This window comes from Thunnus thynnus, chromosome 19 (assembly GCF_963924715.1).
Source record: "Thunnus thynnus chromosome 19, fThuThy2.1, whole genome shotgun sequence".
In the NCBI taxonomy this organism is placed as follows: Eukaryota; Metazoa; Chordata; class Actinopteri; order Scombriformes; family Scombridae; genus Thunnus; species Thunnus thynnus.
In genome coordinates this window covers 26,411,705-26,675,138 of record NC_089535.1, presented here as the reverse complement: position 1 = coordinate 26,675,138, position 263,434 = coordinate 26,411,705, and the positions used below count along the sequence as shown (strand labels likewise).

The 263,434-nt window shown below is 40.0% G+C and overlaps 6 protein-coding genes across 12 annotated transcripts; 4 read left to right on the top strand and 2 right to left on the bottom strand.

Annotated features, from left to right (window-relative positions):
• Positions 1 to 3,104: 3,104 nt before the first annotated feature.
• Positions 3,105 to 78,152, top strand: shroom3 (shroom family member 3). Of its 3 annotated transcripts, XM_067575067.1 has the most exons (26): positions 3,105 to 3,734; positions 13,653 to 13,807; positions 31,293 to 31,496; positions 47,011 to 47,136; positions 51,957 to 52,175; positions 52,765 to 53,081; positions 53,163 to 53,403; positions 53,569 to 53,624; positions 53,946 to 54,414; positions 56,037 to 56,297; positions 56,450 to 56,891; positions 57,030 to 57,169; positions 57,541 to 57,690; positions 58,093 to 58,571; positions 59,358 to 59,579; positions 59,768 to 59,978; positions 60,759 to 61,065; positions 63,146 to 63,222; positions 66,180 to 66,271; positions 67,032 to 67,776; positions 67,999 to 68,173; positions 68,882 to 69,027; positions 71,495 to 71,594; positions 71,881 to 72,046; positions 72,175 to 72,296; positions 74,014 to 78,152. In XM_067575067.1, exons 1-26 carry the CDS (start codon positions 3,558 to 3,560, stop codon positions 74,407 to 74,409), a joined length of 6,195 nt encoding a protein of 2,064 aa, XP_067431168.1. In that variant the 5' UTR covers positions 3,105 to 3,557; the 3' UTR covers positions 74,410 to 78,152. The 3 variants fall into 3 exon arrangements, with proteins under 3 accessions (XP_067431168.1, XP_067431170.1, XP_067431169.1); XM_067575069.1 differs by lacking the exons at positions 3,105 to 3,734; positions 13,653 to 13,807 and adding an exon at positions 28,043 to 28,060; XM_067575068.1 differs by lacking the exons at positions 3,105 to 3,734; positions 13,653 to 13,807; positions 31,293 to 31,496 and adding an exon at positions 42,646 to 43,480.
• A 1,040-nt stretch (positions 78,153 to 79,192) lies between these two features.
• Positions 79,193 to 88,200, top strand: LOC137170888 (ankyrin repeat domain-containing protein SOWAHB-like). The gene is made up of 5 exons (XM_067574512.1): positions 79,193 to 80,764; positions 81,469 to 81,708; positions 81,834 to 82,234; positions 82,757 to 82,944; positions 84,746 to 88,200. Exons 1-5 carry the CDS (start codon positions 79,288 to 79,290, stop codon positions 85,194 to 85,196), a joined length of 2,757 nt encoding a protein of 918 aa, XP_067430613.1. The 5' UTR covers positions 79,193 to 79,287; the 3' UTR covers positions 85,197 to 88,200.
• Positions 88,201 to 96,723: 8,523 nt separating this feature from the next.
• On the bottom strand, positions 96,724 to 116,683 carry ccni (cyclin I). The gene is made up of 10 exons (XM_067573449.1): positions 116,446 to 116,683; positions 114,510 to 114,669; positions 106,628 to 106,762; positions 104,793 to 104,867; positions 104,409 to 104,549; positions 103,728 to 103,856; positions 103,401 to 103,502; positions 100,601 to 100,766; positions 99,353 to 99,579; positions 96,724 to 99,209 (listed from the first exon to the last, which is right to left on the bottom strand). The coding sequence occupies exons 2-10, from the start codon at positions 114,621 to 114,623 to the stop codon at positions 98,958 to 98,960; spliced, it is 1,341 nt and encodes a 446-aa protein (XP_067429550.1). The 5' UTR covers positions 114,624 to 114,669; positions 116,446 to 116,683; the 3' UTR covers positions 96,724 to 98,957.
• A 1,499-nt stretch (positions 116,684 to 118,182) lies between these two features.
• ccng2 (cyclin G2) lies at positions 118,183 to 126,859 on the top strand. The gene is made up of 8 exons (XM_067575356.1): positions 118,183 to 118,313; positions 119,993 to 120,150; positions 120,387 to 120,524; positions 120,922 to 121,172; positions 121,890 to 121,968; positions 122,197 to 122,295; positions 123,243 to 123,445; positions 125,103 to 126,859. Exons 2-8 carry the CDS (start codon positions 120,046 to 120,048, stop codon positions 125,233 to 125,235), a joined length of 1,008 nt encoding a protein of 335 aa, XP_067431457.1. The 5' UTR covers positions 118,183 to 118,313; positions 119,993 to 120,045; the 3' UTR covers positions 125,236 to 126,859.
• An 888-nt stretch (positions 126,860 to 127,747) lies between these two features.
• taf1c (TATA-box binding protein associated factor, RNA polymerase I subunit C) lies at positions 127,748 to 139,473 on the bottom strand. Of its 3 annotated transcripts, XM_067575352.1 has the most exons (15): positions 139,024 to 139,473; positions 138,063 to 138,174; positions 137,725 to 137,774; positions 136,651 to 136,746; positions 136,391 to 136,458; positions 136,006 to 136,262; positions 135,581 to 135,712; positions 135,381 to 135,498; positions 135,195 to 135,266; positions 134,928 to 135,063; positions 134,531 to 134,659; positions 132,597 to 132,795; positions 132,241 to 132,378; positions 130,471 to 131,939; positions 127,748 to 129,347 (listed from the first exon to the last, which is right to left on the bottom strand). In XM_067575352.1, the coding sequence occupies exons 1-15, from the start codon at positions 139,138 to 139,140 to the stop codon at positions 129,093 to 129,095; spliced, it is 3,348 nt and encodes a 1,115-aa protein (XP_067431453.1). In that variant the 5' UTR covers positions 139,141 to 139,473; the 3' UTR covers positions 127,748 to 129,092. The 3 variants fall into 3 exon arrangements, with proteins under 3 accessions (XP_067431453.1, XP_067431454.1, XP_067431456.1); XM_067575353.1 differs by lacking the exons at positions 137,725 to 137,774; positions 138,063 to 138,174; positions 139,024 to 139,473 and having other exon boundaries at positions 136,426 to 136,458; positions 136,651 to 136,743; XM_067575355.1 differs by lacking the exons at positions 136,391 to 136,458; positions 137,725 to 137,774; positions 138,063 to 138,174; positions 139,024 to 139,473.
• Positions 139,474 to 143,641: 4,168 nt separating this feature from the next.
• On the top strand, positions 143,642 to 254,223 carry LOC137171353 (WD repeat-containing protein 7). 3 transcript variants are annotated; one of them, XM_067575324.1, is made up of 31 exons: positions 143,642 to 143,801; positions 145,398 to 145,569; positions 145,790 to 145,896; positions 146,125 to 146,203; positions 146,539 to 146,713; positions 147,717 to 147,778; positions 148,544 to 148,663; positions 148,882 to 149,027; positions 149,202 to 149,304; positions 153,501 to 153,626; positions 159,118 to 159,265; positions 160,346 to 160,461; positions 160,779 to 160,911; positions 162,060 to 162,280; positions 163,001 to 163,196; positions 166,130 to 166,344; positions 172,973 to 173,206; positions 174,039 to 174,332; positions 174,642 to 174,838; positions 179,692 to 179,789; positions 190,208 to 190,326; positions 190,559 to 190,682; positions 198,648 to 198,761; positions 219,536 to 219,760; positions 228,827 to 229,013; positions 236,770 to 236,887; positions 237,035 to 237,184; positions 237,355 to 237,437; positions 238,846 to 238,945; positions 247,837 to 247,941; positions 250,429 to 254,223. In XM_067575324.1, exons 2-31 carry the CDS (start codon positions 145,411 to 145,413, stop codon positions 250,630 to 250,632), a joined length of 4,458 nt encoding a protein of 1,485 aa, XP_067431425.1. In that variant the 5' UTR covers positions 143,642 to 143,801; positions 145,398 to 145,410; the 3' UTR covers positions 250,633 to 254,223. The 3 variants fall into 3 exon arrangements, with proteins under 3 accessions (XP_067431425.1, XP_067431424.1, XP_067431426.1); XM_067575323.1 differs by having other exon boundaries at positions 147,717 to 147,793; XM_067575325.1 differs by lacking the exon at positions 153,501 to 153,626 and having other exon boundaries at positions 147,717 to 147,793.
• The last annotated feature ends 9,211 nt before the right edge of the window (positions 254,224 to 263,434 follow it).

Here is a 263,434-nt window from a genome sequence, read left to right as displayed (position 1 = left end):
GGTCTGGGACTAAAATGGGGGAGGAGGTCTATGGGAAGTGACAGTCATATAGATGGACGACTGAATAGATTTCCTTACAGGTAATGTTAGACTTGTCAGAGGAAGTTCACCTGGGCAGCAACTTTGTTTCCCTCATTTTTTTTAAAGAGAAGAGATTCAAGAGGTTTTATTGTGACAAGCACCGCAACACAGCAGATGGCAACACTGAAAGCAGTGAAATTTTGCTTCCTTGAGCTCTAGTTCTGATTAGAGTACATAATAAAATGAAATATAATAAAATGACACAGAAATACACAAACATACATTGTATTGCACATTGGTGCACTGGTGCAGTATTGGTGGTGAATAGCACTGTATCTGTACAGGGATGGCTTGTTTGACAGGCCAAGACCACCAAATTATGTTTGTACCAAATAGAAAATACCAAACATAAAATTTGTGAATGTGACAGGTTCTCTTGAATCACTTGTATGTGCCACGTAGTTTGTACAAGTAATTTCTTGTATGAGGCCTACTGTTTCATCATCAGATGTGTAATCCCAGCAGTGTGGTCTCTTCTCAGTCAGACATGCCAGGAAAACCTCTAAAGAGAGGCACCAGAGTGTGTAATGATCAAGTGCTGAAACACCTCAACTGGCTCCTTTCAATACAAATGATGCAATGCAATGGTTCTTCTCCGAGCTCCTTACAGATGTCTGTGTTCTAGAGGTGCTCAAAGCATGTATGAACAAAACTTAATATTGAATCTTCAGACTGAACTGACTGTACTGAGTCACTATTGTCACTGGTGGTTTTTAGCAGTGCTGCTCCTCACTAGCGACTGAAAGCACAGTTGTCAGCTCAGCCATGACTACTTACTGGTTAAAAGCTCAACTTAAAGACCATGAAAGCCACAGAGACACTGTAGAAGTGAGAACTCTTGCAAACTAGTGGCCGCTGAGCTATTAATTTATAACAATGCTTGTACAGGCCTGGTTTTGTACTGAACTGAATGTAACTATTTGAACCAACAGACTGAGCTTACTACTTAACTGAAGACAGTCAGAATCAGTGCAGAACGTCACTGTGTTATGAAAGATGATGCTTGTGATAACAGTGAATGAATACAAATCTTTGAACTGAACAGAACAAAATTATTAAAATCAGATTTGTAAATTTCCCCCTCCTCAACTTGACTGGGTTGCACCAGCAAATTGTAAATCCATTACTATGTTTGTGTGTGTGTTTACTAAATCAGATCGGACCATGAAAACTTAGGAAATATCTCCTCTGGTAAACACTTGAGCAATGTGTAAATCAATAACTAGGAAACATCTGAAGCGCCGTCCAATAATAAACTAATAAATCAGTTATGTAAACAGGAGGTCACTGTGGCATCACAAGCTGTAACATAACTTCCAAAAATAACAGTTTTAGAGACCAAAAGATAAAATAAACTTAAATGGCTTGTCTTTATGAATGTAGGTGTGATTTTGTTTTATTTATATCTGCATACCTGGGGAAATATGTGTGTTTTGGAATTAGTAGCATGCAATTTAGAGTGAGAGGGAAATATCCGATTATGCTAAGCTAACCAACCTTATTTGGTCATTTAGTCTAACGTTGCTGTCATGACATTTTGTAATTTGAGGTTTAGTGTGTTTTCTCTGTGAAATGTAAAATGTTAGGTCAAATATGTCGACCATATTCCATATTACCTCTTTAACTTTTCAGTCTAAATTGGTAATTTATTAGCAAGCTACCATTAGTTTTGTCAGTTCATTCAACTAGCTTACATAACAGTGCCACGTGGCAGTCACTAGGTGTAAATATTCAGTTGCAGCTAATCTCTACGTAAGAACTAGCTTGTGTGGTGAACCCAGTTTTAATTAAGTGATGCATAAATTTCCACTTACTAAACACTTAACTTACAAACAGCTGGTGCATCTGGTTTTGTCTCTAAAGGCTTCAGTATTCTTCAAAACAAGTGCTTGATAGATAATGTAAAAGCATCTGAAACCCCCTTTCCAATGTTGGAATTGGGCAGACTGACAATTTTTGTATTTTTTGGAAAAAAACAATCAGACAATCAAGTGCACTTTACGCAGTGATTGGCCAGCTGTGTGGAGGTGTGACAGTAGGCAGGGTTTGACACAAGCACTGCCATCACTTTCCATGTGTAAATGAGGAGAAATAAGACAGAGACATCGATTTGTATGTTTAATTGTGTTAAGACTACAAAAGTATGCAAAAGACAGTGATCATGGAGAGAGACTGGGGATTGCCTTCCAGTGTGGCCATTAAGAACAGGTAGAAACACTTTCGCCTTTAGACATGATCAGATCAGAAATCATGTTATATGGACTAGTTAAATTGAAGCATACTGAGGCTTTAAGTTAGTGCTGCTGATGAGAGGTTTTCTGATATGCATGAACCTGATCATCAAACAGTTGATGTAAACTGTGGTTGTCGTAAATCAGTTTACTGTGAACCGTGTAAACGATTTGATCCAGCGGGCAGTTTAATCTGGTTCTCCACAATAATCTGGTTCCAGTGTGAATGGAATCAGTGTCCGACCTGCTGCAACGGAGTTCAGCTCTGCTGTGGAGGATTGGATTACAGCTCATCAGCACACACACAGGAAACACTGCTTTCAGCCCTGTGTCCCTCTTTCTATTCACAGCTCCTCTTTTTCCTTTTTCTAATTCATCCCTTTCTCTAAGCGTTTCACCCTTCTTTGTCTTTCCTTCCTTTCTGTTTCTTTTCCTCTTTCCTCCCTCCCACCTTCAATATCATTTTCATACCTTCCTTCTAACTTTTCTTTCTATCTTTCTGTCTTTTTTCTTCAATGTTTCCTTCCTCTCTTTCTTTTTTATTTCCCATTTTCCTTCCTTTTACATCCTTCTTTTCTTTATTTGATCTTTCCTCCTTTTTCCTTATTCCTTTCTGATTCTTTCCTTGCCTACATCTCCCTCTCCTGTCCCCCTGCTCTCCCTCTCGCCCTCTCTGTCTCACTCCACCTCTCTCTCTCTCTCTCTCTCTCTCTCTGTCTCTCTCCTTTCTCTTCGCTCAGTGAGTCGCAGTAAATCCTATTGTGATGCTAAACTGATTTTCGGAAGAGAGAGACAGACAGAGAGAGAGTGAGGGAGGGAGAGAGAGAGAGGGAGAGAGAGAGAGAGAGAGACAGAGAGAGAGAGAGGAGGTTTGGAGTCCTCTTTGAGCAGATCTGATTTGATCTGACCTTCGTTCATCTTTAAGTTTAATCACTTTCTCCCGTCGGTAAACTTTTTAACCTTGTCCCTACAATCCAACTGGTGGTTTCGGGGTGTTGTTGGAGGCTGTCTGCCGGAGATTCAGCCGCTCTCTGCGCTTCGGGAATGCACTTTGCAGGAAACGCAGCTCGGTGCTCGGACACCTCCTGCTTTCTTTTTTCTGAACGAGGAGTTACAAATGAATGAAGGACATGCGCTCGTGAAGGAGAGAAAGTTTTCTTCTGTCCGGTTCTCCGCTCCTCAGTCCGCCGGGCTGCAGCCGGGCTGAGGACAGAGGAGCCCGGAGTGAGCGCTCCCTGGACGGGCATGGAGACCGGCGGTGCCGGCGGCCGGGCGGGGCTCCAGCAGCAGGCGGCGGACGGAGGAGGAGGAGGTGGAGGCAGCGGCTGGGTGCTAGTGGAGGCCCGGCTGCAGGGAGGAGCACCGTGGGGCTTCACCCTGCAGGGCGGCCTGGAGCACGGAGAGCCGCTCATCATCTCCAAGGTACGAGTCATAATAATATGTTAGACTGTGCTAATTTTTCACCTCTGATATCTCTTTCCTCCTATTCTGGCAGCGGTACAGTCAGAATTATTGACATTTTGGTCAATCGATCTATAGCCAATGTAAAAATACTCCCTTACAAGTGAAGGTCATGCTTTTAAAATGTACTTAGCCAAAGTAAAAATACATAAGTATTGTCAAGAAAGTTTGCCTACGTATCAAAAGTCATTTTGAAAACCACCTGCATTGATTTTGCAATTTAAAGTCCTACCCCAGTGATTTTAGTTCTGCACTTTCAGAGAGATTGGGGCCTTTCAAGAAAAAAATGAAATAAAGAATGACCAAAATAAAAGCATCAGGGACCAAGATATCCTGATTTTTAGATCATTTCATGGGTGAAGTTTCAAAACACTGGATCCTACAGTTCCCATAATGCAACCAACAGCAATTTTGTTTGACCCTCCCTGCTTAATATGTCCATGACTTTGTCCCCAGTTTGTAAAGATTTTTGGTTATAAATTTGTTGTCTCCAAACTCAGGCGGAAATACTTTTGAAAGCTCCCCTTTGGAGCTTCAAAATATAATAAAAATCAGTTATACATTTGCAGCCATCAGTCACTCATTTTGTTCAATGGTTATAATGACAAACTACTGACTTTAATATCTGACAATCCCTTTTAATACAGTTCAGTTGACAGCTGTAGCTGCTTAGCTAGCATTAGCTTCTCAGACTTCACAGACTGAAAGCACAAGCAGCTTCACAACCTTGAATCCTGGAGGTCCTGATGCAGAGCTGTTACAGTGATATGCCTAAAAGATGATATGATGTGTTTAAGAGTTTAACTGGAAGATTCTGACTACTGTTCACTATTTGCAAACTGTTGCTGAAGTCACACTCAACAACTACCGAAAATAATGTGATGCGGTCAGCCAACACTAGATCGTTTATCTACGCAAAGACCCTCTTTCCGAACAGCACAAAGACATAGTCTACTTTCCATCTTTTCAAACCCCAATGTGATACAGAGAGCAATGTCCTTTCTCGATAAAACCACCTTTTGCTGAGTTTAAATAGTACAAACACTGTTTTCTGTTGAAGTGCTTGTAAGCGCGGTTTTGATTTTGAAATGCCCAAGCATTAGATATGACTGCAAGGGCTGGTACAGTGAGTATGATAGTTAATATTATTTTTAGTGATTGATTTGTGATTTGTCTGTAACTAAGTACAGCTACTGTGCAGATATTAGCAGTTCTGTTGTATTTTCTCCTTTTGCGACTATAATAAGGAAAATGACCATTAATTATTCCCACTCTGTCCTTACAGCTGTCGTGGCCTCATTTTATTAAAATGCAAATCAGCAGGCTGGTGTGTGTGGGGGTTATTCTGGGATGAAGGCCAAACGGCTGTAAAATAGGACAAGAATGTGAATTATGTGTTTTCCTGGGTGCTTTCAAACACACGCATGCTTTTATTTTGTACTGTACTTAACAAGTTTGACCAACTGCCTGATTGCATTTCTCTTTCAGCGTCTGTATATTTCTCAATATTGATTCTTTTCATTCTTCATTTTTTGTTAATGGCTTCATTGTTCTGTTTCATGTTTAATTCCTCTCCCTTTCAGTCTCCTTCTTTTTTCTGTCTGTGTCTACATATCCAACTAGTGTCTGTCTTTGTTGTCTGTCTCTCTCTTTCTTTCTCACTCAGATTATGTCCACACTAAAATGGCTAAATGTGACACAGATTACATGTGAAAACAACCTTGTTGTTTTTGTAAAGATCACTATCCACAATGAAACACCTGAACGACAGAAAAATGGCATTCTTCTTCTTCTTCTTCTTCTTCTTCTTCTTGTCAGCTGACAAACAACAAACAGTTGGTCTTCTCTGACATTTGTTGAGTAGTGGTACAGTCCCAGTTGATTAAACCTTGGTTCTGTTATAATGTTATCCCGGATATGATAGGCTACAGGTAAAAAGGGTCAATGATAGATCTTTCTAATGAATGATGACATTTGTTCATGGTTCCATTCTTAATCAGTTAACACAGTTCCACTATTTTTAATCAGATGGTCCATTAGAAACAAAATCTTAAAATTGGGAGTAACACAACACCTAAGGTGGTTGTTACTTGTTTGTCCATTTGTGGTAATGCGGTTTCAACGCAGCCCTATTAGCTGTAGCGTCAAATCACTAACAGATCACCAATAAAGAGATGTGTTGATGCAGTAAAATACTTCTGTGGATGATCTTGTGTATCCTTGCTCATGCTTCCTCCAGGAAGCCTCTTCTCTCCTTTATCCTTGCACTTCCGAGCAGAAATAAGAGTACTGGAATGTCCTTCATGATGGCGGACACTATCAATTTTCATGATACGATCAAATAAGGAGATTGGAATGTAGCCTCTGTCTCAGAAGTGGTTAAATAGGTCAGCCATTTTTTTCAACAATAGGAGAATAAAACAGCTTTAGTTTGCTCTTAATTTTCTTTTCCCTTCTGGCATCCTCAGCTTGCTTATCATCAGTGCAGTACAGTTCTTGTGGTTCTGAGCCAGGGTCAGAGATCACGGTGAAGGTTTCCCTTAATCCAGGCAGTTCAAATCAGGTTAAACAGTCTTAATGAATCTTAATCTGAAGGTCTCATGACTGGCATCAAACTGTGTGCCTTAACACTACCAGGTTTACACCTTCAAAATGTAGGTGAACGGTAAAGCTGTTACACAAACTCTCCTCTGTGAACATGTACAGCTACTTCCTGGTTCAACTTTGATCTACTCTGCTATTCGTTCCTCTCCATGTTAAAAAGTAACCAGTAACACCATCACTTGAAAACGATCCACGTCAATTTATCCTGACAGTCTATTGAAGCAAAACCAGAGCTGAACCCACATAGACTGATGGCAACTGGACTGGAGCCTGAATGGACCAGAGTCCTGAAAAAGCCTCTGACTGTTTCACCTTGTCCATGTCAAACTTCCATTGGATGCTTCACCTCAGCATTATTTTTCTGTTACTGCCTGATCATTAAGATCTCATTTGGTATAGCAACAGCTCTGGAGGGTCTATACTCTTAGAATCTGATAACAATTTGTAACCAACATTATCTGTAGGAAACGTGCAGTAGTCCAACAGACTGGAACTGCTTGGAGAAAAGCTCAGGAGCCAACACAACCAATCTGGGACAAACTGCAGCTTTCTTAAAGGAACCAACACAACCTGTAACATGATGAACACACATTCGAGTCAGTAATTTGCTGGATTTTGATTGGCTAACCAAGGTAGAGGTCTTTACAGGTCCAGCACCCAATCCAAGACATACCTGTGGAAAACCTTCCCAAAACCATTTTGGGTTTTTGTTTTCAAAAACAACGACCAGATCTGAAAGGGAACCATGGATAATTAGACCTATATTAGACATATTAGACCTGAGACCCATGCCAATAGACCTACTCAGACCCAGTGAGACTGAATTTAATTTGGACCCAGCCTGACTCAGGTCCATAGTTGGATCTCAGTTACTAGGAATCGAGTAGACCTGCAAAGACCAGTAGACTAACTCTCTAGTAGTAACTAACTCTAGTAGTAGATGTAACGTGTGTTGCTCATAGTATCAGACTTTTAGGGGCTCCCACCGGTTCCCAACCTATGGGTCGGGACCCCTCATAGGGACCCAAGATAAATCTGGGAGGTCAAAGAATGATTTAAAAGGGCACTCCAACAATTGCATTTGATGCATGTCATACACCACTGGTGTCTGTTGCTCATAAATACTACTCAGCTTGAAAACAATTATACAATGTCTTTGGTGGCTCTGAAGGAGCTCGATCAAGGCTGAGAAAATAACCTTAATGATGTCACAGCGGTGTCATCAGGGTTATCTAAGCTTGGACTATATGTTTGTATCAGAAATTCTGCATCACAAACTGGAGGTATGCTTAGAAAGATGGAGGTGTTTACCAGGCAGGGAGGGTCTAATATAAAGATACAACCAAGTAGCATTATGGGAAATGTAGAAACCAGTGTTTTTGGGGCTTGACCCATACTATGGGACTAAAAGTCAGGATATCTCGGCCTCTGCCGCTGGGGTTAGAGAAAAGGGTATGACATGTGTGAGTAGAGACAGGATGCTCCTGCTACTCTAATTTCGACTATTCCTTTTTCAGTTTGTCTGTGGCAATTTTATGGAAGTGTAATTCTAAACCACTGGGTAAAAAATAAGACATTGTAAGTTTTCTCTAGTTTTTTCTTCTTTTTGTGTGAAGCACTGGATACATCCATAATCCTCCAGATGAAACAGTCTGAGAGCAAGAAATTTGGTTGAACTGCAGACTTGTCCAAACTAAAGCCACAACTTGTGATGAGGAGTTGCAGGTACATATTGCTTCATTTTAAGGGGTAACAAAGCCAACAATGTTGGGCATCACTGCACTTCTCTGAAGAAATTCAGAAACAGACTACTTTTTCACGGCGGAGCCCCCCGCTTCTGTCTGAGGATATTTTCCCAAATCACACAGTCTTTATTGATTAGAGGAGGTATGTTGTTTTAGTCACGGTATGAACAGGCTGAGCTGCTCTGTTTGGATATCTCCGTCTGCAGGATAATGAATTTCAGCTGGAATACCAAAGTCAGTGACACACACACACACACACGCACACACACACACACACTCAGTAAGTGATTCTGCTGGCCTTATTTGGGTATATTTATTCCTGAAAAAGGCAAACAGTGCAGGGATGTGCACTGTTGTACAGAGCTGGGAATGGTTTACATTTAACACCGGTGTTCTTTCACATCTGAGAGGATGTTTAATTTCCTTCATGTGAGCACAGCTCATTAAACACAACTCACAGTTGTGTTACTCTTTTGTGTATCACTACTACATGTCAACACTAATGTAGATAAATTTGAAAACTAATCCTTGTCTGTCAGTGGCCTTGGCCTCAAGCTAAGCTGCCAGTCATTGATGTGTTTCCTGAAATATCATCATGTTTTCTGTTATGTTTGCCTTCTCAGGGCCACCGTTCACAGTTGATAAAAGTCACCTGTGCACAATGCATATAGTACGTGATAGTGAAAGCTTTGTGAGTGAGGATGCTTCAAGTGTTGGAGCTGCAGTGTGTGGGCCAAAACACATGACGCTTTTGTTGAAAAGTAACACATGTTGTAATTCAGAAGAGGGTCAGACACACCCTATGAGAAATTCTTGGCAGTTGTTTTAACATCCGAAGATTACCAGATGGGCGGGGTTTATTGTTTCAGAGCCGTGCTAGATACCATTGTCAATCACAGGGAAGTATGTGAAAACAAATAAGATCATTTTCTAGTGTTTGTTACTGTATCTCACCCCTCATGGTGAACATGACGTTTCCCAGGTTACATAAGTTGATCTTTGGAGTTATCAAAGGGACATTTCATACCTGGAGTTGGAGTTTCCTCGTCAGATTCAGTAATGCCAATCACTGGAACCAAAAAATCTTAATTGAAAAAACAGGGTGGACATTGGTGGGATAGTCCAGCGGCAACCAGTGTGTTAAGGTGAGACACCTCTCCATCAAGCCAAACATGTCCAAACACACCTCTAAACACACCTCTCCTACGGCTTGAAATATCCTTCACAGACCAATTACTCTTAAAAAATCTGTAATCAGGCTGTATTGACTGTAGAGAGAAGTCTGGGGTTTTTCCATCCACTTCAATACAGTGCGAGTTTTCTTGGAGCAGCCATTAGTGGCCATTACAGGGACTGTATCTTTATAATCTTAAGCACTGGATTCAACATTTAACTTGTAGTAGGCTCAGCAGGTTCCAATTAGTAGCTTGGGGGGACTTTTTGTCCCAAATTGAGCTTTCCAGGCAGACCTTCCTCTCAAGCTCAGTGCAATTCCTGCTCTCTTCACTAAAATTTACACTCATGCATGCAGCATTAGATACCTTTTCCACCTGGTAGCATATGATCCATATTTTGATACGGTATATGGATAATGACATCTGATAATGGGCCTTTGCATTTACTTCTCATAAATTAGCTATTAAATTCAATAAATCTTTATTTATCCCTGCACGGGGTATTGTACGCAGCAGCTTGCTACCCAGGTCAACAAATATGCAAATAATAAATAGGAGAAAATAAGTCATTCTTGTTATCTCGATTCAGTCAGCATTGTAATTTGCTCTCAATATGAGGTGAGTTAGGTGAACTAGTGGACTTTTCAACAAACATGGGCCATCTCAGGTCAAGGGGAAGCAATGTGGGATACCCTTAAAGGCATCTGTAGTCTTCTCAGTATTCATGATGATCATGTCCATGTTCTGACAAACAACAGCATTGCGTCCAAAAACACAGGCTCTTCCTTTATTGGTGTGTGACTCTGGATAAGTTTTGCACTGTGCTGTGTGTTGGCCAGTTAAATCTGCACAAGAACACAAACCAGGAAGAATGTCTTGGTCACTGTGCTAATCTTTTGCATGGTAGAGTAGAGATGGAAAAGACAGAAAGAGAGATGGAAAGATAGGCTATTACTCCTAGTATGATCAACTTTCAAGAGTTGAACAAAACGGCTTCACAGTTCAAGATCCTAAAGAAAATAAAGACTAGTAGCTTCCTCACATCCATTCCAAAAGGAAAAAAAAATCAAGGTTCAGGGTACCAGTGGAGCACCTTGTGCTTTATTGGTCTGAACGCAGTCTTATGATGACTGAAAGTCGCCTCTACATCAACTCACTTCATGGTCAGAGTATAACGAGACTCAACTACTTTTTATGCCCTGTTCAAGTTTTTGGCTTTCTCTTGCTTCTCACCAGCCTGAAGCTTGTTGGTGTGTTTAGTGCTTAAATTATAGCTGTGTTCACACAGCTAATTCTCCTGTTGCTGCGCAACAAAGTAGGTCCTCTCCCAAGCAGTGTTTTCATGCTTTTTCAAGTGTTTTGTTAAAGTTATGTTATGAATGGGGAATCTTTTTAATGCAATAGTCAGCTTTTTCCACATTTGTGTGAAGTCCTTTAACATTGTTGAATTGGAGCTAACAGCTTAGCTGCTAAGAGCTTGTGTCCGGGTTTTCACTTCTCCACAACGAGTCTTGATTTGCAGGGGGAGTCGCCAGGTTGCTATTTGGATGGCACCCAGACTGAGTCTGCCCCATTAAGGCCTTTTCATACTTTCCACGTTCTGTGTCCATGGACAGCTGCGGATTTGCACACGGACACGCAGGCGGTGCCATTCATACTGTTTTTGGAGGCCTACAGACACAGACGCGTTCAGCACGTTAGCACTAGTAAACAGGGTTGCAGCATGATAACTTTCCAGAGTTTTAAAATCCAGTCCGTGAATATTACAAACCACTGTGCAGTGTTTTTCTGATCAGCCTTTAGATGTGATTATCTGTTACTCCAACCAGGATTTGCTGGATCATATTTCATTGTCTCACCGGCTACTTAAACAACATGCTCACACCAACACAGCCCCTTGTATTGTTTTACACAAGACTGTTTTCAGTCTAAATGCAGCTGAGGAGTTCCAACAAGAAAAAGTTGAAAAAAGAAAAGTGTAGCTTAATGATAACAGGAATACAGTACATACATACAGTAGACGACACATTCCTATTCTCTTCCCTCATGCTACCCCAGAGAACCGGGCTTATGCAAGTAACCAAAAGTTTGCTTTTCTAGCATATGCGCACTTGACGCACTTGCTATGCATACAGTCCATGTGGTCATAAATTTGGGCTGCACACAGATGTCCGCATTGGAGTCACACGGAACCTTGCGGACATGGGCGGAGAACAATATTTATGTCACACGGACCAATGTGGACCCTCACAGCTACACAGACGTGGAAAGTATGAATTGACCTTTAGTCCTGTTAGTCCCAACTGAACTATCTGACTTAACTGTGGACCATCAGAGCCACAACACACAACATGTTTTATTTTGCAATAAATTCATCCACCAAACACAGCATGTGTCCAGGAATCCAGTCTGATCTGATGATGTTTGTACAGAGACATTTTGCTTATCTCAAAGGCAACAACACAATGTGACCTTAAAGAGGACAGACACACACACACACATGCGCTGATAAACAGAGAGACGCAGACGTTCTGATAGAGTTGCACGCACACTGACAGGCTGCTAAGAGGCATCACTGGCAGTGCTGATAAAGCATTGGGTCATGCTGATACATGCAGTATGTGTCTGTGTGCGTGTGTGTGTGTCAGAGTGGGAGTTTCAGTTGAATCGTGAACATGATTGAGTGATGAGAGCCATGGGACATTGTGTTTGTGTGTGTCATTAGGATTTTTACTGAAATGTAAAGTTTTTAATTATCACAAAGTAAAAGAAACACATTAAACTGACCCTTCGCTAAGCCCTTTTCCCCTTGGTTATTGTTGTAAGCTTTCAGTTCTTGCACAGCACACGTGCAGTTTACAATAATAACACATTGCAGATTGATCACTCGAAAGTTTTGGCAATTTTTGAGACAGTGGCTTCAGATGTAGACAGATTCAGACAAAAGCCAGCCGTTGACTATGTGGGCTGATTACAACAGTCACTTATAGATTTTATTAGCTTCAGCTATCCAGCTAATTAATGTCAGCTCCATGAGTTAGTTGGAAACTCTGTCTCTCTCTGACTTGCTAAAAAACAGAAACTCTCAAATATGCATGTGACGGCTACAATTTAAGTGTGTTTACTTATGTCTAATGTTTTATCTAGTACACTATCCACATAGTTTTTGTGGCTGCAACTTCCGTGGTAGTTCACGCTCTGTGAAGCACATTGTGCTTCCACCTGGAACGAAATGTGCTATATAAATAAAGTTTTGCTTGCTTGCTCGCTTACATACATGATGTCATGCTAAAAGACTGAGGCTAAAGCTAACGGATCCCAGGCAAAGTCAGCATCCTCACCAGTTGATTCATATATGTAGAAGACATAGAAATAGAGAAGCAGCATCTTTTATTCCAGTGTAGAGCTAGTTAGTCCTTTTCTTACAGTACAGTATAGAAAAATGTGATTTCAGATAATGAAAAATGTAGCGTAACACTGTTCAGATTAAAGAAAAACATACTTACTACAACATAAGTGTCTTTCACCTTTCCAAGAGAAAAGGCTTTTATGATGAGGACTGACTTGCTTTTTCTAACACAAAATGTAACCCCATAAAATGATTTGCTACTTCTTGGAAGTGAGAGATCACTACCATAGGAAAAAGGCTAGTTAGTCAGGCATTATGTTAAAGTGTACAATAAAGTTTTAGAAAGGTGCACACAGCATGAGGAGAAATCCAAAGCTTAACAGATCTGCTCTGCCTAATTGTATCTGCTAAGCAATGATTGAATTGAATCACAGTTCCCAAGCGGTCAATTAAATTAGAAAAGGCAGGTGAAGATGCTGTGAACTCCTACCATGGACTGTGGACAATCCAAGTTATGAAATTAAATAGAAAGAAAACTGGGTGTTTAGCTAAAAACCCCCACAGAATAATAGAGACAGAGAAGATGTAAGAATGTCAAAGTAGGCAAACAGCCAACACCTCCTACTTTTCCAAATGTTGACCCTGAGCATAACACACACACGCGCGCACACCACAAGTGTTTCCTATCTACCAAAAAATAGAAACTCTGATAAAGTTAAGGGCTACCACAACAAGTGTGACTCAACAAGGCAGCTGTAGCACCTCTTGTTAAAGAAACAGTCTTCTCCAGAGTCAGATGAGAGGATGGAAATCACTTTCATCACTGTGGATCCAGTGCAGGATGTGTTTAACCTAGCTTAACACAGAGACTGCAGGCAAGGTAGAACTATAGTATCATACACGCACACAGCAGCAGCAAAATCATTGACATCCAAAGGGTACATTTGCACTTTGTCATTTTCTTGATAAATCTTGCTTAACTGTTTTTATTTGTGTATCTGTGCAGGTAGAGGAGGGCGGTAAGGCGGACAGTTTGGAGCGCCCTCTGCTGGTGGGGGATGAAATTGTCATCATTAATGACATTGAGCTGACTGGATACAGACAGGAGGCCATTGCTCTTGTCAAAGGATCGTACAAGACTCTGCAGCTCACCGTCCGCAGGTACAAAACACTGTGTGCAAGTGTGCATGTGTTAGACTTCTGCATGGGCCTAAAACTGAGACTGTGTGTGTGTGTGTGTGTGTGAGAGAATGAGTGAAAGAGAGAGAGAGCTTGACAGGAAAACCTCTCTGGTTGAAGTATAATGAGCGGGAAGAAAAGTTAATCATTACATTAGATGAGACTCAAAAAGAATGACTTGATTAAATTATATATGAAAAGATAAAGGTAAGGTAAAAATTAAAAGTACCAAAATACTATTTTGACTCAATAATACAAATTAATATCAAAAATAGAATAATTTACTGAATTCTAAATTAACTAGGATTACTCTAATAATAATTAATCACAGTTGGCTTTTATCAGGCTATAAACAGCTATATAGTGCCAATGTTGAATTAAGAGTGTATAAAGTTAGGTCTTCCGGGTTGTTGGGATCTTCATAATCTTTGTGTAAACAGTCTTTATGAATGACTGACTGTTGTGATATTCACAACCTAATAAATTCCCTCCCACCTCTCTTTCTTCTTGCTTACCTCCGGTCAGCCAGTGTAATCTGTGCTGTCCAGGATTCTGCTGTATATCCTGGTTCATAGTCCAAATCTGATCTAGTTGCCTGCCTACCTGCAGTTAGTTGTTAGGTAAAAGTGAACTCAAATGTGTTGAATTTCCCCTCAAAAATTCACCATTTTTTTTACATACAAGCAAGGAGATAAATAGAGAGCCAGCTTAAGTAGTAGTAATGTTCTTTCTCCAAAGAAACTGTCAGATGAGTTAGATTTATTTCCAAACTGTGAGACAGGTACTGTCTTAGCTCTGGTTCCTACTCCAAAACACTCTAGGCTAAAGCTCCGTCAGCTCTGCTAACCTGAACTAACTGCCTCATTATAAAACACTCATGTTAGCTTCTGCAACATACTGCCACTCATTCCTCATAGTTCCTTGACACAACACCTCTACCACACTGTAGGCCTGCTTCACATGCAAAAAGTCCAATTGTCAAGCTGCAGAGCCATATGTACCCAGTTAACGTTCCACAGCTTTGCTGAGCTAATGCTAGCTATAACAAAGTGCTAGCAAATGTCAGCTAACAAACATAAGCTTGGAAGCTACAAATTTTTAACTAATTAGTAATAGTTCTGGGATTTCCTGAATGAATTCAAAAAGATTTTAATCACCACAATACACTTTGTAAATCATTTAAATGCTAGCGTAGTGTTAGCACAACCTGCCCCTGTTTGTAATAGTGCACCAACTTAATTTGATTGCAGATTGTCTCCCTGCCTTTTATTAAGCCATTAACTGTCTCTTCAGTTTGGCTTATTGCTCTTCAGTTTGAGCACTCAGTTTAAGTTATTATTCATGTGCGTTACACTCACGTTTAACAAAAAAATTCTGATGTTAGCTAGACTTAAGTTAGATCTGTTGAGCCAAGCTTTTCATTAACTCCCCCTTTTTTTTTCTTTTTGTGTCTTTTTTGTGTGTATGTAAAGTGTCCTTGGGTCACGAGAAAGGTGCTTAAAATTGAATATATTATTATTATTATTATTACTAAGCTTCTCAAGCAGACATTGAATAAATCAGTCAGATTGATCAGTAATGAAATGATGAGCTACCAGACAGAAATGGATGGAAATTAATCATGTCTGTTGCTGTCTGACGGTGGATACATTTGGTGTTTGGAAACACAATGAACAGTTTAAGAGTGAGCAGAAGAGTGGATGACCTGGGATATGGCTGCCAGAGGGAGTGTTATGCTGCGTAGCATCCCTTTTAGTATTCAGGTTGATGCCTTGCCAGGTACAAAGCCAGGTGTATATTTGGGTTTGGGGTGTGACTGCCACAATTGGCTGCTGTTGCTACTGCAGCTTTTATTTGCTGGAAGACGCATGAGAGGCATTACACAATACAGGACTTTAGACTTCAGACACAAACACACACATACACAGTAGGTCAAGTGTTGAAGCACACATGGCATTGCGGGAAGGCGTGGCGTGGAGGGAAGGCGTGAGAATTCTTCCTCCAGACGATCAGTGTGTGTTTTGGTCTGGTTGGCTTACTGCAGGGATATGATGGAGAACCAGAAGATGTGGACTGCTCATAGGTCTGTTTTTTATGAAAGTACATATATATATTCTATTGAATTCTACTTTGCTGATATGCATATTGAGCTTGCTCTGAGGCAGACTGGGAGATTTGTATCCTGAACTTGCTTTGCATGTTATGGCCGTGTGCAGTGCAGCAGACTGTGAAGCAGGTCAAACTCTGCAGCTGCATACCTGAGCTGCTTTTACCTTTGAACTACAGTGTCTTACTAGTTGACTCATTTGAATTGGTGGCCAGAAAAGTCAGAGGATTGTCAAAAGCTCTACTCATTATTCTTTTTGCCGATATCCTGAAAACAGAAAGACTGTATAGTGTACCTTTGTTTCTGAGAAATCATGTTTGTTCTGTCAGTTTGGTATGATGCATGTCTAAACACTACAATACTCATGAGCTTCAGCTGCTCTTACTATGGAGAAGACAGGTTTGAATAGAGTTGCGAAGTGAGGGGAGCTATTTCCAGGCACTGCAGGTTCTGGAAGTAAAAATCCCATTCATTTTTCCCATAGACGTCATGTGACAATTTGAGTGCTTCTATGACTTGGATCGGCATGAAATTCTCCCACATAAATCATCAGTACAAAAGATGAACAACTGTGTGAGAGAATATTTGGTTCTTTGAAAAAAGGTTGAATGAACAAGATTGTGTTCATAAGAATTTCGAGGTAGAAGTTAACTACATCTCCCAAGGTGCATTTCAGCAAGAAATAGCCAAATACAAAGCTTAAAATTCAGTCTTGTGCGTCTCTAAAGGAGGGCAGTAGCTAAAGATTGCAGTGTTCAGAAAACTGATTTTACAATCAGTTTACAATTCATGACACTCTGATTCGAGCCCATGGCTTCTTCACCATAGCAATGGCGGCCAAGGCTCATGGGTGTTGTTGTATTCTTAACTGTCCTCCAAAACACAGACAAAACGTGATTTCTCAGAAACGAAACTGGTGCTCATAATATAATCCTATAGAGTATGCTCTATATATAGAGTCTTGAGTTTCTATGTTCAGTAATATTGAGGAGATTGTTTAAAGAAATATTTGAAATAGAAATACAGAATGGAGAAAAACACTTCCCGAATCAGTGGACTCTCCAACTTCTCAACTCTATTAGAGCTGTAGAAAATTCAGAACGCTTTGTCGTCCCAGTTGGGAACACAACATGTCGCTATAGTTACTGAATTTATCCCAAACTGATCCAGAACTCCAAAATATGAAAGTGAACTAATTTAAACTGCTGAATGTTTTATCAGGTTTATACAAAGTGAAATGTTTCCCTTCAGCTCCACGATGTTAACAGAGCAAGCAACAGAATTTTAAGCTCTGTGTTTGGATGTTTGTTACTGAAATGCACCTTGGGAGTCGTAGTTGACTTCTGTCCTTCAGTTTTTATGTCCACAGGTTTGCATCTTTAATTTTTTCTTTTAATCAAAATAACATAGTTGTTGATGATTCAACCAGGACAGTTTTATGTCCATCCATATGCTCCAACTGTTGCTTTACATTGTCTATAAACCAGACGTTTATTTCTGAAACCCTGGACGCTTGAAACAAGATACAATATGTAAATCAGTCAGTCTTGGAGGTGTTGGAAGTTGTATCTTTTCTATTTTGATGGAGCTAGGCAGTAGTTTCCTATCTCCGTCTTCTGTGTAATCACTTCCTACTCACACATCTGCGTCAGCTCTCTTCCTGCACCTGCAAAGTAGCAGCCTCTCAAGGACAATAAAGATTTATTGAATTGAACTAATGTTTATTGCCGCAAAAGACCAGTATCTGTGTCTCTGTGTGAGTGTGTGTGTGTGTGTGTGTGTGTGTTTGTGTGTGTGCACTCCATTCAGCAAGTGTTATAAAGGTGTGTGTGTCTTCGGCAGGTGTGTGTGTGTCTGTCCTCCATCCTCTGTGTCAGTTAAGATAAAAGGTGTGTGATGTCGTCACTGAACACACCTGTGAAACACCGCCTCACTCACCACACCGGTCTGCCTGTCCATCTGTCTCTCTCTCTCTCTCTCTCTCTCTCTCTCTCTCTCTCTCTCTCTCTCTCTCTCTCTCTATCTCCCTCTCTTTCTACTGCACACCCTCTGATTGGTGCATTCAGGTGAGACCTGATCGGCTGAAAACAGAGAAGTAAAGAGACACAAACACACACACACAGAGCCACAGATACTCAGAGAAAGACAACCATGCCGTTAGTGTCCTCAAAACAAACTGAAAACAAACCGGAGTGTTTTCTGAGGAGCTGCCCATCAGAGCTGTAAGTGTGTGTGTGTGTGTGTGTGTGTGTGTGTGTGTGTGTGAGTGTGTGTATGTGCGTTTAGAGTCTCTGGATATTTTCAGTAGTGTTTGTATGTGTTTGTAATATGGACAAAGAACAAATTAAACACATGTTTTAATCGGTCCTCAGGTAAAGATTTGTGGTGTGAAGTTAGAAACTTTACCATATCACGCTAAATATTATGACATAATTTCATCTTCTGTCTTCCTTTTATTATTATTATTGTTGTTGACATGTTGTCTGGCCCATCAGACTTCTTAGTTCTTACTGACCTCTAACTAGTTTCAAACTCAGGATTTACTAAATCAATTTAGGCTTCTTAAGAAATGTGTTATCTAGTAAACACTTAAGTAATATGTAAATTGGTTGTGAGGAAACATTTGTAGGACTGTTCAATCATAAGCAACCAATACCAATTGTGTAAACAGGAAATCACTGTAGCATAATCGGGAACTGTTTACTGCGAGAGGGAAATATTAGATTATGCAAAGCTAACAAACATTATTTGGTCATATAGTCTAACGTTACTAGCATAACATTTTGTAATTTGAGTTATATGAAATATAAAGTGTCATGTCAGATATGTCGACCATATTCCTTGTCCCTTAAATCTTAACAGGTAATTTATTAGCAAGCTAAGATTAATTTTGTCAGTTCATTCAGCTAGCTTACACAACAGTTCCACCTGGCAGTTTGTAGGTGTAAATATTTTGTGGTGAAATTTGTTTTAACAAAGCAATGTGTAAATCTCCACTTAGTAAGCATTTACTGTATGTTATATATAAGTTTGAACTGACAAACAGCTGGTAGAACTGGCTCCTTATCTCAACTATTATCTAGGTACAGTGTATCCATCAAGTACACTGTTGTAGAAATTATAGACAAAACTGCAAAAACAAGACATAAATTGTTATAATCTGGAATTATCCTTTAATTGTTCCTGAAAATGCAACTGTCCAGTTGACCAAAACAAAAAACAAACAATATTTATAACCAATAACAATAATAGTTTTAAAGATAAATGTCCTGATACAGATTTCTGAGATCAGGACAAGTTTTGAAAGTAAACTACTGATTTTGTTCGATTGTAAATCTTTGTTTCCTCAAGCTGATTCTGAGCTCTGGAGATTGTCAGACAACACTTAAAAACAATTTTCAGTCAGGCTTCAGCATGTGACACCCATTTCAAGCTGCTGGGAGTGGCTGAACTAAAACCCCCAATGGCCCAGTGGTGTTAAATATGAAAAGACACCAACCTTAAGGAATGCATTTACTGGTAATGAGTATTTTATGGCTCTGCTCAGTGGACACGTACAAATATTTTTTCCTTAATAACCTTCACCTTTAAAACCTCTGTGTGCATATTACTGACATAGGGATCCAGATATTGACCTTTGACCTGCATAAAATAGCCATGTCTGAAAGTGACAAAATGTATGAAGAGTTATCAGACAAGTCAATAATATAACTCAATACATCAATAACCCTGGACCAATCACTGGCCTGGACATGCATAGACACGCCCATCTCATTATCATATAATCATTAGGAACATTGGAAATGTAGTGAGGAAAATGGGAAATGTTGCTTGAGGAAAATACGGAATAGATGAATGTTTGAATGTGTGCCAAGACCAAAAAACATGGAGAACAAAGAAACATGCAAGAGATGAAAAATAAAATGAGCCAGTAAAAGATAAAGAGAAGAGTATTGTGTGTTGTGTAAATTGTTCATTTTGTCAACTGATTGGCAGCAAAGGAAAAATTTGAAAGCTTTTTGCTTTTTTGGTACCAATTGATTGGAGGTTGAAGGTATAAAGTATAAAGCTTTACATTTCTTTTAACACTGCATTTAAATAAATTAACTCATATTTATTGATGTATTCAGTCACATGTTTTTGACTTGTCTGTGCATTTTGTCAGTTTTGGGGATCCACACTGTTCTGGTGTGTTGAGTGTACACACCCAGACTAAAAGTGAGGCACTCCAGCCTGTACATAGCTGCCAGATCTGGACAGTTGTGATTTTAGGGGGAGTTAAGTGCTGTAACTATTTCTTGGCAAACAAAAGATGGGAGCAGTGACTTCCAGGAAGTCTTGCCATCAACGCAAGTTTGCCAGGCAACCGCAAAGTGTCTTAAGGATTAAGCAAAGGAGATACTGTGTGTTCATTAGTGAGCTTTAGAGGTGTATGTTTGAACTTTGGACAGAGCCAGGCTAGCTGTTTCCCTCTGCTTCCAGTCTAAATGCTATGCTAAGGTAATATCCTGACTCCAGCACTGTACTTAACATACAGACATGAGATTGAAATAATCTTCTCATTTCACTCTCATTAAGAAAGAGAATATGTATTTCCCAAAATGTCATCCTGCTCTCTGATGGAGTTTATAAACTGGTAAAACTGAGAGCAGCTTTGACAATGGTGAGCAAAAAAAGTGTGACTGCCCGCTCAACGTTTTTGCATTAATGAACTTCCTTATTGTGTGTGTGGTGGGGGAAGGTTGGTGTGTGTGTGTGTGTGTGTGTGTGTGTGTGTGTGTGTGTGTGTGTGTGTGTGTTCCCCAGAGGAGCATGTGTGTAGCGAGTGCCTTCTTTTAATCGATACCTGACACTAGTGGCTTTCCTCATGAGTGAGGTAAGATTATCACCGTTCACCTGTGCTCTGATGTGCTCTGAGTGTGTGTGTGTGTGTGTGTGTGTGTGTGTGTGTGTGTGTGTGTGTGTATGTGTGTGTGTGTTGGTGTGTATTGGAGTGATTAATTTGGATTGTGTGGAAGTCTGGGTCATGATTTCAGAAGAACTTGGTTAATTGTGTATCTGCAAAAGACGCCCACAAAGAATTTAGTGTTTATTTAGTGTTTGCAATGCTCCTTTTGTTGTGTGTGTGTGTGTGTGTGTGTGTGTGTGTGTGTGTGTGTGTGTGTGTGTGTGTGTGTGTGTGTGTGTGTGTGTGTTCATTACCTGTATTAGTCCTTGCCCTGCACCTTGCAGCTGTTTTTGCAATGTTTTGTCTTCTAATCTCCAGTAAGTAGCAGTCTACTCTTCACTGGTGTTACATTACACATAAAGAGTTTTTGTTTTCCTGGAGGCAACAACAAAAACTAAAAAACTACCGACAGGAGGCACCTGCTGGTCAAAATTCAACCACCAATTTGTTTTTCATAATGGCAGTATTGTGTGTCAGTGCAGAAAGCTGTTGGGTCAAGATGTACATTACAGAACAAACAACATAGTGATGATTTTGCTTTGGGTCTTAAGGGTTTTGTGTTCTAAGGATTGTGCTGATGTACAGGAAAGGTCATGAGGTTATTAAAATGTAAAGGGTCCAACCTGAATGTCTGTACAAAATTTCAAGGTGATCCATCCAACAGTGTGATATTTCAGTCTGGACCAAAGTGGTGGAACAACCAACCGACCAATTAATGGACTGACAGACAGACATTGCCATTCTTAATGAAATTACTAATACAAAGAGTAATAATTGTCCTGGTTTGCTGTAGGAGTCGTCCTGTCAACAGTGCACAACTGTCACAGACGTCTCTCTGATAATGGTGATCTATGGGTGTAATGCTTTTTGTGCTGCAGGGGGTTTTTTAGTTGCTGTGTTGCAGTTGGCCACTGGGACTATGGTTTAGCATTAGGGCCACTGTGAGGGGAAAGGAGAAAGGAAGAAAAGGAAAGGAGACTTTAAGAATAGAGAGAGAATAAAGTCATAATTTCAAGAAAAAGTCAGAATATTACGAGATAAAGTCATAATTTTAAGAGAACCTTAACCCTAACCCTAAAATCTAATTTCATAAAAGTATCTCAGTAGTAAAGTCATAACATTAGCCCACTGTTATACTATTATTATGTTTAGTTTAATGCTCAGTTGTAGTTATCAGGTGATGATAAAGTTTTATTCTTAGTCCTTTTTCACAACAGACATTTAGACTCGTCATAGTAGGGAAAGTACAGGTGTTGCTGATCACATTAACGATGGCTCTGTTCTATTCAAGTGTGCCAGTAAGTCCCGAGAGTGTGACAGTGATCCAGCATGAACAATACCAGGACCCTGAAACTGAAGCAGCTAAATGGAAATCAGCCATCATTCATTTTATTATTTACACCTGAGCTTTTCCTGCTGTGACTGCCAAAAAAAAGACCTGTATTATGACTTTCTTAAAATTTTCACTTTCATCCTGTAATTCTGACTTTTTTCCTCTAAATATTGCGATTTTATGCTCAGAACCTCCGACGATTTTATTGATATATGACAAATAGGTTCAGTTAATGATTTGTTACAAATCTTTAGAAGTTGTAAACACAGACACCACAAGTAAAGTCATGCATATATGCTACCATAGACAGAGAAAAAGTCACAAAACTCCCTTCAAATGTCAAGCAGTTTAAATTTGACTTTCTCAGCCTGAACATTATAAACCTTATAAATCACTGTAGACAATCAATTAATCATTTCAGTGTCTTTTTAGCTTAAGTATTTCTTTATTCAATGATAAAAGTAATATATTAGTTTGAAACATTCATCATCAGAACTTGATTCCTATAGTTTCCTGCTGTCCCTTTGTCTTCCTACTTCATGCTGTTTCTTGCCAGTGGTGTGATCTCCTTTTGGATCATTCACTGGACGTTTTTCAGACAAAACCATCTGTAGCATCTGCTCCACATGACAATAAACACCAGGATTCAGCAGCTGTGGTTAATGTGGTTAATGGGCAGTGGCTAAACCCATGTGTGCTTACACTGTATCCTCAGTTATGAATCAGCAGACTGACGGGCAGCATCTGGATGTTTCACAGTGAAAGTCGACTCATCCATATTAATGACAGCACCATAATGCAGACGTGTATATTTCCCAGGCAGGTAGTGTTTGTCCTGTCAGTGTCCTCAGTGTGAACACACTCTGCAGTAACTCAGTCACTCAGTATTTTGTGGAGCAGGTTTGGCGGCTGTGTCCTCCTGCTTCTCGCTGGTCTCAGTATTTTACATGTGCTTTGTTTTGTTTTATGTGTGTGACTCGGACCGAATGCAAAACTGACCACAAAAAACAACACCCATCTGTCCTTATTCAGTCCCTCTGTTGCGGCAAAGATTTGGCTATAACCACAAAGATGAATCACGGCACAAGATAGTAATATCCGCATCAACTCTTCACCCCTCTGCATCCAGCACGAACTGCACAACCCTTAAATGATATTTTTTCTGTTTATCGTTATTCAAGTAGATCTTTGTAATGGTAAGAACTATGCTATTTAAATTCAGTAAAGGCAGAGTCTCAGTCCTTTAACAAGAGAGCTGTGGTGCGTTAACTACAGGAAATGACAACTAAATGCAGGGGATTAGGAGGGAATGGATGCATTGTAATAACTGAATGCTACTGTAGCTTTATAGAAGGATTGTATTATTATAGATTAGTAGAATTATTTGAGTTTATTAGAATCCATTGCACAATTTTAAGGTAAAATAAATAATAAAATAATTTAAAATGTATTTACTGGTATATTTTAAAGCCACTATGTGGGTGGGATGCTGAGATAAAATCAGCACATAGACTGCACCGTCTCGCCAGGATTGTGTCATTTTTCTAACCAAACATTTACCATCATAATTTGAAAGATGCTAAAATCAGAAAAATTTAATTCATAGTAGCTTTAATATACACTACATGGCCAAAGATATGTGGACGCCAGAGTATTCCAACTATGTGTGATTATTGAACATGTCATTCCAATACCACGGGCATTAATCTGCTGCTACAACTCATCTAGTTTCAGGCTTCCCACAAGATGTTGGAACCCGGCCGCAGGGAGTTGCTCCCATTCAGCCACCAGAGCCCGTACATACTAGACTTGATGTCTGATTAACTGGGATTTTGCTGATTTAAGTGTATTTCTGTATCTTTGCTGTGTTTTAAGAGATGCTACGCAAATGTTTATTATTAATTCCATTTTTAAATGTGAATGAAAACAGTGAGTCAGACCGCAGGGAGGTAATAGAGTTTAAGAGCTGAAGAGAGACGAGGAGGTCATGCAGCATACCAGCACAGTTATCAGCAGTGTGTGACTGTGATGATGAGCGTGGCTTATAATAACATAACAGTGATCTTTGTGATAGCAGAAATATTTGTTCCAGCTGTTGGCAATGTGCCGTGACCTTTGACCTCCTTAGATTTGGTTGATGATGAAAGGACTGAAGCTCATTCTACTGACTGTAACTGTATTGTAGATTATAATACTTTCCATTTATACGTTTCTCTCGGTTTAAGAGAATTTTCAAAAAAAAAAAATTGGCAAAAGAAAATGTACGTCAGTGTTTGCTTCCATCAGCAGTAACTTTAATGGTGGGATTAGCGTCAGTTCTTTGTGTTGGTATTTCATGTGTTTTTTCATATATTTAACATTTCTATTCAGCTTTGTAACAGACAAATTTGAAATGTAAATACACGTAGGTGGATTGAAATTTGGAAACGTCCTTAGTGACAAATGGGGGGCCAAGAGGAATTTGACCACTTTGTGTTCTAGCAGGTTTTAATCACAGTTGCGTAGCTGCCTGTAGGTGTTCCCTCCCTCAGTCTGTCTCTCTTTGTCTTCTCCATTCATCTCCAGTGACTCTCTGTCTTTGTGCTCTTTTGTCGTCGGTTGACGTAATCGAGCTGAATGAATGTTTGAGTTTCTCTGCTTATAAAAAGAAGAGGAAGAAGTCATTACAGGGACGAACCGCCACAAAACAGTTTCCCGGGCAACCACTGTGTGTGTGTGTGTGTGTGTGTGCGTGCGCACGTCAGTTTGTGTGCATTAACGACATTGTGGAGACACAGAACTGTTCACACAGTGATGACACCATGAACCTTGATATCGGACCATTCTGCAAAACTCCAGATTACATTTAATAATGTTTTTTTTAAATATATATATTTTTAAATTACTTCTTTCTAAAATATCTGCACCTAACAACAAGTAAGTAAATGTAAGTGATCCCAAAATACATCTCTTATCACATCTTTCACCCCTAACCTGTTCAGTGCGGTTCAATCAAACAGACTAATCACAAGTTTTTATGACAGTAGATATGTGAATTTAGGATAAACTGCTGTTTGACAACTGTCGAGAAAGTAACCTTGCAATCTGTAAGTAAAGTATATTTTAATGCTGATCATCAATCTGCTGATTCAGTTCATTGTGTAACCATAGTAACATATACGCGTCATGGGTGACTGTGGGGATTTTCCCTGATCAATCGGAAAGTGAAAAGCAGTTAAAACAGAGTTGTGTGTTGTGTCTTCTAAGCAGTGCCTTATTCAAAAGTAGTATAACCGTAATATTATAGCACAAGACATCTTATCAGTCTTCTGTTTGACAGCAGATAAGCTAAATAAACTCAGAAGTAAAGTTTCATCAGTGTTATCTCCTCACATGAGTCTATGTAGAGCTGATAACGCAGGATAACATCATCAAAACTGAGTGAGCTCCTAGTCAGTTCATATGACTTCATGATTACTCCTATTGGTTCATTTGTAATTAGTCAGTGTGAATACAAAGTGGACCAGAATTAAAAGGAAACAATGTCTTTGGTCCAGACCAACTGAACCGAACTACAGCAGTAAAAGAGACCTAACAGTAGAGGAAGAGCCAGCGGTGATAAATCCTGAAAAGGAATCTTGAGGAACTGTGCTGTTTTTAATATCTTTTATGATCATATTATGCCCCTTTCACAGTTTAATATTTTCTATTTACAAGCATTTGTGCGTTTTAATGGTCAAAAAGCACCTAGTTACAGCTGTACATGCCATGGATGCAGCTCCTCTGTCTCACTCAGCCTGAAACAGGCTGTTTTGTGTCCTCTCAATGCCTCTCTCTTCCGATTGGCGGACTGTTTTCTGCATGACACATGCCCAGGCCAACCACAGGTAACGGATTGTAGCACACAGAGAGCAGAGGAGAGGAGAGGAGGGGCAGGGGTCCCATTAGAGGTGGACTGCTCCTCTAAGGCAATGGTAGAGGAAACACTGAGCGTATAGTTGTGACATCATAACCTTATGGAAGTCCAAATGGCTTGTCTAAAGGCACAGTTTCTGAATGTGCGTTTCTCTATGGACCGAGCGTTTTGATACTTTCACTGTATTTATATAGCACCTAATCTAGACCTGCTTATAACCAAGAAAGAAATGTAAATCTCCCTTTCTACAATATGTCCCTTTTACCAAAAGATTGTTGGTGGTGTTATTTACAGCAGGGTTGGGTGATAGACAGTGAGACGATAGAGATTTGCCTACCATCTGTCCCTTCAGTATCTCTGGTTGTATGAGATCAATGCAGGAATTGTTGTAACTCGATGAGCAAGACTGGATTGCAGGATTGCATCAATGTGATCAAGTCCCTTAAGTTGTCAGGTATTTAGTTTTAAGGCTGTGCAAAGTGGATGAGTGTCCTGGGGTTTCAGGTCTCCAGGGGTCCTGAAGACTCCAGACTTACTGTGAGGTAGTTTTGTTTGGAATATTCTCCACTGAAGCACAGTATCACCTGACATGATGAGAGCCTTAAGGCTGGTCCTGCTTTACCTCATCTTGAGGACCTGTCTTGAAGAGGGTCCCTGTATCAACATCTAGTTTAAAACACTTGCATCCATTTTATACCTGGTTTGTGCTTTTGTGATGCATATTCCTAAATGAATTTGTGTTTAATCAAATCCCCACACAGCAAACCTGGGGCCAGGTAGTAGTCCAGCTCAGAGAGACTGCACAGAGAGAATTAGGAATGGGGGGTTAAGAGGGGCCCAGCAGGTCATTTTTGCCATGGGGCCCCCCTAGCAGGTTAATCCAGCCATGGATAATTAACTGGATTAACCAAAAACAGTAAACAATGAGCTTGAAGGTTCATTCTTGGCTGTGGAAACAGCAAGTTAACATTCAAATTCTAAAGACTTATTTGATGTTTCCTAAGCTTTCAACCAAATCTTTCGGCCTTCCTCAGCAGATGGAGTTGCACAGTTGTCATGGAGATGGTTTAGTTGCTATCACATGACTTAAGATTGGAATTTTGGTGAAATAACATGAGGATCTGTGGTAACCACTATGAGTTGCTTCACTATAAGATTTACTATGTCATAATGTACAATATATCAGCAACCACAGGTTAATTTATCTAAAGGGACCTAACTGGTACAATACATCACATGGTAAAATGAATGTTAGGAACATTTATTTAATATTGTGCATGGTCCCTTACAAATACAGTAAATAAAGCAATGCAACTATGGGTTCCTGTGGTGTTTTGTAGTCTCCATGAATACTGATTTGTGTTGTAGTGTTTCCTGGTTCTATGCATGTGGGAGTCTGGACTCACTGTGGGCTTTATCTTCTTTTCCTCTGTTTTCCCTTCACAATACAAGTAACAGACCTTATTCAGGTTGTGATGTTCAGAGAACCAGACTTTTATTTTTGTATATTAACCTCCACCGTTTTATTTTCAGTGCTGTTTGTGGATAGCAGGTTTAAAATCCATTTACTTGTTACCAGATTTGGATTAAGCCTGGTGGAAGGTTCTGTCAGGGAAGAACTGATTCCTTTTTGGTGCAGATCCGGGAATGTTTGCAAGGATTTTCTAAAACTGCCAGATAGGGCATCGCTGAACATTTTCTCATGAACTATTGAACTGAATGGAATGAAAAAAGTCTGCCACATGTGTCCCATGATTGTCTGTCACTCTGTTTAATTTGTGGGAATTTATCATTTCCCTACACCAAATTCAGCCTGGCAAATCCTCAAGAATTTAAAATGACGTTTGCACAGACAGCATGAGGCTAAACTGAAGGTTACAAGGGAACACATTCAGACTTTCCTCTGGGTGAGCGCTGCTTTAAACCTCTGGATGTCAAACTACTGAACTCAGGTGAGCTCAGCAGGTAGAAGGTGCAGAGAGAGCAGTGTGTGTGGGTGTGTGTGATGAGATGGAAAGTGGAATGTGACAACATGGTCCCTCCTGTTCAGGTGATTTCAGGGTGTCGTGGCTGCCGCACATTCCTCTGACCAGCTCAACAGGTTCCACTTAAATGGGCCTTTCTCTGTGCACCTGCAAGTGTGTGTGGTACAGATTAGTGTTTAGATGTCTGGTGTATGAAGTCCTGAATACGCAGCAGTGGAATGTCCTCAGTTAGTAATATACGGTGAGTCTGGGTGTGTTTCTGGTGTGTGTGTTTGAAAGTGTATTGTGTTCTTTATTCATCTCTGTGTTTAAAAGGATTGTAGGTTTAAATGGCTCTGCAGGGTGGAGGGAGAAAACCGCTCTGACTTTAAGGACTGAGGCTTTTGTTATCTGATGACAACAGTATTTTTTTTTTTCAGATCTGATATGAAAAGTTTCTTTTTAACAGTGACCTGAACTGTTCCTGAACCACAGTGACGCTGTGTATATCAGGGACCCAAAACATAATTAACCAAAATAATACCTATGTACAACAGCCTACAGTCAATAAAGGTCAAAGCATTCATTAAAATACTAAAATGCATAGAACTGAAATCATCTCTCATGTAGTTTTAATAGCACAGTGTTTTATTTTATTGATTTTGCAGGTACCATGACTTACAGAGAGAAATGGGAAAAGGGTTCAGTGTGAACACACAGGTTCAGTTACTGGACTCTAGGAGGATGAATGTGTATCTCCATCCATTCCTATTTGAATTATCTGTTGTCTCTATCAGTTTGTCTTTTGCTTCTTGTAATTGGAGTGGCTAGTGGGAATTATCATGCAAGATCTTCATATGTTTACATGCCAAGTTATTATGATTTTACAAGTTAAACTATGGTATTAAGAGCATGTTTAAACGCAGAATTTTCAGCCAGGAAAACAGACTGCAACCAGATGTGTGATCTGGCCAGCAGAGGACAGCAGTGATTTTTTTGGCATCTAGGCTCTGACTTAGATTGGGGGAGAGCGGGGAGAGACGATGATAAGGGGAAGGTAACCTCGGAGCCTACAGGTGGATGCTGAGGTGGAGGTGGCGCTTATGAAATGCTGTATGAACAGCAGCAGCAGCCATAGCAACAAGCAACAGCATAGCTTTAAGATGAGCAATGTGGCAGCAAAAAGTGAGCAGAGCACTGGCAGCTGAAGGCCACCTCCATAATTCAAATGGTGCGTTGGATATATGTTGCAGTGAGTAGGGAGTGAACTAGCTGGCAGGTTTGCTTCATTCATCACTGAAGTGCATAATGTCGAACTATAAACCAAAGTTTATCAGCTGCAGGTTCATCAACCCTCAGTGGTGAACCTGGCATGGACCATCCACAGCAAGACATCACATCTAAGCAAGTCATGTGACACACATGTAACTCAACGTAGGCTGACCCCTGAACAGTCAGTGGGCGTCCAGACCGAAAACAGATTGAAAGTCCAGTTTGAGCAACAGAGCCATGATTTTACTGCTTTTACTGCTTGTTTTATCTGTCATGATGATTGCAACGTAAACAGAAATACAGCGTTCATGTTACAAACTACTATGTGCACTTGCATGTATTTCATTGGTCAATGCAGCCTTGCCGGATGATTTTGTGTTGTGGTCAGGCAATAAGTTGAGCTAGGTTTCATGTTTTTTTGCCTTGGCATTGGCACCCCACGCTGTGTCAGCAGAGTGGCCTCATCTAAAGGAATGAAGCTGGAACTAGACCTCTCCAAGGCTGCACCTAGGCAAACATGCACTGGGGTCTCTCAAATATGTTTGCTTGGCTGTTTATTTTATAGCTGTATGTAGTATGTTTACAGTTGTTTTTGTCTCAGTTTTTATCTTGTCTTGCTTGACACACAGGTTGGTATGACACATTGAGATGAAACTGATAAACACTGAATGTTGGACTGTTGCTTTAAATACATGTACAAAATGTACAAATAAACAGTCAGCAAAGAGTCATCTGAATGAACCTGTTTATCCAATGTCAGTGTGTGTGTGTGTGTGTGTGTGTGTGTTTGTACCAGGTATTCCTCATGTTGTGGGGACATAAACCTGTTTACAAAGTCATGTTGGGACTTATGGGGACAAAAAGCAAGTCCCCTTAATGTAAATCATTAATTTTACAGTTAAGACTTGGTTTAAAGTTAAAGTTAGTTTAGGGTTATGTTAAGGTTAGGGTAAGGGTTAGGCATGTGGTGGTTATGGTTAAAGTTAGAAAAAGTCTCCAAGAAATGAATGTAAGTCAATGTAATGTCCTCTGAAGTGATGGAAACATGACTGTATGTGTGCATATGTGTGTGTGTGTACGTGTGTGTGTGTGTGTGTGTGTATTGTTGAGTGGACAGGTGATTGACTGGACCCCATACTTTAACATGAAGTCTTTTTTTCTCTCTTTTTTGAGTAACAAAAGGATTCCCAGTAGTATTTCTGCTTGCAGCATCCTTTGACAGCTGAACTCTGACCTTCTCACTATTGTCAATTCAATAGCTGACATTTGACTTGTAGTTCACTGAGCACACTCTGTGGTGATGAATGACTGAAATATGAAGGTGATGTTATAGGAAAAGAAAACAGACAAGCAGACGGTCCAGTTTGAACTGCAGGCCTGGTTTATTTTGGCAGCCATGTGGTGAATCTGGAGGCGTGATGGTTGTAGATTAGCTAATCTGATGTAGGCCAGAAAATCTGGTTTGATCATTTGGTTTATTTGAAAGACAGTCAGGAAGAGAACAATATTCTATTGAGATAAGTTTTGAAATCCATCTTGAGGCTTTGTCTTTCTGTCTGTCGTTGTTAAACTACCATCAGTGAAACTCCATACTTAGTGCAGATATTTCACATTAAAAGCCCTATGTGTCTCAAAAGTCATAAACCCTCCTGTTCCTGGCAGGCTTTTAATGTGAAACATCTGCATGAAGTATTAAATTTAATTGACAGTAACTTAACAGATCACAAAAGCAGCAAAGTAGAAGTGATTGAAATAATTAGTGAGCTTTATTTGTTCTTATTGGCAACAGCATTCTCATTGATTGAATGTCTTTTATTTGAGAATCTACATTGTTCACATATGGAAGTAATTCTCTACATTCATTACGATATAGATAAGTGTAAAAAAATACCAAACATCATGCAGCGCAAGCAGGAATAACGTTTTTATTTTCTGTCTCCTTCTTTAGGGAGTTTGATCCAGGATACATTGAGGAGTTTGGTACCTCACCTCCCTCCCTCCCTGCTCTTCCTCCTCCGTCTCCTCCCCCTCTTTCTTCTCCATCGCCCCCACCACCACATCATCATCAACAACAACAACAACAAACACTGCACTCATCCCACCGCAGCAGAACATGTTCAGCAGGAGGAGTCCAACTACGCATCAAGAACAGGTAGGAGAGCGCTGAGACCCCCCATCAATGTGCAAAAGACTAAACTCCTCAGAGTTGTGCTCACAGCCATAATGTCACTGACCTGGACTTCCTGTCTAGTTGAGGACTAGGTTCCTTCCAGTGTCGATAAATCCTCTTTATTTTTCTGAACATGTTTGTCGGTTGCACACCCTGCGGGTCAAAACAGGAAATGATGTCAAATCAGTGACAAGTTTACCGCTGTCAACTGAGGAGGTCATGACCCCTAGCGTTAGGATGTCCTGTGTGCGCTTCCTTTCTGTGTGTGTGTGTGTGTTTTACGGTCAGAGGATTTATTAGTGTCCCGTTGTATGTTTGTGATTCAGGGTTCAAACTCAGCTCAACAGGAAAACAAACCGCTCACATTGCCACGGTAACCACCTCACAGTGTTTCCTGTGTCTTCATCAGCTGCATCATCACAAATCAGTCCAGCTGTTTGTTTATCATTAAAATGAGGTGTCACACTGTGTGAGAAATCAAATGATATTGATAGCTCTTAAACCCACTCACATTGTGCAGCTGAAACTAATCATAAGACTTCACATTTTTACATGTTTACGTGTCCCGTGCATCAATTTGAACACATTTCCCCAAACCAACATGAATCAGTTGTCAGTTTATTAGGTTCACCTGGCAAAAAAACACTAATCCTTTTTCAAGGCTGTAGTTTGTGCCACTGTTGAATTGTATTGTGTTATACTGAGAGGTGTTGATATTAGTTAACAGTCTAATTTAGTGTATGCCACATTTATATAAAAGGGTTGGACAAGTATTAGCAACACCTCTCAGTCTACTCTCATTGATGGTGGTGGAAAAAGTTAGTGTTGACTTTTTCAGTATTTTACATTAAACCTGCATTCATAATTTTTTTATCATTTGGAGGAAGTGGAAACAGGCTGTAAACACAACACTGGCATAGTAGCACCATTTAAGTTGATACAAATATATACGTAGTTATTACAAACAGTCGGCTATTAACCAAGCACCAACTACCATGGCTTGAGGCTGAAGCCAATGAGGAAGAACCTTAAAGTGCCAACTATGGCTGCTAGATGCTCCAGTTGACTCCCATTCAAAAAGCCTCAACTTCTCTCTAGGAATACTAAGTCAGTCCTTTTTTCAACGAGTCATTATGGTCTCAATCTCTAAATTCAGGCCCTCTAATAAGTGTGCTGGTGATCATTTTCGAAATGATTGCTCCGTTAATAAGATTTGAAGATTTACAGTAGCTTTAATGTCTGTCATGTGGGAGTTGCTGTGATTGACAGTTGGCTCACCTGTTGCTCTCCCCAGCTCCAGGACTCGCACTGAGTCAGACTATATTTCACTAGGTTTAATGTTACTTGATTATGATACCTGTCCTGTTAGTACAGTTTATCTGACTCATCCGTTGCTAAAGCACAAGCTAGTCACTAAATTTGTCTGTCTGCTGTTTGGTGCTGGGCATGTAGTGTATACTTGATTTCTCAGAGTTTTTTTTGTTGAAAACGGAAAAATGACGTTGGCAAAAATGAGGTTGATGAAAGCTGTGAGAGTGAACAGTTAAGTTGAGGATGCTACACATCAAAGTGTGTTTACAGCTATTGGGGAACACAGCTACATATATGAATAAATAAAATAAATGAATTGTCCCAAGTGATGTCACTAGAGTCAGCATTGGTTGAAAATGAAAGAAATTTATGGATGTAGCCCGCTCCTCATCTCTGCTTGAAGCTAGCAGCTCAAGCCGCCACAAGCATAACACACCAGAATCGCCAACTGAACTGTTAGTGGTTGCATTATGGGTAATGTAGGCACCAGGTTTTGACAAGGAAGAAGAGTCCACGAAATAAAAAAAAGACAATATCTTTGAATCTGCTGCATTGATTTTGATACTTTTTTAAAAACTGTCCAATAGTGAGTCTGACAGTGTTACAGGAGTGTGATGCTAAATCTGTACTGAGTACTGTTAACCATGCACTTTGAATTGCCTGAAAAGAACCAAAAAAACATGGACATGGACAGGTTCACAGTTTTTCAATTCTGTCTTAAAACAATAGTCAGGTTCCCCAAATAACATTGAAATAGGTTTTTCTTGCTATAATCATTCCTCCTGTTCACACTGACCATTAGAAGACCCTTCATACTGTAATGCACTTACAATGTAAGTGGTTGGGGACAAAATCTACAGTCCTGCTTCTGTACAAAATGTATTAAAAAGTTTATCTGAGTCAAATCAAGTAGATATCTTTCAATGTTACAGTTAATCATTCTTTGGTTGCACAAGAGGATATTGTAAGAAAAACAAATGAAATATGCCATCAGTAACCAGTTTGCACATAGATTTGTTATAAAAGTTTTCTTGTCGTATTGATTATAAAAAACGTAATCAGGGTTCAGGGTTGTATTAGTAATAAATGTATTTGCCAATGCAAAGTATTTGTATTTGAAGGAGAGGGTTGACATTTGCCGTGTTTTTCATTTAGCAGAGTGCACTTAGGTGTACTGGTCCCCCATCAGCTGGTCTAGGTCACTACGACAAGAAGTTACAAGGTTCTGTGATAAAAAACCATGTTCTGTGTGAATAACATGTTATGTTGACGTGTGTGAACGTATGAGGCATATACATCTAATCTACAGTAGTTTCCTGGTTCAACACTAATGTCACTTTACCACCCCTCTCTCTCCCTCTCTCTACCTCTCTCTCTAACAGTGTTGTGTGTCTAAACCCAGTCTGTACAGACAAACAGTCTATAAATACTGACACTCTGCTACAGCCAGTTTCATCCTAATATGGAGGTCAGGTTCTGAAAATACAGTGTGTGTGTGTGTGTGTGTGTGTGTGTGTGTGTGTGTGTGTGTGTAGTGAACATCCCAGCCTCAGGGCGGTGCTAGTGTGACTACAGACATTTACCCTTGTTGATTTTGTGTGCCCTGTCGTCTAGTTCCCGGCAGTTATCATTATATCATGTTAGATTTGAAGAAAGTTGAAGCCTGTACCCAATACTTCATTCCAAATCTTCGACTGTCGGTCCTTGAAACTTCTTGAAAATCTACTGTAGAGTTTGAAAACAAGGTTCTCAATTTCTGGAAAGCTTGCAGCTCCATATATATATATATATATATATATATATATATATATGGTGTCAGTTTGGAAGGGTGACTGAGCAGTTGCAGCGCACATCCTGCAGGCTTCAAGTTAGATATCAGCTGCTGTCCTGCTGCAGTGCCTTTGAGCAACATGTTTGCAGTGATTGTAACAACAGAGTCATTAAAATGTACTCTACTGTTGGTCTCACAGAGTCAGATAAACAGCCAGAATGACTCTATTCTCCCACAATCCCCTGGGCTCAGGGTGGTTATCAGATAACACTGAGGAGAGACGAGGGGGGAGTTGGGGTATTGCAATGCTTGTATCTGATTGGTCCAAAAACAGGAAGTGGGCCAGAGCCCCATGAGGCTGGGTGTTAATCTGGAAAGGACAATGATTTATAAACAGTCGTCCTCTCTCCTTTCTCTGATTCCTTCTTTCCTTTTCTTTTATTTCTCCCTCTCCTCTCTTCCCTCTCCTCTTCTCCCTTTCATTCCCTTTTGCCTCTTCCTCTCCTTCTTTCTTTCCTTTCATTTCCTTACCTTTCCTCCCCCATCTTCACCTCTCCTTTCCTCCCCCATCTCCTCTCACCTTGTTTCTTTTCCTTTCATTTTCTTTCTTCTTTCCTCCTCAGATGCTTCTTTGGTTGAATCACCGCATTTTTCTAAGACGACATCATCACATCATTGCACAACACACACACACCAGTGTAACACTAGCTCCCTTATACACACACACACACACACACACACACACACACACACACACACACACAGCTAGTGTCCCCAATTGGACAAGCCATCCCCAATTAACTGGTCTGTAGTCCGAAATTTGTCCCCGAAAGTAGCCTATGACAGACACACACACACACACACACACACACACACACACACACACAGTTCAAAGGCAAACAGTGCAGTCTAGTGTTAGTCAATCAATTTGGGAATCACAGCAGCATCTAATCCTGTGTTTTGGTGGTGGGTGGGAACATACTTTGGTTTACATTTAATGCAGACTGTCATGATTAGGTTTGTTAACATGGTCTGAAGCATGCTGTTGCTATGGTTACCTGCAGTTTAATATACCTTTAGAACGGTGGTTAAACTTCTGACCAGAACTATGTAGACACCAAGTGTCCTGTTATAAGGTATAAACAGAAACCTTCCAGCCAGTCAGAGAGGCAACCTTTTGTGTGGTTGTGGTTCATTTAGTCTGCATATTGTAGTCCTTGATGAGATTTGAGAGGTCCTTGAGGATGTTCCAGGACTATTTTCGGAGGTACCAGAAATCCCTGAGGATGATCTGGAAGTCTTTGAGGAGGCAGAAGTAGTACCAGTACCATCCATAACTCCATATAAAGTACACAAGCACATACACAGTTTTGACACATGCATACTTTTGATGCAATTTTGGCACACCCCAAACACACACATACAAGCTATTAACATAGTTTCACAACCATATTTGATACATTTACGCATACACACACACACACACACACACACTTTAAAAATGTGTCCTCTGGATTCACTTTTGCCCACCTCTCAATCTCTCTCTCTCTCTCTCTCTCTCTCTCTATCCAATTTTGGTTTCCGGGCAGATCAGAGAGATTATTATTATGGGCTGGTGGAACAGTTTCCCACGGCAACAGATAAGGTCTCTGTTCAGAGAGACACACCCTGCACACACACACACACACACACACACACACACACACACACACACACACACACACACACACACAGGGCAATAAAGACAGTTTGAATCAAACTGTGTCAGCACAAACATTTCTTTTCTCTTAGTGGTTCATTATAAAAGTTTGTATCAGCTCACTTTATATTTTCCTCATGGCTCTTACCTCAACCAATCAGGTTCTGTTTTGAATTCTGTTTGTCAGTGTTTTCCATCCTGTAGTCAAGTCAAGTCAATTGTATATAAGCCAATATCACAAATCACAAATTTGCCCCTAGAGGCTTTACAACATACAACACTCTCTACCTTAGACTCTCGATTCAGATAAAGAGAAACTCAAACCAGGCAACCCCACTGAGGAAAGGACTTATAAGATGATATATGCTGTCAATGTATCCAGCTGTGGTTGGTCAAAAAATAGTTCCAGTGATAACTTCTGCTATGTCTCATTTTTTCATTTCTGTTTCTAATCCTGCTCAACAAACAAGATAGGCAGTAAATCAGAAAGCTCTAAAATTGTTGGAATGTGGATATTTTTTCTCTTAAGATAGAGCAAGGAAAGCACTTTCCCCTCTGCTCCCAGTGTTTGTGTCAAGCTAGGCTATACACCTGTGTGTGTATGTGTGTGTGTGTGTGTGTGTGTGTGTGTGTTCTGATGAAACTAGGGCACACACATATAGCTCTGCACCTTAAGGCAGAAAGTTGCAGCCTTGACACCTGATTTGAACACTACAAAGGGAGAGGATTTCCACACCGTCCCGTCATCCATTTCTTTCTGTGATCTCAGACACGTCTTACGACATTCTCATGACACATAATTCCCAGTAATCCAGCCGCTGGAGTGCTGGGAATCATCTGTTATTGTACTGGGAGGGGCTACACCTGCATAGGTACCAACACCTGTATATTTAACCTGCAGACGCTTCTTCTTCTTCTTCTGTTTCTGATGCGACAACACACAGTCGGTCACAGAGCTGCAGTCATACCTGTGTTTTCAGGAACAATACCTAAATACTTTAATGTGTATTAACTGATATGAGTTTGGATCTGTTGCACATTTACAAGTATTGACTGATTATAAACAATAGTGAGTAGAGTACAGTGGTCCTTGAGGAAGCATGGAGTCCTTGAGTTAGTTCCAGGAGGGCCCTAGAAAAGCTTTCAGTGGCCCTCGTGTGGATTCTAGAGGAGATTACAGTGACCCTTGATCACTGTAATCAAGCATGAAGTCCTTGAGAGGCTAACAGATGTCTTAATGAGGCTCAAATTGTTGTTGAGGAGAATTCAGGGGTACTGGAAGAGGTCACAGTACACTTTAAAAAGAAATCGTAAAAAAAACGGTCAAAACGGCTGAACAAAAACCATAAAATTAAAATAAAATAATTCAAATAAAGTGTAAAAACAATAAATTACAGAAATTTTCATCAAAGGTTTTGCAGATTTTTCCTAAATTATTACACATCTGTTAACACATGCTCAAGATTGCAAAATGACAAATGACAAAATAAAAAGTCTAAAAATACTGTATAAAATATTAAAATCATCTCAAACTTTAACTTGCAGTGTTTGTGTTTAGATTTAATGTTTAGATATGTAAAATAATGTTAAAAACCTGTAGAAGTGCCAATTGGTACACCAAAATCAAACCAACTATCTAATAATTGTATTAACTGCAGCTGTGTTTATCCCGTTATGACATGTCTGAGGGTCATGAGGGTCTTTCTCTCAATGTTCTCCTGAGAATTAAATAAAGGATCGATGATGATGATGACAATGATGATGATGACATGTCTTTGAAAAGGGTCTATTCCCCTTTCAGTATGGCAACTCACAAGTAGGAAGATAAAAGTAAGTTACTTAGTTTTTCTATCGCCAGTGGGGGAAATGTCTTACAAATGTACTCTGATGAGATCATTAAAGTACTTAAGAAATCATACTTCATATTACATATATTAATTACAATGTAAGGTTTAGAAATAGTGGTTAACATTGACTAATATCTCATCTTAAATACTGCAGTTGTTACTTACTAGTGATGGACTCTGTCGGGTTCCTCTTCTCCCCCGTAAACCTTGTTCCAATGTTTGATCTAAAAAATGTAAGCAACTTTCTTATCATTACCAGTTATCAGTGTTGGAAAAGGGAATGTAGAAATTACTCAGAAAGAAACAAGCAGCTACACATACAGGTTCGGGCCAAACATCTCTCTAATATCAAATAAGACAAGCACAAGCTGTGTTATATTTCTGTGTAGTTAAAGGAAAAATTTGTAAAACAGACAAAAAAAGTTCATTTTTTATAACCTAGGTCTTATTCGCATTGATGGACATGACAATGACTTGTCCGGATCATATTTTACTCGCATGACTACCAGCCTGATAGTTTTATCATCCATCAGTGCCATGTCAACTGTTTCAAGTTATCAAGTGCGTTTTAATTCAGCTATGCATATTTTAAAGTTTCAAAGGGTTTTTAAAGGTTTTTACCCAGAATTCATATTACAGTGGCCATCGGATTGCAGAGCTACTTCCTGGATAATTTTGTGCATTACTGAATACCCCCATTGTGATACAAATCCTACCAGCCAGCATGATGGGAAAGTCATAGAAAATAGGGGTTCATGTTCATGGTGTGTTTGAGGCACTAAGTGCATTTTTGTATTTCACAGGAGAGGTCAAACACTTGTTTTGATTTGGCACTATTGTACAGCTGTGTCAGGATGAGTGACTATGCCCTTAAACTCAAGAACAACATAGATGAGTAAAATACTGCCTGACAGGTTTGAGCCAGACTGGTGCTTCTGTGCAGAGTTTGCATGTTCTGCCTCTGTGTTCACATGGGTTTCCTCCCACAAACAGGTAATTGTCAATTCTTGGGATAACAAATAAAAATTAACATGTGCCAACGAACAGGTAATAATATGGCCACTAGTGTGCATGGCATCCATTCACTGTCTTTATGTCAGGATGACATGAATACTCACTGCCTCTGAAGATCTTGTGTCAGGAAACTTTTCATTCCCAAAACGTCTGGATCATGAGGGGAAAACACACACAGACACATACAGACCAATCTCTGCATGTCATGCCTCTGTTTGCCTGCCTGTCCCTGGGTTTAATTCTGTACCACTAGTCACGCCTGATTCTTTTTTCTGGTCTAATAAATACAACAGTATTCTTCAACAGTCAAATGTGTATGCCCATTGTGGTTGTGCTACAATCAGTTGCAGGTGCAAGTAGTATGATTTGTATCACAATAAACAGGTGTTAATGTGAAATAGGTCATATCTGACCACATCAAGCTAACAAGGGTGGGATAGGCAGGGGACAGATAAACACAGATTTAGAGCATACCAGTGGTCTCTCTCTCTCTCTCTCTCTCTCTCTCTCTCCCACACACACACACACACACACACACACACACACAGACACACACACACACACATTTGGCAAAAGAAGTGAAAACATCTGTTTGTGTGTACCAAGGGTATGTGCATTCTCATATTAAAAATGCATTTAAATCCAGAGTGTACTCCGGTTTTGTTCAGAGTTATAGGTTTGTGAACCTCACAGCTTCACAATTAAACAGGATTTCTGGAGTACTGTGTGCAGTCACTGGGGCTAAGCTAGCTGTTGATGGTCAAATCTTTCGAAACCGAAGGCTTGCTTGTTAAATCACAATTTCTTGTTTTCCGTTTGTATAGGAGTTAAATACAGGAGATACAGGCTTTGGAACTGTTGGAAAGCACCTCGAGCTGTTCTAAATAATGGACATGGTTTTTGTTTTTCCTTCCAAGAACTGCTAACACGAGATACTGGTAAAGACATAACGTAGTTAAAATGCAAGATGCTTTCACCAGTCAGGAGAATAATTACTGTGATTCCACAGGTGGATGCAAGTCACTGAATAAAGGTGTGTTCAGACAGAAAGCGAGAATAATTCACACATTTGTGTTTATATACCCCAAACAGCGAATGTACCAACTGTGCAGACATTGGCTGTAAGCTAGCTAGCAACAGACACACCCACCGTGTGTGGTAGTTTGTCAGTTTTCAGCTCAGCTTCTGACTGAACTCAGAACTCACCAGAAATTCTTTGTTATTTCCCTCCAGTCTCTCTTCTTTTTCCTCTCATGTCTCAGTGCTTCTGAAGTCAAATCATAAATCACCAGAATATGAGCAAATTTTTCATTCAAGTAGAAACATTTTCAACTGGCATGCAGGGCAAATTCACATTGAATTGTAACTTGCTCTTGACTTTGTAATTGCTGCCTCTTAAATTTGCTTTGTGTAAGACTTTGCATTAAAAGAATAATTACTTAATTTGTCCAATCCCCCATCTTCGATGTTATATTTTAGTTCTTATTAGTGGATGAAGACTGACACACCACTCTAGCTGCGGTGCTAACATTCAGGACAAGCAGGACTCCAATTACACAATGGTCCAACGAAATCAACACAAATGTGATGAACTGTATAAGTGATACTCTCCTGTTTTGTGTATAAATGCATTTCAGCAGTGACAATACATTTTGAAAGATTTCTGAGACATCTGTTCCAGCTGAGCAGCTGTTTCCAGCAGCTGGAGTACCGTTAGCTACAGTCAACAATGCACATCCCTCATGTAGGGTATGCGTAACAGGTTATTTAATACTGTTGGCTATAGTACTTTTTATTAAATAAAAATGGGTCACATGTTTTAATTGGTGGACAACACATCTAGTCTGGTCTAATTTATGTCTTCTATTGAAGTTGAAGTTGAAGAATGGGAGCTCTGTAATTTTAAATTAAGTCATTATTTTTTTGTTATTTAATTTATAATTCAAGGAACTTGATGTTTACTTGATCTGTCTTTTGAATTCCTTATGTACTCTGATTTGCGGCAAACATAGGTCACAGTTTATAAAATGGCTTTATTATGGAAAAACGTCCACCGTAAATAATGAATTATTAATGATTAATCAATTATTGATTGTTAACACGGCTGACTATCAGTTAAGAAAATTGCTTAAAATGCACTAATGGTATGGGAATGGCATCAGTTTTGCAGGTATCTGGTCATAAACCAAAGTATTGGACAACTTGAAATTTTGGTACGAGATGAAATGTTAAAGGACCGGCCAAAGTCATCAGAATTGATTCTATATGGACCTTGAATATCTGTAGCTATTTTTTCTGGAAATCCATCCAGTAATTGTCAAAATACTCTGAACCTAAAATGACAACCTCATGGTACCACTACAGGATAAGTCAGAGGATCACCGAAATCAGTATGAATTGTCCTGTAGTAAACATGATTGTCTGTACCAAATTTCATGGCCACCACTAGGTGTCGAGAAGGGTCACTGAGGTCAGTAGAATTTGTTTTCTGGGGAACATGTACAGTACCAGTCAAATGTTTGGACACACTTTCCCAATCACTTGAATGAGAAAGCTTGTTGAAACGTTTGACTCAGTACCGTAGGTCTGTACAAAATTTCATACCAATCCATCCAATAGTTGTTGAGGTATTTCAGTCTGGACCAAAGTGGTGGACTGACCAACAGACTGATTGACAGTGCCATCCATAACTGTATAAAAATAACAATAAGTGTAACTCATAAGTAATGAGTAATTTATTACATTTTTCATGGAACTTGTCCAACACTGATCATCAGTGGTTTCTAACCTCTGTCAATATGTCTCACATTGCTTTTGGAGTCCAGTCCACAGTGATAATCTAACAGTCAATAATAGTTCATTGTTCACTGTAGAACCACATGCTGCATCATGAGACGTTCTCCCCGCGGCTTCAAAATCCATGTCTGCTGCAATGAGCTCAATAATCCACTGTTTATCTGTCCTCCTTCTTCTTCCTCCTCCATGATCCTCTTCCTTGCTGCTCTGCTCCTCCTCCCTTTGTCACTCACCTTTGTGCTCGTTATTACTTTTTCTTCACTCCTTTCCCTCTCCTAAAGTAATTCTCAATTTTATTTTCATTCCATGACTGAAATCTAGAGAGATAATTTTGTGAAGCTCACTCTCTCCCATCCTTCTGCCTTTTTTAATCCTCCCTTCGCTTTATCTCCCGCACTATTTCCTCTCTTTCTACCAGCTCTCTATCAGTCTTTTAGTTGCTCCATTCCTCAGTATCTTCTCCCTAACGGCTCTTATCTCCCTCCATCCTCCCTCCTTTTCTTGCTACTCATTCTCTCTCATTATCTCTCACCCTGCCTCCCTCTTTTCCTCCCTCCTCTCTCTCTCTCTTAAGACTCTCAGTGTCTCTCACTTGCACACCACATCAACAACTACCATCCAGCAGCCCCAGACCGAGGATGTTTACTTCATACTTTTATCGTACGGTGGCCTAATGACGCTTAATTGCTTCATTTGCTTAACGAGCTTGGGGCCGGGGGCCAACGCAGCGCCACTCGATCCAACCTGCCAGCACCAGACTGGAACTGGAGCAAAGAGATAGATCAGAGGGCAGTAGAGACGGGATCGGTCAACGTGAGTCTTTTCGATGGAGTTTTGTTGGAACAGAGAAGTAGATGAAAATCGAAAATGCAGGGCCTGAGTCCTTTTGTGTAATTTGTGTTAGTTTTCAGTAGAAATAGAGAAGATACAGGTAGGAGAGGAAAGGAAGGTTCTTAGGTTAGAGGTTAAAAAAACAACACATACAGGAAAAGTTTTGAAAAGATATGGCAGAAGAAGATGGCTGAAGATCCAAGTGGTGACCTTGGGTAGAGCAAAATACTTTCAAACAGAAACGTAGATTTCAGTAAGTAGCAAGTGCTTTTGGAAGTTTTCAGTACAGGAAAGGATGTAAGGGAGTGGTTGGGGAGGGTAGAGTTTGAAAACAGATTTTCTTGAAGCTTTCTAGAAGGAAACGCGCCAAACAGCGATAAAGACTGAAGAGTAGTCAGTGTGAAGAGCAAAGAGGGTGTTGAGACTGAACCTTCTATGACTTACTAAGAGAAGACAAAACAACTCGAGAAGTAAACTAAAGCAGAGCTGAAAGCAGTAGAAAGAAACTTTGATAAAGTGGACTTTGGATCGAGGCCATGGAGCTGTTGGAGGTGTTCTATCGCAGGAAGCTCCGTAAGAAACAGAAGAAAGCGGAGCTGGGCCGGTCAGAAGGGGCACTGTGTCGGTCGCCATCTGAGGCCAGCGTCAACAGCCTGGCGACCGGTCTCATCTCCAAAGTCCTCAGGTTCACCTCCAGGTAAAACAGGTCACACGTTCAATTTAGAGACAAGAGGCATTTAAGAAAAGAGGTCTGATTTAAGTTTGCTGGGGTCAATTATGCAAAAAGAAACTTGTGACTGTTTGCTTAAAGATTTTTCATTAAAGTTTGCATGTGGTTACCGGTGAAACAGGAATATTGAAGTTACAAACATGACTGACTCTTTTTAGCAAAGAAAGCCGTTTGACATGCTTACTTTAATCAAAAATCACTGGTTTTGATCGAACTGAATGTGATAATCGTTGGAGTAATGGAGTCGCCTTTCAGTCCCAATTTTTTCACCATGGCTTGAGACGTGACGACCTTGGACTTGAACAGGGCAATTTTAAATTTGCATCTGGCAAACAGCACCACCATTTTCTTGTTCTATTTCAAAACGAAAGCAAAAAAACAAAACAATGACTGAAATAATGGCGTGATGAGTAATATATCGAAGTCATAAACTTGCTTTAAATTTGTTGGTGTTCATTTTAATTCCTTCCTTTTTGATTTCACAAAGGTTACTGAAACTAACTGGTGACTAAGATTTGAGTATTGCGGACTTAAGACCAAATTTGTGAAACTTTCAACTTAGACATGACCCAGGGACCTGGACATGACTTTTATGACTTACACATGGCCTCGGTAACTTGGACATAAAACATATGACTTGATCAAGACATTTATGACCTGGACATGAGACTCAGACATGACAAATGTTATTCGGACATGGCATTATGACATGCGTGACATGACATGATGTTTATCACTTGGATGTGAAATTTACAACTCGGACATCATATTTATAACTTGAACATGACATCTATGACTTGATAATGCTATAGTGACTCCGCTGTAACAAACTTATGACTCTGGCATGTAGTTTATAACTTGTCATAAAATTCAAGACTTGAACTTGACATCTATGACTTGGCTATGGCTATGGCTCGGACATTACATTAATTATTTGGATATGACCTTGGTGACTTGGACATGACGTTTGTGACTTAGTATTTACATTTAAGACTGGGACATGACATCTATGTCTTGAACTCAAACATGACATTTTTGATTCAGATGTGACATTTGCATTTTTAAAACATTGACAATGAATCCAGGGCCAAATGGTGACAAAAAGATTTTTTGATCTTTTGGTTTCAGAGTAAGACTTGGATTTGAAACACAATCCAAATCAAACAGAGAGGGGAGATATCTGTGTAAAGTGTAAAGTGATGATAAGGTGTTGAGGTATTCTAGTCACGTCCTGTCATTACCCAGGTCCCTGTGGTTCGGAGACATGCAGGCTTTCATGTCTCTGTCTTCTACTTACTCAGATAAAATCTTTTCCTGTTTATCTGTGTGGATAAATACAGAGCAGCAGAACATGTCAAATATGACGAGGATGAGGGGAGATTATTGAAACCACCATACTAGGCAACATCTCTTTCATCATAACTGGTTAGATAACACGTTCAAAATATCATGATAGTGATGTCGAAAAGATTATCACTACAAACAGAAACACATTATTTTGTCCTTGAAATAATATCACCATGAAATTAAGATTTTTTCCAACCAATTTACAGTATTTATTTATTTAGTATTTTTTGTATGTTCAACATCAGATGTACAAGACACAATGAAGAGAAAAATAAAAATCAATACAAGTCATGTCATACCACTGACTCTCAGTTTCTCTTTTTAATATATACTGTGTTTATTTACTAATTATTTCACCTTTACTTTGCCTTTTTTTATTGCTGTTAAGTTACAATCAGTGGTACTCAACACTCCCAGCAGATGTTTCACATTAAAAGCCTACCAGATGAAGGACAGATTATGCCCTTTGAGCCACTTGATTGTTCTTAATGTGACATGTCTGCATAGGAAGTGCTAACTTTCATTTAGGGCAGCTCAACATTGATAAAAAGTGTTTATGACAGTGTTTATGTTAAAAATAGAACCTGACAGCAGCAGAGTGGTGAGTATGACGTGAATCTGTTGCACTAATGGTGTTAGTGGGAATGTACATTATACTGAATTTATCAAGACAACATGAACATGGAGGTAGTGTGGCATAATAGAAAACACTATCAACAGCAAGTTGATGGTGTTTTCAGATGCAGGTCAGAAAACACAGACGTTTTCTATGAAAGTATGATTCGATATACTTATAAAACATGAAAAATCATAAATAAGGGCCCGACTTATTAATATAAAAAGAGTCCAATAAATGACCCCATACAGATTAGCTTAAGACGGCTGTAAGACATTTGTAGCTTTTTCTTTCACGATGAACGGAGGTTGTGGTCAGTTTCGGTGTTAGTTTCAAAGTAATAAAAAATACTATTAAAACATCCATAGAAATGTTCTCCACTTTTCTGGTGTCCATATGTAATGAATGATTTGTTTCAAATACATATTTCTGCCAAAAATTTGCTAAATAAAACGTAATGTTCCATGAAAGTTGTGTATGTCTTAAGGAAGTTTTTACTCACGATTTCTGTTTTTAGAGATTTCTATTTTTTTAACTAAAGCCATCAGTTATGTTTTTGGGTGCTTGAAGTTAAAAGTATGTCAGTTTTTCCTGGATTGGAAGGAAAGGGAGAGGCAAAGACATGCAGAAGGTGAGTCAAATCTCTGTGGAATAACATCATGCAGCTGTGCGTGTGTATGTTGTGTTATCGTGGGAGGACACAGTGGGATAATAATGTTGAAATGATCAGTTTTCCAGCTCTGATAATAAACTCTGTTCAGTTGTTGATTCCCTGCAGCAGTGTGAGACCACTAATAGCTCTGTGAATGAATGGTTCTGTGCAGGATGAAAGGGGACAAACATGGTATTGAAAGTAAAAATCATGACTGGGGTGTGAGTGTTGGATCTTGTGCAGCTTTCTGTTAAACAGTCTTAAGCATTTTAGTATCAGCTATTCAGTTGTATATTTGAGAAAAGAGTCACGAAGATAAAAGTTGCTTCTTCAGAGTTTTGTTTTTTCAGATTATATCGTAGCATCCAGTCCATTCAAACTTCCTAAGAACAAGTCATAATTGTGCATCCCTCAAACACAAACAACTAAAAGTGTTTTCTGAGAACTACGGTTCAAGTGATTTGGTTTTGCCAAATTCCAAGAAACATGACCTCATTGTCCTCAATGCAGCTCTGTGTACAGAGGAGAAACCCTTTTGATTTAGGTAACAACACAACCTTTTTACTGGCGCCATACTCAGATCAAACATTACAGTTTGTACCCCACTAGGGGTAGGGATCTAGGATTTATCACCCATCCAAGCATTTTATATTTCTAGTGTATATCATTAGGGCTATTGTGGCTACAGGTGTTCTGACCTTTACTGTGAGGTGATAGTGTTAACTGGAGAGCTGTTTCTGGTGGCTGACCCAAAGTGTTCAGCTTTACTTCTTTTACAGATAATGACTCATCCCTTTATGTCAGAATGTATTGTTGCGCTGCAAACCCATAAGTCCAATATTGTTCGTACACTAACTTTCTTTTTGTATATTAACCCTACAGACGCAGTGAGACGGCATCTCGTCCTCACTCATGGCACTCAACAAAGCTCGGTGAGGTTCAGCAGGAGTCAAACAAAGGAAGGATGGACACAGTGAGCAGTGCCTGGCACCCCAGCTACCACGCCAGGTCAGTGTATGTCATCAAGAGGTGCTCATAGCCAGTACCACAGCTCCGACAATAAACAAACAATATGTTCTAGGGCCCTTGTTTAGCTCTACCATGCATACCATGCAATTTTATTCTATAATTTTTTGCGCTAACATGCTGACTACAGCTGTGTAGTCAGCATGCCTCTACCAGAGGGAAATTATGTGATTATAAAAGTACTGTAAAATACACAAAAACCTATCAGGAAGATTCAGAGTCCACCCAAGGGAAGTTCTTGATCACCGCTATGACCTGCAAGAAGAGGATCATGTGACTGACGGACACAACCCAAGGCGTCAGTAGGATACTTTTCCATAGCATTGCTAGCTTGCCCACTTGTAGGGAAAAAGTATAACACAATTGCCCTTAAAAAATTAGTACAATTCTCCTATCACAGAATTTTTCCTAAAACTGAAAAAAAAACTTCCAGAAGCTCTGTTCAGAATATCTAGAAAAATATCAGATAATGAAGAGGACACTGTAATTTTAGACAACAAACATTGTTTTCAATAACCAGGTCCTACTGAAATGTGTCCATTGTACCATTTTTTCAAATATAAACTCAGCAGTAAACATGCTAGCAGATTAGCTTACTAGCCGTAGTGCTAGCAAGCTAATCTGCTAGCATGGCTATCCCCACTGGTCCTGTTGCACTCGCCTTGCAGGTCATAGCTGGTTTGTCAAAAGTCTACTGTCCACCCAAACATATCCTTCTTTCTTTATTGTCGTGATTTCTGTGTTTTTACTGCATGTCTACGGTGGTAATCAGGTGTAAAAGAAAGTGTAGTTACTGGATTTTTTGCCAACAGAGGGCGCTCAAAGTGTAAAATGAACTATGATCAATGGGAGATTCACAACAGGGCTTTATGAATACAGAATATGCAAAGTCCGAGGTTGTGTTCTTGGGACATAATTACAGGAGAAACATGTACATTTGGCTGATTTTTAACCACAAAAAGAACTTATTCCAAGTGGTGAAAAGGATATGTGTATGTATCATGTGTTTTAGCAGAACTGAATACAAGTCGAGCTGGTAAATAATTCAGGTAATATTCTGAATTATTTTCTGATCAAGTGAAATGACAGAGGTGTATTTGTACATGTTTGTTGTAGCTTTCGCTGGATGTGTAACATTAAACAGCTTGTCTGCATCTTAAAGTAGCTCAGGCCTCTCTCTCTCTTTGTTACAAATGTTTGTTTTTCACTTGTTTGGTCATTCATGCAGGTGATGAGATGATGTAAGATGTAAGCAGGTGTAGTCCTCAGGTTTATTGATAATCCGTCAGTGCTCAGCACAAACAAACAAATCTCATTTAGTTTCTTGTTGGGTTGAACATGGTGCAGCTGCTTGTTACTATTTTTGGTTCTCATTGTTGGGGACACATTGTAGTCAAATTAACAGTTTACAACTGTGACTTTCCTTTATTACCTTTACACTGTGTGCTATGTTTTGTATTGCCATAGTAACCTATGCCTCAGGCCTTTGTTGCTTCCGTGGATTCCCTGATTTTATTTGCATCTAATCATAATGCCCATGTCATCCTGGCATTTGGACCTCTGAGAGAGAGGTCAGAATAAAAAACAGGATAAAACTTCAAATGCTTTGCACAGTACGTCAGATGCAACGTCATATGAAAGAAATGCGATTCTTAATCAGATTTCCAGTACCTTTAGATCTCAGCTACAGTAGCTACCGTTCAGGACATAAATCACTGGAGTGATAAGCAGGTTCATTTATAACCTGACATCTTCCTTGTAGAATCAGTGGACACTTGTTTGAGATACGATAACAGTAACTGTATAGTAAGGAATGAAATGACTCAAGATAAGAAACACAATGATATCTTTTATTATACTACTCTTTACATTGTAATATACTTTTAGGTTAAATGTTGTTTTAGTGCTAAAGCTGTGCTCTGTTCCGGATCAAGATCATATCTTATGAATTTATCTGTGTGGTCCTCCACAACTGTCTAAAAAGTTGTTTTGAAGCCTGGATTTTGGGTTTACTGCTCTGAGAGACAGTCTCTCAGAGGGTCAAAGTTCATGTCTTCAGACAGTCAGATCATGTCTTATCTTATCCTTGACAAACAAACACCAGTCTTCTCTTCTAGACAGCTCCCAGATCGAAATCCTGTGAATTTAATTCAGTAGTTTTCAGAACAGTTTCCATTTTGTCCATTAATGTGTTTTTAATGTCCAGCCACCAGACGACCGCAAATAACAGTCCTGCTCTGCACGAGGAAATAACCTCTGGAGAAAAGATGAGAAGCAGAGTAATTTATAGCCTGACAGCTGTCTTGTAGATTAGATGGTTAATAGACGGATGTGGTTTATGATAACCATAATGACAACACACAAACAGCACCAATTACAAGGCAACTGAGGAGGCCGTTTGTGGTCAGATACTTTAATTTTTTGTGAACTGTTTTAGATGTTAAAAAAAATATGATATTAATATTAATTTTTTTAAAAACTAATATAAAAAGAGCTGAAGTGTGTTCAGCTGCAGATATTCTAATGTTGAATTAATTCTGCTCCAGTAAAACTCTGAACTGAATAGGAAACCTCCCAGATTATTCTTCCATATAGAAAATGCTAAGATTTCAGTAGGGCTACATTTGGGTATACAAACCAGCTGACTTCATTTTAATGTAAACTTAAGTTTGAATAATTTCTTTATTTTTGCCATAACCAATTTGAAATGTTTCTATAACACTCTTATATAACCCAGTGTTTGTGTTACTATAAGGCAGGGATTTGTTAAAGTGACAGAGGTGCACAGACGGATCAATATGAGCAAGTGTTAGCTGCTATCTGTCTGTTATATGTTGTGATCTTTGACCGTCTGCGTGGTGTGTTTTTATTCTCAAGTGTCAAAATCTGGTTGTTACATCAGTATGTTCACACCACCAGTGACCTCAGACTTAGAATTTTTACAAGTGCATACTGACTTCTAGTGCGCCAATTTTCATTATTATTTTATTGAAATATAATAATTATTAGTTACTGAAAGTAACTAACCTTCATGGTCCCAGTTGAAGTGCTTTTAAGTGTTTTTTGACAGCTAAAACGTGGTTTTAGTGTTAAAATTAGGTTTAAGTTAAGGGTATCATTAGGATTAGGTGCTAGGGAATACAAGTGTAGAGTACAAATGTGCATGTCAGATGTGTGTGTGTTCATGGAGAACATCATGGAGAGCTCTTTCCATGTTGTCCATGCGTGAAGAGTTTTATGATTCAGGTCTGTCGTCTCGCACCAGTCAGAGCTGTGCTGGATGACAAGGCTGCAGACATTATTAGTTTACATGTCACACAATAACGTGTTCCAAAGTTTCTGCAGTGATACATTTAGCAGTTTACATCATCAGAGGAAGTTACATCATTCTTTCTCTCTAACAGCAGTGAAGGGCAAATGAAAGCCTCTGACATATTTCTTTGCATGCGTGTGTGTGTGTGTGTGTGTGTGGATGGGGCACTGACGTTGATGCCCACAGACAGTGGCATTCCTGATGCCCTTCGCCCTCACCTATTGGTCTCCCAAGGAAACAACTCTCACCCCCCGGACACACACATGCTCTCTCTGGACAGTCATGTTAATAAAGTGGCAATCTGAATAAAAAGTTCCACTAAACATTTCTGCAGCTCTGCTTTAATAGATCTGGAACTGAGAAACAGAGGAGAGAGACAGGAAGTCAGAGACAGACAGTACAGCTGACCGGAGACTGAAACAAAAGTTACAGAGGCAGAGAAAGTTACTGACACAGAAAAGGAGAAAGACAGACAGAGACTGTCCTCTTTTCAGGAGCAGTAATTGCATTATGTTCAGTTGAAAGACTTGGTGAGTCAAACGGTGACGTAGATACAAGCGCGCGCACACACACACATTTGCATTCCAGCCAGTTATCTAGAGTGAGGTAACAGCAGATTGAGCTGCAGATCACCAACTTTATGACCAATAGACAGAACATATAAAGCCTCTTTCAGACATACACCTTGTTGTGTAAATGTTCTGGCAATTTTACAATGTAGTCCTCATGTTTAAATAAGCACCAGAGTCACTTTTATGTCAAAGTCATGATGGCAATTTGACAAGGTTGGACCTGTAACTTGCTTGTGATCTTCATTAAACTGTATCATTAGCTCCTGATCTGTGGATAGACAGTATTTCTGGCATTGATGATTTTGAACTTTTGGTGCTTCCTCTCAACCTGCTTTTTAGCCTACAGCACGAATCAAGACTTTATTAATCACTTTTACTTTCATGAAAGTGATCGTTGGAGGATAAAGTCATGATTAATGATGCGCAACCTTCATTGTTAAGACCAGCAGTTTGTAACCTTTTTCATGGCATACTTTTTTCATGTTTTCATACTTTTAGTTATGCTGGCAGGGTGGCTGTAGGGATGGCAGTGTTGGTTGGTTGGTTGGTCCACCACTGGCAGACAGGACACAAGGGAGAGACAGAGATGGGTATGACATGCAACAAAGGTCACTGGCTGGAATTGAACCAGGGACATTGTTTGACTGGAGGGGGACTATAAATTGACCAAAACATCTGACAAGACTTTGGTTACAATAAAATACCTGCAAAACTAAGTTAGCAAATGTTAAACTAAGATGGTGAACATGGTACATATTATACCAGTTTAACGCCAGCATGTTAGCATCGTCATTGTGAGCATGTTAGCATGCTAACATTCATTGTAGCCTAATTCTAATTGGGCCACATTTCCTTTACCAAAGCTTTAAATATGTGTCCCTGATGAAAATTTAAATTTCCTTCTGTCTCTCTCTCAGCGCCTCGACCACTGACCTTTCAGGCGGGTTTGACTCTGGCGGCAGCTACCTTAGGAAAAGTCCAGACCAGTACAGCTCTAGGGGTAGTATGGAGAGCCTGGATCCTCCTCAGTCCTCCCACCTTCACCACGGAGCCCAGCAACACCACTCACTGGGCCACCACGCCCACAGCGGACCTCACCCTGCCTACTCCTCCTGCCATCAGCTGTCCTCTGCCAGGTTCATACAAACAAACACACCTCAGTCTTTAATGTCCAGGGTGTGTTTAGCCTAGCATTAAGACTGGAAGCAGGGGGAAACTTCTAGCACTAACAACTCCAATAACTCCAAAACTCTGACTTACATGTTGTATCTTTCTTTATTGAAAAACTATAGAAATAGAAATGTAAAAAGGAGATGTGTTTTTTTAGCCGCAGTTATTGTTGGAGCTATGGGTGCAGTGAATGCACAGAACATCTTAGTAACTTTAGTGTGTGAATGCACTAGTCAAACCTGAAGAGTGTCGCCTATTTCTGCTAGTATACCGCCAAGAAACTAAAGGAGACAGAACAGAAGGAGCATAGAAGCCTTATTTTGCACTATGAAAATCCAGGGAATTTTAGCCTCCCCTTGTATGATGCCCTGGATCCCCCTTTCTGTTACCCCTTTGAAAGTACGGTTCACAACAGCTTGATTCAACATTTGATAATCTGACATTTGTCTTTCAAGGTCAAGGTCTCTGTATAACTGTTATTGGGAAAATAAAAAAACTAAAATTGAAGACTACAGGAGTGTCATATCTCAAATTACATATCTTGTTGTGTTCTAGGTCCTCCAACAGCATTGACCACCTCCACAGCAAACGAGACTCCGCCTACTCCTCCTTCTCCACCAGCTCCAGTATCCCAGAGTACCTTGCCTCCGCCCCCTCCTTCAGCCCTGAGCGCTCCTATTCGCTGGAGACCGTCCCTCAGAGAGGAGGAGGAAGTGGAGAGATGCAGCAGGCCGACATACGTTACATTCGGACTGTTTACGACACCCAGCAGGGACTCTCTCAAGAGCACGAGCTGAGCTCCACCTCTGCCGCGTTGCTACGCAACAACGATTCCAGGGGTGCGAGGGGAGGGCAAAGCCGAGATCTGCAAGGTAACGTTTCTGTTTCAAGAATGTGGTCATGTCATTTTGATGTGATGACATCATTGTTTTTGCTTGTAATATTGGTTCCAGGTTCAGTGAGTGGAGTCTGTTACCGGGGCAGCAGCAGCAGTAGTGGCAGCAGCAGTGGTGGCGTACCGGCTTCAAACAGACACAGTGTGGGTCCAATATGGGGCCCGGCAAACAGTCGCAGCTCTTACGAGAGCCTGAAGGGAGCCCCAGCTCCACCTAGGCGCAGTGACAGCTACGCAGCCATCAGGAACCACGAGAGACCAAACTCCTGGTCCAGTCTTGAGCACGCCCGGTCACTACGGTGAATATGTTTGTCAAATCACAGTGAATAGTGATTGCAATCCACAAATAGACCATGATGCCATACTGATAATGAAGATTTTGTTGTTGTGAAATATCATGTCCTTGTCAATGTCATTTAATCTGATTTAATTGTATCTATTCCAATCTAACATATTTTATTCAGGTCTCTGCAGAAAGGTTCCTGGCATCACTCCAGTGGCCCTGTGGCCTCAGGCTCAGGTATATTTAGACCTGTCTCCATGGTTTTACTCATTTTAAGAACAGAACAAGATCCACATATACCATTTAATTCTGCTTTACCAATAAAATATGTAGAAAGAGGTTCCAAAAGGCTCAAAATTAGCTCATAGGAATGTAACATATAGAAAACAATGGCTAAATGCCCTGCCACCTTTAGTTTTTCAGATTTTTTTATTGCCGTACATGAGACTAACAGAATCCAGTCTGAACATGGTGACTGCAGTTTTAAGGACAGTTAGTACAAGCTCTGTTATCATCATCCTCTTTATTACTCTTGCTAACACATTTCTGTGGTTCCAGCTAAAGGCTCGTACGGCACCGAGGGTCAGCTTCACACAGTGATAGAGAAGAGCCCTGAGAGCAGCCCCACCACAAAGCCCCGACAGGGCGGAGGCTTTCCCCAGCCCCCTTCGCCACCTGGACCTTCCTCCAGTCCTGCCCCCCAGTCTGGACGCCTCATTCTGCCCACGGGTGTGTACCCTGTCCCCCAACCTGAGCCCCACTACGCACAGATGCCCAGCTCCAGCCCCGTGCCATCCTCCTCTGGAGTCTACCCTGCTCTGGCCAAGGAGAGCAGCCGAGAGCAGCAGCAGCAGCTGCAAGGTGTTGGAGGGTGGGATGAAGAAGCCACAGAAGGGTGGAGGGATATAAGGATGTCAACCACAGAAAACGGATACCAAAATAACATTTGTTCTTCACCTTACCCCCACTCATCTTCTTCAGCACATGCCTCTGCACAGCTCAGGACTCAAGCACACGAGATAGACAGGTGATGGTTTGATTTTTTTCACATTTTCATCTTTTATACTGATATTTCAAATTCAATTTGAGTGTCAAATACTCACCATCTGTAGACCTGTAAAATGTTTCAACTGTAGTCAGTTGAGATAGCTCAGAGAAAAGCAGCTTATATCAGTTTGAATTTATGTTGGTTACTATGGTTTCCTACTAGTATCACAGTGAAAAATGCGTCCACAGAACCTTTTCAAATCACTCATAAAGCATAATTCATTTCTCCTCTGTCCATTGGTATGATCAGTATGGTCCAGACAGTCATATATTTGCTAAAAAATGGCTAAATGCACAATCTTCCATCACGACCCTCACACACAAACATTTAGACATTTTTTTAGAGTTTGACTGTAAATTTCAGGAGATGTTGAGTTAGAGAGGAAAGGAATGGAATAAGGGCATCCAGTGAACTAGGGATGTCGCTGTTGTGTGGATTGCATTTTAATGTGCTCAGTTTAATGAAATGTTGTAGCAACATTAGCTTCAAAGTTGGATTATCAGGTCTGGACTGATATTAGTTAGCTAAAATGGCCATATTAACTATTTAATGTTGCTAACCATTTCCTCTACTTAAAGCTGGACTTTTGTCTCCCCTTTCTGAGAGTAAAGGGGAGCACTCAGCTGTGATTGCCTGACACAGGCATGCAGGACACTGTCATGCGCACCCCGAACGACAGGCACACAGAGAGGGCCGGTACAAACGGATATGTTGTGACAGTCCATCGGCCCAAAAACATATTTTTTGACGGTCTACCGGCCCACCGGGGTTTGTCCCAGTATGCCAGTACACCACTGGTCACAACCTACTGTTGCAGCTGTAAAAGGGTGGATAAATTGTTTTGAGCGTTGCACAACCCTCGCAAAATGACTTGTTTAACAATCAGAATTTGATCCATTCGGTCCTATAACATTTGGAAGGTCTAGAAGAGCCGCACGATTAACGGCCAAACGGCCAGCGCAGGAATGTCGCCCCCGAGAAATAAAAAACTCTGTATACTGTGAAATTATTAGAGAGATTTATCTGGCGGTGATAGGCTTAATCAGCATTGTGTGAACTCGTTTGGCAAGGGCTTGAATGTAACGGACATTCATTTATATATAAGAGTTCTGCACTGCAGGTTTAAAGTTACAACTTGCTCTATTTAGCTACATGATGAGATTGGATTATGTGCAAAACAGTTATCTGTGGGGTATTGTACAGGTTGTAAGGAGGATTGGATGTAGCTTGTAGCCACAGGGGTGGAGTTGCTGCTGCCCAATCAAAATACAGAGCACCAACATTCCTGGGTGGCAGATACAGCAGTAGTAGCTCACTGCCTGAAAGTGCTTGTAGACAATTTGTAAGGTAGATTTTAAAAAATGGAATTTGGAAAATCTTAAGTGACCAATGGATAGGAATAAGGATCCTTAAGGTTTAGTTCTGGCACCAACCAGAACACTACCTCCAGTTGCATAAAACATGATAGTCATCAAGCAAGGACATCCTTCTTCTTGCACGAGGAAAATCCCATGATTTAAATAATAATTATATAATAATTAAAAAATTATAATTATATTATAATATATACTAATAATTAATAACTAATAACTAATCTACAGACCCCACCTGAAAGCTGCTGGAGGAGGATCAGAGAGCCAGGCAGGGGCCCAAAGGCCTCAAAGCCACCAGGGGCCTCACCGTCAGAGCCCCCAGAGGGCCCATATTCATTCAAATCAGGGACCCCACAGCCAAATGTTCCAGGAACAGAACCAAGATTTCCACAGTCACCAAATCCAGTCGACCTCTGGCCACAGGCCCCCATCCTCACAAGAGTGGAGGGACCCCTACACACCTGACCAATCCAGGAGAGACAAAAGCAGGTATGGAAGGGTGACTGTTGTGTAATCTTCACATGTTGGCATAATTTCTGATAATGGTATTGATGTCCTCTGTTTCTCCATGTTATCCTTCTCCTCTCACACATCTTCTCCTACTTGTCCTCCATTTTCTCCTCCTCCCTCCCCTCCTTCAGATCAGTGGATCAGCCCAGTATTCATAGAGAGTCAGTGACATCATCCAGGGTCGCCCAGGGACAGGTGCCACCTACCCATTTACCTGTTTACCCACAGCCTCAGGCTCTGCTCTCCTCTGCCTCCCAGTCTTCTCCCCGTCACCACAACGACTCAGCAGCTCTGCAGCACCAGCACTGGGACCAGAGAGAGCAGGACAAAGACAGAGAACATCCGCTGACCCGTCTGGAGATTGCCCTCGCAGAGGTCCAACGATGTGCCAGCCCTGAAAGTGTTGCCTCTGCCAGTGGCCATAGTAACAGTAGTTTCAGTGAAGGCAACCAGGGACCTGCCCGCAACCTCTCTGTCCTGGAGAAGGTCAGTCGGTTTGAGCGTCGTGAACGCGCCGGAAAGCAGCACAGTCACAGCAACAGCCATGGGCACAACAAGGCCACTCATCACCGGGTAATTCAAACACACATTTGTATGTAACTTACCAGACAAGATTTGCTTTCATTCCATTACTTACCTCCTAAATCTAAAAATCTTGCTCCTTGTTGGCTCTGAGGCTGCTTCATTGCTATATGTTTTTGAATAATTTAGAATCAGATGACTGAGAAAGGCCGCACTGCCCCCTGTGGAGCAGAAGACCTCAGAAACATGCTGGAGAGAAGCACCAACGGGCCCAAAGCCCATAGAACTCTGAGCTACAGAGGAGGCAGCAATGACTACATGAAATACAGGTACATATATACATACGTATATATATATATATATATATATATATATATATATATATATATATATATATATACATAATTATGTGAATGGTTTTCACACTGCACCATGTATCATCTATATTAACCCAATAAAGGTCTTTATCCCAGTAACTGAATTTATCACAGTTCTCTCCTTTGGCCACATTTCATTTGTGTCCACTTTTATTTATGTTCCAAATTATTACCCAGCAGCAAAAATAAAATGTATTGGAACATCTGATTAGGTGTTCTTTGTGAAGTCCTTTCAGATCAGCTCTTTTCAAATTCATATTTAGTCACATTTAATGGACTTTACTCCCTGACAAATGGCAGTTACATTTCTGTATGATGTTCAGGACCCCTGCAGATCCCAGCTCAGCCCTCCAGAGGAGCCGCAGTAGCTTCCAGCTGGATGAATCCAGGGAAGGAGACAGGAGCAAGGACTTTCCCTGGAGACAGGATATCCAGGAGATGCTGGGTTCTATGCAGGACACCTCCTTCAACAGGTCAGAGTCCTTCAACAAGACAGAGTCCTTTAACAGGTCAGAGTCCTTCATCAAGTCAGAGTCCTTCAACAGATCGGAATCCTTCAACAGGTCAGAGTCCTTCAACACGTCAGAGTCCTTTAACAGGTCAGAGTCCTTCAACAAGTCAGAGTCCTTCAACAGGTCAGAGTCCTTCAACAGGTCAGAGTCCCTCAACAGGTCAGAGTCCCTCAACAGGTCAGAGTCCTTCAACAGGTCAGAGTCCTTTAACAGGTCAGAGTCCTTCAGCAGGTCATGGTCATTCAGCAGGTTAGAGCCCTTTAGCAAGTCAGAGTCCTTCAGCAGGTCAAAGTTGGATCACAATACATAACAGGTCACAGTCCTGAGTCTTTCTCATCCATTCTAACATTTGTCTCTAATCAGAACTTACAGGGACTCCTTGAAAGATGCCCAATCTAAGGTCCTGCGGTCCACCTCCTTCAGACGAAAAGACCTCAACTCCTCAATCAGCCCTCCACCTCTTGCAGCCTCTCCTCCCGCCTCCTCCTCCTCCAGCAGCCATCAACCTCCGCCCATCCCCACCAAGCACCACTCCTTGGAGAAGAAAGGCCCAAAAACCATGCCGAAACCACAGGGTGTTGTTATCACACCACAGTCTCCAACACTAGTCACTTCCCCTCACACCCCAAAAGAGCGGCATGTAGTTGGCCCGGAGTTTCGAGGCCCAAGCCCCCCGGCCCTCCCCAGCATCCCGCCAGTTGGAACTCCTGCTCTGATGCGGATCTGTGGCCGGAAGCGTCTGACTGCAGACCAGAAGAAACGCTCATACTCGGAGCCAGAGAACATGAACGAGGTCGGGGTTTCGGATGCTGAGACTACTGCCCTCTTCAGGCGCGGAGGAGGTAAATAAAAAAACTTAACAAAACCCCTATTCCCATCTCCACTGCCCCACTGATGACCTGCCACAAGATCACAAATTAAGTCAAAATTGTAAATGTCGCACTGACACAGTGATCAGATTTACTTAGGGCATATTGCACTTCTTGAATGCACAGAAGTAATATAAAAATATAAAGACTACAGACACCACAAAGGCGATTAAAAAAACAGCAGGAAAAGGCGGGTCAACCTAAATGACAGCTCGTTGATAAAATGGGATAAATTTGTAATGCTAACAGGCATTGTTAGCCTCTTAGCTAGAATCTTACATGCACCTGCTATGGTGTTTGTTTAATTTTAAACATGTTTCATCTCATATATAGTGGCTGTATCACATGAAAACAGTTCTGAAAAAAAAAACAACTCATATTGTTTATTTGTCCAAAAAGAACCCTAGCTAGCTCCAGCTAGCTTGCTGTTGACATCAAACAGAATCGGCCTTTTAGAATAATATCCCTCTGCATTTAGCAAAGCACAGGAAAGGCAGACTCTTGTGTCCAGAAATTATTTTGAAAGGCAGATTCTGCTATGCACACCTGAGAGCTGTCATCACTAGTAAGCTATCTTTGTTTACTTTTGGGAGAACCAGGTCTGGGTGTTGAACACGTTTTTGTGTACTGACGCTAAATGCCTCTGTCGTCCCAATAGTTGCAAAATGTCATATGTATCTAGTATGGCACAGTAGAAACAATGCCAGGGTCCGCTTGCAGCTAACTATGTGCTATGACTCTGATCTCCCTCTCTGTTAGAGACCAGTGTGGCAGACCGCCGGAAGATGTTTGAACTTGTGGCAAATCGTATCGCGGCTTCACAGAACGCCACATCAAGGCCCGACCTACGGCAGCTTCAGCACGATGCTCTGGCTGAGTACGTGGAGAGGAAGAGAGGTGTGAAGAGAGATGACGGAGGACAGAGGAGTGGGCTGAGGCCTCGCAGTGCTTATGTACAGCCTGAAAACAACAACCATACAGGTTGGTGGAGGGATGGAGTAATATATGGATAGTGAGAAGAAAACCAAAGAATGCTTTAGGGTTGATGGTTTGCTGGGTGGATAAAGGCTAGATGGCAGGGAAACCAAAGATTTAACTGACAGACTGAAATTAAAAAAGACTTCTTCTCTCCCTGCTTCCTCCTTTCCTTCTCCATCACTTCTCTCTAGTCTCCTACTGTCACTCAGACACCCTCAGCCTCTCCTCCACCTCCAGCCTTCTCTCCCTTCAGGACTCTGGCCCAGATCGGAGCTTCTCCTCTGTGGAGAGGCGTCAGTGCTCCACCCTCCCTCCTGGAGGTGACCTACGGAACCACCAGTCCAACCTATTCTACCCAGGCAGGGTGACTACTCCAAGGCCTCCAGCACACCCACAGCTCAGGTAACCAAAACCAGACAAAATGTATGACTCACTAAATTGAATTTAGTGACAGTTTTTGAATACCTTCAAATTTGTAAATATCAGTAAACTCACTGATTCAATTCACACCAGAGGAGGGTTCAGATCACATTAAGCAAAAATATTGCTTGCAAGTCCTTCAAAAGAAGAAGGGAGTAATGGTGGAACCAATTGTCATAAAACAAGTATAAATATAAAACTACAATGCAACCAATCACATGAAACTGTTGACCAGTTAAGGACGACATGTTGTGGGGAATGCTGAGTGATGTACTGCATTCATGTTACAAAGTAAGTCACCAGGAGTGTGCCTTTGCACTTATGTGATTCTGAATGCGGCCTTAGTGCCAGATACTTTCCTCAGGAGTTGAAGGAGACCAAGCCAGAGTTAAAAGGAGAATGAATACTTGACTTATCTTTATTATTAACACAACTCCAGTGGGATGATAATGTTTCTCTTTGTCTACTGGTGTGGAAGTAGGTAACTGTTTGTGTACACATTAGCCACAGCAACTTAATAAGGTGATGATATATCTGGGCTGTAAACCTGTCAGTTTGTTATGGAACTCTTCTTCCCACAGTTGCCAAAATAAAAATCAATTAATGCAATGTTAAAGCTTTATTTGAATTAACTTGGTTGAATCTCTGTAAAAGCAACTGGCAAAAGAGTGAAGAAAAATTTCTTTCACATATTAATGTGAATCGGAATTATTACATTATTATTACAGTTTCATAACTCCTCTTCTTGTTCTGTCCTCCCAGTGCTCCTTCTGGCTCAACATTTGAACTCCAGCCCCACTTCTCCAGCACCCAGCTCCTCCAGGATCTCACCCCTGAAGCAGAGCTCAGCGGACAGAGTCAGTCTTTGAGCAGAGATTCAGGCCTGGGCCACCAGCAGCACGGCGGAGTGTCCAAGCAGCACAATGTGGCTCTGCAGAGGGTCGGGTCAGTTCGGGGCTCAGGGAAGTCAGCCTCTGCTGAGGATCTTTTGGAGCGATCAGAGGAGAGACCTACAACTCCTCATCACTACCGCTCCCGCTCCTCACCCACAGTGGAGAGACTGAACCAGGTAACAGAGGACATCCAAATAAAGTTGAACCTTTCTCAAGTTCCCCATGTAGCTCTGTTAGGTGCTTTTTATGTCAGCATTGATGTCTACAATGGTCCACAGAGAACTATCTCAACAACTTGAACAATCATGGCCCTTTGGCATTACCATTTATTTGACAACATTTAGCCATTTAGGGACATTTAGTCGTGAGTCACACAGGAAATATCCCGAATCCTCAAAGTTTCCTGTGAGGTGCCAGAGAGCCTGAGACGGTGGCTGGGCGCTGTCTGATGTGGATGATAGCAAAGATAACACACACACACACACACACGTATACATGCGACACACACACACACACACACACACACACACACACACACAAGTTCTTAAAGGAATGCAGTAAAGGATGAATTTGTCTTTTATCTCCTTCAGTGATCAGGGCAGCCTGTGTCACATAAACATCATTACAGTTGAGTCAGACAGACAGACACTCTGTCCTCTCGTACTTCAACGATAGATTTCACTGCAGGAAGGTGACAGTCCTGCCTTTACAGTGATGAATTTTTAATTTAATGGAAAAATCTACATAAAGCAACATACTGGCATTTTTACACATTTTTGCTCAATAACTGTATGTTTTGTTTGCATCTCTTCTCCAATTTTTTATTCCATTTTTTGATTGATGATTTTTATGAAAATCAGTTTGCAGAGACCTGAAGCTTGGTGCAGAGGGATTATCCAGTTTTGGGGGGATATCAGATGGATAACAGTAGAAAGATGACAGGAAATGAGGGAAAGGAGAGAGAAATTGAAAATCACATGCAACAAAGGTCCCCAGCTGGCACACAAACAAGTTTTCAAACCTGCATAAAATAGCCGTTCTCTTGTTTTTTTTATGCACTTGATTGAAGTCATATGATGTGAGGCCTGTGATGCAGGAACTGAATTGTACAGCTCACTGTGAAGTTGTGTTTCTTTTAAATGTAAATTTTAATGCTGAGTTTGATCAGTAGCTCCCACACAGACATGTTAAGGTTTGTGGTGGAGAGCTGAAGCAGTTAACAGCTCAAACCCAGGTCACTGGAGACACAACAGACTACAGACCTGTTTGTGTTGTGTTTTCAATGTGTGATAAAGTCTGTGGTCAGACATGTGACGGTTGATACCACAGTCTGGATGTATTTTCTTTTAAATGGGTCAGAGATAAAGAAACCGGGATACTGAGTATTAATAGATAGTCAAGTTAAGTTTTGTTTTTAATGGCCAAAATCCCAAATTTATCTCTTCACAAAGGGCTTAACAATCTGTATAAAATACAGAACAGAACCCACTATCCTTAAACCCTTGATTCAGATAAGGATAAGGTTACTGTACACACCCTGTGATTTTTAGGAACAGAATCATTTTTCTGCAATTTTGCTTTTGTGAGGTTTATCAAGATCCAAACTGTCTTTTAGAAACATCTTTGTGAGTTTTGAATGAAGCAAAAGTCTCCTTGTAGCTACTATTGCACAGATCTTAACTGTAAAAACTGAAATAGACTGCTGGGTCATCTCACTGACTGTGAGATGATTATATAAGATGAACAGGTGGTTAGTGTAGCAGCTAAGCAACAAACTGATATGTTATCAGTCTGAAATCTGTAATTTCAAATCCTAGTGTCTACATTACCCACAATGCTGCAAAAGTGGAGACAGTTTGGCAGCTAATATAGCCTAGAGCCACTAAATAATTGATCAGATTTCACATTATTTCAAGTAACTGTCTTAGGACATTATTAAGAAATTATTGCACCCATAAAATAAAGTGTTACCATGACACCCCTACTATTGTACCTTTAAAGGGACAACCCACATATTGTACACACAAAGTTCAGTTTACTCATCATGAGAAGTACAATTCAGCCTGTGAAGAGAGTTGTGTAATGTTTTCTTTATCACTGATGGAGCTTTTAAAAAGTCTGAGGAAATAACCCTGATGATGTCACAGCGATGTAATCGGCGTTATCTCAGTTTCTGCTCAAGACTTTTTAACTGAAAGTCTGTGGTAAGAATCGAGGGTGTGAAGTTGAAAGATACTTTGCCTGTGTGTGTTTCAGGACTTCCCCCCAGGTGACGTCAGGATGTTTGGTGTCTTCGTCTCTGAACCTGGACGCCATTCTGTGGCTGAGGACAGGTAGGTCACACCTCCACTCTGACCATGAGAACATGTGACGCAAATCCGTCTGTCACCTTAATCTTAATCTGTCTGCTCATCAGTCTCATGTATCATGCCTCTCAAACTTTATTAGCATGAATGTAACAAGACACTCTGTCCAAACCCATGAATGAAAAATCAAATAGAAGATAGATTTAAAAACAAAAAGCTAAATAAGGTTATCAAATTATTCACCAACATTAAAAATCTTTAGACCTATGAGTGTTTGGTCTAGCGGAGGTTCAGCTGCATATAATTTTTTTCTCACAGATGTTTTCTGTCTGACGATTGTTTCGTGTCGTTATGTTTACAAAATGAAACACGACTCATTTTAACCAGTTTGAGCAAAATGTCAGACTGCAGAACTGAAGGATGATGGGAATTCAGATCATTGCTGTGCCAACATTTTAGCTCTCTTCCATAATAGGCTGTTAAAAGTCAGCCAGTCTGTATGTGCGTGAATGTGTGCGTGTGTGTGTGTGTGTGTGTGTGTGTATGTGTGCTCCAGGCTTTTTCTTCTTATTAAAACCAACTCTGGCCTTATGAGTCCATGTGCCCTGCTGCTGGCACTACAGAGAAACAGAAAAGTAGAGGGAAAGCTTGAGAGAAGAAAGAGAAGGAAGATAGGAAGCAGATGATGAAAGGATGGAGAAAGGAGGTGAGACATATGAGAAGTGAAGAGGAGGGATTAAGTTGGGGGGGGGGGGGGGGGGGTAGTAAGTAGGGAGGGGTAAGAAGGAGGAAGAAGAAGGGAAGAGGTAAAAAGATGAGATACGAGGGAAAGCGAGGGGGAGTGAAATGAGAAAGGGAAGAGAGAACAGAGAGGAAGGACAGAAGGCATCAAAGTAGAGGGCAAGGGGAGGAATGAGATGAAAGGAAGCCTCCTTGAAAGGATAGGATGTAAAGAGGGAACAGAGGGAGAGAAAGGAGAGATAAAAAAAGATGGACAATGGAGGAGAGGTAGAGGGAATGGAGGGTCAGATGAGATGTAAGGATGGCGGTGAAGGAGTGATGAGGGAGGAGAAGAAGATGGAGAGGAAATGGAATGAGAGAGGGAGGAGGGACAGAGACAGTGGAAAGAAAGAGAAGTGGTAGAGGGAAAATAGGTGATGAGAGGAGACAGGAGAGGAGGAAGGTGAGATGAGGTGAAAGGAGAGAAAGGATAAAGGATGGAGTTGACAGAAAGGAGAAGATTGAAGGAGACAAGGAAGTAAAATCATCCTGATTTTCTCTCTTATTTCAGTCATTCAGTGTAAAATCTCATTGTTGAGCTTTTATTGATTCACTTCAGTTTTAGTTTTCACAGATTTACTTCTTTATTTTTGTTTTTCAAAAGGTCTTAAATTAAATTCCAGGCAGCTTTAGAGCAGGGTTTTCTGAAAGCTCCTGGAGAGGAAGGAGGTAGGGAGTATCCTGTGGTATGAAAGGAGGAGAAGAGGGAAGAGGAGACCTGGCAGTTAAAGATAGATGAGAGGTTCAGAGGTTCAGATGGAAGGAAAGAAAGAAGGAGGGAAGGGGTTAAGAGGAGTAAAAGAGTTCAGAAAAGGTTAAAGAGAGGAGTAAAGAAAGAGAAGATTACAAGAGAAGAGGAGTGAAGGAGAGGAGGGAAGAAGGAGTTAAAGGAGGGAGGTACTGAGGAATTTAAGTAAGCAGAAAAAAACTTCCTGGCACAGATACAGAACAATAAACAAAATACCAACTTTAGTCCACAGGGACTTATTAAGTTAAAACTCTTAAATATGTTTGCTCTCAAAATGTGAAGGTCAGAGGTCACTTCAGGAATTCTGTGTGTGTGTGTGTGTGTGTGTGTGTGTGTGTGTGTGTGTGTGTGTGTGTGTGTGTGTGTGTGTGTGTGTGTGTGTGTGTGTGTGTGTTTACCCAGATCTGTCTGGTGTCTGAATATAACCAGGAACATGAAAGCACCGCTGCTTGTTACTGAGCACTGACCTTTAAACATCAGCTGATAGGATCAGAAATTTTGATGATTGTTGAGGGGGAAACCGGACAGTAGAAATAAGTAAATGACAACTCTAATATAGAACACATCAGAAGGATTAAACAGTACACAGTGTTTTTAACATGTTGACTACAAATTACATGTACATTATATCCCCCAGAGGGTCCAGCCACAATATGACAAACATACTGAGGATTATTTTTAGAGCCTTACCAGTTGTGGAGCTAAAATGTAAAGTTTGTCTTGAGGATGGCTCTGGGAAAAAAAGTCATTAAAATCTAAAGGTTTGTCCTCTGGGAAGCAGGAACCAGGATATTTCCTGAACATATTAGATTATGAGATATCTTGCTGCAGGCTTAAGTGTTGTACAGACCCACACAGCTGTTCCACCAAGAGAATAAAATAATTTCTATGTCGTCATTGCCAAACAAGATTATATGCCTATCAAGCAAGTTGGGCCAGCCACTGTAGTTTGGCCTGAGCAGATACAATGTAGCCATAAGGTCGGGTCAACCCACTGAGTATCTGCTCTTTGCTTGATGAGGATAGGATTCAAGTATGTTTTAAAGGTGCATTAGGCTAGAGAAATATGTGAAGTTCTCTGATATAAGTAGTAACTCTCACTGAGCAGACCATGACATTCAGATGAAACTGCCTATCAAGCCAGTGAGGCCAGCTACAGCAGTTCAGCTTAAAGCTAGTTTGCTAGGGTGAGAGTTGGATTGAAAGGAAGCTTAAAGGTGAGTTTATTCAAGGCAAGAAAATGGTGTTGCCCGTCATGAGGCCCACTAGATTTATAACAACACAGCCTGATACCTACTGCAGGGCTGAATGATGGGTCAAAACATCATTTACCATGAAGACTGGACTTCCATAGGAATGTTTACCCAACTGTTGGCACATTTTACTGTGTACTGATAACAACTATCTGTTAACATGTTCTTCCCTTTCTTTAATTCTTTATCTGTCTTTCTTTCAGACCTGCAGACCTCCAGGTATCAGGGGGCCTTGTCTCCCCTCAACCATCCCAGAACAGTCCGAACACCGTCCAGCCTGAAGGACCTTCTCAAAGTGAGCAAAATAGAACAAGATGTTCGCAACACCACGTAGTTATCAAACTTGTGGCCTCTTCTCAACTCCTTGAAATAAAGCATGTACAGACTGGTTAACACTTCAACCAAAGAATAATTTTCCCATTTCATTCCCATCGTTTTTGTATGATTAATCATCAGCTGAGGATGAGGGGGCAGCCAGTCAAGGGCAAAAATTAAATAAATAGATGAATGCCAAGTCACCAACGTAATTGCTTACAGGAATTTTCTGCTAAGAGAAAAGCCTAAAAAAGCTAAAAGCTGCTAGCAGTGTGGAACATTGAGGTTAAAAGTAAAAGCCTTAGTTTTAAGTATGAATATCAACATGGTTTGAAAAAGCCAGCATTGTCTTCAAGAACATTTCAGATCTATACTGTATAGTAATTCTGTCTTGGTTACCATCAATTAAGTGACATGTCTGTGAGGTATTAGTCATGTTCAAAGTATCAGTTTCTGTGTTCTTTCTCAATCAGTCTTCTCCATTCCTCTCCTCCCAGCAGCTAGTGCATAAATGTCTGCATTAGGCCATTGATAAAAGTTCTGGAAAAAGTTTCCCTGGGTTGACGTCAAACTGTCATTATCTGGGATTGATCTCAGGTCACTTGGCTTGGTTTGCGATTTTGGACCCATTGAATCATTCTTTTATTCTTGAATAACGGGCACATGATAAATGCTTTCTCCTTGCACTATGACTCCTCTTTGAATTATCTCTCTGATCCTTCCTTGTGTTCTGATCCTAGACCCAGCCTCCTCCCACACTCCTGTCACTCGTAGGGAGCGTCAGAGGAACAGTGAGCGGCAGCGAGCCCACAGCACCTCCACTTTGGCAGCCTCTGTTGGTTTGCCCTGCCCTTTCTCCCCACCTGGGACTCAGGGCGGAAGTGGCGCCGAGTGGCACGCTAGCGGGAGGCTAAGCCAGGCCAACCTGGATGCCATCACTTTCCCAGGCCTCCCACAAACCAGCACAAATGGTGACGCTGATAGCAACAGTGAAACCCTGGTGACAGACAGACAGACAAAACAATGTTTGAGTGACGCCAGCATATTAGAAGACACTGCAAAGGACATGTATAGAGGGAAATCCCTCAGTTTTGAGATGAAAGAAACGCATTCTGCAGAAAACACCAAACAAATTTCATCAGTGACTCCAATACCACCCGTGCCCCATTTCCAGCTTGCAGACTCATCCAACAGGAAGAATAGTGGGAGCGCCTTGTCGTCTCTATCCTCCCATGTGTCCGTCCACCAGCACCTGTCCTCGCTGCGAATCTCAGAGTCTAGCCTCTTTGGCTCCATGGACCAGCAGGAACCACTTGAAACCACTAAAGGACTATCGCAGGAGGACTTTGACGAGGTCTTTCTCCAAAATCCTGCCCCTCCATCACCTCCTCTGCCAATCAAAGAGACAAACATCGTGGAGGACTTCCCTCCTCCTCCTTCTCCTCTCGAGTTGGACCAGAATGCCCAAGAGCAGACCATGGAAAGGTTTGTTTTCCAATATTTTTATATACAAACCTAAATTAAAACATTATCATTATAGACCTTTTTGATTTTTCTACTGCCTCTTTTTCAATTTCTCAATTCTCTACCTGTCTTAAGTCCTAGTACAGAGTTCTTAAACAGTTTCATCATTCCCACCACAAAGTTCTCCCTCCACTCCCCTCTAATGTCCCCTTCCTCATCTGTCTTTCCCCCATATGTGCCCAGCCTCCTGCCTTCCCTGAAGCCACAGCCTTCCGCTACCATGTCCATCCCCACACCCTCTTTTTCTGGCTCGGACACCCAGGAGTCTGAGGACACCCTGGGGCTCGGGTACCAGCCCATGCCCAAGAGGGAAAAGACATCTGAGGAGCTGCGAGTGGAGGCATTGGCCCGGCAGCTGGTGAGTACCTGGAGTTTGCAGTTACTCTAAATAAATGCAGCTGTACCTAGTTCCTAGTTCTGACTCTATATTTGTCGTATCGACCTCCAACAATTCCTTTGCCATCTTTTCTACTGCACCTCTGAAGTTAGCTTAGTCATTGCACGTAGTTCCAACTATATCTACAAAGTTCTGACTCTACATTCGTCGCATCTACTTCTGACTTTCCCTTTATCATCTTATGTACCTCTAACACAACCTTCTTCTGACACTGCCTTTCTCATCATATCTAGCCTACTTCTGAAACTACTTTTGTCATTGTATCTACTTCTGATGCTACCTTTGTCATAGTATGTAGTTCCAACTCTACCTGGTTGTTGTACCTACAAAGTTCTGACTCTACCTTTGTCCTTCCCTTGCTCCCTTTGTCGCCTCATCTTCCTCTGACTTTACTTTTGTTGGAACCTAGTTCTGACTCTATCTTTGTTCAGTTTCTGACGCTACCTTTATTTTCTTCTCTACGTCTGACTCTACTTTTTTGGAACCTCGTTCTGACTATCTTTGTTAACATAACTATTTCTCACTAGTACCTTTGTAATGATACCTAATAACTTATCTTTGATGTTGTCATCATAATATTTCTTAGTCTACCTTAGTCAGTATACCTAGTTCCAACTATACCTTTGTGGTCATGCATTGTTGTGATTCCTCCTTTTTCATTGCATGCAGTTGTTGCAGGACCGCTCTCTGGCACCCCTCCTGGACACATGGGGGGGTAAATCCACTCTGGAGCTTGTGGAGGAGATCTTTCCAAACAGCAGATTGGGTGGTAAATTGCCATGGCAACGCAGGGGCAGCAGCCAGTTGGAAGAAAGGTAATTCTGACATCATGTGTTTTGCCTTTGAATATTCTGAAACAATTTCAGTAATATTTTAAATGTACTAACACATATAACACATATTATCAACAAAACACTAGAACAATAATCATGCACTAATCTAATAGACCACATTTAGCTAAAGAAATTGTTTTAATATTTTCTGTCTTAGTACAGTTTATATTACAGTTTTGGGTTTTAAAGGCACATAATCCTATACCATTAAATACTGACTATAAATACTGAAGACCGTTAGACTTCCTTAGGCTTTTTAGGTCCATTTACTTGCTGTACTTTTTTCTGGTGGATAAATATAGATAGTGTTCCATCATGTCCACGTATTTCCAGCAGCTACAGTGAAATCGGACAGTAGAAAATATTCCAACAATTTAAAATACCAACAATAAACAAATTTCTTTTTTGTGATTTTTTTTTTTAGAATTTATTTCCCCCTGAACATAAAAGATAAACAACCTTTTAAATAAAATTCTCCATGTGCTCCTTTTTTAACTATCATTACTGCATTCTACTCCATTCAACAAGTTAGGAAGAACAACAGGAAAATGCAGGAAATCGTGGGTTAGTGGGTTACAAACAATGGAATGTGCTGAAAATCACAGTCATGATGTAGTTTAGCACTGATGGAGAGTCAGAGTTACATTTCGTTTGAAGTGCTTTATGTAACACAAGGATAAAGACATTCTGTTGAGTGTGTTTATTTAGCCATGAGGCCAAAATTGCAGAAAGTAAGTTTTATGTAACAGAAGGATAAGACGACTGTTGGGGGGGGGAAGGACTTCCTGTAAACCAACATTTGTCATCCTTGTGTTTGCTGACAGCTTCCTTCTCTTATCTGCTGCTGACGCAAAAAAGAAACATCACAGTTTTAGAACCTCTGCTGTCTCTGACTGTTGTGGCTTTTAAAGTCAGTGACATCTTAAGCGTGTTTTGGTTTGTTGATGAACATAATGTTCAGGGAAGGAATTTGTCCTCCTCCTCAGAAGAGGAAAAACAACAATCCGCTAATGATTTTGAAGAATCATTTTAAGTCATGCATGGTCAGTCAAAAGTCATAGGAGGGTTGTGTTTTCACTTCAACCTTTAACCTCATTGAAACTCACTGTTCTTTGTAATGTTGTGTTCTTGTGCAAGTTTGATGTTGGATGCAAGTTGTTTTCTTTTGTTATTGTTGCTGTTTTTCAAAACGAGTGTATATTTTTTGGTTCAGAGGCTAAAAGCAGACATGGAGGTGATGAGGCTAAATATAATTAGTTTTGATTCTTTGTTGCCAACTCCTGGCAGCACGTTCTTCATGTTCAACCTTGGATGTAGCTCGCTAGCTGTGTAGGATAATTTCATCCCCACTCTTGATTCCACCAACAAAGCTCTGATTCTGCTTCTCCAACTGACGAAAGAGTCGTCAACGAGCACAACACCACACCTATTTGAGTCACTGCAGGTCTGGAACCAGGCTAGAGCAATGATGTAACATGAAGTTGAAAATATGATTTCTATTGTAGCCGGTACAGGAGAGACCAGACAAACCTGATCAATGTTTCTCAACAGCAGAGTGTGGTAACATTGTCCGACACAGTGAGTGTTTCATTAAACTCCACTAGACAGATGATCATGTAAGAACTGTGGATTAATTAAAAAAAAAAAATAGCAAGATAGATTTCTGCTGTTAGACATGTCTGAAAACCTTAAGCGTCAGTTCAGAGGACAGATGTGACTCCTTCCTTGTTGTCTTGGTCGATGAATGTTTTGTCTGGATGCTGAGATCAAAACAGTCTGAACAGCTGAACAATACTGACACCTAGTGGCCACAGTTGGTATAACAGATGGGATTTCAATATATCAAATAATAACTCACAAAATAATGTTCACATTTTTTCAAATCTATATTAAAATAATACTCAAAGGCCCATATGTATGTTGAAAAAGTTATTGGTCATGTGACTTGAAAAAATATGAACCTTTAGAGTCTTTACTTGACAAGAAGTAAACTCTGGAGGATAAATAGTATAGTCAAGATGTTTGCATAAAACATCTACATGACAGGATGAAACAGCTATAAATTAGTCAGCGTCAGTTAGCTGTAAGTCAGCATAGTGATTATTTTATTACCTTTTTTGCTTCCTGTATTTTTCTTTTTTTATTAATTTGTTGATTTTGTTGTCTAATTTTCACTTGTTTCTTCTTCTGTCTTTTCCTTTCACTCTTCTGTATTTATTTTGTTTATTATATTTTCTTTATGTTGCTTGCCATCTCTTTATGTCATTCTTTCCTTTTGCTCTCTTTACTGAGCTTTTCTGAAATGTCTCCACTTGGACATCAACAACAGCTGTATAACATTCAAAAGAATAAAATACAAAAATGACAGATTTTTATTTATTAATTTAAAAATAAAAAAGCCAAATAAATTGGAAATGTAGGTTTTTAAATAGTGTTGTTTCCACCCCAGGGTCCAAGATGGCATCTGTGATCCTGCTCAGAGCACAGCGACGGATCAAGGAACGGAGATCGATCTGGACGAGGACGAGAAGGACCTCGACAGCAAGAAGGTAGATTCTTTAAATTTAACTCTTTATTGTCAATGTAAACTTTTAAACATTGTGTTAAATATAGACATGAAAAAAATCCTTCATTTCTTCCCACCTTTACATGAAAATACAAAATACGCAGGAACAAAGATGGAGAGGAACAAATAAACATCACATACATCATGTAATAGTAATACTGAGTGGATTATCCTGATGAAAGTAGACTAAACTAAACTAATTATTACTCGCTGTTTCTCTAACCAGTGTAACCACAGAGTATTCTTGCATTTCTTGTCCTGTCCACCAGGTTGAGCTGTGTGAGGCCCTGAAGTGCAGTGTGGTGGCTCTGCGAAAGGAGAAGGAGGCGCTGAGTGAGGAGCAGAGGCAACACCAGGCGCTGGGGGCGAGCATCGACTCGCTGGTGCAGGAACACTGCAAGACCAATGAGAGGGAAAAGTTCAGCATGTTCATCGGTACGACATCTGTCTGTTACTGTATAGAAGCAATACAACAACAATTACATTATTAAGGTTCAATATCTAAATTTTCCATGAGGTTTTTCTAGAGTGTGTCAGAGATGTTGACCCTGTTGTGTTTGCAGGAGATCTGGAGAAGATCGTGAACCTGCTGCTGTCTCTGTGCAGCCGACTGTCGAGGATTGACAGATCTCTGCTCGCTCTGGAGAGAGAAGAGCTGACACAAGAGGACATAGCAGAGGAGAAGGTGAGACAGCATCTACCTGTCTGTCTGTTTACCTGTCTGACACTTTAACTATTTGTCTGTTTACCTGTTTGACACTTTTCCTGTGTTTGTTTACCTGTTTGTCAGTTTGGGTTAGTATAAATATTGACCACCAAGGTTTCACCATATACAGAGGTCTTAGTTAAGTCTGGTATATTAGTCCCATGTGAATCACTGTCTCAGTACTTTAGTGTTGTTGTTTCTTGTTGTTTCTTCTTCTTGTGGGTGGAGGTTTCTGTGAAATTGTCAACAAAAGAAAATAGACAAAAGAGTATTTTGTATTAGTAGTATTGTCTTATATCTTCATTTCAACAGTACTGCTGTCATATGTGATAAATGAATCAGTGTTGAAGCTTTTTAGTAAACTCATTGATTAAATACTAACTCTAACTTTTCATTTACTGTATGTGCTGCTCTGTCCTGACTGATGATGTCAGACGGTCACATCATATGCTGTTAAATGTATCTGAAAATGTTAGAAGACCTGTTAATGAAATAAAACACATCATACAATATAGTATTCATAATGCTGTCAGTCATACTTGTAACTGATGACATAATACAAATCACTATATTTTTGTATAGAAATCGATACTTTATCATATTAATGAAGTTAAATATCAAAATATTTACAATATTCATTAGTTGTGGTTATTGCAGTCACACACAAAAACATTTTAAAAAAGAGTTTTAAAATGATTCTCATCTCATCTCGTCTCACCTGGGCCAAAAGTAATATGTGTTGAGGTACAGTTTAATGGTAGCAGGTTCATGATGAAAATGACTATAATAAGGATTTACTATCGTTACCCTGAATGATGGACTTTGACAGAGACAAGTCACCCATGTTTGTCTTATTTATTGTCTGACAAATCAGAGCTTTCAGGTCAAGACTACTAACTAGTGACCCCCTTGCTACTCTTTCATCAGTACCACTAGTGTGGCAAATCATGTAAAGTTATGACATACAAAGTCATTGGATCGTAGGCAATCTACTTAGCAACCTATTAGGTGGGGATAAAATGACGTCAGGAAGGTGTTAAGCAACAATAAACATGGTTTACTCCAACCAAAAAACATCTCTTCCATTACAGTCATACAAATCATGTAAAAGCACAAAAATGGACAAAAAAACAAAGATGTTGCAGGACTGGAGTGCTCAGTGCTCTGCAGCTGTGTGGTGCAGTGCTGCCCCGGGTGGCCAGAAGATATATTACAGCAACACTACTTAGTAGAACTAGTCTCCTTTAAATATCTTCTGTCCACCATTAGTGCAAATTGTATACGTCACTGAGTGATTGTGTCTGAGTTAGGGTAGATAATAGCTCATTAGCATGTTAACAGCAGCATAACATCATGCTCACAGCCAGAATGTTAACAAACTTATGTTAAGCATGCTAACATGTATATAGCAACTATGGTGACATGCTACTATTAAGTTTGTTGGTATAGTAACATGCTATGTTAGCATTAGGCTCAAACCACAGCTGAGGCTGAAGAATTCAGTCATTAGATATGCAGTCAAAGTGTCATTTTGACCCGTTAGTGTCACTTGTAAGATTATTACCAAATATCTGAACTGACACCCTAAAACTACACTAAATTCCCACTTTTAGTTTCCATTTGGATGTTGAAGTAAACAGTTTACAAGTATTTGCCGACTAATGAGCAAGATCATATTTTGTCTTCTCCTCCTCAGGACTCCCTCAATCACAAACGCTCTCAGCTTCTCCGTCAAACCGAAGACGCCCGGGAGCTGAAGGAGAACCTGGACCGGCGTCAGCGTGCGGTCCACGCCATCCTGTCTGGCTACCTCACCGAACCACAGCTCCAGGACTACCGCCGCTTCGTCAGCACCAAACCCTCCCTTTTAATTCACCAGCGGAACCTTGATGACCTCATACGGCAGGGGGAGGAGCAGCTGATGCAGCTGGCTGAAAGCCTGCCACCAGAGCTGGCGGCGGCTCACGATTGGTCTTCATTCTCATCATCGAGCCCCTCCAGCTGCTCTTCTCCGTTTCCGCCGCTGCTTCTTCCCTCTCTGATTCCAGCCCCCACCCACTCAGTCAGGTCCACCACTGTGACATCACTGTGATGTCACAGACAAGCTGCTGTTACAGGTGGCAGTACAGGACAGGAAATAAAGACGAGCCGATTGGCTCCCTAAAAACTCACTTGGAACGTGAGTGATGCTCTGAACTGAAGGAGCTTAACATGAAGGAAGAGTGGGCCTGAAGCAGGCTGCGTTCACACTGAAACTACTATGCAGACTTCACACATGAAGAAGAAAAAGCCTTTATTGTGCCTCATTCTATTCACACCTGACTGTACGTTTCACCTGAGGAATAATCAAAACCTCAGCTCACCTCAGCATTAACAACCAGCACTGTGTGTGGAGTCAAAGCGACTGTGGCCAACGTTTCTAATTATCCTTTGCTCTGAAAAGTGATTTTTAAGGTCCTCCAGGTGTTTTCAGGTTGGAAGTTCCCAAGAAAGTTCATTGTCAAATAGCTGAAAGGACAATTCCAGGATTACGGATCATTTCCTGTATTTTCTTAATGTTTTCCAGCTCTTATCATGTTAAGAAATACTTGATATTTTCAGTGTCCTCTCAGTAAAGACAAGATCTGTAAAGTTGGAAATGTTAATCTCAACTTTAATTTCTGTTCAGTTTGCTAGATAGATTCTAAACACTGTAGAGCTGAATAAAATTGGCTTTACTCCCGGTGCAGGCAGGTTAGAAAGGACCAAGAATTTATAGTAAAAGGATAAAAAATGTTTTTTAAAAAGCTCCGATCACACTGGAATTGTCCTTTTACAAAGCAGACGGTGCTTTCAGGAACCTCATTCACATGTTCCTCCAAGACGTTTTATTTCTAATGAAAAGACAAAGTGAGCAGGTGTGTTGTCTCCCAAAGACAATTAATATACCAGTATTTAAAATATTTTCATCAACTATTTTCACAAGACATGCTCAGCTTTCACACATGTACAGTTCACTTACTAAAATAAATGACCACCAAAATTGGAGGGACAATGTTTTTATTTCACTACAGCGAAAAGAATCAAAAGTCAGAATCATCTGAAGCTGAGTGCACAGAACCTGAAGGGTTGAGAAAATGTTATCATCACTGTCGTATCATACTGTAACACTACTACTGCTGTCTGTATGTCTGGAGCTTGTAGCACTTTTAGCAATTTGACTACTGTTTGCAGCAGAATTTACACTGAATGATAAAACAAAGTTCTGCTTCTGCCTCTTTAACAGTTTCCTGTGATGAAATGTTTGATGTCAGAAGGTCAGATTCCAAAGATTCTTACGGGATGAAGTGTTTTCATCAACTTGGTTTCATTTTGGATTTGAGGTTTTTTGTTCCTGTTGTTTAAAGGTTTAAGATGAGATTTTTGCAAGAGCCACAACTGCAAATAAATATCACAATTAATATGTCAGTAATTTTTTAATGAACAGATTAGTTATTAAGTTAAGAGAATAACAAAAAATGTCACGATTTACCAAACCCAAAGATATTTAATTTATAAAGATATGAAACAGCAAAGACGTCAATCTTCACATTTGAGAAACTTTTTAAAATTCATATTTAATTTAATTTAAACAATTATCCAAGCCTAGAAAATTCTGATCAATGTCCTGTTGATCATGTACTTAATTCAACCGACAAGCTGTTTTATTGTGGTTAAATGTCTCACTTAGTTTGGGTGCAGATTAAGTTTTATAAGTCTCGAAAAACGTCCAAGCTGCCTCACACATTCATTTTTGATCCAAACTGGACTGTGATGGTTGTAAACAGCTGCTCAAAACATCATTCTGACTGATTAGTCATAAAACAATCAGAGCCAAATGGAAACTTTATTTGAAACCTACGACAGACGAAGGATAAAAGACACATTTTAGTTTTATTTAAATGATCCTCCTTGTGTATTCTTGTGAAACAAAACTTTTCATTTTATAGACACAGAAAGTCTCCGTTAAGTCCAGTTCTGATCAAACTGTCAGAGAAATGAAGCCTGCATGTTTGTTACATTGAGAGAAATCAAACACTGCTTTTATAAAAACTCACCTGCCTATTGTATCTGTTTTAGAAAAATACTAAGCACCTAGAATTCTTGATTTAATCTCTGCCTGAAGCTTTTGTTCAGTAAAAGAACCAACACTCTGTCAGCTCTGCCTGTCATTGTTTCAGTTACTGATATCAGTTGAAGACCCACATGTGCTTATGTGAGTATTCCTCTGATGTTTGATTTACTCCTGATCAAAAGTTATGATTCCTGTGGAAACATGATGTTTAAAACCAACACAAGATGAAGGCTAAAACACATTTTAAAGGGGTGCTCCAGTGATTTAGTATTGCAGTTTCATACAGTTGGAGGGCTTGAAGAGAAACAGATTTAAAAAAGAAAGGTCAAAATCGGTGCAGCAGAGGCAGAGATATCCTGACTTTTAGTCTCTAGAATGAGTCAAACTCCCAAAACTCTGGATCCTACACTTCCCATAATGCAACTTGATAACATCTTTCATTAGACCCTTTTGGCCTTTAGCTCACATCTTTTAAACCCCACACCTCTAGTTTGTAACAAAGACTTTTGGTTAAAAATGTAAAGTCTCAATCATAGATAACCTTGATGACATCACTATGACATCATCAGGGTTATTTTCTCAGGCTTACCTCACAGCACACGTTATACAGCTGTCTTCAGAGGCTGAGTAGGAGTCCTCAATAAGAGTAAACTAAAAGTTGTGTATCAGTGGAGTGCCCCTTTCCCATATTCCCTTATTTCAATTGTCCTCCTCATGAATTATTAATTACTGTCATATAAAGTTAACATTAACAAAAAATATTTGCTAGTGCAACCACAAGTATTTATCTCCAGATCATAAATGTTGCCAAGTAATACTCAAAGATGAGGTGGAGGGAAAGGTAAAACTCTCAACAGTCAAGAAAATACAAACATTTAAAATGTTGCACCACCTTGTTCCTCCTTGTATCATTTCTCACGATCACAACATAAGTATTATGTTACATCCTGTTTTTTTTCTTTTCTTTTCTTGGCATTTTTACATTAATTTGATAGAAATGAAGAAATACACTTTATAATTTACATTTTTATAACTTATTTGGTGGTTTTATTTGTTTGGGAGTTTTTTGTGCTTTTATTCTCCCATCAAATGTCAGGTGGCTTTCAAACAGTTAAAAGTTATAATCAACCCAGAAGAAAACATTTCATTTTCTGTCTGAGTATACTGTTGTCCTCTCTGGACTTCCGTATTTGTCCACAGAACACAATAAACACTTTTGATCAATTCTTCCATCTGCCAGTGAAAGATCAACTTTACATTTGACTCACTTGCTTTTATAAATGTCAAATGTCATTTTACAAATTTTTATCAGTGTCACCAATTTTCTTCCCTCTTAATTTATCCGGGGAGTCTAAATAGTATAAAGAGCATCACAAGCATCATCAACAGAATTAGTATTTATTGTTGAGGCAGCAGTGTGTGGAATCTAAAATACAGAGGAGGTTTTCAAAAAGTTGGAGTACTGATCAGTGGAGGTTTTGTTCCCGTTTTCACTCTGAACTGTTTATTGATGGACAATGTTTTATTCTGCACCTACGAGTTTTACTTTTCTGTTTTAGTTTTGAGAGCACCTTTCAGCTATTCTCAATCTGTCGTATTCTCCAAACATTACAGCAGTTTGTGTGTTTTGTTCTCGTTAGGCACAGCAGAATATCTCAGATGTATTTTGACGGTTGACTTTGTGAAAGGATGATTGGAAAACAGCTCCTGTTTTTTACTAAATAAATGTATTTTGTAAATGCTGTCAGACTTCAAGTTGTCTGTTAGTTCAAGCTGTTCAACACACACACCCACACCCACACCCACCCACACCCACACACACACACACATGAAAATTAGTCTTCCATTATGACACATAACATGGGAGATAATGAGCAATTGTTGGGCAGTTATTGCACAGATACAGTGTAGTCTGATCCTGCTTTTAAACTATAGAACATTTGAAAAAACAAGAGTTAAAGAGGCTTTTTCATCTTATTGTTTATTATTTTCAATTGCTCAAATAAGTTTGCAAAAAATATATTACAAATGTAGCTGCAGGGACAAAACAAACAAGCAGAAAAAATAAAACAGATATTTGTTATAAAAAAAAGATCAAATGTGAGTAAAAATGAGTGACAGTGGGTGCAATCACAACAGCTTACATTATGTTTTAACATAAACATATTTCATTGGCCTGTGAAATGATTTATTGGTGGATTCCATTTTTTTTTTCTGTAATTTCACTCCATATGTAATTGTTTTCATTTCATAACTTCGTTGTCCCTGCTGTAGCCAAAAGAATATCAGCAAGTATTTATTGAGTGTCTACAATCTTCAGGGATCACTCTAAATATTGCAGTTTTGGGATTCATTTGCAAGGAAACCTATAAAACATTAAAACATAGTTAAACACCAAAAGAGCACAATATAGCCTACATAATTAGCATGTATGTAAAAGCTTCCTGTTGTTTCACAGTGAGTGTGTGGAATTCAATCTGAAAATTAGTTTTTAAGGGAACTAGGGACTATTTTCTGAATATGCTGATTTACCACTGACTTGTGATGCTCATTACATTTTCAGCTGTCCAACTTTAAATTCCAGATGAGAAAAAAGCCCAAACTGTTATCATGTGTTAGCTGTTACATTCCATCTATAGTTGATTCATATACTTGTAAAATATTATACAAGTCAACAAGTTTCGATCAAACTGCAGCAATTATTTACTAGTATTGACATCATGAGTCAGGCGGCTCACCTGCCGGAAGGAATGCAGCAGGTGAGGGTTAAATACCTGAGGAGGGCGGAGCTTCACTCCAGTCTGTCAGAAACTCCTCGACCTTTGAGACCTGCAGAGCGGGAGAGAAAGACATAAACCAGGTAAAATAGAGACCAGAATGGCTACAGATTTCACTCAGGACGCGGTGTTACATTTCCTCCAGAGCAGCGGAGGCTCGGTGAAGAACTCGGATCTGCTTCTGCACTTCAGGTACTTCCTCCGGGACCATGCGGACCGGAGCCGGAACCGTGATCTCTTCAAAAAGTTTGTCAACTCCGTGGCCACCGTCAAACAGGAGCAAGGCGTATCTTACGTCATTCTCAAGAAGAAATTCAAAGGACATGTACCCGGAGGAGGTGGAGTGGGTTCCTCCGGACCGCGACGGCTCCCCGCCGGGAGGAGCACCGAGTCCTCCCCAGAGAGCGGCTGCCCGAACAAGGCTGGGAGCAGAGAGCAGCCCCGGCTGAAACAACAGCTCAGGGAGGAGACAACACCCGCCCCGCTGGGAGACACCGCTAAGAAAACAATCCTACCTGCGGCTGGGATCATGCTCAACAACAACAACAATTTGGAAACAAATTTGAACCTGAAACAGCAGCAACAGGTGATCAGCACACCTAAGTCTGCTAGACCAGCAGCTGCTCAGGTGGTGAGTCACTCTCAGATCCCAGAGAAGACAGAGACAAAGACCCCCAGTCTGCCAGAACCTCCAACCCGGGACCAGCGCCCTAAGGCGGGACAGAACAGGGTGGGGTTTGCCCTGCCTCCTGGGATCACACCTGCAGTCAGACATCATGGAGCAACCAGCAAGCAGGTCCCAGTCCCAGAGACCCCCAGAGGAAGGGAGGCCATTCAACAGCCTGAGGGAGGTCTTCATCAGGACCCTGCTCTTCATCATATCAGTCTTCAGTCTCAGGTCACCCCACGCCGCGCCAGATGCAGGAAGAGCTACAAAAGTGCAGTCTCTCATGATGAATATGAGGAGGAAGAGGAGGAGGAGGTCCCAATGAGGCGGGGCTCAGCAGGAGCATTGTGGCCCCTGAGCACTCCACTTGGGCACTCAGAGAGGGTCCTCTCTGCCTCCTCACCATGCATCATAGACCCGCCTGCGCCTCCCTCCGTTGTCTCCTCCTCCTCTTCATCAGAAAGGAAACCCCCGAAAATTTACATCCAGGATGTGGAAGGGGAAACGTTACCCCCTCGTGGCCCAGGGTGGAGCTTAGAGTCAGGGGCGGAGCTAAGAGGACAGTGGGCAGGGCCAGGGCGGGAACCTGCGTCTGTCCCGGGGGACACAATGTCCACCCGACGCAGCCTGCCTTTAGAGGCAGAGCGCCACACGCCGTCTCTAGACCGAGCTGAGGAGGTGGCGCTGCACGGCAGTATGCGCCCAGATCACCGATACACGCAGCCTGCAGGTGTGCAGCTGGAGGCCAGGCAGGGATTGAGTCAAAGTCAAACAGCTCGCCTGTCATCTAGTCAGGGCAGCATCTTGTCCCCCCCATCTGACGCCAGCTTCAGCAGTGACTGGCCGTCCTCTGACTCCCCCAGAGGTTCAGACTGGAACAGCAGCTACGAGGATCTGCAGGCCAGAGCAGGTACAGCAGCAATTTGTAAGATAAGATTAAAGGATAAGTCTGGTGATCAAGTCTGTTTTTTTCTTACTGTCAACAAATCTCATGAAAAGACCAAAACGAATTGATTGAATTACCAACAAATATTGTCAGTGAATCCAAAGCCTGATATCGTCTTTCTCTGTGCCATAGAGCTCGCTTATTGTCGAAAAACAATTAATAACACCTCAATGAGTCACACTGTTGCACTGGGTGACATGTTCCTTCATTACCATGGACACAAACACTGTAGTTTATTATGACTCAATCCCACACACACCGTCCTGCTGCCAGAAAAACTCGCTATAGCACAAAATGTGTATTAATCCGCAGCTAAAAGTAGTCCCCGATAAATGTGCTATTTCCTTGCAGACGCACAATAATGTCAAAACAAAATTTTGATTTAAATCAGGAACCGTCTGATCAAAGAATAAGTGAATGAGATTATGAATCTGACCAGACATTCAGTGTCAACATTTCTTGACAAATTGCTACAAGGTATTGAGTATCTGCATGAGCCCTCCCCTCACCTGTCAATCAAACACTGTGGGCGGGGCTAGGACATCTACTGCATCTAATATGCATTTTGTGGCAAATCACTGTTGTTGTCGTTGTAGAGAGCAGAAAACAGATATTATGAGAAATTAAATAAAATGTAAATTGTGTTATTAACTCTGCTGTGTCAACAGGTGAGACTGTGGGCGTGGCTAAAATCCAGGAAGTACTCCAGCGAGCCCAAGCACCTAAACCTGAGTCTGTGATGCATCATGCTGATAGTAAAACCACAACACCATGGCATCCCTCTACAGGCAATCTTCATAATGACCAGAAGCCTACAGTTTGTGTGTCGCCATTGCGTCATTCCACCGACAATCTCCATGACAACCAGCAGTCTACACCCTACGGATTGCCATGGGACGGCTCCACAGGTTAGTGCTAAAGTTTCTGTCGACCAAGAGTTCAACCAAGAACATTGACAATCTTTCTTTATGCTGAGGCGGCTGTACACCATAAAAGTTGTCTGAAAGTGTCCGACGTTTACTCCACCCCACAGGTGATCTCCACCACGACGCCGAGGGGGCAGAGTCAAGCGAGGGCTCTACCTGTTCCCCGCCAGTGCGACTGCGCCCGGCGGTAGCCAAGCGGCTCAGTAGCAAGCTGAGGAGCCGGATGTGTCGCAGCCTGGGCGCCAACCTCGACCACCTGCTCGAGGAGGAGGAGGAGAGGAGAGGAGGAGGAAGAGGAGGAAGTGAAGCAGCTCGGCTGAACCGCCTCCACCTGATCTCGTCCTCACTCAGCCTTCATTGCAACCTGTCGTCCTCCTCGCTGTCGTCCTGTTCCACTCCGCCTCGCTGCCACAGCCTTGCCGACCTGGCCGAGGATGGGGAGAGGAAGGGAGGGAGAAGGAGCCTCCCAGCCGGCACCTCCTCCTCTGGTGCTCCACATGTTAGGCAGGTGAGACTTACAGACTGCACAGTTTGTTTCTTTTTAAATGTCTCATTCAAACCTACTGTACACTCTCTAATGTAATTTGGCTGATAAACTAACACTTTCCACTCGGAAATGATTTATGAGGAAATCTTTATGTGTGGAAACTACAGATGTAACAAATTTTGATTTAACATTTAAATTGGGATTATTTAAAATTGATTAATATGGAATTTGTTCTGTCATTTAAATGTTTGTACTGATAATTATTTACCTGCATGTACATGTTTCTTACCCTTTTGTGTCTGTATCACTACATCGGGCATTTGAATTTTAGTGTATTCAGTGAGCCCTCGTGTCCTGTATGGAAGCATTGTTATGTTATTCATAGTTTTTTTTAATTTTCTGAAACAAAATAATTTGCTGTTTTGTTGGTGAGTCAGAAACATGAACTCTTATTTTAAAGCATACAATACAATATGATACAATAACACTTAATTGATTCCCAGGAGAGAATTTAAATAAACTGATGTTTGTTCCTGTCGTCAGTCGCTGGTTCCTCTGGAGCCCAAGGAGCACGTCTGGCTGGTGAAGGGGGCAGAAGGCATTTGGCCCGACATCTACTCCCTGTTCAGAGAGGACTCGTCCCTGCTCAACAGAAGAGATTTCATCTCTGGATTTACTGTGCTGCACTGGATTGCCAAACATGGTGACCACAGAGTCCTCAATACCTTATGGTATGTAGCTAGCAGTTAGATTCTTCAGCTTTACACTCTGTAAAACAGGAAGGTCTGGTCTACAGAGCATTCTGGTTTCACATCATAAAGACATAGTTTGAATAGTAGAGTTTTGTGGGCCTGTAGTGATACCTGAACTGCTTATGTGTATCATCAGTATGTCTGGAGGTTTCTGATGTCCAGAGTGAAATATACTGTATATCACTGTTAGTCAGATTTTCATGAAATGTGTTGTGTATATTTATGGTCCCTGTAGCATGATCTTCAGTGGCTTTTCTAACCTACTGACCTTTTCTCTAGTGCAGCTGTCAGGCCAAAATGTCCTCTTGTGCTAAAAAAATATAAAAAATCGAACAGGCAGATTGTGATGGAATTTTCTGATCACATTCCTGCTCCCCAAACTACCCTTTGGATTTTAATGCTACCCTCAGGGTAGACTTCACATTTTCAGTGGAGCAAAGGCACATCTGTGCAACTTAAAAATATTTAAACTAAAGCGAAAAACTGCACTTCAGTGGGGGCTTTATGTATCTACTTCATAAACGTACAGATGATGAGATGAAAAAGGAGAGAGACTGAGGGACATGACAGAAAGAACTGGTGTTCCACACCTGGAGTTCCTGGTGTGTTCAGTCAGAGGCTGAGCTGAGCACAAACACACCATCAAACACAGTTGGTGTATATTTTACTAGCTACAGCTAACATCTGAATAGTCAGTACATTGCCCCAGTGGTCAATTCAGTGACAAGGAGAAATTGCTTTGGTTTCTGTCTGAACACACCTCAAGAATAGCTAAAATCATCAGTATGTTGTTTGTTCCGTCCACTTTTGAATTGTAAATCCAAAGGGTTTATCCTCAGTATGATGGCCTGTCAGGCTAAGCTCTACATTGTCAGACTTTCAACAGTCTAACATTGAAGACCCACCAGAAGTGAACTAATCATGCAACACCACCTCAACCACATCTCACTCTATGCTGGGGGCATGTCAACATTTGTAAGCTAGTGAGTAGCTTGCTTGCTTGAACATTGTATAAATAGGCAACTTACTATGTTCTCCAAACTAACATTGTGTCAAGCCCCACTTTTTTTGGTTTTAATCTTAAAGGAATAGTGTGACTTTTTCCAAAATAAACTTATTCACTTTCTGGCGGAAAGTTAGATGAGAAGGTCGATACCACCATAGCTGTTACAGCCAACAGCTTGTTAGCTTAGCTTAGCATAAAGACTGTAAACGGGGGAAACAGCAAGACTGGCTCTTCTCATAAGTAACAAAATCGGCCCACCAGCACCTCTAAGCTCACTGATTACCAGGTTATATCTTGTTTGTTTAATCTGTACAAAAAGCAAAGTGCAAAAACAATTCACCATTTTATTGGGGGTTATGTACCAGACTGTTTCTTGGCTGGGAGCCTAGCAACTGCTGTGGGACATGTAGAAATGTTGACCTACAAGTGGTGCTAGAGGTCAAGTCGCTCAATTCATCCTCTGCGGGACCACGAATGTGAGATATTTCACTCAGGGCCAAAGAGTTGGTCCAACATGCTAACATGATTAAAAAACAACTGCCACCACTTTAACTTACTTTAGATCACTTGCACTTAATTGTTTTCTCATTTTCATCGCTAAATAATTTCATTGTGTGGAAAACTGACCTGAAGGAATTTCTAGAGTTTCAAAATGCAATTTTTACTAAATAGCATTGTGTAACTAATTTATTTCTAAGGATATCAGATGTATTTATGTCATAAGATACTTTATGCAACCAGACACTCATTTGCTTTTGTTGGTTTTGGTTTCAGGTATGGAGTTCAAAAGGCTGGTTTGACCTTCGACATAAATGCCAGGTCATCAGGTGGCTACACACCTCTCCACATCGCTGCTATCCACGGCAACAAGAACATCATGCGGTTGCTGGTTAAAAAGTTCAGTGCTGACGTGAAGCTGAGGGACACAGCGGGAAAAAGGCCGTGGCAGTACCTGAGCCGCACTGCACCGCCGGACATCTTCCAGCTGCTGGGAGCGCCAGCGCGGGCCAGTCTAGGAGAGGGGGCAGGAGCTGGGAACAGTAGCTTGGAACAGCAGCAGCATCGCCGTCGTCGGCGCCACCACCTCTCCTCTGCTTCCTCAGGAGAGAGGCCACTGACCATTGCAGGCTTGACAAAGGTCAAAAGATCTTCGTCATTTGCTGCGTTCCTCAAACACAAAACGCTGCGTCGTCTTCATGGACATCAGTCTGACTCCTCTGTTTAAAAATCTCAACTGACGGACAACATTACTGAGGTTTCTGTAGAGTTCTGCAACCTGATTGGACTAGCTAGTCAACTGAACAGCTGTTAGCCATCCAGCAGGTTTCACAAACACAAAAGAGGTTTAAACTTTGAAACTGGGTCAAACCACAGCACGACCATGATCAAAAAGTGGCCAATAATCTGCCTCTCGTGTTCCACTGTCAGATACTCTTCACAGATGGATTCCTGACAGTGACTGTCTTATGCCGAAGTCGTAAACGGCATGTCGCTGCTGTACTACAGATACCACGTCTCACTGGCTTTAAAAACAAGACTAAGAATCTACAGGTGGTCAAAACACACCAAATAAAATGCAGTGTAACAGTTGTAGTTTTGTGATTAAAACTTTGATACATTCCAACATGCTAATCAGCCAGGGCTAATATTCAGCTACAGCTAGTCCCACTAGCTTAGCTATGCATTAGCATATTGTCTACCTAAAAGGAGTCTCCCATAAGGGCCCAGTCAGACCAGCAATTATACCTGCAAAAATGAATTCATTTCCATGGAATCGCTGCAATTCCATTGAAATTATTGCAGATACGAGTCAATCTGCATGACTTGTTCCCTATCATTAAAACTTGGGGAATCTGGATACAAATTAGTGGTTAGCGTTAAAACGTCCAAGCTTGCTAGCATGTCACCAGTTAGTTCGGCAGCTGCAGTAGCTCATAGCTGGCCCCCAGGGTAGCCGGCTATGTCACCAAGCTACCAGCAGCACGTTTTTTTAAATTTTGCTTTGCCACTTTCAGTTTGAATGCTACCAGCCTCAAACGGGACCTGCTAGCAAGGAATAGTTGACTGTTTAACTCACCAAACACCCAGGATTACATTTCAGGAGTTACAGTCATCAGTTTAAAAAGAACATGTTTCTGAAAGTTGATGTTGCCTTTTTGACAGTAGTTATATACACTCTCGTTCTTGGTACTTTCTCATTTATGGATAAACAGTCTTCAAACTGTCCAAAGCCACTCAAACTGTGTGTGTGGTTTCTCTGACTTAATATTTAAAAAGGTATTCATCCTTTTCAGCCAAAAACCTTGAGCGCAGTCCAAATAACTGCGGGGAGCATTAGTTTCTGCGACTGAGAAAAGATTTCATCACAAAGTCTGCTGGATCTGAGACATGTGATGGCTTAAAGCGAGAGGTGAATTGCAAGCACTTGGCAGAGCGGAACGGTTTTCAAACTGATTGTCTGATGTCATTGTTACATAAAAAAACAGAAACAGGGGGAAGTTTACGAGCCCTGGGGACACGTGAGCTCCAGTTTCAGTCTGAAGCTGTGATTCACTCACAGGAGATACAATTAGAGTTCAAGCACAGTCGGCGACAGAGACGATACCACAGCGTCACTCACATCTGATCTCTGTTAATTTACTTTACATTCCATCACTTTTTAGACTGATTTCCTTTCTTCCATTTCTATGAAAATCAACTTGTAAACAATCTAAACCTGGGTAGGTAGTGGACAAAATAACATGAACACCTGGGCAGTAGTTTTTGTAAAATTTTCAGTTTTTGTTATTGGCACAGAGTCAAAGGTGTTTTTCAGTTAGTGAGGTGATTTAAAGGATATTTCTGGTTTATTACAACGTGGGTCATGTTTTCCGAGTTTTGTCGATCATTTCTAATCAGTAAAAATGTTGCATTTACCAGCTGATATCTGGGAACACGGTGATCTTGCCAAAAAGAAATCTGACAGGTCAAGAAACATGATCAGACATGTTAGCAACAATGTAAACAGGTTAGCCAAACATATTTAAAGGTGAATCGGGGAATAGTCATCCTAGCTGCTTGTTGTAAACACCCATGACAGATTAAAGAACGACTTCCTTCTACAACTTTGATTTATTGTACTTTCCATAGTTGTGCGACAGTTTTCCTGTGTTCTCCAATGGTATTTACTGATATTTCAGGTGCTTTCACTGAATGTGAAAGCACCTGAAAGTACCTCCAAATTAAGTGTTTTAGGTAATCTGGATAAACTGTTGGTGAAACTGTGTTGTCACCATGTTCACAATGTTATTGTTACTGATGGGACTGATGGACAAAACTAAGAAAATGAGATCTGAGTGTGTGATGGTGTTGTATTCAGTTGCACTTTTTTGTCAGGTGTTTGTGTACTACGTTCAAGTGCTCCGGTGACGATTTAACAGGTTTGCTTTTTAATTCGATTTTTCAACATAGCTTATTGATGCAACGCTTGCTGCAAATTCTCAGATCCTATAACCTCTCACTAACACTTGAACACATTACATGACTATAACATAACTCTCACAAAAACCAGACCGGACAGGATGTTGACTGTGGTGGGATATCTGTTGGAGATCAGTCTAAAAACTGATGGAGAATGTGGAAAATGATCAGCAGGGATGAGGAAGGATTCACAATTAATGGGGTAAAATGTATAAAAACACAAGTATTGTCCTTTAATATTCATTACCAGGATAAATCTGGTCTGTTTTAAAATGTAAATTATTCTAGTATGAAGTTGACTGTGATTTGTTTTTCTATATAGTATTTTTGACACCACTGACAAAGTTTATTCACTGAATATTAAATATGTTTCACAGCTGGAGGTGTTGGCTTTTTATCAAAGCTGTGTTCAGGTTTCATAGGTGTGAATTTTTATTAATTTATTAAAAGTCTGACACAGTAATCTCTCTAATTTGGTCACTTGGTAACAGTATGTTGGGTGAAGGTGGTATCTACTGTCTGTTCAGTGGGTAATATACTAAGTATATGGACAGTAAACTTAGATTATCATCAGATGATCCTGTATTATCACATAAACTGCAGAGGGGAGAGTTTTGCAGAGGGGCTCTGTGACAAAATCTACTCCTAAAACCTTAATCTTTTAATTCATTATGTTGAGCTCACATCATGCATATTCGTAACTGCTGTAGGACTGTATAGAAGTACTGGTTGTTTTCTGGGTAATAATAAACCTCCATGTATTACTGTAATAGTCTGTGTTACTGAGAAGATGTCCAAACACATATGAACACCACCTCACTGTGTTGTTGATCTCCCTTCTAAATCTTAACGGTGGTTTAGAAACTGGTAACAACATGTTGAATCTGTCAGGGGAAACACTGGAGGAGCTGGAGGACGTGTTTGCTCATGACTCTGCATGTGTGTGTTTGTGCTTGTGTACTTTTGTCTTTGTACAGACTAGTTTTAGACTTTAGAATGACGACATTTTTGTAAGGTGGGGACATATTGTCTGGTCCTCACTTCAAGGGGCAGTTGAGGGTGAAGGTTAGTATTAGGTTTAGGTTAAGTTTAGGAGCTAGGGAAAGGATTATGTTAGTGAGGTTTCGCGCAAATGTCAAAGTGCACATTGAGTACAAATGTGTGTGTGTGTGTGTGTGTGTGTGTGTGTGAAGTTCTTGTTTGAACAAGCTAGGCAGATCTGGTGTGTACATTCTGAACCAGCCGGTTAGACCTGTAGTGTATAAGAGTTACATAATACTGTAGAGTTTTTCATATCACATAATAAGATTGGCATGAATGTTGATGTTACAACATTCCAACAGCAAAATTACCGCTACATTGTTTTTAAGAAAACAAAATAAACAAAACAAAAACAAAATAAAATACAGAATCATAATACAACCAATATCTCATACAGTAATATTAGTAGACTACAACAAAGAAGGGAGACCCATAGAAACATTTACAAAAATGAACTGAGATTTCTTAAAGTTCTAATGATAAATGCAAACAGTGTTGAGGTCAATATCAGTAGTGTATGAAAATGTGAGTGTAATGGCTGACGTCAATGTGAAACAAAACCAAAAGGATGGTACAAAATATGCACAGCTTCATGCGTAATGCAGAGATCTGCACACTGGCATCTGGGCAGACGGGCTTAAAATGCTTCCAGGAAAACTGGCCAGGTGTTCCAGGTACACTGATGGTACCTTAGCTCCACGTCAAGGACCTGCAAAACACACACATCCTCAATAATCAGATCCTGGAAGCTGGTTTATGAGGAAAGAGAGAGAACAAGGAAGACAGGAACATGACAGAGGGTAAGTAAATATACAAAGAAGGCATTCCTGGTAGAGAGCCGGAGACAAGTAAAGTGTCACCACCACATGATCTCGCTGCTTGATGTGTCAAATGTCTTGGCTGTAGGACTGGAGCAACAGAGTCCAGCACATCAGCCTCTGGTTAGGACACTGCAGAGAACTAAGAAAGGTTTACCAGTTGTGGTCTGTAAAAGCCACCACAGCCTCACATTCAAGCTAGTGTTTGCTTTTCAACAGAATAATAGCTCAGCTGATATCTGACTTATCAACACCCATTGGAGGATTATGCAGATCACCTATGCGCAGAGTGTGAGGACTGGCTCCCAGGTGGTGATTTAGAGCAGCTGGGTGCATTCCCCTCTCGACCAATCGGGGTGTGACGACGCCCTTTCTCTGGGGTTTAAGAGAGGAGAGAAACTGCACACCGTGGTCACTCTGTTCTTTCCTCCACTGGTTGCAGACCTCATTTGAAAAAATTGTCAGACAGAAACTCTGGCCTGTTCAGACCCTTTGGTGTCCTCTCTCTGGTCTTTTTTTTCTGATGTGAGAGTACCTTTTGAGGGAATACCATAACATAAACCAAGTGTCCTGCATTGGTTTCTTAGTGCCCATCGTACAAGAAGTTGTGCTTGCCCCACGATAGCCTAAACACCTGCAGGCTTTATTTTTTATACACGTTAAAAAGGCATTTGTTTATCCTTATCAAAGAGGCATTTTTTCATTAAGGGTACGTTTCGCATTGTGCAACACCTTGTGAGGTTTCTCCAAGTGAATATTATTTGGGGTTTTTTTTAAATTTCTTTATGTGACTGGGAGCTGGTTTTCCAACTTCTTACAGAACATCTATGTTCAAGGGGAATCAGTACTGCCACATTAGTGGCAACCACGAAGGGATAGTCACGCAAGCATAATCTTTAAAATAAAGAGATTGTATGTTGTGTCCCATCATCTGATTTAAGTGTATTTGAGTGTATGTTCTTATAACCTGTGTATCAGTAAAAGACATCACTAGTGGCCTTACATTATGGCTTTGGAAGACCCAGACATTACAATGACTGCCTTTGAACCTTCAATCAGTGAACTGGAATCCGAGCCCTCGATAAATATTGGCCCATCTATGCCTGCCCTTGTGCCGGAGGTGCATATACTGGCTGATGATGATGATGAGGATGAAGAGGGATGGGTAGATACTTCAGTAGATCCACAATTCCCGGTCGACTCTCACCCTGGTTTTGGAAGGCTTATCACTTCCGCCTTCATCTCCGGTTTCAGTAGCTTCTCCCAATCAGGAATGGTCCAGTGCTGGTTTAGCCATTTTTGCTAATGCTATAGAGTCCATGAAACTTGTGTTCAAAAACACAGTGGATTGGCAGCGTGAATGGCTGTCAGACATTGCCGAGGGTATACTCATTGATAAGGCTCTGAAAATGTGTACTACCCAGATAGCAAATGTGGTAGAGAAAGCAAGTCACCATTTGCTAGCAGAGGTTAGGGATCTTGCTTCAAAGTGCGTAGAGGCCATTCAGTGGAATGCAAGGCAAACGCAATCTGAGTTCCAAGAGTCCCTGGCAACAGGCCACTAAGACTTGCTGTCCTCCATCACATCCGCTGTCACTGAAAACAAGGATATACAACTTGCAACCGAGGTGCATACAATGCGACAGCAGATTGGTTCAGTGCAGGCTACCCTTGAGTCGCTTGTCCGTCAACAGTCTGCACTCACTTCTCAGGTCAATTCACTACAAAAGCAAGAATTGGTCCTCAAAGAAACAGTAACACCTGTTGCCGTTTCATCTCAAGCACATACACACAAAGCTGTTCCCCAAGCTGTTGAAGATATGGTGTGGTCACCTACCTCTGTTCCTGTTGGAGTTCAGTCAGAGGGCTCGGGTGTTACCGCACCTATGGATGCAGTTTTCCAGGATGAAGTCCATAGAGTGGCTGATGGCAAGCTGCCCATTAAGATGTTTTTCCCTTGCTATGGCAGGCCTCAGGATGAGAAAGATCCTGTAGTATACTTGCAAAGGTGCAGTGATTTCCTCTCGCTGAAACCGCTTTCCCATGGTGAGATCCTAGCAACCATGAGAAGTGTGTTGCATGGTTCGGCCGGTGACTGGTGGGAGACCATTAGGGAGAAAATTCATACATGGGAGGAATTTCAGAGTGCTTTCCTGTCCTCTTTTCTTCTTGAGGACTATGATGACGTTTTGGAAGAAAAAGTTCGAACTAGGGTGCAAGGAAGAAATGAGTCACTTCAAGACTTTGACTCGACTGACTATGACGATGAAGATGACTTTTTGGGTTTTTTGTGAAATTATTTGAAAGTAACTGTGTGAATGACATGTGTAAAACACCTAGGAGGCGGTGTTTTATTATATGGGGAGGGAAAGTGTAGCAGTCACCCTTTTGTGGGACTTACCATCATTTCCCTGTCTCCCCGTTCCGCATTCGGATAGTTGCATGCCTGGGTTCATTGGACGGTTATGCAGATCACCTGTGTGCAGAGTGTGGGGACTGGCTCCCAGGTGGTGATTTAGAGCAGCTGGGTGCATTCCCCTCTCGACCAATCGGGGTGTGATGACGCCCTTTTTCTGGGGTTTAAGAGAGGAGAGAAATTGCACACTGTGGTCACTCTGTTCTTTCCTCCACTGGTTGCAGACCTCATTTGAAAAAATTGTCAGACAGAATCTCTGGCCTGTTCAGGCCCTTTTGTGTCCTCTCTCTGGTCTTTTTTTTTCTGATGTGAGGGTACCTTTTGAGGGAATACCATAACATAACCCAGTGTCCTGCATTGGTTTCTTAGTGCCCATCGTACAAGAAGTTGTGCTTGCCCCACAATAGCCTAAACTCCTGAAGGCTTTATTTTTTATACACACTAAAGAGGCATTTGTTTATCCTTATCAAAGAGGCATTTTTTCGTTAGTATTATTGAAGAGGCATTATTTCATGATAATTATTGAAGAGGCATTATTTCATTAAGGGGATGTTTCAAATTGTGCAACACCTTGTGAGGTTTCTCCAAGTGAATATTATTTGGTTTTTTTTATTTCTTCATGTGACTGGGAGCTGGTTTTCCGACTTCTTACAGAACATCTGTGTTCAAGGGGAATCAGTACTGCCACATACATACCTGGGGTCTCTTAAAACCGTATAAACTGTCCAGAGAAAAACAATGACAAGCCTTTTTCACAGCAGACATTTAAACTTGTCATAGTATGAAAAGCACAGGTATTACTAGTAACATTAACAATGTCTCTGTTCTATTCAAGTGTCCCAGTAAGCCATGACAGTATGACAGTGATCCAACATGAACAATACAAGAACCCTGAAACTTAAGCAGCTAAATGGAATTCAGCCATTATTCATTTTATTATTTACACCTGAGCTTTTCCTGCTGTCAAATGTCAAAATTTGTTCAGTGAAACAGTCTTATTGCCAACGAAGAAAATTCTTATCTTAATTAATCAAAATGGACTAGACAGGGTGTAATGTGGTCCCTGGTCGCCTAAGAATAATACACTGTGCCCTGCACCAGAGTAATCCTCACTGACTGCATGCTTTGCCAGTAACTTTACAGTCAGTGTACACATAAGAAATGATAAAAATGATGAAAATGGGTAAAACCTATAAGTTTATGCCTTCTACAAGGGGACACTTCTGCTGTTTATATGTATGTATTTAACACTCTGAAACCTTCAGTGATCAGTGATCACTGATGCTTCTTCTGTGTTGTATTGTGAGTGAGCTACAAGGAGCCCTGATGTGTTTGACTGCCATCAAGCTGAACAGATTGCTTGATCTGAAAGCCACCAGTATCTAACACCACCAGCAAAAATGTTTCTCAGACACAGAAAAGCTCCAGTCACAATATATAGGCAAGTGTAATAATATACTATTTAGTCAGTCAGGTTGATGGCAAACCATACTCCATAACTGATCATTCTGTTGACAAGAAATCTGCATGAGTTTTAGCCATAGTAGCAGCATGACTCTGTCTGTCCACCACTTTGGTCCAGACTGAAATATCTCAACAACTAGCCAACTGGATGGATTGCCATGGAATTTGGTGCATATTCATGTTGCCCAGAGGTTTCATTCTTATAATTTTATTGGTCCCTTGACTTTTCCTCTAGCACCACCAACAGGTCAAAGCTTTCACTTATTCTTTGAATCATCTCAGCACCTACAAGATAGATTGGTAGAGAGGAAGGTAATAAAAAAGTAACTTTGCATTACCTCACAATACCTTTTTTAAGTTACCTAGCAACAGGTTTTGCATTTCTCCCTAAAGGCCATCTCACCTCTGGATAAACCTCGCAATAAAACTCTCACCAAATAAAAGGAAACCACTGCTATATGAAAAATATGACGGTTAAATAAGCCTCCTCTGCACACAGGACACAGAACACAGAACACTACTTTGTGTTCACATGTCAGCACTGACATTGATCCATAAACATTAGAGCGGCTTTCATTGGCAGAGGCATGTACACACACACACATACACTAGTCCTCTCCAAAATCACAGAAGCTTTGATAAATGTTGAATTTCGCTGAATCTTTTTCACCCTCCCCCACAATTTCCCATAAAATGCAGCTGTTAACATGACGAAGACAGAGTGTAACAGCTTGATGAGTCTTAGCAATTATGTTCACGTCACTGAATGTTGAATCAGCACTGATGTTCTGGTTGTTGTCCACAGCTGCTGTATGCAGGATTCTTTCCTTTGAGTTGAATAAATATGTGCAGCATCACACAGCAGCAGAAACAATATGTGCGCAGCAGTGGTAACTTCATTATTTAATCATTAATTATCCCGACACAGTGACAGGATCACTCAGTGTTTCTACATTTGCATATATTTATTTATTTCAGCTCCACCCCAAGTGTGTGGTTCTAAAGCAGAACTGGTCAGTAGAGCAAAGATCTTAATTAACTGCACTTACAGGATGTGAATATGAATGAGTAGCTGTACTTGAATAGCTGTATATAATAATTACTATACTTTAAATAAATATCCAAGTATTTCCAACCGAGTGGAAATAATGTCTGTAGTGTGAGCAAGTAAAGGTCATAGTCAAGGTCCAGAGCTGCAACTAACCATCATTACCATTGTCAATTAAACTACTATTTTTTCCCTTTGATTCATTGTTTAGTCTATGAAATGTCAAAAAATAAAAAAAACTGCTCATCACAAATTCTTAGAGCTTCAGTTTTTTTCCAAGGGAAAATCCCAAAAGTTTTCAGTTTACATATATAACAAAGAAAAGCAGCAAATTCACACATTTGAGAAGCTAGTTTGGCATTTTGCTTGGAAAATGACTACAATTATTAATCAATTATCATATTTTTCTGTTGATCGACTAATTGTTTGATTGTTTTAACAAATATATTCAGGCATTTTAATCTTAATTATAAATGGGCAACTTCTCACTTTAAATAAATAAAAAATATATCATGTAGCCAAATATTGAGTCTACACATCAGTGGACGTCATGGTGATGAGGAGGCGTGTTGAGCTGCCTCTATAAAAGCAGAGAACACAAGTCTAGTTACATTTTGCACCTGAGCTGCTGACAGGAGCTGAACTCTTGTGAAACAGAGTGTTGAAAACACAAAACAAGCTGTTGAACTGTGGAAGTCTTGAACTGAGTAAGCAGCTGTTGAAGATCCTGCCAGTGTGTCTTTCACAGAGTCAGACAGACACTCTTGATGTCTGGAAAAAAAGAAAATATTTGTCTGGACATGAAAAAAGAAGAGAAGAGGCAAGAAGATGCAGTATTATTACTAGTAATCTACCCAGAGTATCTAAAATTGGCTCCACATTGATGGACTATGTGTATTTGTTAGTGATAAAGACAAACAATATACTATAATAACTTTTGATACTTTAAGTACATTTTGCTGCTAATACTTTTACTTAAGTAACATTTTGAATTAAGGGCTTTTACTTGTAATGGAGTATTCTTAGACTAGAGTATTTATACTTAAGAAATGAAATAATCAAATGAATAATAATCTCTATATGCAACACTGCAGTATGTCTACTGCAGTCAGTCATTTACAGAATTCAGTGTTTTTCCCCCCAAAGTTATGCAATAAAGGACAGGTTTTTACCTTTTGTTTTTACATTTTTCTCTTCAAAAAGAAGACAAGCCTGCAGAGCCAACTGCACCATCTGGTGGAGTTTACAATCCTCCCACAAACAGGTCATTCACTGCAAATCCTCCAGTATCTGTTTGTGATAAACAGGTTTGCATGCTGGCTAAAAGACAGAACACAAGAGCCTCCAAGAGCCACAGGTCCTTAAAGATCCCCTCCAGACATGCTTAAGACTGCAAGAAATACTCTGCTTTGAATAATAACTTGTATCTGATATGGTTTTTCTACAAAAAAATATCAATTATCTCATTAAAATCTTTAAAATGACATCTATTCCTTCTCCCTCATTGAAAACTCCAGAATCTCTGGATCTATTTTTCATTTCAAAAGTTAAACTGCTTGACACAAGATGCCTTCTGCTTCACTATTACCAGTAAGTTAATTCTCAGTGTCTGTGCTGGAGGCTTCAAGTTTCCACATCACACTCGTGAGTTGCATACTGAAACCCTGATTCTAAACTAGTTGAGATTTAAGATGAGCACAGAGAGACTTTCATCAGATGAATGTGAAAACAAACTCTGCACATAAATCATTCAGCAGAGAAGAAAACAACATCCAACTGAAGATAGAAAAACACATTTGTGAGTGGAGGTGGAGGTAGATAGCATGCAACAGGTGTACCATCAGATTCTGTAACCTGATTGGCAATACAGCTGAAATTCCTAATGTTTTTATCAAACTTTATTGCACGTTTTATTTTGATAGGTGATAGTACATAGACAGGACCACACACTGACAGCTTGGATGCATTTCAGATGCATGAGCTGACAGTTAGCAGCTCCTTGAATCAACAAAGCCTCTTGCTGCAGGTCAGTGTGCTTTCTACCTGAACGAGGAAGATACCTGCAATGTTAACGTGTTGTGTGCAGGCACAGCAGCAGTAACTAAGAATTTGCTGTATTGTCATTTTTATGGAAATGTATCCATATAATGGACACAAACATAGTTAAAAGTAGCTTAAATAACAACATAATGTTGCAAAAAAATACATTCAAATAGGAAATATCTTATATTAACTTAACTGTCCGCCACTAACAGCATATTTGAGACATTATATACTAATATGTGTGTGTTGTATGATTGTATTAAAGCCATGCAGATAGTTTTAGATTTATTTGTCCAGGTTTTGATATACCACCTGTATTCATCCATCTTGTCCCATCTACAGACTTTGAATGTTGTGACCTTTCACCCCTGACCTCCTCCCTGCAGGTCATCACTGTTTATCCAGGATATCCAGGACGTAAACATGAACGTATATGAACAGGCAAATGAAGACAAAGAGCCGGTTGTCAGTTTTCATATTCTTTTCTCTTTATTTATTGGTGCCGCGGTGCGTTCAGGGACCTGGAGCAGCCACCAGCAGCTCCCACAGCAGGAACAACAGAGCTTTTTCTAAGAATAATAGATTAAACAGATCTTCCAGAGATAAAAACAGAGCGCGTTGGGAAGATTGTCACTAGTCTCATTTTCCAACTCCAAAAGCACATTTCTGTCTCTTAGCTTACTATTAAAATGCTTTTTAATTCTTTCTTTAATTTCCTTCTGGCTGCTTCAACACAGAAACCACATGCAGTCTGATTTTTACCAGGGTTGTCATAGCAACAAGTCTTTATTCAGTTAGCTGGGTCAAGACTTCTTGAGGTTATTAAAAAAAAAACAAGTCTTGGTGTGTCTGCATTCAAATAATCTAGTAAATTGGATCATAATCAGCAGGATAACATCATGTTAGTTTGGATTAGTTAAACCAGGTTTAAAGGACGGGACCCTGATTAGACAACAAGTACTGTAAGCCCTTCAGAGTTTTAGGCAGCATTTGTTTGAAACTCAGGAGTGCCAGATGGGTGAGGTTTATGGCAACAGACTGTGGTTAAGACCACCCATCAAGAGCGGCTGTGGTTACTAATTTGTCCGTTATCTCTTTTTTTTTTACCCTGAAAGAATAATCTCAAGTTTAACCCAACGAGATGAACTACAGAAGTCTGTTATCCCGAGAGTTTTAGCTACAGACTGTGTATACTTTACTTTTCTGTTGACCATTTTCAAATGCTGACTGTACAGGTTTTGGTTATTTTTTCAGTGTCAGGTATCCATTGGTTTCCATTTGGCATTTGTACGGTCACACTCTTTGAAACTTGCGTGAGGTTTGTAATCATCACAGTGAACATCAGGTCTACAGACATTTTAGTCAAAGTTATATTATTGTTGCACTTGATGATTCCACAGCTCAAGAAGGTTTCAAGACTGCAACTTTACGTTCATACTGTTTAGAAATGAATGGAAACCAATGGCTGCCTGTAACAGCAGGAAAAATAAATAAAACCACAATAAGCATGGTTAGCTGTGATGTAAAGGTCAGGTGATTTGTTGTAAAAAAAAAAAAAAAAAAACCACAGCTGCTCTTGGGCTCCAAAACAAACAGTAAAATTATCATTTGGCAGCCAAGACGCCTGCACGAGGAAACCAGATTTAAGCAGCAACTTCAAACTCTTTTTTTTCGTTTGTGGGTGAATAAAGCAACCTGAGAAACTTTCATTCAGTCAAGCCGTCACAACAAGCTGAGAGCGAAAAGAGAAACATAGGGATTAATAGGAGGGATGTTTATATTAGCATCTTATTAACAATCAAATTGCACTTCACTAAAAAAAAAAAAAAAAAAACTACCTTTTTTTTTTTATCTGGGCGAGTAACAGTTAATCATCTATACAGAAACATTCATACATTTGATTTAGACTCTTTAGGAATAAGTTATAAATAGAGATGAAAACATGCAGGGATGAAAAAGTGGACAGAATAAAAACATAAATATACGAAATCAAAGTAAAGAATTTAAGATGTGAACAACAAATATAAGTTGACAAACTATGACATTTCCAAGAATATTCCATAACAGGACAGAGAGCGAGACACTGGGGGGAGAGAAGTCAATTCTAGGTTTTTTTGAAGGAAACTTTTTATATTTATAGTTTTTTTTAAACCTTTTGTATTTGTGTTCAACAAATATATAATTAATAAGATAGTAGCAGCAGCAGGTTTTTTATTTTTTGAATGTTTAAATTTTTTTGGGCTCTGTTTTCCAGCTGCAGGGGATGATGGGAACTGACCGCAGGGCAGCTGAACAGATCGGGGGGCACTGGGGTCGTTTTGCACCGAAAACCAAAACCGTCTTACCCACTGACATCATGCGTGTCACGTCAATATCCTCCTCTTTTGCTGTACGTTTCATTAAAAGCAGTGACGTAAAAGACGATTTGCCCTGGCAACCGTAATGTGTGACGTTTCCAGAGGAGCTGCCTCAATATTGCTTTTTTTTAATGCAAATGGAAACATTGAATAAAACGTTTCTCTTGACTGTGTTGCTGAGGGAGTTGCCCACTGACGTTGCTAAAACAACAGCCTGAACGTCACTATCTGATCAAACGGTGGTGATCAGTTTTAAGTTTGAGGAGGAGGTTTTAATCTGAAAGTGAAATATGAAGATGATGTCGGTGTTTAAGGTGGTTTTGGTGAACAGGTTTGGTCTCTAGGAGGCACTGACTGGCTGCAGAGGCGGGCAGGGGGAGGAGCTGCCTTCCTGTCGGGACAACAGGACACTGCAGACACCCAGGCCTCCTCCTCCTCCTCCTCCTCCCCCTCCTCCACCTCCTCCACCTGTTGTTATCGCCCCCATCACAGGTGTTGCCCCCTCCTGGACGGCGGTGGTGGTGGTGGTGACGTCTTCGTTGTAGAGGCGCTTGATACCGTCATAGAAGTCGTCCACCTCCATCTCCTCCACCTGAACACACACACACAGACACAGTTCATTGTTTGCTCTATAAAAATGCCTGTCGACAACTATTCTCATCGAAGAGGCTGGAACCTGAAAGTTCCAACGATTATCAAACCTGTAGTCGATTAAAGAGAGATAGGTGGTGTTACCTTGCGCTTGGCGGAGGCCTTGCTGCGCAGCGTGACCCTCTGCAGGTGGTTAAGATGGCGGGGGTGTTTGGGTGGAGAGAGTAGAGCTGGGATACTGCTGTTCGTGGAGGAGGGCTGCCAGGACTGCTGGCTCCCCTCTTCCCCACCAGCAGGTGTCTGTGGCTGGGCAGGGGGGGCAGTGACGTGGGCGTGGTCCCTGGCAGACTCGGTGGTGGAGGTGATGGTCCCTGGGAAGAGGAAAGTTACAGGAAATACTTTGATGCCTTTTTTGTATTTAACTCAAGTTTATTTGCTGGTATTCAAACAGCCAGCACAAACATATAAAGGCTGAGTAAAAAAAACATTGGAGTTGGTGGATTTACTTACTTAGTCAGATAGTTCACATTGTAAATTCAGTGTGATGTACATTTCCACATCACTAACATCCTTCAGCACAACAACAGTCATGTCATCCTCACCACTGTCTTCCTTTTACCCCAAATACTGTTTTCATTCTTTAATGATATGTTATTGTTTACTTTGCTGTTTTTCTGATTGCTGTTAAGTTAATGTAAAAAAAAACAACAACCTCAACACTTCCTGCACACATATTTCAAATTAAAGGCCTTCCAGCAGCACAAACCTTCCCTTCCTGTTCAGCTTTTAATGTAAAGATTTGTGGAAATGTAAATTATACTGGATGGATCAAAACAACAGGCAAACATGGAGGAAGACGAGAGATTTCTTATCAAAATACAATGAATATACAGTAGATACTGGAAACAGAAATAAACAGCCCAGTTCTAGTTCTAAATGATTTGTATTTGAATTATTTGAAAATGTATCAATTTTGCATAAATACTTTCATTGTGTTACCATTCCCCACTTTATCTTACAGCACCAGTGAAAAGCTACAAATATACAGGCCTATAAAAAGGTTAAAAGGTTTTTCATTCTTTACTGAACCTTTCAGGGGAAAAAAATACATTTTTTACTGCTTACTGTCTTACTGCTTTGATTTTTAGAGAAAGCACAACTTGCTTTTACTTTTAATGGTTGAGTAGACATCATACCACATATGTTTATGTATGAATGCATGGAAATACCTGAAAATCATACTTAACTAAATATAACCTTGCTGGATAATTAATTGAGGTTATATTAATTCCCAGCATAATTTTCAATTACTTTTCACACTGGTGGTTTAGTCCTGAATAATGCCAGATAGAAGTTTTTACTTTGTGTAAATGTGATATAAATGAAACATACCCAGTGTGCAGCAGGGGAGTGAGGGGTCCTGGACCGGAGGCTGCAGGGTGGTTTGGCTCTGCAGGGGTTGGTAGATGTAGACAGTGTTTGGAGGCAGGGAAGCTCTCAGTGTGGACAGACTACGAGCCACGAGCTCTCGACTCCGAATCAACTCAGAGCTGTCGATCTAAGAGACAGAGGAAGAGGAGGACAGAGGGATGAAGGAGAGGTAGCCAAGGAAGGAGGGAGCGAGCGAGACAAAGTACTCCCCTGAATAACGATTAATTACAACCACAACAATAATAATAATAATAATCTTATTTTAACAAGATAGAAGGAACAAACCAAAATCAAAAGATTCACATTCAAGACACACATTCAATATTCAAGACAGGCTGCAGACATTTCTCTGCTTCACACAGCAGGATTAAAACACAGACAAAAATAAAAATCAATCAATCAATAAAATAAAAGCAAAATAGAAAGACTAAAAATTACAATAAAACAAAGTGTTGAAAATAGACAAATAAAGGCCAATAAAATAAAATAAACACCAAGGATAAAATGATATAAAAACCAATGATTAAAGCTTAAAAACGTAGCTATAACACTACTGAAAATTAAAATTGAAAGCCAGATTAAAAAGATAGCTCCTTAATTTCCTTTTCTTGCCATTCTTATATCCAGAGGCAGTGTGCGCCGTAAAAACAGAAGGCTGCCTCATCGGTACTTTTATGGGACACATTAGGAACATTTATAAGAGAAGCAGCGGAGGACCTTAATGATCTGGCTGGAACATAGGATGAAAGAAAATCTCTATTGTAGTGAGGACTAAGGTCATTTAAAGCTCTATAAACAAGTAAAAGAACTTCAAAGTTCAAAGAAATCAATTCTGAAAGATACAGGTAGTCATTGTCTGAAGCAGTGTGGTGATGTGATCCATTTTCTTTGTTTTAGTTAAGACTCTGGCTGCAGTATTCTGGACTAGCTGTAGTGTTCTAATAGACTTTTTAGGTAATCCAGTAAAAAGGGAATTACAATAGTCTAAACAGGTAGTAAAAAAAGCATGAATGAGCATTTCAGCATCTCTCTGACTTAGGCAATATTTCTGAGATGAAAAATGATGTTTTAATGGCCTTGTTAAAATGAGAATTAATATTTAAATCAGAATCTAAAATAACTCCCAAGTTTGTGATGTGTGTTTTAATCTGTTTGCTAAGAGAACCAAGCATTGAGTGTAGTTTTTCTTTTGCTGCTTTGTGTCCTATTAAAATTTTAAAAAGTTTTTATGCATCCATACTTTAATGTCAGTGAAACAGTCAATGAGACCATGTGGTGCATTGGGGTCATTTGGTGAGACAGAGATGTAAAATTGTATATCATCAGCATAGAAATGGTAATTGACATGGTGATGATTAATAATGTTTCCAAACGGCAGTCTAGAAAACAAAACTGGGCCGTGAATACTTCTTTGAGGAATACCATATTCAATATGGTGATACATAAGCACCCAGGCTGACCAAAAACTGTCTTCCAGTTAAATAAGACTGAAACCAAACTAAAACACAGTCAGACAGACTCACCCATTTCACAAGTATGTCAATTAAAATTTCATGGTTGATTGTATTGAATGCTGTACTGAGGTCTAAGAGAGGAAGGACAGCCACATTGTTTGCATCCACATTAATTCTCAGTAGGGCTGTCTGTGCTGTGGTTTGCCTGATAACTAGATTGGAGTTTTTCTAAAATGCTGCTGTTGGTTAGATGAACAAGAAGTTGATTAAAAACAATTTTCTCTAAAAGTTTACCAAGGAAAGGTAGATTAGAAATGGGCTTGTGATTGTTTAGCTCCTAGTACTCTAGATTGGATTTCTTGAGGAGAGGTTTTACCATTGAAGGTGCACCTGCGGGGAAGATGCCTAAATTAAGAGTTTATTATACTTTGTTGCTCGGGAGACTCCATGGAAACAGGATTTAAACAGCTTGGTTGGGATGGTGTCTAGAGCACAAGTGGAAGACTTTATCCTGCTAACCTGCGTCATAGTGCAAATCAAACTGTAGCAATTAAATTATATGACAAATCCAGCAAACTGGGTTATTACTCTATATTACTTATATAATGTACCCATATTTTTGCCTATAATTTACCCACAGAGAGCATGAATGTGATCAGTAAATTTAGTGGCAAATAAATTCCATTAAGTGTTTTCAGAAAAGCATAAAAACAAGAACAGTAAAATATGAAGAAACAAAACAAGGAGCATTCAAAAGGATAATGTTTAACTGTGTTTAACCGCCACCTGGGGGGTCCACACACTCACTGCCTTGCTGAGGGACAGAGTCAGTGACAATCTGCTCAAGGACAAATGTGTCAACGAGACTTATTGACTTTTGGTTGCATATTAAACAGCTGTGTTGGCCAACAGAGAGGGGGAGGGGTTAAACCAGGAGCCAGCAGAAACTCATACAGTTACTGTGTTTTTGCTCTCTGATATAAAAAAAATCTTATCCCATGTCTCTCCTCTGCTGCACTGAAGCTGCATTTTCACTGTTCATGTGTCTTTTTGTTGATGTCAGTGTTGTTCTGTTTTCAAAGTGTCTACGTCTCTATGACAGATGTTGATCCATTTTGAGGAACTAAATCAAATTTCCTCTGTTCGTCACCCTGGTTCTCCACAGAAGCTCAATATAAGCTTTCTGCTGTTTCTCCATTTATACTTCTGTTTCTTTGTTCCTGTCATATGATCCACCCTGAGCATTTACAACTTCTGATTGGCCACGAGTTGTACCTAATTAGGAAATAGAGACGTATAGACCGTACCTGTGCCTTTTTTAGCAGGTCTATGGTGAGAGCCAGCCAGTCAGGACAACAGGTCTCCAGCTCTAGGGTGATGAGGGCCAAGGCCAGCATGGATCCTCTGAGCTACAGGAACACACAAGGGACAAACCTGTTCAGCGCTCAGGAACAAGAGAGAACAAGAGAGAACATCGAGCCTTCGCGCTCGATGCGAAAGCCGCAATGACATCATTTTTGGCACACGCACCCTCGCACCAGGGACACTGCATCGAGCATAAATCTAGCTTTAGCCTCCAGATCTAAAACAGAGTATCCCTTAGATTTATCACTGTGACATCACTATATGTGTACCTGTATGAGTGTGTGGTCGGCCAGACAGTGGTATAGTCGCTGTGTGAGCAGGGCGAGGTGCTGAGAACGGTTCAGTCCCAACATGGAGTCCAAATACCCAGAACGACACGACAACACCATTGCATGGAACTGTGGGTGAGGAAGAAGAAGAAGTAGAGAAAAACAGTCATCATTACAAGACTTATTTCACTGTAAACCTTTAGTTGACTGGTAAAGAAATTAATTTAAGTACATTTAGAGTAACTTGAACACATGTAGAATGTCACACTTGGGTCTGTGGACACCCTGTAAATGTTTTTTTCAGTATTAAGTTAAAATTAATCCAGAGAACAATTCTTCACTGAATTCAATTATTTCAGAATTGAAAGCAGCTGATCAAAGGCAGACCAGGCAGTAACTTCTTTTGCCACCAGGTGTCACTAGCTGAACCGCTTAAAAAGCTGTCAACATGAAAACACACTTTTGATTTATTGATTGGGACAGTGTGCAGTTTTAAACATTAAAGATGCACTGCACCGGAGTTAGCTCAAAGCTAATTTGCATCCGTAGTCCCCCAAGGGTTAGGGTTAAGGTTTTTTTTTAGGTTTTCTCTCTTCGAAGGCCCTTAAATGTAGCTCAGATCATGTCAGATGCAGTGAGGGTGTGTTAATGCCTGTGTGTGTGTATGCGAGAGAGACATACGATATGCAGGAAGTCCAGCGGCGTGGCGGTGTGCAGATCCCAGTTCAGTTTGTCCAGGATGATCCTCTCCATCCTCAGGATCTCTGATGGAGAACAGCCACAGCTGCTGGAGGCAGCCAGCTCCCTCAGAGAGGGCACACACTGGGAGAGACAAACACAGACACATTTGTACTTCTATCTTAGTGAGGACACATATAGCCATAACACATCTCCTAACCCCTTACCCCAAACTGAACCTAAACCCTTGATGTAGTAAACTCCAACTACCTGCATTTTAACATATGTAAAAAGATCCATCAACTTTTCATATTATTTTGTTGCATCTGAGTTGTTGTCTGTGTGTGTGTGTGTCTATGTTGTGTGTATTGTGTTGTTTGTGTTCACCTCGTCCTCCTCACAGGTCTTGGCAGCCAGGAAGAAGCAGGCGATGGCGATGCAGCGCAGGTACTTTGGACGGGCCTGAGGACACACAATTCAATTAATCAATAAAATGTTTATACCAGTGTTCTGGAATCAAGCTGACATTTGCTGGAAGACATAATTTTATTGCCTATAATTGCCTATAATTTCAATTACTATATTATTATGTGTAGTATAAAGATGAGCAATAAACCAGTTTGTTGCTTTCCTCTTTAAAGTCTTGATTGTGGAGAAGCTCTGAGCCTTTGCTCAAGTTTTATTAAGATCTTGCAGCTGATGTCAAAGCCACAACTGTCTCCACACTGGCAGCCAGAAAACTATTCTTGGTCTTGCTATCATGTAAATGTAGTACCGACTGCTCAGACAGCTGTTTCACGTGACAGAGTGTGATCAAAGGAAAATACTTTTCCACTATGCCAGACTGAATAGAAGCACCAAAACCCAGAGTTAAATTTACTCATATTCCTTTCAACAAACATTGCAGAGTTTTATGCATATCAATTAAAAGCACTGTGGTGGTAAAAATAAAATGTAAAAAGGGACCATTGTTGTGGTTCAACTTGGAGCTCACATGTTCTAAATGATGGTCTTCATAGTGTTAGAAGCTGTCATGTTAGTAGACATTGTGTGGACTCATGAACCATCGTAACTTTAGTTTATGTATGATAAATAGAATCTGTTATGGTCTATTTGACAAAAGATGATCCATATCATCAAAAATCCTTCAAATACAACCATGTTAAACAGCACATTTGGCTGCTGTCTCATGTCTTCAGCTGGCACATACGCAGATGTGCATGGAGAATGAAGAAATTAAAGCCGCAAAAAGTCATTCTGGTTCATTTTTCCACTTTAGTTTGTTTGTAACAAAGCAGCATCGATCAATATCTACTTCAACAGCACTGCACTGGTTATTAATGCCTACATCGCAATTTCTTTCAGACTGTTCAAAACATGAATCAGCGTTTCTGTACAGGCCTGAGGGGAGAAAGCCTGAGTCAGCAGTCTGCTGTCTACTTCAACAGTTACTGTATTTATTGATCAGGTTGTAGCTTACTGTCACACAAAGAAAGTAAGGTATGAAACTCAAACACACACACACACACAGTCACAGTGTTTCTTAGTGAAAACATCTTATCAGACACACAGTGAGTCCAGCTCCCGATAATCCTGGAACATTTCATTCCACAGCTAAAAACACTCGAGGGACATCCTGGCCCGTCAGGACACACAGAACTGACACTTCCTGTTCCTATGTGAACACAGAGTGTCAGCTGTGAGGGGAGCTGTGAGAAAAGCCTCTTCATCATCCAGTCGGCTGGCATTACAGAGAGCTGCTCTGTAGTAACACAGCGATGGGACTCAAAGACAAAAATATCAAGAACCTCCCACTGACCCACTGACATTAACGTGACTGTCTAGTCTGAGGGTTGTTTTCCTTTTGTTTCTCTTCGGATATTAATCTTGAAGCTGGAATATCAACTACCACCATGCATCCAAGCCCTGCACAATAAAATCTGAAATTTTAGGGGCGCCCTTGTGGCTAAGAGGTTAAGAAGCCGACCATGAACTGCAATGTCCCTGGTTCAAATCTTGATGGGGACCTTTGCTGAATCTCCCTTGCCTTCAATTTCTGTCATCTCTTTACTCGCTGTCTAAAGGCATTAAATGCCCCTAAAATTATAAATACAAATTCTAATTTTGGAATAGGGCCTGTCTGAGCATATTTTAGCAGATGACTTGTGTACATAACAAACAAAGGTTAAAATAATTTACCGTACATAATGGTATTTACTTACCTTGATGGGAGCGAGGAAACGGTCCAGGATGCTAACCGCTAACACCAGGGTCTCTGGGTACAGCTTCAGTTTGCTGTGGAGCTCCGTCAGCCAGCGCACGGCCTCGTCCCGCTGGGCGGGGGAGATGTCTGTATCCTACAACAAACGACAACAGTATCAACAGCCTCATCCTGCTGGACTGAGAGGGTGTCTGTATTGACCACTGAAACATCTGTTCTCTTGAGGACAATCAAATATGCAATCATACTTATTTATCCTAGCAAGGCATCATAGTGTTTGCTGAAAATAATCGTGTTTTCATTATAACTAAACTAGAGCAGATTTACCCAATAATGCCAGATTTATTAATTATTACAAATGCTACTTCCAAGAGTAAAAAAGTTGATAATTATATATAATATTAAACCACCTATAGACAATTTATTTTACACTAGTAGTTGATCTTTCCACAGGTCCTTGTTGCTTTTGATAAAGATGTTTTGTGATCTCAACATATACATTTTATTTTCCTGTGATCATGTGTGATCACAGTTTTGACAGTTTGCTGTGGTCACAGAGACAGAAGGTTTTTTCATGATGAAGAAAAAACTGTTTTGTTGTTTCAAGAAAACAAGTTTGTTGAGACAGCTAGATATGATCAATCAGATCAAAAATCATTTTTAAACAATTTCTTCTCTAGGCTAGGCCTAAGAGAGCAAGTCTGGAAACAAGTAAGTCAAAAACAAAATCTAACTACTAAAAACAACTACCTTCTGCCATTTCTATCTATACCTAACCATCCCACAGCAAAACTCAGGTTTACAGTAAAGACAAGGGGAATTATTTCTGGACAGAGATCAGAGAGAACCTCCAAACAAACAAATCAACCCTGAGTCCAGAGAAGTGTCTCTTCTGTCTTTAACACAGCAACGCTATTTCAGGGAAACGCTTGGCCTGGTTTCCACTGCAGGGCCAAACAGGATTTACTAATCCAGCTGAATCACCTAGTTTTGGATATTTAGTGATCAAGGATGCCTTTGTGACTGACATACTTCCACTAAAGAGAAAAACAGGATCTTCCTAAACCAGCTGGACGACCAGACCAAACCTACCACAGAATCTGCTCAGAAACATTCCGGGAATTCCATTTGTTCACCGTCTGACAGCTGAAATAATTAAGCAACTGACATTTCTTTTACATAGGTTTTTACGCAATTAAATATGATATATGATACTGTGTGGTTAAGTTTTATGACAATTACAGCCTTTTAGTTTGCACACTCAGTATGCTGAGCTGGGTTTTAAAACAGTGACCTGTGGATAACCTGCGCCTGACACTAGTTTCATTATGACATTTTATCTGACCTGGGTTTAATAGGTTGTAGATATAATTCACCTTTGCTTTCAATCTATCTAATCTATGAGGTAACACCACTCAGTCTGCAATTGGACTGGGTGACAAAAATCATGATGATCTTACATATTCGTCTCAGCAAATCTGCATTATACAGTATAACCTGTTGAAAATTGTGTTATTCATGTTATTCCAAATCCAAACAGTAAAAATGTTAGAATTAGCACTCATTATGCTGCATCCTTCTTCATTTTAAATGATATAAAATATAAATGATATGGAATGAAGGGGAAAAAAAGTTTCTGAATGGCAAATGGGTGTTTGAGAGAGAAATATTTGACCAAAAAATACCCCAAAGAACTACATGAGGTCAGGTGGTGACTCCTTATGTTGGTGTCGGTAAATTACAACAGTCTAGTATGAATGGGTCAATCATGGCTTGAATACATGTTCATTTGTTTGTGAAAGAGGTTTTAGATAAATGATAGTTGGTCATGCCCAAAGTGGCTCCCAACACCAAATTACCAAACACTTACTCCTCTACCAACCAAATGTAGGTTTACAAAACCTCAGAGCTCCCATATGATGGCTGGTTACATGTCAGAATTAATGCTGAGGTAGAAAAACTTCAAATCCACTGATAAATGGTCACAGCATTTGGATAGTCATGGGGTTTTGATTTTCTGGACCACACAGCAAGACCACACTGAACAAAGGTTAAAGGTTATATGTAATCACTTTTGTATGTGTAGTCACTGATATGGTAACACATTTTTTTTTTAAATATTCAACATTCAAATAAATAATTTTGTATTCCTGATTTGTTACAGAGTTGAAATCGCTGGTTGAGGGAGTAGAATGTGTAACAGTGGACTAGCAGCAGGGGTCAAAGGTCAGAATGCAACTGACCCTGACTAATCTGCAACTTGACACTGTTCAGCCTCTCTGCTCGAAACTCCAAACTAAAAACAACTGGCCCACTTTGAGTCCATTTCTGCTGCTGGACAACAGACAAAATCGAAGTGGCATCCACCAATTTTCCACCACTTTCCATGTCACTGTGGCAGCAAGCCAAGCAAGGTAGTCTAGCTGTGTAGCTCTGGCTGGGGGATCCTGAAGCATTCACATGTGCTGTGACTACATATCCCCTCTGGCATGTGAATGCTAGAGGGGATATGTAGTCCCTCCAGTGTCTTGTACAAGTTTAGGGGAACCGGAGCCTAGTCTACATTTCCCTTTTTTAAAAATGGGCACCACCGTCCATGTCTACCAGTCTACAGTCACTGTCCCGACCTCCACATGACATTGAGGAGGTGTGTCAAACAAGCTTGCTTAACAACAAGCACTGAGCATTTAATCTCATTTCTTCCTGGTGCCCTGTCATTGTAGAGCTTTATGACGCTGTCTGAGTTTTGTGAGTCTGCCTCCTCTATAGAGGGTGTGTTAGTCAAGTTAAAAAGATCTTCAAAGTGTTCGTTCTACAGCCTGACAAGGTTGACATTTCAGGTCCGCAGCTTCCTCCGGCCTCCTTCACTGCTAATGTCTATCAATCATGTCCTCAACCTCCCCAAGAATGCAAGAAAACTTCAAAGACCTAGCGGACAAGGTCCTCAGCCAGAATGTTCTAGTTTACCATCACTACACGTTTGGTTTTACCAGGTTTGTCTGGCAGCCTTCCCCACCACATAATCAAACCAGGTCATGGTCATTTGACAGCTCTTCATCAGATCTGATGATACAAAGTGGTGTCGGTTTGTTATGGACAGTCCGTAACTAGTAAAGGAGTCCATTAACAAAGCACCACTCAAGTTCAGAACAGGCAGGGTGTTCTTCCCAATCAACCCCTTCCAGGTTTCTCTTTGCTGAGGTCGCTCAGCAAAAAATAGAGTCCCCACACGACGCCATCCACAGGACAATATCCAGAGACTTCAAGAAGGTCATCTAGATACTGTGGATTTACTCATATATGTCAAAAAGTTGTTTGCTGTTATCTAGTCTATCAAAATTACTCCAATCTAGCGGATCTTTCAGTAGGCAAACAACCATCTTCTGGAGCCCTAAACTAGAACCAAGTCTCTTCAACAGGCAACCAGACATCATTTGAAGTCAGTTTCTTTTCTAAAATGATTATTTCTTGGACTAAAGATGGTCTATGGTGCAGATGTACAGACATAATTGATCAATGATATATTGGATGCCAGCTCAGCTTTCCAACTCTCAAGCTGACCAGCTGCCTTCATGTCCTGTCTGTATGACGGAGAATGCAGTGACATTGAGCAAATGACCACTTTTAAACTTTCAATTCAACTATAAAAAACATCACACTGCTGATGTTTATATGGCTTTGTGGAGACCTATTGCGTCCTTGACCTCTTACTTCAGTTTACATACCTGCTTAGTCAGCCAAAGGCACTAACAGGCGTCATAACTGCCTCAGTGCTGTCATTTAAAGCCTTATAATGGCCTCTTCATTATCAGCAAAAACCTATGAATGATTTTGGCAGGTCCAAGGCCAAGATAAAGAGAGGTTGGTCTTGGTTAATAATGTTCAGCAAAACGTCCCCCTTGTATTATTTTTTTTACATGTTCAGACCCAATGAATATATCAGCACTGGAAAATAACAAAAAGTAGTGCTTGGATAGAGAAAACCGTGGTTGGCCTGTTGAGCCAACCTGGCTGCACTCTGGGATCCAACATGTATCCAACAACAACAGATCAACAAGAGGAGGTCGATTGTGTTGCATTAGCCAAATTAAACTGGCAGAAACATGAATGTACTGCAGTGACTCAGCAGCAGACAATCTGGATTAACAGTCAGAGATTACCGTTGTCTTAATTCCATTTAACTTAAATAGCTACATCTTTACATCAGCTGTGAATATGAAAAAGTGCAGGTATCTACAACAGTGTCAGGCACAGAAATAGAACAGAAGAGGGTAAAAAACAAGAGATGCACAGTGAGCACAGATCTGAGAAATTTTAAAGACATGACTGCAGAAAGTAAAGAGAACTAACTAAAGCACAAACCCCCCATCGTCAACATTTAAAACACATCTCTTGATTCTCCACCAGCGTTGTGATGAGAATCTTTCACAGCTGAAGCAGCAAAAATCATGTTGATTTTCTAGATAAACTGTCCAGAGACTACAAAATAAAATAGCACTACAGGTTTCTCATGTACAGATTAGTGACCAAGTGTCAATCCTATTAGCTCAATTAGCATGATTAGCTTGATGAGATAGGGCTCCGTTGGCTACTTCATGGGAAGTTGAGGAAGCAACTACAACAAGTCTCATGCAGGAAATGATCCAGCAAAAAAATATTCCAGTACTAATGCAGGGTGTATGCATGATGAATACAAAAACACCAACTTCCATATTGTCCTGCACTGTAAACAGTACTAATGGAGGATAGTGGGAAATTTCTTAAGACATTTCTTGGGAATGCACCAAGTAGTTTTTCAATCTACTTTCACCAACAAAACATGACAAAAGTAACACTAAAAATGTAGATTAAGATTATAAAATGTATTTTAAACTTTTGTAAACATATGAAAACTAATTGATAATGTGAAAGATGGACTAATGGACAAATAAACCAACAATCAGACAGACCAGACCAGCGTGCTGACAGTTATAAAAATGGTAAGCTGATGTTAAAGTAACAATACTAAAAGGTGGTAAATGTGGATCCAATGCTACGACATAGTGTTTCACAGAAGACATTTCGACACATTATTTGTTATTAGTAACACCTGTGATTTTCCTACTGTGACGAGTCAAATCGCCTGCTGTGAGAAAGGCCTCTTAATGCAGCCAGTAAACCATTTAAATCTTCACCTAGATGTCCACTATAGTAATATTATTGCATTTGTTAACTGAAAGAAAGTCCTGTTGTTGGACGCTACAGTTAAACAAGGGCAGGTTCATTTTAAGACTTTAGACATTTAGTGTACCTGCTATACTGCACGACAACATAGACCACAAAACTACCACCGCAGTGCCCTTTAGGTGTATTTGGACACCAGTATTAGCATTCAGCAGACATTAGACTCTTTTTGCTTATGTATTTACCAGAGAGGGGAACAGGGGTTGAGGGTGAAACCATGAAACCAGAGTGAACACCTCCACCAGCAGGCAAAAAGAAATCCTTTAACATGTTACTGGATAAAGGCTGTGTTGTAAAAAAAAAAAAAAAAAAAAAAAGACTGCAGAAACAAAATCTGTCACAGCTACACAGAGAGGGCTGACCTGACCTAACACAGAGGAACAAGCTCTACTGAACCTGGTGACCAAGCTAATAGCTTTATTAAAGGCACACACTCCTAATTCTTATCATATTATTTTAAATGTAATGTACTACATGTCAATTATTGTTTGTTTCATTAATAACTTTTATCAAATCATTTGGATTTGATAAGTAATAATAATGAATGATACATTTAATCATTATTAGAGGTAATTTACAACTAAATTACATCTTACTAAAATTGAATTGAACCAGAAGCTGACCTGCAACTAAAGCTACTTAACAGAGGACAAAATGAATTAGTGGAACTAAAATAACTCACGTGATAAAGAAGTACTGAATGATTCAAAGTAAAATTGAAGGTTTACTGTAATTTCACAGGTATCTGACATCATGTGAGGGTGTGCCCGAGGGGTGTGATGAGACAAAATGTTTGTGACATCATGTGAGGACGTGTCCTAAGGAGCGTAAACTGGGTGAGACCAGCTGAGCTCAGTGTATGAAACACAAAACACTTGTGTCAGTGGAGTCTTTGCTTAGTGACTCACTGTGTGTCTGCTACACTGCTGCTTCATGATTATACATTATTGACTGCTGTGTCTCAGACTTGAGATCAGGCTAATAACTGACAAAAAGAAATCCAGTTTCACCAAAAACCTCACGGATTTAGCAGATTACTGTTGTGTAGCACCTTCAAATAAATCCTCTATTTTCTATGTCTTACCATCTTTGAATTTTGGCCTGAAATAAGATGGGAAGAAGAACTTTGAAGTTCTGAAAGGACACTTCATCTCCTTTTAGTGCTTCTACTTCCACTAATATTTCAGACTCCAGTGATATTTAAACGTGATTTCTATGCTTAGACCTCAGCCAGCACTACAACTGTCACCGACTCCTGTCAGGACGTACATTTCAACTGAAACATTGTCCTGCTTTAATCACTTACACTTCAATTCATGTCCTTTCGGCACTTGGACTTCAACTTCATTCAGCACTTAAAGTGTGGATATAGTCCAAAAGCTGACGCGGTTCTGTCTATAGTACACTGATTGTCTGCATATTCTGACGTCTTCGCTGGTTTGTCGAGGTATACGGTCATAAATTTTGGGCTGCATGTGGACGTTATATGTAAGTTAGCTTCAACTAACACATCAACTTCACTCAGAACTTACACTTAAACTGATACTTTAATTTTATTCAGGGCTTTAACTAAAACTTTAGCTCCTGTCGACATTTCCTATGTGTTTTTTGTGATCTTGGTGTTGTTGAGGATGAATTTCATTTTGTATTCCATTGTCCTTTGTACAGTGACTTCAGGAATTAGTTGTTTGAAAAGATTCAATTGATAAATCCTGATTTGTTTTGATTGTCTGAAGCTGATATGTCGAGTCGGCTTTTTAATGTGGACAATTTTGTTTTGGTGAGATTTATTGAAAACGCACATTAGCTGAAACAGAGACAACTGTATCCATCATAACACTAACATAACATTTCTGTCATGTAAACTGAAGGTTTTGAAATGTACTCCTTTTGAATTTGTTGAATTGTACATTATGATTTGTCATGTGGCCATCCTGGTTATTGCTTAGTGTCTTGTAAACCCATATGGGCTGGGCACCACAAAAGATGCCTGACACTTGAATAAACAAATCAATTAATAAATCAATCACTCTTAACTGCCATTTCATCTTCTTTCAGTAATTCTGTTTCAGCTACTACTTTAACCTTCAGTGTCTCAACTTGACAGACTACTGCCATACAAACACATTTGTACTGCAAATTTTCTTCTAGAGATTGACAATAAACAATCATTCTGCTACTACTGATAATGATAAAGTAATCAATAGTAGCAGCCCTAGTGGAATTCTCTGACTGATTTGGACAACGTGTTATATCAAGTTCTCAGAATAATAAGACAAAGTGACCAATTGTTTTCACCGAGCAGTGATGTAATTACTTTGTGATCATAACAAAGAAAACAAGCTTGCCATGTTGAGAGCATGATGTAACTTACGAGATTAAAAGAAAACAGAAAAAAACTAATCTACGGTTTTTGATCACTGAAACCTTTTCTGCTGTCAGACTTGGTTGAACTTAATTGAAAAATCTGGTTGTGTGTGACATACACCAAACTACTAAATGAAGTCAGCGCCTTAGTCAAACAGTGTGGTTGCAGCTGATCAAAGGTACAATTACAGTCCCAAACTGCCACTCCTGAACGAACTTCTGTTTAGATGTGTTTTGCCAGTGAATCCATCCAACGGTTTAATGAATAGAAGCACCCAGATGTGAATCCTCACCTGTGAGGAGGGCTTCTTTGGCACGTAGACCTTCCACATCTTGGCTTCCCTAGAGGCGGCCTTTTCCAGAAGAAAAGACAGCCTCTGGCGTTCCCAGGGTTCGGTGAACTTCATTCTTTCCTCCCCTGGTTGAGCCTACCTCCCCACTGGATACAGCTACCTGCACAGTGACACAGCACGTCAGAACAGCACATACTCCAACTCACCACATCCATCCAGAACAGGTGGGCTTGATTTACACAGACAAATAATGCTCTGTGACAGTGATGGCTGACATTATGTAATGACACAACATTTTTTATTAATAGTTGGGATTTAAGATTCTCTTTACTTTGTACTTAAGTTATAGTTCAGACAAATGTGATTTCATATTTACTAAAAAATAAGAAAACGTTTGTTAAAGGGGTGTTTTTTACATCATTACATCATGTTATGTAGCTTCACAAGTAGATGAAACTGTTGCATGATGATGCATGAAAATGTTCCTTCCACTAGCGAGGGATTGAGAAGACAAAGAGGTGTGACAAATGATCCAGTACTTCATGAGAAAAAAGCAAACAGAGTAAAGCAGCGGAGGGCAACATGACGAGATATACAGTATACTGTGACTAAACAAATGTTCTTCAACTGTCAAAGAGTTTGGTATTCTGTTTATACTGTGGTAACTATCCCTTCAATATCTCTGGGATGTATTTGGTCATTTTGGGCAACCAAAATCCAAAACAGACATTTCTGTCTATGATATAGGGATTAACTGATATTGTGTTGAAACAAACATCTGTGCATGCAAAGCTGAATGAGGACCTTGTCAGAGGAAAGCTGGTTTTAAACGGCCTTTATTCAGGGATTGAAGATGCTGAGGGTTTTATATGTGCAGTCAAACAGATCCCAAGCAGACAAGAGCTTAGTATAAGAAAGCCCATATGACCCCATATCTGTGCTTAACTTACTTAGCATAAACTTAGCCTACATTATAGCTGGTGTTGCGGTTTAACGAGTGACCGTGTTATCTGATGACTCTCAGCAGCATGCGTCCTTGGTTGTCGTAGTGACGGCAGCTGTTGACAACACGAACAGAACACGTAGATGTTCTCCTAAAATATTAAATTATCTTAAAATGAATACAGTATATATTCGTCTGGTCCTTTCTGACTTACAACAAGGAGCGTTCTTAAAGTTACTTTTTATGTGGGGACAAATACAGACTAGAAGAGCAGCTAGCGTCTTATGAGGAATGTGACACTTGACACAGTTTAATTGGTTGAATATGGGCTATGAGAATAACAGTATAGAATCACATGATATGGTAAAGGTATGTTTTCCACATAATAAGAAACGTTACGGGGTGAATGCGTCTTGCTGAGGACGGTTTAACTTACGTAAACGGTTAGTGTTGATAATACAGACAGATGAGTATGTATTTAAAATTAATTAAAGTAAAATTAAAGGCTTTTCTCCTCGCTTTTTTTCAACAGCTACCGTCACTACGACAACCACGACTCATTCGGCTGAGAGTCACCAGTTAACACGGTCACTTGTTAAACCGAAACACCGGCTAACTATATAGCTTTAAATCTACGTTAGCTAACTGCAACCACATCAGTCGCCGTCTGAAGGGTGACGGGGTGAAATTTACCTTCACCCCTCACATATTCGGGAATCACCGAGCCCCGTGTAGCAGGTGCATTAATCAAGTGTTTCCATTATTGTACCGAATACGACTATTCCCTGGAACAGAGCTAATTTCACAGCCTGGCGTCGTAAACTGCTATGTTTCTGTGTGAGCAATAATACATATTATGTGATAATATTCTTTAAATACTGAAAACGTTGGTTCACCACTCTCAGTTGGTGTTACATTAAAGGAGTTGGAGTGTGTTGGGACATTTAAATGGCTGCCTCAGATCCAGTAAGTAGACGGAGCCCCAAGCCTTACCTCCCCTGCGAAGCGGAGAAAACCACAGTTGGATTTCATCCGGTCCACTCAGTTCCGAGGATAAATAACGGGCTGAAATCGGGGACCCGTTCTTCGGTTTAGTCGTCCATCTTGGCGTCCATTGGGCTGGTTGTTGGGGAAAAGGGGTTGTTGCAAAAATATAAAAATAAAAGGGGAATATAGACAGATACGTCTACTTCCGAGGAAGGGACTGGGAGGGGAAGAGAGAAAGAAACAGTCTCCGCCCACCTCTAGGGTGAACGGGAGCATAAAACAATCATACCTTCTGTGGAATATTCCCATTATATTGATATGAGCATACTGTATGATGTACTTTTTATTTTATTATTATAGACCACAGACAGAAGATATAATGAGCTGATAACACACCTCAAATGCTTTTACTTACGATATTAACTCTGGTTTGAAGTGCATCTGCACACCCACCTACCAACATCTACCCTCATTTGCTGTACGCGCGCACGCACGCACTCTCTCTCTCTCTCTCTCTCTCTCTCTCTCTCTCTCTCTCTATCTCTCTCTCTCTCTCTCTCTCTCTCACACACACACACACACACACACACACACACACACATTCTCTTTTGGGGGACTTTTGGGGACATTATATAGACTTGGAGACTTACCCTAACCCTAACCATAACCACTGCTTGTCTAACCCCAACCTTACCCGCTGACCCAAGAATCAGCTGGAGACTTTTGTCCCTATCTGGACAAGCCCTTATCAGTTAACTGGTCTTTGATGAGTTGAGATTGCAAATTGTTAAGTTTATGGTGGGTTTATTCGTAACTTTAACTATGATATAACCCAGGGTTTATGGTTTGTGTGCATAGTTCATGGATGTGGTGGTTCGTCAATGCAGCAGAACGCCAAAGTAAATGTTGCAGTATTTGCTTACTTCTTGGCGACTAATGCAAGACAGTTACTGCCTGAAGAAATGATTTCACTTCAAGGGGTTATGACAACAGCAGCTACACATAATTATATGTGTTTATTGTGTATTTATTTAGTTATTTGCTATACATCGTAATTTATTGTTCCATGGACCTCTCATGAGCTGTGCCCTTAATAAAGTCTGAATTGAATTAAATTGAATTGAACTGAATATACAAGGTATAACTGATGGTTTTCTTTAATTGCGCATTATATTGGTGGGTCGTTGCCTTACAAAGACTACTGAATACAGATTGTTGTCTACTCACCTTTGTATTTATCATTTATTTTACTATATCTATGTCCTTACATGTTGTTAACACAACAAGCTCACAGCCAGACTAAGAACCATCTATTCACAGACGCTATTTATCACATTTATCATACAGTTTGTTGAAGACAATTCATAAAAGACACTGTCAAAAAAGCACTACGTAATGCTGAGGTTGCGTCAGGATTCAATACAGTCATGAGCCAATGAAAACATCCTATTTTGGGCGGACTATTTGAACGTTCCAAACTGTGGCTCTCTGATTGGCTAGTAGAAACGTCAATCAGAGGAAGATCGTCTCATGTAATAGATGCGCTGCATTTCGATTCCAGTGGCACTTATCAGTGGACTGAAGATGTATTATCAATCTTAAGTACAAACTTCTTGACGATAGTGTTAGAAATTATGTTAAAACGATAACAAAATACTAGGCATATGCTTAATTTGTACCGTTAAACCCGAACGGAGGAGATTTCCATTCTTGAACCCAAGCCATGGATTGGTTGTTGCCGTGTGACGTCACGTGTGGGCGTGAGCGTTATCAACATCAACAAAAGAGAGAAGAGAGAAAGGAAAAAGACGAGAGAAGACGAGAAGGAAAACAGCAGATTACCACAGATATGTGGATTTAACTCGCAATAACAGGTAGAGAACACCTTTAATAATATATTGAAATTATACTTGTATTACACAGACTACAGCGTATTTCCTGAACTATATTTGCTTTTTTCTGCCAATCCTTAACTCGAAAGAGAAGGAGAAAAAAAACTAGATTGAAAGTGAACGGTTGACAATGGGACGTTAATTTAGGTAGACTGATTGCCGAAAATTAATTAACGTGCCTCTTTTGCATTTGCAAATATTATTCTATTACACAATTATGGTAGAACTCATAGGAGTGTTTTGAATGGTATTGAAGCATATTTTTTCAGTCTCTGCAAGGAAATAGTGACATTTACTAAGTGTTTCCTGTTCCTTGTCATCGTTTTAAGATGACATATATTGTATTTTACATCAGTTTGCATAAATGATTTCCTTCTTACAGCCGAGGCAGTTTTTCCTTCTTGTCTGTTGTTGTATGTTATCTCTTGGGTCCGTCTCCTGTCCGAGGCTGAGCTTTTAATCACGGTTATATTCTCGAGGAGATAACACCACAAGCACATTTTATTACATCAATAAGCTATAATTTGTAAAACACTTGTTATTTTGTATCGATAATCATGTATTACAGTATAATTTGATAGACATTTAACGTTTGTGGAATGAAAAAAAAAAAAAAACCCCAGCCCCTCCCCCGCTCCGACCACAGAGGATTTAAAACGTTAGCTAGCTGCTGTTAACGTTAGCTTCCTCCGTTACCATCAACCAAAACGATAAAATTGTGGGTTTCCGACCGTGTGGTTTATGTTTTTGTATGTTTTAGGTTGTTAATTAACGAGTAGAACCTTGGAAAAGCAGTTGTTTTTCGGTCAGGGACAGACAGAGAAGGCGTTTACCAGAGGAAATCTGACACCAGAGCCCAGCTGAGGGAAGTGGGCTGAGCTTTGAGCTGTGACCCCTGTAAGGGCTGAGAGCAAATTTAGGCCATCAATATACAGTCATAATAAAACAGGACATCATTTACACATCAAGTTTTTACCAAACATGGATGAATAATGAAATTATACATACGATATGTTTTTCCGTATACAGTTTTTTTTAATAACATATATATATATTTCTAAAAGAAAGGAAAGGAATATGCTGTTGTGTTTGATGTTACCTCCAAAGGTTTTATATGATTTTCATATATGGCTGCAACTAAAAATAATTTTCATCATAGCTTAATCTTTTTGTTACTTTTTTCGAGTAGTTGAAACGCAAAGATATTCAGTTTGCAATGATATAAAACAGAGAAAAATAGCAAATATTCACATTGGAGAAGCTGCATCAAGAGAATGTTTTTGCTCTATAAATACATCGAAGACTAATCGATTCAGCCACTCCTAATACTTTGAAGAAATGATGAAGTGACAGGCCTTTTTATTGATTTAAGCGAATTTCTCAATAATAGATTTTTTCGAGGGCATTGTAAAGGAAAAATATAAAGACAGACTTATCAGCGACAAATTCCAAATCATTTTTTCCCCCATCATTTAAGTATTTCAGTCTGTTCACTGTATTTCAAGCAAGTGTCATATTGGAGACGTATGTAGAATGTATCCAGTGAAAAATGTATTTGAAAGAATGAAACCTGAGGGTATTCTGCACTGATGAGAGAACTTTTTGATGCAGACACCTGGTTACATTGTGGAGCTAAACTATGGTTATTTCCTGTTTTGCAGTAAATATACTGTAGTGAAAACAAAAGGTCACTTCCTCCTGTGCCAGCTGAGACATGGACGCCTTCAAGCTGATGAAGGAGCTGAAGGTGAATTATGAGCAGGAGGTTTATTATCTGCCTAGAGAAGCCGGGTTAAGCCTCATCGAAACCACGACACAGGTGAGAATTTTTGACACCAAGTATACGCTCAGAATGGACTATTAACACCTTTTTTATTTTTTTGATTGATCTTCTGGTTAATGTCAAGTCCTTAAAATGTAAAAAAAAAAATGCCAGTCATGCTTCTCTTGTGTAACTAACTGTCCTCTTCAATACTTTTCTGCCAGTATGTAAATTTGTCATCGGCGTTGTGACAAATAAAGCAGGTCAATCAACCCACCGTCTCTGTTTTACAGGACGACAGTCGGATCTCGGCCAAGTGCAGAGATGCCAAAGTGGAGGACCTGTGGAGTCTGACCAGCTTCTTCGGTTACAGCACGCAGACATTCGTCCTGGCTGTTAACCTGCTGGACAGATTCCTGGCCATGATCAGGGTACGAGACGCTTACACCCTTCAGGATCAGACATAGGACTCTTTAGCTTTCGTTTTTAACTTTGTTCACTTGCATAGTGGCTGCTCGTGGAAACAGTGTTTAAAGAAAACGAGTACAGCATTTATATGAAACCATATACCTCATTTTTACAGTGGATAGTCTGGTTTTATGTTTTTATTACAGTCATTTTTATTATTCACTTACTTCCTATTTCTTTAATCCGTTCCCTTACTGAATAATAAAATTCAAACAGTAAAATGATTTTGTTGCTGATCCGTTGATTTAATCGGGAATCGGATCACACCTTCTCTGACATAAAAAAACGACATAAAAGTCTTCCTCAACAAGCCGTTTTCAAACCGCTTCTGACTCACGTGTCGTCCCCTTTTCCCCTCAGATCCAGCAGAAGCACCTGTCCTGCGTCAGCCTCAGCTGCCTCCACCTGGCCGCCAAAGTGACGGAGGAGGAGTGCAACGTCACACCCACCGACGAGCTCATCCGCATCGGACAGTGCAGGTTCACCGTGTCCGACCTCAGCCGCATGGAGAACATCGTCACCGAGAAGCTCCACTTCAAGTCCAAAGCCATCACTGCCTTAACCTTTCTCCACTTGTACCACCAGATCATACTTTCAGAATACACAGAAGGGTGAGACCGACATTCCAGCAAAGATATCATCACAAAAAACGTGCAAACTTGACATTCCTGTCGATCATTTTCCAAATTCAATTTATTAGTTTCGTTTCTATGAAAACTCTCTATTGAAACTGGCTGCAGACAGATAATAATTCAACATTTAGTCGACTTTATTTTTTCTTCTGCATCAGCTACAAACACATCCTTTACTTCTGTTTACAACATATCTGCAGCCCTCGTTTAAGCAGATTGTGGATTTGTTTCACGTCTCTGAATGTCCACATAAAATACCAGAGTTCAGAACAGTGTGTGTGAACACAAAGATTTTCCCATGATTTGATTGGCGGTGGTTCTTCACACCACTGTTTGTTTGTCGGAGCAGCTCCGCTCGATGTAGGGCAGCGGCCGCCTATCAGCCAACTCCAACGTCTAACTGAAGTGCACTGATAAGATTTTTTTTTTGTGTGCAACTGCTGGCACCAATACCTCACACTTACATAATCCTGGAACAGTATATTGTTTTCAGTCTACCGAGCTGCACTTAAGCTCAAAACTCTGTGTTTTTTTTCTCCTTTTAAATTCTGTAGTTTTTAGCAGCGTCTTTAAAAGTCTTTCAAAACTTTTCCACTCTGGCCATCTTAAGTCAGATTTAGATTGTGAGTTGATGAAACTTGAGATTGTGTGTCTGGGAGACACACCTGAATGTGATTTATGTGTCTGTGTGAACAGGAAGGAGACTCTGAGCCTGGAGAAGCTGGAGGCTCAGCTCAAAGCCTGCCTGTGCAGAATCTCTTTCTCTAAAGCTAAGGTAAGAATTCACCGCAGGGGTCAAAGGTCACACTGGATTACACAGCAGCTCAGCAGTCTGAGATGCTCACAAATTAGTTTTGTTAGTTGAACAACAATACTGAAGTCGTCATAAAATATAAATCATAATACGTGTCTTTTTTTTCCCCCATTTCCCACCTTCCTGTCTGTTCCTCCCTACTACTCCTTCACTTCCTGTCTCTCCTTCTATCACTGTTTGTCCATCCAGTCATCCGTCCTGGCGTTGTCTCTCCTGAGGCAGGAGATCGAAGCCGTTCAGTCGGAGGACATGTTGGAAATAGCCTTTCACATTCAGAGACACCTGAAGGTAAAAAAACACACCGCATGATGTAATTACACAGCAGCTAATCAGGAAGAGAAAGTAACAGCAGCGGGTACCTGAAAATGTGATGGAAAACAAATAAATGCAGTTTGCTTTTCTACAAATATACCAGCAACACTTAATTTTTGAGGAGTCTTGAGAGTCTAATGAGAGGGGGGAAGGTGGGGTGGGGTGGGGGTGGGGTGGAGGTGATATTTATTCTTGGCCGGGCGCTGGTCCAAAACATTTTTTTTCTGTAGACGTCTGAGGTTATATAACCTGGTGTCTTGTGTTGTGATGCTCCACTGAACACACTGAAGGAGTAGAGGTTTTGAAATGCTTGCAGTTAATGGTTGGAATATTACCAGTTCACAACTGAACTGGTAAGATTTTCCATCCAGTGCAGCCGTTCTAACCCTTTGACAGTGTGATGTTTTATAAATTATTTTAAAGAAAAAGTGCCTTCTGTAATGTGTGTCTGTTCTAAGAGAGAAACATTTCTGTCTTACCTTCTGTAGTTATGTGGTAATTTAAGACCAGTTGGTATATTTTTATATTTCACTTGAGTTATTTTGCTTTTCCAAATGTTCCATTGTGGAAATTTAACTTTTTATTTCAAATTAGACAAAATAAATGGCCTTAAGTGCGTACTTAGACCTTTGTATGTTGTGACTCCTGTAGATGTTTGTCTTACCAACACTCCCACTAACAAGCCTTGAAGCTTCAGGTGTTAAATGACCAGCTGATCAGGTTTCACACCTACAGAAGTTTCATACTTTTAACCTGTTTTCTCTTAACCTGCTGACCTGGAAAAAGCAACTAGGTTTCAGTTTACAGTAACACTTTTCAAAGCAATATACTGTAAAGTGTGCAGTAATTTTAAACACACTTATGTCAGCCAGCGACCAGGGCAGAGAGCCAAACCGCTAAACTGAGCCGCTGTTTGGTTTCAGATTGCAGATGGCGATCTGCTGCTCTGGAGCGAGCGCGTCGCTCAGTGTCTGTCGGACTACGCCTCCCCTGAATGCAGTAAACCCAACCACAGGAGGCTGCAGTGGATTGTGTCACGGCGGACCGCCCAGAACCTGCACAGCAGCTACCGCAGCGTCCCCGAGCTGCCCACCATCCCAGAGGGCTGCTGGGATGAGAGTGAGAGGTGAGAACTCCAAACACACCTGAACAACACACTGATCATTCAACAGCAACACACACACACAACTGGAAATGTGCTGCTGATGCTAAAATAATGTTTTTCAGTACTTTAAGTTGAGGAATGTAATTAATTACTTACTTTTCCTCCAAAGTTCTCAAATTCAAAGTATGCAGCCTCAGATTAAATATTAACTGACAACATATCTGGTTTGTGGGTCAGAACAAGTCAAACATTCACTGCCAGCGTGTTTGGTGCTCTGACTCTCACAGTTCTGAACTGCAAATCAAAATGTAAGCAATCAGACTCATAATCAGAGTTGTTAATTTGAACAGTGAACTATCAGTTTCACTCTGAAACAGACGTCATGTCACAGTAGGTGAAACGAGCTGGAAAATACCTAACACTCCCATCGACAACAGAGGCATTTAAAAAGAAAAGGAACCAGGCACTCCCTGTGTGTCACCCCACACACACACACACATAAACACAGGATTCAGTTTGTGTAGCAACGTAACACTGGTGAACACTCATGTCATGTCATAACACTCTTATGAAATGCAGAGACACTTCATGTTTCAGCATATTGTTTTTTTTTTTAGTAAGTCTTTAAAAGTTAATTTTCATGATTTTTCTTAAAACGAGGACTGTAGTAAAGTTTCCTCACAGATGAAGTGAGTGTAAGTTTAAAGACGGACATTTTTTACAGTGTGCTGTAACACTCAAGTTTCTGTTGTGTTGTAACAACACGTCACGCAGTCAGACCGGCCCCTCTGACTGTCTCAGCCTGTCGGGGCCTCTCATATCTCCCAGCACTGCACTATGGGATGCGTGCGAGTCACTGGTCACGTCCCACTTAGGCAGACGTTTCCATGACGTCACACAAGGCCACAGTGCCTCAAGTTTATGCAACACTGTGCTTCTGGAGAACTTTTTCTACTGTAGTAGGAAATGATAACGCTAATGAGGAAACAGGAACTTGAATTAGTAACAAAAAAAAAAAGCCTTGATCCCAGTTGACTCCTGTAAACTGATCATTAACCCACAGAGCAGATCAGTCAAACTGAAAATAGAAAACTGCTGATGTTCAATTTCACAGCTGAATATTCAGCAGACGTTAACGCTGACAGTCAGCTGACTCACACTTCACACATCACAAGTCCGAACATGAGATCAGCTGATGAGAGATTGCATCACATAGAGTAGTAAGGCGTGGATATAGAAGCTTCTTGAAATGGAGGAAGTGTTTTTGTTTTTTGCTAAGTCATATTAACGTCCTGTCTTCTTATTCTCTTCCTGTGTGACATCATTGTTAAGCTCGGGAATGAAAAAATCCTTCATTGCTTATTTTCACTTTATTAGTTTCCTCATATCTCTTGTTTAGTCCTCCAGAAAGTACGATCAACTGTAATTTCTCCCTTTAGAAGAAGGATTAGAAGAATTTTTTAATTATATTATGAAACAAAGAAAAATAAATATGGCAGCTTTTTAAAGCAATTACAAGAAAACAGCATGTTTTCATCAATAGTTACACAATCATGATTAAAATGACTTCCAGCCACTTGGACAATAACTTCATCTAAGATAAAAGATGATGTTAATAACAGTGAAGCAGAGTATCAGCTGTATCCTGACCGTCTGTCTCTCTCTCCGTGTGTTTCAGTGAGGATTCGTGCGAGGACGTGATGAGTTCAGGCGAGGAATCTCTCAGCAGCTCTCTGGGCAGTGACGCCGGAGGACGCTACTTCCCTCTGCACCTCTGCCGCCAAAAACACCGCCAACACCTCGACGCCTGAAGCCTCCACCGCCCCGTGCCTCATCATCTCCACCCCCTCCCCCCTCCCTTTTTTCTTACTTCTATACCCGAAGTCTTTTAATTTATTATTTAATAAGCTCCGGTGCTGGTGGAGAATCGCACAACAACTGGCAGCTGAGCAGACTCTTCCTGGTAGATTTAGTAGATTTTTTTTTTTTTTAGTTCGTAGACGTGTTGGTGCATGTTTGAGACGTCACATTCCAGGATACACGAAGTTCACGTTCGGCAGATAAAACTCGGGTTAACGTCTGGTCTTTTAAAGGTGCTGAGCTAGCTGACGCCGCCGTCGGCTTAAAAAGTTCTCAAAGCTCGGATGTCAGATGTGACCAGAAACATCTCTTGATGTCAACAAGATAATTTGCCAAAACATGTGGTGTTTATTTAGTAGAATGTTGTTTTGACTGTTATTAATCTAAGACTGTTTCTATTGAGGATGAGGAGTTCTATACTGTCGTATGGAAGGTGAGAGCAGCCACGGTCGTAAAACTTTTAGGCTCATGATTCAAGACTCCATCATATTTTCTCATAATGAACTTGTAGTGCTTGTATTTTAGTTTTATTTATGCAGAAACACATTAATGTGATGTGGAAGTGTTTGTCATCGTCTGATGAGCACAGAACAAACTCATATTACAAATCACAGCTTCCATGATGCTGTTTCGGCAGCAGAGCTTCTTAATGTAGTTCTCAATGTTTAAACCTGAACAGATTTGACAAGGGATTAGCTATCGAACCTCAACCTTGGTCATATTATGCCCTCATATCGCCTGTCTCGAGACAAATGACTTCAACGTAAAGTAAAAGTCTTCATGAGTCCACCTTATTTTAGTAATGGGGACCCAACTCGGGTCCAGCAGCCATGTTTCATTGTGAGAGGTTTCAGGTTTCATCATAACGTGGATATAACAGACTTGAAAACTAAGTATGAGCATTGTTTGTCATGTGATATATTTGCAATGTGGTCTCAAAATCTGAGCGCAAACCGTCAGCGACCGCGGCTGCTCTCGCCTTCCGTACTAAAGTTTCATTTGCACACTTTATTTTTTGCGTTTCAAGTGTTAGACGGTTGGACTGGAGGTTTGAGTTTGTATCTGAAGGGAAACTCTGATGTGTCAGTTTGTTAGCATTCAGAGTTCATGTTCATACAGTCCCGAGGTGCCTTGCTCAAAGGCAGCAGAGAGCGAGACGTGAATCAGCTCTCTGGAAGTTTCCCTTCAGAGTCGAACACTGCGACATCACACGGTGTCCTGTTAGAAACATTTACTGAGTGTGTGTTTGTGGATGTGTGTATGTATGACCCTGGTTTCAATTTAAAAGTTGCCAATTTTAGGATGTAGCTTGAAAAAAAAAAAAAAACTTGTGGTGTTTTGAAACTGTTAAGAGAGAGAATGTTGTATGGAACAAAATAATGCTGAGTGTCAAAAAAAAAAAGTCTAAAAAATGTTAAAAATGTAAACAAAATGTTAATACAAAAACATGTAAAACTGTAAATGATGTACAAAAAAAAAAATCTGTTAATAGTTCTTTGTAGATATTAAGTTATTTATTCTCTTTTTGTCACCTGTACTGAAAAAAGAAAATCTTATAAAAATATTATTTTTAAATCTGTTGTCTGTCTTTTATATGATGTCTGAGTTTTTCTTGGATCCGTTTACTACATCAGACTGAAGCAGATGATGCAGATAAGTCACATAAACAAGTGATTTACTCAGTTTGATGTTACTCTCACAGAGCAGAGAGACCAACACACATCAAACCCTCCTGCAAATATTCACTTTACTACCACAGTATGAGAGCCGCAATGTTCAGATTCAAGTCATGTTTTGAGAAAATTATAACATGAGTATAAAGATATAGTTAGATAACATCATAATTGTACAATTGCCAGTATTATGAGTTATGTTATTCAACCTCTGCTTCACAACAGGTTAGTTTATGGACTCATAGCATGTTATGTAATTGGTTTCATTTCATTATCCTGAACTCTAATGTGTGTATCAGTGAAACAGCCTCAGGTCATCCACTCAACTCTGTAATAGGAACACTGAGTACCAAAGGAAATATCACCTAATAACTCAACTGATTCTCAGAATATTAACAATTTTATTCTTATAGTTATGACTATTTCTTTAAAGTATTACTTCTTATTAGGTTATGATTTTATTCTGGAAATATGACTTTTTCCTCAATGAATTACAACGTAATTCTCCAATGTGCCTTTTTTCCCCAAAATATATTGACTTTGTTCTCTGAATCTGGTTTTTTTCCACCTCACAGCAGCCGTAATACTCCGGCGTATTTTAGAGAAACAAGGGCGAGCTGAGACTTCCAAAATAAATGTCAGAATTTGGGAGAAATAATATGTTATAATTCTGCCAACATTTTGTTTTTAGTCTGTGATTCATACTTCTGAGTGTTTTTCTCATGGCCTTCACTGTCTTTCAGAATACTGACTGAAAAGCTTTGTGTAGTTTATCAATGACAACTCAAGCTTCCTCTGAGCAGACTGCTTCACTTTTATTTAGAAAAGCAGATGTAGAAAAGTTCCATAAAATATTTTATCATTGGCACATTTTCTTTAATTTAACAAAGTAAAAAAAAAACATCTGAGAAGAACTGGAAAAGGCAAATGTCACCAAATATATCCAGACTTTCATTACAAACTAAATATTTAACAGCTTATAACAAGATAGAAATAACATACATTCATAGTCATACAGTGTCTCCAGTAAACCAGCCAATCAGATCAGCAGCTCTTCAGCAGAGATGCTGCTCCAGAAGATGAAATGCATTGTCACACTGCCAGGAACAGCATCAATACGTCCTTTTATTTCTAACAAAACAGCTGTTTTTTTTATTTCTAATCATTTAGTATCGTATTGTTTAACGTCACTGCTGTTGACTCAAGATTTATTTTGGAGTTTAAGATTTTATTTGACTCATTTCCTTTCAGCTTTTATCTCAGATTCAACCAATAAAAAGTCTCAAAAGTCTCCTGATGAACTGCTGCATCCTCTGGAGTCCATGCAAAACTCCATTTCATGTTCTTCCTCTTAAATTTTAATTTGTCAACATTGACATAGTTGTGACATTAATAGTGAACCAGTGAAACACAAACTGACCAAAACAGCGTTAAACATCAGTTGAGTCACTTTGCTGAGTCAGTGCCTTCTGAAAAGCAAAACAAGTCCAGCAGCATCATAACAGCAGACGAAACACACAACCACAAAACAAAGATAAGAAATTCCACTCAGTCCTACCAAATGAGTCAGTCATCTTCAGCCTCCAGACGACTTCAGGGATCACAAACACTGACGGATCCTTTTCCAACATGAAGTCCTCCATTACATCCAGTTTACGTGTCCTGTTCATATTTTTGTAATCACAATCCTGATAAATATCACCATCATAGATCTGTTTTACAATCCTGAAGCAGATCAAGACGCTGAAGAACTTTCATTTAATTCGAGGCTGGTCGGCTCCAGGTCCGGCTGTTTTTGAAGTTTGAAGATGATGGCATCGAAGAGGAGGCTCAACTTCCATCCAAGTCAAATAGAAGTCAATCATTTGACTGGTTGGACGTCCTCGTGACAGGATGCCTTCAAACTCTGGTAATCCTTCAAGACTTGTTTATTCATGTCACTGAAGATAGAAAAAAAAAGAAAAAAGAAAAGAGAAAGCTGCGTCTGCACTTTCAAACCCAAACCAACACTGAAAGTTGTAAGAAAACCAAAGAAAAAATCCTCAATGTCCTGCTTCTGCATTTTGAATTTTAGGATTTCCAAAACAATACACTCCCCCTCCATAGACGGACAGACCGACAGACCGACCGACGAATCAAAATCCCATCCGAGACTTCTTCTTCTTTGTTTGGGATGCCTGCGACAGCCCCGTGCGACCCTGTGAACTCTGGGAGAAGGACAGAGGCTGGGAGAAACTCAACCAGGTGTCCTGAGACAGACTCGCCCCGAGATTCCTCTGAGAGAGAGACTGAGAGCTGCGGAGCTGAGATGAGGAGGCCGCAGGTGGAGGTGTGGGCTGCACGGCGCTCCCTTCTTCCAGGAAATAACCGTCATGCTGCGAGGGCTCGTCCTGGAAAGGGACGGAAACAGCTTCATCAGTACAGTATGAAAAGCATCTCGTTTACGTCTGTGTGTCAACAAACAATGTTCTGAGTATGAAGATGAAATTATATGTTTGTGTTTTAAAGGCTCTTTCATCCTTGTTCGTCTAATGGTTCCTCTCCCTCCCTTCATTTCCTGTCAAATCTATTGTTTCCCTGTTCACTGTCAAAATAAAGGAAGAAAAGCCATCAATGGGCATGACAGAACTGCAGGATATGTGGGCGACACTGTAATCAGTCTGGTCTAATCTGGAATTTGTTAGGCTCGACTGGATTTAGGCTGTTAAACAGTAATATCTAACCTTTAGCTTGTTATTGTGCTAATGTTCATTGTGTACCAGTTGAAGGGGCTAGTATACTCCTCCAGACGTGCCTGTCAGATGGTCAAATAGCTTTAGAAGCCCCCTCGCCCTCCCCCACACCTTCCTGACAGCAGATTAGGGAGACCATTTCTGTAACGGTCCAGCCTTCACATTCAAACTCACCTCACACAGTGATTGGTCAGCTGTGCAGACGTGAGAAAGGAATCAGGGTTTCTCTCTCTCTCTCTCTTGCTCTCCTTTTTCATTCTTGACACAACTATTCATGTCACTTTTTATGTGACAGAAATAATGTGATACTATGAATGTCTCCAGCAGCATCTTAACAGTTAGAATAAGATGCTGCTGTTTAGTAGCTGAGGCTAACAGGAAGTCAAGTCTTTGTGTTGTCTTATTCAGAGGTAGCCTGTCATGAATTAGCCTGGTTCTAGGTCTCTGTACCACTGCCCACATCTCCATTCTTTACTATGACCTATATAAATCTGCTGCTGTGCTCGTGGATGGAGAAATAATCAGCCAATCAGAGATTTGTGGGCGGGATTAAACATGGGGCTGTCATCTTTCTGAGGCAGCAAACAGATGGACATAGCTGTAAACATTCATCTTACAGAAATAACTCTTCAATTGACATATTTAATCTATCGTCATGACAAATGTGTTAACTGCTCCTAGCAACATGTACCACAGCTCCTGTGTCTACTGGATGGATATGTTGTAATCGTTAGTCACAGGCCTACATGACACATTAGTGAACACGCCATGTCTCTCTTACCTGTGACGCAAACAGAGAGCTGAGGTAGTCCTCTGCTGGACGTTTGTTCCTCCTCTGACTGACCGGTGTGGATTCAGGTTTGAGTGTCTGGGACAGGGAGGGGGTGCGGGAGCCGCTGGGAGTCTGCTGATCGTGTTGTTTATCTTTGGTTTTCTGAGGTGTGGCGGTTGGCGTGGGAACTGGAGTGTCAGATTGCACGGTGGTGGGTGTGTCGGCTCTTGGCGTCCCTTGCTCCATAAAGGCCCGCAGCTGGGACAGCGGCCCCGTCCCTTCTGTGTCCGAACTCGCCCTCTGGCTCGCTGCGGAAGACCAGCCGGTGGAATCGGAGAAATCGTCCAGCTCCGACTGGTAGCTGAGAGACGAGGTGAAGCTCCCGGACAGAACCAGGCGTCGACCGGCGGCTCTCTTCGCCTCCTTCTCCCTCCTCCTCTTCTTCTTTAGAGCTTGCACCTTCTGCTCCCTGTTCAGGCCCAGCTTGTCCTCCCACCACGCCCGCCACGCCTCCTCCCCCTGCCAGGAGATGGTGAGGCGGTGGCTGAGCTGGTCGGTCCAGTCTTCTGTGTCCACCAGGTTTGGAAGCAGTACCGTGTCTGCGGGCCCGGCGGAGACGGCGCGGTTAAGCAGCAGCGAGCGGTTAGACATGCACGCTCTCAGATCACGCCTCAGGCTCTGCACACGCTCCTCTTCTGTCACATCTCTCGTTTCGTCATCGGACGGGTGGAGGATGTCTTCGGTCGTGATTGTGAAATGCGGCAGGCGGTGTGGGCGGGGCTTCTTCTCGCGGCTCTTGTGCATCAGTTTCTGGAGCCAGTGTTTCCACGTGACGAGGGTGCCGTCGCTGAGCTTTACTGAAGTCTGCTGCTCGGGGGGATCGACGTGACTCGAACTGCTGGAGCTGCCGACCGTTTCCTCCACACTGCCGGGTTCCCCAGCATCATCAGCTTCATCTTTACTCACCTGTCCATCTTTCGCACCTGCATCCGATCCATTCACCTCATCCAGCTCTGGATCATCATTGACGACGACCTGCAGCATTAATTTCTTCAGTTTTCGTCTTTTCCTTTCTGACTCTGAATCCTCGGAGGAAGCGTCAGAGTACACGTTCTCTCTCTCTGGTGTTTCGGGCACAAACCTCTGCATAGTCACAACCTGAGTCGGCCCGATTATGTCCTCGTCGCTCGATGTGTCCGGTACCACCGGCTGAGAATCTGTCAGCGTCGCCTGTGACGTTGGAGGTTTTTCTGCTGTTTTCTTGCCTGATGTTGTGGCATTTTTCAGTGTCGGTTGTGGCAGTTTTTTGGCTTCTTGTTGAGACAGGGGTTCATCCTCAGCTGGAGGTTGAGAGGTATCCGGCTGGTCGGGTTCAAGGACCTGATAGAAAATATCTCCTGCCTCTGTGAGCTGCAGGATGCAGATACACTCCTCACCACTTCCTTCTCTTCCTCCTCTCTTCTGGATACAAGTCAGACCTGACGACAAACAAGAAAGTTGAGCCACATCACGTGTGTAAAAGGATTTTTTAACAGTCGGGTATATTTTGTCAATTATGAAGAACAAAAAGCCTTTGAACTCCACAGCTATCTGATCTACATGTTGTACATAACAAGCTAGTGCTTCATATAGTCCGAGTAAAATCTAATGAAATCTAAATTTACTATAATTGAATACCAATCTGAGTTTCAGACCTTCAAACACAGGAACACACCCACACACACCCACACACCCACACACCCACACACACACACACAGAGCCCAGCGGCCCCTCCGTACCTGCAGCAGGTGTTGACAGTCTGTTGGTTGCCGTGTCCAGGCGGTGAGGGATCTGGACAGGAAGGTGTTTCAAACTGTCTTTGGGTCTGAGTAGAGCCTGAGGAGGACCTCGACTGGAACAGGCCTCCGCTCTGCCTCCTGAACACACACAGACCCATGCACACACACACAGTGTTACACACAGACATGAAGCTGAAAAGCTCTTTTACAAATGATCCAATATGCTGCAACATTTAGGACATTTAACACTAACTGGTAGAAATGTTTAAGTTTAAAACTGCCTCTAAATGAATTAAAAATGAACAACAGGATTCCAAAATCCATTTGACTTTTTACGCCGCCCCCTGCGGACTGACCTGAGTACTGCAGCATTGTAATTTCCTGGGAACTCTGGGAGCCAAGCAGGACCTTAGTGGTTCCGGACCCGCCCGCCGCTGAGCCAGAGGAGGCGGAGCCAGGAAGGACGTGACAAAACATTGGCGGGGACTGCATCATGTGATCCCACTTGAGCATGGGCATGCAGGGAAAACGCTCGTCCATGATGTAGGCTGAGTGCTGACGTAGAGAGAGAGAGGGGTGTGAGCTTTTCGTGCGACACCCGGCAGGATGTGTTAGCTGGACAGGTGTTTGGGTGGGACGGTGGTTCGACAAAACTTTGTGAGATCACGGGAATCAAATCTGATGTCATTTTGACCGACACTTCATCAGGTTAAAATGAAAATAACACCTGGTGGCAGATTGTATCAGCTGTAGCTATCTGATGTTAATGCTATGAAGCCAAATGAAACTGTTGTCTGGTTCATGTGGCATCTGTACTCAACAGAATATTGTTTTGTAAATGAAACTGTGTTTTAGTAGCTAACAGGTCACGTTAGTCTCAGGAGTCAGAATCTACTGGATTATATTTCATTCATATCATACAAACTGAAGCTGATCAACTTAAAGCAGCAGTGTGGGACTTTTGTCTCCCCCTTCTAGCAGTGAGAGTGATTACAACAACACTGTGGACATGTGCTTACTGTACGTCATCGCCTACTCGCTACTGTAAAACGGTAGATGAACTATTTTGAGCGTCACACAACCCCTGTGAAACGACTCTGTTCACTATCAGAATTTGATCCATTCGGTCTGATGACATTTGGAAAGTCTAGAAGCCGTACGATTCAATTAAATTACGATTAAAGTATTTTTATCACCATTCAAGTTAGCAGAGAGCTAACTGGAAGTTAGCCAGCTTGGCTGCTGCAAGTCTCTAGTGCACACGCTCTGCCCACACAGCATGCACAGAACGTATCCATCCAATCACTGCAGGAATGTCAAACCCAACGTCAGATTAAAAACTCTGTACGTTGTGAAATACAGAGAGGTTTATCTGGCAGTGATAGGCTTAATCAGCATTGTGTGAACTCATTTGGCGAGGGCTTGAATGTAACGGACATTCATATGTTAAAGTTCTGCACTGCAGGTTTAACAGTTCTGAATCGGGACCTCCAGTATCGGAGCAAGTGGCTCTTGAGAAATAAGGTGTAAAAGTCAACAGGCTGTTTCTGAGAGTCACATACATATTTAATCAACATTAATTAGGCTCCCACTCAAATCAGTTTCTGCCTCAATCAATCAATCAATCAATCAGAGGTATTGTCAGTAATTCAGAGGACTGACACCAGGCTGGATTTGAATGGATGCAAATTCAATAAGTGGATTTGCTAAAATGTTATGAAATCCCCGTTCTAACCGCAAAACCTCCAAAGACTTGGCAGACTCTATGAGGGCGGGAATCCAAACCTAAAAATGGATGCAGGAGTGAAGCACAATGTAACCCTGTCTGTGGCCCTGAGTGCATCCCATCATTCAAACTGTCTTGTTGTCTCGTCTAGTTTCTAAATGAAGCCCTGACACATCGTTAACTAGCCCATTTATATTATAATTTTAGTTCATGAAACAAAAAAAAAAGTTATGTTCTATGAGTTGTTTGTTTTCCTCCCACAGAGTAAACTAACTCCAGACATATACTGGTGATACTGGTGTCCTCTAGTGTTGACACGCAGCTACTGAACTGAAAACTGACTGAGAGGAATATTCAAACCCAAGACTTGTTTTTTATGGCTTCACCATCCCATCCACTGGAAATATTCTAGTTGTCTTCACTCATCGTTGCATCAATTTAGACATAATTTGTATCTGTGGAAATTTCAGGATCTCTACTAGAATTTAAAATGAAATTTTACGGGTCTGAACTAAATTTGGACAAATGCTGTTTGTGTGTAACGTGATGTTGATATTAACGTACCTGAGTGGTGATGAGGTGGTGGAAGGAGTGCACGTCTCCCAGGTATCTGGTCAGGATGAGTCTCTCTCCACTCCGACACTCGGAGGTGTTGCTTATACGAAACAGAGTGTGATTGGAGGCAGGGCTCACCTGGAGGAACGGATGAGGAGGTCGAGGAGGGACAGGGAGGTGAGAGAATAAAGAAAAAGGAGGACAGAAAGAGGAGAGGAAAAAGTAAAGGGGGAGAGAGCAGAGTGAGAAATATATCAACCTGGTGGTGGTGATAGAAGTCAGAGAATGACTGATGTCAGATGGATTCATTCTCTGGGCTGGACAGAGTTTCATCTGCTCTGTCTTGTATTGTCTGAAGTAGAAACTAAATTTGACACAACACATTAGCTTCAACCTTTTGTCTCACCCTGATGTCAGAGAGCTCCACCCCTGTCCTGTCAGCGTACAGCATCACCCTCGGGTGGGCGGAAAACTCGCACCATCGCCAAGATGACTTGGCGTTGAAATACAGGTTGCTGTCCTCCTCCCGAATCTTCTGTATCCTGACGGGGCAGAGTTAGTTTCAGCTTGACTTATGACGACAGACTTTCAACAGATAAAACCTGTTCAAATACAATCTGTGAGGTCAGTAAACACCTTTTCCTCTCTAAAACAATCGACAGAACGTCCTCACCCTTTGCCCACGGTCCACAGGTTTGCTGTTCCACTCTCACTCACCACCAGAACTTCACCTAAAACATGAGGACTGACAACACACAGCAGAGAAGACGTTCATTTAAAACCTTAACTTCCTTTCTGTGACCCTTCCTCATGGCTGCAGAGGGGTTTGAACCCTCGCTCCGTCCTGATGATCACTAACCTGACGCTGATGCAGGTTGCCACCTCTTTGGTGTTGACCACCTGCAGCAGACGAGGTTCGTTGCTTTCACTGAATCTCCAAACTCCACACAGATGATCCGACCGCACGGCAACACAACCTGCAAACATACAAACATGTTTAAATGTCTAGAAAACCACAATGGGCTCCTGATGTTTTTTTAAATGTTCTCTTGTTCTTACAGTCGTTGAGGAGCGAGGCCGAGCTGATCTGTCTGACGGGGCCTTTCAGTTTGAAGCTGAGCGGCTCGTTGCTGCTGGCGTCCACGCAGGAAGAACCTCCTCTGTGGTGCCGCAGCTCCACTGTGTGGAAGTCTGAGGTACTGTGTTAAGAACCAGAACCGGCAGGGACAACAGCACTCTACTTCACACCTCCCTCATTATTATAAACCATAACGTGTTGTCAAGGAACCGCTTCACAAGATGTGTCTGAATCTTATTGGCCTTGCCAGCATCAGAGGATTTTAGAAAGACTGACATTGAGCTCTATTTGATTATTTGATGTCAATAAAGTAATAAAATAAATGAATTGAGTCAGCACTAGTTTTCTGTTCATTAAACCTTTGTCTTTATACTCCGATATGTTGTCTACTCCAGCTGCAGGATACTGAGGCGGTCCAGTCCTTGGTTTCCAGGGTAGAGGAGGCAGCCACGCTGAGAGCTGCTGCCGCTGCTGCTCTGGGAGAAAGGGATGAAGGCCAGAGCGCCTCCTGTGGCTCCTTCAGAGAACAGCAGGCGGTCTCTCTGCTCCGTCAGCTCCTCGTGCAGCAGAGCTCCCAGCAGCTCCGGAGGGATGTCGTGCACGGTGTCTGACAGCAGGACGCCGTACTCCGCCATTGATCTGGAGGAATACGTCTGCTGGCATCTGGGGAAAAAGACACACGACGACATAAAATCACTGATCACACGACCGGAGATATTTATTGATTTCATGTCAAGTCTTTCCACATTTACAGACGATCACTTTCACACTGACCAATCGGGTCCACTCACATTTTAAGATTTAGCAAGTCCAGGAACTTTCTCACCTTCCACATGTTGATTGAATCTTTGCGATATTTCTGCAACACACACACACACACACACACACACACACACACACACACACACACACACACATAGCTATCCTTGTTAGGACATTGGTTTTCTTTCTTTAGGGTTTTTATTTCTATTTATCTTGCTTAATACTTAATACTTAATAAAATTCAGTTACAAATGATGAAGCTGCCAGAGCTGAAAGTGTCTAAACTCACCTCTTTTTCTCCTTTTTTGAAGTTGAAATGTTCACCCAGAATTTCACTCATGCACCCGAAGGCGTCCTGGCAGTGATCCATGAAGAAGTTCTGCATCTGAATACAATACAAATTTAAGTTTTTTTTTAATAAACCTGATGTGAGGCTGCACAGCTCAGCTCCATTCACACTGGTTCTATTATTTCAAAAGGTCAGAGAGTCCCGTGTTGTCTCATCTTAAAGAGGAATAAACAACCAATTCTGCTCTGATCCAGAGCAATTTACCAGCGAGAGGAGTTTATTTTTTAAACTTTTGGGATTAAGATTTATCTTCAAACTAGCTGGAGATAAGTAAACACTGGAGTCACACACCACCTCAGCTGCTGTCATCAATAATAAACATCTTAAATGCCGGTGAGTTTATATCATTTTAAAGTAGATATCTATGTGTATAAACAATAACGTCGCTGCCATATTTATGCCTTTAAATGACCTGACAAATGATGAATTCAGACTTTTTACAACTTGGCATCATGATGTAGTTATTTCAGCATCCTTTTGATCCCTTTATTGCAATTAAATCACAGCAAAATCGAAGTTTATTTTGGGTTCGTTCAGGCTGAGCTTCAGTAACATCACCACTAGTCGGTGCCTGCTGTTGCTCGCTGGCTGTTTGGGGCAAATAAACACAAATCATCCTGCGGTCAGACTTATGTGAGTAATGCAAGCCGTTTGGTGTGTTTGCTGCACTGCTATGTTTTCTCCAGCAGCCATATTTCACACTCAACAGTTGCCATGGTAGCCAGCACACCCTGCAGAAGAGGGGAGAGCGAAGTGGGTGGGACGGGTACTCAAACCAGCCATTCTGAACAGGGCTGTTTAGACAGGACGACAAGGCTGCTGTGGTGCTTGATGCTTGTGGTGTTTTGACCAAAGCATGTCAGATGTCTCTAAGTATGATTTAAAGAGATAAATTCTACTTGGATCAGGTTTTACTTTAAAGTCCCAGTAAGGAAATGAGTCTTGTATTTGCACAGTTCCAAACCCAATGAACACAATATACACATTTATCATATGTTGAACTGTTGTACTCACATGTTCTGTGAAGTCCAGCGGATCTGGAGGCTTCGAGGGCCAAAGGAAAGCTGGGAAAAATGTATATGGTGTGACAAACAAAAGACACATAAAGATGAATTCAATAAGACAAAATCTAAGTAAAACCTAGGTTTTCTCAGAACATCCTACTGCATATTTGGGAGTTTATTTTGTCTCTATTTTTATACCAAATACAATGAAAGTTTTTCCATCTTTATTTAAAACATGGGAGTCGTTCCTGCTTCAGTGCTCCAGATCTGAATTGCAGGGTAAACAGAGACTACTCTCTGAGACCTGAATAACCTTGGGTGAGGCAAAGTCATCTGTCTGGAACTCACAGTTTTTGGGAGACAGGAGGGGAATCGGCACTGGCTCAGTGTGTCGCCATGTCTCCCCTCTGACCTGATGTCTGGATGTAAACGTCCAGCTGGAGAGAGGACCAGAGCTGCCCTGAAACCACAATCACACCAACCAGTAAGAGAGTCTGATGATAAAGAACAGACATCTTCAAATATCTGATCCTGTCCAACTTACTAAAACCAAAAAGATTACATGCAAAGAAATCAACAAATCCTTGATCATTCTCTACCTAATATTTGCTGTTTTGACAATATTTGATAAAATAATCCATAATATTTTCTGTTGATCAACTATCAGATCAGTTACAGGTTTCAAACCTTCTTGCAGAATGACTCCAGTGTATTAAGACACTATTGAACAGACAACTAACAATGAGCCTGAATTATCTTTAATCATTTTAGAAAAAGCTAAAACTATCTGAGCATAAACTGAATTAAAAAACAAGTTTGCAAATTGTGTAACAAAAAATAAAATAGAAAAGTTAAAATTGTATCTCACAAATTTTTACTTACTAGTCATAAATTATATTTTCATTATACATAACTTTCAATCAAACACACACACACAATGTATAATCTTTGTTGCTACTGTCGTTGTCCTGACTGTGTTTTTGTTTACTCATGTTAATGACTGTCCATTGATAAAGATGGTGCTTCTGAATTTTAACAAAACAATACTTTTTTGGTAAATATATTACAATTAATTGCAATATATTTTCTGTTTAAACAATTAAAATCTGGATCTGCTATTTAAGTCCTTGTCCTTGTGAAAAATACAATATAGTTAGTAATTTCACATTAAGTCTGGAAACTATTATAAATCGTCCAATACATTTATAAATACACAGTTGACATATAAATACTACCATAGGTTTACAGTAATAGTTGTTCCCTTCTCATTAATGTGATCAGCAGCGTGCTCAGCTGACAGCTGACCCACCTGAGGTCTGACTCGGTCGTAGCAACCCCAATTTCCTGCACAGTGTTTCAGGACCGTATCCGGCGGTCCACAGTTGTAAAACGAAGGGAAAAGCTGCTGTGGGAACTGGTAATCCATTTTGTTTCTTATTAGCGAATTAAAATAGTCGTTTTCTGATGCTGTGTGTCGTTGTTCCCTCGCTCGTGTGTCTGGGAACAAGTCTGAACATGCTGTTCTCCGGCTTGGCTAATGCTAACTTAGCTCCCCAGCCCTCCGCCGTTAGCGAGGACAAATAAACGCGTCTCTCTTGTTATAATCATCATGACACACGTTCAGCACGTCACACAACAACTTGTCCACGTCAAAGCGACTAAGGTGATCCGAAAAGTCGCCGAAACGGTGGCAAATTTGTCCAAATTCCTCACTGCATCGTTTGACACGTGTGTGCACACTCGCGACCTGAAGGCGACAGTGAAGTTTGATACATTGAGTAGCTCAAACAAAACAATAAGACTTCCGGTCTGCCTTTATTATTGTTATTATTATGTACTTAATTTGTACCGCAGTTTTCATTTGTAGTGAATCTCAAAGCGCTAAAAAGATTTATTTTACTGTTCCTTCTTTTTTTCTTAATCTTTAAAAGGATGAAAACAACAAAATATTACAGAAAAATGTAAATAAACTCATATGGGAAACAACAAAATTACTAGATAACGTATTATGAGTCGATGTTGCAATGAGAAATGAGAATTAAAAGTGTGAGACTATTATTGTCATCCATACTTCACATAGGATAGGGACATTTTTTCAAGAGATTCTGGCTGCAACAAACAAACAAAACAAACAAACAACTTTCAAAACGTAGTCATCTTCGGTTTTATTTTGAAGGCAAAAAGCGCATATCGGATGTCTTGTTTCAGTTTAGGACAAAAAAAAACCCCTCCACCTGCTGTGATGGATGGATGGATGGATGGATGGATGGATAGATAGATAGATCTTTATTAGCAGGGGAAACCAATTGAGAGTAAGGCTGCATTCACACCTAATCAGGCGGTGCGGCGAAAACGCCAGTCGTCCCATTCATTTGGATGGGGGTAGTGCGGCTCGGCTGCGGCCGTTTTGGCCGCTGCGGCGCCGCACCGGGCTGCGGCCGGAAAGTTGAGCCAGAGTCAACTTTTGGAGAAACGCAACCCGACGTCACTGCGGCTGAAGGCTGAGGTGGCCAATCACAGCGGGAGATCAGACTGACAAGAGTTGTAAACTCTGCCATGAGGGAGAACAAAGACGTTACTAGGACGTGGGGAAGATATTCTCTTCGCTTGATAACGTTAGTAAAGTTAGACTTTGCTGTCGGCTTCCCGACTCATTTTAAAAAAGAGAGTGAATGAAGAGAGGGAGCGCTGGTACCCACACACCTTCGCTCGACCCTGCGGCTGAGCACCGCACCGCCTGATTTGGTGTGAATGCAACCTAAGGCTCTCGCTTCCAATGGTGCCCTGCAAATACACAACCAAAACAACCATATAACAAGAATCGTAAAAAGTGTAAAATCAACAATCTTTTACAAAGCATAAATACAACACAAACAAGGCAAATGACTTACAAAATACAGAAAACACAAAGAAAAAGACAGTAAAATTAGTACATTACACAGGGACAAAGCAGTCACAATTAAGAAAAACAAGAAAATTCATTATCATCGTTCAACATAATCTTAACATGTTCTAAGGATAAAGAAATGGTCCAATTTAAAGAATCCTAAAGCTTATTCCACTTATGAGGAGTATAGTAGGTGAAAGCAGTTTTTCCCAATTCTGTGTTCATAAATGGAATATCCAAGGTAATCCAAGGTCTTGTGAAAGAGAGTGGTATCCTATATTTCTAAGACTTAAATGTGATGATAAATAAAGTGGTAGTTTGTTTAGGATGGCTTTATAAATAAAAAATAGACAGTGATGTTCCCTTCAAGTGCTAGGTGATGACCACCTGACCTTCTCATAGAGGATACAATGATGAGTTTTAAAACTGTCAGCTGTGATAAATCTGAGAGAACTGTGATGCACAGCATCAAGGGGTTTGAGTGTGTGGGCAGTGGGGTTCATGTAAATTACATCTGTATAATCAAGCACTGATAAAAATGTTCCCTGTACAATCTGCAATCTACTGCTAAAAGAGAGGCACTACTTATTTCTAAAAAAGAAACCTACTTAAAATTTAAGCTTTTTAGTCAGTTCCTCAACATGAGTTTTAAAAGATCATTTTTCATCTAACCAGAGACCCAGGTATTTACAACATGGGACTTTTTAAATTTGAGCCCCAGATATTGTATTAATACTAAAATGGAGGATTTTTCTTTTGGGATCTGGTGAAGAGCATGCAATAAGTTTTATCTGGATATAGTGAATTGTCAAAAAATCTGCCTTTAAATTAGACGAAACTTTGTCAATAGAGGGCACAGATGAGTGAATGACTGTGTCGTCAGAATAAAAATGAATAGAGCTATTACCAATCAATGAGCAAAGGGTCATTTATGTATAATGTGAACAGAGTAGGACCTAGTATTGAGCCCTGTGGCACCCCTTTTGGAATTTCAAGGAAACCGGATTGATGACTGTCCGCTACTATTGCTTGAGTTCTGCCAGTAAGATAATTGTGAAACCAGTTACATGCCTTTGTGTCAATCTCAATTAATCTAGGTCTATCCAAAAGAAGAGTATGATCAACTGTGTCAAATGCTTTTGACAAATCAATGAACAGGGCAATACAACACTTCTTATCCAGAGAACAGATATCATTTACCATCTTACATACTGCTGTCAAAGTGCTATATCCATGTCTGAAACCACACTTTAGGAACATCCCCGTATACAAATGTTAGATTGAAAATATGAGTTAAAGAATAAGCTATAATAGGTGCAGCCATTTGTAAGAGTCTTGTATTCAAGAGGTCTGATCCAATAGCCTTTTTTGGTCAATTGAGGCCAGGGCATCAAAAACCTCCACAACAGAGAACTGTCTAATGGGAAATCTTTCCCCAAAGGGGTAATGTTATTAAAACTGCACCCATCTTCAACTGAGGTAAGCATATATAGATTTTGGTTTTTCAAACAGGTGACCAGAAGAAATAAAATGACTATTAAAAATATCAGATTTCTTCTTTTTCTGAGACAAGGACAGAATGTAGAGAAAGATGCACAGATAGGGAGTAAGCATGACCATGATTTAGTGACTTTATTGTTTTCCAAAATTTTGCTGGATTTCCGCCCCAATTGGGCAGGGTATCAACAAAATAGCATGACTTAGCAGTTCTAACTGCCCTGACACATTTGTTTCTCAACTGTCTAAAGATCTGCCAATCCATAGAGGACTTTGAGCCTCGTGCCTTTGCCCATGCTACATCTCTTAACCTCAACATCTCTGAGATGTCAGGCGTGAACCAAAGATTCAATCTATTTTTAACCCTGTATTTCTTAAAGGGAGCATGTTTATTTGCTAAGGATTTAAAAACATCTGTGAAGTGGCTTAGGGCTAATTCAGCGTCAGGAAAAGCACATAACCTTGTAATATCACTGAGAAATAAATCATGAAGAAAATCCTGCTCAGCAAAATGTTTAAAGTCTCTCTTTAGAATAATATATGATGGAATCCTTTATTGTCTTGAATCTCTAATGCAGAAAATTGGACAATGATCACTTAAGTCTAGGGTAAACACACCACTGCCTGAGAATTTATGTGGTTTGTTTGTTAGGATTGCATATATCAGGGCTGACTTTTCTAGATTTCTGGTGTCTGGCTGAGTAGGTGAAGAAATTAGCTGAGTTAAATTTAAGTCAATACAATGATTTTTTTTTAGCCCCTAAGAAAAAGAACTTAACCATTCAAGGTTAAGATCACCCATGAGCAGGACTTCAGATGCCTCATACTCAGATATAAGATTTACCAATTTATCTAAGGCACTTTTTATCTAAGGATGAGCAGATGGGGGCTATAGGCCCGATTACCACCATATTAGGATTTAAAGAGACACATAATGCTAGAAATTCAAATTCTTTTGGTACAGACACAGAGCACAACACAGCGAAAGAGTTTCTCACAAAAATAACAACACCTCCCCCCTCGTGGTTTGATCCACCATATATATGTATAGTAACCATCAAAATGCATTGACATCATCCTTAATTTTATCAGAGAACCAGGTTTCTGTTAGAATTAAAATATCTGGATTGTTTTGTTGGCCCCAGATTCTAATGGAGTCTAGTTTTGGTACCAAGCTTCTTACATCCATGTGGATTAATTCAAGACCTCTCCGGTTTAGGAAGTCCAGAGAAGTATCAACTAAAACTTGAGTAATCTGATTTCTTAAGCCAGGCTCTTGGTCATAAAACAGTTCAAGGGGAATTAGCTTTATATTGCAGGTTGAAAGCTCAAAAAAAGAAAAAGTAGACGGACCTTGAGTTATTATTTAGTTGTTTTTGTCAAACTACTGTTTCTAAGGCCTAGAACAGTTTCACACTAAAAACGTCAGCAGGATGGAAACATAGACTGTATATAAAGTTTTTTTAGTTATATGCAGTCTATGGATGGAAAACGAATACTGCGTGTTTTTATTTTGAAAACATGCGACCGGATGCGGCTCTCAGTTGTCGCGTGATCAGCTGACAGGAGGTTTGTCCGTGGGAGAAGCAGCTAAAAACAAGCCGAAACCAGCAGTATATTTGTTTTTAATTTGTCACGGAGGGAACCTTTTCGTCGAGAAGCCGTCAGCTGACAGGAGATGTTTCAGTAGACAGCTGTTTCTGGTGCGTATCCACAAACTCGAGCATTGTGTTTTGATCCCGTTAGCCGTGTTGCTAACCCGGAAGTCGGGACATTGCAGTTGTAGGTTAGCTTTAATGCAGCACAGTAGCAGCTGTTCTGATAATATTACACGCATATGTTAAACGGTAATGAAAACAAAACCATATCTCTCGTCGCATCCCTCCTAAGTTAGCACTGTACGTTTACTGGCGGTAAATAATGAAGCTAGACATGCTACTTTCAGCTAATCAGCTAATATGTCCTCTAACGGCCTAAAATTAGTACCAGTTATCAATTATCGCTTTTGGCTAAAATACCTGCAGTATTCTTCACTGCTGGTTTCCTCCCAGGTGTCAGTCACTGCCCTGCAGCTGACAATAAATTAAATATATCCCCTCTTACACCTTAACGTAGCTGCGCAGCCTGTAAACCTGAATGTAATGCCAAGGTTATCTTTAAAACACAAACTCATACTGGTTAAATGTGAACCTGTGTGCTGTTTATTTTTCTACAGAAACACACTGTCTGCTGTTTCTGCGTATTCATGACAGGACAGTAATTCGTGACGCATTGAGGGTGTGTTTGTGTCGGACTTACCAGTGACATAATTAAAGCACACCATAAAAGAAAACCTAGTAATTGTTTGTAACGTTACAGGGAGACAGAGTAATGTTAATATTAGTATGTTACTATACTGCTACTGCATATGACAATGTGCCACCACACGTTAATAAATGGCATGACTGTAAACTACAAGTCTTATTATAATAAGATATATATGTATATATATAAAAAGCATATCAAACACATTTTTATATGCCAGTTTTCGAGATTTCTCACCATTGTGTCTAGACATTGAACCTCACCTGACTTTATCAGTCTAATTTTATTAGTATAGCACCTTTCATACAGATTAGCGCAGTTCACTAAAAAGCGAATAATAAGACAGGACAAATACATTAAAACGGTAAAATAATAAAAGATATCGACACTTTCAGTTGCTGTCAGATCCTTGGTTAGGCTGTTTCAACAGCTCGAAGCATTAAAACTAAAAGCTGTCTCATCAAATGTTTTTGTCCTGCACTAATTCCCAGCTCTCTGGTTGTATTATGTTGCTGTGGTCAGTGTTACAAATCAATGAGCTGGTCCGCTGTAAGATAAGAAAGATAAGATAAGAATTTTTTGAATCGACATGATAAGTAACCTGGTTTTTCCAGATATTTAATTCACAGGATCAGTCTAAGACATACACTCCCATCTAGTCAGTTTCTCAATTCATTTGGTTATTTCATTTTACTTTGTACAACTAACAACAGTATTAATCTCTGGAATATATACTCAGCATCTGTTCTCATGGTTAAATGGTGGTTCTTAAAATACTACCTCAAGGGGCAATTTGAGGCAAGATGGTTTCCAAACAAAATAATTTGTGACATACAACTCATTCACACACATAAAGGATGTAAAAGTACAAAATATGTTCATGTAAAAAACACATAACTCTACCTAAATCAACAAAATACAGTACAGACACTGCTGAGCCTTCATCATAGCCACATTGTCTGCGTTTTAATCTAACTATCCCTCTCTCCTTCCAGACACATCATCATAATGTCGGGGAACAGCCTGGTTCTACCCATAGTGCTCTGGGGCCGCACGGCTCCCACTCACTGCATCAGCAGCCTGCTGGTGATGGACGACTTCAGCACCATCATCACAGGCTGCCATGATGGACAGATCTGCCTCTGGGACATGACGCCTGAGCTGGAGGTAATGATGATGATGATGATGAGGAGGAGGAGGAGGATGGTGGTGGTGATGGTGATATATGTGGTTGAGTGTGTTTGTCACCTACCTGAGATGGTTTATCTTATTTACTCTCCTCCACATTTCTTTTTTTTCTTATGCCTCTCCCCTCTCCTCTTTCCTCTCTTCTCTCTCCTCTCCTCTCCTCTCCTCTCCTCTCCTCTCCTCTCCTCTCCTCTCAAAGATTTGTCCCAGGGCCATGTTGTTTGGTCACACAGCCTCCATCACCTGTCTGTCTAAAGCCAGTGCGTGCAGTGACAAACAGTACATCGTCAGTGCATCAGAGAGTGGGTGAGTACAGTTTTCTTGCTGTGAAATGGCACCACAGAGTGACTTGTTAACATGGATCAACACTTAGATTTTGGCATCAGCATATTTTTCACAACTCATCAAGAATCTGCCATATTTATTTTTTGTTATCACTTGTACTTGCAAAAGTTCTAAATATAAACCCAGGTTGTAAGTCTGACGACAGACAGTTGCCTACATGTAATAACTTCAGTTTGCTCATGTTTTCAGAGAGATGTGTTTATGGGATGTAAATGATGGACGTTGTATTGAGTTCACAAAGCTGGCCTGTGCCCACACTGGCATACAGGTAAGACACACACTCACATACCATATTTTCAAATAAAAGTTGGTGTTTAAGTACTGTACAAGTCTCAAATGAGGACAAACTAATAAAATCCAGATAAAAACATTGAGGGAGTTGGAATTACCTGTACTATAATACATTTCAAGTCAATGAAAATTAATATTCCCTGCAGATTTCTCAAATTAAAAGCATGTCAGGAAAGGGAGCTGCCAGCTACTGGAAGGATAAAAAAAATGTTTTTGATCAGATTTTGCTTTGACTTTGTGCTGCTGTTCCCATCTCTCCTCATCATACGGTCTCTTCCTCTCTGTCTCTCCTCCTCCTCCATGGTTCTCCAGTTCTATCAGTTCACCATAGGCACCCAGAGGGAGGGACGTCTGCTTTGTAACGGCCATTACCCAGAAATCCTTGTGGTGGATGCCACCAGCTTGGAGGTCCTGTACTCGCTGGTGTCCAAGATCTCTCCTGACTGGATCAGCTCCATGAGCATTATCCGATCCCACCGAACACAAGGTGAGTGATGCAGGTGAAATATGAACATCAGAGACACGCTGACAGGATTTTACCTCCAGACACTCCAGAGTGTCACTGTTGGTTCTGGAACATATGTTTCCAACACCTCAATTCAGTAGAGAAAACCTTTAAAATTAATGGCTGAATTCATATCAGCATTTAGCTTAATTTGGATGGAATATGTTTCTCTACAGGAGACTTGGTGATTTTAATTTCAAATGCACTGGTCAGTGTGTTTAATCCTTTCTGAAGCACCCTACACCAGTAACAATTACAGCTCCATTTAATTGCAGTTTTTCAGCTGTTTTCCTGAAATTGAACATCCCCTCCACAGAGATATTTTATATTAGAATTAATCTAGTAAGACATCAGGTAAAAGTGGAGAAAGGTTTGATTAGAGTTTGGAGGAAAGCCTGTTCCAAATAAAGGTCAGGCTCTCTCTGCTACAGGCCTTTCCTCACATGTTCCAATGTTTTGACATGTCACAGTAGGAAAAGCATAGCTGTAGATAATAAAATGAATGATAGCTGAACTGCTAGCTCACTGTCTTTGCATGCTTGAATAGAAGTCAGTCATAGTTAATGTTATTAGTAACACCTGTGCTTTTCCTGCTATGACAAGTCTAAATACCTGCTGTGACAAAGGCTTATTTAAGTAAATAAAGGCTATTATATGAGAGTTACTGGAAAATATTTAATGATACTAATATTATGAGTAATATTAAATAAAATGATTTGATAAGTTCACTGGTGATGACTGTCACATAGATTTCCTGCAGAAAAATATGATTATGGAAGTGCAGGGAAAAAGTATACAACACTGATCTCACATTTCACTGTTATATTAATCCTGTTGGAATGGGGTTCTAGCTATACTTTGAAATTAATGCATAGTCCATGTTAGCATGTTAATAGTCAGTCTTCTTAACTGTTAATAGGCAAATGTTTGTATGATCAACCATGAGACAAACTTTGACGTGTCGTCTCTCTCTCTCTGTCCACAGAGGACACAGTGGTGGCGGTGTCAGTGACGGGGATTTTGAAGGTCTGGATCATCACAGCTGAGGTCAGCAGGATGCAGGTACCCCGCCATACAGATGATTGTTTATTTAAAGTGGCTATAATCAATATTTGTGAGTGTGTAATGTGAGAGGCGTGGCTTGTAGTGATGAACCTACAGAGAATTATCAGCGACTCTGCAGCTCCTAACGGCTTCACAGAGCTTTATAGTGAGTTTTAGCTCATTGTTTAGCGGTCGTCCTGCAACTTTACTGTCTTGGTTCACTCATAGTGTTGTTTTTGGCCTGTTCAGCACCAAACGGCAAACAGACACAGTTAGCTGTAGACTAGCTGGTGAACATAATGGAGAATTTAGCAGCTAAAGAGCCAGATATTTCCCTCAGGAGTTGGTAGAGAGCAAAAACAGAGCTAAAAGAGAATGAATATTAGACTTATATTCACCAGGTGGACAGAAACACAACTCCAAATGAATGATAATGTTGCTCCGTAACTGCTGGATGTTGAAATAAGCAACTGTTTGCTAACAATTTCAACATATCAACTTAAAAGATGATGATATGTCAGCAGTCTTCACAACTTGTTTCCACTTCCTCCAAGTGGCCAACAAATAATTTAATGCAGGTTAAAAAATAATAAAAAAATAGCAGTTTTCTGTCAGACCTATGTATACTGTTGGAAAATTTTGTAAAAGCAAGCTGAAATGAACACAGGCCATTACAGTATTGCTGAGGACTAAATGGCCGATATAAATTTTTAATCCTTATTTTCATCTCAAGCTCTGTATTTTTTGTGTGTGTGTGTGTTTGCTCAGGAGCTGGACCCGGTGTTTGAAGAAGAATCCAAACCCATCTACTGTCAGAGCTGTCAAAGTATTTCCTTCTGTACTTTCACTCAGAGCAGCCTGCTGGTCGTCTGCTCTAAATACTGGAGGGTAAGAGCAGTACTGATAATACTACACACAAAGCACTGAAGAAGAGTACTACATGATCCTGAAATTGTGTCTCTTGCATGACCCAGCCCGAGCTGACAGCTGCACTAATTAATATCTTTATCCCTCTTTTCTCCTGTTTGTGTGTGTGTGTGTGTGTGTGTGTGTGTGTGTGTGTGTGTGTGTGTGTGTGTGTGTATGTGTATGTGTGTATGTGTCAGGTGTTTGATGCAGGTGACTACTCATTGCTCTGCTCAGTGCCCAGCGATAATGACCAGGCCTGGACCGGAGGAGAGTTCATCGCTGCAGACAAAGTCATCATCTGGACCGAAGACGGCTGCAGTTACATCTATAAGCTGCCTGCCAGGTAAACCTGCTGCTCTTCTGCCTCTCAGATTACTGCTCATTATCATCTGATGGTGTAGACACCACTGAAGAAGAGCACCAACTCACTGTGATGCTCAGCTAAAGTCATGGGTTGTTCTGTGTAAAATGTGTTGCACAGATACTGTAAACTTGGACTTGTGTGTTTGTTCCCCAGCTGTCTGCCTGCTAGTGAACATTTCCGTAGTGATGTTGGGAAAACTAAAGAAGGCTCGATCCCTCCGCTGGTCTACAGCATTGCTGACCGCTCAGACAAACAGGTCAGTCCTCCGTCTGATCACAAGCACACATTGCAGCAGCCAGACGTCTGACGCTTGAAGCACAACAGAGAGATGGGAAGATGGGAAATAAAATTGCAACATTAGTTGACACTGAATCATAGTAGTTTTGGCTTCAGATCAATTAACACATCTGAAAAATAATAGTCAGACCTACAATAATTGCTGCAGAAAAATTCTCAAACATCTGGGTGAAATTGTGACCTGCCACATGACTGATTGTTCTTGTTTTTGAAAAAAGGGAACTATGTAAAGACAGTTTCATACAACACTGCAATATTTACCAAAATATCATTTTTGTAAAGTACCAAATTCAGGGTGTGTGGTGCAGCAGGAAGACAGTTTATCACTGTGAGACGGTTAGACATGACTGCTCACAACAACATTCAGTGCTAAAGTCAACATTGTGAAAACTCCTCATCAGGATCAGCGTACTGTAGTATTTCCAGTATTTTTAGCTCTTTTTCAAAAACCTCTATTTCCAGGTAAAGATGGACATGCAGGTGGATGTAAAGTTCTGACATAATATTCAGAATAGATTGTGTCATGGACTTGGAAAGTCTATGACACAATCTATTTTGTTTTTACTTACTCACTTTGGAGTTTCCTTCAGTTTGTTTCAGTCCAGTGTTCCCTGCAGTAATAGACATATGCTAGTGCTTATGATGTAACTGTTGGAGGTTTACAGAGACATAATGTTACCTGACTCTGACTAAAGATATGGACATACAGTTTCTGTCCGATCTGCTGCTCCTTGTCCAGTGTTACTGTCGTTTACAGGCAAACTTACAGCTACAGAAATGTGGCTTCCAGATCTGGCCTCTCTTGTTCTTAATGTTGACGATCTTAGCCATATGAGTTAAGCTAGCCTGATTAGCATGGTCTAGAGAGCAGTGGTTCCTAACCTGGGGGTCTCGACCCCCACTAGAGGTTGCCAAAGCTCCACAGGGGCCCTCTTGATTGTAAGGGTGTAATTTTTTATATATATAAAACATACATGTCTTAGCATTTCATTCATTTCATTTCTGTGAAGAAGACAACAGAATTTAAGGGTTATTTTAGAAGTTTATATCTTCATTTATTTAGAAAAAAATAAATAAAGATATAAACTTGTATCATAAAATAGATAAAAAATCTTGTATCATGTAGACATGAAAACTAGCAGTATTCACAGAGCTAAGCTAGCAGAGCAAGCTGGCTAAATGACCTGGTTCTGTATTACAGTACAAGTTCTTTGTTTTTACTAAGTACATAGTAAAAACAAAGAACTGATGGAAAAATGCGTGTTAGGGAGAAGAGAGTGGTGAATATCTTAAAAAGAAAAAGAAGATTTCCCAAGACAGTTATATTGAGTTTGGGTTCATAGACATTATGTACAAAATTAGAACTGAATGTGTCATTTGCACTGAGAAATTGGCGAATGAAAGTATGAAACCCTGCAAGCTGAAGCAACACCAGACTATTAAACACCCTGAGATGGTGGGGCAACCCAGAAATTTTTTCCTCAGAAAAGAGGAACTTGTGACAAACAGCAAACATTTCTGTAAGGAACTGAATAAAACTGTAAAGACTGTAGTAAAAATAGTCAACTTTATTAAAGCTTGCCCAGTCAACAAACAGATCTTTGCGCAGCTGTGCGAGGACGAGACACACCAGACACTCTTTCCTCATACCGAGGTGCGCTGGCTTTCTGGGGGCAAAGTGTCGGTGTATTTCATTGAACTTAAAAATCAAATAAGGGAATTAAGGAAATTCACCCTCCACATGGAGCAGCTTCAGGAGGAGATGAACTCACCGTTCATGTTAATGAACATGTCCCAAAAAGATGCATGGGTGATAGACCCATTTCGCACAAAATAAGAGGATGTGGAGTACCTCCAAGCTGAGGATGAGTTCATGCATATCAAGTCAAATTCTCTCTTGAAGAGATTCTACGCTCAACATGGACACAAGTGGTTTTGGCTTGTGAAAGGATCAAGCGTCGTTTCAAGACTTGCACGTCACACAACCACCAGATTTATCTTTTTATTTGCCACAACATACCTGTCAGAGGCTGCTTTCAGCGCTCTGGTCACCATCAAAACCAAGGCAGGCAACAAACTTGATGTACACAGTAACTTCAGTTTGGCTATCACCAAAATCACACCTGACATCCCATCACTGGCTCAAGAAATACAGGCTCAGAGCTCTCATGAAAAGTCAGGCTGCTTGGACTATTGAAACATATGTATGATAGTGAAATTAAAAGAAAATGATAATACAGACATAGAATTCTGTTCCTAAAAAATATTTTAAAAAATATATATATATATGGAAAAAAATCATGTGATACATTGTAATACCCACAGGAAATAATCTGTTCAGCATTTTTACACAAACTTCCTGCAGGTATTAAATTCACTTTTGAGGTTCACTTTTGCAGTGAATATAATGACATATACATAAAAATATTTCAAAAGAAGTAGGATACTTTCCCCTTTTTTGTAATGTATGTGGGGGGGGGGCAATGGGGGTCGTCCGTGTACAAAATGGTAAAATAGGGGTCCCTTAAGAAAAAGGCTGGGAACCACTGGTCTAGAGAACAAACGACATTTGTCACATTGCAAGAACTTTCCATACGTACAAAAATGTAGACTGTAATTAGCTGGTCCATAGAATGTACCAAACTGAACTGCGCCCTGTTCTTCAAACTGGCTTAACTAATCCAGACTAACATGAAGCTAGCTAAGATGATCCTGTCAACTGCAGTAAACTGTAAATGTGGGGCTTCAAATGTACAGTGGCTACATCTGTACATGTATCTGTGTGTAATGTGTTACTGTGTTGGCAGTCTTACTGTGTTTTGTTTGTATTGATGGTCTTTGGTTTAATTTAGGATCATTGGGGCTCACTTCAGGCACATGGATTAGACCTGGTGATGTTTTAAAGATCAGAGGGAAAGAATAGTAGCTCACATGTTGGAGATGCTGTCGGTCCGCACCAGAGAGGTTTACATTGATGTGTTAGACAAGATGAGTCAACAACGCTAAGCCTTTTAAAAAGATGACGGGTATATCATGCAGCTGCCAGCTTTCTGTTATCCTCTCACTTTCTAGAGAAGGTGGATAGTGTAAGACACTAACACGGTTAGACCACAGCTCTCCATGAAGAAACAGGTGAAAACATCTGAACTAAAGACACAATATGGTTAAAGAAAGTAAATAAAGTTGATGACAGTCCTGATGTAAAAATCATAGAATGAGATCCTGAAAACAACAGACACTAACTTCACAATAATTTGAAGAACAAATATCCTCCAGTGAGAATTCGGCATGTTTTGGATGACACTAAATGTTGATTAAATATGAATCCGACACATGGGAATAACACAGCTGTAGACTACTGAATTTGACACCCCTTATTTTACATGAGCTACTTGATCCAAATACTGGAGTCCTGGTTCTAAACTATTAAATTGATTAGCTTAAATTATTGATATATGAATGAAAGTTAAACTGGAGAATGTAACTCCTGACATTGACTTGCTAGAAAAAACATGCATCATTCTGTTGGAATTGTTGGAACTACAGAACCACTCAGTCCACTCACAGTTGTAGAGTAGTGTTACAGAGAGCAGTGTCTTCCCTCCCAAATGATCTTTGCTGAATACAGACACCAGTTTGCAGAGAGCACACATATCTACAACAGCCAAGTTTAATATTTTTGGCCTGCCATCAAGTTACTCATGGAATTAACATTAATTAGCGACAGCTGACAGCTGATATTTTTGTCATTTTAAGCGCAGAAAGTGACGGACAGCACCGGCTGTAGGCATGGACCACAAGTGTTTGGTGTTTTAATGATAATAATAAAATGAAGATTGTTTACTTCTACTGCTACTCCTACTTACTAAGAATAACTAAATGATTACTTTGAGTGCTTTTTAGTCTTGTATCAGATGGTGTAGGGTCGGGCTTAATCCATGTGTGTGAACCTGACCTGCTGTGTTTTGTGTGTTCTGTGTATTTATGATTTCAATTGGGACCCGCAGTATGTTGTTGTTATATGTGTATATTTATAATTTATTGTCCTGTATGTATTAATTTGTCATCTGTGACTTTTTATTATTTATGTTGTATTGTTCTGTCCTCTGATGCTGCCATACCCCCTCCCTCCTTTCAACTCCTCCCTCCTCTCAGAAGGAAAGAGAAGGAGGTGAGGAGGAGGAAGTGGTTGTGGAGGTGATGTGCCTCCCTGCCAACGGGTGCGACTTGGAGCTCTACACCCCAGAGCTGCTATACCGCCACCGGCCTATAGAGGCGCCAGTAAGCCCCAAAAAATGCTTACAGAAAACCAAAGGCAAGACGAAGAACCTTCTCGGCTGAGCTGCAAATGCTAAAATGAACATTATTACAGCAATTGCCCCAGTATACCATTTTAGTAGCCTTTAGTTAAAATATAATCTTTAAAATCAATGATAAATTAATTCCAACCTTGTGCCATTTTGTGTGTCTTAAACATAGTCAAGTCAAAATGGTTAAAGTTAGATTTTCTGCACCGTAAAATGAGGGCCAAGTATTATACTATTTTTAAAGGACCACGCCAGTTTTAACCCATTAACTAACCACAAATGGTTAATTCTATATAATACTGCTGAATGTCCAGTGTTGAAATGTCTCTTACAGTGATGAGATATTTGTACAATTAAACCCAGAACACAAACATGGTGTTCTGTTTGTGTTCTGGGTTTTGGACATCATATAAAGGATAGTGTGAATCTGTGCATGGTCCTTTTGAGTGAGGTCGCTGAAAATTTGATGAGGTTTTTGTTCCATAAAAGGTTTACGGTCAACTACTCTTAAATTAAATTGTAACTTTGCAGCTCAGCCAGAAAGTGATGGCTGGATATGAGAGGAGCAAACTGTGAGAACAGCAGTGAAAACACTGATATCCACTCAGTGGCTCACATTCACCCTGCTGTTAGACAGCGAGCTGAAGTCAGTCTCATGTTGTGTATTTTTATCCTTTCAAATCCTTCATGCTAACATGGTGCATTGCAGAAACAATGTGACTACTTGAGTTCTGAATGAAATTGATATGAGTAAACAATGCAGTAAACCTGACAAAACGTACACACCCACACAAGTTTTTTTTGCCACGTAACTTGTGAAGGTAATTTTACAAGTTTGCACAACTAAGATTACAAAATCCTGTTTTCAAGCACACCTTTATGAATGATACAATTTTTCCTAACTGAGAAATAAGTTGATTTATATTGAAAACAGCATCGGGCCAAGAATGAACCCTTGGGGAACACCGTATTTTTTAGAAAAAAAATGTAAAAGCAGATATACTTTATGTAGGAGAGGTCATTACATGTGTACACATGTTTGTGAAATTATCACTTATCTTTTCAGACTCATTTTCAAATTGCTGGGATAGAGGTGTGAGCTGCTGAGTTGGTGAAAAAAAGTGAACAGCCTGTTTTGTTTGCTCCTCTCTTTGGTTTCCTTCCTGCCTGCCTGACAGACTGAACTCACTCTGGTTCACCTGATTTCATGCTCACTTCCCACTAAAACAAATCTCCTCCTCCAAAAGCACCATCACCCTCCTCATCTGTCTTCATACTGATGAAGATGCATGCAAAGTCCCCAAGCTGCTTTTTAACCAAAAATAATGACCTGCTGAGTCCCTGAGATGATGATGACAAACCAAAGATGCACAACAAGGAGTGATAGGGATAGTGTGACATTTGGATTCAGTTTGGTTTATCTTCACCAGGCACCTGTCATGTTTGTCTGTAAACTTTAAACCCAAATGATGAACACTAACAATCCATACGAAACATTTTAGGGACATGAATGAGTTGAAATGTTAAATATTTTTTGTGCAGCAAGAATCAAAACAAAAGGACAGTCACAAACTGTGACTCAAAATGCATATTTAGACATCATAAACTCAGTATCAGGGATGCAACTTTCTCTTTACATATTTAGATGTTTGTGTTAATTACATTATCAGATACAGATAGGATAAGAGGAAATGGTGTTTCTGTGTGTCACTCTTTAATAGTGTCTGCTCACTAATTCTCTCACTACTCTCACAACTCTCACTAATTTTGGATTTGATTTCTCACATCTTATATCAAGATGTGGTTTGGTTTGTTTGTGTGTTTGAGTGATGGTGTGTTTTAAAAATCAACATTTGGTGGCACTTTGCATAATGATAGTCCACTGCGAACTGAACTAACTGATTGTTGTACATGCCAGACACCCTTAGCCATTCCCTGCTTCTGCATTTCTATAAACTTTTTGGTTGCCATGGTGACGGCAGCCCATCCTTCTTACCTGCCCACAGGTTCACTACCTTTCATCTTGTCCATCACTACTACTGTGATGGATTATCACTACCCTCCACCTGCCAACAGCTCCTGGAAATGACTTTATTCATAGTGACCCTTTTGTTTAAGTTAAACTTTTGCTATCTGTTCAGATAGGAGAATGACCAAAATGATTTCTTCTGTCTTTGGTAGGTAAACTGTTCTGTGTGTATGCTAATGTGTTAGCATTATCCAAGCAATGAGTGTAGATTTGTTTAGTAATCAATTTTTTTCTGCAAATGCTCATCACATTTTGGCAAAGGTGACCAACAGGCCAACTTTCCAAACCAGGACATTTGTTCTGGCCCTTATAACCATAGCCAGTATCTTTTACCTGAACATGTGAGAGGCCATAGAGCTGTCAGAATAAAGGTTAGGGTGTTGACTACAAGCAAACAGACAGACTATCAGTCCCTGCCACAGCATGTTTTTCTCCACTGCAATCAAATTCACTGTCCCGGCTGAGGCCCAGCAAATCGGTTATCCAGATTGAATTTAAGGGGACAATCCACCCTGAAGCAAAACTGCTAGGTTTTATTGTTTGTGTGTTGAAGTTGCCATCATAGAGTAAGATGCTCCACCTAAGCAGTCAATTTTGGTCAAACACACTTTTAGTGCTTTTCAACTGCAGGAACTGAACAATTTGTAACTTGGGGCTTCCAATATCCTGAACTTTTAAGAACCTTATAAGGCTTTGGTATGAAGTTGTTCCTTGTGTTTTCACTGTAGTATTTCACAAACCTTGACATCTTGGAAATACGTAAATAAAAAGCAGGCAGCATGACTGTAACTGTTTTGTAACTGTCTGAAACAGACAATCCGATAATCACGCCAACTTAACACTGAGATTGTCCAGGTGTGTGGAGGTCTGAAAGTAGGCAGGGTTTGAACTTTTCTCTGAAGCTCTTTTTTTCATTTTTGATACAACTACTTCCAGTTTTTCCAACATGTGTACTTGGAGTGTAACACCATCAATGTCTTCAAGGAGAGACTGTTCGACGGTGTGTGCTGTTATTCCCAATTGTAAGATTCATCACTTTGCCCACTGCTTTCTATCAGTAGATCATCAAATAGTATGACCTACTGCGTTTGAAGCATACCAAAACCTTAACTATCACTTGAGCTGTGCCCACATGAGTTTCAAATTGAACTGGTCTTCGCGAGCAGAAAGCAGTTAAAACAAAAGCAGGACCCATGATAAAACGTAACCTGTTACTTTTGCAGTGAAAAGGGGCTTTATGTAACAGTCCCCTAAATGGATAACCAAGGCTTTTTTTGTTTTCTACTTCGACAAGGTTTGAAGATAACTTTTCAGACAATACATGTGCTTTGAGAGCGGCAATGGCTCTTATAATGTTTGTTGAGCTGGATCATGGTAATTTAATTTTTTCTTCTCTAGTTCATGTCAACACTATACCCATAATTACAGTAAGGAACTACCCTCTCCTGTGTTGGAGCAAAGTTATATCATACAAGCTGGGAACTCTAAACATGAACACACATTCCAAGGCATTTTAAGGCCTGTAATGCCAGTCTTTGTGTGTGTTTTTGAATATCCTTTTACTTATGGTTACACTGTTGGAAACTCTGGTAACCATTGAACAAAAGCTATAGTTTGGGAATTAAATTAGTTAGTTCTGTTTTGGGGTGGATTGTCCCTTTTTATGGCCAAAAAAAGCGATGCTGCCCTGCTCCCATCTTCACCATTTTTCCTCAGTAACCTCTGGACTGGTCATGTTGAAGTTTAAAATGTTAAGAAAATGGAAATTATGTTAATTCCAACAGTAGATATTTTTCCCAGGAGAGGTCAGTTTTATGAAGAAGAAAATCAATGATTTGTAATGCATCAGACTCTTGATTGGAGTCAGAAATTTTAACCAAGACACAGCTGAAGCCAACACCAGCACCTACTTTGACAGGAAACCTTGTGAGCCTTGCTAACTTATAAAACAGTGAAAATGATATGTGAAATCATTGTTACGGCTGGTAACCACACAAAAATCAGAGTTGAGTCTGGTTATTCTTGACAAAACTGACCTCATCTTTTACTTGGTTCTACCTTCAGGCTCTCATACATCCAGAGTGATAGATTTGACACAACTGTCCATGTCTATGGCTCTTGATTTTGTCCATGATTTCCTTCAGTGGACATTACACCTCACCATGCTGCTGAACCGAGCAAAGGGAAACTCAACAATTAACGGACAGTGGTAGCCAATGTAAAAGACACCTGATCCACTCCTTCTGGAGACACTGGAGGGACAAATATGAAGAAGTTCATGTGATTGATGAGGGCTATATATGGTTAAGAAAGCAGTTTATGTTTAAACTCTGAGGATCGACAGATTTAGTTGAGATATCCACCCTTAGCAGCTGACTGACACATAATAAATCACACCATATCTTCTCAGAGTCATTGCTCAGTCAATCTAAAGCAGTTTCTGTGATGTTTCTTGGAGATAAACATCTAAAAATCAGTTAAGAAAATCATATACAAAGATACTTAGTAACTTCAGATCTTACCCCATAATCATTAGATGTTTTCTTTGGTATGTTAGGTGGTTGTTGTCTGTACATCCATGGTTACAGTGCAAACAGGAGGAGAAAATGATAGGAGTGACAAAATACATGAAAATAGGGGTTTGGGCATTTTAAACAATCAGTACGTTTTTTGACAACCAAGGCTCAGAATGTCCATCAACATGGTTCTTATAGGCAGCTAAAGGGAAAAAATAGACCTTAAAAATAGTTTAAACACTGGGTAGCACATGGTTAAGTTTAGGTATTAGTTTGTATAAGCATCTGGAAGAAGACAGTTAGCCACTGATATTTTGGCCAGCTTTAGTCAAATTACCCTCATCCAATCTGTAGTTTTGGCCACACCTGTCCTTCCATTAAGCGGAGCAGTGGATCAGTGGACTTCTACGGTGGCTACATTTGGTTTTACTTCGCTGTTACATTTTACAGTTACTTAATGAATAAAGAAAGCCCCAATAAAACCCAAACGGCATGTTAGAATCAGTCAGTATTTCTATCAAATGATTTTTACAAGTTTTTTCAGCCTGTAGAGGAGTCAGAGTCCATGCCAATCAGAAATGTGGGGTTCTGTTTTCCTTCAGTTTGCTGTGTGTTGTTACAGTTTGTATAAAGACAACTGGAGAGCAAATCCAAACATTTCAGGTTCACATGGCCTTCAAACTTAGAACCAATATGGCAAATGATTAAGTCTAATATGTGTAGTTTAATGCAATGGGGCAAAATACTCCAGTTAGTCTGTTAGGGAAGAAATGCTCTGGTCCCTAAATAGAATATGAGTGCTCTGATTGATTTTGTTATGAAATTCCCCAAAACACAACTTTTCCAGGCTTTATTAGTGAGATTTGGGGTTTCAGGTTTTCAGGTGTTGATGTGTTTCTTTTTCCCACACCGTCCTCCAGCTCCTGATCTGTCCTCCTGTGACTCGGTTCTTCTTCGGCCGACGGGAGCCCTTCCACAAGCTGCTGATCCAGGGAGACTCAGCGGGCAGAATGTCCCTGTGGAGCATCCCAGACACCTCACCTTTGCAGCCGCTATCAACCGCTGCAGGTAATGACTGTGAGAGTAATGTGACATCATCATTTCTCTAGAGAAGAGTTGTTCCTGTTGAACTACAAAAACACTTGTTGACACTTGAATGTACATTTACATGAAATAATGTGTCTACAAATAAAGAGATACAGGTAATAATATATTCTATTTACCAATATCAATTCAACATGAAGAGATCTGTCCTGCATGGGTTACAAATCATGTTCATTCCTCTTCTTCTTGATCTGGTCCATATACTTAACATACTTACTAGATGATCTATTGATCTAAATCTATTGAACAACGACAGATTCATCAATAACTCAATATCTGCCTTTTCAGATGACGTTTTGCTAGTGTGTTCAGTTTGTTTGTTTGTATGAAGTATGTAGAGGTAAATTCTCTGAGACAGTGGTGGTGAAACACAGAGGCAGACTGCCATCTAGTGGCCAAAATATGTAATGGTGCTGATGACAGATAAAGTTGATTCTACAGGGCTCATGAATTAGATAATGTGAATTTAATGCTGTAAGAATTGTCAAGAAAAAGAACACAATTATCTTTTTTTGTCAGCCTCCAATGTTCATCATGTCTTTTGCTTTTATATAACTTAACTGACAAAGGATGTTTACATTTGTTTTTTTAATTATTAGGAATTAATCAGACCAGTTCAACAAAACAAGAAAAAAGCTTTTAGAGGTTCCCTATTTGCAACATAGAATGATTCTATATTCAAAATATCTGAGTCTTTAATATTAATTTTCTGCCAAGCCATTCCTCCAGGAAAACTGATAAGTCAAGATGATAAGCCACCCAGATCTTGATATTTCACACATCGTGATCCATTTAGTTAATAGATGAACACCAAAACAATAGTCACACTTATTAAATCTGACATTTGCTGTGTGAAATAGCACCTCTCCTCTATTTTTCATAAAAGTATTTATTTAAGATAATATTAAAAGTCATAAGTTGACCAAAATAACAGAAGCTTTAGACAACATCTCTGTTCAACATTTTGGAATTAGAGGTTCATTTTGTCAAATATGTTTCTCTTTACTTCTGTCTGATTTCGACTGTATCTTTCTCTCGCGGCAGAGTTGCAGGTATCGTCCACCATCAGTCTCCAGGAGGCGTTTGATAAGTTGACCCCCGTGTCTTCAGGGATCATCGACCAGCTCAGCGTCCTGCCTGGCAAAGAAGAACCCATCAAGGTTTGAATCCAGACCGTATAATGTTTTTCAAAAGATGTTTGAGGAATGCAATCATTATTTATAACTTCACAGATCCAGAAATGAAAAATGCTAGTGAAACAAGAAATCAATTCTCATTTCCTTATTGCAGCCTACTCAAAATAAGTGATTTGGATAACTGTTGCTCATCCAGACTTGGGTTGAAGTTATGTTAACTGGAGTAAAGTTTCCCTCAGTGAGACTTAAAAATATCTGTTGTGTGACTGAAATATTCTTAGCGCTGTTATAATTTTCTCATCATCTTCCTGAGTCAGCATGAGTGTCTTCTGTTCCCTCAGGTGACGGCCAGCGTCTACATCCCCTCTCAGGGTCGACTGGTGTGTGGGAGAGAAGATGGCAGCATCATCCTGGTTCCTGCCACTCAAACCGCCATCGTCCAGCTGCTGCAGGGAGAGCACATGCTCAGGAGAGGTGAGGGGGACAAAGGGTCAGGAGCTAGTTCACTTCAATTGGTCTGGACTGAAAAAAAAAGAAAAAGATACATTGATGCTTTTCTCATCTGTTTTGTTTTCACACTGACATGACAAATGAACCAAGAGCTGTAAACATGAAGTCATATGGACTGACTGGTAGTTTCGATGATGTCATCCTGTATCATCAGAGCTACTTGGACTCGTGGAGAAATCAAATTCTGGTTCATGCTGCACTTAACTGCTTCTTATGTGTTTATGTATCTTCTCTGATGTCATACAGAGTTCGAGCATAAATGAGATTATGAGCATTATTAGTCCAGACTGCAACTGGACCGTATGTATCATAAATAATGACAAACAGATAGAGACAGGACAAAAAAAAGACATGTCTTGTGCAGTAATATCTTGGGCAGATACCTGCTGTGAGATCAGTTTGTTTCGCTCACTTGTGAATGAGGAACTGCTAAAATACACAACACACTTTTGCTTTAACTCATTGTCACTTTCTGATAGATCAGGCAGAATCCCTGCGTGGTGACCAAGTGGTTTGGTCTGCATCAGAATTTAGTTGACAGCTTTCACATCAGCCCAGATGAAGTGAAGCAAAGGCAAATGCACCAGAGCTTGCTCGAACTTAACCAAGCTGGTTAGGCCATGAATAATATAGTATATCTGATGATTCTAGTAAAGGTGTGTGGCTCAAAATGGATCAGTAATGTTGAATATTTTTAAAAAACGAAAGCATATATTGAAAAGAAAGCATATACACAAAAAGGTGAAGCAGACTATTGGGTAAAATGTGTGCTGTTGGTGATTATCAGACTAACTATTGCCTGGTGTCTGACCATCAGTGCAGCTCAGAAGGTTTTCCTTTTTCCTGACATTATGACTTGCTGCTCTGATTAATTACTACAAAGTAAACATGCATAATCATAAGTGCTCATTCAATTAAAGGGGAGCTTCTACACCAACTTTTACCTCATCTTTAGTATTTCTGCATCATTTTGTCATATTGTCTGTCGCATCGCTAACAGTAATTGCTTTCAAACTTGAGGCCTAAATCAACAAAGCTGTATTCCTCCCGTTGTCCGTCTCCAGTATCTGTCTCGTCCTCCATTCTGAGAGTCGTGTCCTTCCATCCTACAGGCTGGCCACCCCATCGTACCCTGCGAGGTCATCGGAACAAGGTGACATGCGTCCTGTATCCGTATCAGATCTCCCCCCGCTATGACCAGCGCTCGCTGGTGTCCGGAGGAGTGGACTTCTCCGTCATCGTCTGGGACATCTTCACCGGAGAGATGAAACACATTTTCTGTGTCCACGGAGGAGAGATCACCCAACTCATCGTCCCGCCAGAAAACTGCAGCGTAAGACCTTTGACATATAGCTTTATGTTGTTGTTTCTTTTATGTCTCTCTTTTTTTTCTTGTCACAAATAAGACAGTCTACCAGACACAAGCGAGGACGTCACACCTTCTTTTTCATGTTCTGTTTTTTTTTTTTTTTTTGTCTTGTTCATTTTTCTTCGGTGTGATGAATATACTGAAAGGGAGTGGTGTGTTTTGTTGCTGACATTAGATGTTAAATGTGTGTGTGGGGTGATGTTACTGTGGAAATAGCTTTAATGACATTTTCAACACACACCCACACACACACAGAGTTGCCCCTCAAACAATTGTATTGTTTAAATGACATTAAGATAAAATGGTCATAACTGTGTAGTTGCCATGGAAATTAGGTTAATGCTGTTGTGTTGGTGGCTGACATCACACACACACACACACACACACACACACACACACACACACACTTTAATAAAGACAACAGAAGTTTCACATTAGGAAAATCAATGAAACCTCAATTTGAGTTTCTAGGTTTTGGATAATTGATTTACTTTGAGTCAGTCGGTTTCAACATCTTTATTTACGCTAACACAAACTCAGTATCAGTATCCTGATGACTGAGAACCACTAGAATTCAGAAATTACATATAGGGTCTTCAGAAAGACTGAGATGTGGTAAGCAGATTGGTGGTTTTGGTACAGTTCTTTAGATTATCATTAACTGCCGCTGTGTTTCCTCTGCAGACTCGAGTGCAGCACTGCGTCTGCTCAGTGGCCAGCGACCACTCCGTCGGCCTGCTCAGTCTCAGGGAGAGGAAGTGCATCATGCTGGCGTCGCGACACCTCTTCCCAATCCAGGTCATCAAGTGGCGTCCGGCAGATGACTACCTGGTGGTCGGATGCTCTGACGGCTCCGTCTACGTGTGGCAGATGGATACAGGTGAGAACCGATCGATCAGGGACGGGGTGTGTTGGACAAATGATGAACCACTGGCATGATTTAAAACATTTATGATACAGAAGTGCAGCTGCAGACGTAACGTTCAACTTTTTCCTATTAATAAATAGCAAAGTGGGCCGACAGTGAACTTCTGAATGTCTCCCACGCATTCAAATCACACAAATTCTCATATTTGTATGCACAGAGGCAGAGAGTGAAAAATGGCCTCACATTAAGCTCTTCAATCTCTTGCCTGTATACTTCAGGAGGTTCATTTGTTGCAGCTTTAAAAGCTCTCATCATACTTGGGAAAAGACATCACAACATTGACGTTTGATGACCATTAAGCTGTTCTTTAAGCTACTCAAGCATACAAAAATGTGTCTGTTGTTTCTGGGCAATAAACACAGATTCTCATCAACAGTAAAACCAGTATGGACCCCAACAGATTCACTACTTCTAACCACACCCAACAGAGATTCTCTTTTTTTATGAATTTAAACTCTTTACTCCCTTTTCAGTGCTGCTTGACTCCTGTTCTCTAATGATCCAAAAGTACTAACAAGTCTGCTAAATCTGCCCCCATAAACTGAGTTAAAAGTACCACAAGAATGCTGTTCAGGGTTATGTCTGAAGTCTTGTCGTCACAGTGAGGTTGCTAGGTTTGGTACCATCCAACTGGGTTGAAGGCAGATGTTAACAAGCCATCATTACAGTGGCGGCATCTGAACTTGTAAACCTGCACAATATACACTGCAATGTTAATGTTTTAACACCTTTTTACCAAGAAATATGTCCTTGAGATTCTGTATAACCTGTTACATGTTGAAAATATAGTAATCAGAATGCATAAGTTAAACTTAGAAAGAATAAAAATCTACAATCAGTTAATGTAATATGGTATGTAATGTTAAGAATTTTTAACCAGTTAACAGAACTTTTTTTTGTGGAAAAAACACATCAGACACAAATTATTATTCCAAACAGAATATTTTATATTTTTAAAACATGTCTGGAGGGGATCTTTAGATTTTCATCAGATGATGTATTTCATTTGAGTACAATTCAAGAAACTATGAATTGCAAGTTTGTTGATCTAGAGTCAGGCTAGCAGTTTCCCCCTGCTTCCAGTTTGTATGCTAAGCTAAGCTAACACACAGACGTGAGACTGATATCAATCTTGTCATCTCACTCTCAGAAAAAAAAAATGACAATGAAGTACTCCTCTAAATCTCACCTCTCTCTCTCTCTTCAGAAACATATTTTATATTTGTGCCTGCTAGCACCCGTTTAGTCGTTACCATGACAACGCAATCTGCAGTAAACATGTATGTGGCACAGTATAGAGGTAACATTAGCTTGAATGATGACTAGCCACCGGAAAATACCAGGTGTGTGTGTGTGTGTGTGTGTGTGTGTGTGTGTGTGTTGGGGACCTGAATGAGCTGTACAGTAGTGCTGGGAGATTGCAGGGTAGCTAAGTGTGAAATTAAGGAAGGTGTGTGTGTACTCAGGCGTTGGACATGTAATAGGGCCATGGCTCACAGTCTCTTCTTCACACACACACACACTCTCTCACACACACATACACTAACACACACACACAGGTATAATGGTGCCACTTTCTCCTCTCACTCAATACTCAGAGCCAATACTGATGTCAGCTCTGTCTGCAGCTAATGATGTCTCTCTTAACCTCTCTCTCTTTCTGTAAAGGCAGAGAATTGTTGCAGCCAGAGATGGAGAAAACTCCATCTGTGACCTGAATCATATTCAAGAGACAATAGATGATGATATCGCCATGAACTGAGATAAAGAGGGAGATAGTGTGAGAGAAAGATTGATATAAATAGAAGGACAGTGCAAGGACAAGAAGAGGGAGATTGATAGAAATAGAGAATATGTGATAGAAATGAAGAAAGAGAGAGGAAGCACAGACACAAGGAAGGCTGAAATAAAACTAGTCTGTGTACGCTCTGCTTTACTACATTATTGTTTAAGATATAAGTGTGCACTATAGCGTTAAAGGACGGGTTCACAATTTTTCAAGTCTGTCATATAGTCAGGAGCCCAATTGAACATTGAAACATGTTTTTCTTGCCGTTGCACTAGAATAACAGTAATTATTTAACTAGTATGAATATAATTATGCACTAGAACGTAAATTTGCTACGTTTTTACTGGTATGCATCTCTTTATGAAAACTACACAGTAAAATAAAGTGTTTTCCTTGCAGGACGGGAGAAGACACAAAATCAATGGAACTCTGTTGTGTGAGTGTGAATGGTCAGAATGTTCGCGAGTGTGGGCGGGAGTGGACACACACATTGCAAAAGTGGGCGGCTGTGTAACACACATTGTGGGAGCAGATGGTAATGGTCAGAAATCCAGCGGGAGCAGGATTATGTAAGAAAACAGTCCTAAGCAGGGCTCTAGCCTAAACCAGGAAAAAGAGCCCAGACCAAGAGTACACTAACGTATATGGACAGATGCCCTCATACTTTTGGTCATGTAGAGTATTTCACGCTACGGTTTTAAACATTTACTCTCTTTAAGGTGGTAATAATGACTGCTGAGTGTTGAACCCAATGATGTGTGCGTTTTAAGATGCAGTTCCAAACATAAAATCTCAAACACTGATGGCTAGATTTGGTAAAGCAGTTAAGGAACTAACAATGTAAAGTTTCTCCTGAGTGTGGCACTAAAAGGAAAGGTCATAGAGTCATTAAAATCAAAAAGCTCCATGTTCTGTGGAGCAGGACTATGATCAGTACATTATATCTGAAGCTGCCTGATAAACCTTGATATTTGTAATGTCCAAGTTGAAATCTGTCCAGGTGCTGTCACTTGAGAAAGTGTCAGAATGTCATGTGTTTGCTCCTTGTCAGTAATTGATCTGAGGTGTGAGACAGTGAACTGGTTTGTGTCTTCAGGAGCCTTGGACCGCTGTGTGATGGGTATAACAGCAGTAGAGATCCTGAACGCCTGTGATGAGCTGGCTCCAGCCACCGTGGACGCTCTCAGCCACCCGGCGGTGAACCTGAAGCAGGCGATGACTCGCCGCAGCCTGGCGGCGCTGAAGAACATGGCCCAGCACAAACTGCAGACTCTTGCCACCAATCTGCTGGCTGCAGACAACGCTGACAAGGTAACACACAAACAGTCACAGTACAAAAGAAGGGAATCTTTCATCCACGTTCACTAGTGCTGAAACAGTTACTCAGTTAATCTGGAAGTCAACAGAAATTTAATCACTAATAAATTTACTAATGTAATTGTCATTTATCAAGCAGCTCCTCAAAAATGAGGATTTGTTACTTTCTGTTTTATATCATTGTAAACTTTGTGTCTTTGGACATAAGAAGCAATATGAAGATGTCATCTCAGGCTCTTGGAAAGTGACCTCCAGCGATGAGTTTGATTGATTCCGATGTGATTACTGTGAAGTTCAGATGTCTCCTCCTCTTCAGTATATTCTGTATTTTCTCTTTCTCTTTGGCTCTTTGTCTCATTCATCAAAAACAAACACAATACCTTTTATACACACACACACACACACCACACACTGGTCATCTCGGTTAGATAGCTGCCTGAAGTCCACAGGCCAATTAAAACTCTGCTGGAGATGAACCAAAGGTCAACAATACAGCCATTTTGTATGTGTGTGTGTGGACAGCCAACCACTGGTGTCTCTCAGGGAAGGATGAACTATCTTAAATGTCAAAATGGTGAAAAAAAGAAGCGCAGTGTTTCTTTTCTCTGAGCTGGACTTTTCAGAGAGCAGCTTTAGTCGTTTAAAGGAGCAATCTGCCCAAATTTAAAGAGTCACTTGTAGACTTGACTTTTTGTTAATTCCTCTGTTTTTACTGTTTTATGTTAAGCATCTTTTGAAACACTGTTTTTGAACATTTCTAAACAAACAAATGTTGTTATTATCATTATATTGTAGTCTAATGTGAACTTTAGACAGATTCAGTTCCCATTTGGTGCAGCTAACAGAAGTGAGTTGATTCTATATGTGTATGAGTCAATTCAAGCCAAGTGTTTATACTAAAGTTGCACCAATCAATATGATTTTTATATGAACGTTAAACTGGAATCAATTTTTTGTCAAGAAATCTGTGTAGAAATCTTTGGTGTTTGTTTTTACTCATATAAAGAAGACATTTTATTTGTTTTTCTGCAGTGACAGCACCCCCTACGTTAAAGTCATTACCAGTGAGTGTGAATTTTTGGTTGCAACTGATGTTGGCAGTACTGCAAGTTGATTGGTACAATATATGTGTGGGCGGCCACTTCCATTAAACATGGCTGGGGAGGGGCGATGTTAGTCATTGCATAGTCCCGGCCCTCTCTATACATTCCTGTGTGTGTGTGTGTGACCAACCTATCAGGACTGTGTAATTACATCTTCCAGGTACATCACATGGCCCAAAAAGCACTTTTCCCATACACAATCATTGGAAAAGGACAAGCTGTTAAACGATGAATACATTTTTCTGAATGCTGCAAACCCTGCAAAATGATTTGTTATCAGAATTTGATCCATTTAATCCAATAACAATTGGGGAGAAAAAAAGTCTCGAAGAGCCGTAAGATTCAATTATTTTATCTCATTCATGTTGGAGGGTAGCCAACGGAAAGTTGGTCATCTTGGCCAGAGAAAGTCTCAGATGCACGTTCTCTGAACTGGCTCAGCTGGAGTCGGAATCTTGTGTGAAACACGGAAGCTCTCAGAAACACGGCGGAATACATAGGAATGGATGGGTCGCCATTTTTGAGCGTGGTATCCAATTCTCCTTAATACACCAATGGTTGTGACTTGAATCATGAGGTTATGCACGGAGTACTAAGGTTACAGGACTACCTATTGCTGCAAGTTTTGACAGTCTAGTCATTTGCTATCACCACAACTGGATGCATAAAAGAGAGACAGTTAATGCTTGCAGGACAAACACAGCACAGGAAATGCTGCTAATGTTAGCGAGCTAGACTTACTAGCTTCCACTTTCTGAGTGGAGGCCAGGTAGCCTAGCTTGCTAACAAGACTGCAATGGGACAATAATGCTGCTCTGTGTCTGCTGCATGTGCTCATTCTTGACCCAGATGGATAGTTGACCACTACAAGTGCACTCAGTAGCTGTTCTAAAGCGTTCGATCGTATTGGATCTTTTGATACGAATAGTTTTGTATCTGGAATTATTTCAGCCACAGTCGTAAATAATCTTCACGTTATTGTTCAAACTACAGTACTTGTATGTGGAACCTGTTGTCTGGGTTGACCCCTCAGAGGTTCACTTGTCAGACTCCGATGATCTGATCTGTCTTGACGGAGTAAACCCCGCCCACCTGGGCCTCCCAGCGCAGAAAACAAACACTATGAATTATTTAGTGTTTGAGCAGCGTTTAGTTCAGCTGCTGGTACAGTTTGACTTATACAGTTTGACATAGAAGCCATTTAGCTCCAAGTGAAACTCCATTTAGCTCCCATCTCTTCCTCTGTTTGCTTTGTCTTTTTTCTCCTCCTTCCCTCCACCAGATAACCTTTGTGTTGTTTCTTTTTTCCCCCCTGTGTTTTGCTTTTATTGTAGGTGTCTCCCGGGTTTTTCCTGCCATAACTGCCCATAATCACAGCTCTTTTTTTTTTTTTGAAAAGGCCAACACACAACAGCTGCAATTTTTTTCCCTCCTAGTTCTATCAGAAATACATCAGTGTTGTTCCCTTTTCTGCCTCCCACCACTGTGTCATTTCTCTCTCATATCTACTCAAATTATGGGTCAAAACCACCCACTATCTCCCGTGCGTGTGTGCGCGCGCGTGTGTGAGAGTGTGTGTACTCCCCTGCTGTGTGTAATGACAGATAATGACCATGAAATGTCAGACTATCAACCCAAACATTACACCCAGCCAGCTCCAAGCCTTCATCTGTGTGTGTGTGTGTGTGTGTGTGTTTACAGCTGATGTTTGTTTGCTGTTTAGATTTCACTTTGTGTGTGAGGAAGTCGATGTGTGACTTTGAGTTTGTCCTCTGGCAGTTTTGCTGAACCTGCTGATCTGTGAGTGTGTTTGTCACACAGGACAAAAAAGAAATATAACTAGATGAAATGATTAGTCGATCAACAGAAAATTAATTAGCCGCAGTTAATTGGCTAATAAATGAATAATATCTGTCATTTGATCAGCCAAAACTGTCAAACATTCTCTGGTTCCAGCTTCTCCAATGTGATGATTTTCTGCTTTTATCAGTTCTATATCGTTGAAAACTGAATATAATTCACAGGTGACATTTGAAGTCGTCACCTTGAGTTCTCATTTTCCTTCCCTTTTTGTTGCATTCGGCCCCAAGCCTGAAACTACAGTAATCTCCTATAACAGCTGGGCACTATAGTTTTTAGTTGTCATTACTCAAACTGGAGGAAATAGTGCATTTGTTTGGGACTATTTTTATCTGCGGATTAAGACACACTTGGTGAGTTTTTCTGGCTGCATTACGGTGTCTGTGGGATTGAGGTAAAATGAACTACAGTGTGTGTTCATGGTTATGAAGGAACATGTTGAACAGTGCAACAGTGTTGCTCATTGACATGTTTTGAATAATTTTTGGACAACAATGGAGCTCTATGGCACAGAGGAATGAGATCTATCAGGTGATCAGTTGATGAGTGATCAGTTCATTGATCAATACTCAAAATGTATCATAGTCACTCTACTTACTCTTGAAACAAAAGGAAAGAGCAGACAATTTAAACAGTTAAAACTTTATATCATTTTCAATTCAATATTCAATGTAAGTGAAATCATTGTAAGTGACTTTCAGTGAATCTTTGTGGAGTACTGATACATCATGTGTGATCTCCCAGGTTCAAAGATAGAATGTTTAGTGAATTTTCTACATATTTGTATTCAGTGTCTACATGTGATGGCTCTATACAGTGTATGTGTGTGTGTGTGTGTGAGACTTACTGGAATCTGTGGATGTGTGTGTGTGTGTTGGACTCCAGGGTTGTTTGCCAGAAGGGCCCTGCAGGACAATGACCTTTAGACCTGCTGCCCAGGAGCTATAGGACACTGTATGTGTGTGTGTGTGTGTGTGTGTGTGTGTGTGTGTGTGTGTGTGACAGATACATGTAGATAACTGAAATGTCAGAACAGACTTAAAACAAAAATGTGTATCTGAAATTTATTTCTATTTGCTATCTAATTTAGCAGAGATCTCAGAAGATTTTTTTTTTCAACACTTGAATTTTTTTGTCATACCAGAAAAGTCAGATTGACATGAAAAGTGATTATGGACAGTTCTAGCCTGTGTGTCTGTGTGTGTTTGTTCAGCCTCAGAAAATATTAATCATCAGGTCACAAAACCCACCAACAGCATAAATGTGTGTGTGTGTGTGTGTGTGTGTTTATCATTGTGTGTAATGTGGCTCTCTGCCATTAGATGGCAGTGTTCATCCACCAAAATTACACACTTAGGCCGACACGCACACACACACACACACACACACACACACACACACTCTCTGACACTGAAGCATGAGGATGAGGCACAACGCAAATATGCTTTTTTTAAAAAAAAAGTACAAATCCTCGTATCTCTAAGACGTCTTATTAAACACAAACTATGTTCACTGAGGCCAGTTCAGTGTTCAACTCTCACTAACTGTATGTATCGTAGTGCTGACACGGTGTTCCACTGGCAGTCTTTGTGAAAGAGATTTGAGCTATAATCAACAGCACTTTAAACAAATTAATTACTAAACTTCCTGGTCCAAATCACTGTCACACATGTGTGTGTATACATGTGTTTGTGCATTTAGAAGAATCATGAGTACAAACACAAAAGCACGTATGTGTGTGTCACTGAAAAAAGAGGCAGAAGAGTGTATGTATGTGCGATATGGTAACAGCATTGCAAATCAAGAGCACAAACATCACAGCCTCACAAATCTGACATGTGTGGATGTGTGTGTGTGTGTGTGTGTGTGTCCCAGCTGCAGGTGTATTGTGTCTCTTCGTCTATCCGTGGATAATTATTGTTCTGTCTCTCTGTCTCTCTCACACAGTCACATCCAATTCAATTCAGTGAGATTAAATTGCATGAAAGTGTTGCCAAAACCAAGAAGTGCAACACAGAGAAATATCAATTATTTCATAAATTACAATCATAGTAACAATATGTAGAAAACATCTAAATATGAAGTATTTACAGATATACAGAAACATTAGAACCACAGAAACACGCATCTCTAAAATTCATTTTCTTTAAGCATTGAATTCACTTCATCAACAAAGGCCTTAGAGGAAATGAACAAGGTTTTAATTTTAATTCCAAAACTCTGAAATATTTCCTCTTGCCAGCTGTAGGCAGTACATCTTAGTCTTTCTAGTTCATTTTTGTATCTGATTGCAGACGTTTTACATCTAAACACTAAAAGTGGGATTGTTCTGACGGTGGATTTTATTTTATTTTGAGGAGTTTCAGTCAGAACCATCAGACCTGTAGTAAACACTGTCACTACTGCTAGCTGTTTCAGCAAAACAAAGTCAAACGAATGAATCATTTTTCAACGGTTACTCCATCTATCCATTTTCTGGTTACCTATCAGGGTTCACATCCGGTTAATTTAATTAATTATATCATTAGGAATTATTTGTATGTACTATGGGAAGTGATACAGAGGTCATATCATCTCTACAGGCTTTCCATCATATGTTCATACTTAATTACATTCTATGTGCTATTATAAAAAGGCCTTAAGAAGTCTTAAATGTATCTCGGTAAAGGGCAGAAACCCTGGACATAATATAATGCAACACAATGTGAAAAAATGAAGGCGAACACAACAGATGATACATAAATGTATGTAAGAAATTGCTAAGACTAACTGAACACATCACTCCTTGCTGAAGGAAAGAGCTGCATGAGTGTAGAACAGCGAACGGATGATCTTTCATGAAACACATCCAGATGAAAATCAAGCGCTGCCCTTTTTTCGCTCCTACCTTCCTCCTCCCCCTTTTTTGTTCTCTTCCATCAGAATGGGACTCTAACAGGATCACAGTGGTCTGATTACAGTCATCAGGTCATTAACATGTAAACAAACAGCACTGTTCTACATACAGCTCCACGCAAGTGTCTCTGCTAACACAATTAAATTCGAGCGGTGTGTTAGTATTGGTGGCAATTAAAGCTGATGGTGTGTGTGTGTGTGTGTGTCTTTGTTGTGTATCTGTGTGTGTTTGAATGATGGGATGATGGATTTAAAACATTATTCCCCCAAGTAGTAACAACACTTTTTTAAGGATGTCTTACATTTGGTTATTAAAGCTACACTAATCAATATTTTTTATGTCAATAATTGATCATATAGTGAAAGGTGTCCCTTGCGGTGGCTTTATACCCTTTTTAGCTCATAGTTTTGGTTTGCGGTACATTTTAATGAAAGGTTCAGTCTCACAGATCTCACCAGCCTCCTTTCCTACAGCAGCTGTTTTCAACAAACACGCTCTGATAAACTCAATATACACTACCTGCTTGGCAACCGTTTGCTAACATGTTCATCATAACAACTTTAAGAGATGATAATATGCCAGATATTTTGTTTTTAGCTTGTCATAAAGACATATGGGCTACAATTGGCTGGTCTTCTGACCGCTGACGTTTTTTTCCCTTTCTCTATAAAAACAGAGCACACAAGGTTTCTGTTTTGAAACAGACTGACTGACGTTCATCACTGTTTTCCTTAGTTTAATATATTCTCTCTCTCTTCTCTAGGGCAACCTGCCGAAATACTCCCACAATGCCCTGGTGGTCCAGGCGATGAAGACCAACCTGACGGACCCTGACATGCATGTGCTGTTCTTCGACGTGGAGGCGGTGATCATCCAGCTGCTGACAGAGGAAGCCCAGAGACCGAGCCCCACACTGGTGTCTCCAGAAACGCTGCAGAAGAGCCAGACTGGGGCTGACAAGGGGGGGTCCTTCCTGGCCAACAAGATCTTCAAACAGGTCAGCAAACACAAGAGGGGAAAAGCTATCAGGGTCCTAAACTATCTGTATCTATAAATGTTTAAAAAAATGTGTTTTCTCTTCTATTATTTACTCTCTATTACCTCTTTCATGTGTTATAATTTTAATTTTTTTGTAATCTGATGACTAACTGATGATAATATTTATAAAAAAAATTGTTAAAACCTTGAAAAATATTAAGATAAAAAAAGACTTTTAAAAAAAAAAAGTCTCTTTATTTTTTAAAAATACAGCATTTACATTACGTTAGGTTTTATTATATTTTATTGTTTATTTTTAACATTATTTATGTTGCACTTTTATTCTTACTTTTTCTATTCATTTGTTTTAACATTTTTAAATGCATTTCAAGGTCTATTCTCTGAACTATTACAAAGATACAATACATTGTGTCTGAGGGTTACTCATGATTTATTATTGCACTTCCATAAAGTCTGGGGACTTGTTAAAAAATTGAAGCAAGCTGAGATATCCTGACTGTTAGTTCCTAGTATGAGTTTAGCTCCAAAAACATGGAATCCTACATTTCCCATGATACAACTCAAAAGGTTTCATTAGACCTTTCCTGCCTATTAAACGCCCATGTCTTTTAAACTCCATGTGTCCAGTTTATAACTCAGGCCTTCTCTTAAAAATATCTCCATGTCCATGTTGAGACAACCCCGATGACATCACAGTGACATCATTTGAGTTCTTTTCTCAGATTAGACAAAACTCCTCCAGAGCAACAAAAGACATTACACAGCTATTTACAACATGACCAGTAAAATATGTGGAGTGGTCCTTTAAGTTTTTCTTTAAAAAAAAACAGGTGAAGGAGACAATGAAGGAGACCATCAAGGAGCACCTGCTGGATGAAGATGAGGAAGAAGAGGAGGAGATGAGGAGGCGCGAAGAGAAGTCCAAGTCACTGAGTCTGCTGGAGTACAACCTGACGATGGATACGGCCAAACTCTTCATGTCCTGCCTGCACGCCTGGGGCCTCAATGAGCAGCTGGACGGCATCTGTTTGGAGAGACTGGGCATGCTCAGACCGCACTGCCCAATCTCCTTCGGCCTGATCTCCAGAGGAGGTCACATGTCTCTCATGCTGCCCACCTTCAAGGTACCTGTCTGGTTGGCCCCAGATCACTGAAAGCTAGACAATCCTGTTTAACCATCAAATTAAGATGTTATTTTCAACATTAGGTCCATTACTACCAAATGTTAATTAATCCTGACAAGACATCACTTGGGAACTGTTGGTGGTAATTTTTTTAGGTAATAGTTTTTGACATTTTTAAGACTAAATCATTACTTAATAAACTGAAAAGGTAATCTTTAAACTGTCATTTGGAGAGTAATCGATGAAAGCTGTCGGCACACACAGGTATTTTCAGGGTCCCTGCTTCATTTGTCTGCCTTCTTTTCCCAGGAGTCCTTGCTGCGGCAATTGTCCCTGGCGACGGGTCGGAAGCTGGCGCTGTCAGACATCGTTGGGAAGGGAACATACGGCTTGTCGAGGGCCGTCACCACGCAGCACCTCCTGTCCGTCATCTCACTGGCCAACACTCTGATGGGCATGACCAACGCCACCTTTGTCGGGGAGCACATGAAGAAGGCACCAGCCAGGTAACAAACAAACAAGCACACATACAGACACGTAGTACAACATTTTATTATACGTTTCTAATTTTTAAAAAGTGTAATCACATAGTTTTACTGAGAAGAAGAGCTCTTTAAAGATCACATTAAATGGAAAATAGTCATGATATGAACAACAGTAACATGGACATACATATTAAACATTATACAAAATGTACACTGTGATGTATCGTAATGTCATAATAATAATTTATGATAATAGCATATCTCAACATATATTCATCAAACTTTAATCATCTCCTTAAAGCTCCTCTAACCAATATTAACAATGAATCAATGACTACATGAATTGTGAAAGAGGTCACTTGTAGTGCAAGAATTCTCACTCTCAAGCATCTTAAAAATAACAAAAAGAAAATCTTAACGCAAGTTCAACACATCTGGATTCAGCAGGCAGGGAAAACACACTCCTGATCAGCCGTCAGTGATTTCAACTGAAAAACAAAATAACAACCCAAACAAGTCGAAATAGAAAAGGAATTCAGAGCACAGAAACAGAGACGTTGTTCAAATATACAACGAAACCAGCACAACTACTGTCAAGTGTGTGTGTGTGTGTGTGTGTGAAGCTGATTGTTTAGTCTGTCTGAGCTCTCACTGCGCTGTGAAAGATTTAACACTGAGGTCGAGGTCCTGCTGCTGCAACACCAACACAACATTTTATCATTTCATCAACCCTGTACAGAATAACACTGCAGGGAGGGCAAGTGAGAGAGTCAGAGAGGAGAACACTCAGAGAGAGAGTAAGAAGAGTAAAGGGAGAGGTGGTGAGATGTTTTTTAGCCTCCTCTGATTTGTATTTCACCTGTTTTCAGTCTATGATTTAGTTCTCTTTGTGTTAAATCATCTTTTATTGGATAAATTAGTTAAACAAACAGCTAGTAAAGTGTCCAGTCCCACAGTGCACCAGATCTGTAGTTAAGCATGTGTACAGGCACAACCTTTCAGTGCTCTCAAGTTATTTTTATACCTTAAAACCCACTTAAACATCTCCTAATGTTAAGGTAAAGGGAGTACAGGTTCCTCGGTAGAGTTTTGTCTGATTAGAGACTAAAAATAGTGCCCCCTTTCCTATTCATTCGATTGAGAATCGGTTTTGCATCGAGAATTGAGAATCGATTCTGAATTGAATTGGACACTAAGAATCAGAGTCGAATTGTGAGATTCCCAAAGATTTCCACTCCTATAAGTAATGCAAATAGTGTTTAATAGGAACTGTAGTGTATAACAAGAGCTGTGTTCTTAAAATTCAGAGATGGTTAAAAAGATCCCGAATTATATCTTTTAGTATCAATAACCAGAGTTTTTTGGGACAAGTCCAAGTCAAGTCTCAAATCAATCAACGCAAGTCAAACTCTTGGGTCTCGTCAAAACCCATCTCAAGTCAAGTCTCAAGTTCCAGGGTGCAAATTGAAGTCAAGTCTCAAGTCAATGGAGACAAGTCCAAGCTAAGTTTTAAGCCTTGCCAAAGCCAGTTCAAGTAAAAAAAAAGTTCTTAGGGGCAATTCTAAGTCAAGTCTCAAGTCAACTGAGACAGGTCCAAGTCAAGCCTTCAAGCCTCAAAGCAAGTCTCAAGTCCAGTCTGAAGTCCTTGAAGCCAAGTTGAAGTCAAGTCCAGGTCAAGTGACAAGTGTTTTCAAAACCACTCTCAAGTAAAGTCTCAAGTACTTGTGGACGAGTCAAATTAAATTCTCAAATCAATGCAACAAGTCCAAGTCAATTTTCAAGTCCCAAGTCCAGTCTAAAGTCGTCGAAGCCAAGTCCATGTCAAGTCTCAAGTCCTTGAAAGCAAGACGAGCTTAAGTCTTCATGAGAAAAGCACAAGTCATTCTCCAGTCTTAATGGTCTGGTTGCTGACCATTGCTGCTTGAATGTTGTATTAGCTCAACTTCTCAGGATAATAAGTTGCCCCGGACGACCAGGTTTAGGCCACTAGCAATGATGCTGGCAACCATGTTTCCTGCATTTAAAGCAAACCAATGAAACCACCTGTCGCTGATGTAATATTGTTTCGTGCTACTGTGTCATTAATTTGCTCAGTCAGAATTATGAAAAAACGAAGCGTTGCAATTTGATCAAAATTTGATAGACTGGAGGTAAATAAATAGGAGATAAACAGGAAATGGCAGCTAGAACATCAGAAACAAAGAGCACCACCGCAGGAGGACAAAGGATATCATGCAGTCTGAAAAAGTTTTCAGAGCTGTTTATTACTTTCTAAGGAACAAAGAACTCCTCAACTGTGGTGTGTCTAGATCAGAGCAGGTCATTGCGCAGCTACATATGGAAGCTGAAGGATTCTTTATAAAACTCAAACAAGGATCTCTCCGTCTGTCTCCACCTGTACACTCCAAACCAGCGGTTGTGAATATTTGAAGGTGTTTGGCTTTTTGGCTTTTTCATGTTCTCCATCTTACATTTATGACAGTAGAAAAGCTTCCTCCCTGTGTGCTGGAGTTTGAAAAGAAGTGCTCCTGAACTCTTAGTGTTTTAGTATTTCATCACAACAACCACAACAGCAGTCCCTCCAACAGCTCCGGTTGAGGGATGCAGCTCATCCATAGTACGAGTCTTGGAAGTCCCCCCTGTTTGGTAACCCTCTATGTTTGCCTGGCTCTTGTTTTTTTCTAAGCTCAGTCTCTAAAAATAGCTGTTTATTGTTGTTATAAGTCATATTAAGCTCCTTCTGCCCCTGTATATTAAAGAGTATGTCTACGATGAACTGGCTAAATTAAAAAAAATCTTTTTCTTTATGTTTCGGAATGATTTAGCTGTTCTCCTAATGGTCAGGTGTTTTAATGTGGACAGGAGTCTCTGCAAAAACAACTTGAGAACGTAAATGTGGATGCACTGTGTTTTCACACATAAAGAGCGCTTAAAAAATGTGCAGGCATAAGTATTTTTTCCTCCTCCATAGCATTATACAGTTGTTAGCATTTACACTAGCTGCAATGTTTGGTTGCAGAGCAGATGGTGACAGGTTCAGATTGAAGATAGGACACATTTAAAGACCCATAATCTACACACGTCCATATGGGTTGATTTTTGCTTTCCAATAAATATTGTACATACACCACCTGTCTGTGCCCCACTATTCCATGTTAATGCAATAAGTTTGACTTGTAGATAAAGAAAAAAAAAAAAGTTCTTGCAGCTTTTAACCATTATAACGCTGAACATCCAATCACACCTGAGACACATTTAAACGCTTAGTACAGAATTTACAGGGGCAATTTTTTTTCCTGTGGTTTGAATTGATTTTTACGAAAATGGATGGATTTAGATTTTATTTAGATATGAGCCCTAAGCCCCATTCTCCAGCTTGTACACACATTAAGCATGCAGGTACAAAAAGTAGCGCTCTGATAACATCATGAGCTGCATACTGAAATAATTTAGCCTGATAAAGTCTGTTATCAAATATGATTCACATAAACACATGGAGTGTGAGGAGTGAAATTAGGTCTTTCTTTTAATGTAAATTAAGTTCAGTTCAAACAAAAATGTAAACTTATCCTATAATCAGACTAATTGTTGGTAAATTAGTTTTACTGGAATTTGTTTGACATAATTTTTGTGTCACAATATGTGGATATATCTGTGTTTCTTTGTGTTTTTGTGTGCCACACTGACACAAAGATGACTCTGTGTGTGTGTGTGTGTGTGTGTGTGTGTGTGTGAGGGGCTGTCAGAGGTGTTTCTTTTGTGTGCGTTGTAGAGAAAGGCAGAGAGTTGGTGTGGTGGTGGGGGACATGCAGGTGCATATGGTCTTGTGCTCTGTTGCTCTGAATGGGTCTCACTTATCTTCTCAGTAGAATACAAGAAGTTTTTAAATTTTAATAATAATATACTGTGTATATATAATATATACACTGAATGAAGTACAACAGTATCAAATGATTCCTTTATTAACTCTCATTTATTTCTTATATTAGCATGAAAGAAGTTGTTGAAAATTGAAATGTAATTCTATATAATGACAGCAGCATTTGACACTGTAGTTTGGTGGTGATCAGTTGTTTGGATTAGATTTTTTAAAGGCCTGAAGAGGTGAATGTATCTAGTAATGAACAAGAAAAAAGTATTTAATAATAGCTGGGGTTGTGGCCATCACTGCCAAATACCAGGTAAAAAACATTGAAAATGTGGTAGGCTTTTAATTAGAAACATCTGCAGAGGAAGTGTTGAGTTTCACTGATGATAACTTCATCAAAAAAATAAAAAAGATGGGTTAACATATGATCTCACAGGATTTCTTTTGCAACCCCTTGTGGGAGGCCTTGACATCTACTGATTTTAGAACACAATTTTTTTAACAATTTTTTTTCTACAGTTTTTGCAGCTGATGAAATAGATTTACATGAATTTCTACACTCCTTGTAATAACAGTCCTACTAATAATCTCTAAGACATTCATTCATTTCCATACTAACACTTTGGCCCACCTCCTGTTGCTTTTCAAAATGTCCTTGCAGTAGAATTTTGGCATTTTTAACTTCTGCTTGTAGGGCTCCCTGGCAGTGATTTGTTGCCTGGCAACTATTATTGATCACTGTATTGATCGTTGTATTGGAAGTGTTTGTGTGTCTCTGAGAGTTAGTCGCCTCCGGTCTGTTCAGACCCAGGATCGCGTCCTCCACTCAAAATTCAATAGGCTGGAGCCCAAGAAGACACATACACACACACACACACACACACACACACACACACACACACACAGTCACAGAAACAAAAATACAAAGAGTGTGTGTGTCCTGGCCCTCCTCTCTCCTCCCTGCTCCTTTAATATTTCATGCCTGCTCTTTGTGATCCTCCTCCAGGCCTCCCAGACCAGGAGGAACCCCGGAGACTCCTCGCAGGACGCCGGCCGCCCCCCCTCAGCCCTCCAACCCGGCGCTACAAGCCCAGATCAAACAAGGTAACTACAAAAGGAGGGGTCGCTCGCTTCACACACCCGTGGGGCCCTGTGGGGAAGGTGGGAGGGAGGGGGCGGGGGTTTGATAATGCAGCCCACCGGCAATAAAACCCACAGAGAGTTTAAAAAAAAAAAAAGAATCTAGAAATATCGCAGGAGGAAGCTGCTGCTGTTTCCTCGGTCAGCCGGTCTTTAAAGGGCTGTTCTGCTGTTTTTGTTGGAACTTCAGCTGAGAGCAGCAGAGTTCAAACCTTTGACTGCAGATTTGCTTCTTTCAAAAATATTTTTATCCAAGAAAGACTGACTGCATTCTGTGTAATCATCATCATTGGATAATTCTAAAATCAAGGTCACAGATTTTGTTCAAAAACCTCAATCTGGTAAGAATGTACTGACAAATACCAAAGATCAGTCAGTAGTAACAACATTTTGTAATATTGGCAGTTTGAGAAGTGATAATAAAGTTTTAATTTTATGTATATATATATATATATATATATATATATACTAAACTACAGACTAAAACGGTGGATTTTAAAAAATTTCCAACTGCCTCATTTTTTGTAAAGACTCAAAGTCCAGACCAATTATAAAGTTGAATTTTATTTATGAGTCTACTACTGTTGTGCAGCAATAAACCAACCTTTAAAGATAATGTGACACTGAACATGAGGAACTATTAACAATCTTCTTTAAAAGAGACATAGGGAACTGCAATGATGCTCCTTTTTACTCAGAAACAGTCTTTATTTGACAACAGCTGGTAAATACAGTATTTTTTATAGATGAGACGATCAACTCATCCAAAATCTGTCACAATCTCAGTTGGTTGAAATCCGGAACAATTGAGAATTTTAAAAGTTGTGGTTGATGCTGTGATCAATTTTGAAGGTTGAAGGAAATAAAAGAGAATTCACCTTTGAAGTGGTGGGTTAAGGACACGTCTGTAGAGAAAGAAAAGAAAGATGGATAGAAATTGACAGAAAGAACAAAACATCACTTTGTGAAGGTGAAAAAAGTGGAAGTTTTTTGGAGTCTTTCTTTGCAGATAGCAACTCACTCTGGTTCACTGTAGGGGACATTTTAACCAGCCGTCACCATCTGCCTACCACACATGCACACACGCACACCCCCACACCCACACACAAACACACACATGTGACTACCTGCCACACATACAACAAGCTCTATACCTACAAACACACACCAAAAATCAAGTCCATGTGGATACACACACCACACACACACACATGTGCCATGGGTGGCACCCTCAGGGGTTTGGGGGGGTTTGCGCTATTGTCATGCCTTAATGGAGGCCAAGCGTGACAAGCGTGTGGACTTATTCACGCCACACGCCTATTCACCACCATTCAGAGGGAACGCTCGGCCATGACCTCTGCTCAGCCCGTCTACTCCAACCTGGTGTGTGTGTGTGTGTGTGTGTGTCAGAGGCTTTGTGAAGGAGAGTGCTGTTAACCCTGCTCAGTCTCTTTTCTCATGGAAATAAATGAGGAGGCCCCTCTAATATACTTCAGCATTTACAGAGAGATAAAGAGAAAGAGCCGGGTGTTTGCAGATCATTTAAAACACCTAAAAACTCACACTCCATTAATATTTTATAATCATGTCCACACTAATGCCGTTAAGTTTCTAAAAACATCCTTATTTGCTTCTGGTTTAGCCTTCTTTCCACACATTGCCAGCAATCTCCTCCAAGAGAAACTGTTTTTCAAAGACACTTACCCAAGTGGATGGGATTAAAGGATGAGTCTAGTTTCATAGATTTGTCCATCTTTTCTGTAAGTAATGATAAAATTGTATTGTTTTATTGTTTAATGAGCTCGAATGAAAGACAAAACAAAAAAGCACTGAAGTCTGAAGAAGCAGAACAAAACATTAACCTGCTGAGACCAAGAGGAAGAGAGGAAGTTTGCCAAAAATACTTTTTTCATCCAGTGACTTAATCAGATGAAGGTGCTTATGCTATGTTCACATCATGTGGGTGTTTCAGCTTCTAAATATTGTTCATGTCAACATCTAAGTTGTAAATATGAGTGGGAAACTCAGATTTTTCTGAAAGCTTTGATATACCCCACTTGGCACTTCATGGTAATTCAACACTTATTTAATAGCAAGGGTAAGAAAATAGTGCTATACTGACCATGCTACTGTATATGGCGATGTAAGGCATAAATTGTTCAAATTGTTGTGGCTCCCTTCTCTTTTGGTTAAACATTTTTTTTTATATTTGACAGTGTGGATAATATTTATCTGCATTAGTGTGAACGTCATCTGAATTTGAGGCCTCAAGAAGTTACAGCTTTACATTTTAATGCAACCATAACCTAGGTGGGCACAGATTCCTCATGTTAAGATATGAGCATGAAAGTATCATCTGCATATTGGATTATTAGCATTCTGCAGACGGCGCCATCATGCAAAGCTTAGCCATAATGCAGGTAAAATTGGGGTTAGGAACACTCTTCGTGGATGAACATGAATGTTTTCTAATTTCACTTCATTAGTTGCACTGAGGTCCCAGGATTGTCTTTGAAACCCCTTTATCATTGTTCAAAATTTCTCCAAAGCCAAATTTTTTAAAGCCAGAACGTAAGTATGAACATTCTGCTTCGTGAAGCACTTTTCCTCATGTCCACAGAGAGCAGCAAGACTGAAGAGTGAATTATATGAAGTAACAATGACGTTAATCCTTTAATGAAACCAGTTAGCCCTCCTTCAATAATCAAGGTAGTAAAATAAGTTTAAAAAAGCTGCAAACCTAAAAAAATACAATACAAAACAGTACTTAACATTCAATCTTTTAAAGACATTAGTAAGTCCCACTTAAAATCTTAACATTGTTTTTTTTTATAAAAAGGTCCTACTTTTCTTTTTTCTTTTTTTTTTACTGTTGTTTTTTTCCAGGGTTGAAAGCTTTGAGCTTGAACCTGCACATGGGACTTAACTGGTTCAACAACAGCACGCTTCAACCTAGTTCCAGGCAAAAAGTTTGGTGAGGAGTAAAAGCAGTAGATGGGAGAGAATGAGTGTACTCTACATACACCGTATTGGTTTTTTGGCACTTTTCAGTACACTAATGATTTTGAGGCTTTTGCTATTTAATTTAGTGCAATAATGAAAAAGAACTAATGAGGATCTTGTAATGACTTGTTTATTTAGTGTACCCACATTAAGATGAGTACATAATATTTAAATTCCTTAGTTGTGCTTAGTTACTTGTGGACCCTGAATCCCCAAGCTGGATATGAATATAAAAGTATCATCTGCATATGTGATTATTTTATTATGTTACCTCCAACATCCAAGCCTTTTCTAGTGGGTGCCATCCCTCAAGGTGCAGCCATTGGCCCAGTAGCTAAATTAGATGATATAAGATGACTAAAGTATAATTAACGTTATCATAGATCATTATACACACTAATGCTGACAAACTGCTGTTAACTGCCCTCAGCCATCCTCTCTTTATATCTTTCTCATTTCTTTCTCACCCCTTTTCTGTTTCTCTCATCTTCTTTCTCTTTCTGACTCTCTTTTCACGTTCAAACTGTCGTTCACCGCATGGCTTTAGCCTGCTGCCTGTTCTCTGGAAAAGACTTGTTGCACAAACACCACTCTCTCCAATATTTTTTTCACTGTATTTTCATTCAATCTCTCTTGTAGAAATGTGCACATTTCTTTCTCTCTTTTTTTCTACCTTTCTTTACCACCAACTGATGTAATGTTGTAACTGTTTTATCTGTTGTCTCTGTGCTACATGTTTTCTCTGTGGTAATCAAAGTATATAATTGACTGTTTTAAAATTTGTACCTGTTGCATTTTGCTGCTTACCAGATTTTTTTGTGAACAGTGAGTGTATGTACTGTCTGTGGCTGTATTTAAATGCAAAAAATCTCAATCTGATTTTACTTTTGTGGGAAATGCTGCGGTTTTCATTCGTTAATTGTCAAATACCTTTAATGGGAATTTTAAAATGATCTAATTCCCATGAAGGGATCTTCACAATATAAAGATTGCAGGTTTCTGGCCCTAGAATTAAGAAACATCAAATCTATTCTTATTACAATTTGAACTGGTGCATAATATTTTCCCTGCATGTATATTATTTTACATACATGTCATTTATTCTTTTTTTAAAATTAGTTTGTTGTATGTTCTTTTTTAAAAATTGTTCCCAATGAATAGGGGATACTAAAATGCTAGTGGCATAGTCTGAAACCTTTGAGTCCTCGTCTAGGATTTTTGTCAACTTTGGTTTGTTTTGGGTATAGTTGGTCTTCATCTTCAAACTAACTGCTGATTTTTCATCTCTTTACCAAGTGCTTGCTGGAAAGTAATGTCTTTGTTTCACTGTTTTTTTATTACATATTTGTGCCTTTTATGAACTTCTCTCTTTATATATTGCCACATCTCTCCTTATAGGAAATCTTCCTCTCTGCCTTGGGTTTATTTTTGTGTTTGTTGCCTTTTTTGCATTTTTCTTTTGTAATTTTGAAGTTATTTAGTTTATGTTTTGTGGATGATTTGTTTGCGAGTATATCATGTATTAACATATTTGATTTACTTTAGAGAACACTGTCCACTAACCTAGATCAAGATTGACCCAGTTTGTAGATGTGTTTGGATCAGGAGAAAGTCCAAATCAAAGGCTAAATATGACTTTAACCAGTTGCATCACTAACATGTGTTCTGTATTATTTGCTTAAACTACAAGGGAATACAGTATGTATTTTTAATGATGGTCTGCATGTTAGTATTGTGCCATGATTCCTTTTATTATGGGAAACTGTTAATGTTAGCAGCTACTTCTCACAGATTTTAGCGTCTGTTAACTGTTTTATATACTGTATGTTCACAAAGTAACAGGGCTTTGTTTTCAGGTGTAGTTTTAACTTTCAGAATTATTAACATGATACCTGTAACAATATTCTTGATATGTTTTGTTAAGAGTCTTAAAGTAAAATTGCAAGCCTTGTGCCAGCCAAGAAAGTTCATTATAGGTGGCTATAGCCAGTAATATTAACTGCTTATATTAATTAGCATTGTGGTTGTGTAGCTTTGGAGAGAAATTTGACATAGCTAATCATCATGGAGGACATGGATTAGCAGACTTCCATTTACTGTAATCCTTTGATTTGGACTTTCTTCAGTTAAACTTTCCACCAACTCCTGCAGCCCAGTGTATATTCATATTGGATGTTTCTGCACCTCATAAAAAGATGGCCAGTGCCAACATTCAGTGCTAGTGCTGTTGTGTGTTGTTTACATAGGGAGGTGTAAAATAAGGGTGTGGAGATTGGGGTGGTGGATGTTTGTGTACTGTGTCTGATTTGAGATAACGTTCCGTCACAGACCTATTAGTTTTTGCTTTTTTAAGTCATAACCACAATGTTCCCCTAACCTTAACCATACCAGATATAGTTGCCATGTGCAGATATTTAGAAAGAAAGAATTTTAAAAACATTGGCACTGAACATTAAAAAAAATGTTTTACCTGCTGATTTGCAAGTAGAGCTTTTCAGGGTTTATATAAACACAACATGGCTGCCATTTGTGTAAAGCAAATGTAATATGTATTCTTTTTTTAACTTTTCCTTTCATGTGATGGCTTATTTCTTCTTTTTCTTTGTAAATGTGATTTCATTTTCTGTTCTTTTTTATTGTAAAAACATTTTCTTCTTCCCAGCTGCTTGACTGCTTGTCTCTTCTCTTCGTTTGGTATTGTATATGCAGCATTTATATCTTCCTAACCTCTTCCTTCCTTCTTGACTATTTCTCTCCTTTTCTTCCTTTACAAGCTGCTGTAGCTGCCACAGCCAACACCAGCACTGCTACTACTGCTACCACTGCTGGGGTCCCAGGGGCCCCTGGGGGCCTTCCTCAAGGGGCCCTTGGCTCCCCCAGCCTCGGCCCTGCTTCTCATAACATCCACTCAGTCAATGAAGGTACTGACTGAACTGATGGGTACAGCTTAGGGAGAGTCTCGCAGCCATACTCTTTCTTCAGATACTTATCTTTGTCTTTGGAGATCCTCTGCTTCCTACCTTCCTTCCTTCTTTGTGTCATTCCTTTTGTTCCTTCTCTCCTTCCCATCTGTATTTTTATTTTTTTACTGTCCATTCCCATTTCTTTTTTTTTTTTTTCCCTTGACTTTTCTCTTTATGTCATCATAATTCACCTCCCCTCCCCATCCCGCCTATCAGTTATTCATTTCGCTCTTCTTCCTCTTTCACTCCTTCTTGGATCTTATCACCTCATTTCTCTTCTCTTGCATCAGTTTTGTTTTTCCCTGCAGCCAGTGTTAGGTTTTCATCTCGGGTGTCTAGCTCCAGTTAGTGTCTTTGTCCTTGTTTTGGTCTACAGCGCTGTCTGTCTATCTGTTTATCTGTGTGTCTGTTTGTCTGTCATAGCTGAGTTCAGTCCACTTTCAATCCACTCAGTTGATGAAATTGATAGTTGTGGTCTCCAAATTTGAATGCTGCAAAACACTGAAGTGTTTATAATCTAAATTTTTCCGACTACACCAGTCAAGCAGTTTAATGATTAATCCCTGATATAATTCTGCAAAATATGGAAAAACTGAAGGAATTGTTGAATATTATTCATAACATAATCCAGCACAAAACACAATAGTACAAGCCCAGGTCAAAGAATATTTATCCTCAATCTGGACCTATGGTTTTCAATATCTTATTCCCAATGTCTTGATTTTGGCATTGTTATTTGCAATTTTGTGGAAATTAACAAAAGAAAAGCTGCAAATTATATTTTTTTAGCCAAGCTTTTAGAAACTGAATAATCACTGACCGCAATAATCACAATAAATACTCCACCAGAGCTGGTTTGAACAATTTAATAGGTCAACAATTGATTTCACTTTAAATCCAAGTCAATGAAATTTTCAGGCACCCACGAAGTGCTTCCTTGTGCAGCAACATTTGGTGAGATATAGAGCTGTGTCATCTGCAAACAAGCAGACTTTACTGTGATATTTGGAACTGACACATTTGAGAGTGCATTGACCACAGTCCCTATGCTCTTGCCTTTTGTCTTTTTTCAGTTGTTGGCTCCTGTGCAGTATAGTTCAGTCCTGCTGTTTTATCTGTCTGTCTCTCTGTCTACCTGTCTGTCTGAATGTCCTGATCTTTCAATGTCTCTATGCTCACTGTTTGCATGCTTGCCATTTCCACCTGACGGTGTCACTGGGAAAAAAACAACCTAAAAAAAACAAAAAATCATTGACCAAATCCAAAGAAACCTAACTTTAGTTTAGCAACAACTTAAACTTTCAATCCTTTGACATATTGCTGTCCCTCTGTTTTCACCTACTGCACATCCGTCTGACGCTGTCCTCATAAATTTTGAAGAGGGATACACTGTAAAAGTTGCATTTTGAAGTTACAAAAGGGAAGGAAATGATGATGATTTTTATTTTTGTAAATGAGCTTATGGGTGTCCGTCTCAGGGCCAAATACTCTTCTTTGCTTTTTAACCAGCAGTTATTAATATTTTTTTAACAGGATGTTGGCTTTTACCATTGAGGCTTGCTGCCCCATTCACCCATACAATGAATGTGTTCTCAAATTATTTAAACTATACTATTTCTATAGGGAGATCTATAATCAAGTGCCTTTCAAAGCTGATGACCTTTAGTTTTCAGAGACTAAAACATCTGGACAAGATTATTTTTATTTAGTTTCATAATGGAAAACGGCAAGCATGCACACAGAGGCTCATTCCTTCCCTGTGCATGTAGGAATGTTTTAGATAAAATCACTTCAAATTATCTGCAAGGGTAAACACCAACTTTAACAAATATGTCAACAAAGTTTTATATTAGTAAGTATTGGCAACAGGAATAGTTGCTGTTAGCAGCAAAAGTAGTAGTAGTAGCAGTAATGGTAGAAGTATCAGTTGTAGCAACAGCAGTAGTAATAGAGGCCACAATAATACTTGTTAGCAGCAGCAGTTAGTAGCAGAAGGAAGAAGGAATAGTTATTGTTAGCGGTAGCAGTAGCAGGAATAATTGTCAGCAGCAATAGCAGTAGTAGCAGTGGCGGCAGGAATAGTTGTTAGCAGAAGGAATGATAGAAAATAAAGCTTCTTTTCTGGAATAGTCTGCAGAAGGTATTTAAATAGATCAACCTGATATTTCTGGCAGACTTCAAGACGATTTAAAATTCAATGGTAAATGACTGCACTGTTAATTGTGGCTGATCTTAGCTTACTTTTAGCCTTATTTTAGTAGTATTATCTGTTAAATTATATCTGTTGCCTGACTTTATATTGTTTTCTGCAACTTTTTATTCTGCTGTCTTGGCTGGATCTTCCTTACAAAAGAGGTTCCCAACCTCAATGAGACTTTTAGCTTTAATATACTGTATACATTTTTAGGGCATTTTTGTGCCTTTTATGATAGCGACAGTTGAGAGAGTTGACAGGAAACGAAGGAGAAAGAGTGATGGAGGGGTGACATACAACAAAGGTCCGTTGGCAGAATCGAACCGCAGAAGTCTTAACCAGTAGGCTACCAGGATGCACCAAGAGACACACTAAGTTAAATAAAGGTTGAATAAATAATAGCAGCAGCAACAGTAGTAGTAGTAGTAGTAGTAGCAGTAGTAGCAACAGCAACACTCATTAGCAGCAGCCGCAGCAGGAATAGTTGTTAGCAGCAACAACAGTTAAAGTAGTTGGTTTCCATTTTTTAACATTTGAGGTGTCTGCAAGACAGTGATGAATATGTTGCAACTGGAGGTTGACTGGTTATTCTTTTCTGATAGCCAGTACCGAGACAGGTGGTGATTATAGTCCTCTGCTTAAGACACTTAAGACTATATTCTAGTTTTGTGAAATTTGTCGCAATAAATCTGTCAAACTCTGCATATAAAGTTCCTGAATACAGTATGTGTGTAAAACGCCTAATGGTTTGAGTTTTCCCTGTATATTTCAATGGCAGAGGTAAGTTTACATGGTGCCCCTGGCAAAGAAATTTTTTATGGAATTTCTTTGCTGCAGTCATTTAGTGTCTATCATACATGAACATTTTGCATACATGTATTATCTCTACAAACCATATATTGAACCAATATATGTGAATAAGGTGCTTGCTTTATGTTGGGTATAAGCAAATAAACGTTTCAGCCCATGTTTTGTCACAGACATGTAATAGCTGGTGTATATTTCTCTGGTGATTGGTGTAAAATATAAATATATGCCATTATTTCACCTCAAAATGACACAGCTGGGACATGAGCCCTATTGAAGCGATACCAAGACATTTTGATTGTTAGTTTTCTTCATCAGTCACTCAGGATAACACAGCTGAGAAAGCTTGTAGTACCTATGTCTTTTGTTCTGAAAACCTGCAAGGTTTTGTAATGTTTTCTTTTGCTTTCAAGCTTTAAAATTCTCCACTGTAATGCAGTGTTGCTGAATGAAATAAAACACACTTAACTTCATCATGCCAAGGTATCGTTATGAGGCTTTTGTTGATCCACCAGGCAGTGCTGTATATCTGTTGTTTACCTGTGAAACTCCATCAAACATACTCAGGCTCTGGTTAGCAGAAACAATAACTTTGTTCTAACCAAGACTGCAAATAATAGCCAGAATGTCAATAATACTCCCATCTTGTGTTTAACTGTTGTTGGTGTGGTTTTTATATTTTCTAAGGAATGTATAAGTTCAAAGTCAGTATGTGTGTAAGGATGTGAGAAACTCGCTGCTGTCATATGGAAAACATAGTTTTTTTTTTCAGCCTGAAAGGTCAACTTGAAAAATTTTGACTTAAACATTCTTAAAGAAATTTCAGAAATTTGCTTAGTCTTTGCAATAGTCACTTAAGAAGATGGATGTCAGTCTCACATCTCGGTGTGTTCAAGTGAAACTCTTCACAGATCATGTAAGGTGACACAAAGCGTTTGATCAGTCAGCTTTTCTCAGCACAGCATGATTGCAATATCAGATGATTTATTCAACGTTAAGTCTATTAGTTTAAGATAGCTTCACTGTCTTAAGTTGTCTTAATAACTATTGACCAGAATTCCAATGAAGCTGCCTGCAGATATTCTCAAATCCTAATTATTGGTGACCCTCCCTTGACATTTCCTCTAGTGCCACCAACTCAACACAACCTCCGCTTGTACTTTAAATAGCAGAATCAGTAAGACGGATAAGAAAAGCTAAATCTACAGCATGTTGTTTGTTCTGTCCAACACTTACATATTGTCGGGTATAACATAGAAGAAAAAGGTGTTTTTTCGTGACAGCAGTGAAGTTTGTGTATGAGCGTGTGAGAGGCTTTATATGTAGAATTACCTATTGGTCCTTCCTGCAGTCTTTTCTGACTGTGTGTATGTATGTATGTGTGTGTGTGTGTCTCTCTGTGTGTGTGTGCGAAGGTTGGAGCCAGCTGGCAGCCATGCACTGTGTGATGCTCCCTGACCTCCTGGGACTGGACAAGTTTAGACCTCCTCTGCTGGAGATGTTGGCAAGGAGATGGCAGGACCGCTGTCTGGAGGTAACACACACACACACACACAAACACATACACGCACACACACACACTGAATATACAAGACTTCCACTGCAAAACACTGTCTATGTATTGAACTTGTCTTCTCAACAATTAACCATCCAGAATGAACCTTGTAATTTTTCCTTAAGAAAAAAATATGGACATTTCTATAGAAGACTATAAAATATAATCAGAATCTCTGCTCCATTATAACCTACCCTGTGTGCGGTTTTAGGTTCGAGAAGCAGCACAAGCTCTCCTATTGGCTGAGTTGAGAAGGATTGGCCAATCAGGGCGTAAGGACACCATCGACATGTGGGCTCCCTACCTGCCTCAGTATGTGGACACTGTCAGCTCCCGTAAGTACCTCGCACTGCTGTATATCTGAAAGAGTGAAATGAAGGAAAGGTGCTGGTTCCTTTTTCGTGCGTGTCGCATAGTGAGAGTGTGTGTTTACTGCTCAGTTGCTGTTCACATACTCTTAAACGTGCTAACTGTGAACATGTTATATATCAATGTTAAAATGCTAGCTTACCAGTTGTTAAAGAATGGGTTCAAGTCTATCTTTTACTACATTACTCACAGTGAAATGCTTACATCGAAAGCCTCAATGGCCGCTGTAATCATTCCTCCTGTCCATACTGGCCTCAAAGACTAAACTCAACTAATTTAAATCCACAGTCCTCATTTTGTGCATCAGGTGAAGCTAATATGAGGCTTCGACAGTCTGAGTAAGACAATCAAGTGGGTCTCTTCCACAGTTTATCTTTTAAGTACACAATTCCAGCTTGTTACTATTTCTTGTGGCTCAGAATGGAAACACTGTCTACGGAAGCACAAAGAGATTTTTATACCAAAAACACTTTAACTTCACTTGATTTGTCTAACTCAGTCTGCCTCATATTATCTCCAGCTAAACCTTAGAATGCATTTTTGCACAGAGCGAGAACAGGATTTTGTCCCCATGACACAAAGAAATAGCTTTAGTAAGGTAAGATAAACCTTTAAATGCACATGTGCATGTCAGTATTGTATTAGGACCGAACGAAAAAAATACAAACCTGTGTTTTAACATTTTCTACATAACATCCAATAGTTTAACATGCTAACTGTAGGTGTTATTATCAAGCATATTAGCATGTAAACATTAGCAAGTAGCTGAAAGCTAAGTTTGTTTGACTTCATTCATTCAGTTTTACAGTGTATTCATGTTAGCTGGCTTCTGTTTGGAAGCAGGGCTTATTTTGTGTGTTTTGCCTTAATCAGTAGTGAGTGATGCACCATCCCACAACATAATTTCCAGTTGACACAGGAGGGGTGGTATTGGTTGCCAGGAGCAGTTTACATAATGTTTGATCATATTGATTTAACAAAAATGGCAATGTTTAGGTGTTGCCATTTTTGTGACCATTTTTCTGTCACTATTTTTCATGGATGTAGTCAAACAGGTAGCTATGTATAAGATGATGTTCCCTTTTTTAATCCCACCTACAAAGCTCTGATTGGTTTATTGTTTTTTTTTTTTTAACTGAGCCCAACCTAAGACCTCCTTGAACAAATCTATCTATCTATCTATCTATCTATCTATCTATCTATCTATCTATCTATCTATCTATCTATCTATCTATCTATCTATCTATCTATCTATCTATCTATCTCTCTCTCTCTCTATCTCTCTATCTCTCTATCTCTCTATCTCTCTCTCTATCTCTCTCTCTATCTATCTCTCTATCTCTCTATCTCTCTATCTATCTATCTCTCTATCTCTCTATCTATCTCTCTATCTCTTTCTGTATTTTCTGTCTGTCTCTCTGTCTGCTTCCCAGTATATTCCCTGGTCTCTCTCTCTCTCTCTCTCTCTGTCTATAGTTAGACCTGCTGATGGGAAGAAAGGTGAATCTCCACCTTCTTTTACTAGAAACAGCCTTCTAAAATGCTGTGAGTGTGTGTGTGTGTTCAGGAGTCGCCCTGTGGTTGCTCAGGATGCTGGGGGGTTTCTCAGGGGAACAGTTGCCATAGAAACGGGGACCGGTCAGTGTTGTGTTACCACAGCAGTACCGCAGGCGGGGGAGGTGGGGGAGTGATGGACCGGTGACCTCAGGGGACGAGGGAGGATGGCGGGGGGAGGGAACAGAGAGAGAGAGAGATAGAGCGAGGTTAAAGGGTCATTGAATTTGATCTGTGTGCAGCACAGCAGGACTGGAACAGACAGAAAGATGACTCCTGCTGGTCCTGGAAATCCTGGAATAATATGGGGACATCAGGGAATGTGTTGAATCCTCTGGAGAAGTCCTTTGAACCTGAACCTGTGCTTGGATCTGTCTGTTGTTAAACACCGTCTATCCACATATGTTGAAATCAAAATCCAACCTATTTCCTTCCTTCCTATAAAACAGGGTGTGTCTACATTTTCTGGTCTAGGATTCTGTGTTTTGGTCCCAAATTCTCCTGACCCCCTCCCAGCACTAGTGGCAGTAACAAGGCTCAGAGGTTTGGATTTGATGTCAAAAATGTTGCTTCTGTCTCACTAAGTACTGTGGCTGCAGTACACTGTGCTGAAGTGTCCATACGTTTAATCCATGTTGATCATGAGAGATATATAGTAGTTTATAAGTTCACAACATATGCACAACAGGAAATTTGTGTGATTTTAACCACAGCATGTGGAGATTCCACTTCACCGAGCACCCCAGAGAAAAGTCGAGTCATATTGGGTGACCTTGTAGCACAACACCATGTCTACACGGGAGGTGTAGCGTGAGCAGCAGCAGCAGCAACTTTGGTCCTCCGTCTGTGTCTATACAGGATGCCTTCAGGCACATCGTTGAGTAGGTCACCTCCGTTTTGGCGGTGCTCAGAGCCAAATTACTGTAGTTATGATGGTAAAACATAGGAAAATTAGACTTGAAGAGTTAAAATACGTTTTGGGTCGTGTTTAGGCCTGTATAACATGAGCTGTTATGCAGGCAGTGTAGACAGCTGTGTTGTTTAAAATTGAAGTGCATCAGTTCTGTCAAACGCATGTGAAGTGACTGAAAAATGCATCTAAAATGCCACAATAGTTAAAATGCAATGCAACACAACACTGCAAAGTCCATGGTTCAATTACAGCAGGGGACTTCTGTTGCACGCCATACCCCTCTCTCTCCCCATGTTTCCTGTCTCTCTCTAATGTGTGACTGTCAAATAAAACGCCACAGAGATAATCCTCAAAAAACTTACATTATGGACAGTTTTATATAACACTAAAACAATGAAAATACACCTTAGTCTCAAAGAGTAAAACGTCACATTAGTGCAGTGGTTTCTAAATTGGGGGCCCAGTGAAGGCTGAATAAATACCACAGATTCACACTTTAGAGAAATAACTGCAAAGTAAATGTTAAACAGACTAGCTATTTTAAAAAGGTGTGAATGGAGGGCTAAAACTGAGAGAAAAGGTGTTTATAAAATGTGCATGGACATGGTCTAAATGTGTGGACCTGGTTTGAGTCCTGCAGCAGCATCTTAAAGAAATCTTAGCACTTTTCAAAGAGACCTTTTGAATGGTTTTTTTGTTTGTTTAGTGTGTGAGCTGTTTGGGAGAAATTCAATTCTGTCAGAGTGGACCTCACTCTGCTCCCTGTATTTATTTGTTGGTGTGTCACTCTTTTCAGTCTGCACAGAGTTTAAGTGAGTTAAGTGAGTCCTCCAGCTGTCTGGAGGAAGATGGGGAGAGATGAAAACATGAGCAGAGAACGAATGAAGGTAGAAGAGATCTGTTTGAGTTCAATATTAAAACTTCCATATCAAAGTCAGTCGCAGCTTTTTGGTTTTTCAGTGTAAAATAAACATAACATTGTCATAATATACTGTACTGTACAACACGTGTCACACACTCCACATGGGATGAGTGTAACATAAGTGGAGTGACTGGTCTTATTTGACACTGTTGCCACATCTAATAGTCCTTTTGAGCATCTCTCTCTCTCTCTCAACTCCTCCTCTTCAGCACCGGAGTGGTTGGCGTTGGAGGGGAATACACCTGTATTTATCCATTAGCTTTTAGTGGAGAGGAAATGTCACCGAGGCAGTGACAGAGCCTCACTGTCGCAGCATGGGGCCGCCCAGACAACACACAGACACACACACACACACACACAAACAGCAGTGGCCATGGCTGACCTTTCAGCTCTCCTGGAAGTGTTTAAAAGGTTTTAACACAAAGGAAACAGGGTGAGCTGGAGTTGTTAACCGGCACTCAGAGGGAGAGAGGGATATATAGAAACTGTCCACACCAACTCCATCATCACTGCTGTGTGTCTAATTATCTGTTTTTCACCTTAAAGGAACAGTTCAACGTTTTGGAAAATGCGTGTATTCACTTTCTTTAGAATGAGATAAGAGGATCGATACCGCTGGAGTCAGGACGTGGTTAGCCTAGCTTAGCGTAAAAACTGGAAGCAGGAGGAAACAGCTAGCCTGACTGTCCAAAGTTAAAAAAATACGCCTACCAACTTCTCTAAAGCTCACCAATCAGTCAACACAGCACAATTTCTTTGCAAACAGCCAGGTGCAGCGATCATCTCTGGCGGCCCCCGCTAGCCATACAAGCTGCACAGAAGTACGAACAAACAATTAAACATGAGCGTGAAGCTTTAATCTTTGGGGTGGAAGACTTCCGGAGCTGCAGGAGGGAGAGGGAGCGGTGGAAGCCCAGGAGAGAGTGTGCAAGCCTGGGCGGGGAAGAAGAGTCAACCTCAACACACTCATATTCCCACACACTTGATTAAACAAAGCCTCTATCATTGTTCTCACTCAAACACACATGAACACACACAGTTTTAAGGGTCAAACTGTGTGTGTTTGTGTGTGTGTGAGGCAGCTGTTTCTTTGATCACTCAACAGCAGTCACCATTTCCTTTCACTCTCTTCTGCTTTTAGTTGACCTCGATCGTCCAGTCCTGTCTGTTTTTTTTCCCCTCATCAACCTGCTGCTGCTCAAGCTTCACCTCCTCTTCCTCACCTTTTTTCTTTTTAACATCTGTCCCTTCATCACCTCTGCTCCTCTTCCTCTTCTTGTCCTTTTTATTCGCTGCCTCCTCTTCACCTTTCCTGCTCTTTCTCCTTCTTCTCTTCCTCCTATTCACTATTCTTGCTTTGTATTCACCAGTTTTATTTTTTTTCTTTGTTTTTTATTCTTTTTTTCCTCTCTCCTTTTCATCTTTCCTACCCCTTCCCCCCTTCCTTTCCTCTTTTTATTTCCTTCCCTCCCTCTTTGCTGGGTGGATGGAGGTGAAGTTGAGGTGGAAAATTGATTATAAATAAAAATGTAATAGAAATAGCAGACATTAAATAGGTAGGAGGTTTTCCTGCTTGCTTAGAAAAATAAGAAAATACGGGATAAATATCTAAAATGCGTGTGTCTAAATGGTGAAAATCTAAACAAGAATAACTGGAAAATAATACAAGAATAAATAATACAAATGCTAAAAAGAAAACTGGCCCACATCATCTTATATAAAAAACATGAAATAAAAATGGCCCGTCCATCATGATATCAATCTTTAATCAATTCTTATCAATTCTTAAATTTACTGAGCAAAAAAGCACTGAAAAGAAACAAATTCCTAAAATGAAGAAGAAGTGGGAAGGAAGTGTGTGTTTTAAGCAGAGGAGGAGAGAGCAACAGAAAAAGGAGAGGAGGAGGAGGAGGAAGGAGGAGGAGGAGGAGGTCCTGGAGGTTAACAAGGCATGCTGGGAGCTATGTGTCATGGCTGACATGACAAGCTTGACCTTGGAGCAGGGCAGAACGCCTCCTTCCCCTCCCCCTCCTCCACTCCACCCTGTCATCCACCCCTTTTCCACCGAGCTCCATCTCTTCCTTTCCTTCCTCGGCTCCTGTATCTCTTACTCATTCCCCCTCGAGCGGGACAGTTGAGTTATAGATTATAGGCCTGGCCAGTGTCTTTAAGTAGGCAGGTGTAAAGTAAGGGAGTGGAGGGATGGGAGTGTAGCTCGTGCAACTCTCATGCAGGAAACCAGAGCCAGCGTTCTGTCACACACCTGCAATTAATGTTTTTCTTTGTTTGTTTGTTTTTTTTAACCCTAACCACAGTCTTTTCTTAACCTTAACCAAGTGTTTAGTTGCCTAACCATACCTTAACCATAGTTTATTTGCAACTATTATTGTAGAATGAAAGAATGTAATTAATGGAAACATTTAACCTAATCCAGGTTAATATCAACATTCTTGTCAGAATGGCTAATTTCGAGATCTAAGACCTGCATTCACGTCCTGTTAGGTTTCCGTCCTTGTTGATTTGGCGACACCTGCTATTACCATGGTAACAGCAAATGTAGATTAATGTTATTTAACACTGTTTTGTTGAACAGCAACAGAAACTGGTATATCTGTTTACAGTGCAGCAAAACAAACTTAACTGCAATCTGCTGCACATAGTGTAACAGTATGTCACAGTAAAGTTTGTTACCTTGCTGAGGAGTTGCAGGTGTGCAGCCTGCAGCTCTTTGTCTCACAGCTCACAGTAGCTGCTGCTTCTTGTTTCATTACTCCCTCACAAAAATTTAAAATGATCCACTGATGGAAAAAAAAAAAAATGCCGAAAATGCCTTGTTTTGTTTTTTTGGACACATTTTGTTTGTTCCTGTGTGGCTGCTTTACAATAAAAGCCGCCCTGTTCAGCCAGTTGAATGCTTTCAATGTGAATCCGCTGCTGCAGGATGTTCCGTTTGCTTTAGCAGTAACTTAATTCAGCCCTCGCACTGGTTAAAGCGAGGAAACAGTGAGGCTGACATAAATAAGATAAAATTACATGCATACATGTTTTTCCTGTGAATCCTTTGTGCTCAAGTAGTATCTGAATCCATCATGGGAATGGCATACACTGCATATAGAGGGATAATTACTGGATTTACATACATTAAAGTGCTGTTGCAGAAAGAATGCTCACCTTAAATAGTATCACATGATGGCATGTATAAACCATGTTTTGTTTGTACATGTATAGATGGTAGATTATCATTTTGATACCATGTAGCTGTTACTTTGCAGTTCTTTGTGATCCTCTGCATTGTCATTCTGCTATTGGTACTTCTGTATATATGACATTTAGCCTATTGCATGTCTGTCCTTCCTAACTTATGATTTTGGACTGGACAAATAGAGCTGACATGACAAGATACAGACTGGGTGAACACAGTGACATCTGGAATGCATCTGTAGTACAATTGATTTTTCTTTCATATTCTGTTGTTTTGCTTCGGCACTAAACACTGTTGTGTTTCATGTAAACTAAAACTGAACGTAGAGAGAGAGAGAGAGATAGAGAGAGAGAGAGAGAGAGAGAGAGAGAGAGCTCTGTTTATGCAGAAACATCAGTTGGGCTTTTCATCCAATCAAAGCGTATCATCAATTATGTTTTAATTAAGTCCAATTAAGTTTTTATCAACATAACGTATGAGACGGATAATCAACAACCTGGCTGTGTATCAGCCCTCTGTCAGTGTGTGTGAGTGAGTGAGTGAGTGTGTGAAAGAGAGAGAAAGAGAAAATAGAGAGAGAGAGTGATAGAGAGCAGTGCAGAGTCATTATGTTGAGCTGTCAGCAGTGTGTGTGAACAGGTTAATTGGAACATGAAGCACAATGTTAACCGGGATTAATCAATGTAATTACACAGTGTAATTACATTTTTTTTTTATTGGCTACCCTTATGAACTCATGTGATGTTTGTATTATTATTGCTATCTTTGTGGATTTTTTATCCAAATTATATTATTTTCCTTTTTTTGTTGTTTTTGTTTGAGCTTTTTTGGGCTGCTTGTTGTTTTCCTGCACAGAGAAAGACTGTAATAAGGGAGCATGGGAGTGTGTGCACGCATGAGTGTAATTCATTAATTAGGCTGTTTTCCCAGAGATTAGCCCAGCATCGGCTCTGTTACCTTTAGTTGCTTCATTCATTAGCACAGCATCATTCATTAGCCTGGCTGCTAATGAAAAGCCACTCTTAATTGGCAATGGAGAGATAAGGGCTAAATGAAAACACTAAATATAGAGAGGGCAGCTGTGCATGTGTGTGTGTGTATTTCCATTAATTCTCCAGATAACAAGGAGGCCCAATAAACCTTTATTAGCTACTTAACCGGGGCAGTTAGCCTGATAATCAGGATCAACGCAAAAACCTGGTGTGATGAGCTAATAACACACACACACTATAACATGATTACCGCTAATCCTGGTGCTCGGCGTGTTTCCTGTGACAATACAGGCTGATATTTAATATTAACTAAAATATTTGTCTCTCTCTCTCTCTCTCTCTCCTTAGCCGGGACGACCACTGAACCCTCCCCTCCAGCCCCTCCCCCTCCTGAGGCTCAGCCAATAGAAACCAAGGCTCCTGAGGAGGAAATAGACGTCACGGATGACGACATCACTGCAGGTAGGGACAAAAATACAATATTAAAAAAAGCCTCATTAAATTGTTGGATTTTTTTGTTAAGACTTAGCAGGTGCAACTTTTTTGTACTGGAATTTCGACTTTCGAACACATTTTTCTTAATTATTCCTATAAATAATAATGTCAGACCCCATATATGAATTGGTACAACTGGGTCTAGTCTTGATGAGTAATTGTCATTATAGGAAGGTCAGCATAGTGATGTACATCACACAAGTTGGGATAGATGGCGAGTTATTGTTGGTCAAGGTCCAACATTTAGTCTGTCATGTCTCTCAGCCAAGTCATGGAAGCAATATATGACTGTATGATCACCTAACCTGCCACAGTGATCAAATATCATGTCTGATTCCAACATCGATGACAACACACTGGCATTTACCAAAGAAACTAACTGCCTGCTCGGCTGCAACACAGGTACCCACACAGAGACTCTCTCAAAGGGGCTTAAGTTGAGGTCAAACGTTTACACACACTTGTAAGGGCCATTAAGTCAAGGTAGTTTGGGGATTTCAACCATTTTTGGAACTGTTCTCTTTCTGTGACTGAATGATTGGGAAATCTCTACTTATTGTACAGTAAATAAATGTACATACCTGATTATATTCTGTGCAGCACTTTGGTCAACGTTGTTTTTAAATGTGCTCTATAAATATATGTGACTTGGCTTGACTTTATTTATACATTTACTGTGGATCTTATGGAAATCTGATGGGTTAAAATATGCATAGAAATCCACAGAATATCAAAGAAATATAATAGAAATTCAAAAATATATAAATGAATAAATAAACAAATAAATAAATATCTTATGAGATTGCCTCTTGACTTCCCATCAGTGGTAGTGATTTACTGGTATCTTATCTACGCTGGTTATAAATAGGACGTGCTTGACTGCACACATTAGATTGAGCCACTAATATCACAATGGAAAGGTCCAAAGAGCTCAGTACAGCACATAATAGATTTACACAAATCAGGAATGTCACTTGGGGCCAATCTCAAAGCAACTTTAAGTCCCAAGATCATCAGTGCAAACAATTGTGTATATAATGTGGAAACTTGAAGCCTCCAGTGGACGTGTACTAAGAATGGACTTTTCGGGAAATAAGGAGACATTTTGTGTCCATCAGAAAACTTCAGAAATGAAATATATTTATGCATTTACAGATTCTGGAATTTTTAATGAGGGAGAAGGAGCAGATGTCATTTTAAGGATTTTAACAAGATAATTGGACTTGTTTGTGGAAGAAACATGTATTTTATATACATCTTAAAACATGTCTTTATGGGATCTTTAAGCTTTTTAGAATGACCTTCCCAACGTCTTCATCTCAAATATGTAGACTGCCTTGAAAAAAAACAAAGCAAATTTGGTTGAACCAAATTCTGCCACGGTGAGTGGTCAAAGATTCAAACAAAACTCTGCCAGAAGCTCATTAATGGCTGCAAAAAGCAGCTGATTGAAATAAACACAGCTGAGGGACGTGCAACCAAATACTGGCTGTGCTCTATGCATCATTTTCACCCATTACATTTTGATATATTTTCAGAAGCCACACAAGGAATTATTTACAGAAACCACATCTTTGATTTTTTTTGTGTGATAAAGGAAGACATTCTGTCATTCTGTTACAAAAAAACTACAGAAATAATTGTAGTCCCTCCCTTCCCTACTCCTGCTGGAAGGGAGGGTCCTACCAGAGGATGTACTTGCTCTTTAAGGGTATTCCTGCTATAAAATGAAGGGATTATTTTCCCCAGTGACCTGTGGAGCCTCATCTGGTTTGATATAAAAAATATTAAAGACTCATTTATCATTTATGTGCTGATGAATTCAGGTGTTTTGCTCTGGTGACTATGAATGTAGGTTTAGCATAGTGTGTGTGCGTGTGTGTTGTGTGTGTGTGTGGGGGGTTTCTTTTTGATGCCACACAGCCCACGTGTAATGCCAATGTACTGTGACCTGCATGGTGTTAAAAGCAGTTTGGTGTTTAGTGTGCACACATGCTCCCTTTCTCATACACACACACACAGTCTCTCTCTCTCTCTCTCTTTCTCTCTCTATCTATCTCTTACACACACATACACTCACACAGAAAGGTGAGAAGCACTTCTCCCCAGGAAACGACTGACACCTGCAGCACAGGTAGAAACCACACACACACACACACACACACACACACTTTTCCAGTCCATTTATCTTTTGTCACATTTCCTCGGATGCTTAGTTGTGACAGACCGACTGGTTGATCAGCCTGGTGAATCTTCTCTAGTAGCTTGTGACTCCACTCACACCAAAAGCCTTTTTTTTAAAGGACCAGTGTGCAGGATTTAGTGACATCTAGTGGGGAGGTTGCAGATTGCAACCAACTGAACACCCCTCCCCCTCCCCTGCAAAGCGTGAAGGAGAAACTACGGTGGCCGCGAAACTTGCGAAAAACGCCATAGGCCCTCTCTAGAGCCAGTGTTTGGTTTGTCTGTTCTGGGCTACTGTAGAAACATGGCCTGTTGAAGAGGACCTGCTCGCTGTGTAGATATAAAAGACTCATTCTAAGGTAATAAAAACACAATGATTCTTATTTTCAGGTCATTATACACTAATTAAATCATACTTATGAATATTATATTCCATTTCTGCCATGTCTGTTCTGCTAGATGTCACTAAATTCTACACACTGCACCTTTAAGTTGTACATTTACAACAGAATAAAATGACCAAAATTATTATATCCTTAAAAAATGGCTCTACGAGTCTCTTACTGTGACTTCCACCCACACAGCGTCCTTCCTTCCTCCTCCCTTCACCCCTCTCTCAGACCAGTCAATATCTCAGACGTGTCTGACAATTTATCATTTCTCACAGCTCATTTTTCTCCTATTGACAGCAGTGCTTTTTTTCATTCCGTCTCTGCAGTATTAAATCTGTTAGCAGACGCCTCAAACACAGCAGAGTCTGAATCTTATCTACTGTGGAGGAAAAAACGCATTGAGTTTAAAAACTTCTGCTCTCCCTCTTCGTTTCACTTCCTTCTCTCCTCTCGCTATTGTGTGAACTCCTTCTGTTCAATCCATTAAAAAAAATGAGAATGTATTGTAGTGGAAAACATTTCTGTTTGTATCTCAATTTGTAGACGAAGAAACATTATTTCAATCAGAGATGTGTTAACAACAAAGTCAGAACTTTCAACAATTATTTTCTTAATCAATTAAATCTATAATTAGTTGTTTTTTTTTTGATTAAACAAATAATAGTTTAGCTTATAAAATGCAAGAAGATGGTGAAAAATGTCTTGTTTTGTCTGACCAACAGTCCAAACCCAAAGACATTCAGTTTACAGTGATATAAAACAGAGAAAAGCAGCAAATCTTCACACCAGAGAAGCTGGAGCCAGAGAATATTTGACAAATTGATTGATAATTGGCTTAAAAGATTAATAAATAAAATCAAAATAGTATCATCACCACACAGGATTTCTCCAAGGCATTGAAACAGTCAACACTGCCTCATGCAACATTTAACTAAAGTAAGAATTACTGAGACAAAAAGTTGATTGATTAGTTGATCAACAGAAAGTTAATATACAGTTTTCATAATCAGTGAATCATTTGAAGTCATTTATCAAGAAAAAAAGTGAAACATTCTCTGGTTGCAGCTTCTCAAATATGAGGCTTTGCTGCTTGTTTGTGTTTTGTGTCACTAAATGAAATATCCTTGGATTGTGGACTGAGTCACAAGAGGTAATTTGAGGATGTCACCTTGGGCTCTGGGAATTTGTGATGGACATTTTTTTAAAAATCTTTTCTGATCAACAAATGAAACAAATCAAAAGAGAAACAAAAGACACAGAGAGACAGACTGAGATGCTGTCAGAGAGGCAGTCGAGCTCATCAGATAATCACATTACAGCTCAGTTAAAGGATAGTTTCAGACTTTTTCAAGCGTATATTAATACAACACTTGTGTTATATGTACATGGAAGGAGTTGCTGGTTGCTGTAATTGTTCTACTCTCTATAGAAAAAAAGAGAAAGGGTAAGGGAAGGAGAGGAAAACCATAAAATGAGGAGGGAAGGAAGAGGAGGGAAAAACATAACAGGATTGGACTGGAGAAAGGTGGAGGGGAAGAAAAGAGAGGAAAGAGGAGAAGAGAAGAAAGGGGGGGGGGGGGGGGGCAAGGAGAAGAGAAGAGGGAAAGAGGAGAGGAATCAAAAGAGGAGACAAAGGAAAAAAGAGATGTCAACATCCATACATTCACTTGGCTTCAGGCTGTTACCACAGCGATAGACCCATCACCTTAGTCTACTGTCTCCCCTCATCTCTCTCTCTCTCAAACACACACACACACAGAGTTCAGGATGTGCAGGTGACAACAGTTGTTGCTCGGTGCCACAGCTGCAAAACCTCCCAGACCAGAGCTCTCTCTCTCAAACACACACACACACACACAATCACAAACCTGTGTGTGTGTGTGCTGTAATTATGTCCCAACAGTGTCAGGGGATGTCATTAGGATCCATAGCACCCTCCTCCTACATACACACACATCTCTCTGTTTCTCTTTCTCTCTCTCTTTTTCACTCACACGCACACACTCTTACTTTAGTTCATTGGATCTCTATTGGCATGACATTTGACGGAAACACAACACAACACAAAGAAAGTAAAGTAAATAATACATACGGTGAATAAATGTAAAACACTACTGATGTATAGTGCATTGAATAAAAACAAACTGATAAGTAAAGTGAGAAATACTCAGAATCAGACAAACAATATAGAGTAATTCAGTGTATTACAGTTTACAGACATGATTTATGATGAGTGGGAGTGTAACAATACAAAAAACCCTCCAGTATGTTTTCGGTACAGCAGGTAAAACAACATTTTTGTCATTTATTATGGAAAAATATAAATATTCAGTGGTAACTCATTGTTGGCATATGGTCAATAAGATAAGGACGATAAGAACAACAAACACAAATGTCAGTATGCCTGCACACTTCATCGGAAGTGTTTACCACTTTCTCACACTGGAATGCGTCCATTTCTGTAACCGCGGCAATTTCTGTAACTTTCTAAAGTGCCACTTAGTGATCAGCCAGATGTGTGGAGGTAAGAAAGTAAGCAGGATTTGAACTTGAACTCTCTTATTTCATTGTTTACACAGCTATTTCGCATGTGTACAACCAAGTGCAACACTATAAATGTTTTCCAGGAAAGACTGACTGAAAATGTGCTCTCTTATCCCCGTATTTAAATGAAAGCTATAAACACTTTTCGTCATACAAACTTTTCTAGTATAACCCAGTCCTGATGATATATCATTGTAACAAAAGTCAAGACTTCTGGTATTTTCAAGTTTTATACAGTAATGTAGCTCTCTGTAGCCCTGGAGGTCCATCCATCCAGGGCAGTGGAAGATTCCTGAGTGACTGCAGTTTTGTCTTGTTTATCCCGGGCAGGAACAACTGGTGATCACTGTCTGTACTTGTGAAATACTAGCGCTGAAACAAATAAACGATTAATGTATCAACAGCAAATTAACAGATTTTTTTTATAATCAATCGCTTAAGTCATTTATAAAGTAAAAATCTCAAACATTTTCTGATCCAAGCTTCCCAAATGCAAGAATTTCTGGCTTCTCTATTTTATAATATTGTCTGTCGAATATCTTTCGATTCTTTGGATTTGTTTGTATTTTGTGTGTTTTGGACTGTTGTTCAGGCAAAAACATCAGTCACTGCAGTGTACTTTAATACAAAATATCTGCAGCCGCATTGAAACCTGATCATATTGGTGTGAGACAGTAATGTGGTCCTACACTAGAGGGAAGACTGCCTCCACAAACTGAGAGAGCATCTCATCTCTGCCTGTGATGGAGGGGGGTGACCCTAGGGAGGTCAAAGGTCCCTGCTGGACACAGCCTCATCACCCCCTCTCTCACACACAGAAATATACACACACGCCCATTTTCTCTGTGCTGGCAGGCATTTTGTCTCCTTCAGGAGTCCTGCAGACGTCATCAGCTGATGCATTTTAGCCAACAAGATGCAAACTTCAACTGCAGATGGATACCTGTAATGCTCAGTGTATCTTCACAATATGATGATGAATATACTTAAAATGTATAGATTTTTGTTTATATTTACAGTACAAATTAATTTACAGATTTACTGATGTCTGATAAAATACATTCAGTTAAATAAAAATGTGATAATTACACATAATGAAGTCAATCATGCAGTAGTATTGTTTTTAATTATACGTCAGTTCCTCTTCCTGTTAGACGAGAGGAAGGACAGAAAGTAGTGATGAGAGAACTTAATGAAAAGGAAAATTTCTTTCTCAGCTCTTTCCTTCCTCTGCTTCCCTCTCTCATCCCTTATCCGTTATGAGGGGTCCACAGCAGCACAGATAGAGGTCAGAGGTCAAAGGTCAGGCTGACCCTCACCTCTTGGTGTCATTAGTCCAGTTGTGATTTGGTTAGCTGAAACGCTAGCCTCCCCGGCTAATCTAATATCAGAGCCTGGAGGTCGTTTGGGTCAGATCACATTTCTCTTCAGAACAGATTGAACTTACGGAGAGATGAATGTTCAGATCTGCGACTCCGAACGCTCTTGATTGTTTCTGATGATTGGGTTTCTGATGTTTTACACAGTGAGGGACCCAGCTGGTGTATGGGAATATTATTATATTACAGACAGAAGAGTGAAGTTATTGTCCAAACATTATAAATGTACTGGAATGTTATTTCTGGTGTCTTTGGTACAGAAACAGCACAGTACAGAACGGTGTAGTATGCTATGGTGCAGTATAGTGTGGCATAGTATTGAATGTTGTAGTGTAGTATGGTATATGATATGGTGTGATATGGCATTTGGGTTTTAGTATAGTATAGTGTAATATGTTTTGGTAATGCATAGTATGGTGTAGTGTGTGTTTTAGTATAGTTTTAATACAATATGCTTTGGTATTTTGTAGTATGGTGTGTTTTGGTATAGTATATTACAGTATAGTATAATATGTTTTGTTCCTAATAACTACAGAATTTTCCTGAGGATTATCAAGTTTTTAAAATTTCTGTAACAACGTAAGTCCAGTGATAGTTGTGGGTGCAAACATTAACTGCTAAATGCTAATCCTGCATATTTTTTATGGTGCAAATTCACCAAAATATAAACAAATTAAGGCAAAAAATATTCATTGTAGCCAAAAGCCTTAATCACTGAATCCATGGCACATTATACTACCTGTTTACATCCCCCAAATCATTATGGACATAACTATAGTAACCAAATTGTAAGACATGATTATCCTCCAAATAGAAGTAAGACAAAGAATAATAATAGTGACAAATCCATTATTTATAAGTTTTTCTTCTTGCAATATCACTTTTTTTGTTCCTCTCCTCTCACATCTGATCACAGTATGACACTCACATTCTCTCTGTCTCTGTCTCTCTCTCTGTCTCTCTCTCTCTCTCACACACACACACACACACACACACACCTGTCTTATGGTTGAATGGACAGTGTGATAACGTGCACATGAAGGGGGGATGGGCAAAGTGTGTGTGATTGTGTGTGTGCGAGGGTTTATGAATGTGTCACAGAGATAAAGCGCTGGCCTTGGGGTTGAGTAAGTGTGTGTGTGTGTGTGTGTGTGTGTGTGTCTTACAGCCTGCTCATGGTCTGACCATGGATGTAGACAGAGTCATGGAGACGAATGGAAATGACTGACTGACTGACTGACTTACCAACTGGTTTTCTTGGTGACTGTCCAGAATGCCTGATTGGCTGTTTGATTACTAACTGATTGAATTACAGTGTTGTGACTGGCTGATTGACTGGCAGTTTTGCTAACTGGTTTAAAAGCAAGCTGATTGGCTGCTGAATTTTCCCAGTCACAGACAACAGTCACAGTCTGTCACAGACAGTTCACACTGTGATGCTTTGACTGTACTGTTATTGTTTTTTGATTTTTCTGAGGTGCCAGTCAAAGTTATGAAGTAATTAAAGCCAATTAAGTCAAAATAAAGAAGTCGTTATGGTCATTATTCACCAACACAAGATTGCTTTTTGACCAGACAAGAACTGTATGAAATTTAAAAAAAAATGAGTGCATGTTCGTATGTGAGAAAGAGTCCATATCTCAGTCTGTGTTGCACAAAGTGTCAAACTGACTTGACTTGAACGCACACTACCAAAGTTTACCATTCTGTGTAATAGCAACGGCAGGCACCGAACCATTAGGGGGATAACACAAGCAGAGCTGGATGGTGTTAAGATGTATCAGTGATGGAAATTGAGGTACAAATGAACTCAGGATTTAAAATACAATGTTGCGACTGACAGTCAGACAGTCAGAGTGAGTCCTTGTGCTGTTTTGATGTGGACTTTTCAGGCCTGTGGGCAGATTCAGGTCTTAATACTGGTCACATTGATCAGGATGAAACTCAGTTTTCACCTTAGAAACTCAGATCCTCCACTGATCACACACTCTGCATAAAGTAGAAAACACACTCTAATCGGCTTATATGGAAATGAGATGAAGAGAGACAGGAGACACAGTGGTACATCAACCTCGAGCCATAACATGTAAATGTGTGTCATTCCAATTCTGACACAGTGAGTGAGAGATTTTATTGTTTTATTGATGAGATCTTAAAGCCCCTGAAAACTTGCTTTCAAATCTTTCATATCTTTATAAAATTAAATATTCATTATCTAATAAACACCATCATTAAAGTTGGCAGAAAATCATCTGTAGTTATTATTAATAATTTAACAGTGAAAAACTCATCAGGACAGTGTGGTTTGATCAGATTCGACTGACTGTGCTGGCAACACAAGCCAACAACCTCACAACTATCATCAGATTTGTATTTTATTGTTGCTAAATTCTGATTGGTGCACACAATTATGTGACATAACTTATTTCCAGCAGGGCCCCACCATCTGACAAAAACAGAAATGCAAAAATCTATCCAAAACTTTTATAACGTTGGGAGAAAATAGTTTGGTCATGTAGAACTACTATATATAGTAAGAGGATGATTTAGAAAATAGGTTCTCAGGGCTTACATCTATGTAAACTTGAACTGAAAAGGAGCTAAGAAGTCCTTTTTATGAGAAGCAAGCTCATAGTTAATCTATCAGTGTTTCTGTCTCGTCCATTATGTTACATTCACTCATTCTCCTCCTTTGTGTTTCCTCTACTTTAACTTTAGCACTGATTCACTTCAGGAAAATGTTGAGTTCAAATGTTCTCAGATAATTTGTCTGTTCACCACAGAGATCTGCTTGTTGTGTGTAATCAGTTCGGATTAACAGGCAGACATCTTGAATTGATCCGATACTTGAGGCTCAACACAACAAACTATACAGCTGTCATCAAGCTTTCTGTTTTTTTCAGTCTTTTAAAGTAACATTCCTTGACATTTTTATATAAAAGATGGTTCTTCTCCTCAACCAATCTGTTATAAAACATAACATTGCTCAGATTCCTTTTTTTCAAAACAGAGAATTAGACTCTTTGAAAATCCCAAAGGGTACTGTGATTTTGATTGAAATACATTTGGAAGTACTGTTGTGAAAAGTCCCACCCTAATATTTGAATAATGTCTGTTCATTAAAATATTCAAAGAACACAGTAGTAAACAAAGGAGTAAATTAGCAATGTAAATGCATCTATAACCTTGGTATTTGATATAACTTTGGTGATTGCTAGACATAGGATCTGATATAAATGTATTCCTAAACAATTGGTTCAACATTCAAACTGATTAAGGGTTAGAAATGTTCACCAAATTTAAAAAGTGAAAAATCTTTTTTTATAGGTCGTCTCAACACTCATGGTCATGGTTTGTAACCAGTGGAGGCTTACAGACCATATACTGTATATCTACTAGAGAGATGCATGGAGAAGGCTTTGGTGAGAGGAAACTAAGTGTGGAAACTAACACACTGCAACAAAAGCTAAACATTATGTTTATATACTGCTAAATTGCAACAGCAAACAGATTTTAAATAGAACAGATTGGGTTTTTAATGAACATATCTGCAAAGTGTAAACTTATCTGCAAACTGATCACTGCCAAAGCATTTTGTTTGTTTGCAACTAAATGATGATTAACCTTTTCATGGTACTTTTCAGGCAGATTTAAAAAAAAAAAATGTATTTGGAAAAATCATTTAGTGGTACATAATCATCATTTCTATGAGACAGGTTTTTTAACTTGATGTCACAATTGCTCAACAGTTCTAATTGGTTATTAATCCACGTTTTACTTCAAGTACTAGTTCTGACAGGTCTATTCCCTGAAACAACTTAATGTAGGAAAAAAAGTACATAAACCTTTCCATATCAATATCTTCTTCAAGAATTTGTCTTCTTGATACAAAACAGTTTATTAGTTTTGCTTTTAATACCCTTAATTTAAAACCTAGACAACAGTATTTTCAGTGTTATGGCTGTAATGTTCCACTTACCTTCTTAAAAAAGCAGTTTACAAGCTTCATAAAAACATATAATAGAAATATGAATAAGTACATGAACATAGTAATAGTGATACCTACTCATCCATGCTGAAGTATTTGATATGAAGGATTTCATTTTTCATTTCTGGTTGTAATTGATGCATTTATGTAACAAAGCCAGCATTGAAATATCTATCAAATTACACTGTATGTCTTTCATTCCTCATTTTCTTCAGTAGTTGTTCTGTAAGATGTTACTTTTTTTTGTCCATTATCACCTTCCATAGTTCTCACCTGCCCTACTGTCCTCTCTGTCTGTCTGTTGGGACCGCCATTTTCTTTCCCCTCTCATTCTAAGTTGTGATGCTTTTCATTTGCTGAGATTGAAATCTAATTCTGTCAGAAGGCTTTGATTCATCTGTGAGCGAGAGGAGAGTGTGACTAAGCTGTGGTGGCTGTAATAAAAATAATTCTTTCTTTATGAAGAAGTGGTGTGATGGAGGCCGTCCACTGTCTCTGCATTAGGGAAATTAACATCCAGAGCCATTTTTCAGACCGCTTCATTAACAGCATGAATCTGACAGCCGCAGAGTGCTGAAAATATTGGTTGTATTAAAAACCTGTCTGATCATAAATTAAACTGCAAAGTAAACACATAATTGATAATGGAGGATAAAGAAAAAGACCCCAGGCTTTCAATATTGCCAATCTATACCTTCATACAGTATTACTGAATCGTAATATAATAATAAGTGGAGCAGAGTTAATGTGATGGAGGGTTGAAGTCACTGTTTTTATACTGCATCTGTCCTGCATTCCTACTGTACTGAAACCTTGTACACAAGGAAAAAATAGATGAAATGTTAAGACTTATGAGTCATTCTTATTAAATTATGACTCTTTCAGTTGAAATGATGATATACAGTCAAAATTATGATATGAGGTCCAAATTTGAACTTGTATACTATCATTATTTATTTACAATTCTATTGTAATCAAACCATTTACAGTGTTTAATTTGCAGTAAGAAGAGAGTGTCATTTATAGAGCATCCACCATACCGCTAAAAGTAGTTCCTCCCAGTTTATGTTATAGTAATGGAAAGTGTCACCAAATTGTTACATGACCACATAGTAACAAATGAATAAACATATTTTTGTGACATATAGTATGTGGATCCAGAAGCTTGGTGACGTAGTTACTATTCAGAGGGCTAGTTGGTAAACTATTGTAGCTAGCAAGCTAAACAGCTGGCCAGCCATTGCTAGAGTTAGACATTCACAATAGCACTCTGAACTTTATTTTCTGAGCACCACACAGGTTGCACTGTAAGTTATTTCATTCGTTAAAGAGTTACTGAAGTGGAGTAAAATCTCTCCAAGAGAGCAGGCTTGCTAACTGTCAGTTAGCAAGTCTGTTCACTCAAAGGTCAGTACTGATGACTTGCGATTGGTCAACAGTGCAAATTTGCAGGTCAAAGGTCACTGAAGTTGAATTTGATGCTTCAAATTTGGTTGGATTAAATTCATCCCTATGAATGAATCCGCTGATTGCAATGATTTCATTATCTTATTGATTTCATCACATAATTTCTTTGTTAAGTCCTGGTGAGATCAGGCCATACAAACCTAAATCAATTCATATCTTAAATGAAAGTCTTTATTTCACCCATGGGAAAAATAAAAACATTTCTTATACCATGAAATGAAGCATCCAAGCATGGAGCACACTCATGTTTTGATAATGTCAGAAGAGGCTTTTTAAACTTATATGGTGTTAGATCATGATGTAGGCCAAATCGTCTCTGGAAGTACAATTCGAAGGGTATTTGGGAAACCAGTGGCTGTCTGGAAGGAGGAAAATCAATCTAAAAATTGATTGATGATTTGTAAATTGATCAGCAGTGATGTAAACTCAACAGGGTATGTAGTTAAAGGACCAGTAAAACCAGCAGTTTGCGTCTGTCTGGTCTCCTTGTCTCACAAACTTGTATCCGGTTTGTTTGTGGTATCTCTTGCGGGCGCCCCCCATGACCCCCTATTCCCCCCCTCTCATACGGTGTAATTGAAGCGTTGTTTCCAGCGAGCGCAGATAGCTCCTCTGTCTGTGTCTTAAGACAGTAAAATACACTTAACCTTCAGATGGACTCGGGCCGGTTGGAAGGGCAGCGACCATTTCAGGACTCAAATCTTTTTTCTCTATCAACTTAATTGTGTTTTCAATTATTTCCCCAGATTTTCTGTCTCCTGACATTTGCTGTAAGGGCAACGTCTACCCCCCGACCCCCCCCTCTTTACACAACACCAGCTCTCTTTTGTTTTATGGAACTTTTTCTTGATCCAGAGAAATGTATAGCTTTGTCTCAAGGCTTCAGGCTGCGGTGTTCAGAGTTAGCTTTCTCTTTGTCTTCATTAGTTCTTGTATATTCATTTTTTTTTAACCTTTTTGACTGAATCTTTTCTCTCACAGCACTTTTCTGTCTGTCGTTCACTTTCTCCTCCTCCCTCCTTTCGTTCTCACATCAGTTTCCTGCTGGTATTGATCCCCCTCTCTCAGTCCCTGGTGATCAGGTTTTACCAGTCTCCCATTGATTACCAATGGAGGCAGAGCCAAGGTGCATGATGGGAAGATTGTGGGGCTGCAGCTTTAGAGGGGAGGTTTGGGAAGGTTATTGGTTTGATTTCCCCAACAGGGTTACTAAACAAACTGATATTTACTGTTTTTATCATCATGGAAACATAAATATATGTACACACATCTCTCTCTCTATGTATATATTAGATATGCCCATACTGCAGTTAAAGCTGCGTGATAATTCATCTTATTCTATGACACAATAATTATGACTGATACTTATAATAATTTTTAATTATTTGTTAATAAATTTCGATGGAATGTATTGTGATAATCTGAGTATATCATGATATAATTTTACAGAATTTTGTCAAAAATAGAATTAGAATTTTTTGTTATTTTTAAATTTGATTTAGATTTTCATTCATTTTCGATTCATCATTTTGAGTCACTTTTTAAGAAAAAGATGCAGAAATTCTCCGGTAAATGAGAATATTTTCTTGTTTCTTTAGTCCTCTATGACAGTAAACTGAATATCTTTGAGTTGTGGACTGTTGGACTGTTTTCTGACATTTTATTGGCTGAAATCGAATCGAAGGCTGAATCGATTAATCAAGACAATGATCGACAAATTAATCAATAATGAAAATAATCATTAGTTGTTAATATTTTGTTAATAATAGGTTGTTAATATTTCAATGATGATCACAATTAACTAAATAATGAACATTTCAAGTGTAAATTTACAGTCTTTTTCTATTTGTTTCACTCATTCCTCAACACTCAGTTCACTTTTTCAAAACTCTTCACAGTCAGAACAGCAGCAGTCTATATATAATAAATTGTGTATAACTCTTCATTGCTTTGACACAAAATATATCCAGTGACCACATCTTTCAAAATTCACCTTTTTTTTCTCTCATCATTTCCTTCAACCTTCCTACATTATCCCGTCCCTTTTTTTTTCACCTGCCCTCCTTTCCGTCTCGTCTCTTTTCTCTCCGACTCCCGCTCCCATCCTTCCTTCCATTTTTATTCATTGTCATTTTTTCTTTTCCCTCCCTTTCCCTCGCGCCCTCACTCCTTCCTTGTTTTTTTTCTCTCCACCCTCACCAGTCGTCTTGATCTTTTTAAAAAGTCTTTTCAATTATGTTGAGTTACAAACAAAACTGATCTCAGAATTAAAGCAAATGTTAGGATAGAAAATTAGAAATGCAATTCAAAATAAAAATGATTTGAAAATAAAAACATTTTGGTGATATTTTATGAAACTAAAGGTTTTTATAAAGGTTATAGAGGTATTCCTGCTTTTCTCGAGATGTTTTCCTTTTTGTCCTTTTTTCTGACATGTCCATATTTTACAGTGATTGCATGAACTCCACAGGTTGTTGCATTAAACCATCCTGCCCTTTTTTAATAGATTCCTTCCCTTATGGATAATGTCATTTCAGCCAGAAAGCCTTTTTATCCCAATCCCTCCCTCGTTTTTATGAAGATTTAGCCGAGTGGAGGCGAACAGAGAGGAGAGCTCGTCCGTCCCCCTCTTTAGTTTATTGGGTTATGTTTGGGAGCAGGTTGGCCAACAAATAGGATTTAGATACAATGTTATTATAATAGATCTGCCGGTCATGAAGGAAGCAGATCGATAGGCTTCAAAAATCAATCAGTCCGTCCACATGGGCCGAGAGGCTGCAGGTAGAGACAGACAGGAAGTGATGCTACCTGCCGACTGTCCGCAGAAAACCTCACGTCTCACGAATGATGAAAGTTCAGGTCATATGCAAGTCTGTAAAAGCTCTTAGATCATCAGAGGGATGGCATGTTTCTGGCTGCCACTGCCACGACTGAAAGGTTGTCATTATCTGCGCATCTAAAAGTCATCCTGATGTATTTGGTACCTTTGGAATCTTTGGGATATCCGTTATAATTTTAAGAATTGTTCAGTTTGAATATGTGAAAACGTAGCAAGATATTTCAGCCATCAATGAAATATTTCATATACATCAGTATGACTAGAAAACAAAAAAACTTTAAAATCTCTTTACATCTCACTCTGCTCACTTTTATTTTACAACCGCTGTGACCAACTGTGATTATTCAAGCTGTGTTTAAACAGGCTGGTTTTGTCATCTTTGTTCCCTTATTTGGTTTTTAAAGGAAAATTCCTCTATTTTTCAATCTTATTCCCATTATTGTGTCCATTTTAACTATTGGTCATGATAACTTTGCTGACTAAAAAGTTGCTCTTATTCTCAGAAGCATGCAGGTTGCCTGTAGCCACTGGTTGAGATTTAGTTTCAACAGTGCGGGGATATCATGAAGTCACGAGTTCTTAATTTTGTCAGCTGGTCAGTCAAAGGACCCTGTTGAAAATAAGTAAATCAAACTGAAACTGTGAAAATGGGGCAACAGAGTTTTGTAGGAATTCTGCAGGAATTGGTTGAGCTCATACTGGTGCTAGTCCGGTCACATGGTGATGATGACACCACCTCTTCAATCTCCTAAATGTATCAACAACTATACAAATTGATCATTAACATGATCATTGTCCCCCCAAATTGACTGTAAATTTTATGTAGTTTTTGGAACAGCAGCTGTGGTTATTCTACTTTACATATCTGAAGCAATGACAGTGCATCAAGTGGTGCCTATCCAGTCAGGTGTCAGTCCCATTACTGTTTATTGACTACAGGTCGTGAAAACACCACCACCACATATACACACTCACATTCCACTCACAATGTACAATGTCTCTACTTTGTAAGCTCGCTAAGAAATCAATCTCCATCATCATCATCATCATCATCTCTTGCAGTTAAGAATGGACTACCAAGGCTGCACATGTGGTAGTTCTGTCCAACTGTGTATCCTGAAAGCTGGGTGTAGTACCACCACCTCATATACAGGGCACTGAAAAACTAAAGAGGGATGTTGACGAAGCGGATCAGTTCGCAGGAGAAACAAAAATGAACCTGGGAAATTCAACAAAAATACTTTAAGAAAAGAAATAAAACAAACAAAAAAGCCTCATAGCAAGCTGCTCTTCTCTACTCCATCTCATTGACCAGTGACTGACCTTTATTCTTCTCAGCCTCACCTAACTGGAACATACCATCTACTCAGGTTACCATGGGGTGAGCTAGACTGATACAAAGCTTTCAAAGCATATAGAACAGCACTGATATAGGATTTCTGTTACTGTTGCAATCACAATTTTTATGGTCACACACACACACACAGCCCCCTCATCATGACAGAGCCCAGTGACTCACTGCTTAGTGCAGCTAATGATGCACACCTTTGGTCACTGTCACTGATTAAGCAGACGATCTGCCCGACTACCACAAAACACAACACACATTTAAAACACACAAACACTAGTGATGTTGAGAACCAGAGCTTGGTGAAAGGGGAGATGAGCAACCATTTCACACTGGGTTTATATAATATTAAAAGTTTTATATTTTTGTTTATCCTTTTTTTTTCTTCTTTTTTTCATATTCTGCACATGGGGACACCAGCACAATACTGTCAACTGTTTCATTGTTGAAATCTGCAGTTGTACCTTTGTGTTTGGTTTTGCGATGGTGAAGATGAAACCCTGCAACGTAAGGATTCATGTTGATGTCTGACAACTGTCAGTCAATTGTTATACAACCTACTGGAACCAGATGTTTCCCTAAAAAAAAAAAATCTTGGAACGTCTTGATTTTGTCTCTGAAACCTGCAGATATCCCATCCGTCTGTCTGTCTCTTCCTCTCTTTACTTTCTCTTTTTCTCTGTAAATCTGAACTTTTTAGTGATTCTGGTTGGGAGTCTATCTCTAATTCTGTTATCTACTGGCCCAGTCTGGCCCGGGGGATGGATGCCTTCTGTAATCCATTTATCAGAGCCGGCCGCTGGGCCTTCTTCCAAATGACAGCTGGCCTTTAGCAATCTCATTATAAAATGCACCAGGATATAGTATGGAAATATGGGGGGAGGGGGCTCCTGGGCTCTGAAAAATGGACTGAGTAAGAAACACACAGTGGACAAAATTTTATAACACAACCATGTTTTAAATTTTTTTTTTTTTTTCTGATGACGTGCTGTCATTTATTCAAAATGAATGTAATGGTAACACTACAATACAGTTCTAATGGAATGACTTTACACCTGCTTGTAAAAGGTGTAAGCTGTGAAGCTGTCTCCCATTTGGGGATGACTTCTCAGAATCTCTGGCTCACCTAACAGGCAAAATCGCCTTCCTCACACTACATCAATATGCACTCTAGGGAGACAGTTAAGACGTGGGGTCTCTCATTATAAGATGCAGTCCGTTTGCGGTTTCACCTCTCTGAGCACAAATCATGCATATTTCGGTTTCTCTCTCTATTTATCCTCCCAAGACACAATGGAAATCCTCTCTACCTCTTTAGAAAAAAAAAAGCCAGAGAAAGTAGTGAGGGAGAGAAAGAGAGAAGAGCAAACATAAAGGCAAAAGTAAACCGAAACAACTTTATTTGATTCGTATTTCGTCGTGGTTACTTTCTAAAATAAATAAATAATATAGAGATAAAACTCAAGTAGTGGCCGCACAGCAGATTTCATGCACTGCTGAATGCTGAAATGTCATCGTCCACAGTGACAGAATCTGAGGCCGCATAGCAAATATCAAACATGTTTAATTTGAGGTGATTCTCTCCGGAGACAGTTGCTGACAACCGCGGGGTGTCGATCCCCTTCTATCTGGATTGAATCCAAATGTGATTTAATAACTTTTTTTTTATTTCACTTAGCCACATATGGATATACATCTCCGTTTGCCAGATCACAAATCTGATTGCATCCGTCTTGGTTCAGGGTTTCCTTTCTCTTTAATGAGACAGAACAGCAGCTAATGTCAGTGTCACTAAAGATGCCAATATTATAGAGGACTGACTTGTGAGTGGTTTCCACTTACTGACATAATCACACTTTCAACTTACAGCCAGGTGAAACATAGAACATACAGAGACTTTGGTGCACAGACTAAGGTACATAAAACATTATAAAATACATGAAACATGTATACATTAAAACCTATGTTTGAGTTTGCTCAGCCATCACAATTTAATCCAACTATCAAAACAAAAAACATCATCACCCCCAAATAGTTACATGAGAAACACATCATGGCTCATTTACTCCTTTTCAGCATTCTCCTAGAATGTGTTTTTGATTTCAAGCCGTCTCAAATACTTTTTGGATACGTTTACGCTTTTTTTTGTGATTGGATAGCTAGCTAATGTCCAGACTTACACATAGCTGGTGCAACAGGCTACTGTTCTGTTTCCTCAAGTGTAGTATTATATTTCATTAGAGTCTAATAATTTCTTCATCAGGGAAAGTGCTCTTTACTTCAGGCGAAGCAGCGTGCCTCCACTACTATACGCTGCATTACACCCTGCTGAAATAATGCTGACGTTTAATAGGATTTTACTGTAGTGCCTGTTTTCTGTCGGTTTTTTATTCAAGTCATTTAACATCAGTGCACACTCTAGTTTGTAACTTTCCTCAAGCCTGTAAACCGACCAGCTAGAGCCTCCTTTTGTCCTACGAGTTGTCTTCCTTTAGTTTACAGTGATCACTGGTCCCAATGAGGATCACAGGGCGTTAACAAATCCAGCATATGTGAGGAGAAAACTCCTTGAAGATCAACAGGAAGCAGACACAGCAGTGACCACCTCTCTCCCTCTGTGTTCATCACACCCTGTGTGCTCGCTCACCACCTCCTCCTCACAGACACAGTGTGTGTGTGTGTGTGTTTGTGCATGTGTGGGTGTGTAGGTGTGGTTAGCGAGCACTTGCACCCCTGCAATACAAATCCATAACAGTGCTGTGCTCGCTCATCCAGAGAGAGAGAAAATAAGAAATAGAAATCAGAGGGTGTAGGCAGTGGGAAGGTGTGTGTGTGTGTGTGTGTGTTTGGTTGTCTCACACACACACACACACACACACACAGAGTTTTTATGTAGTCCTTATTGGGCCTTTGATCCAAGGTGTGTAAGGAGCTCTCATCTCCTACTGTGATACTCATACAGACACACACACACATGAACACACACACACTTTTCTGTCACACACACACTCATGTATTCCTCTCAGGGCTGCAGCAGTTCCCTACTGTGTAGGCCCTGTTACACGCACACACACACATACACACAAAAGAGGTTATTTTGGGGTCGTCTTGGTGAACACAATGGACGGACACGCCCACACACACACATGCATAGACACACACACACACACACGCACACATAACAAAAGGGTCTCTAGTTGCACGTGTCCAAAATCCTTCCAGAGGTCTGTGAACATTACCGTCTGTGTGTGTGTGTTTGCACTGTGACTAAAGGCTTTCAGCAGGACAATAAGACGTGTGCCTGTGCGTGCGCGTGTGTGTGTGTGTGTGTGTGTGTGTGTGTGTGTAATGGTTAATACCAGGACAATAGAAGTGTGCCTGTTCAGTTGTTATCGGCTTGCTGGAGCCTCACAGGCCTGCTGTTTTTTTTTTTTTTTTGTCCACCTTTCACCATGAAAAGGAAGAAAAAGAAAGAAATCAAAAAGGAGAAAAAAAAGGTCTCCCACATTCTCTCTTTCCAGTGTCAGAAAAGATAAATAAATAGATGTACAAAAATAAACTGCGATGGCCTTAATTTATGAGAAAATGTAATGTCAGTCATATCACACCAAGCAATGTTTACAGTATGAATCTGATTTCTTTTCAGGTTTGTATTTTAATGAAGTTTTCCTATCATGTGACGAACATTAGATGGAGCTGTTGGCAGATTTTTTTTTACTTTTAATGATATTTGCAGGAGGCAGATCTGGAAAATGAGGCAAATTCAAATGTTGGTGTTAGTTCATAATATGTGAATCAGTTGGTTTTGTTTTCTTTGGTTGAAATGGTAAACTGACCCTCAATCAATAAACCATGTAACATAAGTAACTATATGATACTATATTGTACAATACTGTATAATGCTATAATTTAATAATTATACTGTAAGGCCATGTTCAGACCAATGTTAGGCCAGGTTCACTTCATGTCACTTGGTTTAGGTTGAGAGAAGACCATATAAGTTTGTATTGTTCTCGCCTGGTGTGTATGTCTAAATAAAATTGTGGGGGGTGGGCCAACGGGGGGCCCAAAAGCAAATCTTCGCTCCGGGACCCAAAGCCGTTTAATCTGTCCGTATTAGGGATCTGCAGGTGCTGTGGGGTGCTGAATAAGCTTAAAGGTCCCTCAAACAAAATGTGGAAGGTTCATACTTGACCTTGGTAATACTAGTTTGACCTTAAGTTCAAATTCTTTGGTCAAAATTTGGAATCATTTAATTTCACTGTGATGTAATTTGAAACAGATTATGCGTAAGAATGTTTAATCACTATGCCTGAAAGTTCATTTTTACATTAGGAACAGTAGGTCGACGAATTAATCTTAACTCAGTTCAAAATATGTCAAGGTCTTCAGAACTAAGTGACTAATTAATGAAGTAACTATCTAAGTATGGAAGATTAGAATGCAGCTATACATATGCGCACTAAATCAATCAAAACAAAAGCATCTTGCTGTCTCTGTCCTTTTGTGGTTTTTCAGAGATTGATGACATTAAAGGTGTTTGAGGATTCCTCATCTGATTGGAAGCTGATGTTAATTTCTCTCTCTGTCTCTCCACCAGGATGTCTGTCCAACCTTCCACCAAACGCCAAGAAGATCTCCAACTCGTACGAGGAGCGCCGTAAACAGGCCACTGCCATTGTGCTGCTGGGGGTCATTGGGGCCGAATTTGGCGCCGAGATCGAACCGCCGAAGGGTTCAGTGAGGGCCCGAGCTGGCGGACAGGCGCCCGAGGGCTTTGGACTGACCAGTGGAGGATCCAACTATTCACTGGCTAGACACACATGTAAGTACAGAGACAACACACATACAGTACGTTCACTGAAGAGTGACGAGACCACACACACCTACCTGGAACTATTGTATCACCTCCTGAGCAATTTAGTTACAGGAACCAATCCCCAAAATGGGCGGAGGACACTAGAAGCAAAAGCAGAATTGGTGACAATGGATACACAATATGTTTTGTTAATTCCCTGTAGTGGAAAAAGACTATTCCATTGACCTGTCATTCCTGTTTTAACTGCCTAGAGTTTGACCTGGAGTTTTCAAACCTCAAACATCATACATGCACATGTACATATATGTGCAGCCTCTCAGGACTGCCTGCTATTTTAAACATGTGTTGGTCCCAAGCCATGTTTTTTCTAAACTCAGAACTACACAACTGAGAAAGTAGAAACTTCAGTGTTGGATTAGAGGTGAGGGAGAGAGATGGGATTGATTTTCACCCACCAAGCTTGACACCTTAAGGAGCTTGGCACTGACTTCTACACACACTCATATACACACACACACTGAGTGAGCCCAGCCTGTGCCATGCTGCGCCTGCAGCGTTGGACCTTGGTGGGCATCAAACTTGCACTAAGCAGAGCTGCTCTTCCATCCTGCTGCTCCTGAGCTCTGATTGGTTGCCTCTGGGGGCATCCGCCCAGTGACAGAGCCTGTACTCACACTGATAGGCTGTGGAGCGTGGTGGTTTTTAGTTGGACCTGTACACAGCGGTCAGCTCACCTGTGTGGACTCACCAGACACACACACACACACACACAGAGAAACCCCAGAAAACCCCAAGCCCACATCATCAGATAAAAACAACTCAAGATTTAATTGATCCCCTTGAGTAGAGCTCCACCCCTTTAAAATCTTTAGCCTGGGTATCATTTGGACACTTGGATACCTGTGGTGGTATGATAACAAACCTTCTTTTCCTTTAATTTAACAAAATAAACCAAACTTTTCAAAGTCCTCAATGTTAAATGTTGTCTTAACATAAAGCAGTCATACAAGAATGCTCATTGAATACTTCAATTAAGCCTTTTTCCCAATAAACTTAGTTTACTGTGTTGTTTTTGACAGTGCTTAGTTAAATCCCTTAGTGTCTTTTAATTACCTTGTTGCTTTCTTCATCAAATCTTGGACAAACAATAAACCAGTAAATAATGATACTCAACAATTTCATCATCTGTCAAACAAAAAGTACAGTTTTAAAACATAAACATGTACATATCTCCTCTGTGAAACAGCAAATTATGAATACTTCACCTAGACCACAGGGCTGAGCATATTAATATTTTCCCAAGACAAAATTAGTTGTAAAGGTACCCTGTGGAGTTTTGTAAATAACAACAAAACATTCTTGTTTTTTTATCCTAAACCTCTTACTTTTTTCTGAGGTTTGCTCAGTGTTCCAAGTCCGATTCAGCAAATCCTCTTAAATGAGTGAATGTGTTGTAAATTGTTAGTTTTTAACTTGTCGAATGGCAGAGGTCATCACTTGCATATAATTCTAGCTGTTTCATTCACAAAAATTTCCCCCAAGAGTAAAAAGAACTTCACGCTTCAAAGGTTGAATCCCTGCTGTCGGAAGTCAGCAGATGAAAACATAACAGTAGCAGTGTTAGCAGTGTAAAAAAAAGGACCTGAAAGAGAGAAAACATTACTACAGCTGTCAACGGCCTGTCATCGCAGAGCAGAACCATGACAGAAATAAAGAAGGAATGGTTTGACATGAAGTTACACGCCACAAATGTCTTGTTTAAGCAGCCCAGGACTAAAATGAGAGGTAGTCAAGAGGGTTTGACAATCTCAGAGAAGGATGACAGAATACAGTCATTAGAAGTGATGTTACACTGTCAGGTGTTAGCACAGAGGATGTTCACCTGGACAGTGACCTGCATGAAAACCCTGGGGCAGCTGCTGGAGTGTGACAATTTTCTTAACTGCTCATTGTGTCAGTGTCATGAGAAAATACCAATGGCAGTAAAATATAAACTGAATATTATTTGCACTTAAGAGAATAAGCTTAGTTTCACTTGAAATTAGTCCCCTGGATTAGCCATTGTAGCTAGCTGCATATGGATCTACTTAAACTTACTGGTTAAGGCCGCGATCAAACCAACATAACCCCAGTGCGAAAAAACACAACCTCATTCCTGTGAATGATGGCAGTCTGGTGGTGTAGCTAGGGAGCCAACATAGAGGGCTTTGGCAAAAAAATGCATGGTGGTTGCCTGTCTAAAAAGGTGCTGCCTTGGTCAACCACACACATACAAGCACACATTCTTTGTGGATTTCTTGTCTCTCAGTGTAAACTGCTGTTCAGCGTTTTGGTGTCTGGTAAGCATTCAATTTACAGTTATATCACTCAAACTGGACTTCCTGGATCATATTTCATGTGTCAATGGTGTTTAACAACAAGCTTTCCACCAGCGCAGACCCCTGGAATGTTTTAACACCAGGCTGTTTTTGACCTGAATGCCCAATACTCCAGGTTGAAAAATACCTGAATTTTTCTTTAAAGGACTTGGTTGCTGAGATTTTTTCTTATTGTCAACAATTGTGCAGAGCCAAACCAACAATGAACTCTTATTCCTCTGTGCCGTAGACCTCCATCCTATTAAAAACACGTTAATGAGCCACACCTCTGCAGCTCCAAAGAGTAACAGCAAGAAGATAGTAACCTTAAGGAGAGCAGTTCTCGTACAGCAAACCACTGCACATGCGCAGGAATGTGGTTCCATTTACAGAGCCTCACTAGCTTGTTGTGCTACATAACACAACCTCTTGACCGTGTACTATATTATAAATAAAGAGCTTCAGTACCATGGTCTTCACTTAACCTTAACCAGATCATTATTCTTTCAATTAAGACAACAAAGATTCCCTAACCTTGAAGGATAAGGCTGGTGAACCAACACTGGCTTCTTGTAGGAAATTAGCAGCTGTCTCCCATGTCAAAGTCATACTTTGTTGACCCATGCTTCCATTCACCCCAACAGTCATAATTCACATGGCAGCTAGAGGTCTTTTTCATTTAAACATAAACAGAGGTCATATCTAGGCATTTCAACAAACGACAATCTGAGGAAGCTACTCTGACTCCAGAGCATCCTGCTCTGTTAACTGACCTCGCAGAGTGTCTGAACCCTGTAAAACATGTTATTGCATAGTAAAAAGCTCAAGCAGACAATTACAGACAACTGTAAAAAAACATGCGGTGGAGGACATTTTTTTCATGCTTTCTGCTCTTTTTCTTTGTCATCTGTTTCCTTCCTTAGTTTTATTCTTCTCTTCCTTTCACTCAGCTTGTTTTCCTGCTCTCATTCAGCCTGTTGTTTTTCTTCCTCCATCCATGCTCCATCTCCTGCCTATCCTCTCTCTGTTATGAAATTGAAAGATAGATCGTTGTTGTTGGCATACAGCGCAGTGTGTGTGATGAATGAGAGCTGTCCACCCAGAGAGAGGGAGGCTAGAGTAGTCTATACAGCAGAGTATAGATTGATGTTTTCATATGGCGAGGGGGGAAGATGGAGGGGGAGATTGAGCTTTAGGATGGAGGGATGGAAGGAAGGACAGATGATAGCGGAGGGAAGAGAGGATGTGGTTGGATAGGATAAAAGAGACAAACTGTACATCAGAGTACAGTCTCTGGACAATAATGCTCACAGTAAATGTCAAAATACCTCGAGTGCCTTCAGAGGCCCATTCACTGTGAATGCTGGCATTTTAAAACATTCATGAGAGCTGATTGGAAATTGAGTTCTATTTTGTATTGTGGCACACTGAACGGGGAAAACCAGGCGAAGGAAACTATAAAACTCACATCCTGAGTCAGTATGTGAGATGAACTGGCTGAGACGATTCTCAACAGCAGATGTTTTTAAAGTAACCAGTTACCTCATAGTGACTAAATAAGATGCATAATGATTAACATTTTTTCACATAACAGCAGTGAACATTAAGTTAAATATTTTTCAATAAATTTGTGTATGAATGAATGTATTTTTTTATGATGGTTTCAAATCATATTTGACATGATTTACTTGTTTGCAGTTTATTATTGATGTAAGTTTTGGTGGTCAGCAACCTTTTAGGGATGGTATCGGTATTTGGTTAGCAAAATTTTAAGCGTCAAAGTTGTTAGCTAAATTCCAACAACTGAAATCATATTTTTAGCTAAACTGTACACTTATTAATGGTTAAAAATAGGAATATCTTGGGCTAACGATTGATTAGAAGTATAGGCTTATGAATTATAAGTAATTTCTTAAACATGTTTTCATTATTAGCCGCATCTTGGACTTAGCATTGACTAGCACGACGTTAGGATTAAGGTACCGATCACACGAGAAGGTGGCCAATTTGTGTGTCCTCCCAAAATTGGTGATGCTGGAAGCTTGGTGACGTAGGGATTACTTCCTGTAGCTGGTGATCCACTTGCAAACATGCTAGTTACAATAGCCAGCCAAACGAGCTAGCATACTAGCTGCCAGTCAGTGGTGGGTTGTTACACAGAGACTGTTAATGTATGGGGTGGTTGTAGACCAAATACTCCTTATATTATTTTCTAATTATATATTTAACATGTAGATGTACACCATACACACAGTAGCCCTTTCTTTCTTTCTTTCTCTCTCTCTCACACATGAACCGGCTCTCCCTCTACCTTTCTTGTATTGTTTTTTGTTTATTTCTCTCTCTGTCTCTCTGCAGCCAGTCTGAACCGGCTCTCATCCACTATCCAAGTCCCCAACATTGATTTACCTTCACCTCTCATTTAAGCTCAAACAGAGGAAGAGGGAGAGAGAGAAAGAAACGGGCAGATGGAAGAAAGAAAGTAGAAAGCCTGTTAGTGGTCGACTTAGCCTGGTAAACTGTAGATGCCACCAATCTGTCACTATTTCACACTCTCTACTCTTTCCTTCCTCCCTCCCTTCCTTTCTCCCTCCCTCCTTTCGTTCCACCCTTCCTTCCTTCCTTCCTTCCTTCCTTCCTTTTCTTCCTTCCTTCCTCCTCCCCCTCATCCTCCCGCTCTAATTACCCTCTCTGTGTTAATGTGACATGTTTACTGCTCTAACTAACAGCCCATTATGGCAGACTGATGCTTTGTCAATAGCTATTGGTTCATTTGGGCCGGGCCTGCCTTTAAACAAAGATGTCCGCCGTGAGAAATGGACCTGATTCTGGACCTCTCTCACTTCCTGCTCACTGATTAGAAGGGAGGGGCTGTAAATTTGAGCCTCGATCCAACCAATTACAACACTGACTGTTAATGGCCATCTTTAATTGTCCGTGGGGAAAAAAAAATTGAGGCTTCTAAGTGTAAATGTGGCTGTATGATTAAACCTCCACCAGTTTCATTACAAACACCTACCCACCCACAGTCACTGTCACTGCTCACAGTGTTGAACTTTGACCTCATGACTTCTGAAGATTGTTCTATGTTGGTGGGGATCCACTGGTTCACTGTGTGAAGAGCACGTACATACATATTCACAACTTCAGGGGTTTGAATTTGACTGGTGACCTTTTGCCCCATGACCCCCGAATCATAACCCCTCCCCACAAATCCTCCCACATAGTCACCCATCCAGTTTATTTATTGATTATCAGTTGATGTGAAACTAATCGTTGCTCTGTGGAGCTGTAGTTGATTTCCCATCAGGATCAGGACAGTAAAGGTAGCGAACAAATTTTTCCACATTTTATACAACAGAGACTACAAGGACAGACAATGATTGTAGCATGTAAGGCCCATTATTTATGGTTACTTATATTTTTAAAAAATCCAGAAAAGTATCTGTTTCAATTTACTGTTATTCTTACTGTCAACAAATTCCAAAAAACCAACAATTTGTTAGTCTATCTTGTGATACTTTCTGTCTCAGCCTCAAGCCCATTGGTTCCTACTAAAGATGTGAATCTTTAAAACATGACTACTTTTAGGACTTTTTGTATGTTCGCTATTAACAGTGAGTATCTTATGTGTACCAGTAATGTAAAAGAGAACATACTCAAATTAAAGTTCATGTAACACTCAACGATATTCCAACAAATTTGTTTAAATGAGGAACTCTTCAGAAATGAAAAACAAAATGTAAATTCCTTCCAACATCTCAACACTCCTGTCTATCTGGTCACAGCATTTCATCCGATATCTGTCCTCACAATGCACAAAAAATCATGCAGGGGATTGTTGATGACTGTCTCAATGCCCCGCTGGCTCAATTGAAGATAGTTCTACTGACGCTGTGTGAAATGTGAAAGCAACAGGAAATGCATATATTGTTGTGAGAAAATGTGAACAGATGTGAGATTTTCACACAGTGTTTTGAGAATGATGTTTCAAGGGTTTTGCCAAAGCAGCTGAGAAAAACTCATCACACAACAGAAAACACAAATTCCCACTACTGAGAATCAAACCCCTGGTCACTGTGGAGGTGGAAAGACACTTTACTGCTGCAGCAAACATGCACAATGTCCATACTGAATTTAGACACCATTACTACAGTAAAAATGTTGGAAAAACACTGAACTTTTATATAGAATCAAGCTGCAAAAGCTAAAATAAGTGACATCAAACATCAAGTGATTCAAGTTGGTGTAAGTTTGAAGAGAAGTGGGCAGAGAAAGCATAAAAGAATAGTGTAACTGGGAGTAAAATAGATTTCTGTTGGTGGTTTGATTATTTGTAATGATCACTAACTGGAGGTCAAAGTTCATTCAACCCTACATCACTGTTGATATTTATAGTCCACTGCTTGTATGCATATTGATGTATGTAACAAAAACATGATTGATTTGAGCTCTCACTGATGTTTGCTTAGTGTCAAGGTTCACTGCCCTATCACTGATACAGCTAACACACACTCAGCCACAACACGCTAACAAAATGCCTGATCTGCATGTTTGACTCTGTGTCTCTTTACCGACACCCATAACATAACTGCTAAAAAAAAAAAGCTGTCCATCACTTACAATCTATGTGGCTTGTAAGGATGTAGCACAACAATGCTAACACAGTTATCGCTCTATCTATCACTGCCCGAATATATTATATAACGGTCGAACCCAGCGATGCTAACACGGTTAGCCTCTAGCTATATCTTTCATTGCCCCATCCATAGGCTGTGTGTGTGTGTAGATATAAACCAATAAGGAAGGGGGTTTGCCATTTAAGGCGGGTTGATGATGAAATGCTAGGAGATATAGATGATGAGATTAGCTGTGTGTGTCTGGAGACTGGAGGACCTTTAGAGCAACCGCAGGATTATAAATACTTAAAGTAAATGATCTGTATTATATTATATCTTTCTCCATATTATGACTGTTTAACATTTATATTTCAAGTTAACATACAATGAACTGTATTGATCCTTGAGTGGAGTCAGACGGTAGAAGAAGAAAAGCCCTGCTAATGTAGAGCTTTAGAGATGTAGTCTTCCCGCTAAGACTGTTGACAGATTTACAACCTCACAGTCCAGAATGTTCTATATGTACATCACTGAGTTTGCATAAATAAATGATCAGTTAATGCATGATCACTCCATTTAAAAGGAAAAGTAAAAAGCCACTGGAATAATTGAGAAATACCAGCAGTGGCTGTAGATTATCATGTCCTAACTAGTTATTGGATAAGATGTGTGATAAAATACCAAAATGAGTGATATTCTGTTGACATTTTCAAACGTTTTGGAAAACCAGATACCAGATATTTAACCTGCCTCTCTCAGTTTTGATTTTCTTCTGACTTTATCTTTGTGTAGCACTGTGTGAAGAATCTGCTAAAAGCTCTGGACCTCAGGCTATAGTGGGTGAGACAGGCAGTGAGAGACAGACAGACACCTGGGAGGGGGGGTGGGGAGGTGGGTGTTATTGAGGAGTGGGGGATATTTTCTGGAGTCTTAATGGTCAGTCCATCCCCACAGAGACTGGCTCAAATGTCAGGTCAGCTATGAACTGACCTCCATCCTGCTCACTCTCTTTATCCTCTGTGTGTGAGTGTGTGTGTGTGTGTGTGTGTGTGTGTGTGTGTGTGTGTGTGTCTTTGGAGCACAGAAGTTTATTCATTTTTACCTGAACCTCATTTAAAAAAATTGGATTTACTGTTTTTTGTTTTTGAGAAGATATGATTTCTTTATAGAAAATGTATATAGGGCTGATATGGTCACAGGAGTTTAACCATAATCTGTTTAAATGCTTCAAAGGGTCAAGAATGTGGAAATGAGGACAGAATATGTTTTTGAAAATCCATTTTGTCTTTCTTTTAGTCATGTCGGGGTTACTGGTGCAAATTAGCTGGTCATCGAAGGATGTCACATTGTTTCAAAATGATTTGGTTGAATGTGCTCTGTCCCCTATAAATGAATCAATAAGTAATGAAAGACTGAACAGGCAGTTTTAACATCCTATTCCAGAAAAAGTCAAGAAAATATAAATATGAATATGATAAGAGGCATCATGGTGGCCGATAAAGCAGCAGTGTCTCAAGTTTTAATTCATCTGAACACCTCCATCACATCTGAATTCCCTCTTTGTCCCGATATTATTCCCTCCTGCAGACTCCACAATATTTTGATATACAAAAATGATAAAATAAGAGCTGATTAAAGGTGCAGTGTGTAGAATTTAGTGGCATGTAGTGGAACAGACTTGGCAGAAATGGAATATAATATTCATAAGTATGTTTTAATTGGTGTATAATCCCTTTATAGCCCTTTATATCTACACAGGGAGCAGGTCCTCTTCTGTGCAGGCCACCATGTTGCACCACCATATTTCTACAGTAGCCCAGAACGGACAAACCGAACACTGGCTCTAGAGAGGGTCTTTCACATTTTTTGCACTTGTCACAGCCACCATAGATTCTCCTACACACTTGGAAGGGAGGGGTATTCAGTCGGATGCAATCTGCTACCTCACTGCTAGATGCCACTAATTTCTACACACTGGTCCTTTAAGTCACTTAAAATGTGCAGGAGCACAGGATGACATCAGGCTCCTGTCGTTTTTCAGATAAACCCCTCCTGACTCTACTCTGTTCTGATTCTAATGTTTCTACCATTTGCAGGTAAGGCGCTGACCTTCCTGCTGCTGCAGCCCCCCAGCCCCAAGCTGCCCCCTCACAGCACAATCCGCCGCACTGCCATTGATCTGATTGGCCGGGGCTTCACTGTCTGGGAGCCGTATATGGATGTGTCAGCGGTGCTCATGGGACTGCTGGAGCTCTGCGCTGATGCCGAGAAGCAGCTGGCCAAGTGAGTCCATGAGTGCACACACACAAAACTCAAATGTTGCTTTTACTTTTATAGATAAATTACAGATACTTTTAAATTACATCCATACCTGATTTTTTATATATATATATATTACAAGGACCTAAGGAAATATATGAACAAGAAGTAAAAAAGGCAGATGTAAACAAGCTGCCATAACTGCAGTAACATCTCATATGTGCAGTAACATGACAAGAACTTAGACTGGCTTTAACGAAGACTTGAGACTTGTCTCAATTGATTTGAGACTTGACTTGGACTTGCTTTAACAAGACCTAAGACTTTACTTGGACTCATCTTGACTGACCCGACTTGGAGTTGCCCTCAAGGACTTGAGACTTGACGTGAGACCAGTACAGACAAGACTGAAGACTTGGACTTGTCTTGATGGACTTAAGACTTTGACTTGAGACTTGGTTTGGACTTGTCTCAGTTGACTTGTGACTTGACCTCAAGGATTGAATTTTGACTTTAGACTGTTTCTGACAAGTCTCAAGACTTTACCTTGACCTGTCTCAATTGACTTGAGGCTTGACTTGGACTTGTCCCACTCTCAGATTCAGGTCTTGTATGGTCACACAGTATAATATGTAATATGTTAGGCCTCAACATTGAAGGAACATTGAGAGAACAGGTGAAAGGTAAATGTTGAAATGCTATGTCTTTTTAATGGCCATTGAAAAACCTGAAATACTTGACTTGGACTTGCCCCAAAAGACTTGAAGCAGCTCTGAGTACATGCACAAAAAGCAAAGCTTACATACAGATTTAAGTGACACAGAAAGACTGAACACAAAGTTCTTCCGGTCAGTTCTGTTTCCTCAGTTTCTGTTGAAGAACTGATTGGTTGATTCATTGTTTGTGTTTGTCTGTTTGACTGTTCAGTCTTCCCTCTCAGATTCCAGAGAACAGACAACAGCCTGCTTGTAAAAACAAATGTATGCACACACACACCCACACATAGAAACACTCAGGCTCTATAGAGCCGACACACTGAGTTATGGAAGCCAGGCTATAATCTGATTGCAGGACATTATGATGATGTAATGATGTCTGCGTTGCTCTGACATGTGAGTCCTTTGTCTGTGTGCATGTGTGTTTGTCTGTATCCATATGGTACGATGATCTTTTTTCTTTTCTTTTTTTTTGCCCCACAAGCAGTGAAGCTTAAAAATGTCCATCAAAAAAACTAGTGATGAGATTGTCATTACAATTCCTGTTCTGAGACATAATCCTGAGATATAAGTTAATACAGAGATGGAGAATCTGCTGCACAAGCCAGTCAGTGTCAACACGACTGTAATCATAGCTTACCTATCACTTAGTGCAGTGGTTACTTAAAATGAAGTAATGTCTACTTGTGACTCTTCATCACAAGGATTTTTCCTCCTCAGATTGTTGCATTTGAAGGATTTTTAAAGGCCCGAAGAGGCAAAATGACCCAGTATTCACACTAAAATCCAAAAATTAGATAAATGTGAGGAAGAATAAACATAACAGAAATATTTCATCGTTCTCTCTCATCCCTTTAATCATCTGGTGACTCTTCAGATTCATCTCTGGATCTTTGTATAAACTGCGCCTCTAAAAAAAAAAAAGTTTAAAAAAAGTCTAAAGTCTAGTAAAAGCTTTGTATGTTGTCAGAAATAGTCGTTATGTGTGGTATGTGTAATCATATAGGTGTCAATAATAAAGTTTATGCCCAGTTCTAGATAAAATTATTATGCACTGTGGAGTGAACAACAATAAACATAAAACGTAGTGAACAGTTTTCAATTTTGTCAGCTGACACACTATCCAGTCCTCTACAGTTCTGATAGTGGGCAGTGAATGAGAGAATGATTTCAGAGTTTAGATCGGTTTATATTGTCACATAATTTTATGTCAGTCAGACTGTGACTGCTAATACAATGTCACTTTCTGAGGTGCACCAGGCAGTGTTTGAGCACAGATGTTGACAGCAGCAGAGTCAGCTCCCCATCCTGCACCGTCAACCTTACAACAAGCAGAGAAGAGGTCAAAGGTTATGGCTGACTTCATGCAATCACAGTGAGGTTGTGGTAAAGTTAAAACAGCTTTAGTACAAGTGGAGGTCAGAGATCACAGACAGAAGGTAATTCAGAGGCATCTTGTCATGGTACACAAGTGTGTGTGTGTGTGTGTGTGTGTGTGTGTCTTCCTCCCTGTTGAAATCTAACTGGCCTACATGAGTTGATCCTATTAAGGTTGAAACTCGAGCAGGGCCAGTCTGGTTAAATGAGTATAGATATGTCTGCTGCCTGTGTGTGTGTGTGTGTGTGTGTGTGTGTGTGTGTGTGTGTGTGTGGAAGAGAATTCAACACAATTCAATTTTAGTCCAATGAATTTTTAGTAGGATAGAAAGAGAAGAGAGCAATAAAACAAGATGTAACATTAAACAGATCTCAGGAAAAAAAAAAAAAAAAACAAGATTCTCACTCAGAACAGTAAACATATGAAACAGTCTGGAAAATCACGTAAGATAATAAAAGGCTAAAGGTCAGTCCAGATAAGTCAGTTGATTTAAGATACTGTATGTCTACATTGACTGTTTGTGGTGACTAAACAGACTGCACAAACAGTCCAGCGGTCAAAGAAAAAGGTCAAAGAAGTTCAACATTGTATAAAAATGTCACTTGAAATCAACAACAGTATGCTGTAAATTTAATCAAATTGCTTGATGATATCACTTTGCTAAAGTTCAGCCATCTGGGGACAACAGTATCCAGAATGTACTAAAATCATTGAACAGATTTATGGGTCTGATGTTATTCTCTGGCAATGAATTTTGATCAGATTCTATAATAAATATCAGCAGTATTATTATTATATATACATTAATACACACACATACAGTCTGTATTCCTTCACTGGTCAGTTTCCACTGTAGAAAGAGAAAGAAAGAGGGAGAGTGTGAAGAGTTGAATGCATGACTGGCTTCTAGGTAGTGCACACACACACACACACACACACACACACACACATTTCCATGCAGCTGACTTGCAGTGAGGCTCTTTGTCCCTGATGCACCCAACCAATCGTCAATACACTCCTCGCAGAGATGTGTGTGTGTGTGTGATAATCCCTTTTCAATAGGCAGAGATTTGAGGTTTGAGCTCCCGGTGTACAAGACTCACACACACTTTATACTTTTAGACACACAAGCAGGAACAAAAAGCAAAACACTTTCACCAGCCTGCACTGTGTGTATTTATGTGTGTGTGTCATTGGCTACTTTCAGGGACAAATTTCAGACTAAAGACCAGTTAATTGGGGAGGGCTTATCCAGTTGGGGACAAAAGCCGTGTCTACAATTGGGAACAAGCTGATTTTTGGGTTAGTGGTTAGGGTTAGGGTTAGGCAAGTAGTGGTTAGGGTTATGGTAAGGGTAAGTCTCCAGGAAATGAATGTATGTCTATGTAATGTCCCCAAAATTGACCTGGGACAATGTGTGTGTGTGCGCGCATGTGTCTTAACACCTGCATGATCAGGTTTTCAAGGCACCCTTTCTTGGAGACAAAAGCCCCTTTTAGACATTGCTCATGTTAATTCTACCTGTTGATCTCATGTCTAAATAAACACCTGACTCACTTTTCCATAAAGGTCATGATGGTGACCTGACCCTGTTGGGCCTTGTAACATTTCTTTAACACCTCCAACTCTGAACTGAATGCCATCACATTAACATAAAGACTACAGCAGCTCAAGAAACCTGTACACAGAGAGAGAAAACACACATCTTGTTATGCCTTCTTAAGATCATTGTTTTAAATTATACATTTATATAATGTGTATATATGTACGTATTTGAATATATTGCACCTAGATCTTGACACAGGGCCCCTCGACAAAATCTTCAGAAAAATGCAAGAGCCACCATGAAGACCTTACCATTTTATTAGTTACTATTAATCAGTTAATACAATGACCACAACTGTGAGCCTGGAACCTATGGGGTCCTGAGGGTCATGACCCCGGGGCAGTTGCCATCTTTGCCTGACTGGTAATCCAGGTCTGACACATGGTGCAGAACATTTACCATACATTTAACATGTGTCTGAATGACAAAAGTCCATTACTGTAGAAGATAGATGTTACATATTCAATGTTATATAATATAATATATTTTAAAGTGCAGATTTAAATGTGGATAAAACATGTTGATGGAAACATCTGTCATGTGTTCTTCCGTTCCTGCGGAAATGAAATAAACTCAACACCACATGTAAGTAATAGAACTGCGGAATAGTTGAAAAAGATTTCTCAGTCTTTTAAAACTTTTGAACTCAATCGTTAAATCTATATCAGAGTTTAACCTCACCCCACGTCCTTCTGTGGACTCTCATCCGATCAGTGTGTGATGTGTTTGTACTCGCCGCTGCAGAGATAAATGCATCTTTAAACGTGCGTGTGTGAGCTAGAGAATATAGTATTTATTTGACATGCAGGGATAAGTACATCTCTTTACATTGTTTTTATCTATATGTGCTTTTCATCTGTCCTGCAGAGGTAAATGAATGTTTTTTGTAATCTGTGTATGTGTGTGTCATGCAGAGATAAGAACATGTTGTTCTGATCATGGATGTTGACTCATGAACACAATAGGATGATTCACCACACACAAACAATGATTGGAAAACTACAGGTCACTTCTCAGTGTTAATCTGTTTTGATCCATGCGTGTGCATGGGTCTGGGTCTGGGTCTGGGTCTAGGTCTTATACTCGGTTACGTTCACACCTGACTTGCAAAGAAGTTTATGGTGTGAGACAGATTTAATACAACAATGAGAGGAAATAAAGATAGAAACTGAAATTAATTAGATGTCTGTGAGCTGGTGACCAGCCAGTAAATCAGTCAGTAAACCATGTGTTTAATTAGTCAGTTAATTAGCTGGTGTGTCAGTAACTCAGCCAGTAAGGCTTCCAGCAGATCAGTCAGTCAGTCAATAAGGGACTCAGTCAGTAAGTCCATTCTTAAACCAGTCAGTAAACCATCCAGTTGCCAAATCAGTACCAGTAAGTCATTACCCAAATCAATCAGTCAGTCAGCTAATAAGCCACTTAATGATAATACCAGTCAGACAATAAACCTTCCAACATACCAGTCAGTAAGTCAGTTCGTAAACCAGCCACCGAGTCTGTCAGTGAACAAGTGTGTTAGTCTGCTAGTAAACCATCCAGTTACCCAGCCTGCAACTCACTGAGTAAACCAGTCAGTGAGTCTGAGCCTAAACCTGTCAGTCATTCAACAGTCAGTAAGTCAGTCAACAGTCAGTAAGTCATATATATATATATATATATACACACAGTCTGGGTTTCTGGCAGCAGCAACTCTCATCATGTGACTGAGGTTATTCACTCCTCCCTCACACAAAAAAATCAATACCTCCAGTCCTCGCTGTGTGTGTGTGTGTGTGTGTGTGTGTGTGTGACTCAGTATTGACTGGATAATGTCAGTGTGATATTGGCTGTGAATGCAGTCATGTTGCCAGGTTCACACACACACTGAATCCTGCGTGTGTGTGTGTTTGTTGTCAGCTGCAGTATAAGTTTCAGCCTGAACTCAGAATCCAGGACAGTTCAGCTGGTTATAGTTTTAGTTTGACTAATTATTTTCTGGAAATGACTAGTTTTTGTTTTTCGTTTTGTTTCTGTCAGGCTGTGAGGACAATTAGTTGCTATCTAATTAGTCTATTGAAAGTTTGTTGATGATAGTTTTGATAATTGATTATTTATTAAGTCATTAAGTGTAAAAAATCATTAAGTGGATCTCGCTTCTTCATTGTGAGAACTTCCAGTTTTTCACTGTAAACCTCACATTGTAGACTGAATCACCACAATGACGCTGGTGTGTGTGTGTGTGTGTGTGTGTGTGTATGTGTGTGTGTTCTCCTATGACTGTAATGATAACCCAGATTATTTCATTACATGTTCTAAACGTTGGTTATTAACCTCAGTGGTTGTCGGTACAATTAGCTCCCCGCACTCCCGCTGCCTTATATCAACATTACGACTGTTTCCAATTACAGCCACCTCTCTAAACGAAATTAAACATTTCAATATTGCTGATATATTGCCAATATATTACCAGTATTAATTACAAGATCTGTAGCCGTGATCTGTAATCAGAGGAGATGAATCGCGCAGCTCGGCCATCCGTCCACCCATCACTCCCTCCCTCTCTCTCTCTCCCCAGAGTCATTTGTTAACAAGGTGGCCTCGCTCGCCCCCTCTCTCTCTCTTTCTCTCTCTGTCTTGCATACACCCACACACACACACACACACACACACACACAGAGGGGTGTGTGGCCAGCTGTTAGGGTGTGTGTGTGTGTGTGTGTCTAATTCCTGTTGCATTGTGGGAGTCCATTATGCCGTCGTCTGGTGAATGGCTCCCATTGACTCGGCCTTGACATTATAAGCTACCCGCTAATCTCTTCACTCCATATATTAGTAAGGCTTGATCTCTCTCGCTCTCTCTCTGCCACTTTTCTCCATTTAATCTTGGTTTCTTCCTCTCTCTAAAAATTGTCTGTTTAAATGTCTCTTTTTCATCCGCTCTTGATTTTTTTAAGCCTGTCTTTAAAGAATAAGTCGGGATATTTTGTATATTTTTCTTATTGTTAACAAATCACATAAAAAGACCAAAACCAATAATGTATCAGTCCTACTAACAAGTATTGTGTGTGTATCCAACATATAGTATTCTTCTGTGTCAATAATCCAAAAAACTATTAAAAACACATCAGTGAGTCACACTGTTGCACAATATTCCTTCATCACCATGAACACACACACACTGTAATTAATTTTAGTCAATCCCACGCACAGCATCCTGCTGCCCGAAATACTCACCAGAGCATCTAATGTGTATTAATCAGCTGCTGAAAAGTCCCCAACAAATGTTTTTCAGACGTGTTACTCCGGTCAGACTGAAGTCATGAATCTGACTCAAAATTTTACTCAACAAAATCCAAAAAACATCTCGTTTTTGACTTAGACACCAGTTTCAAAAAAAAAGTGTACAGAATCCATTCATTTTACTAACAACTTTGACTGCAGCCAGTCAGGATGCATGAGCAGGAGGGAAAGATGTATTTGGCAGAGAAGACAGATGACACTTTTAGCAAAGATAATGGTTATGAAGATATCCAGATGTAAAGCCAATAAACGGACGGCAACATGCAAAACTTAAAAATTACAAATGATTGTAATTGTTTCATGGAATAAAATAAGACACATCTGATCAGTTTGAATTTAAATGTTACATCTATTTGAAAGTATTGAATTCAAATTTTCAAAACATTTTTTTCTGCAAATATATTGTTTCTGTCTCAACATTTTAAATGACATTTTGTAAAGGTTGCACAATGACTCGAAACTCACTTTGGACCAGCAAAACAATTACCTTCTCCTACCTCTGCTTTTCACTACTGTTGCTGAAAACTAAGCTGTCCAGCTGTTTCAGGAAGTTACCGAGCCTTTTCTGAAAATGGAACTATACAGTTGTGAAAGATATATTTTTTCAGTAGGAACCAATATGTTTGAGGACTCATGATCTCAGTATGTTTTGTCACCTTTGTTGTCCTCTCACCCTTTCTCTCCTCACTGAATTTTGTGCTTTCGATGTTGGTTTGTCTCAAACATGTTAAAAAGAATATATAATCTGTTTCTGTCTGTATTTTAGATTTAAAAATGTCTGTCTGTCTCTCTCGACAGTATTACCATGGGTTTGCCGCTCAATCCGCCAGCAGATTCCGCTCGCTCGGCCCGCCACGCCCTCTCTCTTATTGCCACCGCCCGGCCGCCCGCCTTCATCACCACCATCGCAAGAGAGGTGAGACTGAACCATTCAAACATCCAAACCACCGCTTCATATAACGGTCTCAAATGCAGTATGATTCTCTTTGTGTAATGTCAAAGACATACAGTACATTCTTCCTCCAGTAATAACAGATAGTACATATATGTTTTTGTTTTCCAGGTTCATCGGTTCAACGCAGCCCAGGCAAACTCTCAGTCCCAGCAAAACGTTCACACCACCACTCTGGCCAGAGCCAAGACTGAGATACTGCGAGTGATCGACATCCTGATAGAGAAGATGCCTGGAGACGTTGTGGATCTGCTCGTCGAGGTAAACAACGTTACATATTATGTTATATTGCTAACTACAAACAAGATAGCATCAGCATCTCTGAAAAATGTTTCATTTTCCATAAGTGCAATACAACAGTTTGAACAACCAGTCAGTGAATCACCACTTCCTTGTCTCCTCCTCCTTCTCCTCCTCCTCCTCTTCTTCAGGTGATGGATATCATCATGTACTGTATTGAAGGTTCTCTGGTGAAGAAGAAAGGGCTGCAGGAGTGTTTCCCTGCTATTTGCAAGTAAGTGTGTGTGTGTGTGTATGGGTGTGTTAACAAGCCTCAACACATTTCCTTATAAGGTGAGTGGGGGGTGAATTTGGGAGGAGTTAAGGCAAGTTGACCCCTGGGTGTCCGCACTGATGTCAAAGGTCAGGGGTCAACTCACAGTTGACAGATATCAGCCTCAGGGCATGTGGCTGAAGCATCTCAGTCTGTGTGTGGTTGGTGGTGTGTGAATATATTAATGTGTGTCGCCTCTTGGCTTTGATGTAACAATTGTGATCCAGTTTTTGTGATATTTACTTTAAATTTTGGGGAAAAAACAACAACACAGGTACATGATGTGTAATATTTAGAGCATTCAATGAAAGTTTGAACTCCACTTATTTAATTCCCAGTAGCAATACCATTACCATACCATTTTTTTCCCACTGAACTTAATTACAAGCTACACCTTTGCTCAAACCAGAGGCTCAAGAGAAGCCTGTGTGCTCTTATATTTAAACAGCAAGGCTTCCTCACGAGCTGAGGCTCAGGAGACACGCTCATAGTTTGTCTGAGGAACTCACAGTGGTGCTGGTTGTGTTTTTGAGGGTTGGGGCCCATGTTTTGTTTCAGGCTGCTGTTGGGGCATTTGTGACACTGCCCACTTCGTGAAATGGTTCTTCATTAACATGAAGAAAGAAGTGGCAGGCAGTGATCAGCTATCCACAAATGTTGGGATATCAAATGACAAATCTCATCTGATGCCTAATAGCAGAGGTATGCTCAACAAGAACTAGTTTGTGTCTTCTGACAGAAGAGAAATGTGTAGCTGTTCTGAAGGTGGGAAAAAGCTTGAACTTTGCATGCTTTCTCACCTCCACACACCTGTCCTATAGCTGCGTGAAGTGGCCGTCAATGTCAGATTGTCAGTTTCAGAAAGTTAGAAATATTGCCGGACGCAGCCTTCCCAATCCCAACACTGGAAAGGTTGAGGGGGAAGGGGTTTCAGTCACTGTTCCACCATCTAATTGCGCCACAGGGGACTAAAAGAAAGGCAGTGCCTGGGGACTCTTGTGTTATCTGGCCAAATTAGGTCTATTAGACCATCTACTTTGGCACCCATTACAAGTTGTCTTTTTTTGATTGTTTTCTTCATTTTGGCGTTGGTGCATCTAAAAATCCCAGATTTATTTTTGAGTAAATTTCTGCCTCCCATGCCATGTGGGATTTTGCAAAGCATTCAAAATCTGTGTGCTTTATCTCTTTGCAATCTTACTTAATAGTATAATATGTTTGTTTTACTGGAAGCAAAGGTATCACCCATTATTGTTAACTCTGTCTCTTGAATTCTTCCCTCTTTCTTAGTGAAATTGTTAGATTATGCCTGGTTGAATGTTAGTCTCTGTGTGTGTTGTGTTAATGTGTTTGTTTTCCTCTTGTTCAGGTTCTACATGGTTGGTTACTGTGACCGCAGTCATCGCATCGCCGTCGGAGCTCGCCAAGGTTCAGTGGCCCTCTACGATGTTCGCACGGGAAAATGTCAGGTACATTAAAAACTCTCTGATGTTTGATTACAACACAAAGGAAAACCTCAGCAACTGATTAGTTTCAGATAGATACCAAAGTCAAGAATTAATGTCTTTATGCACTGGGGGTGTTTTTTTAGTGCAATTAATTCACACATCAATATATTTTTTTGTTCTTGTCATGAATACTTTCACACAGACCATGAGCATTACATGGTGAAAAAGCGACATCATTTTTTTTCCAGAATGAGGTTGATTTTTCAGAGCTTTCACACAGCAAATAAAAGCATCAACCGCTCATGAAGTGTAATCTGCACAGACAGCTTTATCGTGAAAGTCCATGTGGGGTGTTGACATGATACGCAAATATCCTGCTGTATGTTTTTTGAAATTATTTATCCTATCTGCAGTGATTGATCAAGGCTCCCAGTCTGTCTGTGAGCTCGCCTGTTTCACTGCAGACAGACACGTAGTCTCGTTCGCTATGGTGCAGGACTTAAAGTTCTCAGGTATCAGGCCTGATTTCAGGCATAGAGCAGTTTTAAATTCATATAATGTTTAATTCAATACTTTATGCACATTTCCTCCTGGATAACTTTTCAGGCTCACAAATCTTTCCTTGCTTTAATCCCTGTATGGTGGGCTGGGAAATAAAGCCAATGAATCAATATATTGATTCATGTTTCATATATCATCATATGCATCATCATCATGTATTTATAAATACAAACACTGTGGATTCCTTCCTGTGGAGTCGACTAAACTAAACTGTTTTGGTTCAGTAAGTTTCTGCCGTCAGTCAGCCTGGTGAAGGCAGTTTGTCCGGCGGCTGCTTCTGTGGACAGAGATGCTGAACACAGGTTGGAGATCATCATCATCATCATCTTGTCCTCCTCCTCTTCACTCCACAAACGAAGAGGAGAGTGTTATATCCGTTCAGTCCGCATCAACTCCGACCTGCGTTCAGTGTCTCTGTCCACAGAAGCAGCTGTCTGTCAGCAGCAGATCCTGGGGAGCTGTGAGGACAGTGGCTGGACAAACTGTCTCCACCAGGCTGACTGACAGCAGAACGAGCTGTCTCAAATTCTGTTGCAAATTCGTATTGCTGCCGATATGAATAGTTTTGATGCGAACTAGAGCATTTCAGGTGTTTGTGCCGTTTATTTGTCACGTTCCTGCTGTGTAATGGCCTTTAGCCTTCATCATTTTTCTACCTTTCCTTTAATCTGTTCATTTCCTCCTCTCCTACTGTATCCTTAAATCTTTCTATCCGTCCATGAAAAGGAGTGATTACCTTCTAAGAGAAAGGAAGAGATGTGAGGAAACAAGGGGAGAGTTGGAAAGAGGGGAGTAAACGAGGAGAAAGGAGAGGCGAGGAGTTTTGTTGCCTCAGTAATTGATTAATAATGAAGCAATGACTCTCTTAATCACAGCTTTGTCTTTGTACGCATTTATATTTGATCATACAGTACGTGTGATTGTGTGGTGGATGTGTTTGATTGTGCTGCTGGCCTTTATGTTTGTTTATGTTTGTGTGTATTTCTGTGTGAGTGTGTGCGTTGGTAATTTGCTGTGTATTGATTTGCAGTAACCTGAGCAGTCTAGTCTGGTGGAGGGGGTCATTTATATCTGATAACAGCACTGGCCCCTGTTCACCCAACATCTAGTTTGATTGTGTGTGTGTGTAGGTGTTTATATTTGTGTGCACAGTGTAATGACAGGAGACTTTTCCTTTGTGTGTTATTTGCAGTGATTAACATTTAATAGATAATGGTTTTGCAGGAATGTTGTGTGCATGTGTGTGCGTGCTCGATGTGTTTGAATTGTTTAATTTCAGCTTCATTAATAGGGTTGAGTCTTTTGGATCTTTTAGGTTTTATTCATTATGATCCTTTATATTGATTCTGTTATTTATTGGAACTTTTGCTGAGGTTTTGGCTGCCACAAATTTTTTTTCATAAAGGTCAACTCAACCATTCTGCTTATCTCAATCAACAATCAGGCAACATTACAGTCTAGTTATCAGACAGTTTTTATAGTGAAGCATCTACTTGTAGCTTTTATCAACAACATTAGGGTCTGTAAACTCCTTGATCCATAAAGATCTATGTTAAAGATATGAGCATTTGTCTACACCTTTTTTTGTCAGCAGATCAGTTTTAAATACCACAAGGAGCTGTTGATGTTTAAGGGGAACTGCACCAATTTTACACATCAAAGTCTGTTTCCAGATGTTGGGGAGTGCTACTGCATATGTCAAAAAAAGTAGTATAAAGTCTGTTATGGCTCCAGAGGAAGCTGTGTGAAATCTGATGGCCTCAAGTGATGTCACTCGAGTCAGCATCAGTTAGGGCGGGAGACTACAATAACAATCCTAAATCTGCGAAGTGCTTTTAAAAACAGAAACAGACAGAGGCGATAAGACATAAAGCTGCGAGCGACAGACTTTTACTGCAGTTTAGGAAAACATCACGACTCACAAATGTCATGTGGGTAAGTGACACCTTACAGTTTGTGTTGTATGGATAAACCCTTGTGCTGGGAATTTTTATGAAGATTAGGCCCATGTTTATGCACTAGCTCATCATATTGTACGCCATGTCTCTTAACAAAAGCCAGGTTCTTGTGGAAGCTGTTTATATTCATGACAGCTGAAAAAGACCAGTTTTCATCATGGAAATAAAGTTTTAACACATCCATAACAACCTGTCACATCACTTCAGAAACTTCTGGACAAAATGCAACATGAAATCCGGGTGATCCTTTTGTGATTTTATATTTTATATTTAAATAGCTAAACGCGGTCTTGATTCTAAGCAGTTTGAAAGAGAAAATGCAACTTAAATGATTTGATTTGTTTCAGTTTATTAGAGAGGAGGAGAGCAGGATGAAACGGAGGATGAAGAAAGAGGAGGAGGAAGACAAGGAGAGATGGCCTTAGAGAGGAAGTACAGGTTAAATAAGGCAAAGAGGAGACGGTAGAGGAGGGGAGGAAGGGGACAGGAAGTAAGTAAGAAGAAAGGGTGTGAGGAGGAGAGGAAGACGGGGATGAGGGAAGACGCAGAGTTTCTGTTTATAATTCATTTGTGTGTGTGTGTGTGTGTGTGTGTGTGTGTGTGCGTTTGCGTGCGTGTGTGTGTGTGTCCAACCGTAGCTAGCTAGTCCCTGCATGACCATCTGCCACAGCTTTGATCAGCCTCCGTGAACAGGCCTTTGTCAGCTGCATTTCTCTATGTGTGTGTGTGTGTGTGTGTGTGTGTGTGTGTGTCCAGCTGCTTGCTCTGCTTCTTTAACAGACTCTGAGTCTACTAATTGAACACAAAGAAACAATCTGACTGATCTTTCTCTCTGCATCTGTTTCTTTCTGTAACTACTGGAACCAGAGGAAACGTTGTGTTACTGAAGGTGTAGCTGTGCCTCAGGGTTAGCAGGGTTAGCACCTCCCTCACTACATCCCATAGGAAGTCAACCAGTGTAGCCCCCCATAAGCTGAAATCACCTATTGTCCAGGCTTCAGTTGAACTCATGTGTGACACAAGGGGTTAGGTACAGGTTTGCAGTGTAGATGGCTTTGCTAGATGTGTGTCGCTAAGAGTACGTATAAGATAACTGATATATACGTATAAGATAATATCAACAACCTACACCTAAACTTGGAGAAAACACAAGCAGCCAAAGCTGACAAATCACAGTTCTTGCAGTCTCCAGGTATGTAGTTACATTTTTGAGGAGGTAACAATGTCCCCTCTAGCAGTGTATGTCACGGGGTCATAACCAGCAGGGGATTGGTCATTGGCCACCGACCACAAAATGAACTTCTGTGCCCCTCCACAACTTTTCTAATAATCTAATCGTCATCTTAATTTTCATAAACATACATAGACATACATATACAGTATATACAATGGAAAATTTAATGTGAAAATTCACTGATGTAATGACATATAGTTAATACAGTAATTGATTTATTTAATCTAAAATATGTGTTCATCCAGGTGACAACACCAGACTCTGCCTCTTACATACATCCAGCAACTTCTGTATTCGTCTATATTGTCAACATTGTTGCTTTCAACAGGGTTTTGTTGCGTTAGCGTTCCCAATTGAAATCAACATACTAAGTTAACTGTGACTGTAGCGCTATCTACACTCACTCGTTAGCATTGTTAGCATTCCCAATTGAAGCCAACTCGGTTATACAACTGTTGCACTATCTGTAACCAGTTGTTAGCATTCCCTACTGAAAGATAACAAATAAAAACAACTGGGTTAGATGTATAACTGTAATGTTATCTATGCGTGTATGCTAGCATTGTTAGCATCCTCTCATTAAAACAACTTCACTTTGCTAACTCTAATCCATCTTGACACAGCACTGAGCTGCAACATGCTAAAATGCTAGCTAGACCTGCAAGCAGGGACTGGGTTCTGAGTCCCTGACTCATCTTGGAACTAAGGGTTTAACTACTCAGAGCGACTAGGAGTCCATTGCTGAATAAGGCCTTATCAGGTGGTTTAAGACATGTGTGTTTGTAAGCTTGGATAGGCTCAATGTAGTGAACACATCAATAAAAAAGTATTTGAATAAGCAACGTATGGTTTGTGAGTTTTTAACTAAATTTGCCTTTATTATAGCTCCCCCTGATGGTGGATACAGAAATAAATTAAAATAAAATAAAATAAATGAATACATGAACTGTGAATGACTCAGCTGTCTGTGAAAAAAACCTTCTATTAGTTAACATTGGTTATCAGTCACAGGGGAGGCGGAGTTTAAGAGCTGTCAGTCTTAGTCATGGGGGTCGGGAATAAAATGTGACAAGCTCTCTGTGTGAAATACAGACGCACACGCGCGCACGCACACACACACACACACACACACACACACACACACACACACACAGCGCTGTCCCCAGGCGTCAGGTGTATTGAAGTACAGAGTGCTGTAAATGGTTTCAGTGTGCTTCACTGCTCTCTGATAGGCTGATTGATTTGGTAGGCAGTCCACCGTGACACACACACACACACACACACACACACACACACACCCTGATCATAATATATATGAAAGCATCAATATTTGATGCACATTAAACAGTTCTACTCTGCATCCTGTTTCTCTCTCGTGCTTTCTTTCTCTAAAACAAACAGTTTTTCCCCTTTTTTGGTTTTTTTCTTTCACCTGGTTGTCTTCAGGTCCTCAGAAAGTCTTACAATATTCAAATGACCTCATCACATATTCTACAATTGTGTCAAAACAGTCCAATGAAGTAATTCAATCATAGAGCTCTGACAATGTTCTCTTGGCATGCTGTTCTTGCACATCTGCAAAATGGGTCTTATATTTCAAATCAGGTGGCCTTGTATGGAGCCACCAGAGTAGAATTTAGCAACTTTTAAAAGACAAATCAATAAATTGATCAATTTAATATAGCTATACCAAATCAGTTAATTACATTGGCTTTTAACCAGCAAATAAATTAATTACAATTTGAAAATAATTTGATTCCCTGATTCTGTTTTAGGGTTATGAATTAATGATTTTATTTTAAAGTGTTTCTGTTACTTTAAATTATTCCATTTACTTAAGTATCATTTTCCATCTCACAGTTCTTTGTGTCCCACTTTAATATTTATAGTTTCCATCACGTGTGTGTGTGTGTGTGTGTGTGTGTGTGTGTGTGTGTGTGTGTGTGTGTGTGTGTGTTTGTCTGTGTGTGTGTGCGAGTGCTGCAGGTTCTATGGCATTTGAAAGGATTATTAAGTATTTTGAATATGAGTCCCAGTTGTTGACTTGAAGAAAAAAGTTGAGAGTTCACATCAGAAGTGTCAAGTGCCACTTATAGATCAGCCTGACAGCTGTAGCCCAGATGTTAGAACAAGTCAGTCAGTCACATGCTCCACATGTTGAAGTGTCTTTGAGCAAGACACTAAACCCCAAATTGGTTGCTTTGGACAAATGCATCTGCCAAATGAATGAGTGAATGTAATGAATGCAGGTTTTTTGAAAAAGCAGTTTAGGCTAAAACATTCATTGGTTTGAGCTGATGAATGTTTGCAGACAGACTGTGTCCACTCCGTTACCTTTAATGATAGTAGTGATGGGAAATGTGATTTGGGATCTCGCCAAAGAGGAAATAATGGAAAAGAAAGAGGTGAAGGATGGAAAGAAGGTTAAAGGCAGGAATGAAAGGATTCATGAAGAGGTGAGAGAGGGTTTAAAGGAAAGAGGCAGACAGGATGGAAAGCTGGAGAGAAATCACACTAATTCAGCTTTTCTGTCAGCCAACACAGCTGGAATCTAATAGGATTTCCCCTAAAAGAAGGAGGGAGAGAACGAATTAAAAAGATGAGATTTTCATTTCATTGCGTTATTATTTTTTTTCTTCTTTAATCGCTACAGACGGGTTATTATTTCAGGGTCCGGGCGCCTGAGGCAATGCGTCTTAATCTCATCTGGAGGTGAGAGTTTGTAATCCCAGTCGCAGACAGAGGCGGGGTGAAGAATTCTGGGAGGGCGTTTATTGCGTTACACACCCAGCATCTGGTGGGACAGTTTATTGTGTTACACACGGCGCAGCGTCGCTTTATTTTGTCCCCTGAGTTCTGAAGGCGAACGGCAGCATCTGTTGGACCAGAAGCCGCTCCTCATCTGATGGAATTATCTCATCCAAAGCAAACACTTACTGTCAAGAAAAATGTGGGCGGCACACGAGAAAAGCAAAGTTTTTCTGAGACGCCTCGATGAAATTTCAACAAGGACCAAAATTTGTTCTTCATTTCGTCTTTATCACGGAATTTATTGAAGAGAGTGGGTTTGAACCTGGAGCTGCAGTTTGGATCCAGCGCTTGAGGGAATCATTTGGAAAAGTCAAGTTTTGCTGTGATTTTAGCTTCTGCGGTTGATGAGGAATGATCTGGTGACAAGTTGCTTGAGATACGCTTGAGGTTTTTTGGTTGTTTTTCTTTTTATAACATACTTTAACATTGTGAAGTGGTGATTTGTTCCAGTCACTTTTTCATATGTGAAAAGGTTCTGTAAAACCTCAATAACACTTCATAAACTGATGAAATCGTGGCACATTCTTGGGCCATACAGAGCAACACACTCACACTCACTTTTATGGCACAGTACAGTACCTGTCAACAATACCAATAACACCAAAGACATGAAAACCCTGGAATATTATAGCATTCAGAAACATATCTCAATAACAGGGGATGTCAGAAGAAATCTACTTGAGTACAGATTAATGAGTAAAGCAGGAAGAGTTCAGGACACTCTGAGTGCATGATGGAAAAGTCATGAGCTTCTAGTTTCATGGTGGTGTGGTGTGGTGGGTTGTGCTGGTGGAAAGACCAGCAGTGGTATGTGGAAAAATAACAGTAATGAGACTGAAAAGGTGGAGCTAATTAAAAATAAAGATATGATCTGTGTGGGTTGTCCCTCCACCAACCATCTCAGCTACTAATATCATGAAACCTCATCATTAACTTTATCTATAAGAAATCAGAGAAACACTCGCTGCATCTTCTTAAAATAATGAAACATGTCCACTATGATCTCATTTGATTGAATGGCTTATTCACACAAATCCAGGTCTGTTAAATAAGCCTAATTATGCAATTGTTTATTAAGTATGCTAAATATATCTCATGAGTTCTATTATCCAGCAGGACTACACAAAAAAACAAAAAATCTATCAGCAAGCACTGAAACATAACAAAAACTCTAGCACTAGTTGACTAACTTCATCATTTCTGGTCCTGTATAATATTTCTGTGATTTTCCAATATCTCCATAGCAACTTCAAATATCACTTCACACTGAGTTTAACAAACTTGGATTCTTGTAGTGACTTGAATATTTTCCTACCATATTTTTCTTTCATCAGTATTATATTTATACCTCATGATTTTATTTATATTTAGTTAAAATTTCATCCACATTTAGTGATTTAGTGAGTTTATACAACACATTTATTATTATTGTTTATCTTGTATCAAGCAGAGTATCTGTGCGTCTTCTCCAGAGTTTCTCCAGATAACAGGGAGAGTTTGGGGAATTTTCATCAGCATCAACACACCCGGCTCAGCAGTGTGAACCAGCACAAATTGGAGAACACATCCACCGCTGCTTTGTTATTGGCCATTACCACTAGTTTTCCACAGAGAAACTAGAGGCCAAGTCTTCAATGTGATTTTTGGATGTGACATGTAGGTGTGAGGAGGAGGAGGAGTTAAGGCACAGTATCCTCAGCAGCATCGGCTATCACAGTAGACGTTTAAGGCTTTGAAACAAAAGACATAAACCTGTGAAGCCTGGGTCACACAGGGGAACTATGAACTGTGTGTCCACCTACTCTTCTTCAACATGCACCTCAGAAATTCATGAGTTGTTTGCATTTCAATCTTCATGATCTCTTGTCTCCATTCATTTCTAGTAGCCTCATAAAGTCTTTATTACTCACAGCAACACCATCTTCACAATACTGGTAATAATATTCACTTAAAATTGTTGCCATATTTGCGTCTTTCCATTTCCTTTTTTGGTAGAAAGTATTTTCAATGAAAACCGTCCAGAGTTTTCTTTCTGTTTGGTTATTATTATGTATCTTCTGTTGATTCACATGTTCATGTACATCAGTTTCTGTAAGCAGGGAGCTTCCAGTTATCTCTATTTTTTTCTTTTCACTGTATTTGACCCCAAATCTCCTTATTATTGCAAACACACAGTGATGTGAAAGAAAACTCTTCACTGATGAAAACTGTGTATGTAAAATCCAGAAGGGACGGTTTGTAGAAGAGTTGTCATTCATTCAGCTGAAGAGCTCAGCTTCAGTAAAATGTTGATTTGTTTTAATGAGTCTACTTCAATGTTCTTAATGGTCCTCTGTCTCTCTCTGTAGAACATCCACGGTCATAAGGGCCCAATCACAGCTGTGTCGTTTGCACCTGATGGCCGTTACCTAGCAACATACTCCAACGCTGACAGCCACATCTCCTTCTGGCAGGTAAATGACACACACTCATTCACACACACACACACACAAATGCAGATGCATACTTACTACATCTGTCTCACACACTCACGCTTCTTCAGAGGTCTGAAAGTCTCAAAAGATTACATTTGTAGACCTTAGAACGTTTTAAATTCAACTATCACAGGTGATATCTTTCTGTTGTAGTAAACACAGTTGAATTTGGGTGTTTCAGTTTATTTCATGGAGTTATTGTTTGTTTGTCACAGTAACGTCTGTAGCATTTTGGATCAGGTAGCTACCGTGTTAATTTTGTATCAGTAACTTTTGTTACGTATATTCAATCAATTAGTGGGTGCATAGTGCACACACACCCACAGGTACACTAGACATTTCTATGTCCATTTATATTTCTGACACTTGGTTTGACTTTGATTTGTGTCCAGAAGAATCATCAGACAAATTAATCCTTTAATCACCAACTACTGAGTATATTTTTAATAATTCTGGAAAAAACTGTAGTCTTGTAGAGAAAATGTAGGGACCTTAAAAAGATTTTGAAGTTCATTCATGGACTTCTTGAAATGAAGATTCCATGTAACTGCTTTAAAGTACAAATCAATGACTTAAACTATGTATTGACAAGCTGAGCAATATTTGCCTGTATCTTTATTCACTTCGTGTATTTTTCATATATTTTATTTTTTACATATTTTGGATGTTTTGTATTTTATTTAATTTCATTCTTATTTATTAACAAAAAAGTTAAAATGCACAAAAGCAATAATAAATAATACAAAGTCAGGTGGCTGACAGCACTCATACATGATACACAGATGTGAAACACACAGACAGGCTCACACTTCTTATCTTCTTCCCAGAACTGTTATTTTGAATGAAAGGTCTTTACAACCTCTGACATGACTGTCTGTAGACACACACACGCGCACACACACTAATGGCATTACTGTAAGCATAAACCGCTGCTAGCACGCCGGCAAGACGGCTGCTGTGGTAATGAGCTGGCAGACGCTCTGTCGGTGTGTGTGTGTGTGTGTGTGTGTGTGTGTGAGAGAGAGAGAGAGAGAGAGGGAGGGGCAGTGTTGTCTCAGGAAACGATAGAGTTTCTCCTCGCTGTGTTTTTCCTACAAACACACACACACACACACACTCTAGCTGTGTCTAGTTTCAGGCTTCGCTTCTTGGCAGGACGCAGCGACAGAAGCCTCACGGGTTAAACTCAATGTTTCCTCAGAGGATTCAGCAGCTCCCCTACTCACAAGAACTGGTGTTAAGGGTCTAAATGTTCAATAGTACGATTTGTATAGAATCAATTGTAAGTACCATCAGAGTAGGGAAGATAAAGCAGGTTAAAATGCTCGAAAGTTTCAGTTCTGATTTGTCTGATAGGTTTATCTGTTTTATGTGAAATTAACATAAAGGTAGATGACAATACAAGTGGATCAATATGAAATTATTACTTTTTTAAAAATTTTCTTAAGTTCCTGGAGCCAGTTGCACCAGCTCTTTATAAGTTCAAACAAGTTTTTATGTGGAAATTATCCATTCCCTCCATCTATCCATTAGCTATAATGTTTATCCTCTTGGAGTGTTGTGGGGGGGCTGGAGCCAATAACATTTTGCACTGGGCGAGTGGCAGGGTACACTCTGGACTGGTCACCAGTCAGTCACAGTGAGAACAGTGACAACCATTCAGACTCACATTCACACCTGCGGGCAATTTAGAGTCACCAGTTAACCTAACCTGCATGGTTTTGGTGTGTGGGGGGAAGCCGGAGCACCCAGAGGACATGCAAACTCCACACAGAAAGGCCTCAGCCGGCCAGTGGGTTCAAACCCAGAGCCTTCTTGCTGTGCCATGTGGACATTAGTTGTTAGTAAACATATAATGTAACTCCAAAATGGACATTGATGCTGACAACAGGCCAGCACACACGGTTCTGTTTTTACTACATCAAATGTGTGCTTTGGCAGATGACAAAATCTACTTCATACAGACCCTTGTGGACACTTTGCTGAAAGTATAAATTGGTCATTACTTAGCGTCTTACAGTGAGCAATAGGTCCAATGAACACACTGAAGTTCAAACCATATTAGAGTTGCATAGTGGGAGGTTCCAGAGTAGTTTTTTTCTCCATCTCAAAATGTTCTTTTAATTATGTCCTCAGTGATGCCGCCATAATTACTGAATTTATCCCAAACTGAAACTGAAAGTGGACTGATTTAAACCGCTGAATGCTTCATCAGTTTTCTACACAATGAAATCTTTAGCTTCTGCTCAATGTTAGCACTATCAATTTTGATCATCTTTTAAAAACCCATTTATATGTAAAAATATTAAATATATGCTGGTTCCAGTTTGTCCAGTGTGATAATTTGCTGCTTTTTGTAAGTTGGAAGTTTTCCAGTAACTGTTGATGGACCTTTGTCATCTTACAGGCTTGGAAGTATTGATTGATTGAAGGACAGTGTATTGAAGTGTTGTTTGCCCTCCTCAGATGAACACCAGTCTGCTGGGCAGCATTGGGATGTTGAACTCGGCCCCTCAGCTCCGCTGCATTAAGACCTACCAGGTTCCTCCGGTGCAGCCGGCGTCTCCAGGCTCCCAAAATCACCTGAAGCTTGCCCGCCTCATCTGGACCTCCAACCGCAATGTCATCCTGATGGCCCATGATGGCAAGGAACACCGCTTCATGGTCTAATCCAGATCTGTATCTCCAGCTGAGCTCCTGTTCTATTATCTGACAGACCTTGTCCTGTTCTTAGGGTTTTTGCTCTTGAGCCTGAGACTGAAAAGCTGCAGAATTAATTCACCAAATGGTCACTTTAGTTTCAATTTTTTTAAAAAGAGTTAAAAAATGAGTGAAGCTGATTGTAAAGGTTTGGGTGTTCACTGGGATTCATTTAAAGGTTGGTCTTAAAAAACACATTTCACCTGAATATATATATTTGAAATGATCCAACTGCAGTTTGGCCAGAAAAGTAAAAACCCAGATCAGGTCCGGGTATATCGATATATTAGAGGTGATTGTTTTTTGTTTTATCTCCTACAGTGATTGCTGTGAGGAAACTCACTGTAAGATATTTAAAGGCTCTGATAGAAGGCTTGTTTACAGTATGATTTGCGTTGATGTATTTTTAGTTGTTTACACCTTCTTGTCATTCCTATTTATTAGCTGTTTCTGCTGGATGTCATAGATCCCCTTGGTCGCCATCTTGCTGCAACCATTTTAGGTCCCACCTTTATTTTAAGTCATCGTTTTACTTGCAACCATTTGGCCTCCCGCCTAGCTTTTAGTTTATTTCAGGTAGTCGTGCTTAATCTTATTACTACATGTTTGCAGATATTTGTTGATTTATTTTGCAAAACACTGATTAGAACATAGATTCAATACAGTGACTCAAAAATGAATTGACATTCTTTTGAAAACTCTCCACTAAACATGATTTTTTTTTTCATTGCTGGAATAAATCATTTCAAGTAGACTATTGAGAATGAAGCTCTGACCTCTGTAAGACAAGTACACACTTTTCACATTTCAAACTGCATGTACGTGTGTGTTTGCCCGTGTGAGTACTTCAGTGTTTGCTTTTACTCTTCTGGCACCTTGGAAGCTTTTCCATCCTTTCTGAGCTTCATGCAGAAATGTGTGTGTGTGTGTGTGTGTGTGTGTGTGTGTGTGTGTGTGTGTGTGTATGTGTTTACACCCAAGTGTATTTTTGCTGGTAAACACACATTCTCACTTCATACTGCTCGTCCTAAAAGCACGATCACAGTAAACTTTAGATGCTTGAGGTGCAGCACTACTCACTGCAGATATAAGAAAAATCACCTAAGTAAAAAAAATAAGGCAGATCATTATACCAGTTACATTTTAAGGGTGTAACAGCAGCACTGAACGGTCCAACAAGAACGGTTGTGGGGTTTGATGCAATGTAAGGAGTACTAGTTTCTCTGGAGTTACAGTCCCTTTCAGGATGTAAAAACTCTCCTGGAGGTTCAGATGTTTGACAAAAAACAGTGGCTGCTTCTTTTTTGCCTCATATAAGCCCTCAAGTCTCTTTTTTTGAGGGATTGTGTGTTTCTTTGCAGATGATGACGCTTCATATTTAATTGATCGATGTTAAGATTCCTCTTCTTCTTGCAGCTTTCTTCTTGCATTCACCCTGCTCCCTGCCATCTGATGTTCAGGAGGGCAGATAAAAAATGTGTACATATACAGTATATATATATATCATCAGAGCTGCTGTGTAATGTAGTCTGGTGTTTATCTTGTACAGTGAGTGTCTGTCCTGTTTGGTGTATTTATTGTGGCTAACGTGACTGTCTGCCTGGCACTGACTAGTTCTTCAGATCAGTGAATCTTTTAGTACATTTAAATCTTGATTATTTTTTTTGACGTTTGAGTCATTTTTTTTACCCTCAGCCAGTTGGAGAAATTAAAATGCCAGAATTAAGATACCAGTTAAAATACCAGAAGAAATGGAAAAACAGGATGAAAATTAAAAACATCACAGTATAACATTTGCATCTTAAGGTGTTAGATAGAGAACTTGAGTCCTTTTATTGAGGGAAACAGAGGTAATTACTAGGACACATTTACAGTTTAATACTTATTTTATTTTCTTGAAGTATAAAAGAAAACTGCATCTGTCCTCTTAAATGTTACAAACATTCCTCATAATTACCTGTTTAAAGAGCAACTTAACAGAAGCTAAAAGTTTTAATCCTTCAACTTCTCACTTTGCTGCGGCGAAGTAGAAGTGTACTCCAGGATGTGTCAGTACACTGTGACATCAGTGTTAGCTGTGGTTACAGGTGCAACAGAGCACACACACTACATAATTTTAAATCTGGCTTGGAAGTTTTCCAGCATGACTCTTTACAGATGACACACTTTTGCACATTATCACCGTAACTGTTGGCCAGGACCTTTTTTGCCTCAGAATGGTGTCACTGTTTCAGTGCTCAAAGTTTTATGCAGAGAGAGAAATATATACGTAAATGTATAGAGAGATATGAGTTTATAGAATGACAGTTTCTGTCAGAATCAGACTGTTAGTTTAGATGTTTTTACTTTAATTTATGTGACTCTTAGAGGCGGCTGATGTATTTTTGAAGAATTTTGTTTTAAGGACACATCACTTGCTTTGCTTCTATCTTTTCCACTCTTCCTTCCCCACCCTCTTCTCCTTCCTCCTGTCAGTTTCATTAGTGCTGTCAGAAAGCTTCTAACACCGTTACACACCTGTAAACCCGAGCGTGTCAAAGCTTTTCACAAGTTCTTCCTCTATTCAAAAAAAAATATCCAGCAGCTCGTCAGACCGGATTTGAAAACACACACACACACTCACTCACATGTCAAGTCCAGCAAGTCCAGACAGCTTTGAGATCTTAATCTTTCGTTTTCTCCACCACTCTTAACAGTTTGAGAAAGTATGTTTTTGGCAGCCTCTCGGGGGAGGAAAGGTGAGAAAAATGAAGAAGGCAGAGAGGAAGAGCTGAAGAGTAAGTAACAAGTGAGGAAGATCAGGTCATCCACCCAGAAAAAAAAGAGGATCTTTGGTGAAGGTAGTGAACCGAAATGTCTCAAAAGAACCTTCTGGTTTTTCTTCAAACGCAAGGGAAAAATAAGATGAAATGTAACTATGCGTCTCCAAAAACTACAGGGTTGGAACATTTGATAGTCATAAATGGATCTTTACAGCAGATTGACTCAGTCCTGTGATTTGATTAAAGAAATAATTACATGAGAATTTTTAGGTCGCTTTCTTCTCCCATTTTCCCTCTCTCCGTCTTCCTCCTCTTTTCTTCCTTGGTCTTGTGAACACTTGAAGCAGCTTCACTCCATCTCTCAGACTGTGTAAAACAAAGGATTTACCTCAGTTTTCAACATGTCTGATGGGCGATGACCAGCTGATTCTGTGTTTTAAAACAGGAAAGTGTCTGCTTACAGTTTTCAACACCACACATTCATTTCTGACACATGACTCAGCAGCTTCATATTTAGTGTAAAGATAAATCTGCCGATAAATTATGAATTTCACACTAAATGTAATTGTTTATTAATTTTGTTTTCATTTTAATGTGTATTTATTGTTTATAAGTACAGTAAACTCCCAATATTTAAGAGTGTGTGTGTGTGTGTGTGTTTGTGTGTGTGAGATGTAGAGCATGTATATGAGCTTCCCATGATGTAACAGGTTGAATCTACTGTTCATCATATAAACATGTGTTGTGTTGAAATGTGTTGTTGTTAACTTTGTGTCCAATAAAAATTAAAATGAGACAATGATGCCTCTTTTTTTCCTCCATATTCTTTCCTTAAAACTTAACCTCTGTATCTGTATATACTTCCCTGATGAAGGTTTTGAAATAGAGCAACATTATTATTCATTTGGAGTCGTGTTTCTGTCCATCTGGTGAATGTAAGTCCAATATTTACTCTCTTTTAGCTCTGTTTTTGCTCTCCTGAGGGAAATATCTGGCTCTTTAGCTGCTAAATGCTCCACTATGTTGACCAGCTAGTCTACAGATAACTGTGTCTTACTCCAAAGAAATTGTATGAACTGGCATTGGGATTGGCAGAAAGAAACAACATGCATGTCCCCAACAACTGGAAAGAGAAGGGTTTAGCAGGTAGGGTGTGCAGGAAATTACATGACTCATTAGGTCAGCATAGACTAACTCAGTGATTCTCAACTGGTGGGACAGCTGGTCAAAAATAAATAATATTTAATGCGCATCAGATGTTGGAATTGTTTTTTATTTTGAAAAAACAAATATTTTGACAGGCATGCGTCAGAGACATGCAGCAGTCTCGCACTTCAGCCATGGTAACCATCATTTGATTGACCCTCACTTTAAGTTTGTGTTGATGTTCGGAGGCAAGATGGCAAAGCGCAAATATGACCTGGAGTTTTAAAATGTGGATTTTTGTACATTGGGGATAAAAAGGGACAGAAACCCCAGTGTGTGATATGTAGTGAAGTGTTTGCTACTGAGAGTATGAAACCATCCGAACTGAAGTGTCTTTTAGAAACAAAACATCCCGCATGCCAAGAAAAGTCAGGTGGAGTCTTTTCAAAGACGACTCCAGGAGCTGTGGACATCACAGAAGTGTCTCACAGCATCTTGCTCCAAACAAGAACAAGCTCTCCGGGCATCCTCCCACATAGCTCACTGTATTGCAAAGGCCAAGAAACCCCACACGATAGCCAAAGAGCTTATTTTACCTGCTGCCGTGGACATGGTAAGAGAGGTGCTGGATCAATCAACGGCAGACAAGCTGAAAACCATACCTCTGTACCACTGAATTCTATAAAAGTGGGTCGCGACTTAATGACCATGGGAAAATGCAGGTCCCAGGGTGAGACCAGTTGAGAACCCCTGGACTAACTTATCTTGTGTAATTTAATACAGCACCACTGTAGTGTATTATGTCCTATTTTTTTAGGTCGAGATTGAAGAATTTTATGGCACACCACCCCCTCTCCATTCATATGCCTGAAGTGACATTTTTGGGAAGGGCTTGTGGCTGGCACCAGCTTTGCATTCAAGGAAAATGATGAGGCATCTTTCCCACTGAATGATGAATTGAAGAAGCTACCTCAACCTCTAAAGGCTGGAGGAACAGCAAGGACGGAGCAACAATTCAAATTTACTTGTAACCTGGATGAATGGAATACCGAATAGTCGTTTTCGGTTTACCCCAGGATGACTCAGCTTACCCATTCACTCAGATCAACTGAACACATGACATGAAACATAAACTGTAAAAAATATGGACGTAGTCACCGTGACATCACCCATTGGTTTCTTAAGAGTGGTTTTGAAACTCAAAGTGGGCAGCTCCGGCAGTCGCCATCTTGGCAGTGCCTGACTCCGCCCAACTCCTGCCTAATCCAAAATGGGCAAAGAGGTGGAGCTGAGGAGGATAACAGACAGCATTTGCATGGCAGTGTGGAACTCTTGGCTCAGGTCACACACTTGTCATCCCAAATTGTTGTTTTTGGAGAATCTTATATCCAGGGTTTCACAGAGAGCAGTTTCATCTGTATGAGGATGTAGCTTCCATTTCAATTTTTCAACTGTAAATAGTTTGAGGTGCTTTAAACAAGTCATGGGTATCAAGAACCAGTACTAAATTACTACTGGTTCCTGACTGGTCAGTGCTGAAATATGGATAAGCTCCTGGACAAACGGTGCTGCTGTCGGTATTTATGTAACATTAATTCATTCTAACATAGCTGGCGTAGGTGGCAGTAATGCACCTTAACGCTGGTTGCCACCTGCCATAAAACAGAAAGAAGAAGAAAGCACTGCACAGTCAGCGGCCACAGAGACATCCACTGACCAGGTTGAGTCTGAGATGGAGGCAGGAGCAGGATAGCCGCCAGAGGAAGAGTGGTCTTGCCCAGGCTTGTCAGGCTCCGAATAATGTTACATTCTGCCTTCTGCCTAAGTGGTGAGTTGAGTTAATATTGAGTTAAAAGTTCTGTCGAATCTTTTCACAGATCCTCTGACTGTGTGCTTGTTTTTTTTCTAAGTGGAGAAAAGACATTAAATCTTTTAACCAAGAAGTTTTGCCAGGGGGTTACAACTCTTCCAGTGTAGCAATATGCGATGTTTGGCTGTGAGGGTAGGGAACACAATGAGGTCAGCTTGGTATTTGCTAAATCTGCCTTCAATAGGAGACGCACCAAAGATAGCAATTAAGGAGGACGGGGTCAGGGTAAAGCCAAGAACCTTAGAAAGGGTGTCAAAAAAGATGTCCAAAAAGGCAAGTTTTGGGGAAAAAAATGTGTGTGTGGTCTGTACCTGATACAGGAATCTTCCATGCAAGGAAACAATATCCTCAGCCTGGCCCTAGTATAACAGATCCTGTGAACCACTTTCAACTGAATAAGGCTCATATGAGCACATGTGCAAGTGGAGTTGATCCTAAACAGTGCATCACTCCACCAGTATTCATCCAGCTAAAGCCCCTCCCTCATTTTTGCCACTGAAAGGTTGACTTGGCCTTGTGTTTTGGATCATTGTCATGTTGGAAAGTCCAAGTGCGTCCCATGCGCAGCTTCCAGGCTGATGAATGCAAATTGTCTACCAGTATTTTGTGATAACATACTGCAATCTTGCCATCAATTTTGAGTAAATTCCCTGTGTCCCCAAAACATCAAAGATCCACATCCATGCTTCACAGTAGGGATGGTGTACTTTTCATCATAGGCCTTGTTGACTCCTTTCCACACATAGCATTCATGGTTGTGACCATAAGGTTTGATTTTGGTCTTATCACTCCAAATGACTTTGTTCCAGAAGTTTTGAGGCTTGTCTAGGCGCTGTTTGGCATATTATAAGCAGGCTCTTTTATGGCTTATTGGCACAGTAACAGCTTCTTTCTGGCAACCGTTTCTTGACCGTGCAGCCCGTTTTTGTTCAAGTACCTCCTTATTGTGCATCTTGAAACAGCCACGCCATGTTTTTGCAGAGAAGCCTGTATTTCAGCTAACGTTGCATGTGGGTTTTTCTTTGCATCCTGAACAATTTTCCTGGCAGTTGTAGCTGAACTCTTTGATGGTCTACCTGACTTTGGCTCGGTATCAACAGAAGCCTTAATTTTCCACTTCTTTATCAGAGTTTGAACACAACTGATTGGCATTTTCAAACCTTTGGATATCCTTTTCCTTTTCTTTGGCATTTCTTTTGCTTTCCCCATGACTCAGTATCCAGAAAAGTCAGTGCAGCCCTATGATGAAATGTGCAGGAGTCTCTCTAGAGCTAAGAAATTCATTGACTACTGCATTGATACACAGACACTAATTACAATCAAACAAGTCACAGGTGTGGAAACTTAACCTTAATAACCATTTAAACCTGTGTATGTCAACTTGTGTGTATATTATCAGGCCAATCATTCAAGGGTATGTAAACTTTTGATCAGGGCCATTTGGTAAATGATCATTATGATTTAAAAAGGGCACATACCATTATGTGATAACAAATGGCTTCACCTGACCACTATCCCTAACTAAAAGAAAAGTTTTCAGCATGATCAGTCATATTTTCCAAAAAATGGCCAATAATTCACAAATTCTGACAGTGTATGTAAACTTTTAAGCACAACTATATAAGCTGGATCTAAAGTAGAGGGTAAAAATACATGATTGTTGCAAATAGGGCTGAGGGCGGAGGGAGATTTTGATCCAAAATGATGTATAATCTGTTAACAGATTTTTAATGATGAAAATACAACAGGGTTACTAGTGTATTTGGAGGGAACAAAAAGTAATGCAGGAAGAGAGGATCAAGTGCAGGAGTTGGCTCCTATAACGCAGCAGTTAATGTCAGGGGAATGAAACCATTTTTTGAGCTTTTGGAGTTTGGCGGCCCAATAATACAGCAGCATGTTGGGTAAGGCAGAGCCCCCATCCTGTTTGAGCCTCTGGAGAATTGCTTTTTGGATCATAGGGAGCTTACCAGCCCAGATGTAGGATAGTATAGTGGCGTCAAGTGAGTTAAAAAAGGATTTGGGGAAAAAAAAGAGGAAAAGTCCGAAAAAGAAATAGGATTTGAGGTAGCACGTTCATTTAAATTGTTTTGATCTGACCCACAAGTGAAAGAGGTAACATGCCCCATCTCTGAGGGTCCAATTTAATCTTCTCAGACAATTTTGTGAAATTATTCTTGTGAAGCAAGCTAAGAGAACGTGAGATGTTAACATCTAAATATTTAAAGGTGAAAGGTATTGCACCTTGAGGGATTAAATTGGTCAACTGGTTGACGTGGAAACATACGCTCTTTGCAATATTCAACTTATGACTGGAAAATACTCTGAAGGTCTTTAAAAGATTCACTATTCCGTCAACACAGTTTACTTGGTCTTGAATGTATAATAATGTTTGCCTGAGAATGATGTGAAAGATTTCAGAGCCATAGACAGTGGCTCTATAGCCAAAGCAAAGAATAGGGATGAAAGGGGATACCCTTGGCATATGCTGCAGGAGAAAGGAAAAGGGGGAGAGATTTCAGAATTTGTTTTAACACTAGCTAATGGAGCAGAATATCAAAGGTGAATCCATGAGATAAATGTAGGGCCAAAGCCAATTTTTTGTAGAACTGTAAATAAATATTGCCATTCAATGCAATCAAACATCCTCTCTGCATCCAGCAAGACGACCATTTCAGGAGTTGGAGAGGCAGAAGGAGACAAAATTATATTCAGAAATCTATGGACACTAGATGATAACTGACGACCTAAAGTAAAGCCTGTTTGGTCCTCCGATATAATACTGTGGAGGCAGGTCTCAAGTCAGCTAGTCAGCACCTTTGCTGATAGTTTGATATCTTTGTTGAGTAGACTGATGGGTCTGTAGCTACCACATAATTTAGGGTCTTTATCTTTCTTTAGTATAAGGGAAATCAAAGCTTGGTTCAATGTCGGTGGTAAAACACCCTGTTCTGTGCACTGAAAGAAATGATACGCCCACGGATAAAGGCTTTAAACATTTCCCATAAAAGTGATGGGGATATTTGGTCAGACCTGTTGGTCTCTAAAAAGAAATCAATGTTTGTGGATACATAGTTGCAGAGCTCTGTGTTCTACAGCAATCCTGTATTCAGTTTCCACCTGCCCTGATGCCTATATGAACCTGAGGGAAGGCAGAGGTCTATTATGTGAGGGGCATGATTGGAAATTACTATGGCAGTGTATTCTGTAGATCTGACAGAAGGTAGAAGGGCCCTGTCAAAAAAAAAAAAAAAATCAATGCATGAGTAGACTTGATGGACAGAAGAAAAGTAAGAAAAATCTTTAGCAGTATGGTGATAGAAGCGCTAGGGTCAACACACCCTGTCTGATCCATAAGCACTGATAAAGTCTTAGACATTGCTGTTGGTGTGGCAGACTTGGATTGTGAGCGGTCAAGGCTTGGGTTAACAACACAGTTGAGAACTCCACCTAGGATTAGATAATGAGTGCCCAAATTTGGTAGGTGGGAAAATATTGTAGACAAAAAACTTGGGCTTAACCGTAATGTAGTGGCCACCAGGGTCAGAAGATATGTGATCTGGGGTGAAACTGATTGGTTTATGCAGTGTCTCTGGACTCACTATTGAAATTGGAATGGAATATTTGTCCGACCCATGCTTTAAGAAAACCATGGTTTATGAAACCTGATGTGGGCATCTGTACGTAGGTGTGTCTCCTGTAGAAAGGTGATATCAGTGGAGAAATTCTTTAGTTGTGAAAATATTTTGGAGCATTTAATCTGCCCCCCCAAGCTGTGTACATTCCAGGTGGTAACTTTAAGTCCAGTGTGCAGTTGCCCCACCTGACATTACAGTGGTATTTTTATAATACACAAGACAGTTTGGGGCCCCCCAGGGTAATAATAATAATAATAATAATAATGATAATAACAACAACAACAACAACAACAACAACAACAATAATAATAATAACACCCCAACATCATCAACAAACCTCGGGTAAAGTATAAGGAGACTAGAAGGGAGGGAAAAGAGAGAAGAGATAAAGGAAAGAAGGGAGAAAGAGAAAAAACCCTCCCTAGGACATGCTCGCACCATCCCTGCCTCCCGCCCCCTAAAATACCCACCCATCCCTACTTTTAACTGTAAATAGGTTACTTATGTATGTTTTATTTGCTATGTAATATTTCTTGTGCTATTGTTTCTTTTACAATAAATTACTACCGTGAATTGTTTCTGAACAAATACATGTTTTTACAAATCACTTAACAGTTAATCATGACATGCAGACTTTAAGAAGCTAAACAAAATGAAATATGACTTTTTAGAGATGTAAGAATTTATTTGGCTTAAGAACAAACATATACAGAAGGTTTGATTACAAGTCACAAATATAAATGAACAGCTATATAGAGGCCAATTTAATATGGAAGATATGTAGTTTGATATGGTGGGATGACTGTGGATACTTCACAAGTGGTCTGCCATATATCATATCAAAAACTGTGTTTGAAATGATGAAAATCTGAAGGATTATAACTTTAAAAAAGTCATAAATTCTTTAAACATCTTCACTTCAGTCATAAATGTTTTGACAGAACAAACAACTTACTGATGATTTAGATATTGTCAGTGCCTTACCAGCAGTGGAGCTAAAAATTTCAAGTTTGACACGATGGTGGTGCTTTAGGAAAAATAATAGTCAATAAAATCTAGAGGGTTCATCCACTGGGGAGCAGAAACATGGGCAGGACATTTCCTGACAATCTCTCCTGTAGTTAGCAAGGTCGTATCCTTAAAAGAGCAAAATTCAGGCCGTACAACAAAAATGATATCAATAACTTTCTCTGTACCTGAATTCCTTGAGTTTTTACTTAGTGATTCATTAGACACGGGGGCTCACATGCGCACACCCACACACACACACACACTTAACTAACATCATCATGAGTTCAGAGCGGACCTGTTTTAACGAGTCTGTGATCATAAAGAAGCAGATCAATCTCTTCCTCTAATCTCTCTGATCTCTAACTTTCTGTTTCCATCTGTCTGATTTTTGAACTGAACTTCGTGTTTTCATCTCATTGAATTTAAAGACATAAAACATGAAGTCTGTTCATAATTTAAAGGTGAATAATGATTAAAGTTGTAATTCTACATGTAAAGTTAACTGCATGCTCAATATTTCGCTTTTATCTTGCAGTATAAAAAATAAAGAGTGAAGCGTATAAACACAGCAATTAAATACAGAAAGAAGATTCTCACACTGCTCTCTCTCCCTCTCTGTCATCTTTTATTCTTGCTTTTAACATTTTTAAATCTATTACTACTAATAAAAATGAAAAAAACAGGCATTTTTAAAGGTTCTATATGCAAGAATCAGAAATTCCTTCTCGTTAGTGACACCGGTGGCTGCTAAGTGAGCTGCAGTCAACATCCTGTTGCAGGTGATGTCTTTTTCCTCGCTTACACTTCTCATCGCAACATAAAAGATCTCTAACGTTGTGTTTTGCACCGTGCTTCAGCAAAGCATCTCGGTAGGCTTAGTGAGGTGTGGCTGAGGAGCAACCAGCTGTGGTTTTGTTGTGAAATGTCGGTGGTCGGCAGAGGCAGCTAGCCATCTCAACCCCCCAAAAAACAGAAACATTGATAGCTGGCATGGTCGGTAAGTTAGCACAGTTTTTGTTGTGGTGGATGTCGGTCGTTTGTTGACGTTAGCGAGAGAGAGGCAAGGCACTTGGGAGTGTGCAAAAACATCACATCCGAGACCTTCGCATGGAAATGAGTCCACAGGCTGTTACAGACAACCGAGAAAGTTGGGGTAGGTCTCATTTTTTAATTTATATTACAACCCGTTCACACATTGGCAATTCAAAACAATTAATACATATAAATTACTTCACAGTTCTTACATATAGGACCTTAACCCCATAAGTTTAAGCAACTGAAACTACTTGGTTAATGTCGTGCTTGAAAGACACCAAGTACTGTAGGTTGTCAGGCAGGTTGTTTCTTCTTGTGAGAACAGTCTCAAGTGATTTAATCTGTAAAATAATCATAAAAGAAGAGTGTTTTAATGTTGTACTTAGGCAATGTTAGGGGACTCACAAGATAAATGAAAAAAAGTGGTTGAGATATCCTAACTTTTAGTCCTTAGATTTCAAGATCCTACATTTCCCATAACGCAACTGGATAATAGCGTCTTTCATTAGACCCTACCTGCCTGCTGAACATCCACATCTTTCAAACACCAAGTTTGTGACGTGGTAGCTTGGGAGTTTAAGTCTCCAGGCTTAGATAGACAGTGATGACATCACTATGACATCATCAAGGTGATGTTCTCAGACTTGACAAAACCACAGAAGAAAGTATACAGTTGTTCTCACGGGCTGAGTGGCACTGACCTGCATGTGTAAAATCTGTGGAATGGCCCTTTAATTGTTGAAAAACTGTATTATTTCTCTCTCTCTCTCTCTCTCCTCTCTTCTCTCAGGCCATAGATCAAACCTGCAGGTGGCTTTGACCTTTGACCTTCCAACTGCTCCATCTAGAAGCAATTTATCACACACCCTCTCTGTTCTGTCTCTCTCTGTCTCTCTAGCGTGACACATTCCTTCTTCCCTGTTCCCTGTAATTTTTTTTCTTTCTGGCTTTTTTGTCTTTTTTCTCACGTACAAAATGTCCCATCCTCCCTCCCTGGTCTCTCTCTCTGTCTTTAATCAGTCATCAGTTTGAACACCAACAGGTATCGACGCTATCGATCAGAAGCTGTAATCTGCAGTCGCAGCTCCAGATGTTTTTCTTTCTCTCCTCGCTTATACTTCCAACTGTACATTCCTTCACACAGGACCAGGAAACAGGCTGCAGATCTTTGAAAAGTTTGAACTTCAGGAATAGTTTGTGCTTTCACTTCTACTGCCTTCAAAGAGGAACATGAGCCATCTTGCACAAGGCATGTTCAGGTGGTTAAACCTTGGAAAACACTTTTCTAAGTGACTGACCAGACAAATGAA

Excerpts from the sequence above, each read along its gene's own strand:
- ccni (XM_067573449.1), bottom strand. The coding sequence starts at position 114,623 with ATGAAGTTCACCGAACCCTGGGAACGCCAGAGGCTGTCTTTTCTTCTG. Across the intron at positions 103,503-103,727 it reads CCGACCACACACTCATACAG|CTCAGAGGATCCATGCTGGC; the intron begins GTACACATATAG and ends GTGTTCCTGTAG. Across the intron at positions 100,767-103,400 it reads ACCTGCTAAAAAAGGCACAG|ATCGACAGCTCTGAGTTGAT; the intron begins GTACGGTCTATA and ends TCTGTCTCTTAG.
- shroom3 (XM_067575067.1), top strand. The coding sequence starts at position 3,558 with ATGGAGACCGGCGGTGCCGGCGGCCGGGCGGGGCTCCAGCAGCAGGCG. Across the intron at positions 57,691-58,092 it reads CAGGACACCTCCTTCAACAG|AACTTACAGGGACTCCTTGA; the intron begins GTCAGAGTCCTT and ends GTCTCTAATCAG. Across the intron at positions 72,297-74,013 it reads AGGACATAGCAGAGGAGAAG|GACTCCCTCAATCACAAACG; the intron begins GTGAGACAGCAT and ends TCTCCTCCTCAG.
- LOC137171353 (XM_067575323.1), top strand. The coding sequence starts at position 145,411 with ATGTCGGGGAACAGCCTGGTTCTACCCATAGTGCTCTGGGGCCGCACG. Across the intron at positions 147,794-148,543 it reads CTGAGGTCAGCAGGATGCAG|GAGCTGGACCCGGTGTTTGA; the intron begins GTACCCCGCCAT and ends GTGTTTGCTCAG. Across the intron at positions 148,664-148,881 it reads TCTGCTCTAAATACTGGAGG|GTGTTTGATGCAGGTGACTA; the intron begins GTAAGAGCAGTA and ends TGTATGTGTCAG.
- LOC137170888 (XM_067574512.1), top strand. The coding sequence starts at position 79,288 with ATGGCTACAGATTTCACTCAGGACGCGGTGTTACATTTCCTCCAGAGC. Across the intron at positions 80,765-81,468 it reads GGATCTGCAGGCCAGAGCAG|GTGAGACTGTGGGCGTGGCT; the intron begins GTACAGCAGCAA and ends CTGTGTCAACAG. Across the intron at positions 81,709-81,833 it reads GCCATGGGACGGCTCCACAG|GTGATCTCCACCACGACGCC; the intron begins GTTAGTGCTAAA and ends TCCACCCCACAG.
- taf1c (XM_067575352.1), bottom strand. The coding sequence starts at position 139,140 with ATGGATTACCAGTTCCCACAGCAGCTTTTCCCTTCGTTTTACAACTGT. Across the intron at positions 135,064-135,194 it reads CTGTGGACCGTGGGCAAAGG|GATACAGAAGATTCGGGAGG; the intron begins GTGAGGACGTTC and ends CTGCCCCGTCAG. Across the intron at positions 131,940-132,240 it reads ACTGTCAACACCTGCTGCAG|GTCTGACTTGTATCCAGAAG; the intron begins GTACGGAGGGGC and ends GTTTGTCGTCAG.
- ccng2 (XM_067575356.1), top strand. The coding sequence starts at position 120,046 with ATGGACGCCTTCAAGCTGATGAAGGAGCTGAAGGTGAATTATGAGCAG. Across the intron at positions 121,969-122,196 it reads TCTCTTTCTCTAAAGCTAAG|TCATCCGTCCTGGCGTTGTC; the intron begins GTAAGAATTCAC and ends TTGTCCATCCAG. Across the intron at positions 123,446-125,102 it reads TGCTGGGATGAGAGTGAGAG|TGAGGATTCGTGCGAGGACG; the intron begins GTGAGAACTCCA and ends CGTGTGTTTCAG.